The following is a 267,242-nucleotide window of genomic DNA, read 5'->3' as shown; positions in this document are numbered from 1 at the left end:
CCCATTGGCCAGAGGCAAAATCAGACTGCGAGGGGGGCAGTGCTGTTTTACAAATGCAACTCTTCCCCCTAATGGCTAATTTAATTGACCCCTTCGAACAACTGAAAACAAACATTTACTGTGCTTATGTCCTGGATTTGTTTATGCATCTGTGGTGTTATGTATGGTTGACATAATACTGGCACATATGCTGCAGGTGCAGAGCAGGGTGCATTTTGTGATGTGTGTCTCAACATATGGTCAAAAATACACAATTTTTTTTTTGAGCATCAGGCCCATGATAATTAGTATAACAAATAGAAGGAACACTGCCATCCCGGGACAGGTATGTTTAGAGCAGAGAACAGCTGTTGTATAGGAAACTGAGTGATTATTAATATAACGAAATTAATATAACGATTATTAATATAACGAAATGTTTCTCTCTCCCCCCCTTCCCATATATTGGGTCCCCTGAGCGGGAAGCAAACGGACAAAGGGCCTGATTCAGAGCTGAACGCTCTGACCAGAGCGCTTGCTCTGAATCAGGGCCCTCCTACCTTTTTTGGAGCATCCTCATGGATGCTCGCATAGCTGTGGGTTACCACCCACAGCTATAGCGAGCGTCCATGATGATGGTCGCGATGGTCTTGACCATAGCGACCATCGGGCTTGCGACGGAGAACCTGCGGTAGGGTCTCGCTGCCGCAAGCCCTGGAGTGATTTTGGCTATATCAGAGCCAAAATCACTCCCACTGACATCACTAGTGATGTCAGTGGGGCCGGGTTGAGATCCTCCGTCTGGCAGGCACGCCCCCGGCATGCCCACCAAAGGGGGCATGCTGTCAATCAACATCAACAGCATGCCCCCTTTGGTGCGAGACCCGGAGCGATGGTGAGCCCGTCGCTCGCCGGGTCTTACGCATGCACACGACGGAGCTCCCTCCGTCGTGCGCATGCGCAGTGGGGAACATCGACCCACTTCGAGCATCCTGCCACTCGCGAGCGAGTCTGAATGACCCCCAATATCCCGACCGCCGGCTTCCCGACTGCCTAATCCCGGCAAGGTACAAATGACAGGCGTCGAAATCCAGACACCTGTCATAAGACCTACGCCGGGAGCCCGACACCTTGCTTACCGATCGAAGGTAAGCCGGTTGTGGACGGCCGCGGTGGGGTTAGGTTAGGGGTTACCGGGGGGAATTTAGGATTAGGCACCCCCCCCGGGAGGTCAGGGCTAGGCTCGGGGAAGGGGTGGTTAGGATTAGGCACCCCTGGGGGGGGGGGGTTAGGTTTAGGCGCCTGGGGAGGTGGGTTAGGGTTAGGCACCCCTAAGGGAGAGTTAGTGGGTAAAAATAGGTTAGTTAACTTAATACTCACCTTTCAAGCTTCGGGATCTTCACCCATGCCGGGCATCCACTGTTGGGACTAGAAATCATACTGATTCCCCCTGAGCCTCCCTCTGGAAAATCAGGCAAATAATTCAATTAAAAAATAAGGGTTCCAAGTCAAAGGTGAGGTTTGAGGTAATCTGAAATTATGATTTTCTGCAGACAATTCAGTGGACATGTGAATGCTCTGCAATACACTGCTGACTCACAGAGATGGTTTCATTAATACCATATACCTCAGGGGTGTCTATCAAGCAGACCCAACAAATGCCGTTTCCCCGAAGAACTAATATATGTTTCTCTTTTTTTTACTAAAATATCTGGCACAAAGTTTTTTGCATTCAGTAATGAATTTCTTAGGTGTAGTGCAGGAACAGTGGAATAAACTATCAATTCCAACCCGTTCACCACTTGTTGATCATTTGAATTTAGGGCCTGATTCAGACCCGCTCGCAAGCGGGTCGATGGCCGGGCAGTGCGCACGAGCGAGCCCCGTAGCAAGTTAATTTTCACTCGCTGCGGGACTCACTACAAGACGGGGCGGCTGTCTATTGTGACTGACAGCTCGCCCTGTTTTGTAGGCGTGCAGGGGGGGTGGCTGGACAAATGGAGGCGTTCCTGAAGGAACGCCTGCCATTTGTGGGCGGCCCTACTGACATCACCAGTGATGTCAGTAGTGAACTTCCTACTCTATTAGAGTAGGAAGTTCACTAGGGCTTGCGGTGGACGAGACCCTACCACAAGGGTTTCGTGGCAATCGCCAGGCCGCCCGCTAAAGCTGTGGGTGATCACCCACAGCTTAGCGAGCGGCCTGGAGGCCGGTGTAAAAAGAAAAACGGCCCGCCCTGATTTAGACAGATTTCACAAATAGCGAGCGTCTCTGAATGGCCTTAGTCAGCTTATCTAAAACCTTTCCTTAGTTGCAGTCTTGCCTTAAACCACATTTACTGATGGTCTCTGGACCCCAAGTTCTCTTCTCCAAACACGTTTTTTTACTGATATAATAACCTATTGTGGAGCATTTTCTAATTTCAAACCTGAAGCACCATTTAGTTCTGTCAGAGGCCTGGGATTAATTTCCAGTAATCAAGGGAGGCAGCTGTGCTCCCTGCACTGGCTTAATGCATTCATTTACTTCACTTATTTAAATATTTTGCCTTCTATTTCTGTATTTACTAGACTGCTCACTCACGGGACCAGTGCAGACTGTCTACTATCTCCTCCACCTGGCCTATGACTCTTTCCTTGTCTACATCTCTCCTCACCTCAGAGTGATCAGAACAGCAGGATTTCTGCAGACCCCAGCTCCTTTGTCCAAACCAGGGCTTAAAGTGGTCCTGGAGAGGTGGTGGAGCTCATCACTCCTGTCGCCTGCTCCCCCCCCCCCCCCTCGCTAGTCTGACAGGCCAAAATAAGTGTGAAAGCTGTTCTTTACAAAGACTCCTCCCCCCGTAGATGGCGACATTCTGGCTGCCCTTTCCGGGAGGGGGCAGCCGGATTGGCAAAATTGGGGCCGTGGCTGGAGTGGGGGATTTTCATACAACCGCGGGGGAGGGGGGGCAGGAGGTGTCAGCTGCTGGAAGGCTTGCCTGCCTTTCCGAGGGGCCGGGAGCGGTACACTCCAGGCCAAATCGGGAGGGTAGGTAAGTATGAGACATACACACACTCTGTTGTGTATAGGAAACGGGAAATTGAATGGCTGGGGGCCACCTAGGTACCCAGAAGCTTTGGGGGCTATGCCAGTGTGAAATACATTTTAGATGCTTTTTTAGCACTCCTGCCATCAGAGACTACAATGTTATAGAACTTTTCTTTTTAAGTGATCTATCGTCAGTGTTATTTTTCTGCCGTGTCTCTGAGTTTTTTTATGGGGTCCCCACAAACTAGTCTATGTCACTTGGATCCCCAATGTTATTTTGCAACCCCTATATATTGCCTTCGATTCTTTCCTTACCTATATGCTGGTTTCTCTGATGAAATGCAGCCTCCCTAGGCAGAGAGTGAGTGGCTGTCTGTCTGTGGGACTTCTGTGCAAGGACTTGGTGGAGGTGACGGAACTCAATTCCATCCCTTTCCTGCCCACTTAAACCCCTGGTCCAAACACCTGCCTGCTCCACCTTACCGTACTAGTGACTCCAGAGACAAGGTATGGAAATGTGTTTATTGTCCTCTTGTAATATTTTCATCATCTGCTGGACAATCACTTTCGTCAATCCACTTGGGCCCTAGTCACTGGATTCAGTAACTGATACCGGTAAGGCCAATGTCTGCCCTCATTTGTGTCTGGGTCCTTCACTCCTGCCCTGTCCAAAACCCCTGAGCATCGGTGGCCTCTCTATCAAACACTATCAACCAGGAGGGATCAACAGATGACATATATGAAAGTTGGGGTCTGCATGGCCTAATATCTAATTCCCATCTAGTTCTGCAGTCTCTCCAATTTAGGCCTCTGACCTCTCTACCAGTCCAGTGGCAGTTGAACTCGGCAAGATCCACAGCTAAACATTTGCTGACTGATAGGGCCCCTGGTCTATATTAGGCCCTTGCTGCTCCTACTCAATGTTCCAGTACTCCCGTTCAGCTTTCAACATAGGTAGGCTACCTCCATCTTCCCAAAATCTCTAGTTAGAATATTGTGATTAATCTGACCCTTTTTTGTGTTGAACATATAAGTATTAGAAGAGTCCTTCACAATAAAACTGAATCACATGCCCAGGTAATATTGCCATAATATCCTTTGCCTATCAGAAACTTGGACAGAGCTCTCTGCCATTTGTACCATCTGCTGTCCACCCACTTAGAGTATCATCTGACAATACTATAGATCTGCAGTGTGAGACATCTACAAAACAGGGAGGGCATGTTGCTCTCATCTACACACCTGCTATCTCACATTGTTCTGCCAATGCAATCTAATTGCGCAGCAATCCATGCAATTTTACAGCTCCGTGCTAAAAAGCTACACATAGGGCTTTATGTCATGGCCTGCGAGAGATGTAGGCATGGGCGCGATTATGATTAGTTAGCCCATATTTTTAAAGTGGCAATAACGTAAAAAACAAAAAGGCAAAACCAACCTGGCTTTGCATTGTAAATTATCGGCACTTTTAAAATACGGGCTAACGCGTCAGAATCGTGTCCTTTTCTGCATCTTGCCGGCTATCACATGAGGCCCATGACCCATCCCCCTAACCCACGTTTACAAATCACAATGGAACCTAAGTAGAGTTAGCAGTGGCGTCCCTCCCTGCGGTGTCACCCGGTGCGGGGAGGGACGATATGCGACCGCGCCATCCTTGTGACGCCACTGAGCGTTAGACACAGGGCCGGCTCTATGGGTGTTCGACCAGTGCGGTCGAACAGGGGCGCCACCCATAGAGGGCGCACCCCTCCCCAACATCCCGATTTCAGCAGGACAGTACTGTCCCGCTGTTCCTCCCGTGGGCCGAAGTGGCCCTCGGGTGGCGAAATCAGGAGGTTGGGGACCCCCTGAGCGTGAATGGATGGTGCGCATGTGCGCGGCATTCATTCACATACGGGAGAGGGCTGGGCGAAGCCCAGTCAGTGACGGAGTGCTGGGCTTTACCCCCAGCCTGACATTACTTGGAGGTGTGCCATGCGGGCACGCCTCCAAATAACGTCACATAGGGGGCGTGGCCTATGTTAATGAGGCCACGCCCCCAATTTAGGTCGTGCGCGGCTTCACCGCATGCGATAGGGTGCAGCGTACCAGCCCGGCACAGGGTGCTCAGACCCCTGGAACCGGCCCTGGTTAGCCACATTTGCATTGTGATGTAGAGATTAAAATACGCACTTGTAAAATAAGAATTGATAGTACTAAATAAGTAAGATATATTACATGTAATTTTGTACAGAATATACATGTATTAAAGTGTCATATACACAAGAGAGAATAGTGTTATTAATAAATGTGAAAATCACATGTACCATATAAAGCATAATCAAATGCAAACCTATATTGTTTCCCCTTTGAAAATCAAATGGGATCTAATTTCCTGCAGTAGTCCAATGGATATATCAATTGCGTAAACAGATGTCCACAACTTCATATAATTTAGCAACCACATTAGTGATTGAAGTAGGGGTCAAGAAGGAATCAGCCAATCAGAAGAGGTCAGCTAGTGCTGCCAATCTGCATTATTATTGCATCTCATGGCAACAGCCCTACATGTTTTGTGCACATGCAGAGGATAGAGATGTGTATTCTACATCAATAAACCACATGTAATTGTACATGATCCGCAATATCTACAGGCAAGCGATGACACCCCCACATCTGCGTACGCGCAATGCCAGTCTCCACACGCCAGGTCCCTCACCAGAAGGACCGCAAACCTCCACGTCGCAAAACCCTGGTCGTGACACTACTTGGTGATGAAAACATACTGATACTTTTCAGAAAATTCATGTAGCCATAGGGATCATTGTGCCTTATAACATACCTCCCAACTGTCCCGCTTCCAGCGGGACAGTCCCGTTTTTCTGGGACTGTCCCAAGGTCCCGCCCGTGGTGAGGAGGAAGTTGGGTGAGAACAGATGCCGTGCGCATGCACACGGCATCTGTTCTCTTGTGTAGGGACAGCCTGGGGGCTGCCCAGCGTCTCGGAGAGTGCTGGGCACGCCCCCAAAGTGACGTACACGGGGGGAAAGCCGCGAGGCTCCACCCCGTTTTCTGTAAGATCTGCCCTTTTTACTTAAGCCATGCCCCCTTTTCGGACACCTGTCCCTCCTTGCCAACTGTAAATGTTGGGAGGTATGCTTATAACCAATGCAGGGAAATTATACTAATGATCCCATTTGAATGTATATATCTTCTACACAATTACGCAGTATAACTCCCCAGCTGTAGATGTAGGAGAGCACTGGTGAAGCTGCACCTGCAGCAGGATTTGTCCATCAGTACAGCCGCGCACAAGCCTAGAGCGGGCCGTGTAGATCACCGACTGAAGGTATAGAAAGACGCTGCTTGTAGTATATATGCAGCAAATACCAGTGACTGTGAGATCTGTGTATGTACCCTGCGTTGGCGACTAAACTCACCGACACGGGTGTGCTGGTAACACCTCGGTCAAGAATTGGTGGCTGTTTTCAGCACTGCCATCAGAAATTGTGGGGCAGATAGCTCCATGTGTAAGCATACATGCCTACTCTCCCGGAAGTCGCGGGAAGCTCCCGGTTTTTTTGGGTAACCCCCTGCACCCCCTGCAAAGTAGGCATTTCTCCCGCATTCTGCCCACTTCCTAGTGAAGTGGAGAGAATTTCCACGGCGATCGCGGGTCCCCGTGAAGGGGGTGGGGCTTAATGACGCGACGCGATTCTGCAATAATCGCGTCATTTTGCTTCGCCCCCTATTTAAATCTGCGTAAATTCTGGCAATTTACCGCGAGGGGACAGGGCTTAATGACTTCGTCTGGGGGGAGAAAGAAATTGTAGGCAAGTATGTGTGAAAGGTGTCTAACTGCCATGTGAGAGGAGACAGTATGACAATATTTTGAAATGTGTGTATTAAATAAAGGAGGATGTGACTGGAGGTGCTTGGGGAGGCGGCCATATGGAGGGGGAGGCTGCCATATGGAGGGGGAGGTGGCCATATGAAGGGGGAGGTGGCCATATGGAGGGGGAGGTGGCCATATGAAGGGGGAGGTGGCCATATGAAGGGGGAGGCGGCCATATGAAGGGGGACGCGGCTATATGGAGGGGGAGGCGACCAGGGAGGAGATAGGGTTGACCAGGAGATGCTGGGGATAAAGGCAGAGGAATCTACAAGTGAGAATGATTACAAACAGAAAATTGACAAGCCCAAGCAGCGCCCACTGCCCTGCGGTGCCCTGTGCCATGGCACGTGTCGCACCCACTAGTTACGTCCCTGCATGTGATTTCAGTACACCAGACTTTCTACAACGTTAATCTGTATATTTTGTATAGGCAGAAGAGTTGACCAATTGCTTTTATTTTTTTTTGCAATATTTCTTTGGCTTGGGTTTAGTAGGTATAAGTCTCAAGAACAACAATGTGTATTTGGATGGTGTATCGCTCAGTGAAGCAGTGAATATACAACCTTAGCCTAGCTGGTGACGCAGGTACAGCACTGTTTGCACAGGCAGACAGTCTCCAATCGCCGTAACAAATACCCCATGATTTTTACCATGAGCACAATAAGACTATAAGGTGGAGATGTGTCATCGGCGACATCCCTCCCGACTTCGCGTACATACCGCGGTTAATTACCACGGTATGTACCAAGAATATCGCAAAGAACAGCTCTCTCGATGCTGCCGGGCAGAGGGACTTCCGGGTTTAACACCCATGCGCAGAAGGCCGTGGGCCGCGGGGGCTCATGGGAGGGATCATGTGGTGATCATGTGGTGACATGGCGTAGGTTGTTATGAGATGCACGAGGCTGTGGTGAGATGTAGGGGACTGTGGTGACATGGTGTAGGTTGTTATGTGAATCAGGGGGCTGTGGTGAGATGTAGGGGACTGTGGTGACATGGCGTAGGTTGTTATGAGATGCACGAGGCTGTGGTGAGATGGAGGGGACTGTGGTGACATGGTGTAGGTTGTTATGTGATGCAGGTGGCTGTGGTGAGATGCAGGGGACTGTGGTGAGATGTAGGGGACTATGGTGAGATGGTGTAGGTTGTTATGAGATGCAGGGGACTGTGGTGACATGGCGTAGGTTGTTATGAGATGCAGGGGGCTGTGGTGAGATGTAGAGGACTGTGGTGACATGGTGTAGGTTGTTATGAGATGCAGGGGACTGTGGTGACATGGTGTAGGTTGTTATGAGATGCAGGGGGCTGTGGTGAGATGGAGGGGACTGTGGTGACATGGCGTAGGTTGTTATGAGATGCAGGTTGCTGTGGTGAGATGCAGGGGACTGTGGTGACATGGCGTAGGGTGTTATGAGATGCAGGGGGCTGTGGTGAGATGTAGGGGACTGTGGTGACATGGTGTAGGTTGTTATGAGATGCAGGGGACTGTGGTGACATGGTGTAGGTTGTTATGAGATGCAGGGGGCTGTGGTGAGATGGAGGGGACTGTGGTGACATGGCGTAGGTTGTTATGAGATGCAGGTTGCTGTGGTGAGATGCAGGGGACTGTGGTGACATGGCGTAGGTTGTTATGAGATGCAGGGGGCTGTGGTGAGATGGAGGGGACTGTGGTGACATGGTGTAGGTTGTTATGTGATGCAGGTGGCTGTGGTGAGATGCAGGGGACTGTGGTGACATGGTGTAGGTTGTTATGAGATGCAGGGGGCTGTGGTGACATGGTGTAGGGTGTTATGAGATGCATGGGGCTGTGGTGAGATGCAGGGGACTGTGGTGACATGGTGTAGGTTGTTATGAGATGCAGGGGACATGATGTAGGTTGTTATGAGATGCAGGGGACTGTGGTGACATGGTGCAGGTTTTCATGAGATGCAGGGGACTGTGGTGACATGGTGCAGGTTGTTATGAGATGCAGGGGACTGTGGTGACATGGTGTAGGTTGTTATGAGATGCAGGGGACTGTGGTGACATGGTGTAGGTTGTTATGAGATTCAGGGGACTGTGGTGACATGGTGCAGGTTGTTATGAGATGCAGGGGACTGTGGTGACATGGTGCAGGTTGTTATGAGATGCAGGGGACTGTGGTGACATGGTGCAGGTTTTCATGAGATGCAGGGGACTGTGGTGACATGGTGCAGGTTGTTATGAGATGCAGGGGACTGTGGTGACATGGTGTAGGTTGTTATGAGATGCAGGGGACTGTGGTGACATGGTGTAGGTTGTTATGAGATTCAGGGGACTGTGGTGACATGGTGCAGGTTGTTATGAGATGCAGGGGACTGTGGTGACATGGTGTAGGTTGTTATGAGATTCAGGGGACTGTGGTGACATGGTGTAGGTTGTTATGAGTTGCAGGGGCTGTGGTGAGATGAAATTGCTCCTATATGAAGTCACAGTGGGTAGCTAGTGAACTTATAAATTGGTCCATTAAACTAATATTTATCTATTATTTGAAAAAAAAAAACCACTATCATGTTTCTATATAGATTGATGTTGCTATCTACCACCTTCAAACTTCTTCTAATTATATTTTGTAAACTCTTATTCCTAAACTGTATTATTACGTAATAATTGTGATAAATTATTAAACCGTAAAGAATGAAGCAATGCCCTCAGTTTCTACACAGGAAAGCATCTGAGCTTCATCAACAGGGCACCTAACGAATCAGTTTTGAAATACTTGCCAGGGATTTGCATTCATCTCTGCACAGACCGGGACATAACACGCTATCTGTTTAAACAATCCAGCCTGAAGCAAAAAGAAGAGTGAGGTATGTTCTGCATTATCCTTTCACTTTTCACAGTATCCTCTTTTGTGAATTGTATCTTATTGTCATGTGTTACATTTAGTTGTATTGTACTTTGGGGAAGTGTACTGGAAATCATTATGTAGCACCTGTATATTCAGGGCCTATACACCTTTATGCCAAGATCCCCAGCATTGAAAATGAAAGTCTTCGTTCTTAGGGGTATAGTACTCAAGTGCGGGATTTTAGAAGTGGAGTTGCCCATAGCAACCAATCATATTCTAGCTATTATCTTCTAGAAGGTGCTAGATAAATGTTAAGTAGAATCTGATTGGTTGCTATGGGCTTCTAAAAACCTGCACTTTAGTAAATATACCCCTTAGTCTTTGTTTATATAAGACCAACATATTGATTCTACAATATATATAGAATATTCCCTCTGCCCTGAAGGAAGTGGGTCATCTTCTTCACATCCAAAACTCTTCATCTTACCCCCACTTGGTGTCACAACCCCTCATGGAATCTAAGGGTGCGTATCCTACACAAGAGTGGAACGACTGTACGATTACAACATTGTAATCGTTCAATCGTTCACCACCCTGTGCAGTGGATAATGTGCCCACACTGAACGATATGTCGTTCAGTGCAGACACCGTCCCTCATCCCCGAACATGCACAACCTGACGATCTCCTCAGCTTGGCCTGCATGTCCAGGCGATGACAAATGCCGGCAACGACCAGAGGGAATGCGCATCGCTGGTCATTGCCGGCATTTTACTGCACGATTAATGAGTGATTGAATGATGTTGTAATCGTTCAATCGCTAATTTTTTCATCTAGTGATAATTTCACAAACTCCTCTGTTCCACATGCCGTTGCCTTGTTCACCCCACATATCCAGTCATTTGTGCTGTCCTGTCTTGTTCTCCTTGGAAACATTGCCATAATACACCCTTTTCTTAATCAAGACCTCACAAAAAACCTTATCCATTCTCTTATTATCACCTGCCTTGACTATCGCAACCTCCTGCTGGCCTTCTTCCCCTCTACAATCTGTCCTAAATTTCATGGCAAGACTGATTCTTCTCTCAAACAGTGGCTCCCTATTTCCTTCAGAATTCAATTACATTTTCTATATCCTCTAATTCAAAGACCTCACAAATCCCTTTCCTTCACACTCCTCACCTTATCACAAGAAACAATCATTCTCGCCCTCTGTGACCCACCACTGACCTAGGCATCTCCTCCTTTCTGGTGATCACCTCTCTTTCTCCCCAAATTTCAATCTTTCAAGAGCTCTCTGAAAACTTCTTCACTATAGCCCAGTGATTCCCAACCTCAGTTCTCAAGGCACACTAACAGTCCTGGTTTTAGTGATATCCATGGTTTAATTAAGTCACCTATGATCAAGTATGGTTATCCTTAAAACCTGGTGCCTTGAGGACTGTGGGTCTCATTCAGACCCACTCGCGAGCGCAGGACGCTCGCAAGCGGGTCGATGGTACCCAAATGCGCATGGAGCTCCGTCGTGCGCATACGCGAGACCTGAATAACGACGGCCAAGCCGTTGTTATGGGTCTCGCACTAAAGGGGGCATGCTGTCGATGGTGACTGATAGCACGCCCCCTTTAGTGGGCATGCCGGGGGCGTGGTTGCCAGACGGAGGCGTTCCCATGGTTCCTGCCCCACTGACATCACTAGTGATGTCAGTGGGAGTGATTTTGGCTCTGATAGAGCCAAAATCACTCCTGGGCTTGCGGCAGCGAGACCCTACCGCAGGGTCTCGTCGCAAGCCCGATGGTCGCGATGGTCTTGACCATCGCGACCATCATCATGGACGCTCGCATAAGCTGTGGGTGGTCACCCACAGCTATGCGAGCGTCCAAGAGGCCGCTCCATTTTCAGGTAGGAGGGCCCTGATTCAGAGCGAGCGCTCTGGTCAGAGCGTCCGGCTCTGAATCAGGCCCTGTGGTTGGGAACCCCTGCTATAGCGTATCCTGCCTACAAATAATACAACTCCCTCTGTATGGTGTAACAGCTCCAGTCCCATGCCCACTCCTTGTTCCAACAACTTCTATCATCTCAGCATTGCTCATTCCCTCAAGCCTGTGAGCTCTCACAAAAAGTGCCCCATGCGTCACGTCTGCACCTAGTTCGTCGACCTCCCCTGTACTTGTTCTCGTTTATGTTAAGTTATTTAATTCAGTATTTCATTATTTCTCCTATTTTTTCGTCACTTGTCTAATAGGTAGCTATATTCCTGAAATAAACAGACGACAGGATCATGTATTGTCCTGCATATTTAGAGCAACTCATATTTGTAATGTGTCCTAACTAGGGGTGTGCACCGGCCACTTTTCGTGTTTTGTGTTTTGGTTTTGGATCTGGATCTTTCTTCGTGTTTTGGATCAGGATTGGTTTTGCCAAAACCACCCTTCCGTGTTTTGGGTTCTGGGTTTTGTGTTTTGGATCTGTATTTTTTTTTTTTAAAAAGCATAAAAACAGCTAAAATCACAGAATTTGTGGGTTTTTCTGCTCCTATGCTATTATTAACCACAATAACCTTAATTTCCACTGATTTCCAGTCTATTCTGAACACCTCACAATAGTGTTTTTATGTCCACAAGGTTGCACCAAGGTAGCTGGAGGACTATGCTAAGCGATACGAGTGGGCGGCACAAACACGTGGCCCATCTAGGAGTGGCACTGCAGTGGCAGACAGGATGGCAGTTTGAAAAACTAGGCCCCAAACTGTACATAATGCAAATGCAAAGAAAAAAAAGAGGTGCAAGATGGAATAGTTCTTGGGCCCTCCCACCCACCCTTATGTTGTATAAACAGGACATGCACACTTTAACAAACCAATCATTTCAGCTCCAGGGTCTGCCACACGACTGTGGCTGAAATGATTGGTTCGTTTGGGCCCCCACAAAACAAGCTGGCAATTAATCTGTCCCTGCACAAACTGGCTCTACGGAGGCAAGATGTCGTCCTCATCCTCCTCATCCACCGATTCCTCACCCTCTTCAGTGTTGTGTACATCCTCATCCTCACAGAGTATTAACTCGTCCCCGCTGGAATCCACCACCACAGGTCTCTCTGTACGTTCTGGAGGCTGGTCTCCCTGGAAGAGCTGATAATTCATTTTTATGAACCTCATCTCCACATTTTGTGGAAGCAACCTCCTACGCCTTTCGCTGACAAGGTTCCCGGCTGCACTAAACACTCTTTCGGAGTACACACTGGAGGGGGGGCAACTCAGGTAAAATAGAGCCAGTTTGTACAGGGGCCTCCAAATTGCCTCTTTTTCCTGCCAGTACAGGTACGGACTGTCTGACATGCCTACTTGGATGCTGTCACCGATGTAATCCTCCACCATTCTGTCAATGGTGACAGTATCATATGCAGTGACAGTAGACATGTCAAAAATTGTTGCCAGGTCCTTCAGTCCGGACCAGATGTCCAAACTTGGTCCTGCCTGCCCTGCATCACCGCCAGCGGGTTGCTTAGGATACCTAAGTTTTTTCCTGGCAGCCCCAGTTGCGGGAGAAAATGAAGAAGGAGCTGTTGACATGTCACGTTCTGCTTCAGCTGACAGTGTTTTCACCAGCAGGTCTTTGCACCTCTGCAGGCTTGTGTCGGCCGGAAAGAGAGACACCACATAGGCTTTAAACCTAGGATCGAGCACGGTGGCCAAAATGTAGTGGTCTGATTTCAACAGATTGACCACCCAGGAATCCTGGCAAAGCGAATGAAGGGCTTCATCCACAAGTCCCACATGCCAAGCGGAATCGCTCCGTCTTAGCTCCTCCTTCACTTTCTCCAGCTGCTTCTGCAAAAGCCTGATGAGGGGAATGACCTGACTCAAGCTGGCAGTGTCTGAACTGACTTCACGTGTGGCAAGTTCAAAGGGCTGGAGAACCTTGCACAACACGGAAATCATTCTCCACTGCACTTGAGTCAGGTGCATACCCCCTCCTTTGCCTATGTCATAGGTGGATGTATAGGCTTGAATGGCCTTTTGCTGCTCCTCCATCCTCTGAAGCATATAGAGGGTTGAATTCCACCGCGTCACAACCTCTTGCTTCAGGTGATGGCGGGGCAGGTTCAAGAGTGTTTGCTGGTGCTCCAGTCTTCAGCACGCAGTCGCTGAATGGCGAAAGTGGCCAGAAATTTTTCGGGCCACCCAAAGCGTCTCCTGCACGCCCCTGTCGCTTTTCAGAAAATTCTGCACCACCAAGTTTATTGTGTGAGCAAAACATGGGACGTGCTGGAATTTGCCCAGATGTAATGCCCGCACAATATTGGTGGCGTTGTCAGATATCACAAATCCCCAGGAGAGTCTAAGTGGGGTAAGCCACTGGGCGATGATTTCCCTCAGTTTCTCTAAGAGGTTGTCGGCGGTGTGCCTCTTACTGAAACCAATGATACACAGCGTAGCCTGCCTTGGAACGAGCTGGCGTTTCTGAGATGCTGCTACTGGTGACGCTGCTGCTGTTGCTGCGTAAGGTGATACATCTACCCAGTGGGCTGTCACAGTCATATAGTCCTTAGTTTGCCCTGTTCCACTTGTCCACATGTCCGTGGTTAAGTGGACATTGGGTACAACGGCATTTTTCAGGACACTGAGGACACTTTTTCTGACGTTTCTGTACAGTCTCGGTATCGCCTGCCTAGTGAAGTGGAATCTAGACGGGATTTGGAACCGGGGACACACTACCTCCATCAATTGTCTAAATCCCACTGCACTAATGGCGGATACCGGACGCATGTCTAACACCAACATAGCAGTCAAGGCCTCAGTTATACGTTTTGCTTCAGGATGACTGCTGTCGTACTTCATCCTCCTCGCTAAGGACTGTTGGAGGGTCAATTGTTTAGTAAAAGTAGTGGTGTTCCTACTTCCTCTCTGGGATGATGAACGACTCCCAGCAGCAGCGGCAGCAGGAGGCGTAGCAATGCAGGATCCTCCGGAGGAATCCCAGATAGGAGAGTCAGTCATGCCAGTGACATGGCCTGCAGGACTACTTCCGATCCTGACTAAGGAGGAAATTGACGAGGAGGGAGTTGACGGTGTGGTTTGCAGGCGCTTGGATACAACAGGACAACGGGATTTAGGTGTCCCTGGACTGCTTACGGTCTTAGCCAAAGTTTCTGAACTTGACAGTAACTTTTTATGAACGCGCTGTAGGTGCCGTATAAGGGAGGATGTTCATAGGTGGTTAACGTCCCTACCCCTACTTATTTCACCTTTACATATGGTACATATGGCAAGACAGTTGTTGTCCGGATTTGGATACAAATATTGCCAGACCAAAGAGGTGGAATGTTTGGTCTTCTGCCCAGGCATGACCGTGATGGGCTTTTTCATCCCACGGACAACAACTGTCTCCCCCGGAGCCTGATTTAAACAAACCACATCACCATCAGAATCCTCCTCGCCAACTTCCTCCTCAGCACCAGCTACACCAGTATCCTCATCCTGTTGTACTTCAACAGTGACATCTTCAATTTGCATATCAGCAAGTGGACTGTGGGTGCTCCTTTCAGCACTTGCAGGGGGCGTGCAAATGGTGGAAAGAGCCACCTCTTCCCGTCCAGTGCTGGGAAGGTCAGGCATCGCAACCACCACCACACTTGGACTCTCCTTGGGGATTTGTGATATCTTCTTAGAACGCACAGTTCTTCGCTGTGCTTTTGCCAGCTTAACTCGTTTGATTTTTTTAGTGGGAGGAGGGCTTCCATCGTCATGTGAAGCTGAACCACTAGTCATGAACATAGGGAAAGACCTTAGCCATTCCTTGCCACTCCGTGTCGTAAATGGCATATTGGCAAGTTTACGTTTCTCTTCAGCTGATTTAAATGTTTTTTTCAAGGTAATTTTCCTGAACTTTGTCATTTGGGATTGTATGTGCCCTCTACTATGACATTGGGCATCGGCCTTGGCAGACGACGTTGATGGCATGTTATCGTCTATGTCATGACTACTGGCAGCAGCTTCAGCACTAGGAGGAAGTGGTTCTTGATCTTTCCCTATTTTATTTTTATCGGAGAAAGTTTGGTCCTCCATTTATGTTATATTGATATATATACGTGCGGCTAACGCGCACACAAACACAGAAAATAATTTTTTATTTTTGTTGGAGACTAGTGCACTTTGTGGGTTACACCACCCTTTAAGAAATGAGCCAGCCGGCCCTTTACTTATGGGACAGAGGCGCACGCTTGGCGCTGCTCCTTTGTTGATGCACGTGCAGCTACAGCCCACACAATTCACAAACACAGAAAATATTTTTTTATTTTGTTTGGAGTGCCCTTTGGGGGTTACAGCACCCTTTAGCGGTCAATCCAGCCGGTCCTTTATTTATGGGACACAGGCGCACGCTTGGCACTACTTTATTGATGCACGTGCGGCTACTGCGCACACAATTCACAAACACAAAAAAATATATTTTTTTATTTTGTTTGGAGTGCCCTTTGGGGGTTACAGCACCCTTTAACGGACAAGCCAGCCGGCCTTTTACTTATGGGACACAGGCGCACGCTTGGCGCTGCTCCTTTGTTGATGCACGTGCAGCCACAGTGCACACAATTCACAAACACAGAAAAAATATTATTTTTTTTTGCACTTGGGGGGAGCACCCCTGACGGACAGAGCACCCCCTGGACAACACTACAGCACCCCTTTAGGACTGGGACACTGCACAGGCCTTTGGAGTAGTGGAGCCCCTATGGACAACTGACTGCACAACACAGTCCAGCCAGCCCCTATGGACTTTGAAGTAGTGGACACAGCCCCTATGGACAACAGCAGCACAGCGCAACACTACACTGCACTACACTACACAGCCCAGCCAGCCCTAACTCCCACCCTCCCTCTTCACTGTCCACAGCCGAGTGAGAAAATGGCGCCGACGCGGTTACCTTATATAGGATCCAAAACTCGCAAGACCCGGAAGGTGGGATGATGACGTTTTGCCTTGATTTCAGATCCGTGTCAGGCGGGAAAAGTCGAGCCTGACTCGGATCGGCCTCGGATCGGGGGGGTTCGGATTTCAGAAATCCGAACCCGCTCACCCCTAGTCCTAACATAAGTACATTACCTCGACAGAATAAGGAATATGTGGTCTCATTTAGCTTGTGCCAAGGGATAGGAGATTACAGAATCACAATTCTAATTGGCAGATGTGTGAGTTGCTAAACTGAATGCTATCTAGTCGCTTGTGCTAAGGGCAGAAAGGTCATTTTTGCTCCTCTATGTGCAGATGAGCATATACACAGGCTGGTAGAGTTTATCTGTTTAAATGGGGGAGTTGGGGCTAGACTGCACACCCTGAAATGGCATCCTGCAGCCAGAAGCTCTACAGCAGTGGCAACCTGGGTGAACTTAAGACTTTTCAGATGTGTACTGTCCAAGAAAGCCCTTAAGGTCCCATACATCAGCAATTGATTGCAGCAATCGTGCAATTTGCAATCGATTGTGTATAAAAAATGTTCCCTTTTACAATCGATTGTGGCAATTCTGCAATCGATTGAAAAAGGAAAAGATTTTTATACACAATCGATTGCAAATTGCACGATTGCTGCAATCAATTGCTGATGTATGGGGGACTTTACAGCCCCCAGGAGCATCCTGAGCGTGCTCTGGGCATTGCTGCCATTCCCAGTGATAGTAGCTTCACGCCCTGCACACAGGGCATCAGAAAACTACACAGTTACAGCGCTGGCCCAGACTGACAAGTAGCAGCTTGTAAGCAACTGAACTGGCATCAGATAGTATAATATTTGCATTTATGGTCTGCATTAGCAGATAACTGTATAAGTATACTATCCAAAGTCAGTATTAACTACAGACAAACTTTTATTAATATTAGGGATGTGCAGGCTCAGATTAGTTCGGATTTTTTCCCTCCAAAAACGGGACTCAGAAAGAGGCAAAACGTCATCTTTCATGGACAAACATCATCATTCCTGAATTTTTGTCCTCTTTCTGAGTCCCGTTTTTGGAGGGAAAAAATCTGGCGTGCAAAACCGAACTAATCCGAGCCTGCACATCCCTAATTAATATACAATCTGGGGTCAGGGCTGGTCGCAGACAACCTATATTGAGTATACAATTTGGGGTCAGGGTTGGTGGATATCAAAATGTAAACTAAAAAATGTGCCAATGTCAAAGCAGAAGAGTGTAAGAAAATGTGTAAAAAATAAAATTTGTAACAAACTAGCAGCTATTTGAACCCACATGAGCCAATGAGTTGAGGACTAGAGAGGTGGACTTGGGGGAGAAAGGGGCAATAAAATGGCCATGAGAGTGGTGAGAACAGCTTCTAAGACTTCTATACCGTAGAAAGCTGCTGGGTACTTCCTATTGGTCTACAGCATTAAGTGCCTTTTGGCTGCGCAGTAAAATCTTCTGGCATGAAAATATTTTCAGCAGATTTTTTTCTTTGTTAGGCATGGTAAAAGTAAAGCCAACTTTTAGTAAAATTGGAATGAAAATAATCCCGACTAATAATGTTTATATACAGGTCTGCAAGTTATGATTGGAATTACCGACAAACCCTTTGAAAGTGTTTCTAGAAAGCAGGAACTGATTGTAGATAATATTTTTTTGCCAAAGGTTTTACCGCCATGGTTAGATGTCTAAATTATCTTTGATCAATGTTGTTATGAATAAACTTATGCATAAATGTTATCTCCAGATAGAAGATATTTTCCATACACATTATGCAGCAGAAGCATTTTTGGCCCAGGTTATGGAAACAATTAAATGGTCCTTTACCTCCTGTTTTAAGAATTGCCAGTGTTCTGTGAGTGTTGACTGTATTTGCCCCAGGCACAGGACAAATAAGTGACCCCCAACCCAATATTTATTTATTTATTAACAGTTTCTTATATAGCGCAGCATATTCCGTTGCGCTTTACAATTGGAAACATAAATTGAACAAAACTGGGTAATAACAGATATATAGGTAGGAAGGCCCTGCTCGTAAGCTTACAATCTATAGGGAAATAGGCATTTATACACAAGGATAGGTGCTATATGTTGCAATTTGGTCCGGCCAGAATGCAGTTTCTTGGTGGGCTGCATGATCCAGTCACACAGGAATGTCGGCCAAATGTCAGGAGGATGTGAAAGAAAGACAGAGTGTGAGGTTATGTGTGGACTGTGAAAGGGGATGTAATTAGATATGGAAGCTATGAAGGTATATGGAATTTATCAATCTAATCCAGTGGTTATCAACTCCAGTCCTCAAGTAACCCCAACTGGTCATGTTTTTAGAATTTATATCTGTGGAAACAGGCGGGACAATTACTGACCGAGCTAAATAGATTAAGGGGGTCATTCAGACCCACTCGCGAGCGGCAGTACGCTCGCAAGTGGGTCGATGTTCCCCACTGCGCATGCGCACGACGGAGGGAGCTCCGTCGTGCGCATGCGCGAGACCCGGGGAGCGACGGGCTTTCCATCGCTCCGGGTCTCGCACCAAAGGGGGCGTGCTGTCGATGTTGATTGACAGCACGTTCCCTTTGGTGGGCGTGCCGGGGGCGTGGCGGCCCGACGGAGGCGTTCCCATGGGAATGCCTACCGTCTGAAGCCGGCCCCACTGACATCACTAGTGATGTCAGTGGGAGTGATTTTGGATCTGATAGAGCCAAAATCACTCCAGGGCTTGTGGCAGGGAGACCCTACCGCAGGGTCTCCGTCACAAGTCCGATGGTCGCGATGGTCAAGACCATCGCGACCATCTTTTTGGCCGCTCGCATATGCTGTGGGTGGTCACCCACAGCTATGCGAGCGGCCAGGAGGCCGCTCCATTTTCATGGAGGAGGGCCCTGATTCAGAGCGAGCGCTCTGGTCAGAGCGTCTGGCTCTGAATCAGGCCCTAACTCACTTGTGCATGATTAAAGACATCCAGAAAACATGACCTGCTGGAGTACTTGAGAACTGGAGTTGAGTACAGCACGCGCAATGAATCGTTACATCACATCGCACCGTCGGCTGGGTCACACATCGTATAGTGTGTTCCCAGCTTAACAAAGCTAGAAAGCAGAAGATATCAAAGATATGTCATGCTTTGTGAGCAGCAGACCTTCTGTCTTATTCCACTTTTACACCTAAGTCCCAGGTCTAACCCGGGATTGGGAACAGTGGGCCCGATTCAGCAAGGAAGGCAGATGTGAAAGCAATAGCGATTACGCACGCAGTCTCACAGTGAAAGTATACTAAGCCATTGCGATTACAATGCAATCTCGGCACTGCATAAAGACGCCTACTCAGTGGCGTAACTAGGGTATTTGGAGCCCAGGGCAAATTTTAAAATGGAGCCCCCCCCTGTATGCGTGCGCCTAAGGCGTACGCCGCAAAAAATAGGCGTGGTCACTTAAAAATGGGGCGTGTTAACAGGACACATATACCCCTTTCTCGTCACTCTTAACATTCCTTTCCATATGCACCTTAATACCTGTAGTGCTCCTTATACAGTCTGCCCTATGCAGTGCCCCCACTAGTGGTCCCTCTTATGCAGGCCCACAGTAGTGCACCTTGTACAGTACCCCCAGTATCCAATGTCCCCAGTAGTGGCGGCTCTTCTGCAGGCCCCCAGTAGTGCCCCTTGTACAGTACCCCCAGTAGTGGTCCCCCTTATGCAGCTCCCCATTAGTTCCCCTTATACAGTGCCCCAGTAGTGGTCCCTCTTATGCAGGTCCCCAGTTGTGCCCCTTATACAGTGCCCCCAGTAGTAATCCCCTTTATGCAGCCCCCCAGTAGTGGTCCCCACTATCCAGTGCCTTGTAGTGGTCCTCCCTATTTAGTGCCCCCAGTGCAGTGTCCCTTGTGCCTCCAGTAGTAAGCCCCTTATATAGTGCCCCCAGTAGTAGACGCCCCTTATACAGTGCCTCTTATATAGTGCCTCCAGTAGCAGTCCCCCCTCCCCCCTCCCCATGCAGTGCCCTTTATATAGTGCCCCCAGTAGTAGTCCCCCCTATGCAGTGCCCGTCTCTCCCATTACCCACTGCAAGAGGCGGAAGGCGGAAATCATGTGTGAGCTCCAGCCCGGCTTTTGCAGTGGGCGCTGCAGCAGTCAATGAGAGTCTGTCTGACTCTCATTGGCTGCTGTTTAACACACACATCGCCGCCATGCTGGCGGCGATGTGTGTGTTAGAATGCACAGCCTAAGCCCGCTTCCCACCCTCCGCCTGGCGGTATTGGGCAAGCACTTAGGGGGAGATAAGGGGCTCGGCTGTGCAGCACAGGACTGGCGCTGGGAAACCTAGCGCCGGTCCTGTGTAAATGTGTAGCGCTGACCGCACTCAGGACCTCATTCAGAGTCGGTCGTTGCGGCCGCACGGTCGTAAGGTAAAAAGGGCCGGGCAAGTTGCGTCGTTAAGATGGGATCGTTAGCTGGACGAGCGAGGGGAGGATGCGGCCGTAAGACTAAAAATACGCCCCCTTCTCGTTCCCATTACACGTCATCTCCGGGCATATAAGGATTAATCGAGACCATCGGGAACCATCGGAGCTGGTCGTAGACCTTAAGGTTGACCATACCCTCTCTTAAGCACTACGATCAAGTCAGTGTAAAAACCTCCCATGTCACATGTGCCATGACACTACTTAGTTAATTATGCACTCCCATAAAACGCCGTTTGCATAGTCAGGCACGCCTGCGTTCGGATCTCCACTCCCCCGTTCACAAGCACCTTCCCCTGTTACCACCCACAAACGCCTCATCCTGTCACTCAAACTAATGACCTGGCCAAGTTGAAGGAGAGAGCAATTTCTGATCGTAATAGCTAGTTTGCGCACGCGCATTGCGAATTTTACGCATGCGCAGTTTAGCGAACATAGGTGGTGTACGACCGTGCGGCCGCAACGACCGACTCTGAATGAGGTTCTCACTGTGGTCGGCACTACACTGGGTAACTAGGACGGGCCGGCACCGTGGCCGGCGGTGCGCCCCCCCTTCCGCGCTGCCGGTCCCACGGTGCCCCGCTCACCCTGCCCTAGTTACGCCACTGCGCCTACTTTACCTTACACACATCCATAATGTTTAGTAAGACTGTGAAACCATCGGTACAATCGAGTACCATCGCAGCCTCACGCGCACACTTGCACAAGCCCTGCCCTTACTCAGAAATTGCTAACTTCAGCGCACGCTATGAGGCCTCAGGCTATGTACGGCATTGCAGTGGGTAATTTATGTATGCCTATGCAATGGCGTTCAAACGCACTGGCACGCCTGCGTTCGTCCAACCGCCCTCCCCGTTACCACCAACAAACGGCACTTCCTGTCAATCACTCTGCGATGGGTCTGCGTAACCGCTGCGATCACAGTCCCGATCGCAATGGTTAGTTCATCCACGCTGCGATGAATACGCATGCAACATTCGGCCGGTTGCGTGCATCCCAGCAACTGCGTTCCTTGCTGGATGAGGCCCATTGCTCCAAACTGGGTCAGCCCAGGGACACACTGCATCCGTGTGCAGTGGAACTTTTCTGCCGGCGCTTGGAGATGACATCATCTCCTAGCGCCAGGAAATCTGGATCTCCCCATGCTGTAAACGCAGGGCCGGCCCTAACCAATCTGGTGTCCTAGGCAACATTTTGGCTGGTGCCCCCTAGCAGATTATCCCCACCACACTACACTCTACAGACACTCCCCCGTGCCTCTTCAAACATGACACTCAATTTTCACTTACCTCTTCGGTGTTCCTCCCTTTTTTTCTTCCTTCAGGAGTCTGGCAGAGGACACACCCACACTGATCCATTTACTGCCCACCTCACAGCACTTGCTGACCCTATTCACAGCACCACATACTGCCCCCTTCACTGCACGCCGTATGGTGCAGATCATCGATTTCGTTGAAAGATAACGATGAACGATTCAACGATTTCATCAACGATTTGAACGATTTTGTGAACGATGAACGATTTCTGACAGTATTAAAATGGATAAAATCGTCCAAATCTTACTGCAAACACAGTCGATGTCAGATATCGTTATCTGACATGCTGGGGACGCGCATCGTTGGTTGATGCATGCCCAACATGCATGCTTGCCGACTGTCTGGCTGCCCCTTCCGGGAGGGAGCAGCCAGATCGGCTTGACTGGGGGGGCGTGGCCAGCAAACGGGGCGGGGCCGGCCAGACTAGAAGAGTTTGTGGGTGGAGCGGAGCCACGCGATCGCGTCATTTTGGCCCCGCCCCCGCTACATGCTGCCGATATTACAAGCAGCGTGAAGCAGGGGGCGGGCCAAAATGATGCGATTCGACGTGAATCGCGTAACAGGCCCCCCGCTGCCGAGGATTTTCCTGTCATTGCGGTGGGGGGCAGGAGGGGTCGGCAGCTGCCGGGAGACTTGCCTGCCTTCCCGGGAGGTCGGGAGCGGCACCCGATTTTTGGGAGGCTCCCGACCAAATCGGGAGGGTAGGCAAGTATGCCAACATGTCAAATATATGAACGATTTTTACAATCGTTATTGTTCAGATCTTTAACAAAATCTGACCATGTGTATGCAGCATAACAGCACAACACCCCTCCCCCAACACAGCACACCTCTTCCAGTACCCCTCTCCCAGCACAGCAACCCTCATACAGCACAGCATCCCTGGCGTTATTATGCAACCCTTTCCCAGCATAGCACCCATCATCCAGCACAGCACCCCTGGCCTCATTATGGACCCCTTTGCCAGCACAGCACCCATTATCCAGCACAGCACCCCTGGCCTCATTATGGACCCCTTTGCCAGCACAGCACCCCTCATCCAGGACAGCACCCGTGGCCTCATTATGGACCCCTTTGCCAGAATAGCACCCATCATTCAGCACAGCACTCCTAGCCTCATTAATTATGCACCCCTGCCCAGCACAATCAGCATCCCTCATCCAGCACAGCACCTTCTGCATTTGCATTAATATGGACGGAATTGCAAAGCTGCTTGTGTGCGGATCTGCAATTCCGTCCATCTCTGAATCAGTCACTAAGTTAGAGACGGACTCACTCTCGTCGGTTTGTCTCTTCACTTCTTCAGCCAGGCCATTCGCGGGCACAGCCAATTTTCCACTTCTGTCCTGGGAGTGGGGCCGTTCCTGCTGCTGACTAGATGGGTGCTGAGCAGCGATGGCTGATGGGGACGGAGGCGTGAGTTGTGACTCACGACTCAGCTCTGTAGAGGACCATAGGAGGACTGGTCATCTTACTAATAGCCAGAACGTACTTCTGCCCGATTGGGGCTGAGCATTTGCCTAGATTGAATGTCTAAGCCTAGGGCCGGCTCTGGTTACATGGGTTGTTAAATCCTGCAAGCTACCCGGGTTGGATTGCCATGTCACTCGACCTGTGAATCCAACCCTGGCCATTTTTACGCTGAGCAGCAACCCGGGTTTTAGCTGCGGCATAAAACGTGACCCAGTCAACCAGGTACAAAATTATCGGCTCCTGGATATCTTTACTTGATATATGATCACTGTCACCTGTGTTAAAAACGCTCTTCTCACCAATTATTCTGTTCAACACAGGTGACTGCAATCATAAGTTGGGAAGTCCAGGAGCAGAGCATTTTATACCAGGTGGAAAGTGGGGCTGCAACAGCACTTGGCACAGCCGTCCCCATAGTTTCCATTGAAACAGCATTACTGGGGCTTTTTCATTGGTTTAACTTTAACAACATCCCAACTAGTCGCAACATCCAGCGATAAGGAAGGTTCATTTTCCAGGCATTAAGGCAAACAATAAATAGGCCCTTTGGGATCGGTATGGAATACCGCCGGACGCATGTCAGTTCTAATTCTGACGGCGGAAGACCAGCAGTGAAGATCCTGACATGTAAGTATTTTAACTATTTACTAACCTAACCGCCCCCTTAACCCTCCCTTAGGGGTGTTTAACCCTAACCTCCCCCCAAAGTGCCTAGCCCCACTTCCCTGCAGCCTAAACCTACGTCTCCTGAGGGGGGGGGGGGTGCCTAACCCTAACCTCCCCCTGGGGGTGCCTAACCCTAACCCCCCCTTCCCCTAGCCTAACCCTCCCAGGGGGGGTGCCTAACCCTAAGTCCCCCCAGGAGCCCCTAACCCTCCCCCCCACCGCCCAGTTTACCTTTGATCGGTATGCCGGACTCCCGGCGTAGGTAAAATGACAGACGTCGGGATTCCAACGCCTGTCATTAGACCCCTGCCGGAATTAGTCAGTCGGGATGCCGACTGTCGGCATCCCGACTGCCACCCGGCCCTTTAGCCTGCTGTTACTGCAATACTTAAAAACAGACCCCACAGCTCCTAAGCAGGCAATTCAATTCTGCACAATGAGCGTTCCAAAACCCCACACCGCGACCATCACCTCATAGAGGCGTGCAGGAAAATAGATGGGGTCTATTTACTAAGCCTTAGATGGAGATAAAGTGAACGGAGATAATAGGCCTGTTTCAGACCCGCTCGCAAGCGCATTGCGCTCGCAAGTGGGTCGATGGTGGCCCAGTGTGCACGCACGGCGTGCGCAACGCCCGTGTCCCGTAGCAAGACCTTCACTCGCTCTGGAGCTCGCAGCAAAATGGGGCAGCTGTTGATGTTGATTGACAGCTCGTCCTGTTTTGTAGGCAGGTAGCTGAACAAACGGAGGCGTTCCCGAAAGATCGCCTGCCGTTTGTGGGCGGCCCTACTGACATCACTCGTGATGTCAGTAGTGGATTTCCGGCTCTATTAGAGCTGGAAGTCCACTCGGCATTGCGAGTGCTGAGACCCTACCTTAGGGTCTCCTTGCAATGCCGATGGTCGCGATAATCGCGACCATCTCCTGCCAGCTCGCACTAGCTTAGCTAGCGGACAGAAAAAAAAAAAAAATACTCCCCGCCCTGATTCAGAGCGTGTGCTCGCAAATAGCGAGCGGCTCTGAATCAGGCCCAAAGTCCCAACCAATCAGCTCCTATCATTTTTCAAACACACCCTATGAAATCTGACTTAAGATCTATCGTACACCCAGTGCATCGTGTCCCAGATTGGCAGATCTGCCCTACAGCACGGCAGATCTGACGATGCGATGTGCGACTAGCGGGGACGCGCATTGGATGGTAGGGAATAACGCTGGAAACTGGCTGATGACCCTTAGTAATTAGACCCAAATGTAATGGTGCATACACACGGTCAGATTCATATATGAAAGAAAATAGCGATATTTTACACGATCTGGCTGATTCCGACGCATTGGAACGACAGATCGTGTAAAATATGCCGAAATCGTGAGTCCCCACTCACAATGCGCGTCCCCGCAGGTCGCACATCGCATCTTCAGATCTGCCAATCTGGTACCCAATGCACTGGAGAAATGTCTGGCTGCACGATAGATCGTTTGAAGATTGTGCAGAGCTGCCGAGGAGAGTTTTCAAGGGAAATCGTGCACGATGTCGGATCGGCAGCACATCGCCATGTGTGTAGGCACCTTGACATGTGTGCCTACAACGATGAACGATGGGCGTTCCCGTTTGTCAGATAACGATATCTGATGTGTTTGCAGTCAGATTTGGGCCCGTATTAAATTTGAGGCGAAAAGTTCGGATCCGCCGATGACGTCATTTTTGCCTGTTTTGCTTTTACCCCGTATTCAATTTGAAAGACTTTCCGCCTAGGCGGAAAGTCAATGCAATGTAATAGGCGAAAAAGTTTCGCCTATGAATAGCAGGCGGAAAAAAGTGCAGAATTGGGGTTTTGGGGTGCAACATTACGGGAACCCCGCTGCAGCCTTCAAACAGTCCCCCAAAGGTAAACTGTGTCAAAATTTAAAAAAAAAACACTTAAGGACACCCCAAAAAAATTACTTTGAAAAAGGGGGTGAAAAAAAAAAGTTGGGGTACAAAGTAAAAAACTAGCGAACTTGACTCTGGGGGGCTCCCCAAGTATAGCCCAGGTGTTTTTTTGATTGCAGGTGCATGCGGCAGGTGGATTTTTCATGATTTTTTTAAAATTCACTTTAGCAACTTTTAAATATGCAGACCCCCATTTTCAAGTACCCCAAATTTGCTGGGATAAGTTATTTTCTGGAAAAAATACTCCTGAATACTATTGTGCACCACTTATACAAAAACGCTATTTAGCAGCTATTGAGCCCGTTTAAAAACACCAAATACCTTCAGCAAGCCAAATTGGGGGGTACCATAGTAACCCCCATGTCACAGCATCTTTTGGGGGGTGTCAGGCTGATTTCCCGAATTCTGACAGTACTTTCCACCTGTTCAAGTTTCGCTGGGTCCCGTTTTCGCGTACTTTCAAATTGAATACAGGGTAAAGAGGGCGCACGCGTGATACTTTTCCACCTACAAAACAGGCGAAGTAGGCGGAAACTCCGGGAGGCGGAAAAGTATTGCCGCTCGGCTCAAACTGAATACGGGCCTTGGTCGATTCTCATTCATTTTAATACTGTCAAAAATCGTTCGTAGTTCATGAAATCGTTGGTAAAATCGTTCATCTGACAAATCTGACCGTGTGTATGCACCATAGTGCCGCTAAAAATGTCCATGTGTAAAGGCCCCCATACATCAGAGATTGATTGCAGCAATCGTGCAATTTGCAATCGATTGTGTATAAAAATCTTTCCCTTTTTCAATCGATTGTGGCAATTCTGCAATCGATTGAAAAAGGGAAAGATTTTTATACACAATCGATTGCAAATTGCACGATTGCTGCAATCAGTCTCTGATGTATGGGGGCCTTGAGGCTGTCCTCTACTTCAAGTACTAGAATAGGAAGGACGTGAGAAGGGCGCACTAGTCCTCACTTGCTCAATCTGCAGCAGCGCGGGCGCGAGACAGACAGTCCGTGTGTGCACCCGCGCGCGTTACCGGCGCGCACCCCCGGGCCCGGCCGCACACACAACGCTCGCTTCTCGCGGGACTGCCGGCGTCAGGGACCCACAGAGACAGTCGCCGCTTCCTCCTCCCACCTGATGTTGCGGGTAAGGAGGGGGCAGGCGCCGGCCGGGGAGGGTCTGCTGCTGCTTCAGCAATGTGGGCGGAAGAGAGGAAGGGGAGAGACAGGCAGTATATAATAGCAGGTGTCTTCCAGAGAGCAGGTGTAGGCAGCTAGGAGCCCTGTGGTGGAACTACAAGTTGCAGAATGCAATGGTGACCGTGGGCTGGCAGGATAAGCTCAGCTGGGACCCTGTAATAGAGCACCAGCTGCAGTAATAAGTGCCCTCAGTGTAAGGCCTGGGAGTGACCATTGTCTCTCATGTATTATTGTCATGTACATGGAAGTAGTGTGTTATATACTAAAGCAGGGGTCTTCAACCTTTGGCCCTCCAGCTGCTGTGGAACTACACATCCCAGCATGCCCTGCCACCGTTTGGAAATAACAGCATGCTAAAACTGTTGCAGGGCATCCTGGAATCTGTAGTTCCACAACAGCTGGAGGGCCAAAGGTTGAAGACCCATGTACTAAAAGGTCAGTGTGTGCTGCAGCCTGTCTCTCAGTCCATAGTCCTTTTCTGTGCTTTGTTTATTCACATTGAATGTTCTGATTGTAATTCTATGGCATGCTGGACTGGTGGCCACCAGGCACTTCTGGCAAATGCCAGAAGGGCTGATGGGCCGGCCCATACTGAAACCCTGGCCGTGCAACTCTGCCTCCTGGCGCACTACTTGGCTGGGATACTGAGAGATGGGGCGGGGCCACATCCCCATGCATCAAAACCACACCCCCATGTGGCGAGGCCATTACCCTTTTTCGCGAGCGTGCTTGTCAGCTGCTTTATGTCAGGGCTCGTCTGTAGCCCCAGTCCGTCTCTGATGGCATGTGTCATTCTGGGATTTGCTTATTGTGACTGATCTGCAGCTTTATTTATCCCAATTAGATGCAAAAAAAGACATGTTGGGGGGATCTGGAAAGAAACATGGGGGGCTATAAAGCATCTTTGCCCTTGACAGATTTACAATTGCAGTGATTGACTAGTCTACAGCCCTGCATACTGTCATATTGCGGGAGATGTATCAAACCTTTTGAAGATAAGTGGAGGTGTTGCCTATAGCAACGAATCCTAAGGGCTCAATCCGATTAGCCGGGAGTTCACCTCGCGGCGCAAATAAATGCGGCTGTATACCCCACTTACTGTACCTCCCTGATATTGCGGATATTTGTATGGGTGAGATCGGGCCACAAGGGGGGTGAGTTGAGGTATTTTTGCAGGCGTATCTACGCGATTGCAACGACAACTCTCCCCCTTTTATTATTGTATTGCTATTAGTCATCGCATCTCAACCATTCGATGGGTATTACTGTGCGCATTAGTAGAAGCTTTTCAGAGCTTTCAACCGCCAGCCAATCAGCTCACAACTGTCATGTTACAGGCTTTGTTTGAAAAATGACAGTTGGGAGCTGATTGGCTGGTGGTTAATCACTCTCCACTTTATCACTTTTCAGAGCTTAGTACATCTGGCCCCCCAGTGTCCACAACTGCACAAAAGTAGCTAGCCATCGGATTGGCAGCAAAAAGCTGCATCTGATGGTTGGTAACCATTGAATTCCCGCAATTGGATGGAAAAGGTACTCCCATCGAATCATGAACACCGATGGTTGCTAACCATCGTCTTCTGATGTCCATCCCTATTATATGCAAAGCGCAAGCTTTTGCCAGCGGTTTGCAGGTAGAGCTGGCAACTCATGTAAACTGTGTTGTATAAATTTGTCAACCGGTTCTTCCAGAGCACCGCACGCAAACAATAGAGATTCTTACGTAACAGTTTGCCCCATTTGTGAAGTTTGTGTGCGATATTTTCTTTCATGTTGCAGAACTTTATTTTTTATTTCCATTATAGTTCGAGAAAAGACAACTCTTTCAGCATCAAGACGGGAGCCTGTTAAAAAAAAAAAAAAAAAAGAGAAACTCCAGGGTTGGGTTACTTTGAAAAGTCTGGTGACACCCTTCTTAAATATAACTTGCAGGTGTAAACTCTGTTGCCTCATTCTGCCGCATCTTCTGGAGACAAAATAATGTGAACTCGCAACGTTTTGTGGTTTGTCTTTTCCTTCGGGGGTGAGAGAATCATAATCTGGTTGAGCAGCAGCAATCAGTAGGTTGTATATTAAGCACAGGGAATCTCACCCCCCCCCCCCCCCACCGAAGCCTGAAGGAAGGACTGTGAGAGAGAATAAAGTTGAATATCCTATTGTGTGTTACCTGACAAACATTGATGACATCACCAGTGATTCAAAGTCAATTATGAAATTATTAGTCGAGGCCATCTGACTACACCCCATATAGGAGTCTCCTGCACTGAGACACACACACAGCAACTTTACAAAGGTGAGTTGTTTTTTGCACTGGGCATCTGCATGTTGTGAGTGTGCCATTGCTATAAAGTGTAGACAACATTAACATAGGGAAGCATTTATGGAAACTGGTGCACGGACTTCAAGTGTACTTTTTTATATACCGTGTGTTGTTGATTACTGTGCAAACAAGTTTGGCGGCTATTTTTATCTTGGAAAGTAAAGACTGCTTACATTAAATGTAACAGAAATGTGAAACAACGCTCCTTTATCTAAGAACAAGATGGCAGTACATATATTTGTTATGGTTAGGGAAAGGGCGGTGGGTGGGTGAGGGTTGCCATCCAAAACATCAAATCTTGACCTTGCTTTCTATCCATAAATATATAACTATTTTTTTTTCACCCATATTTGGTGTTTGTGTGTTGTTTTTCCTCTAAACTCCTCTATGCAAGGTGTTGCAATGGGTCGATAAAAGCACCCCCAGCTGGTGTATAATGCCCTGTGACTCCTCTTGTCTCTAATTGGTACAGGAGATCAGGTAGTGTTTTATTGGTTTTCTGTAGTGCAGGGTCTTTAAGTTTCTTTGATCCCAGGGATTCAGTGTTATTTAAGTAGGGGTGTGGTATAAGAGATAGACAGTAATTAGTTAGACAATGTCTACATAGACACCAGATGTTGGACAGGGAAAAAAGTCAGACACATTAAAGTTAGACATGTAAAAAATTTGACAGGTACAAAAGGTCGACAGGAAAATGGTCGACACAAAAATGGTCAACAATTATTATTTTTGTTTTTTTAGCCTTAATCTTCACCCTAACCCTCCCCTTGGTGCCTAACCCTCCCTCCTGGCGCCTAACCCTAACTGTCTGGGTAAGTGCCTAACCCTCCAGTAAGTGCCTAACCCTAATCCTAAAAAAAAAAAAAAAAATGTTGACCATTTTTGTGTCGATCTTTTGTACCTGTCGATCTTTTGTACCTGTCGATCTTTTGTACCTGTCGATCTTTTGTACCTGTCGAACTTTAGTGTGTCTGACTTTTGTCTGTGTCGAACTTTTATCCTTGACTAACTATTAACTGTCTGGTGTCTACCTAGACATTGTCAAACTAATTACTGTCTGTCTATAGTCCGGAACCCGAGTTGCATATGGAGGAAACGGCGTCTGGGAGAAAAATGGAGCCTGAAATGTACGTAAAACCCGATGTTTATGCACTTCTCTGCTGTATTTGGATTTGCGCAGAAGCAGTACTGTGCATGTGCCGATCTGGGGCTGCGATGTTGCTTGCAGTGCCCCAAAAGCTTTTGGGGGGCGGCGGCAGCGTTGCAGAAAACGGCAGCGTCGGCCCAGTGGCTGCGTCCTTGGATGCAGCTTCACTGGGAAGGGCGGCGTGATTTCACCAACCTTCCTGAGAAACCTGAGGTTTACACAAACACAAAAGGGAAGGAAGGTTAACTCAGATGTTTGATGTTTACGCAGTTCATCCGATGCTGCGTATTCGGACGCGGCAGTAGATCGCAAAAGACGCCTCCTGCGGCTTTTGCATCTTTTGTCACAGCCGGTGTGTACAAAGACATCCATCTCTGGAATCGGGCCCTGAGTATGACCCCCAAACCGCTCATAAAGCACACACCTGAGGTAAGCTCGATTAAATTGTGAATACGCCTGCAGAGTGGGTGACAGGTCGGCATTTGGGGGAGGTAACGGGGGGGTGGTTAGAAAAAAGCAGAGGTGTCAGACCGCTTGAACACGGTTTTCTGGGTTTCTATAAATTAGCCACCGCGTCCTTGCTTGCAGCAGGTGAGACCTCTCCGTGTCTGGAGACCCGCTGTGACTGCGACAGGTTAGACTCACTCAGAAGTGATGGCCGCCTGATCTGTGTTCCATGTTTCTTGTTTTGTGCGTGAGCTGTGGATGTGAGACGCTTTCAGTGGGCGTCACTAAGCAATGGACGATGAGTGGGTCGTTAGCATATTTTAGCAATCGCGATCCGTGAGAGATCGTAGCTGCAATGGCGTTTGCGTCCATCTCTGAATCAGGCCCCCGAATCCGCCGAATAGTGACAGTATACGCTTCAGTATACTTCTAGAGCCTGTGGCAATAAAGAAGGATAACAAGACATGACAGCATTAAGTCAGTGCAACTTGTGTTGAACCCTTATCTGCTGAATATTTTGTACTAAGTGCAGCTCAGACCAAAGGGAAGAGTCGGCCTCCAGAACAGTGTAAAGAGTTTATATCTGTGATGGTTTTAATCTGGATTATTTTGAGATCTTGCTCAAACATAGAGGTGGATAAGGAGACGGCATCCATAACGGTGTGCAACGCAGTCTTAAGTGTCCTTCAAGTAAATCAACTGGTAAAGTATACTGGTAAAATATGGCCTCTACCGGAGGAAATACCCACCGATAAAGGTATCAATGGTCGCTATTCTCATACAGACAAGAAAAAAGGGCTCTTCTATAGTGTACCGCAATGTATGGCTGAGATTTATTACATGGTTTGAATCAAAAATAGATCCTTCCAAACTAAACATTCGGCAGATCCTTGACTTTCTGAAGGATGGATTATGTAAAGATCTCGCCTTATCCACGCACAAACTAAAAGTATTTAGATGGAGTGCCTTATCGGAGACCAAGCTGTTCTCAGAAAATTTAATTCTTTGAAGGGTGGAAGAGGATTCTCCACTATTTGGGGATTTGTGGCTCCGTGGCACCTGAATCTAGTGCTTAATGCTCTGGTACTGTAGCTGTTCTATTTGAACCTATGCAGGAAGTCTAGCTGAAATGGATGACACACAGGGAAAATGCCACTGAAGGAAGTATTCCTGATGGCAGAAGGGTCTGAGAGTTTGTCTTCCTCTCTTCCGATTATTTCTTTTTTTTTTTTTTTTTCTTTTTTCTTTCTTTCTGTGTTTTTACTGGCTGCAGTGATTGTTTTTGTTGACTTGTTTATTATGTTAGGGGTAAAAAAATATTTTATTACACCTGTGGTTTGTTTATGTAATTATTGTTGTTTTAGCTTTCAGGATGCTAGCTGGGATGGAGGAACTGTTGCTGCTACCAGGAGAGGTGGTTAAAGACATGGGTAGGCTGAATCATTGTATACGCTCTTATTGTGCAAACCTAAATATATGCTATTTAGGGTGTTTTTTATTTTTCGTAGACTACTATTTGCACATAATCCCATATTGGATTTAGGGTGGCATTGTACTCCAAATTTGAAAATGTTCCATGTAAGAGGCTTCCTTTCATACTGAAAGTGATAAATAAGCAATTTTACTGCCTCGGTCCTACAGTGTCCGCTTTTGCTGACTGAGCTGCCCTGACGGTCTCTGAAAGCGGGTGATAATTTGCTGAGATTTAACTATAATTACACGACAATGGGCATTTTATACAGCAGCTCGCATGGAGTAACTTTTCAGAAATGTTTAATTATAATTGTAAACCAATTTGTTCTGATGTTCAAGGAAAGACAATATAGTACAGCTCTTGTACATTAAGATAACGTTTTCTGCTTCATTTCCATGTAAAGTGAGAATGATGAAACAAAAAAAAAATATCTACATCGGGATACTTTAACGCATGTTAAAAGATAATATTAAAAGATAACTATTTGCAGTTTGGGGTAGAGTTCCCTAAATTAAATTCTGTATACTATTTTGAAGGGGTCTAGTGTTCCACCCAATCCAGCGGGCCCCTTATGTTTGCCATCATCCGCCAGGACTTTTTGCTCCAGTTGGCAGTGTGTTGTCGACCGTCAAAACATTGCCTTTATGGAAAATCCTGCTGGAGCAAAAATGGCCTCGCTGGGACCCTGCAGACATCATGGAACCCGCTAGACTGTAAGAATGACAGAATATGTTGCATCAGTGTTTATCATATGGAACAAGCCTTATATATGCGTTAAGCAGTTATTGCAAGTTACAGTAATCTTTTTGTTTTCTGACTTATAGCCAAAGATATTACTTACATCTGTCCTTTCACTGGAGCTATACGAGGAAGCTTCACAGTTACAAACTTCAGACTGTATTTCAAAAGTTTGGAACGAGTAAGTTTTTATTTCCTTTGTTGGGAAGGTATGTTCATGTAACTAGATATATTGTTATTTTGAGGGGGTATGTGTCTTGTAATCGCTTAACCCTGGAGAGGTCCCCAGGAGATGGGATTTATATTCAGTATACACCGCCATGCACAATTACTCTGACCTCAACTTATGGATTCTGTAGATCTGTGCACTGGTCACTGACTGGTGTCATCCTCACTTCCCTTCATCTCTGCTGTCACCCATCATCGTGATACATTTACTCATCATTTATTAGCAATGAGTGCTCCCTAACCCTCCACAAAGCTGGGCTTTCACTACCTGTAGGTTATGGGGTAATTCTGGACTATGCATAACCCGAAAAACTTTCTAGGCCATGATAAAGTTCTAGAAGGCTGTTCATTGGGACTCCGCTAAGTGGTGGAGGAACTGCGAAGGCAAAGCAGGAAGACTCTGCAGACCTGTGTGACCAGCAATTGGGAGGATCTCTGGGCCTGGTTAAGACCCGGTCACAAAGGCTGCGTTCGCACGCAGCCTGTCGATGCGAAAATATGCTAATGACCGCATAAGCAATGTAACCGCAGCACAATAAGTAGACACCCAACACTACATAATGCCGCCTACTTCCCTTCACTTAACGTTCTCGCAAGACAGCGAAACCATCGGACCCACACGCACAAGTTGTGATTGATCTGACCCTACCGCAGACATTGCTAATGTTGGTGCGCAGAATGCAAAACATCGATGGACTGCGTGCGAACGCAGCCTTGCGACCAGGTCTAAATCAGGCCCTCTGTGGACTATATATAACCAAGGGGAGATGTATCAAGCCTTGTAAAGCGTGGAAAAGTGTCACATAGCAACCACTCCGCTTCTACCTATCATTATATAGAATGTTCTTGATAAATGCTAGCCTGCCACTGATTGGTTGCTCTGGGCAACATCTCCACTGTTTAGAAGGCTTGATACAACCCCCCCCCCCCCCTAAACCATAAATAACCAAATAGGATGAGGATTGTGTTGTTGCTAGTCATTGTCTAGCACAGGGCAAATGCTTACAGCTCCTCTTCTTGCTAGGATCGCCACTTAATATTGGACGCCCCTCTTGGAGTAATAAGTCGAATTGAAAAGATTGGAGGAGCTGCCATGCGTGGAGAAAATTCCCATGGTGTGGACATCGTGTGCAAGGTAAAACGTTACACACTTGGGGACGACGACTGTGTTTTACTTTGTTCTTGCAGTCGCATAATATTATTTTATTTTTTTCAGGACATGAGAAACATGAGATTTGCCTACAAGCAAGATGGTCGCACTAGAAAAACAGTGTTTGAAAGCCTCATGGCCTATGCCTTCCCTTTAAATCACAACTTGGTATGACTTATCTGAGTATCCGCATCCCTGTGTATGAATCCTGGGTGTAAACCATTCCAAAATCAATGTGCAGCAAGCCAGCTTTACATCTTCACCAGCAAAAACTACCATTAACAATTGAATATATATTTAAATACATATTTTTATATTTTAAAAACATAGGGCCTGATTCACTACGGATCGCAACTGCGATTACGCGCGAGGTCCTGGCTGCGATGATATGCTAATCCATTGTGATCGCTATGCCGCCGCAGCCCTACATAAGGACGCCCACCTTACCTTACACACACATCTGTAATACTTAGCAGGACTGCAAAACCATTGGTAAACACAAGTACCATCGCAGCCTCACGCACACTTGCACATGGTCTGACCATACTTAGGAATTGCTAACCTCATCGCACACTGCGTGTACTCGAGCTACGTATGGCATCGCAGTGGATAATTTATGCACACCCCTGCAACGGCGTTCGAACGCACTGGCACGTCTGCGTTTCGCCAACCATCCCCCCTCGTAGACACTGCGATCGCAGTCCCAATCCCAGTGGCTGGTTCGAAGTTGCAATCAGTAGTAAATAGATTGTAAGCTTGCGAGCAGGGCCTTCCTACCTGTATATCTGTCTGTTATTACCCAGTTTTGTTCTATTAATGTTTACAATTGTAAAGCGCAATGGAATATGCTGCGCTATATAAGAAACTGTTAATTTATAAAAATAAAATAAATCAGTTGCAATCGGTAGTAAATCAGGCCCATAGCTCTACCTTTCTTGCAAATGTGTGTTTGCACTTTATAAACATGATGGCAGCGTTAAAAAAAAAAAAAAAAAAAAGAAATGTATATGCAACCACTAAATCTAAAATGCATGGAGAGCCTGGAGAAGAGGACACAAAAACAATCTATATACTGTCACATGTAAAGTTAAATGAAGAGATCTAGATATATTGGTGGTTGTTAATGCTCTTTGGTAGGCAAATTCTGTTTTATAATTATTAGTACTTCCAAAGGGGTAGTACCAAGATCCACAGATATGCTTATCTTCATTTAAAAGTTGTAGAAGATTTGGAATGCAGGGAATTTTTACTAGCTTCTCATATAGTTACTAGAGTGGCCTCTAAACCTTTATATGTTTAGGACATATGTTAGTTATGTCTTACATTATTGTAACAGATCTCCTTTTAGTGAAACTCAAAAAAAGTAAAATATGAAACGCCATCTGGAGAACATTGGTAGATGTGAGATATTTTATGCTGGCTTCATTTGTTCTTGCGATCTCGGCACCACCAGACCAGGGGCTGTAGTACTGAGCGCTCTTACTGTATAATAATGGAAATGCCTAGCTGATGCACAATTGCTGTTAGGCAATATACAAACCTTTTGTATACCCTCCTATCCGGGTGTCTTCATGGGGTGAAAAATGTAGTATCATCCGGATGTATGATCTTAGGTATTCGTTGCTGTACACCAGTGGTGTCAAACTTGCGGTCCTCCAGCTGCAGTGGAACTACACATCCCAGAATGCACTGCCACAGTTTTGCATGCTAAACTGTGGCAGGGCATGCTGGGATTCGTAGTCCCACAGCAGCTGTATGGCCACGAGTTTTACACCCTTGCTGTACACTCTCCTAATGAATCATGCTCTCTCCCTTATCATCCTTGTTTGGCCAAGTACCCAACAAGCATTTTAATTTAAAACGAATTGGGAATGCTCGGTCATATTGACCTGAAAAATGGGAATGTATTGTACATTGTATCTATGCTCTTGGACACACTGCATTTTCTATAAAGTTACAATGAGAACTGACATGTTTAAGGCTTTGCTACAGTCCTACAGTATTGTAACGTTGTTCTCTCTTCTGTCCCTATTTGTCAGTGCTGCATATGGATTGTGTAAGTGTCATCGGGGAAGGCAGGACAAACCATTAAGCTCTCCACAGTTTCCATTCTGTTTGTTTGGCTTATGCACCTCAGGACAGGTTATCACATTGTTTTGTGTTTTTCCCCATGCAGCCTCTCTTTGCTTTCGAATACAAAGAAACGTTCGCCAAAGATGGCTGGAAAGTATATGACTCCATCGCAGAATACAGGAGGCTGGTACGGAGTGTGGTCATTATTCCCCTTTATCCATAAGTAGTTTGTTTATCATCAGTATATTAGCATTGTCTGTTCCTGGATATACTTAGCTCTGTTCTGTTTATAATTTAGCAAATTGAATTACCGTTGCAAATTTCATTGGTGTTTTTTTTCTTAATTTAAATGCAGGGAGTGCCTAATGAAAGCTGGAGAATGACCAGGCTAAATGACCGCTATGAGCTATGTGACTCCTATCCGTCAACCCTAGTCGTCCCGGTCAACATGTCTGATGACGAATTAAGGAGGGTGGCTGCGTTCAGAGCAAATGATCGAATCCCTGTATGTACAAGAATCTGACCTAGACCAAGTACAGAATTGCAGCTATATTGGGTTGATATCTGAAATCTTTGTATGTTTTTGTTATGGGCAGATTCAGTTACTCTTCTCCCACCTGAAGTGCTTGAAAATATTAAATTACAGAACCACAGTAAATTTTTCAGTAGCCCGGAGGCAGCAGTCGGTGCTTATTTCAGCTTTTTCCTCCGAAGGGTACGAGCAGAAATAAGTGTTAATTGCGGCTTCGGAGCTGCATGCAGATTTATTGTGGGTTTCTAATTGAATAACTCCAGACATTTTACACATGAGAAGAGACTGAGCGGTACAACCTGTGGGTAATTAAATCTATCCCTTAACTGTATACGTTGTATTTAATATTGCTCCTTTTTGAGTTGTTTTTTACGATCTTAAACAACACGTTTTTGCTCCCTTTCCCTGCTATATATACCATTGGGGTCTAGTGATCATTCTAGATTCTTGATCGGGCAGGGCACATTGTTGCGTACCTGAAAAATGGGACGTGACCCATCTGGTGGTGGCCTTGCAGCATGCCCCCCTCTTCCATCTTTCTAGGGGGCATGCCCAGCACTGACAGAGATGCTGGACAGGGAGAGACTGAGCACCGCGGGCCCGCCGACATTGGGCTCTGATCAGCAGGGCGCATTTTAAGCTTTGACATTTGGCAGTGCGCAACGTCCCGCTGGAATAGGCTAGCCAGAACGATAGGGGACTAACTTAAACTAGCGTTCACATACTATGACCCCCCTCTCCTCTCGCCATTTGGCCTGTTAGAAACAAGCTGTTTGGGTGTGGATTTACCATGCCGTGTGTACTTACGAATCAGGCTTGGGTGGAGTTATGCATTAAGCGGCCTAAATTCCCCAGCAAGGCTTAACTTTATATTGAGATGATAGAAGACTTATCCCGTCACACAGTGTAGGCTGCCATTTTGTCCATGAGCCTCGTTTTGCCCATGCCTCAGTCCTCAAACACTTTTTTATCATTGAATAGATGAGCTAAATATTGTTAAGCCCATAAAATAGCTGCATCTAACTGTAAAACTACACCTAACTAAGCCATCATGTTTATGTCTAGGGGTCTTTTATTGTGTATCGTATCGCCGAGCTGTAGTAATGGAGTTTGTACCTCTGCAGGTATTGTCTTGGATACACCCGGAGAGTCAGGCAACCATTATACGGTGCAGCCAGCCCTTGCTGGGGGTGAATGTGAAGAGGTGTAAAGAGGATGAAAAGTATTTGCAGTCTGTCATGGACGCCAACGCACAGTCCCACAAAATCTTTATTTTTGATGCAAGACCTAGCGTCAATGCCGTGGCAAATAAGGTATTTTCTCAAACCTTTATTTTATTTTTTTATCTGTTTCTGGCATAATAAATCATTTTCTGCTTTATATATATATATATATATATATATATATAATCTATATCTCTCACCTGGTAAAGCAGAGGATGTATTCTACAGTCATCCATGATTATTTCTACTTCAGGGTCCATAGGGGGTCCACAGGGTTGACCTTGGGGTATAGGTTGGGAACCAAATCCGGGCACCACGCAGTTAAAGCTTTTTCAGCGCCCAGGATGCACTGGGTCCACTCTCCCTATAACCTCGCCCCCAAGCCAGAGGCACCTCAGTTTAAGTTGGTGCCCGGCCGGAGTCGGGGCACCGTTAGCGCAGGGGGGGCTTATTAGCAGCCCCTAAGCTACTTTTTATTTTAGGAGTTTTAATTTTATTTTTAACTCTTCAGAGCAGCAGCGGCAGACTGTCCATTGGTCGTCCAAGCTGCCGCTCCTACACCCCTGCCAGTGCCGTGATGCCAGTACAGATCTGGGGATTGCGGCAGGACCACAGAGTCTGTACTAGCTGGGCTCTAGAGGTATCCCAAGGCTGCAGCCGGATCGCTGGGGACAGACCGGAGGCGCTAGCAGCGGTGGCGGGCTTCCCCTCTGCGGAGGTTTTCCCCCGTGTGACCGCTAGTCCACCAGGGAGTTATGCCGGCAGTGGGAACTGGCGTCCCGGGGGTTAATTGCTAGCCAGGGGAGGCAGCCTTCCATGTCTAGCGGCTCCTCCCCTCAGCTCAGCGCGCCTTTCCTGCGTGTGGTCTTGTGTATCTGAGCTGCTTCCTCCGTGGGCCACGCTTCCTCTGAGTCTCCAAGCGGCCATTTCCTCTATGGTGCAGCGCAGATCTCCTAGGATGGCAGTGAGTCCAGTCCCCCTGCGTACCTCACCATTTAAGTCAGTGTGCACAGCGCTATAGCCTTCCCAGACACTGAATCTGGGCAGTTGTATGTAGCAACATTTGCAGTATATTATATGTAATGTTTGTGTGTGATATATATATATATATATATATATATATATATATAAATTTCTGCATTGCTAGTGCTGACTGTGCTTTATTCTCTCACCTGTCAGTGTATATCTCTTTTCTTTACAATCTGCCCTAATACAGGTGTACCTAGTGTTATAACGTAATTAAACCTTGTACAATCCTGCCTATACCTTTCTAAACCTTTACGCTCCTGCCTATACCTTCTAGGTTGACGCTATTTGCGTACGCAGTCATACAGTAAAATAAAAGCCTTCAGACATTGAAATGTGTTTCCAACGCACAAAGTATATTATTACACATAAAAATAGTAGGTTACACGCTGTGATCTAAAGACAATTTAGCGCAAAGAAATTATACGGACCCAAGGTACAGTTCTACATAGGCACGCGCACTGGAACCAGTTTCCGGCATCAACAAGAGACCTCCGTCAACAGCATCAGCAAGAAGACTCCAGATTGGAGTCTGTACGCACATTTATACCCTTAAGGGATTGGGAATGCAATAGATAAGTTTGGCTTGATTACATTGGTTCTTCTTAAAGTTGTCTTGGTTACAGGATCATTTATTGGACAATTTCAAATGGATACAAACGGTCTCCAACCTCCCTTTGTATCCTTTTTCCCACTGCATGCAAATCTAAGCTGCTAACACTACAAAGTACATTTTATGTTTTAACTCTCTACAGTTCATAAGTTGAGAATGCATGTTGCGATCTTCTCACCGATGATACCGGATAGCTGTTGAGACAGAGTAGATCAGTACAACACTAAACACGGTTTACTTATCATGTACTAAACCTTAGATATCAAAAGTCTTTATTTCATAACACTAGTAATAAATGAATAACCCTTGAATATTACACTTTGGAGCTATGGAACCTTTTATGTGAGTGTGCAGTGTGTAAGTATGAGGGGGTTTGGGAAAAGACGCTAGTTAGTTATATGTAACTTAGGGAAGAGGCATACGCATGAAGCTAATAAACAGCGTTCACGTGCAGGATTTTATGCATTCGCTAATGTGCATCATGTTAACAGCGCAACTGTGTGTATTTAATGTGTGTATGGGGTATGGTGAAATATGCGATCGCATGATGCTAATAATAGCATCGCCGTATGTACTTAAGTGTGAGTTTCTCTAAAATGGCGCTGGGCGGCCATTCCAAAATGGCGTCGTGCAGATCTCATTTTCTAAGATGGTGTCTTGTGGCCATTCGCAAGATGGCGTCGTTCCAATCTAATTTTAAACTGATTCTGTCTCGGCCAATTGTCCAGCTTCGACACTAGGGTGGTTCTGAGACCTCACACATATATATATATATATATATATATATATATATATATTTGTCAATATTTGTTAGGTTTGTCACATACTGTTGCGTGCTGCACGTTGCCATATTTTAGATGGAACTGTGTGTTGCATACGCTGATATTGGGTCCCTGCGGCTAATCTTAGCGTCAGTCAGGACCGGTATAGCGCTGCTTGATATTTCCACGATGGTTAGTCAGATATGTCTGACCAGGAAATGGAGCACGATACTGCACCCATTTTTGCCAGCCTGCAAGTCATGTGCTGCAGGTGTGAGTACGGAGGATTTGACTCAGAAAGGGTTATGTATGAGGTGCCAGAACCTTACAGGATCCCCCTTGGGCGATTTGTTTCTCAATACCTGGCCTCCATTGCGGTTCGCCTGGCAGCCCCTGTAGTTGTAACCCACTTGGGGTTGCTCAACATGCTACCCTTCCCTCTCAGGATATCTCGCAGCACTTGCGGTTTACCCCTGTGACACAGTCTATCACTCCTTACCGGGGTTTTTCAAAATCCCTCAGGTACCACATCAGTCTGTCATTTCCCTTGCAGGGATTACCACAACAGCCACCCTGGGTGGATGTCGTTTCTAAGAAACACAAGATGGCGTAATAAATGCCCTGTGGTAACTTCCCAGTCTGCACTGCTGTCTAACACAGATCGTCAGCCAAGGGTGAACTGGATGATGTATCGGACTCCTGTCCATTTCACACGAGGGGGAGCCTAAATCAAGTATTATCCCTGCTTGGGTGCTAGCGGTCAAGTCCATCCTAGTTGTAGAGAATGTTGAACCTGCACCTAAATCAAATCACCCTCAGTTTAAGCATTAAAGTGTCTCCGGCTGTTTTCCCCCTCTCTGACCAGCGGGTGGATCACATAGCTGGGGTCTGACAATCGTCAGATAAGAGGTATCACAAGAGTGTTTGGCCTCATGTTTCCCATTCCCTGAGAGTCATTGCAAATAATAGGAATCACCTTCTGGGGTGGATTCTCATGTTACTCGTCTGATTAAGAGCGCTACTACGCCTCCTATCCCTGCTCTGACTGATTCTACAGGTGGTAGCTTTGCCTGAAATCAACATACTCTCTTTCAGGGACTGTTGCCCGTCCAACCATAGCTATCGCTTGGGTGGCTAATGCTATTGAGTGCTGGGCTGATGCATTTGTAGACCTTTTTCCCTCAAAAACTTCTGGGGATCAGATGCCTTTTGCTGCTCACATTCAAAATGCAGTTTCATATGTTGGAGTAACAACATTGAATGCCAGTCTTCTAACCTTCAGAGTTTCGGCTACGACTGTATCCACCACCATACCCTATGGCTGCGGTCATGGAAGGCAGAGGTGGACTCCAAGTTAGACCTTGGAATGGATTACCCTATATTGGGGAGATCTTGTTTGGTCCTGACCTAGATACGATTGTAGCATCGTGGGCAGTATCGCAAACTGCAAATATCCGCCTTCAGCTACTTCCAATACAAGGCCTCGGACTAAATCTGTTAAGTCTTTTTGTCCTCGGGGAAAGCCTAAAGGGCAGTCCTTTCCTAGGCTGTCGGCCTCCACGAGAGCTGCCATACCCGGAATCAAGCAGACCTGGAACTCCAGACACCCTGCTTCTAAACCTGAGGATAAACCTTCAGCCTGACGGGACAGGCCATCATCTGGGGGATCCCAGAGTGAGATACCGACTTTTTCAGTTCGCCAAGTGCTGGTGTCAAGTTACCACTGATGCTTGGGTAAGAGTTGAAGTCTCTCTCGGGTACGCCCTCTCATTGCTCAGATGGCCTTCCCACATGTTTTGCTACACAGGCCCTTCTTCAGACCCGAACAAGGCCTTACAAATCCAGAAAGCTATACAGTCCTTGCGGTAAGCAGGGGTAATTATACCAGCCCCGCTATCTCAGCGAGGGACTGGTTATTCTACTTTCTTTCTGGTGCAGAGGCCGAATGATTCCTCATTGGCCTATCCTCTATCTGAAACCCCTGAACCAGTTCCTAAAGGTGCCTAGGCTCAGGAGGGAACCCCTACGCTCCGTCATCCGTGCTATGGAACCTGGGGACTTTATGGTATCGCTGAATATTCAGGATGCGTACTTACAGGTACCTCTAGAGCCCTCTCATCAGCGTTAGCTTATGTTTGCTGTGCCACAGCAACACTTCCAACTTTTGGGCTCTGCCCTTTGGACTGTCCACAGCCTCACCGGGGTTTACCAAATTTATGGCTTTTATGACAGCCCACCGGTTCAGGGTATCAGACTTCCCCAGTATCTGGACAACCTGCTTTTAGCAGGATCACCAAGGTACTTTACAGCCATTTCAAGTTGACCATTGCTTTCCTTCACAAGCACAAATGGTTAATCAACTGGGAAAAAAGTCCTCCCTGAATCCCTCACAGGGTATGATTCATCTGGGAGCCCTGCTGGATTCTCAGAATCGGAGAATCCTTCTCACATCAGACAAGATCTCCACTCTTCAACTACGAGTGCGCGGATGTCTCCACAGTCGACAAGTGTCATTACACTCTGTAATGCGGGTTCTGGAATCCAGGGTTTCTACCTTCGGAAGGGTCGAATGTTCTCGGTTCCATTCCAGGCATTTGCAAAAACTGATCATCTCCAGATGGAACGGGTTTCTCGATCGGATCACTGTTCAGACGATGATGCTCTCTCCGGAGGTGCATCTGTCCCTATCTGGGTGGCTATGGCCATCTCATTTAGGGTAATCCTTACATCGGACGCCAGTCTCTGGGGCGCAGTGGCCGATCCGCACTCCTTTCGGGGCAGTTGGACGTCTGTCGATTTCCGTCCTGCCAATCAACTTATTGGAACTTCAAGCTGTCTTGGGCCCTCACTCTGGCCTAACACATACTTCATGGTAAACCTGTAAAGGTTCAGTCTGACAATGTCACAACAGTGGCTTACATCTAGGAGACACTCAAAGTTTGGCAGCAATAACAGGAATGTCACACATTCTAACAGGGGTCTCCTCCCGGCCATCTCTGCAGTGTTCATTCCAGGATTTCTCCATTGGGAAGCGGACTTCCTCAGCCGTCAAGACGTGCATCCCGGGGACTGGTCTCTTCTCCATGAGCAACCTTCAGTGACGGGTTGTCAATGAAGTGGACCGTCCACTTGGTGTACCTGTTTCCTCCGGTCTCCCTTCTTCCTCATGGTCTTCGGAAGTTAAATCGGGACGGAGGTACTGTCCTGCTGGTGGTTCCAGATTCACCCAGACGTCTCTGGTACTTAGATTTTCAGAGTCTCTCCATCAACACTTCGTTCCTGCTGTGTCACTATTCGGACCTGTTGTCTCAGGTTCCTTGCCTTTCCCTGGACCTGGGTCGTTTGTCTTTGACTGCGTCCTTACTGTGGTCCTTAAGGGTGGCATCCACTACATGATTTTAGCAGGCGATTGAACGATAATGACGTCATTATCGGTCAATCATTTATAAATCGTGCAGTGTTCGGTTGTTAACGATCAACGATGCGCGCTCCCGCTGGTCGTTTGATCGTCTCGTCAGTCGACCGAACATGCAGGTCAATTTCACTTGATCTATTAAAGATCGTTTGTAAATCGTTTGCAAATCGTTCAGACTGAAAGATAAAATTTCAAGCAAAAAAATCAAGGGAAAATTGTTTAGAGATTGGACAGGGAGTAGATCGTCTAGTGGATGTGCCCCTCAAGGCTTCTCTGGCTCTGTCATCATTGGGATGTTTAGAGCGCGTAGGCCAGCTTTTGCTGGGATCTACCACAGAATGTGGTATGCATAATTCTTGTGGTATCGTATCTGTAGCTACGATCCTCTGGTGTTTAAGATATCCAGAAGTTCTGGCATTCCTTGCAGCTGGCTTGGGTCTAGTCCTCCGCCTGGCCTTCCTGAAAGTGCGGATATCTGCACTGTCTGTATGGTTTGGATGTGGAATTGCTCCACTCTCTGGTATCCAGACCCTCTTTCAGGGTGTTTTTTGGATTCTACCTCCCTTTATTCCCCTAGGGGCTCCTTGGGATTTGACAGTGGTTCTTCGATCCCCCCTGGGGCCTCCATTTAAACCACTAGTTTTGATAGCCCTTACGTGGTTTATGGCTTAGACTCTCTTATGGCATTTGCATCTGCCAGGAGAGTGTCGGAATTGGGAGCGTTCTCATGTGGCTCCCTCTTCTGGATATTTCACCAAGACAGGATTGTGAGTTGCACTTGCCCTGTGTTTCTTCCTAATGTGCATTTTAAGTTCCATATTATTCAGGAACTTACTGTACCGACGTTTCAGTCTCCAGTCCTTTCGGCTGGGGTGGCCTCATTGACTGTGGTCCGGCCTCTCCGAATTTATGTGGTCCGTTCCAGTTCCTTCAATAAATCAGACTCCTTATTTGTGGTCTATGGATTTCACAGGAAAGGATGGCCGGCCAATAGACCTACAAAGCCATCTAGCTAATGTCTGTTTATCTCAGGGGCCTGCATATAGGAAGACCTTTCTGTTTCTGTTGATGCTTATTCTACTCTGGCTGTGGGCCCCTCGTGGGCGTCTCACTGTGGCTCCTCGGCTGTTCTGCCTTGCAAGGTGGCCACATGGTCTTTCTTTCTAAGGTTCTATTCCTTTTTGCCTCTCAGGACTGCTTTGGGACATCCCCAAAGATAACATTATGGACCCTGAAGAAGAAAATGAGAGATATGGGAAGAATTTACCCTTGTTATCTCTTTCTTCGGAGTCCATATGGTTCACAGGGCACCCACCCTGATGCACTTGGCTTCATATGGGCTGTATTACAGGTCACGGTTTCCCGTCTCCTTCTCTGTGAGTATGGTTCTTGAGTGTTCCAGTCTTCTCTCTTTCCTCCTCCGGCCTTTGGCTACTTACAAACTGAGGTGCCTCTGGCTTGGGGGCAGGGTTATAGGGAGACTGAAATATCCAGAAGAGGGAGCCACATGAGAACACTAACCAAATTGGCTTGTTAGAAGCACTTTCAGTTTTCATGTCGGTAATGGTGGCCAACCTCTGTGTTCGTGGGATCATTCCAGGGTCGATGAATGGAACGGAACTAATCTTTCAATCAACATTCTGGAGCTCCAAGCGATAGCGATTTACTGAGCCTCTGTCAGACTAGGCCACTTCTTCAGGACAAGGAGGTCCAATCCAATCGCACAAGGTGACCGCAGTCAGTTACATCAATCATCAGTGCATCAGTCGAAGCCCAGGGGCCATGAGAGAAGTCAACAAAATTCTCTGTTGGGCCGAACGACTCCTTCCCGCTCGGTCAGCAGTTTGCGTCCCGGGAGAGGCAGACTATCTCAGTCGGCTGGACATTTATGCTTGGGAATTGTCTCTCCACTTCTGTCCAACAGCTGGATCCAGTGGTCTTGCGTTTGTGCAGGGTCTTATCCATTTTGCAATCAAACTTGGTCTCTGTCTGTCTTACCTCACAATTCAAGTCTCAGCCCTGTCTGTTCTTTTCCAGCCCAAAATTACGCTTCTGCTGGCAGTCCAGACTTTTTTCCATGGGGTATTTGATATTCAGCCCTCCTTTCTTCCACCAGGGACCCCACGAGACTTGGTTTTGGCTTTCCAGTCTCATCCCTTTTGAATTCCAAGTGGTTGACCTCCACTGGCTCACCTAGAAGACGGGTGTTCCTTCTTTCAATATCTTCTGCTCGACGGGTCTCTGAGTTTAGTGCCTTGTCTCACAAGTCTCCTTCTCTGTACTAGATTGATATAAAATCTGGCAACTACCTTCAGAAAAAAGAAACAATCAGGCATTTATGGTGCCATCTCTTCTTGAGGAGACTTCTTGGGGGTTGAGCTCATCTCGCATTTCTGGACGTGCTCCATATCTATTTCCAAAGTTTAGGCTCTACGATATTCATATGAGGGGCTGGAGTTCCGGGCTCACTCAACCAGGTCTGTAGGCGCGTCCTGGGCGGCGATCGTCAGGGGCCTCAGCGGAGCAACTTTGCAGAGCGGCTACTTGGTACTCAGATGCTAGCTTTGAGCATAGGGTCCTATGCACAGGAGCATTCTGTCCCTTAGGAGACAGCTTTGGGACGTCCCAGTGCCTCTACGATGTCCTCCATGGATGAAAGGGAAAATGGGATTTTGGTTCTTACCTGGTAAATCCTTTTCTCAAATTCCATGGGGCACAATAGACACCCACCCTTACGCCCCTGGCTTGCTCAGGGTTGTTTTTCCTGATTTGTGGCGATCCAGGCCCACGGATAGTGTGTGTGTGTGTGTGTGGTTTTTTTTGTTTTGTGTCTGGCCTTTTTCCTCTTCTTACTTGGTCCTTGGAATTTGTTAGTATTAACTGGTTTCTGCAGGCAGGCGGTGGGGCTTAAGAGGAGGAGGAGCCTGTGTTGGATTGAAGATTAACCTTTTGGTGCCCAGACTCTTCCAGCTCCACCTATTCCCAGTGTCCCCCATGGAATCAAGTGAAAGGTTTTATCAGGTAAGAACCAAAATCCCGGGGTGTGGCCACGGAAAGCATGGAGTAGCACGCGTTTTGGGGTGCTCTCCGGACCCAGACATCCGCTACAGATATCCTGCCTGCTCCCCCGGTATTATAGTCCGGCAAATTGGTAGAGAACAGTGTGTAGACCGCGGTGGCTTGTTATATCACAGGCGCGGTTGCCGTCTTACCCTGAGGAGAGATCGCGGCAGCGGGGCCTGTTCACGTGAGATGCCGTCGCTATCTTCCTTGTTTGGATGACGTTTCAGCAGTGGATCCTGCAAATTAACTAGCGGCTCATCTCCGGTGATTAAGGGGAGCGCTGCTTTTGACCTTCCACACAGGGCTGTCGGTGAGTCTTTTCTGCTGGCCTTGGCAGCTGTGTGCGGGGCCATTTACGTGTTACATTGCTGCACTTTTCAACTCCCTTACAGACCTGTGCTTACTATTATACCCTGTCTGCAAGCTGCTGTTCTCATCAATTTACACTGAGTCTGAGTCATACACATAGGGGACACTATATTTCCTTTATTATACTACTGTGGTCTGCTGTATACAATATTGGAGCTATCGGCGCGCCTGGGGACATCTCATGCGAAATAATGTGCGGTTCGTTGGGCTCCCAGAGAAGGAAGACGGTACCGATCATGAAAAGTTCCTGGAAAAATGGCTCTTATGGCGGCCATACATGGTGCGATAGGCATCGTGTGACGCGAAGGGGGGTCCCCACACATGGTGCAATCGGGTGGCCGACCGCCCGATATGCAGGCTCCCCCTCCTCTTCCCGCACAGCGCTGCATGGGATCGCACATCGCATCCCTTGATCAACTGAACCTGTAGTAAGATCAGGGGGTGCGATGTACGACCCCATGGGTGCGCGCTCGGTCCGACATCAGGACCATACACGGTACGATATAGCAGCCAAATCGTACCAATCAGTCGGATCGGCTGCTTTATCGCACCGTGTATGGGGGCCTTAAGACACATTTGGTGCTGTTTCTTTTTCAGCATATTTTACAATCGAGAGAGCCCACCGTGTGCCTTCTAGACCTTTGCCGCAAGGGGTGCCACCGCGTACTTTCATAGCGAAATTCCTTAATTTCCGAGACCGTGACTCTGTTCTCAGATTTGCTTGTACTAATGGTCCTTCACAGTGGAACGGGACTGATCTTGGTATTCCCTGAGCTTGCTATAGAGATCCAGAAGGACAGGGCTCAATTTCTTCTGATTAAAAGGCGCCTTCGTGACCTTAATATCTCCTACGCAATGTTATATCCATCTAAGCGTCATGGGGTTGCCGATGGAGAAACCAAATTCTTCACGACTCCGAGGGAGGCGGCATTATGGCTTGACCGCCGCAGACCAGCCAGGGCTGCATTGGCTCATGATTGATACTTTGAGCTTTAATAATCCTACTATTATATCTGGTATTGTCTAATTTTTATTTCTGATATATTTAAAGTGTTATATGTTTTGCTGTTCTCTCTGTCTTTATAGTCTGGTTACATAAAAATGAGGGCCAGCTTTTGATGGTGTGTTACACCTACCATATTCTAATGGCTTACTAAGCGAGTTAAGAATTATTAATAATAATATTGTTGTTATTATTGTTATTATTATTAAATTACTATTTGTTCTCCGATATATACTAAATAACATAACTAATCTGCTACATGGTTGTTGGGCTGTAAAGTGCGTAGATATCATAAAATGTTTGTTATCGGATAATTCTATAAAAAATTACTGTTGTGATTTGTTCCCGGGGGATAACTCCTTGTCCGGAGACCTCCTTGTGTTATGCTCTGTTGTCATATATATTGCTCCACTTATTTTGTTTGAGGTCCGAGAGGTCTGGGGACGATGGGAAGTGGTGTCTCTTGGACAGTTATTTCATGCGGGAATTCTGAAGTCGTTCCATCAATTACAGCTAGATATTCGACATACCCCAAACATTTTTTTATCGATATCTTCAACTCAGACTTTGTATTAGTGTCCAATTTACTGAGGCTCCTTTGTCTATACAAGAATCTCCTTTTAAAGGTCTACTACAGTCTGCTAGTTCTAGTCATTTCATATCTGTGATTTAGTCTACCTTACTAAACAAACATCATCATTCTGATTTTATTATCTATTAAACAACAATGGGAAACTGATATTGGGGTAATTGCGGAAGAAGTTTGGAAAGAAGCCCTTGCTAGCCCTCGTCTAGCCACTATGGCTGTAAGATATCAGCAGATACAATTATTTCTAATTCATAGGGTATACATGACACCCTCCCGTTTACTGAGAATAGGGGGAAGGACGGATTCAAAATGCCCTAAATGCAATTCATCTGAAGGTCACTTTTTGGCATCTTTTATGGTTGTGTCCTGTAGATAACTCCTCCTGGCACGATGTATTACGTGTTATTGTTTCTACGGGTATACCTCAAGACATTCTTGCCTCTGTCATGTACTTTGACTGTAATAGATGGAGATCCAATTGACAAGCACACCAAACGCTACACTACCAATCTCTGCATGCTTGCTAAGGTATGCATAGCAAGAGTATTTGATGGCGACTAGTGGTCCAAACCTGGGGACTTAAGGCACACATCCACTTAAAGATCTGAAAACGACTGCACAGTTACGACATTATAATCGTGCAGTTGTTTGTCAGTCTGTGATGAGCCCGCACTGAACGAGCAGTCTTTCAGTGTAAGTACAGCAATCATCTGCAAACATGCTAAGCCTGACCATAACGTCAGATTGTCCAGCGTGTTTGCACGATGATAGATGTCTAAACGACCAGCGGGCCCGCGCATCGCTGGTCGTTTTAGACATTTTTTTAAAACTATTTATGAACGATTGATAACGATATCGTTCAATCGCTCACATAAATCGTCTAGTGGATGGGCACCTTTAGCTTTCCCTGGTTAATGCGGTTGCCGCAATGTTTATACAGCTAGAAAAACAGTGCAGAAATACTATGATATATGGACTAGATGGCTAGCCTCGCCCTATAACCGTACAGGGGGCAGAACTGTCAAGATTTCATATGCCTAATTCTGGTGTAGTATGATGGATATATGTTTTTCTATGTATGCAGCAAGATCTATCGCTTTCACCTTTGAATCCCTTTTCTTGTCTGGAAACCCATATATTATACTGAGTTTATTAATATCATTACTGTATTATGTGACAACCAAGTCTTCAAATTTCTTTTATAAAATTTCCTATGTGCTGTCTTATTTAGTAAGAATGAGGCCCAGTCTACAAGCTGCATATTCTAACTAGTGCTTTGCAATCACTCAGATCAGCTGTTTGGATTTTAAAAAGTATGTTACCCATTTCCTTCTAGCAAGCAACATATTGTTCTTACATTTCTGCATAATGGAATTTATTTCTGTTAGCAAAGATTTAGATGTAATGACTTGATTGTATTTTGTATTACCTGGGTGGGGGATGTTGTTCAGTGATGCCTAGTTTATGGTAGGATACTGCTTATGTTTACACAAACCCAGTGCCAAATTTCCTCATTGATTTCTGGAACATTTTTCAGCCTGGCTCCCTCACTTCCTATCCTCAGATATCTCCACCATCATTATGGGTGATTTCAATATCCCCATTGACAGTCCACAATCTCCTCATGCCTCCAAACTACTCTCTCTAACCTCCTCTCTTGGCCTCTCCCAATGGACTAACTCCTCTACTCATCAGGAGGGCCACTGCCTTGATCTTGTATTTACCAGACTATGCTCAATTTCTGATTTCACTAATTCTCCTTTCCCTCTCTCAGATCACAATCTTATCACCTGCACACTTTCCTCCATTACATCAACCTCAATGTCAGTGAAATCAACCAAACCTCCTAAAACCCGCAGAAATATTAATGCAATTAACTCTCTACAACAACGACTCTCACCAATTTCTGCACTCACTTCTCCTGAGACTGCTGCATCACACCTAAACCAGATTCTAGTAAAAGCCCTCGATGAAGTAGCTCCAGCTACCCATCACACACCACGTAGACTTAGACGTCAACCGTGGCATTCTAACTTAAGGCATCTACAAAAACTCTCACGTAAAGTTGAACGTCAGTGGCGAAAGTCTCGCACTCCACGCGACTTCCTGACATATAAGTCTATCTACAACTCTTATCGTACTGCTCTGGACACTGCCAAGCAAACATATTTCCAATCAAGCTTCTAACCCCAAGCGACTTTTTAATACATTTAAACTGCTTCTTACCCCTCATTCACCCAAGCCACCTGCTACTATCTGTGCACAAGATCTTGCCTCCTATTTCAAGGACAAGATTGATAATATCCGAAATGAAATGTTATTCTCTTCCTCAGTTAGTGACCTACTCAATTCCCTACCTGAACCCTCTGGCACATTCTCTTCATTGACCCCACAAATGAAGATGAAGTATCTACACTCTTCTCATCCTCCTACTCTATTACGTCTCCTCTAGATCCTATACCCTCACAAATTAGTAAAGCTCTGTCTCCTGTGCTCATCCCAACCCTAACTAAAATCTGTAATCTCTCTCTTTCTACTGGCATCTTTCCATCACTGTTCAAGCATGCAGTGATTACTCCCATTCTGAAAAAACAAAATTCTGACCCTAACACTCTCTCAAATTACCGTCCTATTTCCCAGCTCCCATGCCCCTCCAAGCTACTGGAGAGACTTGTCTACACCCGCCTCACACACTTTCTTAACACCCACAACTTATTGGACCCACTTCAGTCTGGCTTTCGTTCCCAGCACTCCAGAGACAGCACTGACTAAGGTAGTAAATGATTTGGTCACTGCCAAGGCTAAAGGCCATTACTCACTCCTAATTCTTCTAGATCTCTCTGCTGCTTTTGACACTGTTGACCACTCTCTTTTCGTACAAACATTACAATCCCTAGGTCTTAAGGACACAGCTCTTTCTTGGTTTTCTTCCTACCTATCTGATCGCTCTTTTTCTGTTCGTATTTCTGATTCTGCCTCCTCTTCGCTACCTCTATCAGTTGGAGTACATCAAGGCTCTGTCTTAGGTCCTTTGCTATTCTCAATCTATACCACCTCTCTTGGCAAACTAATCCGCTCTTTTGGATTTCAGCACCATCTGTATGCGGATGATACTCAAATCTACCTATCCTCTCCAGATTTATCTCCATCTGTATTGGTCTGTGTCACTGAATGTATTTCTGCCATTTCGTCTTGGATGTCATCTCGCCACCTGAAACTTAATATTTCTAAAACAGAATTAATTATATTTCCACCGGCCAATAACAGTTACCAATCTGATCTCAATAATCTGATAACTCAACAATCCACCTCACCCCACAAGCTCGCTGCCTTGGTGTCATCCTTGATTCTGAACTGTCCTTTGATCCCCACATTCAATCTGTCTCAAAATCATGTTACATACATCTAAAAAACATATATAAAATTCGACCATATCTCACACAAGACACTGCAAAAACTCTAATTCATGCACTCATTATTTCCCACATTGACTATTGCAATAGTCTCCTTACTGGTCTTCCCAAAAACAGGCTATCGCCATTACAATCCATTATGAATGCAGCTGCGAGGCTTATCTTCCTTGCCAAATGTTCGTCGTCTGCTGCCCCGCTCTGTCAGTCCCTCCATTGGTTGCCAGTTTTCTACCGTATTCAATACAAAATACTGTTACTTACACATAAGGCCATTAACCGAATTACACCAACATACATCTCCCAACCCGACCTCTCCACTCAGCACAAGATCTGCGTCTCTCATCCCCGCGCATTACTTGCTCCCATTTACGGTTACAGGGCTTTCTTCGGGCTGCACCCACTCTATGGAATGCCTTACACAATAAGACTTACCTCTAGTCTTCAATCCTTCAAGCATTCCCTGAAAACTCACATCTTCAGACAAGCTTATCAGATTCCAGAACTCACCGCCTAACCCTCATAGCTTCCATGTCTTATTACATCCCCTCTCACAGTCCACACATAACCTCACATATTGGGCATGATTCAATTGAGCACGATGTGAATAGCGCCGGGAGATAGCTCACGGAGCTAATCAATTCATTGCGATGTTAGGTCGGGGAAGGCTCTTTAACGCGTCTTAAACAGGGTGCTTAGGTGCGATAACGGGCATTCCCCGACCTAACTTCCCGGCGCGAGGCTGTTTTCCAGGCGCGAAGGGCAGAAAACAGCCTCGCGCCGGGACTTTTGTCGTATTTCTTCTCTCATCCCCGGAGGGATGAGAGAAGAAATCATTAGTCGGACTTGGCAGCGCGGTGTATTGAATAGCTCCGGGAGCTCACTCCCAGCGCTATTCACATCACGTTGAATAGAATCGTGCCCCTTGTCTTTCCTTCACATACTCCTGACATTTGGCCAACATTCCTGTGTGACTGGATCATGCAGCCCACCAAGAAACTCTGCATTCTGGCCGGACCAAATTGCAATATATATATAGCACCTATCCTTGTGTATCAATGCCTATTTCCCTATAGATTGTAAACTTGAAAGCAGGGCCCTCTTACCTCTATGTCTGTCTGTTATTACCCTGTTTTGTTCTATAAATGTTTCCAATTGTAAAGCGCAACGGAATATGCTGCGCTATATAAGAAACTGTTAATTAATAAATAAATAAATAAATAATAAACATGAGCTTCATTATTTTTGTAGTTTATTTTATACCAATATAAGCAATACAGTATAAGTGTGTTTTTTTTTTTTTTTTTCTAGTAATTTTTTTATATGTTTAACATTTCATTAAAAATGTACTGGATTTAAAAAAAAAAAAAAAAAAGAACCAATAATCCCATTATCTGACAGTTCACTCATGGGTTGAGTTTTCAGATCCTGGCGACACTGCGCTGACCCAATTTTTCTTCCTGCTGGATCAAATCTAAATATTCAAACTTACCTCCGTCCCCATCACTATACATTAACTTATTTGTTTGGGCCCCATCAAAAGAGGGCTGGATTTGCAGTATAGTCCTATGTATTCCCCGCTTTCTGTTCTCGTTATCGCATTTCTATAGGTTTCCAATGCAACAATCTCAGCATTTCCAAGCTTGTGTCTTCAAATTTGGCCATCCTTTTTGGGGATCATTCCTTCAGGGAACTCCTACAGGTTAAAGGTTGGGGATCCTAAAGGAGAGATCCCCATAATTGAGTTAACGCTTTGCTGAATAAAAATAATGAAAATTAACGGATAGTATGGTATAACGGTTACACCATACTATCCGTTGATTCACTTTAAGTTACACTGTAACTGTAGTGTTCCTTTTTAAGTTTTGCTCTACACTGGTTGCAGTGTATTATTGCTGTTACCTGTTTTAAGTAATTTTGGTTGTATTTCCCCACTCAGTTATACCCCTTTTCCACCAAAATTCTGGGTCTGACCCGGAGTTGGAACAGAGTTCTTATCCGGATCAGACCCGGAATTTAGCCACACCGGAGTTGGGTCTGCATAGACCCGGCTTTCCCGGCGTGAAAGTGGTCTCTTGGAGATGACGTCATCTCCAAGCACCACTGAAGCCGGACCAATCGGCCGGCTAGCAGCGCACTCCAGGTCATCGTGACCCGGAGTGTGCTGTTCTCACAGCAGGGTTTCACGGGCTAAGCCCATGTTAAACCCTGCTATTTACCTGGGTTTATATTGCCGAGTCACTAGACTCGGCGATCCAACTCTCTCCCCTTTTACACCAGGGAGCTGCCCGGGTTAAACCTGCAATAACCCGGGTTTTAGCTCCGGTTTAAAAGGGGTATTAGTGGTTGATTGTTAGAGTGAGGAGGGGGATAAACCCTTCCAGGTTCACAGGTGAATATTCACCCATGGAGCAGAGTTTGACGTGGTATTATCTTCTTATTTTGTGCATAGTCATTTTAAATGACCGATACACAGCAATGTCCCTTTGTTTCCTCTACAGGCTAAGGGCGGAGGGTTTGAGAGTGAGGATGCATACCAAAATGCGGAGCTGATCTTCCTGGACATCCACAATATCCACGTTATGAGGGAATCTCTGAGAAAGCTGAAGGAGATCTCGTATCCCATCATCCAGGAATCCCACTGGCTGTCTAACCTGGAGTCCACACACTGGCTAGAACATATTAAGGTCCGCGTTATCAACTAGCGAAGGGAATGCTTAAACCAGTGGTCAGGGAACAGGGGTAAATTACCCCACATGGGGTAAAAATGAAATTCATGGGTGTAATGGACGGACAGCCGGGCATGCATATGAATCATTCTATAATATAGAATGATTCATATGCATGCCCGGTTGTGCCGCAGGGAGGCTCTAAGCCGAACGCCCGCTGCGATGTTATTACCAGCGGGCGCCCGGCTCCTTCCCTGCAGCGCTGCGTTAGCCGGAGGCTGGAATTCTCTTCTGAACTCCAGCTTCCGCCTCTCTCCATGCACACTATGGGAGAGACGTCATGAAATCTAGTTGATGATATCCATCTTTGTGTGATTTGTCTTCCAGTTCATACTTGCTGGTGCTCTGAGAATCGTAGACAAAGTGGAATCGGGGAAGACGTCCGTAGTTGTCCATTGCAGCGATGGCTGGGACCGCACTGCACAGCTCACGTCCCTTGCTATGCTCATGCTTGATGGCTATTATCGAACCATCCAAGGGTTTGAGGTGCTGGTGGAGAAGGAATGGCTGAGCTTCGGCCACAAGTTCTATACTGTGAGTTTAATTCTTTGCTGCAATAAGTAACGCTCAGACATAATAAAGTGCTGAAAAAGTATCGTCCATAATCTGTGTTTGATTCATTTCAAATACAGAATGCCAATTGTCCATCACTGAGTCAATGTAGTATAAGGAGATAGAGATAATGTGGGTAAAATTGTGCTAAGAATCTTGGCCAATAATTAGATACCCTTCCCCCCTACTAGTTATCAGAACCATGGTAGCCCCACACCCATGATTACTGTTATCCAAACCCGCTCTTATCTCTTACTGACTTTCACACATGTCTGTTTTGCTGACGGAAATTGCGCTTTTGACACTGCGCTCAGGGGAGTAGCGAGGGTGGTTCCGGTGGAGCATGAGCTCCGGGAGCCAAAATGGACAGAGGGCGCCATCCAGGTCCCATTGGGGAAAGCATTCTATTCCCCCAATGGGACCTCAATGCCAAGTGTTATACTGCCACTGTTTGCTCTTTTTCTCTCCACTTCAGAATTCCCCACAGGCTGGCCATACCCCACTGGCACAGTTCAGTACAGGGAGGGGGGCGGTATGGCATGCAATTTCTCCGGGCGCCATGGTTCCACGCTACTCCTCTGACTGCGCTTGCATCCAAATCGAACATATAGGCAATTACTGGCTTTTCAGAGTCCTATACATTTCCTGTTGCATCCCTATTGGCAGCTGAGTAGGGTGTAACATGGGCGGCAATGGGGCGTTCACATGTAAGAGAAGTGTTCTGAGAGCGCGTGGGAGGAAGTGCGGGCTATGCAAAGTGGGGCGTACGCATAGGTCCATCTGATTTCTGGCTGTTTGCACAAAGAATAGCGCTGGTGCAGGTGCCCTCTGATGGTAATGGCGGCTACTTCTGCAAGGGGATGGATTTGGGCGGGGCGGCAGCATAGATACGTGCGACTGTGAATACGGGCGAAGATTTGGACAGCCGCACTTGCGACGACTTGTGCGTAGCTCTGAATCAGCTCCTAGGTTTGAAACGTGACCCAAAAACGTTTTTGCGAGGTTTAGGTTTTGCCACCGCCTTCTTTTTGAAGACTGAAATTTTTCTTCAACAGATATCTACAGTAGTGATGGATTTGCTGCAATGTTTATTGTAATGTAAAGTTTTTTTGTATCATTTTTTTATATATGTTTCACTCATAATATTTTATATTAACTTTAGAGCAATTTAGAAATTTGGCATTGGAGTATCCGGACTGTATGTTTCTAAATGTTTAAAGATCCCTGGTTGTTTAGGACGGGGACCAGTCATAATCCCGGCTGTCGGGATGCTGGCGATCAGAATGCTGGTATATGGGAAAGATTCCTGGACTGCACACCCTGAATAAATATATAATTAATATATATATATATATATATATATATAATGTATTTATATAATGTATTTATATATGGGAGGTGCTACCTGATGAGACTAATTGCAGGCACAAAAACAGACAAATCTCAGGTGCATATCTCCAAATTATTGATAATATATAAATGCAATGAAATTTTGCAATCAATAGAGGTTTGTAGCATAATCTGGACAAGGTATCCAGGTAACCTCTTTAGGGTAGGTTGTCTGTTTTTGTGCCTGCTGCAATTAGTCTCATCAGGTAGCACCTCCCAATATATATATATATTACCCCCTAGTCTTTACTTTATTATTATTTTGCTATTACACTATTGATACAGATTACATTATAACAATATAAAACTGTCTTTGTTTCACCCAAGAGGATCGGCCACGGTGACAAGAATCATGCAGACTCTGACCGATCCCCAGTGTTCCTGCAGTTCATTGACTGTGTTTGGCAAATGACGAGACAGGTGTGTAGTAGATCTCCTCCTTTATACAAGGGTTCTCTCTTGTGTTAGACATGTTTTTGCCATCTCAGTGCAGGATGAACTCGCATTATAATTAGGACTTTCTCTTCAAATAAAGTTTCTTCATTTTAGTCTGATCATGTCTTTTGTCATATTCATCATTTTCTCTCCTGTCCACAGTTCCCTCATGCATTTGAGTTTAATGAGCATTTTCTCCTGACTATTCTGGATCACCTGTACAGCTGTCTGTTTGGGACGTTCCTTTGTAACAGCGAGCAGCAGAGAGTACATGAGGTAGGGTCCGGGAGTCTCTTGCCCATTTCTGTGAGTACGTCCTCATTTAAATGCAATTTCTCAGAGTCCTAAAACATGGCATGGTTACAATGTAGTACAGTGCTATTGTTGTGGGGACACAGCATTCTGCTATACCAATTATCTGCTTGAGGTGATGCAGGCATTGTTTGCCTACAAATAAATACATGCACAAGCCCTATTATTTGTCTATTTTAACTATTAAGAGAGAGTATTTAAAAGAAAAAGAAAAGTAACATGACTTTGCAGAAGTGTTAGCACACCTGTAAAGCCTTACTATGCAATGCACTGCCATTGTTTGTGTGTCTGTACAAAAGTGTCCTAGTTCTTATTACAGTTGGATAAACCCCTCACAATTAAAAACGGTGTAAGGCTGTGGCAGGGGTATCCGGACGGTAGACAGTAACTAGATAGTCGGTCAATAGACAGACACCAGAAGGTAGACCGTAAATAGGTTGACAGAGTTAAAAGGTCGACAGTGCATAAGGTTGACATAACTTTGGTAAACACTGTTTATCATGATTTTTAGGGTTAGGCACTTGGCGGAGAGCTAGGGTTAGGCTTCAGAAGGGGAGGGGGGGCGTGGTACAACATAATTTGTGCCATGTTTAGGTGCGTAATGGGACACAAATCTCAGTACACAGGCAAGGGTGAAATACACACCACTTTGTAACCTGTACAGACGTCCATCAGATTTAGCTAAATGTTTTCATCGGTGATGTTGAGGAGCCGGACCGCACTGTGTTTTGGGGCTTTACACTTTTTTTTATTACAAAGCTTACATTTTTAAATGCCTTCCCTTCCTGATACCAGAACTGCAGGAGGGGTCCGACATAGTGACATAGCTCGGTTATAGCACCAGAACCCTGCTACATAGAGCACGTGGTAAGTGTCCCAGGGAATGAAAGTTCACTAATTTACTACTGTTGGGTAGCGAAGGGATTTAAATTAATTTGCCGACCCAATGAATTAAGCAGGAGAAGAGTATGAAATGAAATCATGGACTTTGTCTAAATTCCTCATATTGTTTTCTTCTTTAGTCTCTGCCACAAGAGACGGTCTCTGTGTGGTCCTATATCAACAGCCAGCTTGAAGATTTCAGCAATCCTTTGTTTGTGGACTACTCCGACCATGTCCTGTATCCAGTGACCAGCACGAGACACCTGCAGTTGTGGATAGCGTATTACATAAGGTGGAACCCAAGGACTAAATCACAGGTGCATACAATTACCTACATGCACAGCAATTTCTGACCTGCCCTCTTTCTGTCCACAGGTGTAATAGACCCATAGGGGTCTATTTACTAAAGTGAGTGTTTTCAGAAGTGGAGTTGTTGCTCATAGCAACCAATCAGATTCTACTTAACATTTAACTAGCGAGATACAGTCGGCATCCTGGCGGTTGGGATGCGGACACTTACATTACCGGCACTGGAATCCCGACGCCGGGCAAAATCCTGGTGCTGGCATCCCAACCGCCGGGATACCGAAGGTAAGTAACAGTGTTAGGGGGAGGGTTAGGTTTAGGGTGCGGGGAGGGAGGAGGTTAGGGTTAGGCACCAAAGATGTGTCTGGATTTTAACCCTGTCAGGATCCCGACATCGGGATTCTGACCGCCGGGATCCGAAGTTCCTGCATCCCATACCCAACCTTAAGTAGCACCTTCTAGAAGATAATAGCTAGAATCTGATTGGTTGCTATGGGCAACATCTCCACTTCTAAAAACTTTCACTTTAGTAAATACACTTTGTAGCAGACTAAGTAGTATATCTAACCAACAATGCCAGTTAGGGATTATTATTGCCAAAAAAATAGTAGAAAATAAAACTGTCTATAACAGGGCCAGTATGAAAAATATAATAAGCGACTTGAAAAAGAAGAGTAATAATGGAGAGTATTGGAGTCTCTCTATAATAGGTTTTTTTTAGGCAGTATAATACCACATACAAAGACCAATTGTTATAGTTCGTTATTTGGTAAGTGGGCATTTGATATCTACTTACATTTACGCATACTCACTCAGTTATGGGCATTGAGTGTTAAGGGTACTGCATGGTCCCCTTCACAATTTTATCTGGTCCGAACCGAATGGTTTGGACAAATTTTGCAAGTGATAAGTTATAATGCAGGAAAAAAATTAGTATGGCTGACCTGACCTGGCCAATTACACCACCTGATCCCTGGTGTCTGAAGTGGTAATACTGCTCTGCCAATATGGCTGCCGCAGGGAACACATTAGACAATGGCCCTTTGAGTTTGGGGAATGTTCTGTGAACCACTCTCCTAGCTCAGGAGAACTTTGCTCCAGTCTAGAGTTAAAAAAAAAAAAAAAAAAAAAAAAAAAAAAAAATCTGCATTGCTGAGATTTTGTTTTCCCTCTTTATTCTTTGTGTGTATTTAGAACTTTTTGGAGATACTTATTGCTACATTTCTGACTGTTACTAACTTTCCAGTTTGTTATTTTAATATTCTCCTTTCCCTTTCTGGTGCTTTCACTAACCGTATTTTTCATGTGACTAGAAAGCAAATTCAACGTGATTTTTTTTTTTTCTTGTTTTTTTATAATTTACGTTTTTTGATGCATTTATGCTGCCTGTTCTGATTGGGTGCAGAATAATGCACTCCTATCATACCATTCATATGGTGCGTACACAGGGTACGATAAAAATTCACGATATGAAGGATAACGATATCGTTCATATCGTGATCGTTCATGTTTTGGTGCCTTCCAACCCTCAAACGACCAGCGATGTGCGGGCACATATGGACGATAACTATATCGTCTATCGGCCGTGCATGCAGGCCAACCTGGTCGATATCGACCAGGTTGCATATGGACCCGCGATCGTTGATCGTGGGTCGCTGGCCCGTCGTTGGTGGTGTGCTGGATGATCGATATCGATCATCCAGCACACCGGGAAGGTGCAGGGAGATCAGTCGGCGATATCGTTATCGCTGACTGATCGTACCATGTGTACACACCATTAGATACTGGCCTTCAGGTTCATGTCATATAGTCTCTTAATGCCATGAGCCACACATTACTGCCATGAGCCACACATTTTGGGGCCGGTGCAGAGTTTTACACAAGTAGACAAGAAGATTTTACTCTTTGATTGCCTTTAATTAGGCTAGGTATATTATTCTGACACAATTGTACAACTATTATTTGTGCCCCCCTTCCCCTTTTTTTTCTTATAAGGTGACTGCTACCTATCATTTAGCACCTACAAAGTTCTCTGTTACTATATATCAACTGGGCTTAGAATAATCTTATGTGATCACATACCTATACTAATAAGGGTAGATTTATTTCTATACACTCCTATCTCATCCCACTTACAGCCCAGTCATTTCCCCCTTCTCTTTTGTCCAATGCTATATTAGCAAGACAATAAAGGGGTAGAAACGAATGCCCGTTGAAGGGACTTGATATTGTCTATATTTTCCTGGGGTTACTGTGAAGCACGGGTCTCTCACTTCCCAGCCTCTGCTTATTGCAAGATGGGAAGCAGCAGAACTCGTTGACTGAACGGGTTTCTCACACCCCGTACTTTCATCTTTCTATACTATATGGTATAAATGCCGCCATAACCATCCTATTTTGAGGATTTATAAGGCAAATACTGACCAACGGTATACCTTGACTTTACACTCTTATCACCTCCCGCCTGCAGCCCAGTAATTTCCCCCTTCCTTGTCCAATGCTGTTTTTTAGTATGACAATGAGGGGATTGAAATGAATGCCTGTTACAGGGTCGTGACCTTACTTTAACTTCGAGGGGTAACTGTGACACACACGGGTCTCTCACTTCACATTCTTTGCTTAAGCACAATGGCGAGCAGCAGAACTCTGTGGTAGATCGGGCTTTCTCACACCCCTCATTTTTCATCTTTCTGTACTATATGGTATATCTCTATAGTGATTGGTCCATTTACAGGACTTGATTTTGTTATCATTATATCTAGAGATTTTCTTATCATATGTTTAGCTTGCTAAAGTGATATCATTATATCTCTCCAATTGTATGAACATTTGATTATATACCTTTGAAACTCAACGACCTGGGTGTATCCAATACTGTATAGTATTGTGTATTTTTTGTGAATTTGTGTTGTATTGTCTTTCTTATATTTAGCTGCTTTCACAGGGATATTTTTCTCCCTTACACCCTTTACTATATCATCTTTCTCCCATAATGTTTAGTTTGTGTTTGTAATGCAAGTCCATTTTTTAGTCTGAATTTAAATAAAAGTTATATTTTATTACATGCAGATTAGCTATAAGAGTACTCCATCATAGAGTCTTGGATTCGGTCTTTGGACTTTTCACCCTTCTACTTTTCTGCATTTATTTACTCTGAGTAGCACCACCACAACTCCTACATACATACATATATGTGTCTATAGGAATATCATGGAGATAGCCTTTTTCAACTTCTGATTGATAACAATATATACTTTGCTGCTTACTCTTAATATTATGGTGATATTGTTACCTGTGCGGTGAGTTTCTTCCCTTCCCCTTCCTATTTCCTATATTTGAATATCATCTGGGGAGACAGAAGACTCGGACCTCTCTCACTCTGACTCCGTCTCAGGAGAAGAGGAGCCACCCTCTAAACTAAATATACCTACTCTTGTGAGAGCTGTTAAAACTATTTTTTACAAATAGAAGAGGATGAATCCACTCCTAAGAAAAAATACGCACAATTTAAACGACAAAAGGTAGTTTTACCAGAGTTTCCTCACTCTGACCAGCTATCTGATCACATGAGTGAAGCTTGGAATTTACCCGGTAAAAGGTTTCAAATTCCCAAACTGTTCAGTTCCTTTTACCCTCTTCCAGCTACTGATTGTATTAAATGGGAAGTTCCCCCAGCAGTGGATTCTCATGAAACACATCTGGTTAAAAATGCCACCTTACCCATACATACTGCAACCTCCTTGAAGGAGACTACAGATGGACGTATAGAAGCTTGTCATTAATCCATATACTCTCTTACAGGAGCTATTACTCGTCCTGCTAGGGCTACGGGCTAAGTGGCAAAAGCCATTGAGAGTTGGGAAGAGGCCTGGGAAGAGACATTTCCCCCTGATGCTTCGAGCGAACAGCTGTCCTTCATATCTCACATTAGAGATGCAGCCTCCTACTTAGGTGAAGCAGCTATGAATACAGCTCTCCTGGCCTCCATGATATCTGCCACTCCAGTAGTGGCCTGCCGTATTGTTAGGCTACGTTCCTGGAAAGCAGATTCAGACTCCAAACGGACTCTGGAGTCTCTGCCTTATTCTGGAGACATCCTATTTGGTCCAGAATTAGATAAAATTGTGACTACTTTGGCAGCTTCCAAGACGGCGTTCCTGCCCTCTGCATATAATACAAAGCCTCGGACATCATCCTTTCGGTCCTTTCCCCCTCAAGGAAAAGCCAAGGGTCAGTCCTTTCCACGACAGCAGACATCAACCAAGGCCTCCAAGCCTAGGGCCAAACAGGCCTGGGCTACTAGAATTCCACCTGCCAAGTCTGAGGATAAGCCTACAGGCTGATGGGGCTGGCCTCTCCCTGGGGGCTCCTAGGGTGGGAGGGTGACTTCACCATCAAATCACATCAGATGCCTGGGTAAGGGAACTGGTCTCCTATGGACATGCCCTCTCATTCCTGAGGCGACCCCACCCCCCACCCAGCAGTTCTTTTACACAGGACCTCCATCGGACCCAACCAAGGCCCTGCTGCTCCAAATTGCCATTCAGTCTTTACTGAATTCATTAGTAATAATTTGGGTCCCCTCCTCACAACGGGGCAAGGGCTGCTATTCTACCCTTTTCTTAGTTCAGAAGCCCAATGGGTCTCATCGCCTATCCTCAACTTCACATCTCTGAACAAGTTTATCAGGGTGCCCAGGTTTTGTGTGGAGACCCTCCGTTTCATTATATTAGCTATGGAGCATGGGATTTTATGGTATTTCTAGACATTCAGGATGTCAACCTACATGTACCTATAGCGCCTTCTCATCAACATCTATCTCCGGTTTGCTATACTGCAGCAACATTACCAATTTCAGGCTCTGTCGTTCGGCCTTTCCACGGCGCCCCGAGTCTTTACTAAGATCATGGCAGTTATGGCTGTCTCTCTTCGTCATCAAGGGATCAGACTGCTCCCATACTTGGACGATCTCTTGCTGTTGGCCAGCTCCCCATAGACTATTCACCGTAAATCTACAGGTAACCATTGCCTTTCTTCAAATGCATGGTTGGCTGATCAACTGGGAAAAAAAATCTTCCCTAGCACCCTCTCAAAGGATGGTACATTTGGGAGCCCTCCTGGTCTCTCTAGTTCAGAGAATCTTTCTAACTGCAGACAAGATTTCAGCAGTCCAGCACAGACTATGCAGACTGCTCCACAATCGCGGAGTGTCAATTCACTCTGCAATGCAGACCTTGGGATCAATGGTATCCACCTTCGACATGGTGGAGTACGCCCATCCTGATCCTCTCCAGGTGGAACTGACTACCCCATCTGTTCAAATCCCAGACAATGAGCCTCCCCCCAGAGGTTTGCCTGTCCCTAGCCTGGTGGCTACAGACTTCCCATTTGAACAAGGGTCATCCCTTTTGGATCCCGGACTGGGCTCTCTTTACCACGGATGCAAGTCTCTGAGGGTGGGGCGCAGTAAACGGCCAGCACTCCTTCCAAGGCTGATGGTTACCAGTCGAGGCAGTGTTACCAATCAACATCCTGGAACTTCGAGCCATCTACAGAGCTCTCACTCTGGCTCAGAATATTCTGAAAAACAGGCCAGTACAAGTACAGTCCGACAACACCACGGCTGTGGCCTACCTCAATCTCCAACTGGACACTCAGAATGTCAGCAATGACAGAAGTGTTCCGCATTCTCACATGGGCCGAACACAATCTCCCAGCCATCTCTGCAGTGTTCATCCCGGGGATTTTCAATTGGGAAGCGGATTTCCTCAGCCGTCAATACATGCATGCAGGAGAATGGTCTCTACATCCAGAAGTCTTTCAGTTTCTAGTGAACAAATGGAGTCTTCCGGAAGTGGATCTCATGGCCTCAAGATACAACAACAACTTCTCAATTTATGGAGCCTGATCACAGGACCCTGACGCGGCCTTCATAAACACATTGTCTGTGAAATGGAACTTCCATTTGGCATATCTCTTCCCTCTAATATCCCTACTTCTTTGAGTGCTTCAAAAGTTCAGACAGGAGGGGGCACAGTCCTGTTCATAGCTCCAGCTTGGCCGAGACGTCATTGGTACTCCGATCTTCAAAGGCTCTCCATAGACTTTCCTCTTCAACTTCCTCTACAGGTAGACCTGTTGTCTCAGGGTCCATGTCTACATCCGGATATAGCCCGTCTCTTTAATGGCTTGACTCTTGAGACATCCCTTCTAACGGCTAAGGTTTCTCTAGCTCTGTGGTCCAGACCATGCTCAGAGCACGTAAACTGGCCTCAGCCAGCATTTACCACAGAATATGGCATACATATTTCAAATGGTGTGCTCCAAGAAACTATGACCCGCAAGTCTTTAAGGTTTCTCAAATTCTTGCCTTTCTTCAGGCTGGACTGGGTCTAGGCCTCTGCCTAGCATCTCTGAAAGTACAAGTCTCTGCTTTGTCGATCTGATTTCAGCACAGTATTGCTCCTCTACCGGATGTTCACACCTTCCTGCAAGGTGTTCTACGTATATAAACTATCTTTGTCCCTCCTGTGGCTCCATGGGATTTGGTGGTGCTCCAAGCACTTCAGGAGCCTTCATTCGAACCCCTGGAATCAGTGGATGTCAAGTGGCTCACTGCGAAGACTGTTTCTTTTGGCTATAGAATCTGCCCATAGGGTATCTGATTTAGGTGTGCTTTCCTGTCACTCCCCATCTCTAATTTTTCATACGGACAGGGCTGTTCTTCAAACGCGCCCTGTCTTCCTTTCCAAGGTGATTTCTCGTTTCCACCTTTAATGAGGAAATTGTGGTTCCGGCATTTAATTCACTAGACCTCTCGGCAGGTGAGGCCTCTTTAGATGTGGTCAGTGCTCTGAAGATCTACGTGCACTGCACTACTTCCATCAGGAAATCGGACTCCCTCTTTGTCCTATATGGTTTCCACAAGAAGGGATGGCCACCTAAAGGTGCCCACACACATAACGACATTTTACACGATTTGGCCGATTTCGACGAATCGTGACGACGAATCGGGTAAAAAAAAGTACAAATCGTGTGTTTATACTCACGAGCTCGATGCCGATGCGCGTCCCCGCTCGTCGTACATCGCATCTTCTGATCTGCCGTGCTGTAGGGCAGATTAGCCAATCTGGGATACAATGCATTGGCTGCAAGATAGATCTTTAGTCAGATTGGACATTTTTAACTCCAAATCATGATCACGACGGCAAGGGAGCTCCCGTGAAAGCTCATGAGGAAATTGGCCATAAAATCGTATCGTGAGGACATCGGTATGTGTGTGGGCACCTTAACAAATAGACGCTGGCCAGATGGATTTGCGTGAGTATCTCAGACTTACATGCAGACTGACCTTCCTGTGCCTGCTACAGTATCTGCTCATTCTTCTCGCTCTGTGGGTCCCTCGTGGGCAGCCCGCCAAGGCGAGTCTGCCGAACTACTATGCAAGGCAGCCACCTGGGTCTTCTGTCCACATCTTTGTTAGTTTCTGCACCTTTGATACATTTGCCTCTCAGAATGCTTCCTTTGGACGCCGGGTTCTCCTCTCAGCTCAGGAGCATCCCCGCCCTTGAACAACTGCTTTGGGATATCCCCATTGTCTCCCTGTGGAGCCCTATGGACCCTGAAGAAGAAAAGGAGAGTTATGGTAAAACTTACCCTTGTTCACTTTTTCTTCCACTCTTTCTGACGCACCTGGCTTCTATGGGTTTCTTCTCTTGGTCACTTGTTTCGTTTTCTGTGTGATTCTTTAGTGTACCAGTCTTCCTTCTCTCCTATCCTGCTCCTGCCTTGGGCTTGTTAACAAAACTGAGTTGCCTTCAGGCTGTGGGCGGGGTATAGGGGGAAGGACCGGTGCATCCTGGGATAGAAAAAAGCTTTGCTGTTGGTGTCCAGTCCTCCAAGTACCACCTACACCCCATTGTCTCCCTGTGGACCCTAAGGACTTCGAAGAAAGAGAGTTAACAAGGGTATGTTTTACCATAACTCTCCTTATATGATACATGCATTACTTATGTTACACTCCTAGATCACTCTCTGAACAATGGACAAGTCTTCAACTATGCAGCTTCAGTACAGTTTTTTTTTTTTTTCCTGTTTTTCAACAGACGTCTATTGTTTCCAAATAGAGAACAACCCAGCCTTGCTGAGTCAGGGGTGATACTGACTTTGCGTGCGGCTGCCTACAGACTTAAGATGCGATAATTAAGCCATAATCTGTCCGTCTGTTAGTATTTGTTTGCTTTCATGCATCCCGGTCGCACCCCACCCCCTTTTTTTTTTTTTTTGCGTTTTATGCTTCAGCCACCATCATTAGTATCTAGACCGGCACCAACCCCATGCTGGGTTAAAAGGTTTAATCTGAAACAAGCATCCCATCTACGTATGAACATCTAAATTAAGCACAGAAATCTGGGTACATGCCCAGAACACTCCTATGATACTCCCAACAGACGCAGCCACTCAGTGCATATTGATATTTGCCGCCCAGAAACGCCTACTTTAGGTTAGTCTCTGTTCGCTTGAGAACCGACACAGTCGCAACTAATTACTACTTCGGGTGCATTGGGCAGTGCATGCGCACCCCCATACGTTCAGATTCAGAAACATGCGCAGTCAGCTCAAATTCACTGTTAATTAAGATCCGTCCGACTAGCAATCAGGCCCTAAATGTGCTGCTCTGCCAGTCCTGGCAGCTTTAACTCCTGATGTTTGAAGCTGGAGAGGACTCAGTACATTTCTATCAACTCCACTCAAAATTGTCACCCTGCTCCACAGCCCCGTGTTCACTTCTGCATTGTCCCAATTATGAACCTGTCTCTAACACTGGACTGATTTATACACCTTTTTCTCATAGGACGCTATCAACAGCCGCTGTAAGGATTTACTTGCCAAGCGCTCTGAGCTACAGAAGAAATTGGAGGAACTTCAGCAGGAGCTGAACAATCGTTCCCTATCCTCGGAGAGGGGAGGGTCCGTGCCGTCTGTCACTCAGACGGTTGTTTAACTCCTAATGATAGTCGTATGGTATTTAATTTAATAATGTCTGAAGTCTTGCACAATGTGGTGAATTTAACCGGCTGGTGTTGATAAACAAACCACGGAAGATTAGATTGCAATTGGGGAAAAAAAACAACAAATATAGAGGTCAATCCAATTACCCCAGAAAGCGAGTCAGCGCAGCAACAGCCGCCCTTTTACTGCAGCCTGAATTCGCTCAAAGCTCCTCGCAGCCACATAGAGAATAGAGCGAATTCGGGCTGAGAGCCGAGTGCGAGATGCAGTTAATTAGATTGATCCCTAAAAATGATGCAGTGTAACACAATAATAACACTACTGATTGCAGACGCATACTCACTGGCTGTTCTAGTGCCACCCATATGTTCAGACCTTAGAGTATTGATCTATTGAGGTCTGAGCATATAAATGTACACGGCACTGTCTTTAATTATTATATAGATAATGGTGGATTGATCCATTCATTTTTTTTGTCTTTTCTGAGCGGGAATGCAGACCAGTACCGAATGCCGTCCTCCTCGTGATCAGTATACAGTACCACTGTATCACTATATCCAGGATGGTAATACAGACCAGTACCGAATGCCGTCCTCCTTGTGATCAGTATACTGTATCACTATATCCAGGATGGTAATACAGACCAGTACCGAATGCTGTCCTCCTCGTGATCAGTATACTGTATCACTATATCCAGGATGGTAATACAGACCAGTACCGAATGCTGTCCTCCTCGTGATCAGTATACTGTATCACTATATCCAGGATGGTAATACAGACCAGTACCGAATGCTGTCCTCCTCGTGATCAGTATACTGTATCACTATATCCAGGATGGTAATATAGACCAGTACCGAATGCCGTCCTCCTCGTGATCAGTATACAGTATCACTATATCCAGGATGGTAATATAGACCAGTACCGAATGCCGTCGTCCTTGTGATCAGTATACAGTATCACTATATCCAGGATGGTAATATAGACCAGTACCGAATGCCGTCGTCCTTGTGATCAGTATACAGTATCACTACATCCAGGATGGTGATACAGACCTGTACCGAATGCCGTCGTCCTTGTGATCAGTATACAGTATCACGATATCCAGGATGGTGATACAGACCTGTACCGAATGCCGTCGTCCTTGTGATCAGTATACAGTATCACGATATCCAGGATGGTAATACAGACCAGTACCGAATGCCGTCCTCCTTGTGATCAGTATACTGTATCACGATATCCAGGATGGTAATACAGACCAGTACCGAATGCCGTCCTCCTTGTGATCAGTATACAGTATCACGATATCCAGGATGGTAATACAGATGGCTCCATAACAGCCAGTGAGAACTTCCTATTCACATTGTTGTGTTTTGCTGCTGTTTAAGTGTTAAATGTTCACTTAGACATTAATGGTGTTTAAAAATAATTTTGTTCAAGTAAAGTCGTGAAAATCTAGACCTTAGAACATCTGTCCATCCAATAGGCATCTAGTTCTTACTATGCACAAGCACTACAGGAGTGTTGAGAGTGCGTCATATTTGGAATAAGTATTGGATATGAAATGGTTCTGTGTCACTTTATAAGATGAACCTAATGCCCCCCCTCCCCCCACCCATGGTGTGCCATCTGTAATACGGCAATCAAAATGCAATTTCAAACTGTCAATGCACAATGAGATCTATACCTAAGTGTATTTCTTTAGTTAAAACCGGGCATAATTATATTAATAACTAACGCTTGCACGTCACTGGTGGCACCATGCTGGTTACCTGCATAGCTGGATAGATTTAATAGCGCTGCTGGTGCTGTGGTCAAAAAACCGTGTCTGTGCATTTGTGGGCAATAATTGCCACATAACAGTGCTCGTTATCCCTATAGGGGAGGTGGATTATTCACTTGTTTAGTCACTGTCTGTTTTCGTGACCTGCATCTGCTGGTGTAATAGGGTGCCATTCACTGGGTTTGGTATATTTTGTCGACATGAGAATGTCGACATGGTTGCAATGTAGTCATGCTTGGAATGCTAGTATTCATCGTGTTGATGCCGATGAAATGTCACCTGGAATGGCGACAAAACGTCCCTGTGTTCTAGTAGTGACTTACCTGGTCCAGGAGGTCCGGTGGGGTCTTCAGGATGACTTCCAGCGGCAAGTATGACTAACCCCTAAACCTCCCTTTAGTGCCTGACCACCCCTACTCGACCGTGGCCTAACCCTTACCCTCCCCCTCCACTGCTGGTCTGTGCAGAATGTTGACATTTTGATTACATCTCCCATTCACCCTCCAGCACCGGATCCCATTACCTGGTTATTGCCATATATTTCAGTAGCTCCCATAAAGCACTTTTATTTTCTCAAAGATGGCTTCCATTTTAAAATACAAAAGAAGGATAAGTATGCAGTATTCGTAAAACCAAACCAAAGACCCCTCCACTCATTTTGAGATCTAGGTAACAATGTATAAGAGATGTATCTCCAGGTGCGGTTTAGTCGGCCTATATTTCCGCAGCATTGATTGACTCTCATAGATTTAATTTTACTCCTGACATTGCTGCAACCAATAGAAAGCTTGGGGAGAACACTAGTTGACTAGGATTTAATAATGCCTATAGGGTTATAGGTGAATCCCTGTTTTAATACAGATTTAAAAAAAAATGTAATAGAAAGAAAAAGAAGCTTGCTGAACTATAAGAACAAACAAAATATATCTTCGGTGTCGACGTTGGACCAGTATGGAGTTATAGAACTTTTCTATGGTTTGGGGGAATACATCCCCTGCACAATGTCCTGATGATTAAATCTTCTTACTCAACAAATTATTTATTGATCAAGAAAAAAATACTTAAGAAAGTCTCTAACAGTAGTCTGCATTGTCTGCGCCATTGATATATTTTGTTTGTTAGTAATATATACTGTACATGTGGGCTGATATAACCACACAAATGTGGCACCCCAGACCCAACACTCAAGAATAATCCAGTCATATAACTATGGGGCAGGTAAACGCATTTGGACCATTACTATCGGCCCATTTGTGCACCTCTCCAATGTTTTGGGGTCTCTGCATGCACAGGACCTGTTCTGCGATCTCGCTCGCAGAGCCCCCCCCCAAGCTGCAGTATGATTGACATGCTGCGGCGTTTGAGGGGGTGGAGCTGGCAACTGTGTCCAGAGACTGGTGCGTGTTGCCCCCTTTTCCTGGGAGGGACGAGAACAGGGTCTGCGTCTGTGGATGTTGATTGCCTAGCCTCGCAAGTGACCAGGACGCGGTCAGGCTGTGATAAGCTTCCGCAGCCTGGCCAAAGGAGCAACCATTGTGACTGATGGTTGCGATGGTGATCTCAGGCTGCGACCTTGGTATCGCAGATGCAGCAAGGAGGTGTCGGTTTCCTACAGACGCCACCTGCTGCTTTAGCATTTTTAGATGGACGGTATTGCACAGCCGCTTTTGTGCGAATCTGCAATTCCGTTCATCTCTAAATAAGGCCCAAAGTCCAAAAGTGATCCACAGGCTTGATCTAGGCCTTGGGATCAGCTAGAAGTAAAATGACACCGCCTACTCGGAATGGGAAGCAGAAGTCTCCAGCAATGGGGAGAGCACTGGATGTCGGCCATCTTTTCTGGGCTCAATCAAAGGAAATTCTACAGAAGTCATTTAAGAATTGCACTGATGTCAGCACAATAATTGTACTAGTGTCTTAATAATTGTACTAGTGTCTTAGTCATGTTTTTATGGCGCTTCATCCCTTTTGTGTTACATGAACTGTTGAACGGAGTATAATACTTAACTACATGAACTGTTATTATCGAACCAAATAACGTTAACTTTTTACTGTATGTATTTATTTTTTGGGAATTTAATTACAGACAAGGCTAGCATCTATTTATTTAGTGCTGCTGCAGTATAACTGCAATGTTTACACTACTTAGACTGGAGGTTGTACAGCAACGATGGCCAGTTGGGCTCCCTTGCGCCTTCCTGTTTTATGGTCCGCTTTGTTTGTTACGGCTTGTAACGCTCGTTTAGAATGGCTGCTGTTATGTTGATTACAGATCTGTGCTTTGTTTTTTTTTTTTCTTCTAACTTATTACTGAGATTAAGGATAACGTGTGGCCCCTTTTGCAGTCTATAGGCCCTCTGAAGGGTATCACATTGCCTGTCACTGTTATACAGTAATGGAGTGATGTGCAGGACTTGTGGCTGAACACGAGGTCAGTGCAGCATTACTGTAAAATAAAATGGAGTGTGTCACTGTAAATAATCACATGGGCGAATCGTTTCTCAGAGTATTGAAGACCTCCATGTATATCACTGGATTGAGTCTTCCGTGTGTACGTTTGTAAACTACTTGTCTTCTCATAAAACTATTTAAGTACTATAAAATATCTAATTAAGATTTTCATAGTTTATTGTGTATTGAAGGAGCTGAGTTTCACCTGATGCTAATTACGCAGTGTACAAAATATGTAAATACAAGGACAGACAATGGAATCTTTGTTCCAGAAGCTGTAACGGTCTGTGTGGTTCACACTGCATTACATGTGAGACAGACCAGCACAAGATGCCAGATTTTACTGGTATTAGTGGTACGTCATGGCAATATGGGCAGGGAGCGCTCTCGGGTGCTCAGATGCCGCAACCAAGCAAAGCGATGGAATGACGGACTGTGTCATAACTGCCAAGAGATACTGGTCATTTTGGAACAGGTGGAACGTGTCTCATAGGTTAATTAACAAACATGCAGGCACATTGCTGTGACGTTAGCGTAAACTGGACAAGTCCTAACAAACAGGAAGTCTTCATATTACATTTCTTTACAGCCTGTATCACAGCAAACCTAAAAGAATAGATCCTGAATTACAAAATCAAATATTTATTATGTAGATATTTAATCTGATTTAATAAATAAGTGCCGAGCAATTCCTAGTATATACCAGAGTACAATCTCTGAACAGATCTTGTATGTCTATGACTGTGTTGGAGAATTGAGATTTGTCACAAGTACTAAACATGTGTGATCATCAAATAACACTATGCAGCTTTGTAATGGCAAAACTTGCTAAATGATTACTGAAATACTGTGACTGCTGTAATCTTCCAAGTGCCTACTACTGTGTTGTTCCCTGGACACTTGTACAGCATGTGTACGTTACTTACACCACTGTACGACTCGTGTGGTTCTGAAGAGTCTTAATAAAGTACCTACCACCAATCAGTTGTGCTTCTTTCTTTCCAAAATGGTCCATCCTGGGTGCGTTTGGTCTATTTACTTCCAACAGCAAAATAAAACAAACGATTATTTCTTCTTGTTTTTTTTGTTTTGTTTTTTTAATAGCGAGCACAGAAGCAAAGTATGCTGGGTATATAAAGGCATTACTTCTAGTGATGGATACATGGGAAGAGCTTGTGACCATATAGGAAGTACTATATACAGAATAGATTATTTTTTTCCCTTCCCCTATACACATCAAACTTTTGTTCAGATAACATTTTTGAAGAGCACAATTTTATACCATAAGAAAACAATATAGATGGCCATTAGGTATTTTATGACACCTTGTACATAGTGATATTCAGTTTCTGCTGATGACTGTGTAATACTGCATGTACGCCAGCACTCCGCAGCGATTAACACCAGTTTTCCCTTGCATCCCATAGAGTAACTTGGTTACATTTAAACGTTTTTTTTTTCTTTTTTTTTTTTTTTTAGCCTTAAGGTGGTCTCCAGGTTTCACATCAACCAGTTTCTACACTGTTGCAACTGCAACTCACTCACTTCTGGCTCTTTAAAATCGTCCCCGTTACCGAAAACATGAACATTGTAAATCTTCGCTAAACCTCCCACATTCCATAGAACTATCATATTGCTTAAACAGACACTACAAAGAATGAAGGTCAGTAGTCTAGAGCAGCTGCACCTGAAATTTATTCTCAGCTGGAACACCACCCCCCCACAAATATTAGTGCATCATTATTGATAGATGCAAATTGAGGCAGTGTACAATGTATCACATATTAGATACTGAAAAGTCCCCAAAAATAATGGAAGCCGTACTGGAGATAAACCATAGCTTATGTAACTCTGGTCTAGAGGAGCTACTAGTATGAAAGAATTCTGCGCATTAACCCCCCCCCCCCCCCCAAAAAAAAAAAAAAGGTTGATCAGATGATACAAAGTATACGCATCATACATTTGTCTATATGAGCAGGTTCCCTCTATTAGGAGTGTATAATAAAAAGAGACTTATGTCTTAAGTCCATTTCTTCGAACTCCATAGAGGACACAGGGACTATGCTGGGGTATAGGCTGGCAAGTGGAGCCGGGCACCAAACAGTTAATTTCTTCAGAAATGTGCAGCCCAGATTCCTTATACCCCACCCCCAGGTAGGCCAGTCAAGTTAGCAAGCCTAAGGCAGGAGCGGGAAGAAAGAGAAGGAAGACCGGCACAAACATCCAAAGAGACAGGGAAACAAAAAAACGAGAGCCAGTCAGGTGAGTCAGGGTGGACGCCCTGTGTCCCCTATGGAGTTTGAAGAAAAGGACTAAACAGGTCCTTTTCTTCATCACAGTCCATAGGGGACATGGACTACGCTGGGGATGTCCCAAGGCAAACCCACTAAGGAAGGGGATGCTCCTGAGTTGCACTGAGTACCCGTCGCCCAAAGGCCGCATCCGCGGAGGCATCAAACGCATAAAAGCGGAAGACCACGTGGCCGCCTTGCAAAGCTGCGCCGCAGAGAGACCAACCAATCTTGAGGAATGAGCAGTCACTACGGCTGGGGCCGGAAGGTCGGCCACCACGTAGGTGTGGCGGATGATTAAGCGGAGCCAGCTGACTAAGGTCTCTGCATCGTAGCCGGCCAGCCATGCTTGTAAAAACCAGAGAGAATGAAAATGTAATCCAACTTCCGGATATCCCTGGTACAATCAACATAAATGCGGAGAGCCCTTACAACATCCAAAGATGCCTCGATCCTCTGGAGACTGAAAAGCCGGGACCACAATCTCCTGATTGATGTGGAATCTGGAAACCCCCTTCAGAAGGTAACCTAGTTGAGTCTGATGAATGACACGGTCCGAGTGAAAGACCAGAAAAAGAGCAACACGACAGTGCGCTCAAGTCTGACACTCTCTGAGCCAAAGCAATAGCCAGAAGGAAAATAGTCTTCCACGTGAGCCAATGAAGACCCACCGATTCCAAAGTGTCACAACTCCCGGGTGGATAGTGGATGCAACCCGTATTTGGGGATTGGCGTGACCTATTTCTGAGACACGAGTCTAATGTGCCGGCAGTATTCACCAGGGACCCCCGCAAGAAGGTATGGACTAGGCTGCATCCGACACACAGATCGCGGCCCTCAGGATAGGTTCCCCTATACAGGTACTGGTAAATTCTGGATGGAGTGGAAAGAACCTTCAGCGTAGTCAACATTCTGGGTCAAAACCAAACTGACAAGACCCTGTACCAAGGAGCAGACATATGTGGGTCACAGAGGATAGCCGAGTTCAGAACCAGATATCCACGCGGTTAAAACCTCTGGAAGAATACCAGGAGTAGTAAGCGTCAAATCCGATGATAAACTTTGGCAGAAGGATTCCGCGCATTCAACATGGTGCGAATGACTGACCGCGAAAAACCTTCAGCTCTCAAGATGGATGTCAAGAGCCACTCCGTCAAAGCGAGGCAAGTCAGATCCGGGTGGAAGCACAGGCCCTGAGACAAAAGATCTGGCCATGGAGGAAGACACAGCGGGGCGTCGATGGAGAGGCTTAGAAGATCGGCGTACCAAGCCCTCCGCGGACAATTTGGAGCCACCATAATCACTGTGCCGCCTTCCAACTTAAACTTGCAGAGAATCCTCGACAAGTGAGATCGGAGGGAAGATGTACATGAGATTGAAAGTCCACCAGAAAAGCCCCTGGGTCTCTGGTGCGAGATCCGTACTTTGGTATCTTGTGGTTGAAAAAAGATGCCATCAGATCGACTTCCTGCAGGCCCCAGCGATGACCTAAAAGCTGAAAGACGTCTGGATGAATGGCCCACTCACTGGAGTGAACGTTTTGATGACTTAGAAAGTCTGCTTCCCAATTCTGGACCACTAGAAAGAAAACTGCCGACAGAGCTGGAACATGATGCTCCGCCCAACCGAGTATGCGATTGACCTCTTTCATGGAGCCGTGACTGAGTTCCTCCCTGGTGGTTTATGTAAGCGATGGCTGTCTCGTCTGACTGTACCTGGACTTGGTGATGCTGAAGGAATTGCTGAGTCTGACCGAGGGCTCTGAAGACTGCTCGAAGTTCCAGGACATTGCTCGGGAGTCTGCTCTCTTGAGCCATCCATCGATCCTGGAAGGACTGCTGGCAGGTAACCGCTCCCCACCCGCGAAGACTGGCATCCATGGTGAGAAGGACTCAGTTCAGAATCCAGAAGGGGTGAACCTTGTCCAAGTGGGAGCTCTGGAGCCACAACGCAAGGGAGAGACGAATCTCTCGAGACAGGACACTTGTCTGCAGCTTGATCTGGAGATGGGATCTGCTCCAATGAGCAGAATCTCCACCTGGAGAAGGCCGGGAGTGAAACTGGGTGGACTCCTCCATGTCGAAGGTGGAGACCAGAAATCCCAGGATCGGCATGCAGGTGTGAATTGACACCCGGCGATATAGTAAGAACCCTCAAATTCTGTCCTTCAAATGTGTTTCTCCCAGTGGACTTCTTCCTATTAATGACCCACCTGTGCGACTGTAGAAGATCTACTGTGAGGCAAATGTGCTCCATGAGCATATCTGTAGATCTGGCTAGGATAAGAATATCGTCCAGGTAAGGAAGAATTCTGATACCCTTCTGCCACAAGTGAGCTGCCATGACCTTTGTGAACACACGAGGAGCCGTGGAAAGACCAAAGGGCAAGGCCCAAAACTGGCAATGCTCCTCGACTGCAAACTGGAGGAAATGCTGGTGACCGAGTCGAATAGGCACATGTAAATAAGCAGCCTGGATATCCAAGAAGGCCATGAAATCCCCCGATTCCAAGGTCAAAATGATGGAGCGCAAAGACTCCATATGGAACTTGAGGACCAACAAATACTTGTTGAGGGATTTGGGGTTGAGAATTGGACAGAAGGAGCCGTTTGGCTTCTGAACCAACAAGAGATTGGCGTAGAAGCCAGAGCCCCTTTGATCTGGAGGGACAGGAACTATTACCCTGGAGTCTAGGAGAGAGCGAATTGACTCCCACAGCACTTTTTGTTTTTCCAGGGAGGCCTGTGGTAAAAAAATCATGCTGGTGGACAACTCCTGAAAGTCAGAGTGTAGCCCTACAAGACTACGCCGCAAACCCAGGCGTCCCACGTGGTTGTCATCCAGATGTCGGAGAAAAGCAGAAGCTGGCCTCCCGCCCTGGGGTCCCCTAGGGAGAGGCCTGTCCTGTCAATCGGTATGCTTCTCTGCTGACAGGCCAGGATGCTTGCTTCTGGGCTTGGAGGTCTTAATGGAAGAATTCTGTGACCTTGAAAAGGACTGCCTCTTGGCCTTTCCTTGTAAGCGAAGGAGGATGCTCGAGCTATAGGGGCTGCTACTGAAGGTAGAAACGCTGTCTTGGAAGCCGCCACTATTTTATCCAATTTTGGCCCAAATAGAACATCACTTTCTTAGATTCAGCATGCCAGGAGCGCAGCCAGAGGGCCCTTCTGGCCAACACAGCAGAATATGACACCTTGGAAGTTTAGATGCCAGGGTCAATAGCTGCTTCATCCATATAGGAAGCAGCCTGCTTGATATCCACCAGAGGTAATAGCTCAGGCCTAGCCAAGCTGTGGCTCTCCAGCTGTTGTGTAACTACAAGTCCCAGCATGCCCTGCCACAGTTTTAACATTTCCTTATAGCAAAACTGTGGCAAGGCATGCTGGAACTTGTAGTTTCACAACAGCTGGAGAGCCTCAGGTTGGCCAGGCCTGTAATAGCTAGTTGTCAGATGTAAGGCCCTCTTCCAGGGCATCCGCCCAAGATCCAATCGCCTTGGCCACCCATGCAGATGCCATGGCCAGACGTGCGAAAGCACCTGCATGAGAATAAATTCCTTTAATGAAGTTTTGAAACTTCAGTCCGTCGGATCCTTGACAGAAGCCGTATTGGATATAGGAAGGGTAGAACTATTGATGAGACGGGTAATGTGCGTGTCCACAGGAGGAGGAGGAGACTCTCATTTGCTACGCTCGGCAGGGAGCGGGTAAAAGGATGCAATGTGCTTGGAGACCTGAAAAAGGTCCAAGTCTCTGCTAGTATTTCCTCAAGCTGGTCAGATTTGGGAAACTCCACGGAGACCATTTTCTGATGTTTGAAAACCGGCACCTGGTCTAGGAGCCGGTTCCTGGATAGAAAGGACCGATCTCACTGCCCTAACTAAGGCAACAGTATCTACTTGAGAGAGAGAGAGAGGCTCCTCCTGAAAAGAAGAGGTCTCCTCAGAGGCATCAGAATAATCATCTTCCTGGTCCGAGGGGGGTTCTGAATCAGACATGTCAACTGTCTGGGGGACAGAGCTCTCCCGCCTGGACAGTCTACGTCCAGAACTACGGTTCCTATCCAGCTTTTGCTGAAAGGAGGCAGACACCTGTGTTAAGCCCTGCACTGACTGTGAGCAGGTCATGGGGGTTCGAACGCAGGCAGCTGCAATTGAGGCCGCATAATAGGGGCAGCTTGGACCCCCAAAGAAGAAAGGACAGGTGCAGGAGTTGTAAGGTGATCCACCAACTGCGACAAGTTGGCTGCCAATGTCTGTTACCGGTTGGAAGCAGTAGAAGGGACGTCTCTCTGTGGGTCTGAGTAACACCGGATCCAGAGACGATCCTGGACCGAATCCTGTGGGGAAAGACCAGCAGAACAGTGTCTACTTGTACGCAGCAAAGGAACCTCCTCCTCCTTGGGTGCTTTGTTATTGGAAGACCTGTTACCGTGTTCCAAGAAAAGTCCCACACACCCAGTTATATAACCGGGGTGCACAATATGGAACAGTGCACTGAATATAGGGGCCACACTAATTTAACAATGAGTTGGGCACAGAGGGGAGTTAACCCCTTTCACAGCTATAGCAATGAAAACTTGAGACAATAGTGTGAAAAATAAGAACAAGCACACAGTACATTCAATGCAATATAATAGGCAGATAATGCTCAACAATCCAACCCCAGTCGCCTGGAAGAAGCTAGACTGTAACCTGACCTGAAGGGAGGTATACATGGAGACAGGAGCCAAACCCCTGAGACAAACTAGCCAGCACCTCCTGAAATGGCTGCTCAGCATCTGCCTGATAGAGAGGAGTAAGCCCACGGTGGGAAGCCTCCGTGAGGGAACACACCTAGGGCTGGGGGAGGGGCTAACGGGGAGAGCCTACAACCCCCTGCTGACACATCTCCCCAGGCAATGGTCGCTTACAGATCCCACTGGCGCTCACTATAATGCTGTGATGGTGCCAGCACTGCAGACCCCCTGCTGCCTTCAAGTGCCCTGGTGGTCTAGCGGGGGTGCGGGCGACCCAGTCGCCCCAATTGTCAGGACCGCCGGTGGTCTCCACACCGTTGGTGACAGCCATGCTGATGCAGGGAGCCAATCTCTTACATCATGTTGCATTCGGCTGCGAACCTGTGTGCAGTGAGGACCCGGCCGAGGTCGCTGACCCACTTACAGTGCCTTGCAAAAGTATTCACCCCCCCTTTGCATTTTTCATGTTTTGTTGCCTCACAACCTGGAATTAAAATGGATTGTTTGAAGGTGTGCATCATTTCATTCTCAGAACATGCCTACAACTGTGAAGCTGTGGGTTTTTTTTATATTGTGAATCAAACAACATTTAGGACAACATAACAGAAAACTTCAGTGTGCATAACCATTCACCCCCCTGAAGTCAGTACTTTGTCGAGCCTCCTTTTGTAGCAATTACAGCTGCAAGTTGCTTTGGATAAGTCTATGAGCTTGCCACATCTTGCCCCTGGGATTTTTGCCCATTCCTCAAGGCAAAACTGCTCCAGCTCCTTCATGTTGGATGGTTTCCGCTTGTGAACAGCAATCTTCAAGTCTGACCACAGATTCTCAATTGGATTGAGATTTGGGCTATGACTAGGCCATTCCAACACATTTAAATGTTTCCCCTTAAACCACTCGAGTGTTGCTTTAGCAGTATGCTTCGGGTCATTGTCCTGCTGGAAGGTGAACCTCTGTCCCAGTCTCAAATCACAGGCAGACTGAAACAGGTTTTGCTCAAGAATATCCCTGTATTTAGCACCATCCATCTTTCCCTCGACTCAAATCAGTTTCTCAGTCCCTGCTGCTGAAAAACATCCCCACAGCATGATGCTGCCACCACCATGTTTCACTGTGGGGATGGTGTTCTCGGGGTGATGGGATGTGTTGGGTTTGCGCCAGACAGCGTTTTCCTTGGTGGCTGCAAAGGTCAATTTTAGTCTCATCTGACTAGAGCATCTTCCTCCATACATTTCGGGAGTCGCCCACATGCCTTTTTGGCAAACTCAAATCGTGTCTTCTTATTTTTATCACTAAGTAATGGCTTTTTTCTGGCCACTCTTCCATAAAGCCCAGCTCTGTGGAGTGTACGGCTTATTGTGGTCACATGCACAGATACACCAGTCTCTGCTGTGGAACTTTGCAGCTCCTTCAGGGTTACCTTTGGTCTCTGTGCTGCCTCTCTGATTAATGCCCTCCTTGCCCGGTTTGTGAGTTTTGGTGGGCGGTCCTCTCTTGGCAGGTTTGTTGTGGTACCATGTTCTTTCCATTTGATGATGCTCCAGGGGATCATCATAGATTTGGATATTTTTTTTATAAACCAACCCAGATTTGTACTTCTCAACAACTTTGTCCCTGACTTGTCTGGCGAGCTCCTTGGTCTTCATGGTGTGATGCCTCTTGCTTAGTGGTGTTGCAGCCTCTGGGGCCTTTCAGAAAAGGTGTGTTTATACTGACAGATAATGTGACACTTAGATTTCACACAGGTGTATGCCCAACTGCGCATGCGTACGGATCGTAATACGCATGCGCGAACCACTCAGTGCGGCCGAAAATCGTGTGCTCGCAAAATAGCGAATGCCTGCTATTTTGAGTGACAGAATGAGGCGTATGTGGGAGGTAACAGGGGAAGGTGCTTGAAAACGGGGAGTGGAGATCCGATCGCAGGCGTGCTTAAAGGTCAAAACGGGCGTTTTATGGGTGTGCATAATTAAAACTTCAGCGTCATTGACTACGTCACTGGGTTTTTTTTTGCCAGAACTGCTCGCAAAATTGTGCTAGCAAAAACCAACCACAGGAATAGCGAGCAACTCATACCCTGTTCGATGTACTCGATTAATCTAATAAATAGCGGACATGACGTAGGATGCGAGCGGCCAGGGGGCGTAGTTTCCCAAAAAACGACTGCAAGTTTTGTACGCTCGTTCAGACCTAGAGGCGTGAACAGACCGCAAACAGCGAACGGTTCATTTGAATAGCCACCCCTATTTTCTTGACGAGCGAGCGCAAATAGCGTCCGGCTCTGAATCAGGCTCTTAGACTGGCCTGCCTGAGCTGGGGGTGGGGTATAGGGGGGAGGAGCCTCTGTTGCACATTTCTGAAGAATTCAACTTTTGGTGCCTGGACTCCCACCTGCCAGCCTATACCCCAGCGTAGTCCCTGTGTCCCTTATGGACTGTGATGAAGAAATAGGTGCTGTGCATTCATCACGTTTATGGAGAAAAATTCTGATGCCAACGTATTAGTAACGGAGGGAAAGACCATGGGGTATTTTTACAAAAGCTTCTAAAACCGTCTGGGGCAGCACAGATGGTTTAATGGTTAGCATTACTGCCTCACAGTACTGAGGTCCTGGGATTAATTCCCACTACAGAATGTGTGGAGTTTAAATATTCTCCCTGTGCTGGCATGTGTTTTCTCCAGGTGTTCCGGTGTCCTCCCACACTCCAAAAATATACTAGTAGGTTAATTGGCTCCCACCAAAAATTAATCCTAGTGTGTAAGTATGTGCATGTGGTAGGGAATATAGATTGTAAGCTCCACTGGGGGCAGAAATGGACAATATACTCTAAAGCACTATGGAATGTGTGTGTGCTATATCAATAACTGGTAATAAATAAAACAGACAAGTGGTGATGTTGCCCATAGCAAGCAATCAGATTATGTGTATCATTTTCTAGAATGCAATACAGCCATGACCAAAAGTTTTGAGAATGACACAAGCATTGGTTTTCACAAAGTTTGCTGCTTCAGTGTTTTTAGACCTTTTTGTGAAATGTTACTATGGTATACGGAAATAATATACCAAGCATTTCATAAGTGTCAAAGGCTTTTATTGACAATTATATTAAGTTTATGCAAAGAGTCAATGTTTGCAGTGTTGACCCTTCTATTTCAAGACTTCTGCAATTCGCCCTGGCATGCTGTGAATCAACTTCTGGGCTACATACTGACTGATGGCCTCCCATTCTTGCCTAATCAATGCTTGGAGTTTGTCCGAATTTGTGGGTTTTTGTATGTCCACCCGCCTCTTGAGGATTGACCACAAGTTCTCAATGGAATTAAGGCCTGGGTAGTTTCCTGGCCATGGACCCAAAATTTAGATGTTTTGTTCCCCCGAGCCACTTGGATCACCTTGCCATAAGGCAAAGTGATAACTATCATGCTGGAAAAGGCATAGTTCGTCTCCAAACTGTTCTTGGATGGTTTGGAGATGTTGCTCGTGGAGGATGTTTTGGTACCATTCTCTATTCATGGCTGTGTTCTTAGGCAAAATTGTGAGTGAACCCACTCCCTTGGCGGAAAAGCAACCCCACACATGGAAAAGTAAAGCATCCTGAGACCATTTATCAGCCTTATCCTGATAAAAAAAAAATGGGGAGCGACAAGATAGCATTGCCAAATCAGAGTCACTGTGAGCAGAAGAAATAGCAAGAAGAAAGTGTCTTTGCCCTTAACCACTTCAAGTCCACAGAGTCCAAAGGTTCAAATGGGGAAGCTTGTAATCCCTTAAGAACCAAAGACAAATCCCATGGTCCTACTGGTGGAACAAAAGGAGGCTGAACTCTCAAAACTCCTTGGAAAAAAATTCTATCGTCTGGTAATGAAGCAATGTTCTTCTGGAAAACAATGCAGTAACCTGCACTTTTAAAGTGGCCAGGCAGAGACCTTTGTCTAATCCTGCCTGAAGTAAAGCTAATACCCTGGAAATCCTGAATATCTTAGGATCATACTTCCTATGGGAAAATCATTGACCGAAAGAATACCAAACTCTGTAATAGATGCGGGCAGAGACAGGCTTCTGTGCCCTAATCTTCGTTTGAATTACAGAACTGGAAAAACCCTTCGCTCTTAGGATGGAAGATTTAAGAGCCACACCGTCAAAGCCAGACAGGGTAAGTCCAGATGTCAACAAGGACCCTGCGTTAGCCGATCCTGCCATAGAGGAAGAGAACTCTTGGGAGTAGAGAAATCGGAGGAAAGAGATATGCCAACTTGAAATCCCATCTTACTGCCAGTGCATCCACAAAGGCTGCTGATTGGTCTCTGGACCTGACCTGAGGTCCTTGTGGCATGATGCCATGAAATTATCTCTGGTAGACCCCATTTGTTACCAGAAGCTGAAACACCCCCAGATGGAGAGACCACTCTCCAGTGTGTGTGTGTGTCATGGCAACTTAGGAAGTCTGCTTCCCAATTGAGTACTCCCAGTATGAATATTGCCGAGATGGCTGAAAGATGACATTCTGCCCAAATCAGAACCTTTGTCACTTCCTTCATGGCTGCATAACTTCTTGTGCCTCCCTGATGATTGAGGTAGGCCACTATAGTTGCATTGTCGGACTGGATCTGGACCAGCCTGCCCTGGAGCAAGTCCTGTGCCATGATCAGTGCTCTGTATACTGCTTGCAGTTCCAGAATAACCTGTCACTGCCCCTCATCCACGAAGGCTGGCATCCGTGGTGAGAAGCACCCAATTTGGAATCCAGAACGGGCAGCCTTTGTTTTAGATTATCCTTTCTCAGCCACCACAGGAGGGAGTGAGAAGGATCCTCTGAGACCTTATAAGATGATGCTTTCCGTTCCACCTGGAGAGAATCTATCTTTGTAGAGGCCTGAAATGGAACTGCGCATACCTAACCATGTCGAAGGTGGATACCATTGATCCCAGGACCTGCATTGCTAACAGAATGGATACCCTTCGCTTGCGTATTCGCTGATAGATGCGCAATCTTGTCCTCTTGCAGAAACACCGTTTGTGCCTGAGAATCCAGAAACGCTCCCAGATGTACCATCTGCTGTGCTAGAGAAAGTGATGATTTCTTCCAATTGATTATCCAGCCGTGCCTGTGTAGGCAGGCTATGGTCATCTGAAGATGGTTTTGTAACATAACCGAAGTCTATGCCAATATCAGAAGGTCATCCAGATATGGCAGAATTCTGACTCCCTGACGCCTGAGATAGGCCGTCATGACTGCCATTATTTTGGTAAATATCTGGGGAGCGGTGGATAGGCCAAAAGGTAGAGCCTAAAATTGAAAATGTTGCTGAAGGACAGCACACCGTAAAAATTGCTGGTGGCATGGTATAATGGGAACATGCAGATATGCATCCTGAATGTCCAGAGAAACCATTTAATCCTTCGGCTCCATTGCCAAAATAATTGACCGGAGAGTTTGCATACGAAACTTGGGTACATGGATAAACCTGCTGAGGGTTTTTATATTTAGTATAGGGCAATAAGCCCCATCTGGTTTCTCAAGCAGACACAGATTGGAATAATAACCCCTTCCCTGTTGAGGCACAGGAACCGGGATTATTACGCCTGCAGCAGGCAGGGAATAGCTTCCTAAAGGACCAAGGCCTTAACTGCATCTGATGGAGGATCTGTGCAAAAAAAAAGTCTGTTGTGGATGTCTTCTGAAAGTGAGGGCATACCCGAGAGACCACTTCTCGGACCCAGGCATCAGTAGTTGTCTGATGCCAATAATCCACAACCTGAAGAAGTCGGCCTCCCACCGTGGGATCCCTCAGGAGGCCCGCTTCATCAGGCAGAGGGCTTGTTGTCCGGCTTAGAAGCTGGACGTTTTGCTAGGCCAGAGCTCCTACTGTAGTTTGTCGCTTAGACTTGCAAAAACTAGTTCGCCTGGAGGAAGAGTGTTCCTTTGCTCATCCCTAAGGACTGAAAATAAACCTGCCTAGATCTAGTTTTCCATGTAGATGGCAGACCTGCAGATTTTGAAGCCGTCAGAGTAGTGATTATATTATCCAACTCTGCTCCAAAAAACACCTTACCATAAAATGGTAAGACTTCCAGCGCCCTCTTAGATCCTGTATCAGCTTTCTAAGATCTTAACCAAAGGGCCTTGCGTGCCATTGTTGATGCTGCTTATGCCCTAGAAGCTAAAATTCCAGCATCAACTGCAGCCCCTCCCAGATAGGAAGCCATTTCCCGTATGTAGGAGATATTAATCATCTGTTCTCTGGTAGCATTTGGTAACAAATTTTCCAATGCCCCTATCCATTCTACAACAGCTTTGGCTACCCAGGCTCCAGCCATAGCTGGACGAGTAACCGCTCCAGATGATAAAAATATTTTTATCTGTGGAATCCTTCAGCGATTACGCTGATGGAATAGGCAATGTAGCATTTATGATTAAATGTGTTACATGAGCATCCACGGTAGGAGGTACCTCCCACTTAGTACATACAGAAGGTGGGAATGGGTATGATGATATTCTTTCAGTCACATAAAATAATTTATCAGGGTTACCCCATGCCTCAATAAACTCTGTAAGCTGTTCAGATACAGAGAACCTACTGGTGGTGATCAAACATTGGAGCTTTCTTACTATGAGCTGGTTCATCATTCTGAATAGCTAGGACTAATTTAACCGCCCTCACCAAAGAAGGAACATCCACCATGGATGTACGATCCTCCTCCCCAGAGCTAGATCCTGGAGAGGAACTCTGTGCATCATCTGATTCCCCGGATGTGTCTGAATCCATATGTTGGGTAGACTGATAAAAAGATAACTTGCGCTTAAGTGTGTTGGTTGCTACTTGTCAGTTATCAACATTTGATGGTGCCATACTCTAACTAGAATGGCCATAAACATCCTTCCATGAAGAATGCAAACCTAGTATACTTTGGACACCCCATCCAAGGAGGCATCATAGGAGCAGCCATACGATCCGCAACCTTCATCATAACCTGGGGCAAAGAGGAAACCCAAGATGGCTCCTGGCCAGGGACAGGTAAACTGGATTGGTGAGGAGACTCTTTATAACACACAACACACAAACCATCCTTTACGTCCTGAGAGGACACATAAGCCATACATGACTTACATGGAACCAGCACAGGCTGCTCCCCCTCCTGTTTCCATTTATCTTTTGACATGGTCAATAAAGGCAATAAGTACAATGTTATGTGACAACCTTCACAAAATCTTAATTGAATGTGAAGTACTCAGAAAGAAACCTCTACCCCAAAAGGATGGAGAGAAAACAGTGATAATGAGTGTTATGGTAAGAACTTACCTTTGTTAACTCTTTCTTCGAAGTCCATAGGGTCCACAGGGAGACCTTGGGGTGTAAGTGATAGGAACCAATCCGGGCACCATGCAGTTAAATCTTTAGCTACCAGGATGCACTGGGTCCACTCTCCCTATACCCCGCCCCCGAGCCACCTCAGTTGGTAATAAGCCAAAGGCCGGAGGAGGATAAGAGAGAAGAAAGATTGGTACACTAAAGAAACACTCACAGAGGAGACGGGAAACCAGTGACCAGAAATGTAGTCCATATGAAGCCAGGTGCGTCAGGGTGGGTGCCCTGTGGACCCTTTGGACTTCGAAGAAAGAGTAAACAAAAGGTAAGTTCTTACCACAACTCAAACTTTCTTTTTCAGGCTCCACAGCGAGACCTTGGGGATGTCCCAAAACAGTCCTTTTAAGGGTGGGGACGCTCCTGCCCTGAGAGGAGAATCCGGCGCCCAAAAGAAGCACCCTGAGAGGCGAAGGTATCAAATGCATAGAACCTTAGAAAGGTCTGGACAGAAGATCACGTGGTCGCCTTACACAGCTAAACAGCCGAGGTGCTATGGCGAGCTGCCCAAGAGGGATCCACAGACCGAGTGGAATGAGCCTTAACAGAAGTCGGAACAGCAAGGCCTGCCTGTGTGTAAGCTTCTGAGATAGTCATACGAAGCCATCTAGCCAATGTTTATTGGCTGGCCATCCATTCTTGTGAAATCCGTAGAGCACAAACACTGAGTCTGATTTCCGAAGGGAACTGGTACGGTCCACATAACTCCTAAGGGCACGGACCACGTCCATTGAGGCCACACCTGCCGAGAGGTCTGGCGACATAAAGGCCGGTACAATCAATTCCTGATTTAATGTGGAAACTAGAAACCACCTTAGGAAGGAGCTCAGGGCGAGTATGTAGCACTGCCCTGTCCTGATGAAATATCAGAAAGGGAGGCCGACAGGAGAGTGTTCCCAAATCTGACACCCTCCTGGCAGAAGCAATAGCCAGGAGAAAGTCTTAGCTGTCAACCACTTAAGTTCCACAGAATCTAGTGGTTCAAATGGAGGACCCTGTAGGGACCGAAGTACTGCCAAATCCCAAGGAGCCACTGGTGGGACAAAGGGAGGTTGAATCCGGAGGACACTCTTGAGGAAGGTGCGGATATCTGGAAGCGGAGCAATTCTACGTTGCAACCACACCGACCATGCAGAGACATGCACTTTCAACGAGGCCAGGCATAGGCCAAGGTCCAACCCAGCTTGAAGGAATGCCAGTATTCTGGAAATAGGAAACACCTGAGGGTCGTAAGCTTTTGTACGACGCCACTGGAAATATGTATGCCACACTCTGTGGTAGATCCTGGAGGAGGCAGGTTTACGCGCTCTAAGCATCGTGTTGACGTCCGAGCTAGAGAAACCTTTGGACCTCAGGAGGGATAGTAAAAATATGGAACAACCAGCACTAGATGATGCTTTTTCCTCTGATATAGATATCACTTCTTTTCACATTCCTATAAGTTGGAACCCCACTTACCATTTTATACACACCGATTAGAATATAAATGTATCTTTATACAGGCAACCACAATGTGTGATGAGGAAATCCCCCGTTGTAACAACACTTACATTCTATTTCTATCCAGCTTACCTCAAAAGGTTTCTTTTATATTATCAAAACTGGATACACCTTAGTGTAGAAAATAGATTCTGTACTCTCAGACAGAAACTTACTTTCTAGTTCTGTCTCGAATTCACATCAGGTTTTCTTTACATTCTAAACCTCGGAATGTTGTAGTTATTAGATCCGTCAGAATCCTAGACTTGAATAGTATCCACACCAGGTGTGTAAATCAACACGCTTCTTTATTCCACTAGAAATACATCTATATAACGGATATGGTCTGCAAAAAATTAAAACACAAAAACACAAGAAAAATCTAGGTAACTCTGCTATTAGGCAGAGATGTATACTAAAAGTCAGTGGATATTCACCGCTCCGGTAGAAAAGGTAAAGCCGCACTTATTAACATCCACGCTGCAGACTAGGGATGTGATGGAAAATATGGGGCAGCTTGCTTCCTCCGGATGGTGTTCTCACTTGTCAAAACTGGATTATTGGCTGAGACAAGATCAGTTTAAAATTGAAGCGTGGGCGACGCCATCTTGCAAATGGCAGCTAGACTCCATTTTAGAAACAATCTGCAAGACGCCATTTTGTGACCATCGTCACTTTAAGTTACAACTCAGGAGCTAAGAACAGATGGCAATGTTTTTGTTAATCTACCAAGGGCAACTGGAAGAACAAGCTTCCTGAGTAAAAAATAGAATAGACAAGCGCGGCGTATGTATACTGTACTTGGGGGTCTGTATAATTCCTTTGCGTCTAATTGTGTCTGGATCAATAGCGTGTAACTGACCGTACTTTTTACTTGAATAATACTTTGTGCTTTGGAACCACATGTTCTAAGTCTGGAGTCTCTATTTACTGTATAACTGCGTACGCAAATTAAGCGTCATCCTTAGAGGTTTATAGGTAGGATTTTAGAAGGTACAGGCAGGGGTATATAGAGGTTCAATTTTAATATCAACACACTATCTGCGGTCACACTGTCAACGCGTTTTGGAGCTTGCTTCCTCCTTTTTCAAGACATGCCGCATCTACTGAGAAGCCGGTAGGAGGGATGTCTCACGAGCCATGCCGTCAAAGACCGGTCGTTGAGGTAACTGGAACGGAGTGTTGATGTAGAGACTCCGAAGATCTGAGTACCAATGACGCCTGGGCCATGATGGAGCCACCAGCAGGACAATGCATCCATCTTGCTTGAACTTCCGAAGAACTCAAGGAAGCAGGGAGAGTGGAGGAAATAGGTACGCAAACCCGGAAGGTCCATTTTACTGACAGAGCATCCACCAGGCTTGCTTCGGCATCTCTTGTTCTGGACCCGTACACCAGTAATTTATATTTGTGTCGGGAGGACATGTTGTCCACCTCTGGAAAACCCCATTTGTCCACTACGAGTTGAAACACCTCTTGGTGAAGAGACCATTCCCCTGGATGCATGTGAAGTCCGCTTCCCGATTGAGAATTCCCGGAATGAACACTGCCAAAATGGCCGGGAGATGAGACTCTGCCCATGTCAGAATGCGTGACACTTCTGCCATTGCTGACCGACTTAGAGTGCCTCCTTGATGGTTGATGTAAGCCACTGTGGTGGCGTTGTCGGACTGAACCTGCACGGGCTTTCCATGAAGAATGTGTTTTGCCATCATGAGGGCCCTGTACACAGTCCAAAATGTTGAGGGGCAGGGATCCCTATACCGTTGTCCACCACCCCTAAAAGGAGTGTGGACCGGTCACTGCGCCCCATCCCCGGAGACTGGCTTCAGTTGTTAGGAGTTTCCAGTCCAGGATCCAAAAGGGGCGACCCTTGGTTAGATGAGATGTCTGTAGCCACCAAGATAAGAGACGCACCTGCGGAGAGAGTACCATTGTCTGAGCTCAGATCCAGTGGGGTAATCTGTTCCACCTCGAGAGGATCAGCTCCTGCAGGGGCCTGGAATGGAACTGAGCATTTTCCACCATGTCAAATGTGGATACCATGGATCCCAGATCCTGCATCGCCAAGTGGATTGAAACCCGGCAACAACGAAGGCATCTGCGTACTTGCAGCTGTAGCGTAGATATCTTTTCTGGAGTCAGATTCTCTGCTGGTGAGAGTCCAGAAGATCTCCCAAATGAACCATCCTCTGTGCGGGAGTTAGGGAGGACTTTTTCCAATTGATAAACCACCAGTGTGTTTCTAGACAAGCAACTGCCAAGTTGCAGGTGATGGTGAAGTACGTCTGGAGAACTTGCCAACAAGAGGAGGTCGTCCAGGTATGGAAGGAGTCAGATACCCCAACTCCGTAGGTGGGGTGCCATGACAGCCATCATTTTGGTAAATACCCTTGGAGCCGTGGATAGGCCAAAGGGCAGGGCCTGAAACTGGAAGTGGTGTTGCAGTATAGCAAACCGCAGACAACACTGGTGAGAAGGCGTTATGGGAACATGAAGGTATGCATCCTGAATGTCCAGTGATACCATTTAATGCCCAGGTTCCATAGCCAGTATGATGGATCGTAAGGTTTCCATCCTGAACCTGGTTACCCAGAGGAACTTGTTCAGAGCCTTGAGGTTGAGGATAGGCCGATGAGCCCCATTCGGTTTCTGAACCAGCACGAGAGTAGAATAGTAACCAGTCCCTCGTTGAGCTAGAGCAGGGATGAGGAATCTCAGGCCCGGGGATCGTATAAGGCACGCAGAATCATTTGGTCTGGCCCTCTAAGCTTTTGTCTGCTAGCCTCATCTGGCTAGCAGGGTGTCTAGAGTGGCACCCTACATCTATGCAGATGCTTCAGATGGTCACACCGCTGCCCTTACAGCTCTCTGGAGCATCCTGAGGATGCTCCAGGCATTGCTGTAATCACCGGTGATAGTGGCCCTGCCCCGTCTGATGTCACAAGGAGGGGCGTGGCTTGCACAGGGCCCACAAATAATGTTATATCTAGCAAAATGGCCCTCAGCAGAAAAAAGGTTCCCCACCCCTGAGCTACAGGAACTGGCACAATTACTCCTGCTTGCAGCATGGCCTTGGATTTGTCTGGAGGGTTTGTGCAGAAAAACTGGTGGGTAGGCGGAGGTAGGTAGGAGCAATGAGAAGGCGTAAGCCTGAGAGACCACTTCTCTTACCCAAGCATCCTTGGTGGTTTGACACCAGTACTGGGCAAACTGAAGTCTGTATCCCACTCTGAGTCCCTCAGAGGGAGGCCTGCCCTGTCAGGCTGCGGGTTTATCCTGTTTGGAGTCCTGGCCTCTTGTGCTCCAGGCCTGTTTCTTAGGCTTGATAGTTTTCTTTGCAATGGACTGCCTAGGAAAGGACTGCCCTTTGCCTTTTCCTTGAGGATGAAAGGACCTAATGGAGGAGCAACGATACTTAGCAGGAGTAGATGCTGAGGGCAGAAATGCAGATTTTGATTTGGCTAACGTGTCAACAATCTTGTTCAGGTCTGGACCAAACAAAACTCCCCATTATAGGGTAAGGCCTCCAGGCCTTTCTTAGAATCAGCATCTGCGCTCCAATAGCGTAACCACAGGGAACGGCGAGCCGCCGTGGCCGAGACCGTGGATGTCAGTACACTAGCATCCAGAGTGGCCTCACTGATATATGCAGCCGCATCACTAGTATGACCGATCAGTGACACCCGATCTTCTGGAACTTCAACAGAGTCCTCAAGAGTATCGGCCCAACTCTATAGCCTTAGCTACCCAGGAGATAGCCATAGACGGGCAGGTAACAGCTCCTGAAAGAGAGTAAATAGACTCCAGGCAAGTTTCCACCTTCCTATCCGTAGGATCCTTTAAGGAAGAAATGGAAGGCATAGGTAACGTTGCACTTTTTATCAGCCGTGTAACGTGTGAATCTACCACAGGGGGAGATTCACACTTTTTACAATGAACCTCCGGAAACGGGTAACAGGGGGCTTAGCTGGTCTAACAGGCTTCTCACTCTGTAACATGGGCTGAAGCGTAGTAGAGGTTGCTGCCAGACTCTGTACAGAGTTAGAGAAGACATCCACCCATGGTGGAGGGCCCTGTAGCAATCCCACTGTGGGCATGACCGCCTGCTGAGGTACAGGAGGGGACTGCATATTCAGTGGTAGTCCCTGTGAATGAGGGAGGAACAACAGCCGGTCCACAATGGAGACCAGCATCTGAGAGACCACCCAAGGGGGTTCGAGGAACCCGGCGGGTTATAACACCTCATACATAGCCCATCCTGAACCACATCCTCCTCTCTGAAAACTGCAGTACATAATCTGCAAGATTGCAACAAAAGTACAGGAATGTGTCAGTTACCCTGGTCAGACATGTCTGCAGGATAAAAGACGCACAATAGCGCACAGCGTACAAATTTATGGCATAGTTCAGCACACAACAGTATGTGACAGGCCTCAGAAATATTGAATTATATAATATATATATATATATATATATATATATATATATATTTTCAATATTTCTGAGGTCAGGTATGAGCTACCCTTAACGACACCTGTATTTAGGGCAGAATGAGAGAAAGGGTATAGTCATAAGATGACAGATAGAAAAAAAGACAGAGAGATAGTTCTAGCACGTTATATACAATGCAGGAAAGACGCTGCAAAGCGGCACTATACTCAACTACACAGACCCAGTGTCTGGTAGGAAATAGCGCTACATACGCTGATCCTGTGGAGAGAGATGCAGCAGGACCAGACCACGCAGTTTCCTGGGAGAAATGCGACTGCACACTTAGAAAATGGCCATCGGAGACCTCAGAGGGGGCGTGTCCGGAGGAGAGCAACTCAGGGAAGCCAGACTGCAGTGGAAAGGCGCGCTGAGCTGAGGAGCCGCTTAAACAGGGAAGATGCCTCCCCAGGCTGGTTATTAATGCCTGGGACGGTGGTTTCCCGCCCGCACCAATAAGTCCCTGGTGGTCAAGTTGGAGCCTGCGTCCAGACCCAGCACCTCTGGTCTGTCCCCTGCGACTGGAGGAATAGATTACCCCGCAAACGGCAACTCGCTCTCAACTGTCCCCTGATGTCTGGGTGCAATCTAGGCCCTCTCCGGGGGCCCTGGCTAGTGCTGACCTCTGAAACGCCCACCGAGATCCCCAGATCAGTACTGGCGTCGCGACAGCACAGACATCACACGGACCGTCTGCTGCTGTGCGCTGTAGTCGCTTGCATAAGTAAAATAAAGAAATAAGGTTTAGGGGCTATCAGCCCTCTGCAAAATGGTGACCCGACTCCGGCCAGGCACCAACGAAACTGAGGTGCCTCTGGCTCGAGGTATAGGGAGAGTGGACCCAGTGCTCCCTGGGAGCTAAAGCTTTAACTGCATGGTGCACGGATTGGTTCCCATCACCTACACCCCAAGGTCTCCCTGTGGAGCCTATGGACCCTGAAGAAGAAAGTTATAATTGACAGATTTAGAAATAAAAGACTGTCACTCAGTGGCTAGCAAACCGTCACAAACAATGCATATGTAATATAATTACAATCGCTTCTACACCAACTACAGCATCACAAAGGAATGGTAGGACATAAAGCACCATATACCTTAACCAGGGGAGAGGTATACAGGGGGACTGACCCAGACCCTCCTGAGACCACAGCTACAGGGCGCACTTAGCGTGGACCGTAAGTGTCTCATATACAAGTGGAGGGTAGGCGGAGCAACACAGACCCGCAAAACCCTTTGTAGGGACTGGGTCGGGGGGAGGGGGGGATTGGGGGAGCGTCTACCTCCACTAAGCTGCATTAACCAGCCAGGTATGCTGGCCTAATGGCAGCAGATAGCGTCTGCTGCCGGTCCCCGGTGTCATAAGGCCCCGTCTGGTGACAATCCCAGGCCCTGACACCAGAGGCGAGGAATCACTGTATCCAGTGCAGTTCAGGTCCCTGCTAGCTAAGCTCAGCCACGACCAGCCGAAATCACCAGCACAATTACTGATGTTGCAGCCCGGTGGGAGGTAGATGGAGTCGCCTTATCTGCTTCTTAATACAGACGCTGAGTACTGCTGACTCAAACATAAGAAAAGAAAACATAAAATAAAAGCTTAGTAATGCCAGAGCAGTCCCGATACAAAGGTGTGTCTTGACTCTGTCGCATCAAACAAACTACTGGGGTCCTATGGCTAGGGGCGGTATATATGGGGGAGGACCCGAGGCATTCCGGGAGCAGACGCTTTAACTGTTTGGTGCCTGGTCTTCCAACCATAATATCCCTGTGGATCCCATTGGACCACGTATGAAAAGTCTTATGCACACTCCCTCTCTTTGTTTAAAACCTCTATAACCATGTAATAATACATTTAGCATGGTCTGCAATACACCTACCCTACACCAGTGCTAAATATACAGATTATTTCACAATTAAACACAAAATTATATTAAAAGTAGGGGTAAAATAAATATATTACATTTTAATAAATAACAACTACACTACCTCAAAACTTCAGACACCCTCTGTGTGACAGAATATCATCTTCTGCAACTTAAGTAACCATCTCAGTGCCAAGTGTTGCTTGGCATTGTGTCTAGCTGAGTGACATCTGTCAATCACAGTTTATTAAGGAATCAGAAGCTGCTGTGCCATCCCACCAATCAGCCCTTTCCCTCAGACCCCCGTCTCCACGTATTGGGTGCAGTGCTGGAGTTAGGTTGCTATAGACTTGGAAAAGGAGAGCGAGCTATTTGCAGCAGACTTACTGCATTAAAGGGCACTTTAGATTCTTTTTCACGGTTTCTTGCTATATTCCGTGATTTTTGACGGTCACGACTAGTGTTTTTGTCCAGATAATTTATCCGTTTAATTTTGTTTGTGCTTGTAAAAGTGGCAAGGAGCCACGCTGTGAGGTGCAGCCTGCACAAGAAAGGAGTCCAGGGAGTGTAGGAGGAGGCAGGGCCGCACGCCTCTGACTGTGACCGTCAGTAAGAGCCAGCCCAGCAGCAGCAGGGGGCCGGGTATGTGTGTAAATGGCCGCAGGCTGCTTAGAGAGGCAGCGCACGGCCCGACCAGCTTACTAGCTGAGAGGCGCGGCGCACACTTTGGGAACCGCTGGTCTAAACTATACATGACTTATGCCGACAACAAGGTTGAGTGTAATTTACGCAAAGTAAAATGTATAAGAAGCCACATTCCTTACTATTCCATATAAAATGTCATCAAAGGCATACGCATAAAAAGAAAAGGTATGACAGCTAAAGAGCAAGGCTAATGTTCTGTATACAGGGTTGGTGAAACATCACAAAATAATAAATCCCTGCCCCCAAATAAAGGACATGATCTTGTGACACAGAAGCGTTGTTGTATAAAGACGCAGGTCTGTTACACTCACAAAATGTAACAATATCCCAATGCCTCTAATGAATACAAATGGCAGAACGTACTCAGTGAAGCATCTATTGTATTAAAGGCCATGGCGTGGCATTCTGGGGACTGTACACCACGACACATTGAATTTCCATTTACATCAATTTAAAAAACAAAAAGGATTTATTTCAAGTCTGTGCAAAGCATAGCATGTCTTCCAGCCTGGACTCAGCAGCAAGTGATCATGTCAGTGGTCTGTAGTAACAGTAGGGATCTGCAAAATAAGCATTCCTGCCAGAATAAAAGCATGGAAAACAGCCGGAGTATACTCCTGTATGTTGTCCAGGTTCTAGAAGATTGCACAGATGTAGCCTGGGCCATTTACACCATTTCCCTGAGCAGAACTAAAGTCATAAAAATGTTCTTCACACAATTAACTAAACACATTTCAATATGTTAAATTCAGTTTCATGTATCAAACATTAAATATGCAAATATCAGGTGTGGATCCTATCCTCCAAGGCCAAATAAGAAACACGTAGCAGCTAGTGGGGCGCTTTTAAACCCCTTCTTAGCAGAGAAGAGAAAATGTACATGGTGCATACAGAAGAGCGCTAAGAACCCCACCAGACCGCAAACAATCGGACATCCCATCACAGGATATGGCGCTCCCTGGCGGCGTCTGCTCTCTTCCGTCAAATTGCTCCTCTGTCTTTTCTGGGCCTGGAACAATGGTGCTTCTACTGGCCAGATGACACGTACAGCCATGATCACCCAATGCTCCTGGCGAATGTCCAGTATCCACAGAAGCATCATCCACATTGGATAGTCTAGGCGTTTGGCTCTCTACTTGCTCTGACTTCATGGCTTGCGGTATTTTCCCTGGAAGCTGTTGGAGAAAGTAATGTTGGAAACCCACTAGGGCTGCAGAAAGTCTCAGTAATAAATAGAAATACATTCATAAGTGCCAGCTTTCAGAGCGGGTGCTCACTGGAGACAACTGGAAACCTGGTCATTCCGTTCTGGAATCTTGCTGCCTCCTCTTAACAAGTCCCTATAAACGACACTTTGGTCACAGCACCCAGAGAACCTTATAATTTATATTTACAGCCTAATAGATCGACCAGGGTAAATTTACTAAAGTGAGTTTTTAGAAGTGGAGATGTTGCCCATAGCAACCAGATCCTAGATATTATCTTCTAGAAGGGGCTAGTTAAATGTTAAGTAGAATCTAATTGGTTGCTATGGGCAACATCTCCACTTCTAAAAACTCTCACTTTAAATTTACCCCACCATATTAAATAAAAAATTTGAGCCAAAAAGTGTGCACAGGAGCTAGGTGGAGAATCCAGTTGAGTCCTTGCCTCCTGACGCACATTCCCTGTAAGCAGCGATCATTCCTCCCAGTGTAAGTCGTCCTTCTGGAGGGAGCTCTGCAGAGTCTGCATATCCCGCAGTAACTGGAGGCTCTTCCTACTCCTCTCTCCAGGACTGGCTTTTCCCAGATCTTTCCCTCCCCGTATGTGCTTTGGGTCCTTCGTCAAACATTCGTATGCCACCTTTTTTGGCTTGGATTCCCTCAGTAACTTTCCAATCTGCGTAGGGAAAAATAGTGAAATTATAATAATATATAGAAGAAAAGCTTTAGAACATAAATCAACAGAATCCATTATGGGCAGCGACAGTATATGCTACAGGGAAACTCTTACGCTAAAACAGGGTTTTCATCCCTTTCAATAGACCAGTATCCTGTGGACCAGTCTTGGGTTCTGTGACAATACCATGGATTTTGGAATCTTACATCAAGCGCTCTGGGAATCCTTAGTCTAACATTTAGCATATATCTAGTTAGGAATGTTTCCTCTCTTCCCACATAGCTGCTATACACATTACAAATAGGGAATCCAATTCCGGGATCGGCAGTATCAAGGTACTTTGGCCACATATTGGTGTGATTTGATACCCGGCATTGGAGCTTTCAATCCCGGGATTTCGGGAGTAAAGATCAAATGCGCTGGGTTTTTATTTTTTTTATTTTTAATATGCCCGACAGCGCTGAGCACGCGCAGCAACACTCACACGCTGCCCGGTTCGCTCCTTCAGCCGCGCCCGCCCTCCCCATTGACCAACTCAATCCTTAGCATCCTCGGAATCTCAGAACTAAGCGGTTTTCCAATCCCGAATCCCAGGATCGAAAAAAATAAATAAAAAAAACGCCCCGGGATTGGCTTCCGTATTACAAATAGCTACAGCGCAGGCATCACAACCTTTACAGGACTTACCTTGGCCTGGTGTTTGCGCACTTTGGTTATCTGATCGGCTTTCGCCTCCATTCTCCTCACTAGAATCACCAGTTCTTCCTCCAGATCCGCTTTCAGGCGGTCAGAATGTGCCTCATAGATCTGCTTTACAAGTTCCTTGTGATCACTAATAGCAAACGACAAAACAAGACATTTCCCTGTTCACCATAGTCCCATACAGGATTCACCTGGTACTTAAAGAACTGATAAAGACTTAGGGCCTGAGATGGGAGTAAAGCATATAAAAAGCGAGTAACTTAGTATCTGGAACAAACCATACTGCAATGCAAGGGGTGTAAATACATTTATTATTTTGCATGCAGGGTAAATACCGGCTGCTGTTGCAAGAAGCCCACAAATGCTGGGCAGCTTTATGTTTACACTGTAATTTAGATTTTATTTTGGACACACCCCTCCCAAATCTAAGTCTCTCTGCACCTTTTATATCTGTCCCACCTGCAGTGCAGAATGGTTTCACCAAGATGCCCAGTTACTTGCTCTTTTCTGCTTTACTCCTAACTCAGAATAAGGCCCTTAGATTGTCACCAACACAATAACAGGATTGTGGAGCACAAGTGTGCGGAAACTATAAGCCAACAGAAATCACTTCAGATTATCCTACTTAGAATAAAATGTGAATATTTGTAGCACCTAACGCAGCCACTCATTCAACATATGTGAGAATAACTGAGAATACGCACTAGCAGCTAATGCAGCCCCCTGTGGTGCCCTACGCTGCTCACTGCCATGAGAGCACAATAACAGCATCAGAGGAGTGATCTATCGGTATAATCGCTATGTCACTACGTATGCCGGGCAGATCATGCGCACCACCCGCCAGCATTTATTCTTAGGGTGATGGAATTCTGTATGACCATCTGGCATTGGACTCTCCCGGGAGCAGGACGTAGATATAGCACAGCAGGGAAGTACCTAATATAGATGTTGTAGATGTAAATCGTATCAACCAACATTTTGAACTCACAAACTCATCTGGCCAAATTCATCCTCCAGGGTGCGCAAAATCTCAGAGAGTTCCTGGTAAGAGGTGGGAGAGGACAGGGACTCCTTTGTCCACCTCACTCCGCTCTCTTTCCTTTCTATGGGCTGATCGCTCACAACGCGGTCATTGCAGAAGACCTTATGGTGTTGCTTCATCAGGTGCAGGACGTGCTGGACGTTGGCTCGGACGGAGTGACTGGGAGAAGTGGACTGAAAGACAAAAGCAGGTGACATGTGGGACGCGCGTTTCATAAATATGTGTTGTCGTACACTAACGCAGTCAGGGGGCAGACACTAGTTTTCTACTTTGAAAGGCCTGGGGTGTAGTCTGCGGGACCATCCGAGCACTGCATTTTCAGGTCATTATCCTATAGCGATCAACTCCTTTAAAAAAGGGACAGGTGTAGTTTACCTACACCTCCCCTATACAAGGTGCTCCCATAGGAAAAAGGCATATTGCAAAATTCACAAAAATGCAATACATACAGAATAAAAGTGCATTTACATTGCAATACAACCCAGTTAAAGAGGAAGCGTAACCCAAATAATAAATAAAATTGTCCTGCTTAACAGAACTTGGCAAGGGATTTTCACTAATAGGCCCCCTCATTCAATTATAATCCTGTATGCTTTGTTCTTCTATCTGTAGTGCTTCCAGCATTGGTCCCCCCGAGATCCACATGCTGACATCTATTACCCATATATAGCTCTGTTTATACAATGCAGCCTAACTGATTTTATTGTAATACTGATTGGTCTGTAAATATGAAAATCCCTCATTTTTGTTCTACGTTTAGCCAGTAAGGCTTGTGTGGATAGACAGCCTCCCTCTCTACAGTCTGTGGCCATATTTAAAGATCCAGTGGTAGTATTCCTGCCTCTTCTCTCTCTTTCTGCAGGGACGCCTGAAAGATAAGATTTAATCTGCTGCCATTTGTCAAAGTTGCAAATAAATCGGCAGCATTGACAAACCGAGGCTTAGTAAATCTACCATTATAAGGGAATATATAGCAGTGTTCTCCCCAGAATTTTTTTCCAGCCGGGTGGCATCACGAAGTAGCCGGGTGGGGGCCTTAATAATAGCAATAATAAAATGTTTTAAACACTGACCTTATAATGATTTAAACTTGAAATAACATTTTATATATTAAATTCTCCTCTTCTTATTAGAGGTAGCGTTCCCGCTAGGCTGTTTTAGCGGGACGCGGCGCCCTGCCCTCTTTCTGGAAGGCAAAAAGCGCCCTGCCCTCCAGAAGGAGGGCAAAAAGCGCCCTGCCCTAACAGCCTGCGGGAACGGTCTTCACCCGCGGATCGCAGTGTCCCGCGGGTGAAGAAATGTGCAGTGACCCGGTCACCGCCGGAGAATGCGCCCGGCATCTATTCTCCCTGTCTGCAGGGCTTGGGGGGCTGCCCGGTGTGTCCGTAACTGCCGGGCACGCCCCCAAGAGTGACGAAAAGGGGACGCGTCTTATAGACACGCCCCCTTTGGTGACCACGCCCCCTTCTCGGACGCGAAAGTGCCCTCTCTAGCTCCGGCGCCCTGCCTCGCGCCGGAGCTAGAGTGAACACTATTAGCGGTCCAGTCGTCTGATTATGAAAAAGCTGCAGAGTCTGTAGGATCTGGTTCTCTTTATACAGCTCCCAGATACTGTCCCCACTCACAGGCTCCCAAAGTGCTGGGTGGTGCACCCGCAAAAAACAGCCTGGGGAGAACTCTGTATAGTTGTATAATTTCCAATATCTAATGAGGAGTTCTTCAGGGATGATCAAATTTAAACTATCTCATAGAGGTTTCGTAAATACACTGAGCAATGACAACTATATATTTTATCATACATACTCGCCACTCACTTATTTAGTCAAACTGTAATTCCTTTGAATACAGGGAATGTTAGTTCCAACATTCCCTGTATTCAAAGGAATTACAGTTTGAAAAGTAAGTGAGTGGCGAGTTTGTATGAAATTTCTTATCTAGATGGTGGGGTCACATACCAATGGCAACTCAGATTGTTGACAACTTACAAGAACTAACACCGAGGTATAATGCCAGGCCTGGCCAACCTGTGGCTCTGCGGCTGTCGTGAAACTACAAGTTCCAGCATGCTTTACTAGCTGATCGGTGGGAGAGTATGCTGGGACTTGTAGTCTTACAACAGAAGGATAGACACAGGTTTGCAGGCCTGTACAATGCTTGGACACTTACCACACATCACAGGACATGCATATCCCACTTATGACCACTAGAGGCCAGCAGCGAGATAATGAGCAGAGATGAACTGAATGGAGTTTGTGGTAGAACAGACAATGCCGAGGTGTGATGCTCCGGTCAGGGCCGGTTCTAGACATTGTGGGGCTCAGGGCAAAAGTTCACAGTTGCACGCCCGACCCGACCCGACCCCCCCCCCCCCCCCTCCAAAACCCCCCCCCCCAACAACTTTTTGTAGATGACGCTCCTCTGCTCACGCTGAAAGCACACGCGCTTCCGGAAAGGGGGTGTGTCCTTGCGGAACACCCCCAATTCATCAAACTGTGGGGCGTGCCCAGCACTTATGAAGGTGCTGGGCTTCCCCCAAGCTCTCCCCTCGTGGCGAATAATTGCCATGTGCAGTAATGCGCCTTACACAGTAATGCCCTTTATAAATACATTATGCCACATGCAGTAATGGCCTTTATAACACATTATGCCACACTGAGTAATGCCCTTTATAACACATTATGCCACATGCAGTAATGGCCTGTATAACACATTATGCCACACGCAGTAATTCCCTTTATAATACAGTATCCCCAATTCAAATTATGCCACACATTAGTCCCTTATTCATGTTATGACACACAGTGGTGCCCCTTTTACACAATGCCCAAATTAGTGCCCCTTATACACCAGGCCCACAGTACTGAGTAGTAGTGCCCCTAATACAATGCCCACAGTAGTAGTGCCCCCTATAGTAGTGCCCACATTAGTAGTGCCCCAGTAATAATGCCCCCTATAGTAGTGCCCAAAGTTGGAATGCCCCCTTATAGACATGCTCCCAGTAGTAATGCCCCCCTATAGACATGCTCCCAGTAGTAATGCCCCCCCTATAGACATGCTCCCAGTAGTAATGCCCCCCTATAGACATGCTCCCCGTAGTAATGCTCCCCGTAGTAATACCCCCCGTAGTAATGCCCCCCCGTAGTAATGCCCCCTTATAGACATGCTCCCAGTAGTAATGCCCCCTTATAGACATGCTCCCAGTAGTAATGCCCCCATGCCTCCCTTCTGAAAAATAAATAATACAAACACAATAATTACCTTAGGCCCCGCTCCTGCGTCCGCTGCCGACCACGGGTCCACCACGGATCTATGGGAGAGACGTCATGACATCCCTCCCATAGTGCTCTCTGCTGGAGCCGGAGCTCTGGAGTGAGCTCCGGCTTCACGGATCTATGGGAGAGACGTCATGATTTCATGACGTCCCTCCCATAGTGCTCTATGCGTGAGCCAGAGCTCTGGAGTGAGCTTCGGCCGCCTTCGCAGGGAGGGAGCCGAGTGCCCGGGGAGGACCAGTTTTTGTTTTTTTGTTTTTTTAAATTTACCTTCTGGGGACTCAGTGGCGCCCTCTAGGGGCCGGCGCCCCGGGCGACTGCCCTGTTAGCCCACCCCTAGAACCGCCGCTGGCTCCGGTGATGCAATTTTCAAACTGCACTTTATCATTGCATACTGCATTTATACATTAGCATTTCACAGAATATACAGAGCTAGGAAAATCATCTATTTCTTCTGCTGTGTGCTTAGAGTACAACAGGAAACACTGAAGGCCGTAATCTGGGCGGCAAAAACAACCAACAACATTTGGCATCTAAATGTGTCGAATATTTCAGAGAACAGTTTTGAAAATTTGCGTCATAACTTTTAAACCACTCACTATCCTTCTAGTTAGGAAACCGGTCACTTACCTTTCCAGCAACAAAGGGCACATCTCCGAGACTTAACCTATAGTGGGTCTGTGCAGGGCTACTGCTCAGCTGCTCGGGCTTCTAAAACAGAAAAATAATAAAATCACTGAGCAATCAAACAATTTGAAGCAAATTTGCGGCAGAAAATTCTGGGAGCTACAGATATGTCCTTACAGTCGCGCTAAAAACCCCTCTCTCGGCACGCCAGGTCCCGCGAGACTCTGCTAGCGCCGGGCTTCTTTTTATTGCCGAAAATGCATCTTGAGCTGCACATACACTATACAATTATCTGTCAGATATCTGTCCAATCTGGCTGGTTGGAATGAAAACCTGGTAATGTATGGGAACAAATGACAGTCGTTCATAAGGTTTTAAATACTGAAAAAAAATGACAAAAAACAAAAAAATTGTTCGAATGTTACATTTGTGCGTTTTAACCAATTTGTCTGAACGACCATTTTTGGCTATTTTCCAGTGTTTGTGAGCAAATGGATGACTGTCATTTGCTCCCATACATAACCAGGTTATCATTCCAACCAGCCAGATTGGACAGATAATTGTATAGTGGATGCCCAGCTTTAGTGTAATGTGATGCGACTAGGACGCACCGGCAGACTGTGCTGATTAATTTCATATGCAACACTAGTATATCTGTTGCACCGAAGCATCGGATTCTGTATACGACGTGCCACAATGTATCAGCTTTTTGCATTCCAAGTTCTGTTAGACACACACACATATATACAAGGGTCGCATATTACATTAAACAGCAGTGTCTGCCAGTGCGCATCCTAGTCTCATCGCATTGCAACTTAGGACGTATTTTCAGCAAAAAAAAAATAAAAAATGACGTCCAACGCTAGAAGAGTAGCACAGGATCTGGCGGCTCACGCATACCAGGCAAGTCTCGCTGTGTGGTGTATTGAGGCTAGATGTACGAGGACACATCTGTACTTAGGAGCTCATTCAGACCTGCTCGCTAGTTACGGCCGCTCGCTCCCAGCGTATTTAAATTTTGCAAAGTGACGGCAAGGCAGCCGCTCGCTCGGCAAGTAATAAGCAAGCCCACTGTGTCTTTGCGAGCGTTCACTTTGTATTTATAGACGCCCACCAGTCTGTCTTTAGCCGCCCACTAGTGAATGTCATCTCCAGGAAGTATATACAACCATCGGTACCTCGGGTTCTATCGGATCTGACTGCAGCACTTGCGGTTGACTGTACCCTACCGCAAGCACTGCGAGCACTTCAGTGTATAATTCAACCTGGTGACATGTACTAAGATGCTGCCTGTTAATTACGCACACCCCAGAAACGGCGTGAAAACATTCTGGCACGCCTGCGTCCGCAAATTCACTCCCCCGTTACTACTGCCCTGCCCCCGTTACCTCCCACAAACGGCCTCTCCTGTCACTCATTCCACTGGGCTGTTTTTGCAGAGCGAGCGAGATAAATCCAATCGCTCGTACTAGTTTGCGCATGAGCACTGCGAACTACATGCATGCGCACATTAGTGAACATAGTCTGCAACGAGCGGCCGCTTGCTAGCGAGTGGGTCCGAATGAGCTCCTTAGACTGCGGTGTATATATTACGTGACCACATCATTGTACCAGCTCATTCATTTGTACAATAAGAGGGTAAGGAACTCTGTATACCTTCACAGGCTGTTTACTCTAACACTACAGCACTGATATTTGCAAGTGTTATTATTGAATTTCCTTCTTTTTTCCTACGTAAATATTGTTTTGCACAAGGAAACTTTCTTTTGTGCTTATTTTCTGCCCCCATATGATAAAACCTATATAAATATGGCTGTAGTAATTTGGGTATAGCATTTGTTCCACTCACACATTGCCGCCCATTATTGGTTTACTTTTTCAACTTTATTTAACCCACTAGTAAAAGAACCTGGCATATACCGGGTCACCTGTCTGTCCCCGCTCGCTGCCTGCTGTCCACCCCAGTCCCCAGATGTGACTGCTGCTGATCCTATCTCACTGACAAGAGTCAGCCTCCATGGTCTCCCCAAACAAAGACCTATTTGAATACAGTGGTGAGACCAGTTGGAGCCCATTACTACCTTCTCGGTGTCCAATGTATGCCTCTTGCTCTTCACTTGTTTTGTAGGAGGAGTTAAAGACTTCAGCAGAATCCGGTTTGTTTCTAAACCTGTCTGCAGCTGTAAGACACAAGACAAATTCCAGGTTACATACTAATGTGCCAGTATATTAATAAGGACTAACTGTGCGTATGCTCTGGGGCTCCCCTGTGGCATACGTGGGTGTTGGGTGGGTGTTTGGAATTGTATTAGAGTTACAGCACCTATGTTCCACCCTAATGCCAGAAAATGTGCCTGTATGGATTTTTATTTGAACACACACTTGATGCTGTTATTTAATAGATGTACTTTGTCTGTCCATGCTGGCAAAGGTCATCACCGCAAGAGCTTGGCTCGAGGCATAGGGCCACTCTATGGAAGAATGGCAAGCTTTGGTTAATGACATGGCTGAGTAAGAGAGAGATATATACCAATAGGAAAGCTATATATAAATATTATAAAAATATGTATTGGTAGAGCCAGTCCCATTTGGTCTTTCTAGAGATGATGTTAACCCCTGACTAACATTATTGACTCAGCAGGAAGCCTTACCCCACACGTTTTAGGTCTATGGCCTTTGGCCATTTTGTTTTGGTTATTTGGGGAGACTTTATATTCACTTCCTTTATGTTGTTTTGTTTACACCTGTTTTTTGTTTGACAAGGTTTTTTTTTGTAGGTGATTAATATTGCATTGCAGGGACTTCCATAATATAATATAATATAATATAATGGTCACTAGTATCGCAGTATCAGGACCGATTTCTCCTAAAAATCCCCCTAGTTTCTCAGCTTGTTTGCAAACTATATGCAATTATCTGCCCAATTTACTAAAAAAAAAAAAAAAACAGCAGTTAAGAGCTGGGGTACAATACACCTACCATGAAGCACGGTTGCCAAAACGCAAGTTAGTGTAGGCTTCAAAGCTCCTATACAAAACCCCACAGACACATCACCGGACCATTCAGAATAACGGAACATGTGGGTAGAGTGATGGGCTTTGAGCTTGTGGTATACACACCTGGGCTGCTTTCTCTTGTACAAGTTTCCGTTGGTGCTCCTCCTCTTTAAGCTTCTGTTCTATATCACGGATTTTTTTCTGAAAATAATGGGTGTTGCATAATGATTATATGGTGACCATAAGGGACTGTTACAGACCAGTGAGCGCATTAGTCATCTGGTTAATTTCATCACTGGAGTCATACTGTCGAAGACCTCAAACGCGAGACAGAGAAGCTTTACAATCTTAGTAGCTAATATTCCTAGAATACCACATGCAAGGTATTACATCTATTATTTAAAATGTAAAACTTACGGGATAAGGGGGTTTTAAATCCCAGTTCACTGCCTTTGCGCCACACTGCCCTTATCAGTGCCTTCCTTGCTAAATTGTTCACTGAAATGCAGCCATGCATAATTCCCCATCGCGACCAATTCGGTTCTAGCTTGCACTTAAAGTGCATTCAATAAAATGATAGGTACAAGCCGACTGGTTGCTATGAGCAACTTCTCCACAATTTAGAAGCTTGATACATCTCCCCTGTACCTTAGTGAACACCACATCATATTTAGAGAAAGATAGGCTACGTGTAGACAGAGTAAATTAGTGAAGACTTTTTATTCAATGTAATAAAGTTTCAACCATTTTTGGTCATCGCTAATCATGTAGGTAATGTACTGCTTTTAGCAGCCTCTTCTAGCGAGCAGATTCCATCATCTTACAGGCACCTTAGAACAATGAGCCATTGCCTTCTCCACAATGAACATACACTGCACACAGACTGTGTTGTTACAGACCTCTGCCAGGGCTTGCATTGTGGTTAGCTTCAGGTATTCCTGTTCCAACATATCCAGCTTTTCCAGTCGCGACTGTAAGTTAGATTTTTCCACTGTTCTATCCCCTTCCAGAGATACCTTAAAAATAGAAGACTTGGTAAACACAACTTTCATTTCTAAGCAACTCTTCAAATGTCAGATTTTCAGGACGGTCTCCTTACAATTTGCCGAGTGTCACAACTTACAGGCATTATTGTCAGTCAGCGTATCAGCCTGGTCGGTTACACGAAAGATGAAGAACACAAGAATGCAGACAGGACTATGGGGGAAATGTATCAACTTTTCTAAAGAGTGGAGAGGTGGACGTGTGGAGTAGTTGCCCATAGCAACCAATCAAGTACATGCTATAAAATGATAGGTAGGAGCCGACTGGTTCCGATTGTCAACTTATCCACTCTTCAGAACAGGAGTAAATCAACATGCGGCCCTTCAGCTGCTGTGGAACTACACATCCCATCATGCTCCAATAGCAAAACTGTGGCAAGGCATGCTGTAAATGTGTAGTTCCACAGCAGCTGAAGGGCCGCATGTTAAATATCCCTTCTTTAGATTTGATGCATCGACCCCCAATAAGAGAACAGATCTGACATAAAATACTGCTCAGTGTAAATCCCTTTAACAACATAAGTCTACTGTAATAGCGCTAATAATATTAATCTCAAGAGTTTTCGTTTTTTTCATATAACTTGATGACGCCAGCCTGCACTTCTATTACTATTACCTGCTTCTCTAGTACAGAATTCCTCTCGGTCTCCGCTTTCTGGACCATCCTCTTCATGTATTCCAGATGAGTTTCCAAGAGACGGCATCGAGATTCTGCTGCCGACAATTGTCTGGTCAGATCTGATAATGGGCAAACACACATACGTCACAATAGGAGACTAGGGCCCTCATTCAGAGCCGTACGCTCTGAGCAGAGCGCACGCTCTGAATGAGGGCCGGGCTCCATTTTCATGGAGCGTCCTCCTGGACGCTCGTATAGCTGTGGGTCACCACCCACAGGCTATACGAGCGTGCACTGTGATGGTCGCGATGGTCGAGACCATCGCGACCATCGAATTTGCGAGCCGGAGCCTGCGGTTGAGGTTTTCAACCGCAAGCTTCGGAGTGATTTTGGCTCTATCAGAGCCAAAATCACTCCCACTGACATCACTAGTGATGTCAGTGGGCCGGCTTCTGACGGGAGGCGTTCCCGTGGGAACGCCCCCGTCAGGGAGGCACGCCCATCAAAGGGGGCGTGCTGTCAATCAACATTGACAGCACGCCCCCTTTGATCGGACACAACGAGCGAAGGACTTTCCTTCGCTCGTCGCGTCTGGCGCATGCGCACGACGGAGCTCCCTCCGTCGTGCGCATGCTCAGTCCATAGCATCGACCCACTTGCGAGCGGACAGCCACTCGCGAGTGGGTCTGAATCAGGCCCTAGGACAGGATTTTATAATGAGAGAATACAAGCGATCCAGTAATGATAGAGATTTTATTTGTTTAATTCAAAGTCTAGAGACCACACACACACACAGGTAAAAAATTAAATTAAAGCCATGCATTTCCATCTTAATTAAAAGACTGCTACTCAGCAGGGCCTGGCAATCCCTGTTATGCTAATATCTATTTGGTAATTGAAGATTTTTTTTTTTTCCCTGCTTCTGTTCCGATTGTTGTATTATAAAAAGGTACATGGTCCCTAATTTGACAGCACAAACCAGCAAAATAAATAAAACTGTGGCATTAGAGTACTGATTTTAATAGGAATAATTTTTTTTTTAAGATTATAACCCAGGTATTACACACGAGGACAAGTGCCGCACCTATGTTTTGTCTTGAAACATCAACCTTGGAACGGTCTGTGGAGTGCGCTTGTTTCTCTAGCCGTTGCTTATAGTCCAGGGTTTCCTTTGATAGATGTCGGATGTTATTCTCCGCGCCCAGGCGCTCTAATTCAAGCTGACGGATCTTTTCTTGGAGGTTTTTTAAAGCGGAGAATATAGCTGTATTTAAACAAATAAAAAATGGTGAGAAAATAAATGGCCAAAATAAAAAACAAAAAACTCTTATACGCATGTGCTGTAAACACAATATTATCATTGCAATTTCAGAACCAGTGTTGACAAGAAAAGGACGTATTACAGAATTTCATATCTCAATTTAAACAGGAGCCTCACACTGTTCTGTTGGGGGACCCGGCTCCTTGGACTGGCTAACGCTCAGTCTGTGTAGTTTATTTAGCTCCAGCCCCCTTTACACCAATGTCTGTTACATGCAGTCTTGCCCTTATTAAATAAATATCACAGAGATCACTGTGCTCGATTCAAACCCGCTCGCAAGATGGGTTCGCACGCACCCAGCGTATGCAAATCTGGCAAAGGCAGGCGATCGCACAGCAAGGCAGTAGCATGCCCACTATGTCTTAGCGTGCGATCGCTCGGCGTATGCAGATGCCCACCAGCCTGTCTTAAGACACCCACTTGCGCACGTCATCTCCAGGAAACAGTATGCAACAATTCGGTAACATCAAGTACCATCGGGAGCGATCGCAGCGCTTGTGGCTGACCATACCCTACTGCAAGTACTGCGAGTGATTCAGCTTGATTTTCAACCACGCTCAGACACGCCTGCGTTCGCACCTCCCCTCCCCCGTTTCCAGTGGCCTGCCCCTGTCACCACCCACAAATGGGTTCTCCTGCCACTCAATCAGCCGGGCTGTCTATGCGCAGCGAGCGCTTCCCAATTGCTCGCGCACTGCGATGCGTACGCATGTGCAGATTGCTAAACATCGACTGGCTGCGTGCGAACACAGCCTAGCGAGCGGGTCTGAATCGGGCCCATTGACTCCATCATCTGAAATCATCTGTGCTGCTGTGAACATTATGATGACGTGAAACCCAAATAGAAGTGGGAAAGGCAGGTAATTTCCTGTGCAGCGCATGGGCCTGATTCAAAGACTGACGCAATGGCGATATTTACGCAGAGCGATTGTTTGCCGGTGCGCATGCGTACAAGTCACAATGCGCCGCAGTTGTTTTGTGATAGAGTTCGCACAGTGGATCCATTTGCTAAGAGAGTGACAGGTATTCAGCATTTGGGGGGGGGGGGGGGTTTGTCAGAGAAACGCAGGCTTGTCTGACCGCCGTTTCATGAGAGTGCATGAATTAGCCATCGCATTCGCAGCATGGGTGCTCTCAGTGTGCCAGGAGAGCTGCAGTGTTTGCGGCTGGTCATACCAAGATGGCTGCTTGATGTGACCGATATTTACGCAGCTAAGCAGCGTCGTGCGCAGATAAGGCGGCAGTAGCGGGCATCTCCTATGCCCGGGTGATCTTTATAACATTAGCATATTTTTTTGCAGCTGCTTTGTGTACAAAATCGCATCTGCGATCGCATTGGCGTCCATCTCTGAATCAGGCCCTATGACCGTATACATTCATATCAGTGTTCTCCCCAGAAATTTTTTCTAGCCGGGTGGCATCCAAAAGTAGCCGGGTGAAGTCCTTCGCAATTATGCGCGCACCGGGAAAAGGTGTATCTCCCTTACCAATCCAGCCAGACATGTCTCAGGCTGCTCCCCCACTGGCTCTCAGTCAAAAGTGTCCATTATGCAGTGCCCCCTGTATTTGTGCCCTTTATACAGTGCCCCTGTAGTTTTCCCCTTTATGCATTGCCCCCTGTAGTTTAGCTTTGCCCTTATGCAGTACCCCCAGGCTGGCCCCCCTTATGCAGTGCACCCAGGCAGGCCCCCCTTATGCAGTGCCCAGTGCACCCAGGCTGGCCCCCCTTATGCAGTGCCCCCAGACTTAAATAGTGCCCCCGGACTGGTCCTGGTCCCGGCCCCAGCACTTACCTTTACTTGCTGGCCGCTCTCCCGCTGCCGCCGCGCACTGACTAGATCTAACTAGATCCAAAAGGCGCGCGGGGCAGGCTCCTCACGTCATGACGTCACCCACGCAGTGCATCACTGGGAACGCTGGCCTCTGAAGTGATCGGAGGCTTCTTTAGCCTCCGGTCACTTCAGAGGCCAGCGTTCTTCAGCGGGGGTCGGCGGGGAAAAGTGCAGACGGCAGGCTGTTTCTGCCGGGCGATGCGCCCGTAGAAAACAGCCTGGGGAGAACACTGTTAATATCATACCTGTATAACTTATCAGATCAGTTCATAATTCACTATTTGGTAACAAATATATTTATAACAGCAGTGACAAAAATAAAATAAAAAACAAAAGGATAGCATTAAAGTAGGGAAAAAAAAAAAAAAGATTAAAAAACTTTTTCTAGTTACCAGCACAACAGTTTTCATAAAACGTTCCCTAACACATGGTTTATATACTCCCAAAATTGTGCGTGTGAAAAGCATTTCTCACACATTAAGACAGGTTCCTGAGGAGTTTAAACTCGAGATGCAGTGTTCCCTAACACTGTTACTACAGCAGCCAGGGTCAAGCTTCAACATAGAAATCTTGCTTATAAGGCCACCAGGGGATACAGGTGAATGTAGACTTGGGGCTCAGGGGACTGTACCAGCACAGTGTTATGAAGCCTGGGACATTTACATGCCGGAAACCAGTGTTAATGGCTCCCAGCTAATGCATTGCATGGATAGACCTCTCAAGGCACCAGCATGCATGGAAGAGGACTCAGCACACAGAGGGATCTTTTCAATAAACTCATCCCCCTGAGTCTGTGCGGCTATATGCCACAGTTGCGATAGCTCCAAACTCGCTGATTGGGGCTGTGCACAAAAATCAGCAGTTCCAGATCAAGGGACGGCCGCGAGTTTGGCTACTGTTGCCGGCATTGCTCCCCTCGCATGCGCCTTAGAGGGACACGCTCAAGTCGCCAAGCTACATCCCGTACTTGGGAATCAGTACGTAAAACCGCCGGCCGCATGGTTCAAATCCCGACAGCGGAAGCCCGGCAGGGGTGACGATCCCGACAGCTAAAAAAGTAAAGGCAAGTATAATTAACCCTATGCTCCCCCCTATCCCTCCTTTAGGGGTGCCTAACCCTAATCTTCCCCACCCCCCCTAGTGCCTAACCCCCTCTAAGTGCCTATACCTAAACCCCCGCCCTTCCCCGCTGCCTAACCCTAAGTCTCCCGGGGGGGGGGGGGGTGGGGGGGGGGGAAATCGCCTAACCCCAAGTCCCTCCGGGATTACTAAAACATAACCCTTCTCCCCCCGCAGCTGTCCGCGCCCAGCTTAACTTCGTTCGGTACGCCGGGCTCCCGGCGTAGGTCTAATGACAGGCACCGGGATTTTGATGCCTGTCAGTCCTAGTTGGGATTTGACTGTCGGCATTGTGACCGTTGGCTTCCCGACTGTATCCCCTTACTTGCCATGGTAACACAATTGCTTGTAGAATGCTGAGCAAATATCACCCCCAGGGGTGTACTAAATGATTACCCCAAAACAACGGTTACTTGGCTCAGCTATGGCCTAACAGTCACAATTTATAAGACATGACAATGCAAGACACCAGTCAGGCTGGTCATATCAGTTTCACTAAAGGTGGGATGTTCATTTACACAGGGCAGATATACCAAGAACAAAGCCTATTAATAATTAAAATCAGTACTATCAGTATCCAACCTCTGAAATTATTTATACCGCTAAAGACAATGCATCAAATGGCAACGCCCGTGAAATTTAAATTCTATATATTTTATTTTTATTTTTTTAAATGGGGTCACTTAACATCTCAAAACAAGAAAATTAAATTAGAATGGATTAATCAACAATTTGCTTTAAATCTAAATCAGATTGTAAATAGAGCAGCTAATAGTAGTGATGTGAATGATGTATACAATGACAATTTACTGAATATAGAGAGGGAGGAAAGAAGTATATTAAATTTACCTCTGCTGTTACTCTCCGGATATGCGAGAACTGGTCTGCCTGGGGAACACTGCAGGTCTGAGTTAAGGAATGTGCTGCCACTGGGGTACGGGTGGAAAGACGTAGATAGGGAGTCTTTAGTAGTCAGTCCTTTAGATATCCCAGACAACGTACTGTGTGGCTGAAAGGACAGACAGTAAATACTAAAAATGTTACGGAGAGTGCATTTATGTAGAAATAATAATAATAATTAGAATAAGCTCAGTTTTGTTGGTCATGGCTTCATCAGGAGCCCGACCAACATGCCTTTGGTGCATTAGGGTGATGTGAAAGAAGACAGATATTAACTCAGATCTGTGCCAAGGAGCAACACGGGTGTATAAATGCACATCCTCTTTCACACCACCCAAAGGCACATTGGTCGGGCTCGCTGATGTAGTCATTGGTTGTGCTCGCTGATGTAGTCATTGGTTGTGCTGTAATAAATTACACCATGTGGTGCTTACTGGGTAGTAATGGGGCTACTATAACAACCAACATTGTCCCGTCAACTCCTAAGGTACTGTGCAGAGCTCCGTAATAGGCGTTATATCACTGTTATTATCCTTTACATACAAAGCACCAACATAACTGGGGACAAGCATTGTAATCATCGCCAACATTGTTTATTCTTGTGGCACCACAAGTGACAACTGTGCCAGACTGTCAGCATAAATATTCCTGAGCACAAGTTATGCATAACCGGGTTGTTTATTGGAGGAAGGGTCCCGTGTGCAAGCTCTGTGCACACCGCTATCCTTGCGCCAGAGACCCTGGCACTGTGCTAGAATCTATTGCCCATGAGCCATTTTCCTGTTGATTTCAATACTGAGCTTATCTCCAGAAAAATGACTTTTCAGCGGCAGCAGCACAGTCAGTATATTCAATGGCTGCAGGGTGGGTGTTGTGGGCTCCCCTAATTCAGTGAGCCCGTGCAGAGCCTCCAACACGTCTCCTTCCACCAGGTACAAAATGCTCTGCTCCTGGACTAAAAGCCCCCATACATCAGAGATTGATTGCAGCAATCGTGCAATTTGCAATCGATTGTGTATAAAAATCTTTCCCTTTTTCAATCGATTGCAAATTGCTGATGTATGGGGGCCTTTACCTTTTATGTTATGATTTCTGTCACCAGTGTTTGAACTAGTTAACTGATGAGAACGGTGTTTCAACAAAGGTGACTGCAATCATAAATCAGGTGGTAAGTCCAGGAGCAGAGCATTGTGTACCTGGTGGAAGGGGTCATATTGGAGGATCTGCCCGTGTGCACTGCACGCCCACAATAGATACACTAGTGATGCATAACAACATATACAAGTATGAGTTGCCCAGGTCCCTGTGGACCCTGAAGTAGAAATACAAGTATGAGTTGCCCAGGTACAATGGTAAGTAGCACAAAACAAGAGTGATCATCACCATACAGCAAAACCTTTACTCTCCAGCTGTGGTGGGAATGTATGCCCTAGCAGGTTAAAGCATGCTCAGACTTGTAGCCATCCTACAGCTGGTAGTCATAAGGAGTCTCACCGTCCTGGATTGGAAGGTACCGGTCGCCATCTTTCTTACGGGAAGTAGCAGCTGCAGGTACTGGCTGTGTTAATCCGGTGCACCCATCATACACATCTATCCCGCCCTCTCTGCTCAGGTGCCCACAGAAGAGAGAGGGCGGGCTCTGCCAACGTCACGCAGTGAGTAACACCTCCGCCGCCCAATCACAGTGCCGGAAGGCGGGAGGAGGCGTTGTCAAGGGGAGAGTCACTCAAAGCACAATAACAAGATGCGCCGTCTAACGCGACCGCTCACCAGGGCGCGTTCGCAGTGTCGCAGCCGTGTCCCAGGGTTATTAGGGAGACGTTACGTCAGAGCCCGTCACATGGTCCCCATCCTTTTGATTGGCCCCGCCGGTAATACAGTGTTTCAGGAAGACTCGTCTATGTCTGTCGGGTCTGACCAATGAGAAAAGCGAATGGACGAGACCTTCTGGCCACGCCCCTCACTGTTCTTACTGGTCAGCCCAGCCGGCCTATGATAGTCCAAGGTGCGCCTTCCTTGAGATCGCTGATTGGCCAGAAGGATTCGTCCTCCTTCACCATTGGCCAGGTGAATTTAAACGGGTGTTCCCGCTCCTGGTCGGCAAACGCTGATTGGCCGGCTCGGCCCGTCCTTTGTCATGACGCAGATTCGGCAGGATCCGGTTACAGCAGTTGTGTCGGGTTTTTTTTTCTTCCTCTCTTTTCTAATATTTGTTTTCTGTAGTGAAGCTGGGCGGGCGGGCAGCAGTGTGACGCCGCGGGATCCCGAGCCAGCAACGGGGGACAGGACTGCACTGAGGAGGAAAGCCACGGACAGGCCGGTGCCCCAAGCTCCAGTCTCCCCCTCTACCCGTGCTCCAGGGCACTTGCGGGGTCGTCTGTGTAACGTGCGGGAGATAATAAGGCTGCGGCCGGGCGCCGGACACTTGAGAGAGATCTGAGGCAGCGAGAAGCCCGCAGCGCGCCCTCGGTGACTGTGTGACCCGGATTCCCTGTCACCATCCCCGGCTCACTGACTGACTGACCGTCGGAGGAGGATGGCCTCGGCTCTGTACGCCTGCACCAAGTGTCACCAGCGGTACCCGTTCGAGGAGCTCTCCCAGGGCCAGCAGTTGTGCAAGGTCCGTGTGCCCGTGAGGCCTAGTGTCCCCGGCGGCCTAACCCCGTCCTTCTCCGCCTCGGGCCTCCCACCCCCCTGGAGGTCACAGGCGGCCCTGCATCCAAGGCTCCTACCTACAGCGCCGCAGGGACCGGGTGCTGGGGACCGTAGCTGGTGGTCATGGGCAGAATGTGACCCCGTTATATCCCCTGTGCCCCGTGCCCTAGTCACTATCACTGCAGTACAGCATATTATCCTGTATATTGTGCCCTGAGCCCCCATTATAGCCCCTGTGCCCAGTGTAGTCACTATCACTGCAGTACAGCATATTATCCTGTATATTGTGCCCTGAGCCCCCATTATATCCCCTGTGCTTAGTGCAGTAGTCACTAACACCATATAACCCTATATTACCTGGTATAATGTTCCCGGTGTAGTAGTCGCTATCATTGCAATACCATATATTACTAGGTATAAATGGCTCTGAGCCCCTATTGTATCCCCCTTTGTCTTTTGTAGTAGTCGTTATCACTGCAGTACATTATATTACCTAGTGCAGTGGCCCCTGAGCCCGATGCATTTGTCACTATTACAGCAGTACACCATGTAAAGCTGGCACTACCATCCAGATAACTGTATTTCCTAGTGCACTCATGTCTTCTATAAGTTACATGGAGTGAGGATGTTTAAGCAGTGGAACCAGTACCCCTACCCGCCCCCATATCTTCCACTGACCTTTGGCTGGGGCTGTAAGAACAGAGTAGCCTCCTGCTAAGGGAACGGGTGCACCTTGGTAACTTATTTTAAGGCCTCTTTAAGCTCCTAACCCCACAACAAGGGTCTTCCTTACCTATGATTGCATCTACACATCGGTTATAATCGTATATGCTCGCTGCACTGCTAGCTAGACCAAAATATAGTGCAAATAGTTTTTTTTATTTGCCGGTGGGGGTTCAATAAAAGCACACCCACATTTCCATTTATAGTCTGGCTAGACATCTTATTAAATAAAAGAAGTCAACACTCGTTTTCCCTTGTATATTTTTTGTTCGGGTACCAACTACGCTGTGCAGGTTAAGGATAAATCCAGAATTGAAATTGTCAGCGCGCAACAGTCACCCGTGTGGGTACACACTGACACGATATATTGGCCGATCAATTGATCGGCCAATATATCTGCTGTCCATTGGCCAGTGTGTACCCCCGATATGTCTGTGAACGTCGTTGTTCAGACACATCGCATAGGCTGTGCTGCCCAGCTGATGGACAGATATGTCTACAGATATCTGTCCATCGGCAAGTGTGTATGGGCAGTCTGCAGACCGCCCGTTCACACACAGGGGCAGCTGCAGAGAGGGGGGCGGGACACTCCACCGGAAACCACTGCCAGGCACAGATGATGGCCATTCAGTGTGCATGAACGACCATCATCTGCAGATATCTGTCCATCGGCAAGTGTGTATGGGCAGTCTGCAGACCGCCCGTTCACACACAGGGGCAGCCGCAGAGAGGGGGGCGGGACGCCACCGGAAACCGCGGCAAGGCACAGATGATGGCCATTCAGTGTGCATGAATGACCATCATCTGCAGATCACTCGATCTGCAGATATATTTGTATAGTGTGTACCCATCAATTAGCCGAGTGTTGGGTTTTCACAGTGATCGTTGCTCAGGTTTCTGTATTATAAATGACTAGTTTTGGCACAGAAACTTAGCGCATGAGCCTTTTAGCTAATTGAATTATTCCTTGTATTGCATTTATATAGCAGAACAGCTGGTACCTAGAAAAACACCAGTATACTATACACTTTAAAGACTTCACTATTTTGCTATTACATTTGTGCTGCCCAGCAATATTCTACATATTTCTTTCTAAGGCTGATCTGTGTTATGCCAATGACTAAAGATGAAAGGTCCTTAGGTTATAAATGTAATAGTGATGTAAAGAAGAAAAGTTTGGTGTGATGATGACCCCTTTTTTTTTTTTTTTCTTTTAAAGGAATGTCGAATTGCTCATCCTATTGTAAAGTGTACATATTGCAGATCAGAGTTTCAGCAAGAGAGGTAAGGCATTAAGGTGACATGCGTCAAGGTACCTTGATTATACACTCAGGTTTTAAAAGTAACTTTTGTGAATTTTTTTAAGGTAATTTCTACTTCAGGGTCCATAGGGGGTCCACAGGGTTGACCTTGGGGTATAGGTTGGGAACCAAATCCGGGCACCACGCAGTTAAAGCTTTTAGCTCCCAGGATGCACTTGGGTCCACTCTCCCTATAACCCCGCCCCCCAGCCAGAGGCACCTCAGTTTAAGTTGGTGCCCGGCCGGAGTCGGGTCACCGTTACTGCAGGGGGGCTGCTTAGCAGCCCCTAAGCTTAAAAGAGTTTTATTTTATTATTTTTTTACTACTCTTCAGAGCGGCAGCATCAGACTGTCCAATGGACGTCTGAGCTGCCGCTCCTACACCCCGCCGGCGCTGCGACGCCAGTACAGATCTGGGGATCGCAGCGGGACCCCAGAGTCTGTACTAGCCGGGCTCTGGAGGAATCCCTGGGCTGCTGCCGGATCGACGGGGACAGGTAAGTCGCGTGGTCACCGCTTGCGGTGACCCGCGTGTACATGCAGCCTTATGCCTCCGGTCTCTGGGGACAGACCGGAGGCGCTAGCGGTGGCGGCGGGCTCCCCCTCCATGGAGGCATACCCCGCGTGTCCACAGCCCACCAGGGATTATAGCGGCAGCGGGAGCTGGCATCCCGGGGGGTTAATTGCTAGCCAGGGGAGGAAGCCTTCCCTGTCTAGCGGCTCCTCCCCTCAGCTCAGCGCGCCTTTCAATAATACAGTCTGGCGTCGCTGAGCTGCTTCCTCCGCGGGCCACGCTTCTTCTGAGGTCTCCAGTGGCCATTTTCTCTCTGTGGTGCTGCAGAACTCTTAGGATGTCAGTGAGCCCAGTCCCCCTGCGTACCTGGCCATTTTGGGTGAGTGTACACAGCGCTATAGCCTTCCCAGACACTGAATCTGGGCAGTTGAATGTAGCGACATTGTGCAGTATATTATATGTCATGCTTATGTATGTATATATATTTTTCTGCATTGTATGTGACTTATGCTAGTGCTGACTGTCTGCTTTTTCTCTCACCTGTCAGTGTATATCTATCCCTTTTCTTTATCTGCCCTAATACAGGTGTACCTGGGGTGGTTCTGAGACCTCACATATATATATTTGTTAATATCTGTGAGGTTTGTCACATACTGTTGCGTGCTGCACGTTGCCATATTTTAGATGGAACTGTGAGTTGCGTACGCTGATAATGGGTTCCTGCAGCTAATCTTAGCGTCAGTCAGGACCGGTATGGCGCTGCTTAATATTTCCGTCAAGATAGTCAGATATATCTGACCAGGAGATTGCACACGATACTGCACCCATTATTGCTATCCTGCAAGTCATAGCCTGCAGGAATTAGTGCGGAGGATTTTAACTCAGAAAGGTTTACGTATGCGGCACCATCTGGTGCCGGGCCCCTTGCACGACCCCCTTAAAGGGCGTTGTTTCTCAGGATCCTCTCCTTTGAGGATCGCCGGGCGGGCCCCATTGTCGTCACTCGCTGGGAGTTACTTCACCATACTGCCCTTTTGAACTCGGGGTATCTCGCAATTTCTTGCAATTTACCCCTGTGTCACAGACTATCGCTCCCTGCCGGGGTTTTTCACAGTACATGAATTACCTCCGATACCACATCGGTCTGTCATTCCCCTTGCAGGGATTACCACAACGGCCACCCTGGTGGATGTCGTTTTATACGAAATACTAATTGGCGTGATATACGCCCTGTGGTTACTGACCAGTGGCTCTGCCGTGAACTGGATGGTATATTCGGCTCTTTCCCTCTCACATGGGGGGGAGCCGATCTCAAGTATTATTATCCCTGCTTTGGGGCTGGTAGCCAGGCTCATTCTGGATATAGAGAATGTCGATCCTGCACCAGTATCATACATCTCCCGTTTTCTGCCCAGCGGGTGGATCTCATAGCGGGAGTCTGGCTGTCCCCAGATACGAGGAGTCACAAAGGCCTCCTGTTTCCCATTCCCTGAGGGTCCTCACAAGTAATGGAAATCCCCTTCTGGGATGGATTTGTATGTTAATCATCGGGTTACAGGCATTAATACGCCTCCCATCCCGACCTGGACGAATTTTACGGATCCGTAGGTGGTAACTTTGCCTGAAATCAATGTACTCAAGTTTTCAGGGCCTGTTGCCCGTCCTACCATGGCCATCGCATGGTGATGCTTTTGTGACGTTTTTCCCCTCCAACACGTCTGAGGTTCAAATATCTTTTTGCCGCTCACAAAATATGCAGTGGTCATATGTGGGATTACCTCATGGGATGCCGGTCTTCTAACTTTCAGGGTTTCGGCGGCGTCTGTATCCGCCGCAGTACCCTATGGCTGCGTTATGGGAAAGCAGAGGTGCACACTCCTTCCAGGGGGAAGTTCTTGTTTGGTCCTGACCTTGACAAGATCGTTGCATCATTGGCAGTATCACTAATGGGGAGATACCGTCTTTAGCTACTCCCACTACATTCGGACTAACTCTGTTAAGTCTTTTTGTCCTCAGGGTCAGCCTAAAGGCCTGTTTTTTCCTAGGCTGTCGGCCTCCACGGGGGCCACCGTATCCAGTACCGAGCAGTCCTGGACTTCCGGACGACCCTGTTTCTACACCTGAGGATATACCCTCAGCCTGACGGGACAGGTCTACATCTGGGGAATTTCCAGAGTGAGGTACTGATTCTCAACGGCCTCTCATTGCTCATGCAGCCTCCTCACAGGCATTGTTACACGGGCCCTTCTTCAGAACTGATCAGGGCCTTACAATCCCAGAAAGCTATACAGTCTTTGTGGTAAGCAGAGCTATTTCGGCCAACCTCACTATCTCAGTGAGGGACTGGTTGTTCTACTTTCTTTTTGGGGCGGTGACCGACTGGTCCTCCTTTGCCTATACTCTGTCTCAAATCCCTGAATCAGATTCCAACGGTGCCTTGACTCAGGTGGAATCGTCCATGCTCCATCATCCGATGTTTGGAACCTGGGGATTTTATGGTATATCCGAGTATTCAGGATACGTACCTACGGGTACATACAGAGCCCTCTCATCAGCATGGGTTCAGGTTTGCTGTGCCACAGCAACACTTGTTAGTTTCGGGCTCTGCCTTTTGGGGCTGTCCTCAACTCCACCGGGGTTTACCAGCTTTATGGATTTTCTGACAGTTCACCTGTTCAGTGTATCCGAATGCTCCTTTCTCTGGACGGTCTCCTACTTTTAGCAGGATCACCAAGGTACTTTACCGCCAGGTCAGGATAACCGGGGCTTCTTCTCGTCACAGAAAAGTCCTCCCTGCATCCCTCACAGGGTTTTCTTCATCTGGGAGCACTGCTGGATTCTCAGAATCTGAGAATTTTTCTGGCGTAAGACAAGATCTCCACTCTTCAACTTCGAGTGTGCGGATATCTACGCAGTCGACATATGTCATTACTCTTTGTGATGCGCGGTCTACCAGAGTGTCTACCTTTTGGTAGGGTGGAATGTGCTCAGTTCCATTCCAGGCCTTGCCATAATTGACTCCCCTCCAGATGGATCGAGTTTTTTCCATCGGATCGCTGTTCGAACCATGATACTTCCTACGGAGGCGAGTTGGTCTCTGTCCGGGTGGCTATGGCCATCTCGTCCAGGGTGTTCTTTGCTAAAGACAGTGTCTGGTCCGCATTCATTTCGGGGCAGTTGGACGTCTGTCGCTTCTGCCCTGCCACTTAACTTGTTGATACTTTAAGCTGTCTTGGACTTTCACTCTGGCCTAACCCATTTGTCACGGTTAACCTGAATAGGTTCAGTCCGACAGTGTCACAACAGTGGCTTCCATCTAGGCAACACTGGTAGTTGGGTGGCAATGTTAGGAATGTCACCCATTCTGACATAGTCCAAGGGTCTTCTCCTGGCCAACTCTGCGGTGTTTATTCCCGGAGCTCTCCATTGGGAAGCGGGCTTCCTCAGCCGTCACGGCGTGCATCCCGGGGACTAGTCTCTTCTCCAAGAGAGGTTTCAACTCCTGGTGAGCAGAGGGGGCCTCCCTGAGGGGATTGATGGCCTTCTGACTCGATCACACATTACCGGTGTTACAGTCCAGCTCTAGGAGTACTGAAGCTACCTTCAGTGACTCTTTGTCAGTGAAGTGGTCCTTCCACTTTGTGTACCTGTGTCCTCCGGTCTCCCTTCTTCCTCGAGGTCTTCGGAAGTTTAATTCGAGACGGAGGGGCTTTCCTTCTGGGGGCTCCAGGTCGTCCCAGACATCACTGGTACTAAGATTTTCGGAGTCTCCTCCTCGATGCTCCGTTCCTACTGCTTCACTATCTGGACCTGTTGTCTCAGGGTCCTTGTTTTTCCCTGGATCTGGATCGCTTGTCTTTAACTGCGCCCCTACTGTGGTCCTCGGGCTTCCCTGGCTCTGTCTTCATTGAGATGTTTAGAGCAGATAGGCCAGACTTTGCTGGGATCTGCCACGGACTGTGGCATACATAATTCTTATGGTATCGTACCTGTCGATACGATCCTCCGGTGTCCAGGATTTCCAGATATTCTGGCATTCCTTCCAGCTGGCTTGGGTTTCACCCTTGGCCTGGCCTTCCTGACAGTGCGGATTTCTACACTGTCGGTATGGTTAAGATATGGAATTGCTCCGCTCTGATATCCAGTTCATCCTTTGGAGTGTTTTCTGGATTATGTCTCCACTTGTCCTCCCTAGGGACTCCTGGGGAGTTAGTAGTGGTTCTTTGTTCCCTCCGGGGACAGTCAATGGAACCGCTGGTTGTGATAGCCATTACATGGTCTATTGTTTAAGCTCTCTCTCTCTCTCTCTCTCAGGGTGTTTAAATCAACCAGGAGAGTGTCTGAATGGGGAGCGTTCTCATGTGGCTCCCTCTTCTGGAGGGCATCATGTCAGGGTGTGAGTTGCTCTCGCCCTGTGTTTCTTCTTAAAGTGGTTTTTAGGTTCCATATTATTCTGGAACTTATGGTATGGCCATTCAGTTCCCAGTCCTCTCGGCTGTTGTGGCCTCATGGACTGTGGTCCGGCCTCTTTGGCTTTATGTGATCCGTTCAAGTTCCTTATGGTAAGCGGACTCCTTATTGGTGGTCTGCGGTTTCTGGTTTTAACAGGAAACGATGGCCGGCCTATAATGAAATGTTGACTGGATGGCCTCGTATGTCTTCCTCAGGGGCCTACCCATGGGTGGGCATTTCTGTCGTTGAGGCTTGTTTTTTTCTCGGGCCGTGTAACCCTCGTGGGCGGCTCGTCGTGGCGCCTCGGCTGTTTTGCCTTACTAGGTGTCCACGTGGTCTTCTGTCCATACCTTTTTAAGGTTCTAGGCATTGGTTTCCTTTGCCTCTCAGGATGCTTCCTTTTTGGCGACGGATTCTCCTCTCAGCACAGGAGCGTCCCCACCCTTGGTTGAACTGCTTTGGGACATCCCCAAGGTCAACCCTGTGGACCCCCTATGGACCCTGAAGTAGAAAACAAGAGATATGGTAAGAACTTACCTTTGTTATCTCTGTTTCTACGAAGTCCATAGGGTCCACAGGGCGCCCGCCCTGACGCACCTGGCTTCATATGGGCTGTGTTACTGGTCACCGGCTTCCCGTCTCCTTTTCTGTGAGTATGGTTCTAGAGTGTTCCAGTTTTCTCTCTTTTTTTCTCTCCTCCTCCGGCCTTTGGCTACTTACAATCTGAGGTGCCTCTGGCTGGGGGCCGGGGTTATAGGGAGAGTGGACCCAAGTGCATCCTGGGAGCTAAAAGCTTTAACTGCGTGGTGCCCGGATTTGGTTCCCAACCTATACCCCAAGGTCAACCCTGTGGACCCTATGGACTTCGTAGAAACAGAGATAACAAAGGTAAGTTCTTACCATATCTCTTGTTTTTTGTGCAAACTAAGTTTTTAAAATCAATTTGTTACCAACACAATATCTATGTGTTGTCCAACATCACATATACAAAGTTTGGAGCTACTCTGTAAATACTATAAACATATGATATCCAACTACATGTATGAACTACAGAATTTCTCTAAACCTTTTGCATTGTCCACCACTTTCATAGTTCATTTATTCACATTTTATTAGAAGCCGGCCACACATGGAGTAGCCTTGCCACTTGTCCTTAGTAATGAGATCAGGATGATTGTTTTCGAGCCTTTCATTGACAGCATTCTGTTCTGTTTGATTAGCAAACCTAGCCACCTACCAAAGTTTAAGCACATTTTACAGCATATACGATATCTGCGTGCAGGAAAATCATTCGGCTACCGCAATGTGTTCATCTGCACATCACAACATAACATTGCTCAGAATTAGATCACCCCCTAAATTCTACCATGGCTTCAATGTACAGACCACAAGAAGTAGTTTATTCATCTTATACATGCTTACATTGATTTGTTCTTCATTTTTATTTTCTCTAGTAAAACGAACACAATATGCAAGAAATGTGCCCAAAATGTTAAGCAGTTTGGAACAGTAAGTAAACCTATCCTTTGTTACATGTAACCGTGGGCATGTGTAGCCTGCTTTGTCCAGAAGATTGTGTTCCCCATTTGAATGCTCGCTGTACTCAACATTGAATTATACAGCTTCATTAAATGAGCCACATCTTCTTCTACTATTAGTTTGCACCGTGATTACTGGCGTATAAACTGTTCATAACCCAGAACCCTGATTAATGCCAGTATGTAATGTTCATTCTAGGTCTGGCGTAGGGCAGGGCCCCGGACCATAGAAAGGATACTCGCACAAGGGGTGTGACCACAAGACAAGAGGGCGTCTTTAAGGCACTCCCCCTTTTCATCACTCTTGGGGGCGTGTCCAGCACTTACGGACAAGCTCTTACCTCACTCACGCTTGTTAACTTGTAGATTCCAGGATTCGTACCAGGAACTATGGGTTAATGCATTCGCAGTGGCTGCGATAAGGGCAGAAAGCCCAGTTAATGCAGATTTTTGTTCACCACCTCCTGAGGCATGAATCGCGTTAAGTACAGGCTGCCATTAAATAGCCCAGGGCACTGCTTGTGGCCTAATTCGTCCCTTAGGGGGTAGATTAATTAGTTTATCTAAAATGTATGTTCTACCAAGAGAGTTGTAAATATACTGATGGTCTTTATTGTTTAACTTATTATTTATACTTGCCAATAATCGGCATGTATAAAGCTATAACACCTGCCCAATTAAATGGTGGAAGTAGCATTACACCTGTGTCCTGGTCCTGGCACCAACATTGTCATGTCAGCATACTCGCTGTGGACATAGTGAGTGATGACCTCTTGACGGCATTCCTTTCCAGCCATTTCAAAGTATTGAAGCTTAGATAGTAGTGCAGCTATAATCTCAGATACAAGAGAGACCTGCAATCACTCCTCAAACTTTCCACCCACTTCCCTCTGATAGCACGCCCTAATTACCATGCCTAAACATTCCACACCTTGCTCTAATAAAGTAAGCAGGACTCATTCAGCTCTTTTCGATGGAGGGAGAGCATGTGATGCTGCCTGCACGTCCCTCCTACTCCGATGTTGGATTTGCTCCTGACGCTGCATTAGCTCCCTGTGTTTGGAGCACAGGTGGTGTGTGCAAGTCACCTACTCTAAACACCGAATTAGATCAAGTTAGGTCTTGCTGTCTGTTTCATAACCCACCAAGCTTCACCCGTGCTCCCACTTAAATAAGAGCTGTGAATGTGGGTGAAGTTGTGTGGGTCGTCAAGAAGAGAATAAGAGCTGGGACAACAAGGGCATACTGAAGGAAGCACTATAAGACACCCATTTCCCAATACTATAATATACTCTGCAGTCTGCCTGGGTTAGGGTTTTATTTCATCTACATTTATGATTAAATGTAGTTCTAACTCTAACTGTATTTTATTTCTTTACTGTTTCTTTACAGCCCAAGCCCTGTCAGTACTGTAACATCATAGCCGCGTTCATTGGCACAAAGTGCCAGCGTTGTACAAACTCGGAGAAAAAATATGGCCCTCCCCAAACCTGTGAGCAGTGCAAGCAGCAATGTGCTTTTGATCGGAAAGAGGAAGGAAGGCGAAAGGTATGATGATTGGCGAACCCACGTATTGTTATCTGCATATGGGCAACTCATATGTTTTCTGTATTTCATGCACTGATTGTTTTACTTTTTTTGTTTGTTTTTTCTAAATTGAGTTTATATATGAAAAAAAATAATTCCATAACAAAAAACCAATACAAGAAACAAAATCCCCCACCCCAATACACCTAAAAAAAAAAATAATAAAAAAATTGTAGTATACAGCCATTATCATATATACCCATAAAAATAGAATCATTTTAAAATATCTGCGCAATAATTCTCAACCATCAAATACAGCAGAAATATTACAAGTAAAGATTTAGAATACCAAAACATTATTGTGCCAACCCATCAACGTCTGAAATCCCACTCCCTCCAGCAACATAATGGGAAGAAGCAATCCATGGGCCCTAAATACGATCATATTTGCAAATACAATTTCGCTTAGTATATAAAAATCGTTCATACCCCACAACTTCATTCATCAGCCCACACCACTCAGCAAAGGTATGACCCCCCTAGATGCCAACCAAGTGACGCACTAATGATTTTACCTAAATTGTCACAAACTATTGGTGGTATATTTGCTAAAGTGCGTGTTTTCAGAAATGGAGATGTTACCCATAGCATCCAATCAGATTCTACTTAACATTTAACTAGCACCTTCTCGAATATAATAGCTAGAATCTGATTGGTTGCTATGGGCAACATCACTTTAAAAACTCACTTCTAAAAACTCTCACTTAAGTAAATTTACCCCCTAGAGTCTGGTTGCTATGGGCAACATCTCTACTTCTAAAGTCCTCACTTCAGTAAAACTACGCCTTGGTGTTTCCAGAACTTCTTTATACTTCAAGCTACAGATCTGATCTGATGCTTTGAAGGTCCCAATGAGCACAGTGGCCTCCATCATCTGTAAATGGAAGAAGTTCGGAACCACTAGGGCTCTTCCTAGATTGGCAGGTCGTCTAAACTGAGCGATTGGGGAAGAAGGGCCCTAGTCAGGGAGGTGACCAAGAACATGATGGTCACTCTGTCAGAGCTACAACATTTCTCTGTGGAGAGAGGAGAACCTTCCAGAAGGACAACCATCTCTGCAGCAATCCACCAATCAGGCCTGTATGGTAGAGTTGCCAGACGGAAGCCACTCCTTAGTAAAAAGCACATGGCAGCCCGCCTGGAGTTTGCCAAAATGCACCTGAAGGACTTTCAGACCATGAGAGACAAAGATTGTACACTCTGGTGTGAATGCCAGGTGTTATGTTTGGAGGAAACCAGGCACCTCTCATCACCAGGCCAATACCATCCCTACAGTGAAGCATGGTGGTGGCAGCATCATGCTGTAGGAATGTTTTTCAGCGGCAGGAACTGGGAGACTAGTCAGGCTAGAGGGAAAGATGAATGCAGCAATGTACAGAGAGACATCCTGGGTGAAAACCTGCTCCAGAGCGCTATTGACCTCAGACTGGGGTGACTGTTCATCTTTCTGCAGGACAACTACTTTAAACACACAGCCAAGATATCAAAGGAGTGGCTTCAGGACAACTCTGTGAATGTCCTTGAGTGGCCCAGCCAGAGCCCAGACTTGAATCCGATTGAACATCTCTGGGGAGATCTGAAAATTGCTGTGCACCGACGCTTCACCTCCAACATGATGGAGCTTGAGAGGTGCTGCAAAGAGGAATGGGCGAAACTGCCCAAAGATAGGTGTGCCAAGCTTGTGGCATCATATTCAAAAAGACTGGAGGCTATAATTGCTTCCAAAGGTGCATCAACAAAGTATTGAGCAAAGGTTGTGAATACTTGTGTACATGTGATTTTCTTATTTTTTTTTTTTAATTAAATTTGCAAAAATCGTAAAACTTTACACGTTGTCATTATGGGGTATTGTGTGTAGAATTTTGATGACAAAAATGAATTTATTCCGTTTTGGAACAAAGCTGTAACATAACAATGTGGAAAAAGTGAAGCGTTGTGAATACTTTCCGGGTGCACTGTATGTGACTTATGCTAGCGCTGCCTGTCTGTTTATTTCTCTATCACAGATATCTCCTGCTTGCCTTCCTCTTTCGGAATGACCCGCTGTCCCGATACACTAGTATGGGGACAGAATTCATCAAGCTCCGAAAATACAATATTTTCAGACCTTGAGTGCGGGAGCATTCGCCATCAGGGTCCGATAATTAACATCTAAATAAACCCCATAGTCTTGTTCAAATGATCAGATATGTTTTAATATGTCTGATCTTAACATTTTTAAAAGCAATCTCTTATACAGCAAACTAGTAGTGATGTTTATCTCTGCAATGTTAATTTTTTAATTTTTATTTTTTACTTCCATAATATGTGAGAGTATTGTAATGTGTCACTTTTTGCTTTTAAAACCCAGTAATTAGAAGAAGAAAAAAAACCTTACCTCCGCTCCAATCTTCTTTTTTTTTTTTTTTTTCCCTTCTAATTGCACCCATTAATATTACTGAATTCACACCAGGGCTAGATTAACAATGGGGCGGTCAGGACTACCGCTCCAGGCCTTCACCTAAAAATAGGCCCATCATTAAGCATGATCGCCTAGCTGGTGCACAGTCTGCATAAATTATAGCGTTCCCGCTAGGCTGTTTTAGCGGGGCGCGGCGCCCTGCCCTCCTTCTGGAGGGCAAAAAGCACCCTGCCCTCCAGGAGGAGGGCAAAAAGCGCCCTGCCCTCACAGCCTGCGGGAGTCGTTCTCACCCGCGAGACGCAGTGTCCCGCGGGTGGAGAAACATGCGGTGACCCGGTCACCGCCGGAGAATAGACGCCGTGCGCATGCGCCCGGCATCTATTCTCCCTGTCTGCAGGGCTTGGGGGCTGCCCGGCGTGTCCGTAAGTGCCGGGCACGCCCCCAAGAGTGACGAAAAGGGGACGCGTCTTATAAACACGCGCCCTTTTCCGATGACCACGCCCCCTTCTCGGACTTCTCGCGCGCGGGCATGCCCTCTCTAGCTCCGGCGCCCTGCCTCCCGCCGGAGCTAGAAGGAACACTAAATCATAAGTATTAAAATAGCATTTTTGTATTATTTGTTCTATTTTTATGTTATTATGGAGATAATGGGGCTGATAGTGTAGGGGTTGTACATGCCAGCTTCTGTCTTTCATCTAGCACAGTCTATTAAATGAGAGAAGTTGAGTGCTACTTTTCCACTTGATCTCTCTTTAAGGTTTGATTCACCTCTCCCTATGTCTTGTGGTATAAACAGAACTACAGTATATAGAATGCAGCACTGTCTTGAGCTGATGGAGATTGTATCAGGCAACTTGTGAACTACATGAGCCACTGAACTAAAAAGGCTCAGCTACTGAATTTATATGCCAGGAAAATGGCTCACTCATTATGACAAGCTAGTTAATTCAGCTCCACAGTTATCACAATGTCTGAGCACAGCAGTGCCACCTGTGGTAGTTTAGCAGTACTGACTCATGCCTATAGGAGCTGCTGTGCACTGTTACTGTGTCTACCTCCTCCCACTTGCTTTAGGTCCTGATGAACCAATCTTTGCCAGAGCTGTGAACTAGCTTACTTTGAAGATTAGTTCATTTTGAACTGATCATTCATGAACTACCCATCACTAAAGCCTGCTGTAACTTCTACAGGGTGAGTCGAGTGAATGTGTGACAGTGTTACCCAGCTTGGTTTTGCTTTCAAAGGAAAGCCTGCATATTAAACTGCTTCACAGGGGAAATCTGTTATGTCTGAAGGTCCAGGAGATACAGAAGTGACATCCTCTTGAAATCTATGTGAGACCTTATTAGTAGATGCGGTATCTTGTCTGTTGACGATAATAAGAGTAGTATGTTATAGAAGTACCGAAATACTTTTCCTTGGGATGGAGCAAGGTTCTACATCTGGTAAGTCATTCCCATCGATGTGCCTCGAGTCTGTTGAAGTGGTACTGGAAAAGGGACAAACATCCTGCTTCTGATTAGCTAGTCGTCCAAATAGGGGCACCACTGTTAGTCTCCTGGCTCTCTGCATGGTGACAGACACAACTATAATCTATATAAGTACTCTTGGCTGAAATGAGGAGCACAAACTTGCTAGTGGAGATTCTTGATTGGGATTCTTGACTGACATTGATGTTCTTCCCAGATTGGAACATGAAGCTATGTCTTTGAGTTAAGCCAGAAACTTATCTTGCTTCATGCCAGTTATTACTGATTTTAAAGTCTCCCATCTTGATCAAATATAGATTTTGGATTAAAATCTCAACCCCCTCTGTTCTTCTGGATCTAAGAGCTCCACTCAAAGGAGATTATGAAGAGTGGTTCCCTTAAGTGCCATTATATTTGACCTGCCCCTCTGAAGACCAGTGGTTCAAATATATCTTGGAAGGAATTGTAGGTAGTCTGATGTAGACCCTTTCCTGTTATTCCTCTCACCCAGATGCCCAAAGTAGAGCTGGACTACTGGTCCCAGAAGAGAAGACTGGTCTCCAATTACAGGAACTCCTGTGTGGGCCAAGAGCTCGTGTTGCCAATTGTTATAGGGTTTGGTTGCTGATTTCATGACTGAGTAAGCTTGTACATTGTGCTCTATTGAGAAGCATTGTCATTTGTATTTGAGCCTTTGGTGTTTGACAGCTTTACTTGGTGTAAACCCTCAGAAATTTGTTCAGATTACTTTTCTACAACTTTATTTAGTCAGGCTGAAGTCTATATAGTTATTTCAAAATAACCTAGCCCTCCTTATTCATGCTGACCTCAGAGATGCAGCATTTGGAATAGGAATCATAATAAAATAGGTGCATTCACCTTTGCGTCAGGGTGGATCCCTCTTTTTGTCATATACTTCCTAAATAAAGGATAAAGAACCTGTAGCCTGCAGAGAATTTAAAATGTCTGGTCTGTCCTGATGCTGCATTAGCCCTCCTTGATGTGAGGAGAAAAAGGAAATTGTCTCTCCACCTAAATAAAGAAACATTCAGAAGCTTCATCCTTTGTCTAAATCATCAATACTCTTCCTCGATGGATCATCATAAAAATATAGAAAACCTTGAAGGTCAAAGTCCCCCAGCAATTTGTCTACCTCCATAGAGGAATACCTGGACACAGAATCCTCATAGGGTGTAATCTAGGTGGTTGCTAAGCAGAAGCGGGCTCTAAAGTCCTTTCTAATGAAGAAGACTATGCACCAAAGCTGTCTTGACCTGCAGCCCTAGTCTGGACTCTGAAATTCCCTGAGGGTAAGATTTATTCCCTAGGGCAACATTGGAGGAGTGGAGGGCTTTGATGACTAGGGCCAGGAATTTACTCTGGCTGGCTCTTCAACTTCAACTGCAGCCCCTTCCGGGCATACGTGGTCTATGGACCCCAGCTTCATGAACTGCACACCAGACATCCGGCTCAGGTCATAAATGACAGAACCTCCCCCAACAAATTTGCCACTGCTCTCCTTTTCTGAGAGAAGAGTGCAATGACCTCTCTAAAGTCAGTGGAATGCACAGTATAACAGTGAACTTGTAAGGGTGGGTACACACCTGAACAACCAGCAATCGTGCCGATTTTCAGGGCAATTTGCCTTCACCCTAGACAACGCATAATTGCTGGTGCGCGCTTAAAAGATTTAATGAACGATCACTGTTCCTTCCTTCATTAATATGTACAGCCTTACATGCGATGTTGTTGTGATTGGCCGTGCAGCACGGGTAATCACACAATATAGCTTGGGAGAGCTTAAATCGGGCATACGCACTACATGATATGCCCGATTTTGACGTTCCGATTTGGCCAAATCGGGCCGATATCGTGCAAGTGTATTCGATAGCATCAGATACAGAAGGGGAGAGCTGGCACAGCAGCAGTGCAGTGTCTGACCGCTTTAGCAGTGTCATATTTTTTTTTTTTCTGAGGTAGCGCAGCTCTGTCTTATTACCTGTCGGCATTAGCCTTCCCAGACTCCGTTGGTTGCTACCCTTATCTAGTGACCGGACTACACCACAAACTTCACAATCCGATCAGGAAAAAGGCAATATGTGGGGCGATGGTCTTCATCGCAGTTTTCTTTCCCCCGGTTATTGTAGCAGCCGTAAATAAAAAACCCAATAAGATTGAAAATGACAGGAAACTGACAGACAAATTGTGCAACACCAGGGCTATGGTGGCACCTGGTTAGTTTCACTGAAGGTAGGATAGGATGGGAGGAGCTTTCCGAATTTGTGCAGATATAATTTTAAGTGCCTAACTCCTGCACAGCCCTCCAGACCTCTTGCAGTGTCCCCCAAAAAGATGATGGAGAAAAAGCTCATTGCTAGTTACCAGATCATGTCACCATATGTTATCTCCTACAGTCACTGTGAGGAGCACAGCTTACAATTTTAGAAGGTGGTATATTGCAGTGGCATTTTGGAGAAAGACGGGTAATATTTACATGTCATTTAGGAGATTTTAGTCATGGCGCTCCTTATCTGGAAAGAAAATGACTAATTGCCCAACTTCTCTTGTTTATTTAAAGGTTGATGGGAAGCTGCTATGTTGGCTATGCACGTTGTCTTACAAGAGGGTTTTACAGAAGACAAAGGAGCAGCGGAAAACTTTGGGCTCCGCCCATTCCAACTCCTCTTCTTCATCTCTTACCGAGAAAGACCAACATCATTCCAAACACCACCATCACCACCACCACCACCGGCACAGCAGCAGTCATCACAAGTAAGCCACACTCTTAACTATGTTCAGACTCTTTTATTTTTGCACTTGGAATTGAAACCATTTTATAAGATTTCAACAATCTACTTTTAGGAACTGCCCAATTTTTGCAGGTTTCCATGCACTAACTCTGAGGCAGATTCTGCTCGTAGACTATGGCGTAGCGAGCAGAATCTGCCTACCGTAACAGGCTTTAAAACGCACAATGTGAGGTGTGGCTTCTTGAATCTTCTCCATAGCAATGTAATATTTCTCGCTCACTATGGTCGTGAGCATTCGGTATTGTTAACTGCGTAGTGAACACAGCAGTTTTAACGTATTTCTCATATGCATAGGGAGCTGTATGAAACTTTAATGTAGAGCAGACAGATTAATGGAACACTTAGGAAGAGGGTGTCTGGAAACAACCATCAATTTCCTGCAATGCTTGGATATATTGATTAGTTTAGCATAGGGATCGGTAATCCCCCATGATGTGGTCAGCCAAATTTAGTCCTTACTGAAGGCTCCATAACTAGACCCTGATTCTTGCATGCTGTCCGCTTAAGGAGATTTTTACGTGCAAGGTGTGATATGATTCAGGGTACTAACTGGTGCATATTATATATATATTTTTTTTAAATAGAAGTTTATAATACTTCTGTAATATTGATGGTTAATATATTTTTATATATGACAAGGTCTCTGGTTAAGTGTCGTTCTTATTTATATTCATATTGCAAAATAGTTCATCTATTTTGCGTACAAATTTGCATAGCATCATATCCACTACTTTTAATCACTTCAGTGCTGAGGACGAGTAGGGCTCATCCTCGCATGTACTTCAAAAATGCTGAGCACTAGTCTCACTATTTTCCCCATTCTGGCAACTGCAGATTTTAGCGACCCCTTCATTTGAAAGCGGGGAGGCCCTTTAATAGTAATTGTATGGAAATGTTATGTTATTGCCGGACACTTCCACCCTACACTACAGAAAATGTGCCGATTTTATTGTTGGAATCCTGTTTTTTGTTGTTTTGGAAAAGTTAATGGTGAAGCAAGGACCAAAGTATATTTGATAGTTTCGGGGAAAGAAACATACAGGTTTTGCTTTTCTTCATTTCAGACTTTATCATTGAGCAAAACAATAGCTGGGAGAGCACCAGGTTGGCCAGGCCTGGTGTAGTATGTGTGGGTTATATATATTACAGGAGAAGGAAAGAATTAATTTTTCTGGGGACACTTTTTACACTGTGTGTGTACTGTATAAACAAATGCCCAGTCTGAAAGTGCCAAAATAGGCTCATTGCGGGTGTGTGGTCTGTTTATTATATGTATATATTTTTTTATTGTAAGGACGACTCCATATATTTAGGTTGAGTTTATTGGCAATCTTCTCCCCTGTATCCAATTTTTAAGTTCTGTTTTAGAAAATCATATTTCGAATTCATGTTGTATTTTCATCTGATTGTCTAAAGCCGGGTACACACTGGGCAACATCGTCTAATCTATTGGACCAACATATCGTCCATATCTGCCAGGGTGTACCCACTATGTCGCTGACTATGCGCGCTTCACTTGTTGTCAGTGACAGCCTGCAGGTCCGAAGGGGGCAACATTGTTAGCCATGCTGCCGACTGCACCATGGTCCCGCCCCGTCACTGCCAGCATCGGCAAGTGTGTATGCACTTGCCGATGTCTAGCTTTTATGACAGTCTAGTGTGTACACGGCATAAGTCTTTGTTTATCCAGCATTTACATACTGACATTGTCATGCTTTTATTTGTTCTTGCAGAATTAGCAGTCTAAGCCCAGAAGCAGAGCAGGGAATTTGGAAGCAAAGGTATGTATTATTATATAACACTTTCATGCTGTCCATTTTACTTCTACTTTTACCATGCGTCAGTCATAAAAGGAAACGGATGTCACAAGTACTGTAATGGGCTGTAACATGCTGCATGTGATATAGTCGGGCATATATCTGGGCCTGATTTTGAGGCATCTGCAGACGCTTTTCTGTGCGGCCGTTGGTAGCCTGCTTACTCGTTTATGCTGTATACTAAAAATCCATATGGATGCCTATCCCGCCCACTGTTCTTACACCAGCCCATGCTGGGTGCAAAAGGTCCGGCTGAAACAGGGGTCCCATCTCTGTCCTAGCAAAGAAGTTTGCTTACATGCCCATGACACTCACACAATATAGAAGCCTTCTTTGCTAGTGCATGGTCGCTGCCCAGAAACGCCCATTTCAAGGAAAGTGTGGCCTGTTAAATGATGGTGAATCCGTACGCACTAGCGATCTCTGTCCATGTGCGGATACTTGATCCAGCACAAAAGCGGATTTCTTTGAAGCGTGCGCAGTGTGCCAAAATCAGCGACTTGCACGCAATTAAAAATGTTCCATAATCATGTATTGGTGGTTTGTTTTAACAAATGTCATCCCATCGTTCTCATTTGTAACCAAAGGTTAGCCTTTGCAAATGTCTAGTGCAGCGGTTCCCAACGCGGTCCTCAAGGCACACTAACAGCCCAGATTTTAAGGATAGTCGTATTTGAGTACAGGTGTCTTATTTAGTACCGCAGTTATTTGGATTTATCCATCTGTGCTCAAATAGGGGTATCACTAAAACCTGGACTGTTAGAGTGTTTTGGGGACTGAGGTTGGGAAGCACCATATAGATCGGTCCTCAGGACCCCACACAGGTCACGTTTTCCAGGTCACCCAGCTGGTGCACAGGTGCAGTCATTACTGATTGACACATTTTAAAAGATCCACAAGTGGAGCTAATTTCACTTGTGATTCTGTGAGGAGGCTGGAAAACCTGCACTGTTTGGGGTCCTAAGGACAGTGTTTGAGAACCTGTGATATAGATCTTGTGAATTAATTTGATGCATTAATTACTAACCCTTTGTTTTACAGTCATAAATCTACTTCTGCAATTCAGAATGAAACTCCAAAGAAAAAGCCCAAATTGGAATCCAAGCCATCCAACGGAGACAGGTATGTCTCACATTTTCCGGAGACTTGCTTATCCTACTCTCCCCAGTACCATGATTTCTTAATGAAATAAGAGCTCAACACAGGGGAGGGTAGCACTGTTGGCATAGTGGTTAGCATTACTGCCTCGCATGAGGTCATGAGTTAAATTCCTCACCATGGCACTATGTGCACAGTTTGTTCTCTCCAGGTTTGAATGGTTTCCCAGACTTAAAAAAAAAAAAAAAAAAAAAAAAATGCTTGTGGGGTTAATTGGCCAAAAGAATAACTCTAGTGCAGGGGTTCCCAACCACGGTCGCCAAGGCACACTAACAGTCCAGGTTTTAAGGCTAGCCATAGCTGGGCACAAGTGACTTAATTAGTACCTCAGTTATTTTGATTTAACCATCTGTGCTTAAGCATGGATATCACTAAAACTAGGACTGATAATGTGCCTTGAGGACCGTGGTTGGGAATCACCGCTCTAGTGTGTAAGTGTGTCCTTGTGTTAGGGAATATAGACTGTAAGCTCCACTGTGACAGAGACTGGGGTGGATAACTGATCTATACACAGTGAAGTACTGAATAACTGATAATAAAGAAACCACAAATGATGGCTGATTACACAAGATCTGTTTGAGGTGTAAGAGCTCATCCCCCCTCTACTGGCAGAACTACAGTGTTCTCATTTTTGGGATCCGTATATATTTCCCCAAAAAAACTGAACCCTTTCCCTTCAGGTAACCAGGTGTTAATATAACTTTGACTCCTCATCAAATGTATCATTAAAGCTGTGTGCGCAGCAGGAGTCAGTGACAGACATACAGCTTTCTTTCCAGCTGGAGGGGGACAGGGTTTATTTTGTTTTTCTTTTTTTAAGTGTGGATTTCAGGGTTATTTGTAAATGTAACCACCGTAAAGTTACAGATAACGTGACATCTGCATTATATTTGGCATTCGTTTATACGAGGAAGTATAACTCCTTAAGTATTAGTAATATTAGAAGTTGGTAAGGATGTTTCTTCGGCTATAGGGTGAACACTGTATGTGGTCTCTGTGGATCAGGGTGGGTGGGCAATATATGTGGCCTGCATTGGAAGTGGACACCGGCCTTCCCGTCTTCGCTTTTATATCTTCTTTGTATGCCCCTTCCATCTGCCCTCTCATGTCACAAGAGTCTGTCAGCCAGTCAGTTTCAGCTTGTACAACAACAGGCTTGTGACTACTCATTGGTCCAGCCACTTTAGCAGACACAGTGGTGACTTTCTTTTCCCAGATTTAACCTCTCGCCTAGCTCCTCCCTTGCCCCTGTAGTGGGCAGCAGGGTAGTAGAGATTTGCATGTTTTTCCGATTCTTGTAAAAAATGGTACAGATAATGGGGCACCATGGTTGACCTTTATGTTAAATGCTAGACTAAATGACACATGGGGTAATATGGGCCCTCTCTCCGCAGTGCACTGGTTTCCCAGGCTACACCCACAGGGGAAGAGACCCTCCTAGTAAAGCATGTCCACTCTGTTAAGCAGTCTGTGGACTGCCTACATATGCTGTCTCCTGACATGAGCTTCTGTTCTGCAGCCAGCCTATGTGCAATGTCCCTCATTTAGTCAGTCAGAGACCGTTACATAAAGAGTGAAGACCTGCAAATCTAAAGCAATGACAGGCAGCCCTGTGCCTACCTCCTACACAGGGCCCTGGGGCAGAAAAAACTTATTTAATGATGATTTCCAATGTAATGCTCATTGCCGTTTTAAACATAGGTTGATTTTAAAGCAGAATTGCTCCTATACAGTGGGGGATAGTATGCTACATTTTTTTTTCGTTTTGTTTTTACCAGATATGTATAATTTGTTGGTATTACAAGATGTGTATAATTTGTAGGTATTACAATAAATATTCAAATTCCAGCATTTATTATTTTAGTAGTTCAATCAATCAGTCGACAGACAGTGGTGGTACAGACAACTTTGTCCTAATCAGTCAATTGAAGGAGGAAGTAATGTCGCTGAAACGTCTCTTGCAACAGAGAGATCAAACGATTTTGGAGAAGGATAAGAAGGTAGGTCACTGCCGCAGCTCAGTTGTCTTGTCATATAGGACTTAAGACTGACTGGGAACATTAGTTTTGAATGTGTGCATGTATGTATGTCACACACAGTATTTGGCCACACCTGTTAATTATTGAATTGAGGTGTTTCAATCAGACCCATTGCCACAGGTGTATAAAATCAAGCACCCACCTAGCCATGCAGTCTCCATTTGCAAACATTTGTTATACAAAATGGGTCGTTCTGAAGAGCTCAGTGACTTCAAGCGCGGTGCTGTGATGAGGAGCGCGGTGCTGTGATGGGGAGCCAACTTTGCAATAAGACTGTTTGTGAAATTTCATCCCTGCTTGGATATTCCACGGTTAACTGTAAGTGATATTTATTCTCAAGTGTAAGCATTTCGGAACAACAGCAACTCAACCTCGAAGCAGAAGACCACGTAAACTCACAGAGCCGGGTCAACGACTGCTAAGGCGCATGGTTCGTAAATGTCGCCAACGCTCTGCTGATTCCATAGCTGAAGAGTTCCAAACGTCCACTGTCATTAATGTAAGCACAAAAACTGTGCGGCGGGAGCTCAATGGAATGGGTTTCCATGGCCGAGCAGCTACATGCAAGCCTCACATCACCAAGTCCAGTGCCAAGCGTTGGATGGAGTGGTGTAAAGCACACTGACACTGGACTGTGGAGCAGTGGAGACGTGTTCTCTGGAGTGATGAATCACGCTTCTCTGTTTGGCTGACAGATGGGCGAGTCTTGGTTTGGCGGATGCCAGGAGAACGTTACCTGCCTGACTGCCTTGTGACAACTGTGAAGTTTTGTGGAGGAGGGATAATAGTATGGTGCTGTTTGTGAGGGTTTGGGCTAGGCTCCGTATCTCCAGTGAAGGGCAATCTTAATGCTTCAGCATACAAAGACATTTTGGACAATGCTATGCTTCCAACTTTGTGGCAACAGTTTGGGGGGAAGGCCCTTTTCTATTCCAACATGACTGTACCCAAGTGCACAAAGCAAGAACTATTAAGACATGGTTTGAGGAGTTCGGTGTGGAAGAACTTGAATGGCCCTCAGAGTCCTGACCTCAACCCCATTCAGCACATTTGGGATGAACTGGAATGGAGATTGTGAGCCTGGACTTCTCGTCCAACATCAGTGCCTCACCTCATAAAGGCTCTACTGAAAGAATGGGCACAAATTCCCACAGAAACCCCCCAAAATCTTGTGGAAATCCTTCCAAGAAGAGTGGAAGCTGTTATAGCTGCAAAAGGGGGACCAACTCCATAGTAAAGTATATAGCTGCATACACACACAACGATTTTTTTAATGATTATCGTTAAACGATATCATTTAACGATAATTGATGGCAAAAATCGTTCACTTTCTGAGTCAAACGATGAACAATTATCGTTCATGTGCGTTCACGTTTGTAGTTTGTCGTTCAGTCAGACTTGTCAACTCAACGATTTTCATTAAGGGAATATGCAAAAATCGTTTGTAGTTCATAAAAATCGTTCATGACATTTAGTAAATGAACAACTTTAGTAAACGATTTTAGTAAATTTTTTCAAGGGAAAAAATAGTTTACTCAAATCGTTCATTAAAAAAATCGTTTGTGTATGCAGCTTCAATATTTGAATACAATGTCATTACAGTCCCTGTTGGTGTAATGGTCAGGCGTCTGGATACTTTTGTCCATATAGTGTGTGTGTGTGTGTGTATAGATATAATTAAAGGAAAAATAATATATTTCAATATATATTAATGAACAAAATAGAGTGTGCGTACATACATACTCAGCACTTGCTAAATCATAGCCCTAAGAAACTTGTGCAACTTTCTTTAGCTGACAGAACTGAAAGCAGACTTCCAATACCAAGAGAATAATCTGAGGACAAAGATGAATGGCATGGAAAAGGCTCACAAAGAGTCCGTTGAGCAATTGCAGGTAAGAATCGTGCATAAAGCCCATATCTGCTTTACCAGTTACATGAGGTTAGCTCCACATATTAGGAGAGCCTAAAGCTGTCCCCGCACAGTAATGCTGTGGGTGATGTGTTCATTGATGGACTATTATCCTGACTGCGCTACAAAATATTTTGTGTACCCCCTTCATGTGACTTATTTTATTGTCTTATTCTGCTGTAAATCATTGCCTATCTTTCTGGCTTCTGTATGCGTTTTTGCAGGTATAATTTCATGCAGAGTTGCTTTATATCTCTTAGCTACACTCAATATATACTGTGCCCAAAGGCAGAGAGCACAGCCCGACTGTGCCATGTCTTAGATCAATGATCATAAACAACTTCCTGTTGAAAGAGACCTGGCTGAAAAGCCTGGAAGGAAGTCCATAGATAAATATATTAAACAAAGTTGCACATGGGGTGCATATACGTTTTTAAGGTGTGCATCCGTGGCTGGATAAGTCAGGTCATAGACCATTGTGTTGAATGATCACCCTATGATTCAGCCTGGAAGAACAGGTGCCCTCAGAACTGGCCATTTGGCTGTTGTCTACTGATTTCAGCGATCGTTCACAGTCAACAATTCTGACCAAAAGGCAGTGAGCCAGGTTAGTCCATTTTTATGTGTACAGATAAGGTTGTCAGACTTACCCTAGGGTTCTTGTAACAGGATCACTTCTTATTCACTAACGTTTTGTTTTGTGTTTTTGTTCCATTTTAGGGCAAAAACAGAGAATTACTGAAACAGGTTGCGGCTTTATCAAAGGGTAAAAAATTTGATAAAAGTGGCAGCATACTGACCTCTCCTTGAGGAACTGTTTAATGGAAGGACACAGTGTTGGTCTGTGAAGCCCTTAAAAATATATAGTAACAAGGGAAACCCATCTTTTAGTACATGTTTTATAGTTCGTACTGGACTTTTTAATTTTTACACTTTTCAGACAAAGCAACTTCAACTGGCTTGAAGACCCCCCCCCCCCCCCCTCTGTTCCGTTCCTGCAAAGGAGGAAATGCATCACTACAATAGCAAGCTTTTCAAGAGAGCATAAGGCAATAAAACATAAGAAAAATCTGAATCAGATCAGCAGTTGACCCTTGTTTTATTATTAAAATGCTCACAAATATATATATACTAGTGGTTTTTTAGTGTTTAGATATTTGAACTGTTTTGGTTTAATATGGCAGAGTTAATGCTGGTGCTTAACCCCTCTTCTGCTGTTGAGACAATATTTGGTGCGCTGCTGGCCCCCTTCCTCATGGAAGGGGTTAAAATAAAATAAAAAATAACTACTGTGTAAATGACTGAAGAGATTTATGGTATCAATTAAGTAGTTTGTAATTTCTTACACACTTGTGCTGTGCCTGCAGGAAACAAAAGGTGTGCTTTTTGTAGAGTGTTGTGGATTTTTACTTGCAAGTGCCTTTGGTGTACCTTTTTATTTTTTAATTTATAGGAGTGTCGAGGGAGTTCTGTACATATGTATCTATGAAAACCATGTTTTAATTGATTTTTGTACAGAAAACGTATATTTAGAAATGGGTGGATCAGACACTTATTTAATCGTTTTTTTTTTTTTTTTATTTGTGCCAAAGGGCCGGTTAAGGCTTCAGCAGCATGGGCTCTTTCATTGTCGGGCCTAGCCAATGGGCATGATGGCCTCAGTGTTGCCTGTGCTGGGTGCCCTATAGTTTGGTTTTCTTTCTCTACCTTTCACTCTGGTAAAGTTGTTTTTTCTTTTTCCTTTTTTTTTTTTTTTTTTTTTTTTTAAACTAATAAGATTTTTAGGATGAGTGAATTTTTATTTTTTAATTGTATGGTTACATGTAATCCTTTTTTGTACATCCATGCTGGTTTTAGGACAAGGCAAAAAAAAAAAAAAAATTATGTAAAAATAAATAAAATAATTGCAGCATGAAGAGTTTGTGGTGTGTTAATGAGCTGTTCTGGTAACTAGGTGTAACCATTTCTATCATCCATGTGGTGCATGAAAGTGTCTTATTGCTGGTTTCATCACTCTCTCTCTCCACTTACTGGTGTGTTATATGAAAGCCGATATAGCCTCATAAAGACGATGCGATAGTGGGAAAACTAACTTTGGTCACCAAAGATTGGGGAGATGTACTGAGCTCTGGGAAGTGATAAAGTACCAGCCACTCAGCTCCTAACTGTCATGTTAGTTACAGACTGTTTGCAAAAATGACCAGAGCTGATTGGTTTGTAGTTTCACACTCCAATTTATCACTTTCCAGAGCTTAGTACATCTGCCCCTATAAGTGTTAACTGTATCTATAGTGGTCATTGTGCAGGTTTAGTGTCCCTCCTGGCTCCCATATTTTGGGTGTCCATCCTCTCAGGCCTTCACTTCCAGAAGAAATTGGTCATCCACAAGGGACTCAATATAAGGGGCCTATTCAATTTAGCGTGAGTTGAATACCGCTGGGAAGTTGGTACCAGAGCTATTCAATTCAGCGTGCTCTTTGGTCTGACTATTACAAGTTAATAAGTCGGAGAATGCCGGCTGCGAGCCCAGCACTTTAGTCGGATTTCTCCTCGGATTTAACCTCAGGATGGTGCGAAAATAAATCATTTAGTTGACCTAACAGCGCTCTGAATTAAATGGCTCCGGGGCCAACTTCCTGGTGCTATTCAACTCCCGCTGAATTGAATCATCCAACCCGGGAGCTGGCAGGTGCCCCTATGGCATCTGTTTAATCGCAAAAATTAGATTTTAAAGTCAAGGTACAATATGCATTGGAGCTGAGGATTACATTTCTGGTTATGTTGGTGAAACGATGAGGTGGGTTTCTGAGAGTATGCACCAATAAGGCCAGCTCTTCCCCTGTCCATATGGAGGCCAAATAACCACTTTCTTAATGGGTACCTAAAGAGGAGACCCTATTATAAAGCTATAATAGGAGGGGGTGGGACACTATATTTTAAAAGGGAAATTTATGAGACTACATGTCAAAAGCAACCGGTTTTAAAAAGACGAAGTAAAACGTGGTGTTATGGCAAGCATGTGTGCTATTCCAAGTGTAGAAGCATTCGCCTCCCTATTCACCTGCTATATTCTATGATCTTCAAATTCACCTGCTATATACTATGATCCTCTTCTCCCCATTCACCTGCTATATACTATGATCCTCTTCTCCCCTTTCACCTGCTACATTCTTTGAGCCTCTCCCCATTCAGCTGCTACATTTTATTTGCTTAAATAGTTTATCAAATCTACCTATGTTGTATTGGCTGTTGCGCCCAGCACTGTTAGCATTTTATGTCCTCCTACATTTGTTGTCAGTTCCTCAAATACCAAAGGCATTTTGCAAACCAAGAAAATATAAGTTGACTGCTACTAATGTAGCTTATGATGTACCTCTTCTGCTGCAGCTTATGGGGGATGAATGTTCCTTTTTTTTTTTTTTTTTTAAATCTTACACTTCCAAAACAAATATATTTAAGGACATCACTGTGGGTTCATAAATGGATGACAAGCCCCATTTGAGATGGGCATTATTTTAAATGTATTCCATATTAACAAGGGCATTTATGGAAGCTATCCAGGATTGTGTTATCCATAGCAAGCATGTACAAAATGTTTAAATGTCAACCGTACTATAAAAAAGTAATCTAGGCTTGTGCTCCCATTTCACGCCTTTCCCCTGTTACTACTATAGACTATGCTACAGAGAGGAACAGTGTTTATAAGTCGTCCTATTGAGGTCTTTCAGTTAAAAGGAAAATTTGACTGGATATCTGTTTAAACAAACGAAAGACACTGCTCTTCGTATTACACCTCTTACAAGTGTTCTACAGTTACACATGATGAATGATTAGGAATTGTTTTTGTGTGGCGCACTCCAATTATCTTTTTTTTTTTTTTTTAACCAAACTGGTATACAAGGTGGAACAAAAATAGCTTCCTAATGCAACACATCTATCCAAAATATCACATACATACAGATCTCCCTACCTTGGGTCTCATTTAGAGGTAGGAGTAAATCCAGGTAAAAGGACAGTTAGCACCTCGACACTACCATGATGCGCTACAGAGTAAAATTTTAAATGTGTGGCCAATTTAAATTTGGAGTTGTGCACTTCTACTCCCTTTTGTGTATATATCAATTGCCTCCACATCCAAATATATATATACACACATACAGTATGTGTGTGTTCAGGGTGTGCAGTCTGAGGTCCAATTTCTATATAAATTCTCCCCCCCTCCCTGCTGTGCAACTTAGTCCCAGGTGCACGTTTGTACCTTTTTTACCTGGAGTTGCTCCTAAACCTAGCTGAGGCTCATTCTGTGCAAGTCTGCCTTCCTTTTTTTGTTTATATTAATCGTAATGATAAACTGGATATGTCTGAATTATGTTGAGCATATTTAAAAGTCAAAAGTGCAGTACTATATATGTGTATTTTATATATATATATATATATATATATATATATATATATATATAAATGTTTTTTTTTTTGTTTTGTTTATCGTGCTTGGATTACTCGTATAGGAGAATAAAAACAAACAAATCCATTCTGGGAAAAAAAAAAAATTATTTAAATTTTTTTTTTTTTCCTGAAATTTAAACCTTCACTATAGGGATGATTGAAGTGGCAGATTCAAGTTTCGGTGCTTGGAGAAAGCAGTTTCGCAGAGGTGCAAAGTTCCAGTGGTAGTTTTTAAGTTCCGTTCTTGCTGTGCTGCACCGCATCCATTTTCTGAAATGTACAGTCTATGATGTGACAATTACTGTCCCAGGTCTCTTCATTCTGCTGTGTGGTGCAGTCGGGGTAGGGATAGGAAAACTGAAGGTCAAACTATACCGGACAAATGTGCAAAATGCAAAACGATGAGAATACTTCATGGAACAGTCTTTCCCTCATCTCTCCTAGTGAAAGTATTTCATTCTTTTTGTGTTTTTTTTAGGGGCTTCACAGTATTAACTCCACATTAAGTGACTATAACCTCATTATTTAAACTTTAAAACCGTGTATAAAAATGCTGAAAAATATATTTTAATTATTTCTAGGGTCTGTAGTGAAATGAAATGAGCAGGATTTCTTTTCATGTGGATTGGATGATGTACTGTATTGTGCTTATTCAGGATTATTTCTTTTCTCTTCAAATGTTTAGCGGTATTACCCCAGTGAGAGTTGTTCTGGTCATATAAAACTTGTACATATGCATTGTCCTAACAACATCATGTATATCTGTCCAAATCTGAAGTCTGCTTTTTCACCTGTATAGATTTGGATTCTGTACTTGCCCATCTTACTGTTGGCATTTTTGTATTTTATTTTTTTTTTCCCCCCTAAATCCAATATTTCACAATAAAAAAAGAAAAAACTTGGCAAGTTGTGTTTCTTTTTGTTTATGTTCAAAATGTTAGTCCTTTATAACCAGCATCCAGAACTGCCACTGGGTTTGAGTGGTTGAAAGAAACCTTGAAATTACTATTCACTCTGCGATGGTTACAACATCCCAATGGTATTTATCCAACCACCAATACAGCATATATATCTCCTCACACACCTCTCCCTGTTGCCCCATATTGCACAAGACAATTGGCACAATTCCCATGCTGCATACTTTCCTCAATGTTGCTTCTTAGTTTGCATATAGGGTACTCTAGGCATTTTATGATTATATTATTTATTTATTTTTTATATCAATGGAATATTTGTATAAAGTCACAGATAAAGCTTAATTATGCATGGTGTGGGTCACTCATATCAGACTTGTCTTTTTTGCCTGTTTACCCTATATTGTGTGTTTGTTTGTTTTTTTTTTCCGCAGTTTTACCTCAAAATCAACATTTTTGTTTGGTTAACCACAGTATTTTTTTATTTGAAAATTATTTTTTTTTTTATTTAGTGCCCTCAAATTAGCCCAAAATCATTTTTTTTTTTTTTTTAAATTTGAGATTAAACGAAAAGTTTGTGTTCTATCATGTGCATTTAAGAAAAAAACACAAATCAACCATTTTACACCATTTAAAAAACCTTCAGTACTTTCCTTATGCCCACAAACCAGTCTTCTATACTGTCCTGCTAACGAAGTAAGCAATTTTGGGAGGTCCAGTATGGTCGCCACACTTTCTACTTCAGGGTCCATAGGGGGTCCACAGGGTTTACCTTGGGGTATAGCTGGATCTGTATCCACGGGCACCACGCAGTTGAAGCTTTGCTGCTCCCAGGACGCACTTGGGTCCGTCCTCCTCTATACCCCGCCCCCCAGCCACAGCACCGCAGTTTTAGTTGGTGCCCGGCCGGAGTCGGGTCACCCTGGCGCAGTGGGGCTGCTTAAGCAGCCCCATAGCTTTATTTTTTTTTTTTTTCAAAAAAGATTTTATTTTTTGCTATCTTCAGAGTGGCAGCATCAGACTGTCCAGCTGGACGTCCACGCTGCCGCTCCAACAGCCCCGCTGGCGCTGCAACGCCTGTACTGATCTGGGGATCGCAGCGGGACCCCGGAGTCAGTATTAGCTTGGCTCCGGGACCTCCCACAGACTGCTGCCGGACACATGGGGCCAGGTAAGCCGCGTGCAGCGCGGGGAAGCAGAATGCAGTCTTCAGCCGCCGGTCTCTGGGGACAGAACGGCGGCGCTAGTAGCGGCAGCGGGCTCCCCCCACTGTGGCATACCCCGCGTGACTGCTGGACCACCGGCAGGGAACCGGCTTCCCTGGGGGTTTCATTACTAGCAGGGGTGTGGCAGCCTTCCCTGCTTGAGCGGCTCCTCTCATGCGTTCTGGCGTCGCTGGGCTGTTCTCACTCGGCCACTCCTCAGAGCTCTCCGGCGGCCATCTTCCCAGGCAGCAACGCAGAGCTCCCAGGCGGCATCCAGTGGACTGGTCCCCCTGCGTACCCCTCCCCTGTTCAGGACAGTGGGGGTCATTCAGACCCGCTCGCCAGCGGGTCGATGTTGCCCCACTGCGCATGCGCACGACGGAGGGAGCCCCGTCGTGCGCATGCGCGAGACCCGGCTAGCGACGGGCTCTCCGTTGCGCTGGGTCTCGCACCAAAGGGGCGTGCTGTCGATGTTGATTGACAGTATGCCCCCTTTGGTGGGCGTGCTGGGGGCGTGGCTGCCAGATGGAGGCGTTCCCATGGGAACGCCTACCGTCTGAAGCCGGCCCCACTGACATCACTAGTGATGTCAGCGGGAGTGATTTTGGCTCTGATAGAGCCAAAATCACACCATGGCTTGCGGCAGCGAGACCCTACCGCAGGGTCTCCGTCGCAAGCCCGATGGTCTTGACCATCGCGACCATCATCATGGACGCTCGCTATAGCTGTGGGTGGTAAACCACAGCTTTGCGAGCATCCACAAGGCCGCTCCATTTTCATGTAGGAGGGCCATGATTCAGCGTCCGGCTCTGAATCAGGCCCAGTGTTCGCAGCGCTTTAGCCCTCCGACACTGCATCTGGGAAGTTGATTGTAGCTGAAATGTGCAGTGAGTATAACTTCCTGCATGGTATGTGACTACTGCTAGTGCTGCTGTCAGTGCTTATTTCTACTTACTGTCAGTTTTTACCTATCCCTTTCCTTCTACGGCCCGCAGGTGCGTGGGGGAGGGGTGTTCTTTCTGTGTACCTCACTTATATAAATCTAGGTATTTGTGAGGTCAGTCACATACGAGTGGTGTGCTACTCAGTACCATTTTGTGGGCTGTTTGTGGTGCATACTTGGGAGTGCGCAGGTGTTGTACGCCTTACCTCGTTTCGGTGATACTGTCATGTCTGATGAGGAGAATGAGCGCTCCGTGGCTCTTGTGTTTTCCTGCCGGCGCTGTTCGGCAGGGGTTGATGGGGTGGATTTGTCTCAGGACCGTCTGTGCGGGCAGTGCCAGCTGGTACCTTGTCCCTCAACACCCGGTGGCGCAGGATCCTCCTCGGGCGATGTTTACACAAGTGCTGGCGTTGATCGCGGACCGGCTTGCGGTCCCGACTGCGGTCCCTTCTAGGGCGTTGCCCCAGCCTACCATCCCCCGTTCCCCGGGGGTTACGCATCTGGTGCAGTCTCCCCCCGGGTCTCAGACTGTGGGTTCTTATGCGGGATTGCCTGTATACGTGCAATCTCCCACAGTGACGCAGCAGTCAATGGTGCCCTTTCAGGGGTATCCTCAGGCGGTACCCGCTCCCTGGGTGGATGTCCTTTCCAGCTCTGTTCAGAGCCTAGCGGCCTCGTCCTCAGCTTTTCAGTCACTGTTGCACAGTACAGAGCGGTGCTCCACACTCGTCCTGAGTTTTTGCCCAAAGTGGTCTCAAAGTTCCACATTAATCAGGAACTTGTTGTCCCAGCTTTTCAGTCACCTGATCTTTCAGCTGGTGAGGCTTCCTTGGATGTAGGCCGGGCGCTTAGAATCTATGTAGACCGGACTGCTTCGGTTAGGAAGTCTGATTCATTGTTTGTCCTCTTCGGTTTTCACAAGAGGGGTTGGCCTGCCAACAAACAGACATGAGCCTGTTGGCTTTGTTCCGTTATTTGTGAGGCTTATGCACAGGAGGGTTTACCTGTGCCAGCCTCTGTTAAGGCTCATTCCACTCGTTCTGTGGGCTCCCTCTTGGGCTGCTAGGCGTGGCCCCTCTGCTGTTCAGCTGCGTAAGGCGGCCACTTGGTCTTCAATTCAGACGTTTTTGAGGTTCTATGCGTTTGACACCTTCTCTCAGGATGCATCCTTCGGGCGCCGGTTACTCCTTCCAGCACAGGAGCATCCCCGTCCTTAGTTGAACTGCTTTGGGACATCCCCAAGGTCAACCCTGTGGACCCCCTATGGACCCTGAAGTAGAAAACAAGAGATATGGTAAGAACTTACCTTTATCTCTGTTTCTACGAAGTCCATAGGGTCCACAGGACGCCAGCCCTGATGCACCTGGCTTCATATGGGCTGTGTGACTGGTCACCGGTTTTCCGTCTCCCATTTCTGTGAGTATGGTTTCTTGTGTGTTCCAGTCTTCCTTCTCTCTGTTTAGTCTCCTCCTCCGGCCTTAGCTGTTTACCAACTTAGGTGCTGTGGCTCGGGGGCGGGGTATAGAGGAGGACGGACCCAAGTGCATCCTGGGAGCAGCAAAGCTTTAACTGCGTGTTGCCCGTGGATCCAGATCCAGCTATACCCCAAGGTGAACCCTGTGGACCCTATGGACTTCGTAGAAACAGAGATAACAAAGGTAAGTTCTTACCATATCTCTTGTTTTTTTTAACATGCACTTCTCTCATCACATTTGGCAGTCAATTTGCAAACTCCCAAATAGGCATTTTTAATTGGATTGGAGAATTCTTGGGTACACGCATTTTGTGTGAAGTCTGAGTTTCATAAAACAAACTCTCTACTTGCAATTTGTCCCTCGTTGGATTGACCCCTTAGTTCATTTATAATGTACTAGGTACTTGGCATTAGTGTTTTGGCGCAGCTAGGTAGCAAAGTCTGCGGTGCCCTGAATGGGGCTATTTGGCATCTGTATTGTATAGTAATGGGATCTTTATATTTAACATTTTTATTTAAAGCTTGTTCTCTGAATCCATTGAGGGATGTGGACCATGGTGGAAACATGCTTTGTTAGGACTACTTGTGCTTTAAAGTATTCAGTATGTCTTTGCGCCTCTCTCCCCTCCATATTCTCATCCTGCAGGATCCTCTGTTATGTTTCTAAACAAGCTCCACATAACAGAACCATAAGGAAACCTCTCTACCCAAACTAAAGCATAGGAAGGAGGGAGTTGGTGTCCCACAGTGAGCCCAGAGAAAACAGGATTTTTATACTTAAATCCCTTTATCATTTTGGGTTACAATGGACACTTTCATAGAATTGCAATGCACATTACCAGCCACAAAAACATTAAACCTCAAATAGCTTTTACTAAGGACCATGTGGCTGTCCGACACAGGTGTGGTGTATGTCAACATTTAATATGAAGACACTGATGAAATGTGGACATGTTCTGTTGATATTCTATCATCCCTGGTGGCATAGAAGTGACTTACCTGCTAATGACGGCTGCAGCAGCATCATGCAAGTGTCACTTCCAGCTGAGTCATCTGACAGATCGGCACTCTGGTAAGTACAGTCTCCCTAAACAGAAACTCCCATGTAGCTTAATCTCTCCCAAGTGCCTAACCCTCCCGTCCAGCAGCCTAACACTGGTAACTTTCCACATGCCAATATTGTTATTGTTGACCTAATGACTATATATTTTTACACAGCTGCTCAGCTGAAGGCTAAGTATGGCCATCCGTGGTTAACCTTGACTTGCACCCATCGATGGCCTTCCTTGCTGTCGGGAAAGACCAATCACGGAAGGGTGCAGGGCTAAGCACCGACCACTGTGTGTGTGATTTTTTAACCATTCTGTAGGTGATTTTAAACCTGGTCCTGGAATTCCAATCTTAGTTTGAGTGGAACTTAGAAACAACCTTAGGTAGAAAAGAAGGTTTCGTGTAGAACACGGATTCTCAAACTCTGTCCTCAGGACCCCAAACAGCGCATGTTTTCCAGGTCTCCTCACAGAATCACAAGTTAAATAATTAGTGCCACCTGTGTTTTTTTATTTAAATGTCAGTGAGTAATGAATATCCCTGTGCACTGCTGAGTGACCTGGAAAACATGACCTGTGTGGGGTCCTGAGGACCACTGATGTAGAGAACAACCCTCAAAAATATCAGACCATGAAGATTTGTTAGACATTGTGTCACCCTCCAGAATATGTAAATAGCCATAAGAAATTCTCGATTTCCATGAAAGAAATTTCACATCTGTGTTGAATGGTTCAACAGGGAGGTTGATGTAAAGTCGTCACACTAGAATTAAGTACCAAGGGACTATAAGACTGTAAAATAGTTACAAATGCTTCACACTCTGCAGAAAAGTTTGCACCTCAGGTAAGTACACCACCCTCTTCTGGAAGAAAACCGCACAGAAACCTAAACCTTTTAAAGAACCCTGGTTTAAGCCATTAATCAAATTATCCAGTAGAAATAGGAGCAAGTAGGTTTATTAAAGTAGTAGGAAGCTCCCTGGGTTTTTTGTTTTGTACATCACACAAGGAAACACAAGTTATCCAAACCTTATGTTCATTCTCTACCTAGAAACTGCTTGTAGCTCTGAGCTTGGTTTCTATAAACCATTTTTTCCCATTAAGGATTAGCATCGTTGACTTTGCGGTAACATGTCTGTGTTTAGGGCTGATGCCACAATGGACTTGTTAATATCCTGAAAATATTTGTATATTGTCACCGTGAGAAATAGCCATCATAGGGAACACATAAATTGGGTGCAAATTCCATAGGGCTGTCATAGGGTCTATAAGGAATGCCTTTAGGTCCCGTGTCAAGAAGCAGAATTGCTTCACATTATGATTGCACCAGGTTGCCATTTAGCATACACCATCTCTCCTTGTGCATTTACCATGGGTCTAGTTTTGAGCTTGGAATGTGCGTGCCACAAAAAAAAAAAAAAAATCTCACATACATCTGGGAAGGTAAAGGTGCATACACACGGGACAATCTGTACCACCAACAACTTGAAAGATATCTTTCATAGATATTGTTCATAGATCTTTCAAAGAGTCATCCTGCCACATCTCTGAACCGGCAAAGTTGACAATATCGTCCAGATTGGCTTGTGTGTTACGTGGCTGTGCGTATCCAGTACGTATGTACATGCACAAGCTGGTTTTTATACTAGGCATTCCTGCTTCACATTGTGTGAAAATGAATCTAGTGTAGATCGCCTCTCAGTCTTTTTGCCTAAGAGGTGTAGTATCTGTTCTCATCAGTTTCATATCTGAACACTTCCCCTTTCAGGAGACTATTTATGTTATTTATATATACACACAGTATATCTATCTATATACAGTATCTATCATTAAATGGATTTGATATGGAGCGCCTGAATGTGTCGAGTGCCTTGTGCAAATAATAAATTAAATAAGTAATTGAGGGTATATTTCAACCACTCTCACAATGCAAGCTGCAGTGTATAGGTGCAATAATCAGTGCAAGTTTCATAAAACACATATATTAAAAATAAGAATTAATACTAATAGCAATATAAAGTGTCATTGGTGCATACATGCATATATAAAAATCACAATGATGTGCTGATATTACTAAAAAAAGGGGTATACAATTTATTTGAAGAATACAACAGTAATACCCCTTGTACACCGGAGCTAAAACCCGGGCAGCTCCCTGGTGTAAAAGGGGAGAGGGTTGGATCGCCGGGTCACTCCGTGACCCGGAGTGCGCTGTTCTCACAGCCGGGTTTCACGGGCTACGCCCGTGTTAAACCCTACTATTTACCTGGGTTGGATTGCCGGGTCACTTGACCCGGCGATCCAACCCTCTCCCCTTTTACACCAGGGAGCTGCCCGGGTTTTAGCTCCGGTGTACAAGGGGTATTACTGTTGTAATCTTGAAATAAATTGTATAACCCTTTTTTAGTAATATCAGCACATCATTGTGATTTTTATATATACACGTATGCACCAATGACACTTTAAATGCACTAGAACACTTTATATTGCTATTAGTATTCATTCTTAATATATGTGTTTTATGAAACTTGCACTGATTATTGCACATATACACTGCAGCTTGCATTGTGAGAGTGGTTGAAATATACCCTCAATTACTTAATTAATTATTTGCACAAGGCACTTGCAGGCGCTCCATATCAAATCCATTTAATGATATAGTTTCTAGGTGTCCGAATCACGGCCATCTCTTCCATTGGGCTTGTTGGGCAGTTGCCCAAGGGCCCGAAGCTTGTAGGGGCCCACCAACCCGCCCCCCTGCAGCCCGGCCAGTTGGTAAATTTGTGATGTTTTTATAAGCCAGCTGCCGGTGCACTGTATTCCGATCTAAGCTCCCCCATCCCATCCCCCCCTTCCCCCCTTTGATGAGTACTCACCTCAGTCCTAGTTTCACTTCATCCTCCGGCTTCAGACAGAGTCTCTCTGCATGTGTGGGAGGTCTGATGGGCATGCAGGAGGGTTTAATTTTATTGACCATTTACATTCTTTTCCCGTGAATGAATGGTTAGGGGCCCCAGTGCATTGCTTTGCCCAGGGCCCACGCTGCTGTTATCACAACCCTGGTCAGAATCCAACTGACACCCTTTTGAAAGAAAGGGAGTGCATCAAGGTTATTATTGATTAATCTCTGTTAAAAAGTGCCTTTTTTACCTATCTCCTATATATCCTGTTGTGATTTTTAATTGGCGCCGAATTTTCATCTATTTATATATATATATATATATATATATATATATATATATAATAAAAAAAAAATGTATACAACTTGCTCTGACCTCTCCATGCATTGACCTGGAAAGTACTTACAGAATCGGTGACGCTTCAGAGGCACATACACAAAATTTGGAGGTTGGGTTTATATACCCCAGGGAGCAATACATAAGGTGGCTTTATGTGCTAAGGCTCAGGCTCTACAACTTTACATTGTGATAGTAACAAGTTAGACTCCTACGAGATCATCAGTGTGGTTGATCCTTACCTGTTCCTCTTATGGAAAAACAGACAATACTGGGCTGGATTTGCTCAGTAGATTAAACCTCTCTATCACAGTATCTAGGGGGGAGACCCGGGTTCTTATCCACACTTGGCCATCTATAAATTCAACGTTGATATATTGTTTATGATGAATGGACCGCTGCTGTAGGCGATACAGGACGGTAAATATATCTTTGTGTAGGTGTCCTGTGGATACCTTGTATACAAAGGATATGTGATTTCCAATAGCGTCCCTGGGGCACTGACTGTCCAGGTACAGCTATAGCAGGCTGTTATAAGGTTAAAGAGAGGAGCCAGAATAGCTCAGTGAGATAAGTCTAATAGGATGGCCTTGGACTAAAATCTACGGCATTCTTTGGTGAGAAGATCACCAAAGAATATAATTGCAACTGGTTGCAATTATATTGCTTGTTTCAATATCCCTCTCGTGGGTAACCACTGTTTTATCATCAGAGGTCACTGTTTTGGGATCCATGATTCTGCCTCTTTAGTTAATAGCACTTCACCATCCTAAGGGTTATGGTAACGATATTTACATACTGTACGGATGAGCCTCTCTATCCTCATAAGCACAACAGAGTGTTCAGACAGACCGTTTTTTTTTTTGGATCATAAGTATTTTCTTTATATGTATATACATACTTAATGTAGCACCTTCAGGTAGGGTCATAGAATGCGGTCCCGTTGTATGTCTGCGCTAATGCTTCTGCTAGTTTTCTACAGCTCTTCCTAAGACAACATCTCCAGGCTGAAGTCTGAGCTCTAGATCACTGGGTCTTAGACACCGACAGAACTTATTGCTACTCTTCATACCTGACGAGGTGGGTTGCTGCGAGATGGGACAGGTCAGGGAAATTCTACAAAGCGTCCAAGGGGCTTCTGGTCACTCACAGGTAAGCGGGATTAAACCACTATTGCCTCGGAAGAAGCCCCTGATATGCATACACAGCCATTATTACTCCCTCCTGCACTATAGCTGCTGTCCTAGCAGTCACCCGCCCATGTATGGTACCTGTTCACGTCAGTTGGACATCCACCTTTGAGTTTTCCTAGTGTGTGGGTCAATAGTGCCAACACAGCTCTATCCTCCTTCACGTTGTCTGTCTCTATGGGTGTCGTTCGTATCTCCCTTCCATCCTACCAGAGATGATGTCGCTGATAGGTGTGATCTTTGTTGGATGAGGCTTCGACACACATTGGAGTCGATGGTTCCAGTCTTCTGAAGAGGCATATGCCTCTTTTGTCACGCTTCTTCTAGGAGCGTTAATCCTCAATTTGAGGGAACCATCATTCTCTGCCAGGAATTATGTAATTCAACTTCTACCGGGTGGTAGAACGGTAGTTCTCTCTTCAGAGTACGAGGTTAGCTTGCAGTGCTGGTTCACAAGGGCTGTCGCTTTTGGAGGCATCTCCTGATTCATCTCTTAGACTGGACTAGAAATTAGTGTCGCTATTATACAAGAATCTGTTGGGGTTATGCTACATTTTGGACTGAGGTGCCTTCTGGGCTAATGCACGTGTTCTACACTCACTTTCTTATAGTCAGGGACTCAAACAGGTGCATTACAGTTCATCTATGGCTTGTAGAGTGATGTAGTTAATAGACCGGTGGACGCGATGCCGCTGGTCTAATTCCCAACTATACACGCCCGACACGGGGCTTAAGATAGGCGTCGAAATACAGACGCTTATCTTAATCCCGACGCCGGAAGCCCAACCCCCGCCATCCTGATCATCATAAAACGGGTAAGTATACTACTTAGCCCGGGGATGGGGGGGTTAGGTTTAGGGACGCACGGGGGTATGTTGGGTTAGGCACCACTGGGGAAGGTTAGGGTTAGGCTAGTGGAAGGGGGGGTTAGGGTAGTTTTAGGGTTAGGCACCACTAAGGGAGGGTTAGGGTACTTACGTCGGGATGTCCTCCTGTCGGGCTGCCGTAGTCGGGATTTGAACCGGCAGCTAAACAGCTATCGGTATATCAGTCCCATTAACTTGTAGACTTCGGACTCTCCATCTTATCTAAGGTACCTACATTAGTGTCATTGCATTACAGGGACAGTCAGCTCTGCTATCTTTTCCTCCTAGGGTTCTAGCCTCACTGAGGTTCCTCTGAACATTTATAGAGGAGTACCATGATATCCATTGATCAGTTAAGTAGTCATTGGATACGTATATAAATATTTTACAATATTGGTAAATACAGAACCAAACTCCCTTGTATGAAGTATAGCAAATAGGTGTGGCCATAGAACAGTGTTGAACGCCCTCATTGTGTCCAGACTTAATAAAATATCTGGGTATTAGCCACACCCGAGGAGGCCGCCACCGCCGCTATAGCCGTCCTTATCCCCCTCACAGAATGACAAATCCCAATTGATGCGAGGTAAGCAACTCCGGCAGCATCACCTGCAAGCGATCCTCCATGATTTTAGCAAGTAGTTTGGCATCAGTATTTAGCAGACTTATGGGCCTATATGAGTCTAAGAGAGCAGGGTCCCTCTGGGGTTCAGGAAGCAAAATAGTGTTTGAATGTGTAAAATGTGGGAAAGGTCATTAAATAAACCGACTAGAGCTAGTTCCATTTGATGCTGCAGGAGTTTATAATATTCATTAGATAGGCCATCGGGGCCAGGAGACTTACCCAGATGTAACTTGGAAATAGCCGACAACACCTCGTCCTATAGTTACGTCTCCACTAAGCAGCTCCCTCCGACTAGGGGTTAGTACAGGTAATGAGGCCTCAGAAATCATGCGCGCATGGGTATTATAATCAAAAGGTAAATCCTTATATAGAGCTGAATAATAAATCTCAAATTGTTTCACTATTTCCTGTGTAGAGGTCACAGTCATATTAGTGGAAGGGTCCCTGAGTGCTGTTATATACGTCCATTTGTGCCAAGGTCTTGACATCTTGGCTAGTAAACGGCCAGCTTTGTTTCCCCATCTAAAGAATTTATGTTTAGTAAATAGGATATCCTTCTTCGCCTTGGCTAATAAATGGTTATTAAGTGGTTGTTTCACCTGAACATATGCCTCCTGTGAGGCGGTAGTAGGATACGCAATATATATCTGTAGGGCAGAGGATAACGTCTTAAAAAGAGAATCATAAATAGCCCTAATTTCCTTTCGTTGCATAGAAACATATTCTATTATATGCCCCCTTAAGACCGCCTTTGACGCTCCCCAAAACACAGTAGGATTATCCCAGGCGTCCGACTTGTCATCTTGATAATTCATCCACTGAGTAACCAAAAAGGTTTTAAAATTATCAGATAGCTACAAATATGCTGTGAAGCGCCAAAAACTTTTGGCCCCTAGATGCATGTCCCAAAGTAAAGGTTATGGACACTGGGGCGTGGTCTGACACTAGGATCGCATGAATCCCAGTATCCTGAACAGTAGAAACTAAAGTGTCAGAAACAAAAATGTTATCTATTTGGGACCACGAATTATGTACCGCTGAGTGAAATGTGAACATTTTACCAGTGGGATTCAAAAGTCTCCATACATCAGTGAGCTGGAGGGTTGTTGTAAGATTTTGAAGTTGTTGCCATGCTGATTGTGCCCTAGATTGCGGGACTGGTTGTCTATCAAAAGAGAAGTTCTCCACCCAGTTAAAATCTCCTGCCAATATCATCGGAAAAGTAAGGCGTTGGGCCAGAATTTGTGTTATTTGCCCGATGAAGTCATGAGGAGTAACATTGGGAGCATACGTCCAGAATGAGGTACCTATCATCTGGATCAGCTACAGTGTTTAAAATGGAATAATGCAGATTTTTGTGGAAAAGGATGGCTACTCCCCTGACTTATCTGCAATAGCTTGCTGACACACATTCTCCTATCCATGGAGCCCTAAATGCAGTACCATCACCATCTAACCAGTGTGTTTCTTGAAGGAAGATAATGTCTGAACAAAACTTTTTGAAATTATTGACTACCCTTTTCCTTTTAATTGGCGAATTTAAACCTCCCATATTCCAAGAAATTAGTTCAAGCTTAGCATTTGGTACAGTCTCAGTGGCATATCTATAATGGGTGCAGTGTGTGCGGGATACACGGGCCCCCGGGTCCAGGGTGGCTCCGCACAGCAAACCCTGCACCCATATTATTTTAAACTTACCTGTCCGTGCTCCCGCGTTCGGCGTCAGCGCTGCTCAGAACACCGGAATATGGCCGTCAAGGCCATTTTTCTGGTGTTTTGCACATGCGCAGTAGACTCCGGGCACACCCTAGTGCCCAGAGTTTACTGCGCATGCGCAGAACGCCAGAAAATGGCCACTGCGGCCATTTTCCCTGCGTTCCGCGCATGCACAGTAGACTCCGGGCACACTCTAGTGCCCGGAGTCTACTAATGCTCTGGTGGCTGGCCAGCCGCTTCAGTCGGCTGCCGGCCACCAGGGAGAGAGGAGTGGGCCCCGCACGGGGAGTGGGCCTCCTCCTCTCTTAAGACGCCCCTGTACGGTCTGCACAGGTGAACTCACCCCATCAGCCATGTCTAACCAATTCCTAGTTTAGGGAAATTGAAAGTAGAAACTGGTACCAGATGTTCTAGCCGTTCTCCATCCCAGCCTGCGGAGACAGCTTCAACCCTTCCACCCATCACCATGGGTGCAAGATCCCCCCCCCCCCTCCCGCCCGGACAGCAGGGAGAGGAGAGAGAGAAAATAGAAAACAAACAAACACATACAATGCTTCAAACTCCAATTTTAACATTTTCCAAAACTTAAGCTGGATACACACTTCAAAGATTTTCTGTCCAACCATCCAACTAGTTGATGGTTGGAATGAAAATCTGGTAACGTATGGAAGTAACTGATGATCAGCAATTTGCTCCTAAATGCCAGAAAACAGATGAAGATGGTGTCAGACAAGTTTGTTAAATGTTTCATCTAAACAATTTGTTCAAACAACAGTTTTTGTCCATTTTCCGCCGTTTGGGAGCAAAAGCCTAATTTTTCGTAAATGATGTACATAGAGGGTATATAAAAAATATTAATAGGTTTGTCATTTATCATTTTATTTTTTTGTTTTAGAAGTGTATTAAGTACACAGTTAATGGAACCATATACTATAGAATGTCAAAAGTAAACACATTTTTCAATTATACCATGTGGCGGGAATAGTACAAAGCATATTAAGAAACAACATAGCTCCCATTGCCTTACAATTACAAATCAATCTCGTGGAGGAGACCTTGAGGGTGAGCGATTCAGCATGAGTTTCTGCTTAGCTGTTACTGGATCATCATATACAAATGATTGTCCATTGTCAAATGCCCTTAGTTTGGCCGGGTAAAGGAGGGCAAAACAATGGTTGTTGACGTGCAAATAACGGCATATTTCATATTGCATACATCTGTGTACTAAGCGTTTTGTAAATGAGTATTAATGTATACTGTAAGTTGAACTATTAGTTTCAACCACTAGATGCTGCTAACATAACATAAACGTAAAGTATTTACTAGGAGGACTGTATAGCATTCTATTACTCTGCTATTTACTGAGTTCTAGACTATCAAAATGTGTATACATAAAGAGGTTGCTATTTCTTAATTACATAAAGAACGTATACCATTCACATCGTTTTAATGACTGTATATCCGGGCCCAGATTATTTATTTCTTTATTTTTAGAAAATAATTTTTCTTGTTAACAAAAGAACGTCGGACTAATAAATAAAGTAGATGTATTGGGTATGCTTCACAAATTGCATAATTCCAACCACCATCCCTGCCCCGTACACCGCACGTGCCACATTGCTAGTGTCAGCGTCCTCTATAAATGACTGTATAAAGACCACACCTTGGCCATGTTAGTGGCTAGTGTGAAAAGATGGCCCTAGGCCGGGTGGCTAGTGTAAGCAACAGACCCAATTCGGGCCACATCATTTAATAACTGTTCTGTCTCCGTGTGCCACCTCATTCACCTTCATAACCTGTTCCCACCCACTGCCAAGTGACGATGTCAGTGTTGCTCCCTCTGAGGTCACTCTAGTAGGATAAACCATAAGAGACAAGAGCAGAGTGAACAGGGCCAATAATACCCCTTTTCCACCTAAATTCCGGATCTGACCTGGGGTTGGAACAAAGTTCCTATCCGGATCAGACCCGGAATTTAGCCGGCGCCGACTCGGGATATTCCAGAGTCGGAGCCGCTCACACCGCAGTCGGGTCTGCATAGACCCCGCTTTCCCGGCGTGAAAGTGGTCGCTTGGAGATGACGTCATTTCCAAGCGCCACTAAATCAGCCGGCTAGCAGCGCACTCCAGGTCATCGTGACCCGGAGTGCGCTGTTCTCACAGCAGGGTTTCACGGGCTGCGCCAGTGTTAATCCCTGCTAGTTATCTGGGTTGGATTGCCGGGTCACTCGACCCGGCGATCCAACCCTCCCCCCTTTTACACCAGGGAGCTGCCCGGGTTAACCCTTCAAAAACTCGGGTTTTAGCTTCGGTGTAAAAGGGGTATATGTGATTCCTAATTCACTAATCTTAGCCGCATATGATCTGCGATCCTGAGCTGATCAGTAGTTCTCTACTGCAGTCATCAGATACCCCAACAGGTCCCGTTTCTAGATGCCTTTAATAATGCACATGTGATTTAATCTATTTTGGTGGATCAGTAATTAATCCCACTTTTTCCACAGATAGATATCCTTAAAATATGACCTGCTACTTGAGGACTGGAGTCGAGCACCACTGACTTATGAGAGTAGTAGTTGCTCTCTCGTTATTCTGTCACTCATGACCTGTCCCCAAAACTGGGACTGCAGTTAACAATCATCAAAGCTAATTTGGTCCATATTGGAGCCATCAATTGCCAAACATTCCAAATATGTCCCATTCCCACTATGGAGTAAGGTTTATGTAGATCAGTGGTTCTCAAACTCAGTCCTCAGGACCCCACATAGGTCACATTTTCAAGGTAACCTAGCAGGTACACAGGTGTATTCATGACACATTTTAAAAGATCCACAGGTGGAGCTAATTAATATCACTTGTGATTTTGCGAGGAGACCTGGAAAACATGCACTGTTTGGGGTCCTGAGGACTTAATTTGAGAACCTATGATGTATATAAACAATTCCCAACATCAGGGACCCCTAACAGTGCATGTTTTAAAGATCTCCTCAGTAGCATAAGTGAAATAATTATCACCACCTGTGGATCTTTTAAAATGTGTCAGCCAGTAGTGACTACACCTGTGTACCAACTAGGATATCTGTAAAACATGCACTGTTAGGGTTCCCTGAGGACTGGATTTGGGAAACACTGATGTACACACTGATACCTCTTTTCCACCAAAAACCCAGGTCCGACCTGCCACTGCCGGGATCTGTTCATCTGCTGGCTGCCGCTGCCGGGAATCGGCCGGCGGTATTTCATACCGATTCCCTCCTCACAGAATCACAAGTGAAATAATTAGCTCCACCTTTTAAAACATGTCAGTGAGTAATGATTACTCCTGTGCACCTGCTGGGTGACCTGCAAAACGTGAACTGCGTGGCGTCCTGAGGACCGAGTTTGAGAACCACTGGTGTAGTGTAGTATAGTGTACAGGCAGACACACCAATTACACTGAGTGACAGGCTCGGCCGGCCGGGCCAGGCCGGGCGTGCCCACAGCTCTTCTACTAGCCAGCCTTCTTCTTCCCCGGCAGCTCTTCTCCGCCCATCTTCTTGCTCCAGAATCCCCACAGTCAGGGGCAGGCTGGGCCAGGGAGCAGGGTCTCCCTCCTGAGTTCCAAAAGCCCGTCCGCGTCTTTTCCCCCCCGCGTCCCGCTGCCAACCTGCGCTGCGCCTTCTCCCTCCCAGTCTCTGTAGCCCTTCACCCTCCCGAGTCCCTACAGCCCTCCACTGGGAGGGGACAAAAAATTCTCGCACAGGGCGCTAATCCACCTGGAGCCGAACCTGTGTATGGGCAATAAGCAGGTCGCCTGTACAGCAGATGCACTGATATATCTGCTGATACATCGGCCATGTGCTGTGCTGCTCAGCCGATGCGATATGTCTGTGAACGACATTACAGGTTAGTGTTTAAAAATGTTAGAATGGAGATTGTTATTTTGCTCCTGCTGAAATACCCAATTCTAGACCACCACTTTAATGAGTGCTGCCAGGTCTGGCGAGGGGGACTATCCCTCTCTGGGAGTAGATTTAGGATACACTTCTAAAAAAAAAATAGTATTATTAAATGGCAATTTAAGATTTCCAAAGCAGAACACAAATAAATTAGATGATTGTGTAATTACTTCACAGTGCTCCACCCAAATTATGGAAAATATAACAGAATAACATGCATATTAGTCATTGCCTAAGACAACTGGACATATAATGCAACAATAACATTATTTCTAAAAATAGATTTCAAAAAATACCACCTGTCACTTACACTCCATGAAGGCGGCCATTTCATGGACTGTACCAGTGTTCATGGGTATAGAGCCTATCACCCAGTTACACAAAATGGCTTCCTCAACTGTGTGTAGGTGAGAGGTGCATTTTAAACATTCCATCACACCTCCCAATTGCCCAGATTTGCAGGACAGTCACCATCCATTATGATGCAGGACAATTGACTTAATTCCAGGACAGTTGGGAGATGTGTGTTCAGTATACCGATTTCAAGTACATGCAGTGGTGCTGAGAGGGGGGCGGGGTACTACTTACCTTGGCCCGGGCCTGTTGGAGGGGCCCTCTGGTTGCCCATTCCAGCTGCTGAGCAGGCCCCCGAAATATGCCCCCTCAGTATTGCCCATCAGATGTCTCAATGACCCTGGGCACATGCAGTATTAGAGGGCTGTAATAAGAGGAGAGGTTGGGCATGGACCAGCGCTTCAGAAGTGGGGATGACCATCGATAGTTAACTATCATCGATGTTTAAACACTGATGGTCAATGTTTTTTTCAACGTCTGCATTTTTTTTCTCATGTGCCAGGACACAGAGGGTCTGAATCAGAGCCGGACGCTATTTGCGCTCGCTCGTTCAGAAAAAGGGGCTGGCTATTTAAATTGAGCGCTCGCTCTTTGCGGTCTGGTGACACCTCTATGTCTGAGCGAGCGAACGAAATATGCGCTCGCTATTTTGTAAAGACGCCCCCTGGCCGCTCGCATCATACGTCATCTCCGCTATTTATTTGATTAATCGAGTACATCGAAAGACATCTGAACTGCTCGCAGTGCTTGTGGTTGGATTTTCCTACCGCAATCATGCGAACAGTTCAGGCTAAGAAACAACCAAGTGACATGGTCGATGATGCTGCTTTGTTAATTATGCACACCCTTAAAACGCCCATTTTGACCTTTTGGCACGCCTGCGTTCGGATCTCCACTCCCCGTTTTCAAGCACCTTCCCCTGTTACCATCCACAAACGCCTCCTCCTGTCACTCAAATTAGCAGGCACTCGCTATTTTGCGAGCACACAATTTCCGACCGCAATGAATGGTTCGCGTATGCTTATTACAACCCATACGCATGTGCAGTTGTGCGAACATCACTCGGAGGAAACGAGCGGCCGCTTACGAGCGGCTCTGAATCGGGCCCTGAGTATGGCTCCGTTCCCTAACATGACTCGCAGAGCCCCACCTCCACTCCCTGATTGGCAAGTATTAAAGCATAGAGATGACCATCAATTGATGAAACCATTGATGTTTGCCAACCGATGACTTCATACCATCAATGTCACTCACAGATGGTACTTTCAATTGTACCATCGATGGTGAACCCACCGATGGCCATCCCTATTCAGAAGGGATGTTCAAACTTGATAACATAACCATGCTCCTTTCTCTGCGTTAAAAATAAATTACTTTTGGGAGGAATGTTCCATTTGGAATCATATTTGCAAAATGACAAAAAGTTGAGGAGTATTTATTGCATATATTACAGTATAATGGTGTACAAACTTTGGCCCTGATTCAGAGCCGTTCGTTAACAGCAGTACGCTCATTGCGTTCCGATGTTGTGACACAGCGCATGCGTCGGTGTTACACTGCGCATGTGCGTACGGCAGATTGCGAAAGCAGTTTTTTTGGATAGCACAAAACCGAACGCAGGTGGAAATCATACCTGCTAATGTCTGGATTACACAATCAATTAGCGTACATTTGTGGGGGATTATTTTGGCCTCAATTTGTGGTTTTTGGACTATTGTAACAATAATGTCATCATGTTTAGGTTTTTGGGCTCATTTTGTTTTTGCAAGGTGAATTTGCATCCTTAGGTAATGTTTTAAACGTTCCTTAAAGAGCCATTTTTTTCAAATGTAAAATGTTTTTTTTGAACGTTGTTGCCTTGTGGGCCCGGATTAAATGTAACCCATTTTGACAATAATGTCAGAATACAAAGTCGTACATTTTATGTAAATTTATTGCTATCCACAAAAAAAAACATGCACATATTTTACACAAACATTTTTGGCAGTGTTCATTCCACAATATTTACTAATTGTGCAAACAATACATTTTTGGTAAACGTAAATCAAAAAATTAAAAACAATTCACAAGAAAGGAGAGGGGAGTTTTGGCCAGAAAGGAATATGGGGCAAGCACAGAAGGAGTGTGGGAAAAGTAGCCAGTGCTGTCAACGTTTTTTCGCCCGTTTGGCTGGGGGAGGGAGGGCGCCAGACCGGGTCCGGGATGTCATCGGGCTGGCCTGTCCAGAGGCAGATGTTGTGGCCTCTGGACTAGGCACAGGGCTAGGCACATTTGGAGGATTGGCTGATGTTGTGCCAGAGGTGGAGGATCCTGATGTTCCGGCAGGAAGGGAGGTCGGCTCCACCATGTGCTGGCGAAAGAGCTGCTCCAGGGCATTGGCGATGCTGATGTTGGCCCTGGTATTTTCCGCCAGGGCCTGACCAATGGTCATGTTGGCTGCAGCATTTTGCTCCAGGGCCTCAGCCACCCGTACCAGACTGGCGTCCATCCTCTGCAGAATCTCCATATGGAAATCCGATTTAAAATTGAGTTCTGTGAGGAGGGACACTGCCTGCGAGGGGGATTGCCCGGGACTGGCTTCTGCAGGGTCCTCAGCCGGGTGTACTGGTTCCTCCCCTGCAGAGCCAGCAGAAATTCTGCGGCCAAGGCTCCCCTCTGGAGCAGACTCATCCACCTGTGTCTCTGTTTAAAAAATGAGAAAAGAGTCACATTAGAATCTACATATTGGCACAATAACATTTCAGAGTTGGTGACATCACAATATTTACCTGGGACAACATGAGGAGCCGCAAAGTCTGGCATGTCCGTATCCATGTTGGACACGCCAAACACCTCCACAGGCTGCACACACCCCTGTGCCAGCTCTTCTAAATCATTCAACTCCAATGACACAGGGGTGGGACCCCCACCTGTCCCCCTTGCATGCCTAGCCCTGTCCGCCATTTTTTGCTTCAGGCGATATCTGAAGTCGGCCCATCTGTGGGTGAAATTTGAGCCATTATCCTTTTGTTTAAAATGGGTTTTGGTTTTAGGGGGGGGGCAAGTGTTTACTTACCGCCGTTTGACATCCCGGGCTAGACGGACATAATCACCCACCCTATTGACAGCAACGGCTACCTCTTCCCACATTCTCCACTTCTGGCTTGCACTCATATTCCTGTCTGCCTGTGGCAGGATGTCCACACACTTCTGAATCAAAACCTCCATCTCCTTTCTTGTGAATTGTGGCTGCCTTTTCTTTTTGGCAGCTTTGCCCGGAATACTGGGCCCGGCAGCCTCTTCCATGTCATCCTCCTCACCTATTTGTGTAAATTTGGAGAATTGTCAACTTCACAACTTGCACAATAGTATGTTTCTAATTAATCATTGTGTCAAAATGCCTGAAATACTTACCGCCAGACTGTTGTCCATTGTTTCCCTGGTCTGTAGCCATGTCTGAGCTCCAAACAAGAAATACACCAGAATGTTTGGTTTGGCTCGTGACGTATTTATACATGCGTCCTTATTTTTCGGCCGCATCATTGATTGTGCGTTCCTATGATCCCTCCTTAATTTGTGCGGGAAACTAAACACTATTTATGGCTTGGGGCGTCTCGAGTCGAGGTGGCGTTTTTTGATTGTTGGAGGTTACGTTGGTTGGAGTTGATTGTTGGCGGGTTTTGGAGTTTGCGTTGGTGGAAGTAGTTTATTTTTGATATATTTGCTTTTTTTTTTTCCGTTCGCATTTTTCTGTTGGATTTCTTTTTGGCGTTTCTTGTTTTGGTAAGTTTTTGGAAGTCTAACTTTGGTTCAATTTGTGTCTCCTTCTGTTTCTGAATTTTCTAACGTTTTTTTCTCGTCATTTCATCTCTCTTAGGTTTTTTTTTGGCTCTGCCCCAAAGACCTTTTGATCCGGAATCTTATATATTATCTCTTGGTAAGTTCATTTGTTTAATTGTTTTGTAAATGTTCATGTTTGTCTTTACGCAACTTTGGGTGGCCTTACACTTGTTACCTTTGTTTTTCTAACTCCGAAATGTTTTAAAATTGTTTTTTTTTTGTAGCTGCGTATTTTGCAACTTGTATTTGCAAACTAATTAGCGAATTTTTATTAGTTTCTATTGTGACTTGTATTTGCAAAGTAATTAGCGCATTTTTATTAGTTTCTATTGTGACTTGTATTTGCGAACTAATTAGCGCATTTTTATTAGTTTCTATTGTGACTTGTATTTGCAAACTAATTAGCGCATTTTTATTAGTTTCTATTGTGACTTGTATTTGCGAACTAATTAGCGCATTTTTATTAGTTTCTATTGTGACTTGTATTTGCGAACTAATTAGCGCATTTTGAAATACTTATTCATCCCGTTAAATTGTTTGAGTTTTCCCTTTAGCATTTGTTGCTTACATTTGGCCCCAATTTGACGTAGTGTGCACAATGTCGTTTTGCTCTTTGGCCAAATGTGTGTTTCTCCCCTTTTATGTTTTGTCTTGGCCAAAATTTGGAAACAGAAATGCCCAGCATAACATGATGTATTTTTATGTTGTGATTATTTCCAGTTTGCACGTATCATGACAATACCCCGGCATGTAAGCATCAATGGATGGTATCATCAAGCTAGGTTTTTTTTTATTTTGGGGGGGGGTTAAAAAGCCTTATAGTCCAATCTTGCAATTTCAGGTTGATCTGGGTCGGATTGTTCTGGCCATGCTCCCGGAAGCCGACCAACCTCAATCTCGTCCCAGGCGTAGGCATCGTAGGCGTGCAAGGCCCCAGATATTTCGAACACGTGTAACCCTTTTTGGAATGCCCGATGATGAGGTTTTAAGACGCTACCGTCTTCCTCCCAAAATCATCATAGACACTCTCTCATTAATAGAGAGTGATCTTGAGCGGCAAATTGACAGTCCTACAGCAATACCACCACTTACGCAATTTATGGCGGTGTTACATTTCTGTGCCCCAGGATCGTTTCAAACAACAGTGGGAATAGTGGCGGGCATCTCACAATCCTCCTTTTCCCGGATCCTGAGGGCAGTGATGGAGGCACTTTTCAAGCACCTCCATCATTTTATTCAAATGCCTTTGGATATGGGTGCCCTTAGTGTGGCCCAGGCCAATTTTTACCAAATAGCTGGCTTCCCACACATCATAGGGGTTGTGGATGGTACTCACATACCACTTCAGCCTCCAGCATGGCTGGAGGCCATATTTAGAAACCGGAAACACTATCACTCCCTGAATGTAATGGTGGTATGTGATGCCTCCCTCCAGATCCTGTCCCTGAATGCAAAATTACCAGGAAGTGCACATGACTCCTTCGTCATCCGGCAATCAGGGATATGGCACAAATTAACCAACCTACAAGCTGGTATGCGTGGCTTCTGGGTAAGTGGAGACCTTTAGTACATAACAATGTTAAGCTTCATACAGAGTGATCTTGATGTTGTCTATTCTTTTTCACAGGAGACAGTGGCTACCCTTGCACGCCCTGGCTGCTCACTCCTTATTTGGCTCCCACACCAGGGCCACAAAGTGTTTAATGCCGCACTTACAGCCACCAGGCAAGTGGTGGAGCGCTGTATCGGCCTTTTAAAAGGCCGATTCAGATGCCTCCACCGCTCTGGTGGCGAGCTCATGTATTTGCCGGATATGGTTTCGAAAATTGTGGTCCTGTGTGGGATATTTCACAACATCGCCATAAGGAGTGGTGTCCCAATGCAGCCAGAGGATGCCTTACCTGAGGATGGCCCCCCCGAGGTTGGTCGGAGGTCAGTTTGGGGAGGGGCCATACGCGATGATGTGGTGGCCAGATTTTTTAGGTAATTATTGTCAAAACAACAGTGTTTATACCCAATGTGGTAATGTTTGTTTGAGAACATCTAATTATTTTTTTTGTTTTTCTCCATCTTCTGTTTTTTCCCATAATCTTTGGCACTCCAACGATGACTATTTCCTGCCACCCTTAAAAAACCTGTATGTGGAAATTTTGGGGATATATTATGGAACCCATATTGCAACGCCATATTTGTGGAATCATGTTGGCATGGTCCTTCGTCAACCAGTTCTTGATTTGTTGTGTTTTTTATTTGTTTTGTTGGTATGTGTTGTATTTATGATTATCACTGTGTGTTTTGTTTGTGAGTGACCACTTTGATTTTGGAGTTATGTTGTGAATAAATGTCTTGAGAGTGTAATGTTGTACCTTTTTTTGAACGTTACAAGCAAGTGTAACCAGGTTCACACACGTTACATTTGCCTAAGGGGTAATCCAGTAATGACGCAAGTTGAGCAAAAATTTAATAAGTTTTCCGGGTCCAAACCAACACCCAAAGGAATCCTGTACAATCAGTTGGCTTCGTAATATCGGCCTAAGCAGCTTGCACCCCAAATAGGAACCTGTAAAATGTAGTAATATCTAATTGTGACTACACCAAAAAAGGGAAATGAGATTGTTACTGTAAGGTGTTTCTTGTGCCTGTTTTCCAAAAAAATACAACACACAATCTTAGTGACAAAAATTGCAAATCCTTGCAGGAAGAGTCTACTTATGTCAGTGTAAACAAGCTCTGATTTTGCAACAACGAATGAGAAAGAACGTTAATTTGAAAATATTAATTTATTTAAATTTAGCAAAAAAAACAAAAAAAAATAGTCCCTAAGGAGGACCGACATATGGTCAAGGACCACCAGCAGACCAATTATATTTTCCCGCATACGGGCCACACAGGCGGATAATTCAGCCCTACGCCTCTGTTCCTCTGTGGGTTAGAAAAGGGTGGGGATTAATACAACAATAATGAAACCACATTAAAAAACAAGCCAAAACAAACAAACCAACAATCAATATATTTGGCAACAAAGCATAATTACACCATTAAAACCCATCCTCCCAAAATAGTGTAGCCCAAAAATACAAGGCCAATAAACAAATTCCGACAGGTGTGATATGTGTATGGTGAAATCAGCAGTAACAGGTAAAGGCAACCCGAAAAATCAGCAAAAGTCTACCCAAAAACTCAAAAAAAGGGAACGACACATGATTACATACAAACAGTTTGTGGCGAAAAAGAAACAAAAACACAAACATACCGTTAGAAAAAACGGCAGCTCCAGAAGGCCCTCCCTCGTCCTCCTCGGAGGTGCCTCCATTCCCCAACGATCTGGGCGGGGTAATTTCAGAATCCGGGGATGGGGTAATTCGAAGAGGGGTGGTTGGAGGAGAGGGGGAATTGGGACGGAGGGGAAGGAGCCCAGAAATATCCGCCTGAGGGTCTTGGCAGGCTGGGGAGGAGTGGGAAATAGGGGAATTTGGGGTTGTGGAGGGTTGGCTGGGGGTTGGGGAGAGTGGGCGTGAGCGCCGTCTGGGATGACGATGACGCCGTAGTCTTCGCTGTGCCCCTAAAAGATGTGAAACAAATTGTGGTTAGTTTCAAAACAAATCCTAGAAAAACACTATTTTATGACACAAAAAAAACAAAACATGGCCATGCAGATATGAGTACAATGAATAAATATGACATACATGAAAAACATGGCCATGCAGATATGAGTACAATGCATAAATAGGACATACATGAAAACATGGCCATACAGATATGAGTACAATGAATAAATATGACATACATGAAAACATGCACACGCAGTTAGGGCCACAAAGACAAACATGAAAACCACAGTCCCTAAAACTTACTTTCTGCGATCTGCATGCGAAAGCAAGCCAGCAAGCGGGGCGTCCGCCGTTGCAGGTCCGACCACCTGCGCTCCAGCTGGCCGATCTGGCGGCGTGAGCCGAAGGAGCGCAGGCGGCCCCGTACCTCCGCATATGCGGAACGCTTTTCGCGGTTGGTGATGGGTGGAGGCTGGCTGGTGATCCGCCTATCCATCACCTCCGTTAGCACCAGCAGCTCGCGCCTGGTGAATGCGGAGGCTCTCATGATGGCAATGGTGTATTTGTTAAAAAACATTTTTAATAAAGTGCCAAAAAAAAATATGATTGGCTAATGTATTTGGGTAATTAACAGGACCAATTCTATTGGTTAGTGTATGAGTCATGTGTTCGACAGGGCCAGAAATCTCATGAGAGTTATGATAGGCTTGATGCAGTGACATGCGTAAGCAAATTTAAATAAAGAAATGAACCCCGGGAAATATGCGGGTAGAAAAACAAATAGAACAATTGTTTAATTGGGGCTAACATGTATTTTGACAAATAAAAGCGAATGTTTAAGCCGTACGTATTCTGCGGGTAAACACAAACACGGACAAGATTAAAGTTTATTGCATTGTGTTAAAAAAAACAAAAAAAACAATTAAGCTAATTGATATATTGATTGGCATGATACGATTGAGGGAGGTAGGCAGAATAAACGAGCAGTTAATCGAAATCTGACAGTCCCACTTCCGGGTTGTACTTGTGCGTGCGTTCCCTTCAAGCCATTTCGGGGATGTACGCTCGCTATTTAGCACGCTCGTTAGTTAGAGGAGGGGTCGCTTGAGTTTGGGGAGGATGTTTGGCTGCGTTCGAAAATACGAGCGAGTGCTTGAATTTACATTTTTTTTTACGTACGCCGAACGTACGAACGGCCATTTGCGTCCGGGTCTGAATGAGGGCCTTTGTGTGGTCTTCACAAATTTTGACATCCCAATGAAGTCTATTGAGTTGTTTATTTGTTGATGAATTTTTACATATAATATATATATATATACAGTATATATTGTTTGGTTTATAATTTTCAGGGAATGCTTGAGGGCAAGTCTCTATTGCTGAATTTCAAATCAGTGGTTTTCGTTATCCATTAGCAAATAAACTCTCGGACTGCAAATTATCTTGAAGCAGCACAAAGTAGGACCTCAGGTCGTCCAGTTTTCCCCTCCACCAATTTTACTTTTTCGTCATATTTTGTCTACTCAGCATCATAAATGTGAGTTTAATCCAAGTCCCCTCGTGATATTTAAGCTCCTGTCCATGGGAATATTTTAATCTGTTTTCTGTAACTGATCTAATCCCGCTTCTCTCTGCAGAGTACGACATCCATGCTAAGGGTTCCACTGCGAGACTAATGTATGTGATTACGGTTCTCAGTTTTAGGCTATTTAATATTTCTGTAATACATAAGTTACCAGAAGAGTACTTTATCAAGTCCATATCTGTTATCTCTACTCCTTTCCGAGTATAAAGGTGGGTACACAACTGAAAGATATATCTGCAGATCGAGTGATCTGCAGATATCTTTAGGTGATGGTCGTTCATACACACTGAATGGCCATCATCTATCCGGAGCCGCGGATCCTGCTGGCAGGGGGGTGGGCCCGCCCCGCCCCCTGGGCCCGCCCCCCTCCCTGCAGCTGCCGCTGTATGTGTGTACAAGAGGTCTGCAGACATATCTGTCCATTGGCTGTGCAGCACAGACAATGCAATGTGTCTGTGAACGACATTTCGCCTGTACACACTGGCCGACGGCCAGCAGATATTTTGGCTGATCAATTGGTCGGCCAATATATCAGCCGGTGTGTACCCGGTGTGTGTCTCTGTAAAAACACCTTTGTGCTATGGCCTTGCTTTTAAAGCTTTCAAACCAATTTCTCCATGCCTCCCTGCAGCCTACAGTATTAAGTTCCGAGCTTTAACGCTTGTGCACATTGCAGGTAATGCTGAAATGAACGCAAAGCCAAAGGTTATTTTTGGCAGCATTAATGGGACTTTAGCTGGATTTAAAACACATATTGTATGCCTGATTTCATGGCTTGAGAGTACCGCCTCACAATAATAACTAATAATCTTGTCCACACTGCATAAGAAGCAGAATAGATTAAAGTCTAATGGTGCGTACACACAGGGCGATCTGTTCAGCGATCGATATCGCTGAATGATCTCCCTTGAATTTCCTGGTGTGTTGGATGAACGATATAGTTCATCAACACACAAAAGATCACCAACGATGAATGACCAACGATCGCAAACCCCTATGGAGAATGTACAATATCGTCCAGGTTGGCCTGCATGCATGGCAGACCAACGATATCGTTATCGTCCATGCGGGAGCGCGCATCGTTGGTCGTTCATTGGTCGTCGGCTGTATAAAAATGAACGATATGAATAATTTAACGATGAACGATATCGTTATCGTTCATATCGTTCATTGAAATCGTACCGCGTGTACGCAGCTTCAGGGGAGAATTAATCAAATCTTCTAAAGACTGGACAGGTGGAGTAGTTGCCCATAGCAACCACAATCAGCTCCTATTATTTTATAGAATGCACTTGATAAATGCTAGCTAGAAAATTATACAATTTCTCCTAATTATTTAGATGTTTAAAACTTTAAATCTAACCTAAATTTGTAACTGCCCGACTAAATAAATACCCCAAATAAAAATTAAAAAGTCTCTTCCTTGAAAAAGTTGAAGTCAGTACAGTTTATATCCTGGAGACTCACTGGAAGACAGATGATGATTCCACCTTACGTGACGGTTGGATTGGCGAATGCCTTTCCGCCTCTTACCATTCCAAATCTCATGGTGTTGTAATTATTACTTGCCATATACTATTTTAAATACTGTACTGAATATGGAGAGACAATATATCCTGTTAGATATTTCCTGTTAGATGTTCAGATTCATGATGTGAAGTGCATCCAACAATATCTATGCGCCCTATAGTGGTTTAGACTCCTTCTTCCAAAGTATCTCTCAATTACTATTGGGCAGGGAGAATTATCGTCTTGTCCTTGGAGGTGACTTTAATACTATGGCTGATCCCTCTATTGACAAATTTCAGGTCCTGTCTAATCTGTCATCACCTCTTTGGAGTCACATTTCCCAATTGAGCTCCACCTATTCTCTGGTGGACCCCTGGAGGCTGTCCAATTTCACTGATAAGTCCTACAAGTTTAATTTGGGGGCTCAAGGGTCCCTTTCTCGTATGACTATATTCTAATTTCTGACACTTTTCTTATGGACACAGCCACTGCAGATCTCGGTGATATCTTTGTATCTGATCATGCCCCAGTGTCATTGGCCATAGTTCTCAGTGAATGCCCGTAATACTTTTTGGTGCATCTCGTCCCATCTTTTTCATTTTGATCAATTCCAAAAATGTCTTAAGTTAAAATGGGCCGAGTTCTCAGATGATGACAGGGACAACACTGTCTTGTTTGGGGAGTCTTCCAAAGCCATTTTGAGGGGCCATATTTTATCTTATGTGACTACACGGAATAAAGAGATTAGGACCAAACATGATGAGTTACAGAGATCCTTACGTACTGCACTACAAAATTATATCTCTAATCCTACTGATACCACCCATTTAACTTATACCCACTCTCGAAATTTGTTGGACAGCTCTCTTCTAGCTCAAGCTCAATTAAAGTTGGATTAAACTAAACAAAAATATTTCCTGTGGGGGAATAAAACTGGTACTCTTCTGGCTAATATGACCAAGTCTTCATCATGGTACGGCCCTCCGTGATCTCCATTCCAAGACCCAATTTACTAAGACCTCTGACATTGCCAAGGTGTTTCAGAATTACTATAAAATCCTTTATCAAGCCTCTCCTAATGACCCTGTCCTAATGGCCAAATTGCTTGATGAAGCAGACCTCCCTTGTCTTACTTTTGCCAGAAGGGACGTTTTAGAGGTCGAAATTACAGAAGATAACATAGCTCTTGCTATTACGGCCCTTCACACTAACAAATCCCCAGGACCCGATGGCTACTCCGCTGAATATTATAAATTGCTAAAACATGACATAATCCCTGCTCTTTGAAAGCTTTTTTACTTCATACAGGTGGAAACTCCACTCTTTTTGAAATTTGCCACCCTCACACCTAAGCCGCACAAAGATTTGACACTTCCCTCATCTTATCATCCTATTACTTTGCTTAATGTAGATTTAAAATTGATGGAAAAGATATTGGTGGACTGCCTGCAATCATTCCTTACCTCCGTACTTATGGATCACCAACTGGGCTTTGTAAGGGGTAGACATTCTGTCAAAGGGACTCGTACTGCGGTCACGGCAATTATGACTACTGCCCGGATTTCCCTAGTCTTCTTTTAAGTCTTGACACTACCAAAGTATTTGATATGGACTCCTGGTCATATATTTATGGCATATTAGCTAGAAAAGGGTTATAAACATGATTACATTTTTTATACTGAGCCCACCACCTTCTAATAAATGGGTCTCTTGGTGATGATCTCACTATGTCCAGGGGCACAAGACAGGGTTGTGCCCTATCACCCATACTTCTTAATTTGGCCTTAGATCCCATGCTTTGAGTGTTGCAGAATTGGTAATTATTTCAAGGGATTAACAATGGTTTTACTTTTTCATTAAATTACGTCAATTACTTTAAAAGTTATAAGAAAAACTTTGGGTTCCAATAGCGAGTGAAACACCCTGTAGACTCAATGAAGCATGTCACTTTATCAAAGCAGACCTAACAGGTCTTTGATTTCAGTGAACATCACGATGAACCATGACCAAATTATCTGGTGTCCATCACTATATCACAGTGGTTCTCAAACTCGACCATCAGGACCACAAACCGTTCATGTTTTCCAGGTCACCCAGCAGGTGCAGTCATTACTTACTGACATATTTTAAAAGATCCACAGGTGGAGCTAATTATTTCGCTTGTGATTCTGTGAGCAGACCTGGAAAACATGCACGGTTTGGGGTACTGAGGGCCGAGTTTGAGAACCTGTGGTATATCATATTCACTGACAGTCTTGCATTGCCTGGTTTAGCATTTTGGAGGTGCAGGCATACGGATTTTGGGGGCCAGGCTGGCAGGGCCATCACCTGGGGCGCTGTGGCCTAAAGGCCCAGCCGCAGTCTCCCCGCCAGTGCTGTGACCATTCTCTAGCTTGGTGGCCACCCAGTATAAGGGGTCAACCTCTCTCCTTTGACCACCATATGATATGGTGGGACAGAGAGTTTCCCTCAAACCTGGGCAACGCAGTAGAGCCAGTGGTGCACTGCAGCACTAGTGTAACAGGAAATAGAACTGGTAGCAGCTTATCAGAAACTTCAGCAGTGATGTAGAGGGAGCCGTAGAACACCCCATGCGCTATGGCCATCCACAGAGATCCCTAGCATGCGGCCCCGACATATTTGCATCCTAACACGGCACTGCACCCAGGCAGCTGGGGGGGAATCCTATCCCCTCCAGGCAGCCCTGTAGGGGATAGGGACTGTTTGAAAATTTTAAGCGTCCCAGGGATACTCAGCAGCAGCGGCCATGGCATGCCTGATGTGCCCTGCACTGACGCTTCATGCCATCTGACTGCCTGGGCAACACTGCACCAGGCCACCCACTCTCTTCCAGAAGCTTTTCAACAAAAAGAATGGGCAGCTCCCCCTTAGCAGAGACCCCAGAGAGAACTATGGCTCCAGGTACAGATAGGTACTGCTGTATTATTATTATCAATAATCATATTATGTTTTATGTATAATGTTCTTAGCTAAATGTGCAAAATATAGCATGTGGAACTACAGGTCCCATCATTCTCTGCCAGCCAAGTGCTTTTTGGGCGCTCAAGGACTTGTAGCTCTACAGCTGCTAGGGAGCCAATCTTTTCATATCTCTATTAGGGGCATAATTATTAATCTATGTGGCCAGTCCCCAATAATACTGTAAGTAATTCTTATTCACCCAAATGTATTATTACTCGGTACAAGTAAAGCGATCGCTTTAGCGATCACTTTCCTTTCTGTTTCGGCCAGTTGCCTATGGTCCTGCGAATATAGGAGCTCATTCAGACCCGCTTGCTAGATGCGTTCGCTCGCTCCCTGCATATACAAATCCAGCGCACGCCCAGCAAGGCAGGCGATCACATGGCAAGGCATTAGCACGCCCACTATGTCTTGGCGTGCGATCACTTAGTGTATGCAGATGCCCACCAGCCATTGTTAAGACACCCACTTGCTTACGTCATCTCCTGGAAGTGCTTGAAAACATTGGTACATTGAGCACCATCGGATGCGATCGCAGCGCTTGAGGTTGACTATACCCTGCCGCAAGCACTGTGATCACTTCAGAGTGAAATCCCACCAAGTGATGTGTACTATGACGCTGCCTTTTAATTATGCATGCCTCTGAAACGGCGTTAAGACACTCAGGCACGCCTGCGTTCGCACCTCCACTCCCCCGTTTCCAGTGGTCAGCCCCTGTCACCACCCACAAATGGCTTCTCCTGTCACTCTCTCTGTCACTCTCTCTGCTGGGCATCCTGATCTCTCGCAGTGGTTCGCACATGCACATTGCATTGCGTACGCATGCGCAGAAAGTGACTGTCGGCCAGCTACGAGCATTCGCATCATAGTGAGCGGGTCTGAATCGGCTCCATAGCCCATAGGCTACAAGGGGCTAACGCCATCTAAAGATGGCGTTAGCTGCCAGGGCCAAGCTCCAAAATACTTTGCATTCCAAAGCTCTGCAAATCCAACAGAGGCAGCATCCCTCATAGAAAGCTATAGGGGCCACTTCTTCTGTCGGAAATGAACGGACAGCAGCAGATATCAATGGGGGGGGGGTTCCGTGTAATGGGCGTGTTATAAGAGTCGCTGGAGGAATTTCAATGCACAGTTGCAGGCATAGGAGACCATGTTTAGACGGAGAAACTGGACCGGCCATAGTGCTGGTGCAAGCTTCAATGGAGCGACCGATGGTGGCGTATAAGCCACACCATTCACTATTTCATCGCCTACGGGTGCTAAAAGTGGAAATCTCAGTCCTTGCATATCGGCCGTACGGATGTAAACAAGGGAAGTTTGTGTCTGTATCTGCATTGGCCTCATTAGGGGTGATTCAATTCAGCACGATGTTGAATAGCCCCGGGAAGGAGTCCCCGGAGCTATACAATTGTCCGCGCTGATTCGTCCGACTACAGGATTTCTGCCTGCACCCTCCTGAGGTGGAAGCTGAAATCTGACTTACGTGCCGGCCGAGATGCTGTTTTCTGGCCTACCGAAGCACTAACAGCCTCGCGGATGGTGCATTAGTCGGAGAGTGCCGGTTACCGTGACCAAATACCCAGCTTAAGGCGCAATAACCCAGTCGGACTTAGCGCCGTCAATTGAACAGCTCCGGGAGCTCCTTGACGGGGCTGTTCAGCATCACACTGGATTGAATCGCACACTTTAGGTCTAATATGAAAGTAGGTAGGATGCTGCTAAGATAAAACAACATTAAATAAAAATGTGTGTATATATATATATATATATATATATATATATATATATATATATGGGATGTGCAGGCTCGGATAGGTTCGAGTTTGCACGCCGAGTTCGTATTTTTCCCTCAGAAAGAGGCAAAACGTCATCTTGCATGGACAAACATCATCATTCCTGAACAAAGAAGTCCAGGAATGATGATGTTTGTCCATGCAAGATGACGTTTTGCCTCTTTCTGAGTTCCGTTTTTTTGGAGGGAAAAATCCGAACTCGGCGTGCAAACTTGAACCTCTCCGAGCCTCCACATCCCATATATATATATATATATATATATATATATATATATATATATAAATTTTTTTTTATATACAAAGTCTCACAGTGCCTGCAAATAACTGTCACAGAACGGAAGAGACTGAGGTGGCAATGTGTGTTTTTGGTTATGATAATGCTAGAATTTTTTTAGACTGATTTTGTAGCAGATTTGTTTTAATCTGCTTAATTGGTCTTAAAACAAATCCTTGGATTCGTGGAACATGACGTGTTAATTGTACGATTAAAATCCACAAAGTAATCTGACAGTATGTCTACAGCCAATTTCTGCTCATGTTAGCATAGTAACAAATAACGTATGAAGCAGTCTGGCATTTCTTGCTCGCATTATGGTGTGGTATGCAATAAATAAAATGCTTTATAATACATGCAAAGTGGGGCGTAGATTGGCTGCTATAGCTCTACATAAGATGGTGGGGTCCATGGATTGAGTGGATGCAGTATTAAAGTTAGTGTAATATGTTAGACAGGGGTTGGGTATTGGTTTCCGGTGGTCGGGATGCCACCGGTCAGAACACTGACAGCGACATCCCGACAGTCAGCATCCCGACACCCATAGGTAAGTATAGTACCACTAACCCTAACCCTCCCTCCCCGGTGCCTAAACCTAACCTCCCCCTCCCCTCACTCTAACCCTCCATTCCCGGTGCCTAAACCTAACCTCCCCCTCCCCTCACTCTAACCCTCCATTCCAGGTGCCTAACCCTCCATTCCCGGTGCCTAAACCAAACCTCCCCCTCCCCTCACTCTAACCCTCCATTCCCGGTGCCTAAACCTAATTTCGACCCCTCCGCTCACACTAACCCTCCATTCCCCGTGCCTAAACCTAACCTCTCCATCCCCTCACTCTAACCCTTCATTCCCGGTGCCTAAACCTAACCTCCCCCTCCCCTCACTCTAACCCTCCATTCCCAGTGCATAAATCTAACCTCCCCCTTCCCTCACTCTAACCCTCCATTCCCGGTGCCTTAACCTTCCCCCACTCTAACCCTCTATTCCGGGTGCCTAAGCCTAACCTCCCCCTCCCCTCACTCTAACCCTCCATTCCTGGTGCCTAAACCTAACCTCCCCCTCCCATCACTCTAACCCTCCATTCCCGGTGCCTAAACCTAACCTCCCCCTCCCCTTGCTCTAACCCTCCATTCCCGGTGCTTAAACCTAACCTCCCCCTCCCCTCACGCTAACCCTCCCTCTCCGGTGCCTAACCCTAACCTCCCCCTCCCCTCACTCTAACCCTCCATTCCCGGTGCCTTAACCTTCCCCCACTCTAATCCTCCATTCCCGGTGCCTAAACCTAACCTCCCCCTCCCCTCACTCTAACCCTCCATTCCTGGTGCCTAAACCTAACCTCCCCCTCCCCTCACTCTAACCCTCCATTCCCAGTGCCTAAACCTAATTTCCCCCTCCCCTCACACTAACCCTCCATTCCCTGTGCCTAAACCTAACCTCCCCATCCCCTCACTCTAACCCTTCATTCCCGGTGCCTAAACCTAACCTCCCCCTCCCCTCACTCTAACCCTCCATTCCCGGTGCCTAAACCTAACCTCCCCCTCCCCTCACTCTAACCCTCCATTCCCGGTGCCTTAAACTTCCCCCACTCTAACCCTCCATTCCCGGTGCCTAAACCTAACCTCCCCCTCCCCTCACTCTAACCCTCCATTCCTGGTGCCTAAACCTAACCTCCCCCTCCCCTCACTCTAACCATCCATTCCCGGTGCCTAAACCTAACCTCCCCCTCCCCTCACTCTAACCCTCCATTCCTGGTGCCTAAACCTAACCTCCCCCTCCCCTCACTCTAACCCTCCATTCCCAGTGCCTAAACCTAACCTCCCCCTCCCCTCACTCTAACCCTCCATTCCCAGTGCCTTAACCTTCCCCCACTCTAACCCTCCATTCCTGGTGCCTAAACCTAACCTCCCCCTCCCCTTGCTCTAACCCTCCATTCCCGGTGCTTAAACCTAACCTCCCCCTCCCCTCACGCTAACCCTCCCTCTCCGGTGCCTAACCCTAACCTCCCCCTCCCCTCACTCTAACCCTCCATTCCCGGTGCCTTAACCTTCCCCCACTCTAATCCTCCATTCCCGGTGCCTAAACCTAACCTCCCCCTCCCCTCACTCTAACCCTCCATTCCTGGTGCCTAAACCTAACCTCCCCCTCCCCTCACTCTAACCCTCCATTCCCAGTGCCTAAACCTAATTTCCCCCTCCCCTCACACTAACCCTCCATTCCCTGTGCCTAAACCTAATCTCCCCATCCCCTCACTCTAACCCTTCATTCCCGGTGCCTAAACCTAACCTCCCCCTCCCCTCACTCTAACCCTCCATTCCCGGTGCCTAAACCTAACCTCCCCCTCCCCTCACTCTAACCCTCCATTCCCGGTGCCTTAAACTTCCCCCACTCTAACCCTCCATTCCCGGTGCCTAAACCTAACCTCCCCCTCCCCTCACTCTAACCCTCCATTCCTGGTGCCTAAACCTAACCTCCCCCTCCCCTCACTCTAACCATCCATTCCCGGTGCCTAAACCTAACCTCCCCCTCCCCTCACTCTAACCCTCCATTCCTGGTGCCTAAACCTAACCTCCCCCTCCCCTCACTCTAACCCTCCATTCCCAGTGCTTAAACCTAACCTCCCCCTCCCCTCACTCTAACCCTCCATTCCCAGTGCCTTAACCTTCCCCCACTCTAACCCTCCATTCCCGGTGCCTAAACCTAACCTCCCCCTCCCCTCACTCTAACCCTCCATTCCTGGTGCCTAAACCTAACCTCCCCCTCCCCTCACTCTAACCCTCCATTCCCAGTGCTTAAACCTAATTTCCCCCTACCCTCACACTAACCCTCCATTCCCCGTGCCTAAACCTAACCTCCCCATCACCTCACTCTAACCCTTCATTCCCGGTGCCTAAACCTAACCTCCCCCTCCCCTCACTCTAACCCTCCATTCCCGGTGCCTAAACCTAACCCCCCCCTCCCCTCACTCTAACCCTCCATTCCCGGTGCCTTAACCTTCCCCCACTCTAACCCTCCATTCCTGGTGCCTAAACCTAACCTCCCCTCCCCTCACTCTAACCCTCCATTCCTGGTGCCTAAACCTAACCTCCCCCTCCCCTCACTCTAACCCTCCATTCCCGGTGCCTAAACCTAACCTCCCCCTCCCCTCACGCTAACCCTCCCTCTCCGGTGCCTAAACCTAACCTCCCCCTCCCCTCACTCTAACCCTCCATTCCCGGTGCCTAAACCTAACCTCCCCCTCACCTCACACTAACCCTCCATTCCCAGTGCCTTAACCTTCCCCCACTCTAACCCTCCATTCCCGGTGCCTAAACCTAACCTCCCCCTCCCCTCACTCTAACCCTCCATTCCTGGTGCCTAAACCTAACCTCCCCCTCCCCTTGCTCTAACCCTCCATTCCCAGTGCTTAAACCTAACCTCCCCCTCCCCTCACGCTAACCCTCCCTCTCCGGTGCCTAAACCTAACCTCCCCATCCCCTCACTCTAACCCTTCATTCCCAGTGCCTAAACCTAACCTCCCCCTCCCCTCACTCTAACCCTCCATTCCCGGTGCCTAAACCTAACCTCCCCCTCCCCTCACTCTAACCCTCCATTCCCGGTGCCTAAACCTAACCTCCCCCTCCCCTTGCTCTAACCCTCCATTCCCGGTGCCTAAACCTAACCTCCCCCTCCCCTCACTCTAACCCTCCATTCCCGGTGCCTAAACCTAACCTCCCCCTCCCCTTGCTCTAACCCTCCATTCCCGGTGCCTAAACCTAACCTTCCCCTTCTTCCCCTTCCCTTGCTCTAACCCTCCATTCCCAGTGCTTAAACCTAACCTCTCCCTCCCCTCACGCTAACCCTCCCTCTCCGGTGCCTAAACCTAACCTCCCCCTCCCCTCACTCTAACCCTCCATTCCTGGTGCCTAAACCTAACCTCCCCCTCCCCTCACTCTAACCCTCCATTCCCGGTGCCTAAACCTAACCTCCCCCTCCCCTCACTCTAACCCTCCATTCCCAGTGCCTTAACCTTCCCCCACTCTAACCCTCCATTCCTGGTGCCTAAACCTAACCTCCCCCTCCCCTTGCTCTAACCCCCTATTCCCAGTGCTTAAACCTAACCTCCCCCTCCCCTCACTCTAACCCTCCATTCCCAGTGCCTTAACCTTCCCCCACTCTAACCCTCCATTCCCGGTGCCTAAACCTAACCTCCCCCTCCCCTCACTCTAACCCTCCATTCCTGGTGCCTAAACCTAACCTCCCCCTCCCCTCACTCTAACCCTCCATTCCCAGTGCCTAAACCTAATTTCCCCCTCCCCTCACACTAACCCTCCATTCCCCGTGCCTAAACCTAACCTCCCCATCCCCTCACTCTAACCCTTCATTCCCGGTGCCTAAACCTAACCTCCCCCTCCCCTCACTCTAACCCTCCATTCCCGGTGCCTTAACCTTCCCCCACTCTAACCCTCCATTCCTGGTGCCTAAACCTAACCTCCCCCTCCCCTCACTCTAACCTTCCATTCCTGGTGCCTAAACCTAACCTACCCCCCCCTCACTCTAACCCTCCATTCCCGGTGCCTAAACCTAACCTCCCCCTCCCCTCACGCTAACCCTCCCTCTCCGGTGCCTAAACCTAACCTCCCCCTCCCCTCACTCTAACCCTCCATTCCCGGTGCCTAAACCTAACCTCCCCCTCCCCTCACTCTAACCCTCCATTCCCTCACTCTAACCCTCCATTCCCGGTGCCTAAACCTAACCTCCCTCTCCCCTCACGCTAACCCTCCCTCTCCGGTGCCTAAACCTAACCTCCCCCTCCCCTCACTCTAACCCTAACCCTCCATTCCCGGTGCCTAAACCTAACCTCCCCCCTAGTGCCTAAGCCTAACCTCCTCACACCCTAACCCTATCCCTCCCCCTTAGTACCTAACCCTAACCCTCTCCTTAGTGCCTAACCCTAAAGCTAACCCCCGATACCTACCTTAGGGATGCCGGCCATGCCGTTAGACAGAACATAATAAAAATTATATGCTATTGTGTATATCAGGCAATGGTGATATCAGTAAATGCCAGGTGATAGCAGTGTCCTTTGGGAGCAGGTGATGTTAGTGTAGTGTGAGAAGTGAGGTTAGTGTTGCTGGATGTGGTCATACAAAGGTCTCTTCCCTTTGTAGACGATAACAGGTTGTGATCCAAGTAGTAAGAATACTTACCTCAGCAATCTGTGGGCATTGTGATCTTTGGCAACCTGACTGTCAGGGAAATACATGATGTAGTTACTTTACCGACGATCGGGATGCCGGCGGGTTAAATCCCAGCGCCGGAATCCTGACATCTGGTGAGATGCTGACTCCGGAATCCCGACAGCCGGCATCCCGACCGTAAGTATAGCGCCTCAGGTTAGCTGTTAGCTGTGGGGGTGGGGTTTAGGTACCACGGGGGGGGGGGTGTTAGGGATAGGCTGTGGGGTTCGGGAGGTTAGGGTTAGGCACCCCTGCGGGTGGGTTAGGCACCACAAGGGGGGGTTAGGCACTAACCGGGAGCGTTAGGGTGCAGGGGGGGGAGGGTTAGGAAGCAGGAAGGGAGGGTTAGGGGGTGAAGGGGGGAGGGTTTGGTACACTTAACTACATCCTGTTGGGCTTCTGAGCATCAGTCTTTTGACAGCCGGCATCCCGACTGTCCCATACCCAACCCGAAAATACTACAAAAATAAACAATGTTGCAGTCTCTATATGTTTTCTTTTTTCATTAAATTTAGACTTTACTGCACGTTTGTGTGTTTATAAAAGTGTTTTTTTTTTACAAATATAAATTTTGATCATCTAGATTCCATCTCTCATTTCTGTGACCTAGAAAGTGTTTCCAGGGAAGACTCTCTTTGTGGCCGGGATGTACTAACCTTGCAGTGTGCATCCCGCCAGTCATCGCACCGATACTAGTCGCATATGTACTAATATAAATGCGATTAGTATCACAAAGTACAGCTCTTCCTCCTCCCTGCACCCGGAGGAAGAATAGGAGGAGAAGGAGGCGGGGGACCCAGTAGGAGCACTGGCTGGCACGCAGGACGTTGAGGTGAGGGGGCCGGTGCTGTGCGACTGCGGGGCGGCGAAGCATCGGGAGCAGGATGTGGTAAGACGCCCATAGGCTTCTATAGGGTAACGCCAGAAAAAACTGGCGTTACCTTCCACATTGAAAATCATGCTAAAGGGGTATGGTACATATGAAAATGCGGTAAAAACACGGAAAACAGGGTTTCTACTTCATTTTTCCTTACATCCCGGCCTGTATGTGATCACTGTATTGAACTGTAGTACAGTGCTCCTGAGTTGTGTGTAAACGTTACTCTGTTATCTATAGATTGGCGGAGCCTCCTCGGCCTCGCTGCTTTCCCGGCTGCTGAGGCAGGTTATAAAAACAACAACTTGTAATGTGTTTTCTATTTGCGTATTGATGAGGCTGAGCTAGTAAACAGCAATATGTAACATAATCTATACACCGATGTCACAGCAGTTACAGGGAACAATAGCAGGGAATCACATAAGACTTTAATCTGGAGGCTGAACATTGTATTCTGATCTCTGTTAAGCAAACACTTTTAATTAAGTTCTCCGAGTTGCATTGTGCTTGTTCTGCAGTCCAAATACAAAATGTGTTGGTCAAGTAATTGAAGGATTGCTTCATCTTTGGCTCTTAGCCTCGTTTTATCCTGCTGAGCCAGGATCTGGCAGCGTCTTGCTGTCCTTGTCCTGCACCGGGCAGCAGTGAGCGATGCGTTTGTCTAAGGTGAGAGCACGTTTTCTATTATTACTCTTCATCTCCACATTTTCTGTGTGCGCTCAGTTCTGAAGTGGCCAATCAGATCACGGGAGAGGTCATAGCAGCATTAGATATGGGAGCTGATCTTGCGGTTGGCAGTGACCTGTCAACTCCAGGATCCAGACATTAGGTCGACAATAGTGTCAACACGTGAAATGCCAACATTGGCCCTCATTCAGAGCCGTACGCTCTGAGCAGAGCGCACGCTCTGAATGAGGGCCGCCCTCCATAATTATGGAGCGTCCTCCTGGACGCTCGTATAGCTGTGGGTCACCACCCACAGCCTATACGAGCGTGCAGTTTGATGGTCGTGACCATCGCGTCCATCGCCACTGCGAGCCGGAGCCTGCGGTTGAGGTTTTCAACCGCAAGGCCCGGAGTGATTTTGGCTCTATCAGAGCCAAAATCACTCCCACTGACATCACTAGTGATGTCAGTGGGCCGGCTTCTGACGGTAGGCGTTCTCTTGGGAACGCCCCCGTCAGGGAGGCACGCCCCCGGCACGCCCACCAAAGGGGGCGTGCTGTCAATCAACATCGACAGCACGCCCCCTTTGATCAGACACAACGAGCGAAAGTAAGTCCTTCGCTCGTCGCGTCTGGCACATGCGCACGACAGAGCTCCCGCCGTCGTGCGCATGCGCAGTGCACAACATCGACCCACTTGCGAGCGGACAGCCGCTTGCGAGTGGGTCTGAATCAGGGCCATTGTCAGAATCTAGACATATGGGTTAGGCTGGGGATGGGAGGGTTAGGGTTATGGTGCGTACACACGGTACGATCAGTCAGTGATAAATATAACGCTGACTGATCGTCCTACACCTTCCCGGAGTGCTGGATGATCGATATCGATCATCCAGCACACCACCAACCCACCAACGACCCGCGACCAACGATCGTGGATCCCTATAGTAACCTGGTCTATATCGACCAGGTTGGCCTGCATGCACAGGCGATGGACGATATCATTATCATCCATGCATGTCAGCACATCGTAGGTCGTTGGTGGGTTGGAAGGGACCAAAAAATGCACAATATTAATGATATGATCGATATAGTTCATATCGAGCATTTTAATCGTCCCGTGTGTACACACCATTAGGCACTATGGGGAGGTTATGGGGGGAGGTTATGGTTATGTACTAGTGGGAGATTAGACTCTGGCTACTTGAGGGGTAGGGTTAAGCACTAGGGGGAGGGTTAGGGTTAGGCTATTGAAGGGGGAGGGTTAGGGTTAGGCTACTGAAGGGGGAGGGTTAGGCTACTGGAGGGTTATGATTAAGCACTATTGGGAGATTAGGGTTAGGCTACTGGAGGGGGAGGTTACAGGTAGGTACTAGGGGGAGGGTTAGGCTATGGGGGGTTAGCATTAGGTACTAGAAGGAGGGTTAAGGATAGGGCCAGTGTATTTACCAGAATGCTGGTCTTTCAGATGACTCCACCGGAACTGACAGTCACATGAGCGCCAGGGCCCGGAAGATGCAGATGTGGCACTGGCCTGCTGGATATGCATCTTTTACCTCCTACATTGAATATGAATGTGATATGCCCCGTTCCAACTCCGATATTTCACGTTGCCTTGCCATGAGCAGCATAGACTGACTCGCGAGATGTCAGATTACAACTGATGCAGATCTGATCAATTCCAAGATGACACAGTACGGTTACGCCGCATACCATTACCTTTACATACTGCTATCCCATGACTTTTGGCACTTCAGTGGTATTAATGCATTACCACAGATAGGTCCTGATTCAGAGATGAACGCAATGGTGATTATGTACACAGATCGAGCGATTGTTTGCCATTGCGCGTGCGTATAAGCCGCACTGCGCATGCACAGCAATGGCACTGCGATTACGGATGCACAGAGGAATCCATTGCAATGTGAGTGACAGGCTGTCAGTGTTTGGGAGTGGTAACGGGGAATGGTCGGAGAAATGTAGGCGTGTATGACGGTCTGAATGACGTTACATGGACGCGCATAAATTAGTTCATGCAATCTCTTACGCAGCTCTGCATGTCAGGGGAGCTGCCAAATCTGCAGCAGGTCAGACCAGCCTCAAAGAAAAGATGGACGCTCGATGTGTGTCAACAATGTTACCGATGTTTATGCAGGTAAGTGATGTTGTACGCATGTGAGAAGGCAGCAATGGGCGTCTGTATGCCGACAGTGCTTTGCATGCATTAGCATATTTTCGCAGCTGCGTTCCGTGCAAAATCGCAGCTGAGATCGCATTAGCGTCCATCTCTGAATCAGGCACATTCCCAAACGGCCGCAGTATGCGCAGTCTAGCCACCATTGTAGCTGAATGTAAACCATCGGGTTTCCGTACATCTCTGAATCGAGCCCAATGTTCTATCAGCACTGCTATCTGAGGAGCGATGTTTTACTACCTCCCACATTATTTCTGAGTCTCCGGTCTTCAGTCACCGGAAGACCTAGGGGTCTATTTACTAAGCAGTATTAGGAGACAGAGTGAAAAGTGATAAGGTGCCAGCCAGTCAGCTCCCAACTGTCATCTCACAGGCTGTGTTTGAAAAATGACAGTTGGGAGCTGATTGACTGGCACCTTATCACTTTTCACTCTGTCTCCTAACACTGCTTAGTAAATAGACCTCCTAGTCAACTATATATTGAAGACAATACATACAGGGCCTGATTATAAGTCGCAATGATAAGCGCACGCAACTGCGTCTGTTGGCGGTTGCCCGACTGCAAATTTATGCAAATGCCACTTTACACTCCTTAACTTGTGTTCATCCGTGTGGCTGAAACGTCCACATTTAGCGTCCGTACACGCTGCAATACCGAACCGATATGTCCTTATATGCCACCACGGGTAGCACCGTCGACACCTGCACCATCCCTATGGCAGCTGCAGTTTCTTTGTCTGACCATAGCGTCCTGAGACCGTGGCTGTGCGTCTGGGAAAGCAGCCACTTGCAGTGACACGCCCACTTTTGAGAGCATTTCTAGCCACCTGCCAGCCACCACCCATCACTTTTTCACTACATATCTGATACCGTCTGTCCCGATCATGACAGCACCCTTGTGCGCAGACTCTGTGGAACATGCGCCGTAGGAGTTTTCAGAAATTTTCATGTGGCGATATTACTATTAGCATCATGCGATTGCATCTGTGACCATCGCCATAAGTTACGGCGATTAACCAAAAGCCCATTTCATGACTTTACGTAGTTTGGGTGCTCTGGATAAAGTGTATATTATTATAATTCCCCTACAGGATATATTTTCAAAATTGGATTGCATTAGCTAAACAGAGCAAATGGCCACATGACAACTAGCCTGTGTAGATAAGCTTCCTGGACATAACGTCTGCTCTCACTCCAGGTGGCCCTGCTCGAATACGGAAAGAGGGTCGTGTGTAGCACCTTCCATTAGCAGGCTTCCTGCAATAAAATACCTTCAAAGCCAAGAGTGTTATTTGAGGTTTGGGTCTTGTAGCTGTGCTAATTTGCATTTACACAAGAACCTGGGAGAACAAAGGACTGTGCTTATGAGCCTGGGAAGGGTGGGGTCTGCTGAGAGGGGGGGGGGAGCGTGTGGAACTATAATGCTCAGCATTCCACACTGCTAGGTGTTCACTTAGTTTAAGTGAGATTTAAGTGCACCATTTCTCATACACACATTAATACGCACAATTGCATATTAGCGAATGCATAAGATCCTGTATGAAAACGCTGTTTATTAGCTTCATGCGCACGCATCTGCCCCAAGTTTACTAGCGTCTTTACATCACACCCCGCATACTTGCACATTACATATTCACATAAAAGGTTTAATAAGCTTTAAAGTATAAGATTTAAGTTTGTTCATTTAGCATAAATGCTGTGAAATAAAGATTATTTGGTAACTAAGGTTTTATACATGATAAGTAAGCCGTGATTGGTATTGTACTGATGCGTACTCTTACAAAAGTATTCCGGTACCATAGGTGTGGAGATCGCATCATGCATTCTCAACTTATGGACCGCAGAGACTTCAAGCAACAAAATGTACATTATATGAACAACTGTCAGGATGTTGCATGAGGCAGGAAACCAGAGACCCCCAGTTGTTAGAAGCTGGGTTGTGTCTATTTGAATCAATCTGTAAAATGCCTTGTAACATATGCCCTCTCCTTTAGGTTGTTTATTTCTGGGGGGTATAAATATGTGTGCTGACCCTGGGTTCCTAGTCTTTGTGCTGAATGCTGATTGACGAGGGTTTTCTTGCTGATGCCTAACATCTGGACCAGAGATCGCTGCATATGTATAATTGTACTTGGGTCTGTATAATCTCTTTGCGCTAAGATTATATGAGGATCATAGCGTGTAACTGCTGTACTTTACTTGAATAATACTTTGTGCTTTGGAACTACATGTTCTAAGTCTGGAGTCTTTATTTACTGGATGACTGCGTATGCAAATTAGCGTCATCCTTAGAGGTTTATAGGAAGGATATTAGAAGGTATAGGCAGGGGTATATAGAGGTTCAAAGGCAGTATCCTTATAACGCTTACCCTAACAGTAACCCTAGTGCTAACCCTAACAGTAACACTAATGCTAATCCTAACAGTAACCCCAGTGCTAATCCTATCAGTAACCCTAGTGCTAATCCTAACAGTAACCCTAGTGCTAACGCTAACAGTAACCCTAGTGCTAACAGTAACCGTAGTGCTAACCCTAACAGTAACCCTAGTGCTAACCCTAACAGCAACCCTAATGCTAACCTTAACAGTAACCCTAGTGCTAACCCTAACAGTAAGACTAATGCTAATCCTAACAGTAACCCTAGTGCTAACCCTAACAGTAACCCTAGAGCTAACAGTAGCCCTGATACTAATGCTTACCCTAACTGTAACCCTAGTGCTAACCCTAACAGTAACCCTAATGCTAACCCTAACAGTAACCCTAGTGCTAACAGTAACCCTAGTGCTAACCCTAACATTAACCCTAGTGCTAATGCTAACCCTAACAGTAACCCTAGTGCTAACAGTAACCGTAGTGCTAACCTTAACAGTTACCCTAGTGCTAACCCTAACAGTAACCCTAGTGCTAACCCTAACAGTAACCCTAATGCTAATCCTAACTGTAACCCTAGTGCTAACCCTAACAGTAACCCTAGTGCTAACCCTAACAGGAACCCTATTGCTAACCCTAACAGTAACACTAATGCTAATCCTAACAGTAACCCTAGTGCTAACCCTAACAGTAACACTAATGCTAACCCTAACAGTAACCCTAGTGCTAACCCTAACAGTAACCCTAGAGCTAACAGTAGCCCTGATACTAATGCTTACCCTAACAGTAACCCTAGTGCTAATCCTTACAGTAACCCTAGTGCTAACCCTACCAGTAACCCTAATGCTAATCCTAACAGTAACCCTAGAGCTAGCAGTAACCCTGATACTAAAGGTTACCCTAACAGTAACCCTAGTGCTAACCTTAACAGTAACCCTAGTGCTAACCCTAACAGTAACCCTAGAGCTAACAGTAGCCCTGATACTAATGTTTACCCTAACTGTAACCCTAGTGCTAATCCTTACAGTAACCCTAGTGCTAACCCTAACAGTAACCCTAGAGCTAACAGTAGCCTTGATACTAATGCTTACCCTAACTGTAACCCTAGTGCTAACCCTAACAGTAACCCTAATGCTAACCCTAACAGTAACCCTAGTGCTAACAGTAACCGTAGTGCTAACTCTAACAGTAACCCTAGTGCTAACCCTAACATTAACCCTAGTGCTAATGCTAACCCTAACAGTAACCCTAGTGCTAACAGTAACCGTAGTGCTAACCTTAACAGTAACCCTAGTGCTAACCCTAACAGTAACCCTAGTGCTAACCCTAACAGTAACCCTAGAGCTAACAGTAGCCCTGATACTAATGCTTACCCTAACTGTAACCCTAGTGCTAATCCTTACAGTAACCCTAGTGCTAACCCTAACAGTAACCCTAGTGCTATCAGTAACCATAGTGCTAACCCTAACAGTAACCCTAGGGCTAACCCTAACAGTAACCCTAGAGCTAACAGTAGCCCTTATACTAATGCTTACCCTAACTGTAACCCTAGTGCTAATCCTAACAGTAACCCTAGTGCTAACCCTAACAGTAACCCTAGTGCTAACAGTAACCGTAGTGCTAACCCTAACAGTAACCCTAGTGCTAACCCTAACATTAACCCTAGTGCTAACGCTAACCCTAACAGTAACCCTAGTGCTAACAGTAACCGTAGTGCTAGACCTAACAGTAATCCTAGTGCTAACCCTAACAGTAACCCTAGTGCTAACCCTAACAGTAACCCTAGTGCTAACCCTGACAGTAACCCTAGAGCTAACAGTAACCCTGATACTAATGCTTACCCTAACACTAACCCTAGTGCTAATCCTAACAGTAACCCTAGTGCTAATCCTAATAGTAACCCTAGTGCTAATCCTAACAGTAACCCTGATACTAACGCTTACCCTAACAGTAACCTTAGTGCTAATCCTAATAGTAACCCTAGTGCTAATCCTAACAGTAACCCTGATACTAACGCTTACCCTAACAGTAACCCTTGTGCTAACAGTAACCCTGATACTAATGCTTACCCTAACAGTAACCCTAGCGCTAACAGTAACCATAATGCTAACCTTAACACTAACCCTAGTGCTAATGCTAACAGTAACCCTAGTGCTAATCCTAACTGTAACCCTAATGCTAACCCTAACTGTAACCCTAGTGCTAATCCTAACTGTAACCCTAGTGCTAATCCTAACAGTAACCCTAGTTTTAATCCTAACAGTAACCCTAATGCTAACAGCAACCCTAATGCTAACCTTACCAGTAACCCTAGTGCTAACCCTACCAGTAACCCTAATGCTAATCCTAACAGTAACCCTAGAGCTAGCAGTAACCCTGATACTAACGCTTACCCTAACAGTAACCCTAGTGCTAACCTTAACAGTAACCCTAGTGCTGACCCTAACAGTAACCCTAGATCTAACAGTAGCCCTGATATTAATGCTTACCCTAACTGTAACCCTAGTGCTAATCCTTACAGTAACCCTAGTGCTAACCCTAACAGTAACCCTAGTGCTAACCCTAACAGTAACCCTAGTGCTAACAGTAACCGTAGTGCTAACCCTAACAGTAACCCTAGTGCTAACCCTAACAGTAACCCTAGTGCTAACCCTAACAGTAACCCTAGAGCTAACAGTAGCCCTGATACTAATGCTTACCCTAACTGTAACCCTAGTGCTAATCCTAACAGTAACCCTAGTGCTAACCCTAACAGAAACCCTAGTGCTAACCCTAACAGTAACCCTAGTGCTAACAGTAACCGTAGTGCTAACCCTAACAGTAACCCTAGTGCTAACCCTAACATTAACCCTAGTGCTAACGCTAACCCTAACAGTAACCCTAGTGCTAACAGTAACCGTAGTGCTAGACCTAACAGTAATCCTAGTGCTAACCCTAACAGTAACCCTAGTGCTAACCCTAACAGTAACACTAATGCTAACCCTAACAGTAACCCTAGTGCTAACCCTAACAGTAACCCTAGAGCTAACAGTAGCCCTGATACTAATGCTTACCCTAACAGTAACCCTAGTGCTAATCCTTACAGTAACCCTAGTGCTAACCCTACCAGTAACCCTAATGCTAATCCTAACAGTAACCCTAGAGCTAGCAGTAACCCTGATACTAAAGGTTACCCTAACAGTAACCCTAGTGCTAACCTTAACAGTAACCCTAGTGCTAACCCTAACAGTAACCCTAGAGCTAACAGTAGCCCTGATACTAATGCTTACCCTAACTGTAACCCTAGTGCTAACCCTAACAGTAACCCTAATGCTAACCCTAACAGTAACCCTAGTGCTAACAGTAACCGTAGTGCTAACTCTAACAGTAACCCTAGTGCTAACCCTAACATTAACCCTAGTGCTAATGCTAACCCTAACAGTAACCCTAGTGCTAACAGTAACCGTAGTGCTAACCTTAACAGTAACCCTAGTGCTAACCCTAACAGTAACCCTAGTGCTAACCCTAACAGTAACCCTAGAGCTAACAGTAGCCCTGATACTAATGCTTACCCTAACTGTAACCCTAGTGCTAATCCTTACAGTAACCCTAGTGCTAACCCTAACAGTAACCCTAGTGCTATCAGTAACCGTAGTGCTAACCCTAACAGTAACCCTAGGGCTAACCCTAACAGTAACCCTAGAGCTAACAGTAGCCCTTATACTAATGCTTACCCTAACAGTAACCCTAGTGCTATCAGTAACCCTAGTGCTAATCCTAACAGTAACCCTAGTGCTAACCCTAACAGTAACCCTAGTGCTAACAGTAACCGTAGTGCTAACCCTAACAGTAACCCTAGTGCTAACCCTAACATTAACCCTAGTGCTAACGCTAACCCTAACAGTAACCCTAGTGCTAACAGTAACCGTAGTGCTAGACCTAACAGTAATCCTAGTGCTAACCCTAACAGTAACCCTAGTGCTAACCCTAACAGTAACCCTAGTGCTAACCCTGACAGTAACCCTAGAGCTAACAGTAACCCTGATACTAATGCTTACCCTAACACTAACCCTAGTGCTAATCCTAACAGTAACCCTAGTGCTAATCCTAATAGTAACCCTAGTGCTAATCCAAACAGTAACCCTGATACTAACGCTTACCCTAACAGTAACCTTAGTGCTAATCCTAATAGTAACCCTAGTGCTAATCCTAACAGTAACCCTGATACTAACGCTTACCCTAACAGTAACCCTTGTGCTAACAGTAACCCTGATACTAATGCTTACCCTAACAGTAACCCTAGCGCTAACAGTAACCATAATGCTAACCTTAACACTAACCCTAGTGCTAATGCTAACAGTAACCCTAGTGCTAATCCTAACTGTAACCCTAATGCTAACCCTAACTGTAACCCTAGTGCTAATCCTAACTGTAACCCTAGTGCTAATCCTAACAGTAACCCTAGTTTTAATCCTAACAGTAACCCTAGTGCTAACAGCAACCCTAATGCTAACCTTACCAGTAACCCTAGTGCTAACCCTACCAGTAACCCTAATGCTAATCCTAACAGTAACCCTAGAGCTAGCAGTAACCCTGATACTAACGCTTACCCTAACAGTAACCCTAGTGCTAACCTTAACAGTAACCCTAGTGCTAACCCTAACAGTAACCCTAGTGCTAACAGTAACCGTAGTGCTAACCCTAACAGTAACCCTAGTGCTAACCCTAACAGTAACCCTAGTGCTAACCCTAACAGTAACCCTAGAGCTAACAGTAGCCCTGATACTAATGCTTACCCTAACTGTAACCCTAGTGCTAATCCTAACAGTAACCCTAGTGCTAACCCTAACAGAAACCCTAGTGCTAACCCTAACAGTAACCCTAGTGCTAACAGTAACCGTAGTGCTAACCCTAACAGTAACCCTAGTGCTAACCCTAACATTAACCCTAGTGCTAACGCTAACCCTAACAGTAACCCTAGTGCTAACAGTAACCGTAGTGCTAGACCTAACAGTAATCCTAGTGCTAACCCTAACAGTAACCCTAGTGCTAACCCTAACAGTAACCCTAGTGCTAACCCTAACAGTAACCCTAATGCTAATCCTAACTGTAACCATAGTGCTAACCCTAACAGTAACCCTAGAGCTAACAGTAACCCTGATACTAACGCTTACCCTAACAGTAACCCTAGTGCTAATCCTAACAGTAACCCTGATACTAACGCTTACCCTAACAGTAACCCTTGTGCTAACAGTAACCCTGATACTAATGCTTACCCTAACAGTAACCCTAGCGTTAACAGTAACCCTAATGCTAACCTTAACAGCAACCATAATGCTACCCTTAACAGTAACCCTAGTGCTAACCCTAACAGTAACCCTAATGCTAATCCTAACTGTAATCCTAGTGCTAACCCTAACAGTAACCCTAGAGCTAACAGTAACCCTCATACTAACGGTTACCCTAACAGTAACCCTAGTGCTAACCCTAACAGCAACCATAATGCTACCCCTAACAGTAACCCTAATGCTAATTCTAACTGTAACCCTAGTGCTAACCCTAACAGTAACCCTAGAGCTAACAGTAACCCTGATACTAACACTTATCCTAACAGTAACCCTAGTGCTAACCCTAACAGTAACCCTAATGCTAATCCTAACAGTAACCCTAGTGCTAATCCTAACAGTAACCCTAGTCCTAATCCTAACAGTAACCCCGATACTAACGCTTACCCTAACAGTAACCCTAGCGCTAACAGTAACCCTAATGCTAACCTTAACAGTAACCCTAGTGCTAATCCTAACAGTAACCCTAGTGCTAATCTTAACAGTAACCCTAGTGCTAACGCTAACCCTAACAGTAACCCTAATGCTAACCTTAACAGTAACCCTAGTGCTAAACCTACCAGTAACCCTAATGCTAATCCTAACAGTAACCCTAGTGCTAACCCTAACAGTAACCCTAGAGCTAACAGTAACCCTGATACTAACGCTTACCCTAACAGTAACCCTAGTGCTAATCCTAACAGTAACCCTAGTGCTAATCCTAACAGTAACCCTAGTGCTAACCCTAACAATAACCCTAATGCTAATCCTAACAGTAACCCTAGTGCTAACCCTAACAGTAACCCTAATGCTAATCCTAACAGAAACCCTAGAGCTAACAGTAACCCTGATACTAAGGCTTACCCTAACAGTAACCCTAGTGCTAACCTTATCAGCAACCCTAGTGCTAATCCTAACAGTAACCCTAATGCTAATCCTAATAGTAACCCTAGAGCTAACAGTAACCCTGATACTAACGCTTACCCTAACACTAACCCTAGTGCTAATCCTAACAGTAACCCTAGTGCTAATCCTTATAGTAACCCTAGTGCTAATCCTAACAGTAACCCTGATACTAACGCTTACCCTAACACTAACCCTAGTGCTAATCCTAACAGTAACCCTAGTGCTAATCCTAATAGTAGCCTTAGTGCTGATCCTAACAGTAACCCTAGTGCTAACCCTAACAATAACCCTAATGCTAATCCTAACAGTAACCCTAGTGCTAACCCTAACAGTAACCCTAATGCTAATCCTAACAGTAACCCTAGAGCTAACAGTAACCCTGATACTAACGCTTACCCTAACAGTAACCCTAGTGCTAACCTTAACAGTAACCCTAATGCTAACCCTAACAGTAACCCTAGATCTAACAGTAGCCCTGATACTAATGCTTACCCTAACTGTAACCCTAGTGCTAATCCTTACAGTAACCCTAGTGCTAACCCTAACAGTAACCCTAGTGCTAACCCTAACAGTAACCCTAGTGCTAACAGTAACCGTAGTGCTAACCCTAACAGTAACCCTAGTGCTAACCCTAACAGTAACCCTAGTGCTAACCCTAACAGTAACCCTAGAGCTAACAGTAGCTCTGATACTAATGCTTACCCTAACTGTAACCCTAGTGCTAATCCTAACAGTAACCCTAGTGCTAACCCTAACAGAAACCCTAGTGCTAACCCTAACAGTAACCCTAGTGCTAACAGTAACCGTAGTGCTAACCCTAACAGTAACCCTAGTGCTAACCCTAACATTAACCCTAGTGCTAACGCTAACCCTAACAGTAACCCTAGTGCTAACAGTAACCGTAGTGCTAGACCTAACAGTAATCCTAGTGCTAACCCTAACAGTAACCCTAGTGCTAACCCTAACAGTAACCCTAGTGCTAACCCTAACAGTAACCCTAATGCTAATCCTAACTGTAACCATAGTGCTAACCCTAACAGTAACCCTAGAGCTAACAGTAACCCTGATACTAACGCTTACCCTAACAGTAACCCTAGTGCTAATCCTAACAGTAACCCCGATACTAACGCTTACCCTAACAGTAACCCTTGTGCTAACAGTAACCCTGATACTAATGCTTACCCTAACAGTAACCCTAGCGTTAACAGTAACCCTAATGCTAACCTTAACAGCAACCATAATGCTACCCTTAACAGTAACCCTAGTGCTAACCCTAACAGTAACCCTAATGCTAATCCTAACTGTAATCCTAGTGCTAACCCTAACAGTAACCCTAGAGCTAACAGTAACCCTCATACTAACGGTTACCCTAACAGTAACCCTAGTGCTAACCCTAACAGCAACCATAATGCTACCCCTAACAGTAACCCTAATGCTAATTCTAACTGTAACCCTAGTGCTAACCCTAACAGTAACCCTAGAGCTAACAGTAACCCTGATACTAACACTTACCCTAACAGTAACCCTAGTGCTAACCCTAACAGTAACCCTAATGCTAATCCTAACAGTAACCCTAGTGCTAATCCTAACAGTAACCCTAGTCCTAATCCTAACAGTAACCCCGATACTAACGCTTACCCTAACAGTAACCCTTGTGCTAACAGTAACCCTGATACTAATGCTTACCCTAACAGTAACCCTAGTGCTAACAGTAACCCTAATGCTAACCTTAACAGTAACCCTAGTGCTAATCCTAACAGTAACCCTAGTGCTAATCTTAACAGTAACCCTAGTGCTAACGCTAACCCTAACAGTAACCCTAATGCTAACCTTAACAGTAACCCTAGTGCTAAACCTACCAGTAACCCTAATGCTAATCCTAACAGTAACCCTAGTGCTAACCCTAACAGTAACCCTAGAGCTAACAGTAACCCTGATACTAACGCTTACCCTAACAGTAACCCTAGTGCTAATCCTAACAGTAACCCTAGTGTTAATCCTAACAGTAACCCTAGTGCTAACCCTAACAATAACCCTAATGCTAATCCTAACAGTAACCCTAGTGCTAACCCTAACAGTAACCCTAATGCTAATCCTAACAGAAACCCTAGAGCTAACAGTAACCCTGATACTAAGGCTTACCCTAACAGTAACCCTAGTGCTAACCTTATCAGCAACCCTACTGCTAATCCTAACAGTAACCCTAATGCTAATCCTAATAGTAACCCTAGAGCTAACAGTAACCCTGATACTAACGCTTACCCTAACACTAACCCTAGTGCTAATCCTAACAGTAACCCTAGTGCTAATCCTTATAGTAACCCTAGTGCTAATCCTAACAGTAACCCTGATACTAACGCTTACCCTAACACTAACCCTAGTGCTAATCCTAACAGTAACCCTAGTGCTAATCCTAATAGTAGCCTTAGTGCTAATCCTAACAGTAACCCTAGTGCTAACCCTAACAATAACCCTAATGCTAATCCTAACAGTAACCCTAGTGCTAACCCTAACAATAACCCTAATGCTAATCCTAACAGTAACCCTAGAGCTAACAGTAACCCTGATACTAAGGCTTACCCTAACAGTAAACCTAGTGCTAACCTTAACAGTAACCCTAGTGCTAATCCTAACAGTAACCCTAATGCTAATCCTAACAGTAACCCTAGAGCTAACAGTAACCCGGATACTAACTCTTACCCTAACACTAACCCTAGTGCTAATCCTAACAGTAACCCTAGTGCTAATCCTAATAGTAACCCTAGTGCTAATCCTAACAGTAACCCTGATACTAATGCTTACCCTAACACTAACCCTAGTGCTAATCCTAACAGTAACCCTAATGCTAATCCTAACAGTAACCCTAGTGCTAACAGTAACCCTAATACTAACGCTTACCCTAACACTAACCCTAGTGCTAATCCTAATAGTAACCCTAGTGCTAATCCTAACAGTAACCCTGATACTAACGCTTACCCTAACAGTAACCCTAGTGCTAATCCTAATAGTAACCCTAGTGCTAACCCTTACAGTAACCCTGATACTAACGCTTACCCTAACAGTAACCTTAGTGCTAATCCTAATAGTAACCCTAGTGCTAATCCTAACAGTAACCCTGATACTAACGCTTACCCTAACAGTAACCCTTGTGCTATCAGTAACCCTGATACTAATGCTTACCCTAACAGTAACCCTAGCGCTAACAGTAACCCTAATGCTAACCTTAACACTAACCCTAGTGCTAATCCTAACAGTAACCCTAGTGCTAATCCTAACTGTAACCCTAATGCTATCCCTAACTGTAACCCTAGTGCTAATCCTAACTGTAACCCTAGTGCTAATCCTAACAGTAACCCTAGTTTTAATCCTAACAGTAACCCTAGTTTTAATCCTAACAGTAACCCTAATGCTAACAGCAACCCTAATGCTAACCTTACCAGTAACCCTAGTGCTAACCCTACCAGTAACCCTAATGCTAATCCTAACAGTAACCCTAGAGCTAGCAGTAACCCTGATACTAACGCTTACCCTAACAGTAACCCTAGTGCTAACCTTAACAGTAACCCTAGTGCTAACCCTAACAGTAACCCTAATGCTAATCCTAACAGTAACCCTAGTGCTAACCCTAACAGTAACCCTAATGCTAATCCTAACAGTAACCCTAGTGCTAACAGTAACCCTGATACTAACGCTTACCCTAACACTAACGCTAGTGCTAATCCTAACAGTAACCCTAGTGCTAATCCTAATAGTAACCCTAGTGCTAACAGTAACCCTAACATTAACCCTAGTGCTAACAGTAACCCTAACATTAACCCTAGTGCTAATCCTAATAGTAACCCTAATGCTAATCCTAACAGTAACCCTAGTGCTAACAGTAACCCTGATACTAACGCTTACCCTAACACTAACGCTAGTGCTAATCCTAACAGTAACCCTAGTGCTAATCCTAATAGTAACCCTAGTGCTAACAGTAACCCTAACATTAACCCTAGTGCTAACAGTAACCCAGCAGTAACCCTAGTGCTAATCCTAACAGTAACCCTAGTGCTAATCCTAACAGTAACCCTGATGCTAATCCTAATGCTAATCCTAACAGTAACTATAGTGCTAACGCTAATCCTAACAGTAACCCTAATGCTAATCCCAACAGTAACCCTGATGCTAATCCTAACAGTAACCCTGATGCTAATCCTAACAGTAACCCTGATGCTAATCCTAATGCTAATCCTAACAGTAACTATAGTGCTAACGCTAATCCTAACAGTAACCCTAATGCTAATCCCAACAGTAACCCTTGTGCTAACCCTAAACTCTAACCCTGAAGAAAATATATTGACATTATGTGATTAGGACAATTCTGTCAATGTAGACATTTTGCAGATGTTGACCTTCTGCTGTGGACATTGTGATTGCGTACCACTGTAACAGTCCCTATAACATAACAGTTCTGGCATCCAAGTAAGAGATATATTACATTACTCCACTTTAAAGGACTCTACAGTATTAACTCTAAAACCTGAGCTTCTCTGTAACATTGTAACCAGTAGGTCTGCATCAACCTCTCCGCTGCCCTGACCGTCCCAGTGGAAAATAGTACAGGCGTCTAGTATCCAATAATATGTTTCATTTGTACAATAAAAGCCATTCGTCAGGGTCTGTTACAGCAAGTGTTTCCGGATGGGTTTTTGACACCAATTAGTCCTCCAGGATAAAGATGATAAAGACTCATCTACAGTAAGCATGGTCGCCAAGTGACGCTGGTCTGCTGCCGCTTTCCAGCCCTGTATTAAGGCAGGATTTTTTGTTCGGCAGCGAGGTTTGAACATGACTTTAAACATAATATTATTAATAGTGACTCATCCTGTTTTGCCGCTGCCCTGGAAAGTCAGGGGTTGCTCTCCAACGTCCGCCGTGAACTTCTACTGACCCTTTCATCTGGACTTGATCCATAAACCACTTGAGCAGCAATCTCTGAAGCACTGCTTATAAGCAGCAGAAAATGTTAAGCCATCCCTTTAATCTTCAGTTGGACTTTCTATTGCAGTAATGTTTTCAGAGCAGCAGAATGAACAAGGACTTTTTTCACTTTCCAATAAAAAATAAAATGAAAAAAAACGTTCATTTTTCGGTGAAACGTTGATTCTCAGAATTCCATGTTGATGGAAAATGTAAATAAACAGGAGGACTTTAAAGACAAGTGAAATGCCAAAATGATCTACGTTGTGGTCACATGTGTTTTCGTGGAATCAATGGATTACTGTGCAATGAGCGTTCTAGGATCAGTGCAATAACAAATTATAATATTGAATTGAGGCACAGCAACCACGTGACCCTGAGTAGGAACGCTGGGCTATTTGGGAGAGCAGGTCAAGGCAAGTTAGATAGTAATGGGTGACTCTGGTCAAAGCTAAATATTTTAGTTATGAGTGGAATTATGTGAGATAAGAAAGAACTAAAAAAAAATCTTGATTACATACATTCCCAATATTGTGGTCCTGCAGGGCCCATAATGTCTTTAGAGGGCCTAGGATGATCTCCTTTCAACTCAAAGCGTGCTTTAAAAGAAAAAAAAATGTATAAAATGTTGGCAAGGTTCTCCCCATTCTATGAAAAGGAGCATTAATGTTACCATAAATAATACAGCTGAAATAAATTATATTTCCAGCATTCTATCTGCTTTATCCTTTAGCAGAGACTGTTTAGGAAGGTGGTGCTTCTTTGTCCAACAGCAGAGATTGCTTAGGAAGGTGGTGCTTCTTTGTCCATCAGCAGAGATTGCTTAGGAAGGTGGTGCTTCTTTATCCATCAGCAGAGATTGCTTAGGAAGGTGGTGCTTCTTTGTCCATCAGCAGAGATTGCTTAGGAAGGTGGGGCTTCTTTGTCCATCAGCAGAGATTGCTTAGGAAGGTGGTGCTTCTTTGTCCATCGGCAGAGATTGCTTAGGAAGGTGGTGCTTCTTTGTCCATCGGCAGAGATTGCTTAGGAAGGTGGTGCTTCTTTATCCATCAGCAGAGATTGCTTAGGAAGGTGGTGCTTCTTTATCCATCAGCAGAGATTGCTTAGGAAGATGGTGCTTCTTTATCCATCAGCAGAGATTGCTTAGAAAGGTGAGGCTTCTTTATCCATCAGCAGAGATTGCTTAGGAAGGTGGGGCTTATTTATCTTTCAGCAGAGATTGCTTAGAGAGGTGAGGCTTCTTTATCCATCAGCAGAGATTACTTAGGAAGGTGGGGCTTCTTTATCCATCAACAGAGATTGCTTAGGAAGGTGGGGCTTCTTTTTCCATCAGCAGAGATTGCTTAGGAAGGTGGGGCTTCTTTATCCATCAGCAGAGATTCCTTAGGAAGGTGGAGCTTCTTTATCCATTAGCAGAGATTCCTTAGGAAGGTGGTGCTTCTTTTTCCATCAGCAGAGATTGCTTAGGAAGGTGGGGCTTCTTTATCCATCAGCAGAGATTCCTTAGGAAGGTGGAGCTTCTTTATCCATTAGCAGAGATTCCTTAGGAAGGTGGTGCTTCTTTATCCTTCAGCAGAGATTCCTTAGGAAGGTAGTGCTTCTTTATCAGAATTCTAGGACTAGTAAAAACTAGAATAAGCCCTTCCCTGGTGTACATCCATGCATCTGAATGTGCAAGGACTGAGATTGGTGTATCCTTAGGCACAACCATTGGGCGCACCATGGAAACTTGCACCTGCCTCATGCACAATCTCACTGTATGATCTACAATGTGAGCGATTAAGCATCTGAGTTCACAACCAGTTATGCGACACGCTTGCAACACTCCCATAACACGCCCATAAAACGGACCTTCTGCATGTGTCTGTATACCCTCCTACCTGTCAACGCCCAGGAGCACCCAATACATCTCCAATACATTTCTGACACTGTGCATCTCAATCGGTCCTGTAACTCTGTATGCTCAAACCATTGAACCCATCCTCTGTGCAAAAACATCGACCATTTGGCATTGTGTCCAACTCGCTAGAATCAGCCCCTTAGTCTGTTTAGTTTCCAATGCACCCCGAAAAGCTCTGTACAGCCTGTTGCCCATTAACGGCTTTGCAATTTCTCTATTTGTCCTTTTTCAAATCCATCTACAGGTGTCCTAAAGGTGTTGTCGTGTAAATGGTTTCAGATGTCTGTGAAGAAGGTAGGAGTAATTTATGAAGCTCAAGGTAAGATGTGGAAAACATTTTACCTTAATGCTGCATATACTGTAGGAAACTTTTATGGTCTAGAACGCCCCACTCTTGCCTAGTCCCCTTCTCTCCTGGTGGACACTGCACTGAATTACACCAGCAGGCATAGGGAGCATTACTGTAGAAGGGACATAGGGTAAATTAAGTACTGTTTTCCCCTTTTTCTAGCTGAGCTTTTGTTGCTTGCCCACTAACACATCTGGGGATAGTGCTATGTGTTACTTACCAGTCCCGCTGCCGCACATGCACCATCGGCCCTGAATGAGACTTTGCAGGTTTGCCAGATCTCTAACATGCAACCTTACAGAGATTACGGGGCCTTTTTATCAAATGTTTTTTTTTCTTCATAAAATTATATAGAAACTGCAGTTTCTGCATAAATGTATGAATTGTTGCTATGTACTAATAGCCTAATGCAGGATATTTCACAGAACTCCCGCAGAAGTTCTAATTAGTGCTGCCCATCGACATCCCCATTATTATCAAAGCTTTTTGGAGTTTGGCCCCGTTAGTCTACACCATCTTCAGATGTTGTGAACCACTTTAAGCCTATGGAGGCTTACTAGCAGGAGAGAAATCTTCCAGACCCTCTCCCGCAGCCTCCGGCAGGTTCCGTAAACTGACACCATGCCCATGGTCATTGTCAGTTTCCCCCAGATGCACTGGCGTCGCTATGGGGGTGTGGGCCTCACCGGGTGTCACCCTCAGAGGGGGTGAGACCAAAATGCCGGTTCCTCAATGACAGGAGCCGGTTGCTGCAGTGTGACATTCTCCTGCAGCCTCCGGGGGTAGCCCAGCATCACCGGGGATGCTGGCCACGCTCCTGAAGGGATTTCCCGTGAGGCCCCGTACCCTTTATGGCATGGCGTGTCCCCTTTTCCAAGGGCACGTGCAAGAGGGATATGGAGTGTGCACCGGGTGTCACTAGATTCGGTGATGCCTCTGCCCGGAGGAGTCTTTCACAAATATGAAAGACTCCTCCAAAATGCCAGGGAGGTAACTTGCTGAAACAGCGGCTATCACTACTACTGTCCCTGTGGGTTGAAAATATCCGCTGCAATACAGATTGTTAATAAATAGACTCCTAAGATTCACTTTCTATCTCTGGTAGACGATAGACAAATGACAAAAATAACTATCCAGATTCACCTTATCCTTCAAGGTCTCAGGGCCTGATTCAGAGCAGCTCGTAAGCGGCCGCTCGTTCACTCCGAGCGATGCTCGCACATCTGCGCATGCGTATGGGTCGTAATGCGCATGCGCCATCCAGTCAATGCAGTCGGAAATCGAGTGCTCGCAAAATAGCGAGTGCCTGCTAATTTGAGTGACAGGATGGGGCGTTTGTGGGTGGTAACAGGGGAAGGTGCTTGAAAACGGGGAGTGGAGATCCGAACGCAGGCGTGCCAAACGGTCAAAACGGGCGTTTTAAGGGTGTGCATAATTAACAAAGCAGCGTCATCGGCCACGTCACTTGGTTGTCTCTTAGCCTGAACTGTTCGCATGATTGCGGTAGGAAAATCCAACCACAAGCACTGCGAGCAGTTCAGACACCTTTCGATGTACTCGATTAATCTAATAAATAGCGGAGATGACGTAGGATGCGAGCAGCCAGGGGGCGTCTTTACAAAATAGCGAGCGCATGTTTCGTTCGCTCGCTCACACATAGAGGCGTCAACAGACCGCAAAGAGCGAGCGCTCAATTTAAATAGCAAGGCCACTTTTTCTGAACGAGCGAGCACAAATAGCGTCCGGCTCTGAATCAGGCCCTCAGTTCCAAATTTAGAACCCATGGTCATATGCTCATATATGCTGGATATATTGTCATTATATATTGTCATATGTAGTTCATTATTTATTGCAAAATTTGTATTTTGCTGTATAAACTTTTTATGAAATTGTCCTATATAATTTTATTTTGGTTATTACTCATTAGTTGCAGTTAAAAAACAAACAGAATACCCAGAGTCCACATCTCTGATTAGGTTGCTGCTACTGAGTATACTGTTTCATGTAATATAATACATATTTAATATAAAACATTATCTACATACTTACCTAATAACATTACAAGATATAGGGGGCCTGTTCATCATAACTAAAAAAAATCGATGGAGGTAATTAGGTAGAACTCACATGGAGTTCTACCTAATTACCAGAGGAATTCATCATTCCTCCTCCCTATAACTATCTATTCCGAAAAAGCTGTCATTTTTGTGATGACAGCTTTTCAGGAAATAGATAGTTATCCCTCTCTACACTAATTTACCGTAGCTGTAATCAGTGCTGCGCATGCGCCGTTACGTTCACGAAATCGGGCGCATGTGCAGGACTGTCTACAGCTGCTGTAATTCTGGGCCTGATTCAGAGCAGCTCGTAAGCGGCCGCTCGTCCGCTCTGAGCGATGTTCGCACAACTGCGCATGCGTATGGGTTGTAATGCGCATGCGCAAACCAGTCATTGCGGTCGGAAATCGTGCGCTCGCAAAACAGCGAGGGGCTGCTAATTTGATTGACAGAATGTACCGTTTGTGGGTGGTAACAGGGGAAGGTGCTTGAAAACGGGGGAGTGGAGATCCGAACGCAGGCGTGCCTAACGGTCAAAAGGGCGTTTAAAGGGAGTGCATAATTAGTAAAGGAGCGTTATCGACCACGTCACTTGGTTGTCTTTTAGCCTGAACTGCTCGCAGTGATTGCGGTAGGAAAATCATACCACAACCACTGCGAGCAGTTCTGATGCTTAAAGAAAAACGCAAAAAATGGAAGCGCTGTCCCTGAAGACCTCAATAATGAGTGTAATAATTTCTACTATCGATGTTTAAGATAACACAATAAATAACGAATGAGCTGGTAATAGATGGACAATACCATGGGCAAATTATAAAAAAACTTTTATGAAGAGAAATATTAAAAACCACAGATAATTAAATAAACATACAGAAATAAAAATAAAAACCAAATAAAATTAAATACACATCGATTGCAGTAATATAATATAGTAATGAACATCTAATGGCTTGAAACCATCAAATTGATAATACAATAAAATCGTATAGTAGCTTGCTGAAATTGACTTATAAAATCAACCTGTAACCCAAATATGAAAAAATGCCTTGGTTGGCAACTGGATTGTCACACACTTTCAGTAAGCTGCAACAAAGTTATCAGTTGATGTCAATAGACGCTGCAAGTTGTAATTATAACCACCATTAATGAACGGGTTAGTAAAAAACAGGTGTACACCTCATGCACATGAATTGGCTCCGGGATTATATCCCTGTAACACTGCTAGCATAGTCCCGATTCAGCCTGTAAGGGAGTCCCGATTCTGATGCCTTTCGATGTTCCCGATTAATATAATGATTACCGGAGATGACGTGTGTTGCGAACGGCAAAAGGGGCGTCTTTACAAAATAGCGAGCGCATTTTTCATTCGCTCGCTCAGACATAGAGGCGTCAACAAACCGCAAAGACCGAGCGCTCAATTTAAATAGCCGGCCCCTTTTTTGGAATGACCGTCCGCAAATAGCGTCCGGGTCTGAATCAGGCCCTCTGTGTGTCCCCTTAACCCCCCCCACCTCTCCCCTCCGCTCACCTCCCTGTCCCCCACCTACCGAGCAGCTGCAGCTGTGGACCCCGACCTCCCGTCTGAAGAGGAAAAAACAGTAAAGTTAAAAAAATATATATATATTTATTTTTTTTAAACTTTACTGTGTTCTGCCGGGAGAACACAGTCGGAGAAGCAGCCGGAGCCGGAGGAGGGACGAGGGAGCGACGGAGGACCTGCCCAGCTGAAGGCAGGTAAGTGTAACCCACTATACGCCACCTGAGAGTGGCGTATAGTAACACCATCAAATTCCGAAAATACATAAATGGGAAAATGCTTGTTTGGCTGGCAAGGAAGGAAAGCCCTTGTAAGGATTTGTCATGGGGGAAGGTTACAGCTTAGACTACAACGGACCAAGGAATTTTATTTTTGTATATAATAACATGGTGAATCAGTGTTTGGGGGGAGTTCCTTAGTTTGTATATGTGTTTTTTTTTTTTTTATTCCAGGTTTGTTTTGATCCTCTTTTGGGCCTACATGTTTTTCAGCTGCAAGGGTCACAAATCATGGCAAAAACCCCAACCCCAACTCCCCAAGGAAGTGGAAAAAAGCCCTAGTGTTGGGCTGGTAAATCTTCAAAGGATGGCATAGGCAAACGCACACACCATGACCACTATAGAAACAGTAATTTTACTAGTGCTGAATGTTCTTCTCAGTATCACAAATGACATAATTAGCACCACCTATGGATCTTTTAAAATGTCAGCCAGTAATAAATACACCTGTGCACCAACTAGGAGATCTAGAAAACATGCACTGTTAGGGATGCACTGCTATAGGCCATCAATAGGGTTAATTATTAATACTGTATACAATTACACTATCCAGTACATATATGTATGTACACATATGTCCAGGGCAGTGCTAGGTTATTCTACTGCTCCCCCAGACTCCTGGACTTGCTCCCATGCTCTGGAATTGTGCCCACATGTAATAAAAACATTCAGCTCAGGCAAGATGGCCCTACTGCCGCATTTAATGGCTTACTGTGATCGCTGGTCCTGTATATGCTGGAATTATGATACACAATACACTTTGTATGATGCATTTTAAAGCTGGATAATTGCTAATTATGGCCCTGATTCAGAGCCGGACGCTCTGAAAAAGCGTGCGCTCTGAATCAGGGCATTTTTTTTATTTTTGGAGCGGCCTCCAGGCCACTCGCATAGCTGTGGGTGACCACCCACAGCTATAGCAAGCGGCCATGATGATGGTTGCGATGGTCAAGACCATCGGGCTTGCAATGAGACCCTTGTGGTAGGGTCTCGTGGCCGCAAGCCCCAGAGAGATTTCGTCTCTAACAGATCAGGAATCTCTCCACTGACATCACTCGTGATGTCAGTGGGGCCGCTCCCAAATGGCAAGCGTTCACATGGGAACGCCTCAGTTTGGCCGGCCACGCCCCCCGCCCGCCCACCAAAGGGGGCGAGCTGTCACTCAACATTGACAGCTCGCCCCCTTTGGTGCGAGACCCGGAGAGACGGATTGCCCGTCGCTAGCCGGGTATCGCGCATGCGCACAACAGAGCCAGCTCCGTCGTGCGCATGCGCTGTGGGCCACCATCGACACGGTTTGCGAGCGCTCAGCGCTTGTGACCGGGTCTGAATCAGGCCCTATGTCCTCTTCATGGACTGGTCACTCTCTAAAATCAAACATTTGGAAACCCCCCTCTAGAAATCCTGCGTTTGCCACTGGAGGGCAGGCTGTTTTCTGCACCCAGTTCCATAGAGGTACCAGACCAGCACTGATTAGCCTGGGGCTGGTTTTCACTACAACACACATTCAGTTACTGGAGGCTGCTCTCGTGCCTGGAAAGGCGTTTACTTTGTGTGCATTGGCTGGGCCATTCTCCCTGAGAAGTGTAGTATGTGGGGATTACTGAACCAAGTCATACTCTGAAAAAAACAATAGGGGTGCTTCATGAAACCTGAGTTTACTTAGGCCCTTTAATACATGACCATTTAGATTATTCAAGGGAATACTGTTCCTGCCAAAAATTTCTAACGGGCGCTCTGTTTTTGTCCATATTTCATGAGATGGAGATTTGAATCAGCTTTCATAATACGCCACAGGCTGACTCTCTAGAAAGGGCTGTAAGGAGCCATGAGCCAGCAGCTGTGAGGTTCACAGAGTCAGGGCAAACCTCAGCCTCAGCTCGGCTGCCTGTGACCTCCAGCTACTCCTCTTTCTCACCGCATTCAGATGTGTAACTAAAACCTAAGCCCCTCTCTCTCTTTGAAGCTCGAGATCAATTACAGCAGATTTTCAGGCTCAATACTGAAAATCACTTTGTGTGGGCACAGTCCACACATTCTGTGGTGCCTGACTAAGAAAATAAAACCCAGGAACAAAATCTGTCCTAAGAAACGATGAAAACGTGGAAATAAAAAAACTGGAAATACTGTAACAGTCAGAATGAGGACAATAAATAGAAATATATCACATACCTTCCAATAGTCCTAACAGTGACCTATCAGAAAGTGGGTGGTGTTTTGCCATTTTGGATACAGGGTATATTTTGTCCCAGTATTGCAAGTATCACAATAAAGAGATCAGGGGTGTTTGGTGCAATATAGCGGGACTCGAGCCTGCCAAGGAGGTGATACCCACAGCCACAGGCCTACCACTCTGACTCACGATCAGTCAGTCCATCAGATATGGCACCATCAGGGCCGTTGAGAGCCTGGCCGGCCCCGGATAATGGAGGGGTGTGGCCTAATCTCTGGAGGTGTGGCCATGCCCCCTTGAACCCCCCCCAAAAATAAAATTATCACTTTTGCAGCGACGCGGCGGGTGGCACTGTTAGACCCCTAGCCCGGCGCTTAGCAGGGGGGGCACGATCAGTGTGATCACTCCCCCTCACAGCCATAGGAGACTGCTCCTGCTGCTACAGCAGCCGCGAGCAGTCTCACACAGCAGCCCAGCACAAGCTGTGTGCTGTGCTGCTGTGAGGGAGCGGGGGGCGACACCGGACCCGGGCCCCGATGGGCCCCTCTAGCAAGCCCGGGCCCGGGTAAACTGTACCTGCTCCCCCCCTCTCGGCGCCCATGGGCACCATATTGTTTCACACTCTCAGGTACTACAGCTTCCCCATATATTAGCACACAATTCCGATGGGCATCATCACTAAAGGGCATTGCCCAAATGATGTGGCCGCTCCCCTTCAGTGATGATGAATTGCAAGATCTACAGATGGTGCCGAAAAGTTGACACACCCTATACCTATGGTCCCGCAACCTTGTAACAGACCACAGAAAGGGGATATAGTTAAAATTCGTCAATGACAGTTGTAAATTTCACATTGTTAACGTGTCCTGGAAGACACAGTGACATGACCGCCAGCACCCAGAAGGTGCTGCTAGAGCCTTCGCAGCCGTCGACAGCAGGTAAGTCACCCCATGTCGACATTTCATAACTGTCTACATGATCATTTTATACCCAACCCATTGAAAGAGATTAATAACTATTGAATATATAATTAATTGTACAGTCCAATTTGTATAGGTTTATTTAATATTAGTGGATGGTAAAGCCAAGCAAATATTTTTGTGGTATTTAGGCATCTATGGGGCAGGGTTACATGGGGTAGACAGATGATATTATTTCCCTTCCCATGGAAAGGACAGTTGTACATTATCAACTAGCATTTAGATGAATATACTACATTTGCAGAGGAATAATATCTAATAATATCATTCATTAATGATTTATTTAACATACTAATTTATTGTGTTTCAAAAATATTAATAAAAACTTTCTAGTTAAAAAAAAAGAAAAGAAAAAGAAATGATCACTGTAAATATGGGCCCTGATTCAGAGCCGGACGCTCTGACCAGAGCGCTCGCTCTGAATCAGGGCCAACCTCCATAAATATGGAGCGTCCTCCTGGACGCTCGTATAGCTGTGGGTCACCACCCACAGCATATACGAGCGTGCAGGATGATGGTCGCGATGGACTTGACCATCGCCAGTGCGAGCAGAAGCCTGCGGTTGAGTTTCTCAACCGCAAGGCCAGGAGTGATTTTGGCTCTATCAGAGCCAAAATCACTCCCACTGACATCACTAGTGATGTTAGTGGGGCCGGCTTCTGACGGTAGGTGTTCCCTTGGGAACGTCTCCGTCTGGCAGGCACGCCCCCGGCATGCCCACCAAAGGGGGCGTGCTGTCAATCAACATCGACAGCACGCCCCCTTTGATCAGACACAACGAGCAAAGGAAATTCCTTCGCTCGTCGCGTCTTGCGCATGCGCACGACGGAGCTCCCTCCGTGGTGCGCATGCGCAGTGCACACCATCGACCCACTTGCGAGCGGACAGCCACTCGCGAGTGAGTCTGAATCAGGCCCATGTGGGACTTTATGTAGTCATACATTTACAGTATATTAAAGAATTTACAAACCTTCCCTTTTATAGCAGACCAAACACCAAAGTTTGTTTATTTTTGCTTGATTGTAATATATAAAATGTATAATTAACTATCATTCATACTGGACAAGGAACATAGGGCCCAATTCATTACGGATCACAAATGCGATTGCAATAGCGATTACGCACACGCTGTCTCACTGCGATAGTATGCTAATCCATTGCGATCGCTATCCCGTTGCAGCACAACATAAGGACGCCCACTTTACCTTACACACATCCGTAATCCTTAGCAAGACTGCGAAACCATCGGTAACATCGAGTACCATCGCAGCCTTGCGCACACTTGCACAAGCTCTGACTCAGGAATTGCTAACCTCATCGCACGCTGTGAGTACTCCCGCTGTGAAAGGCATTGCAGTGGATAATTTATGCACGCCTCTGCAACAGCGTTCAAGCGCCCTGGCACGCCTGCGTTTCGCATTTGCAGGTAGAGATACGCCCTGAAAACGTTCACGACATGCCTGCATTCCAGTCGCCACCCCCCCTTTGCAGCCAACAAACGGTCTCTGCCTGTCAATCACTTTGCGAATAAATCTTCACTGCATTCAAAGATGGAGGTAATGGAACGTGACTCATGCGTAGATTACAGATAATCTCGTAACTGTGTAAATATCGCCATTACATCCATCTCTGAATCAGGCCCTTATTCCATCATTCCACATAGCAACCAATCAGATTCTACTTAACATTTATCTAGCACCTTCTAGAAGTTAATAGCTAGAATCTGATTGGTTGCTATGGGCAATATCTCCACTTCTAAAAACTCTCACTTTAGTAAATTTACCCCTTGGAGTCTATGAGAGTACATTACCAGGGACAGACTGGGGGGGGGGCTATACTTCTGCCCTGGTATTCCTGTTGCGGTGCACGTATGCACAGGAAATTGGGCATGGCCACGTCTCATGGGTGTGTGCCATGGGTCACAGGGGCATGACCTCGTGGCAAGCCCCGTCTAAGCATGGCGACAGAGCACAGTGCCCAGGAGGTGGAGCTACTCGGCCAGGCATTCACACAGCCGATCTGGCCATTAGGCCGTCTGGCATTTGCCAGATGGCCAATCCAGCCATTGTACATTGCTGAAAGCATTGATCTTACACTGTTCTGTTATTATAGAATATATACTATATCATTAAAAATAAAAAATGTAAATCACTTTTGGGGTTTAGTGACCATACTCTGCATAAGATATCTACACTGGTCACATTGTGTACAGTCTCATTATCTGAGTGCATGGTGATGACACCGTTGGCTCTTGGCACTGTCATATAGTAGACTTGCAGAATGGAAGCCTGATCAGGAAATAAATGTGGTTCCCACAAGCTCTGCATTATCTCAAACTAGGGGTGAGCGGGTTCGGATTTCTGAAATCCGAACCCCCCCGAGCCCCCCCGATCCGAGGCCGATCCGAGTCAGGCTCGACTTTTCCTGCCTGACTCGGATCTGAAATCGAGGCAAAACGTCATCATCCCGCCTTCCGGGTCTCGCGGGTTTTGGATCCTATATAAGGTACCCGCGTCGGCGCCATTTTCTCACTCGGCTGTGGACAGTGAAGAGGGAGGGTGGGAGTTAGGGCTGGCTGGGCTGTGTAGTGTAGTGTAGTGTAGTGCAGAGTAGTGTTGTGCTGTGCTGTGATGGGCTGTGCTGCTGTTGTCCATAGGGGCTGTGTCCACTACTTCAAAGTCCATAGGGGCTGGCTGTGTTGTGCTGTGCTGCTGTTGTCCATAGGGGCTGTGTCCACTCCAAAGTCCTGTGCAGTGTCCCAGTCCTAAAGGGGTGCTGTAGTGTTGTTCAGGGGGTGCTCTGTTCATCAGGGGTGCTCCCCCCAAGTGCTAAAAAAAAAAATATTGTTTCTGTGTTTGTGAATTGTGTGCGCAGTAGCCGCACGTGCATCAACAAAGTAGTGCCAAGCGTGCGCCTGTGTCATAAGTAAAGGGCCGGCTGGCTTGACCGTTAAAGGGTGCTGTAACCCCCAAAGTACACTCCAGTCCAAACCAAATAAAAAAATATTTTCTGTGTTTGTGAATTGTGTGCGCAGTAGCCGCACGTGCATCAACAAAGTAGTACCAAGCGTGCGCCTGTGTCATAAGTAAAGGGCCGGCTGGCTTGACCGTTAAAGGGTGCTGTAACCCCCAAAGTACACTCCAAACCAAATAAAAAAATATTTTCTGTGTTTGTGAATTGTGTGCGCAGTAGCCGCACGTGCATCAACAAAGTAGTGCCAAGCGTGCGCCTGTGTCATAAGTAAAGGGCCGGCTGGCTTGACCGTTAAAGGGTGCTGTAACCCCCAAAGTACACTCCAAACCAAATAAAAAAATATTTTCTGTGTTTGTGAATTGTGTGCGCAGTAGCCGCACGTGCATCAACAAAGTAGTGCCAAGCGTGCGCCTGTGTCATAAGTAAAGGGCCGGCTGGCTTGACCGTTAAAGGGTGCTGTAACCCCCAAAGTACACTCCAAACCAAATAAAAAAATATTTTCTGTGTTTGTGAATTGTGTGCGCAGTAGCCGCACGTGCATCAACAAAGTAGTGCCAAGCGTGCGCCTGTGTCATAAGTAAAGGGCCGGCTGGCTTGACCGTTAAAGGGTGCTGTAACCCCCAAAGTACACTCCAGTCCAAACCAAATAAAAAAATATTTTCTGTGTTTGTGAATTGTGTGCGCAGTAGCCGCACGTGCATCAACAAAGTAGTGCCAAGCGTGCGCCTGTGTTCATAACTAAAGGGCCGGCTGTCTTGACCGTTAAAGGCTGCTGTAACCCCCAAAGTACACTCCAAACCAAATAAAAAAATATTTTCTGTGTTTGTGAATTGTGTGCACTGTGGCTGCACGTGCATCAACAAAGGAGCAGCGCCAAGCGTGCGCCTGTGTCCCATAAGTAAAGAGCCGGCTGGCTCATTTGTTAAAGGGTGGTGTAACCCACAAAGTGCACTACTCTCCAGCAAAAATAAAAAAATATTTTCTGTGTTTGTGTGCGCTTTAGCCGCACGTATATATCAATATAACATAAATGGAGGAGAAAACTTTCTCTGATAAAAATAAAATAGGGAAAGATCAAGAACCACTTCCTCCTAGTGCTGTTGCTGCTGCTGGGAGTTGTTCATCATCCCAGAGAGGAAGTAGGAACACCACTACTTTTACTAAACAATTGACCCTCCAACAGTCCCTAGCGATGAGGATGAAGTACGACAGCAGTCATCCTGAAGCAAAACGTATAACTGAGGCCTTGACTGCTATGTTGGTGTTAGACGTGGGTCCGGTATCCGCCATTAGTGCAGTGGGATTTAGACAATTGGTGGAGGTAGTGTGTCCCCGGTTCCAAATCCCGTCTAGATTCCACCTGCATCCTCAAAGCAGCAGCGACAAGCGTGCGTCTGTCTGTTAAAGGGTGGTGTAACCCTCAAAGTGCGCTCCACAAACAATAAAAAAGTTCTTATTTTTTTTTCTGTCTTTGTGAAATGTGTGGGCTGTAGCCGCACCTGCATCCTTAAAGCAGCAGCGACAAGCGTGCGTCTGTCTGTTAAAGGATTACATCGGTGACAACATCCAAGTAGGCATGTCAGACAGTCCGTACCTGTACTGGCAGGAAAAAGAAGCAATTTGGAGGTCCCTGTACAAACTGGCTCTATTTTACCTGAGTTGCCCCCCCTCCAGTGTGTACTCCGAAAGAGTGTTTAGTGCAGCCGGGAACCTTGTCAGAGAAAGGCATAGGAGGTTGCTTCCACAAAATGTGGAGAAGATGATGTTCATAAAATGAATTATCAACTCTTCCAGGGAGACCAGCCTCCTGAACGTACAGAGGGACCTGTGGTTGTGGATTCCAGCGGGGACGAATTAATACTCTGTGAGGATGAGGATGTACACAACACTGAAGATGGTGAGGAATCGGTGGATGAGGAGGATGAGGACGACATCTTGTCTCCGTAGAGCCAGTTTGTGCAGGGACAGATTAATTGCCAGCTTGTTTTGTGGGGGCCCAAACGAACCCATCATTTCAGCCACAGTCATGTGGCAGACCCTGGCGCTGAAATGATTGGTTTGTTAAAGTGTGCATGTCCTATTTATACAACATAAGGGTGGGTGGGAGGGCCCAAGGACAATTCCATCTTGCACCTCTTTTTTTTCTTTGCATTATGTATAGTTTGGGGCCTAGTTTTTCAAACTGCCATCCTGTCTGCCACTGCAGTGTCACTCCTAGATGGGCCACATGTTTGTGCCGCCCACTCGTATCGCTTAGCATAGTCATCCAGCTACCTCGGTGCAACCTTTTGGACATAAAAACACTATTGTGAGGTGTGAGGTGTTCAGAATAGACTGGAAATGAGTGGAAATTAAGGTTATTGAGGTTAATAATAGCATAGGAGCAGAAAAACCCACACATTCTGTGATTTTAGCTGTTTTTATGCTTTTTAAAAAAAAAAACAGATCCAAAACACAAAACCCAGAACCCAAAACGCGGAAGGGTGGTTTTGGCAAAAACAATCCAGATCCAAAACACGAAGAAAGATCCAGATCCAAAACCAAAACACGAAAATTGGCCGGTGCACACCCCTATCTCAAACATACTTAAAGTTCCTAGAAAGTTTTTGTTTACTGTGAATGTTTGTAGCAGCACATTCGTACAGGATGTTTTTGTTTTTAATACTATAGGAAAAAAAGCGACACATGTTAAAATAAATGAGCTTACACAGGGGTGCGGGTTTTCATAAGTATGACTGATAGTGTAGAACATGCGCACAGCATCTACTCACCCGCTGTACTGAGAAAATGATCCCCCCAACACAGTTGCCAATTACGCTTATAACAAGCAGAATTGGGCTTTTTTTTTTTTTTTCAAGTTGCTTGTTTGTTTGTTTGTTATGGTTGCTTGTTTTTGTGCTTGGTTTTTTTTTTTGTGTGCATTGCCGAGGCACTCCCCAGGTAAGGAGGTAAGTGAATGTGTGTGTGTGTGTGTTTTACACTGGACGTGACTGAGGGAGGGGGTAAAGGTTATGTCTAGGGTATAAAGGGCAGTAGCTAGAGGACAGGATGAAGTTGGAGGGGGCAGGTAAGAGGGAGAGGCATACTTGCCGACAATCAGCTCCAGCCTTCCGGGAGGGAGCTGATTGTCGGCTAATAGCAGGGGGCAGGGCCGGCCATTGGGGGCGGAGCCGGGGGCAGGCGGCCATTTGGTGGCACACTGGGGACGGGGGCGGGGACGCACGATCGCATCATCGTGACTCCGCCCCCTCTTCACAATGCTGTTATTTTCAGCATTGTGAAGCAGGGGGCGGGGCCACCATGACACGATTCTGCGCGAATCGCGTCACCGGGCCCCCCGCTGCGGGGGGTTTCCGTTTTTGTCAGGGGGGAGGTCGGGAGGGTCGCAAGCTTCTGGGAGGGTAGGCAAGCCTGGGGAGAGGATAATAGATGACGGAAATAAGGCAGGAACATGTGCGGGAGTTATAAATACTGGTAAAGAGAAGGGATAATGGAATTAGACAGGTGAAAGGAATGAAGGAGGTAAAGAAGGGGTGAGAGGAATGGAGGGGAGAAGTAGTCAGGTAAAGGAAAGGTGGGAACGTGGGATGTAGTTATTGAGACCGGCAGCCGCGATGCCGACAATCTAAATCCCAATGGGGGAAGCCCGACAAGGGTCTTAAGATAGGCGTCCAAATACTGAGCGAGTTAAGGCCCTGATTCAGACCCACTCGCAAGCGGCTGTCCGCTCGCAAGTGGGTCGATGGTCTGCACTGAGCATGCGAACGATGGAGGGAGCTCCGTTGTGCGCATGCACCAGACGCGACGAGCGAAGGAAAGTCCTTCGCTCGTTGTGTCTGATCAAAGGGGGCGTGCTGTCGATGTTGATTGACAGCACGCCCCCTTTGGTGGGCGTGCCGGGGGTGTGCCTCCCTGACGGGGGCGTTCCCAAGGGAACGCCTACCGTCAGAAGCCGGCCCACTGACATCACTAGTGATGTCAGTGGGAGTGATTTTGGCTCCGGCTCGCAGTTTCGATGGTCGCGATGGTCACGACCATCGCGGCCATCAAACTGCACGCTCGTATAGGCTGTGGGTGGTGACCCACAGCTATATGAGCGTCCAGGAGGACGCTCCAGAATTATGGAGGGCGGCCCTCATTCAGAGCGTGCGCTCTGCTCAGAGCGTATGGCTCTGAATGAGGGCCTAAGTCCGAATGAGGTAAGTCCGGGGTGCCCTTAGCTGTTAGCCACAGGGAGGGAGGGTTAGGTTTAGGTAGCATAGCGGGTTTAGCATTAGGTTTTTTTGGGGGGAGGAGTTAGGGTTAGGCACTTCTGGAGGGGAGGGTTAGGGACCACTGGGGGGCGTTAGGGTTACACACTGAGGGGGGAGGGTTAGGTTTGGGCACGAATGGGGGAGACTTAGGTTTAGCCACTAACGGGGAGGGTGCAGGGTGGGAGGGTTAGCGTTAGGCTACAAGAAGGGAGGGTTTGGGGGAGAAGGGGATAGGGTAAGTATACTTACCCAACCGCTGTCAGGCTACCAATCATCGGAATGCCGCTGTCGATATTTTGACAGTGGGCATTCTGACAGCTGGCATTACATACCGATTCCGGGTACGCACTAGACCATATGACGCCCGATCCTATCATCCACATCGGCTAGTGTGTACCCACTATGCGCAGGTTGTCTATCAGGGTCGTTCCGTCAGCTTGCATGTAGGGCCAATGGAACCACCCAGATGCCAATGGCGGCATAGTGGATGGAGCCAGTGCCCGACATATCGGGCTGTCGGTCACCACATTGTGCAATGTGTACCGACCGCCCAATATAACGCATGGTCGGGCATCGCATCACTGGGTACACACACAAGTGTGTTCTCAGCTGAAGACTGGCAAGAGAATGAGGTATGAAAAGAGGGAAGAGATAAAAATATGAAGGCCGGCGTAGAGGGAGGAGAAAAGCAATATTGGCAGATAATAAGGCCATGTAGACATTAGGACGACGGGCAATCAGCATGATGGTCGGGACGAATTCCCTTCAACCCGGACCAAGCGAGATTGCCCGTACACACTGTGCAATCCTATGAATGGTGGAATGATATCTCGTTCCGTCCTTCATTGGCCTGCCCCACATTGTTCAGGTTATCTTCTGATTGGCCACGCAGCACGGCTATCCATAAGATATCGTATATGACCCGCAGGAGCGTGCAATCGAGCGTACACACTATACGATCCGTGCAATATGCCATTCCAATTTGCCTGGAAATTACATATAGTGCAGATCGTCCTAGTGTGTACCCAACCTAAGTGTGGTGAGGAAAATGAGGTGGGAATAAAATGGTTAACAAGGATGGGGAGTTAAAATATTTAGGTTAGTGAAGAGGGGGGAGTAAAATAAGTTAGGTAGGTAGAGAGCAAGGACAAATAGACACCCCCATAAATTGGGCTTTTTATGATTGGTTTGGGCTTCTTTTTTTCACTTATTGGTTGCTTGTTTTTCATTTCAGATGTGGCAACCCTGTCCCCCTACCTTCCCACTCCGCAGAAGGGAAAACGGGACAGTGCCTGACAAGTGGGACTGTCCCAACAAAAGCTGGCCGGTTGGGGAGTATGCACTTAGATCCAGTGGCATGATGGAACAACATCATTCCTCAGTGATATCACTGTAACCTAGCCTAGTATTCACCCAGCAAACACAATGCCTGCCTCCAATGTGTGTAGGTGACAGAAAGACTTTAAATAAATAAAAGATCATCTTTATTTTTTGTTACGGGAGGTTGCAATCTAAAAGCAGTAAGAACCAAGTAGAACGTAAGGTTCACCCATAAAGGCATTTCATGGCAAGACCTGCACACCTTGAATTCAGGCTGAAGAAATCCATCAGCTGCAGACTTAATGAGCATATGGAATTTTCCTGGCAGTGTGATGCTCGTCTTGTGATATCCTGCTACACTCGGCATAGTGTGAAATCCGTGCTGCAAAAGCGCACGGCCACCCGGCTGTATCACATACCTCTAAGTAAATTTATCCTGCCGTTTATCTAGCTGTGATTAAGAGGGTGAAGAAATGATGCTAAATATAGCGCATGGGAGGAAATCATATACTGTCAGGCAGACATGTCATATTTATAATAATGCATAAAAGGGCAAAAAGCAGCAGCTTGTCAAAATGAATTCATACCAAGAAAAGGTGGCGTAAGATTCCCAGAGATGGGCACAAAAAGGAGAAACAAAAATCTACTTACTGTACATTGAATCTGTAACTGGTAGTGTTGTGTTCAGTTTCCTTCAGTTGTCTGTGTGATGAACCTGAAGATAGCAGAACTTAAAGTGTGCCTGCCGACTACACCATTGCTATGTTTTCTTTTCTCTCTTTATTAAAAGTGGGGACTAATAACATAATGTGTGGTTATTGAGACTACTAATATATTGTAGGACCTGTTTGTGCAATATAGAATCTATAAGGAATGTGGGGCTGTTACTCTAATGTGTGGTTAGTGGGACTACTAATATCCTGTATTGTAGCACGGTGCACCTGTTTATGCAATATAGAATCTATAATAAATGTGTGGCTATTACTGTAATGTGTGATGAGAGGAGCTATTCGTATATTGTAGGTGTCACGTTCAGGCTATTGTCGAAACTGGATTATTGGCTGAGACAAGATCAGTTTCAAATTGAATCGCAGCGACGCAATTTTGCGAAATGGCCGCCTAAGCGCCATTTTAGATAAACTCACACTTTAGTACATGTGGCGATAATACTATTAGCATCATGCGAATGCATGCGAATGCATCTGTGACCATCGCCATAAGTTACGGCGATTCACCAAAAGCCTATTTCATGACTTTACGTATTATAAAGGATATATTTCAGAAATGGCTTTACAGTATGTCAAAAATTGGATTGCATTAGATGAATAGAGCAAATGGCTACGTGACAACTAGCTTGTGTAGATAAGCTTCCTGGACAGTGTCTGCTCACTACAGGTGCCTGCCTTGAATACACACCTTATATTAGCAAGCTTCCTGCAATGACATGACTTCAAAGACTAGAGTGTTATCTTAGGTTTGTGTCATGTAGTTGGGCTATTTGCATTTACACAAGAGACTGGGAGAATAAAGGGTTTTTCTTTTTAGCTTGGGAAAGGGGGGGGGGACTGCTGACAGAGTGGGCATGTGGAACTATCAGGCTCAGCATGTCACACTGCTAGATGTTCACTTAGTAAGTGTTAAGTGCACCATTTCTCATACACACATTAATACGTCTGTATATCAAACCCCGCATACTCACACATTACATATTCACACATAAGGTTTAATAAGCTTTAAAGTATAAGATTTAAGTTGGTTCAGTTAGTATAAATGCTGTGAAATAAAGACATTTGATAACTAAGGTTTTATACATGCTAAGAAAACCGTGTTTGGTTTCGAACTGATGAGTACTCTTTCAACAGAATTCCGGTACTATCGGTGTGGAGATCGCATCATGCATTCCCAACTTATGGACCGCAGAGACTACAAGCAACAAAATGTATATTTTATGAACAACTGTTGCATGGATGTAGCATGGGGGCGGGAGGGAAAATAACCCCAGTTGTTAGAGGCTGGGCGAGTCTATTTGAACCAGCCTGTTAAATGCACTGTAACAGATGCTTCTCCCCTGGGAACCAATGATATCAGCAACAAACTTCTCTATTGTTCTGTCTATTCTGGGGGGGGTATAAACATGTGTGCTCAAACACTGGGTCTTGGTCTTCTTGCTGAACGCTGAGGGACGAGGGGTTTCTTGCTGATACCTAACATCTGGACCAGAATGCGCTGCGTATGTATACTGTACTTGGGGTCTGTATAATTCCTTTGCGTCTAATTGTGTATGGATCAATAGCGTGTAACTGACTGTACTTTTTACTTGAATAATACTTTGTGCTTTGGAACCACACGTTCCAAGTCTGGAGTCTTTTATTTACTGTATGACTGCGTACGCAAATTGGCGTCATCCTTAGAGGTTTATAGGTAGGATTTTAGAAGGTACAGGCAGGGGTATATAGAGGTTCTAATCTAGTATCATCACTATGGTGGTCCCCTGTAGAGGAATTAGAAGACGTGGACCCAGGTTGAGAAAGGAATCTGAGGCGAGGGGCCTGGACGTATGCCTTCCTCATCCACAAGTACCAGATGTTGGCGAGACCTGACCAAAGGTGCGGAGTCTAACTTACTGGGAGGTGTTCACCAGTGACCCCTCCAAGTGGGATTTGGGTTTAAGCTGCACCCAGCAAGCAGGTTGCGGGCCTTTGGTCAGGTATCCAGCACAAGTGGGAAATGGATAAATCCAAATACTCAATGCATGCATAACACTGCATATTACATTAAATGGCCATATACTGTAGCGCAGGTACCCCAGGCTTGCCTCCCCTCCTGATTTGGTCGGGAGCCTCCCGAATATCGGGTGCCGCTCCCGACCCCCCGGAAAGGCAGGCAAGCCTCCCGGCTGTCGCCTGCCCCCCAGACTGCCTAGTAGAAACCCCCATAACGGGTGGCCCGATGACGCGATTCGCTCTCCCCCCCCTGCCTTTATTTTCGGCATTGTGAGGAGGGGGTGGGACCACGATGACGCAATTGTGCAGCCCCGCCCCCAACATGGACCCATAGCCCGGCCACGCCCCCCACTATTTGCAGGCATAAAGCTCCCTCCCGGAAGGAGTGAGCTGAATGTCGGCAAGTATCAGGTACCCATGTGCCTTGGAGCATATGAAATGCAAAGCGAACTGGCATCTTTTCAACAACCAATTTGGCCCCAATTGTCATCAACATGCTCACACCACACCCTTACTGTACTCTGCCCATGTCTACACACCCTCTTGCTGTGTCTCTATATGCTCACTCCAACCCCTGTCCTAGATGAACAGAACCGGAAATCCAAGCTGTGAATGTGAAAAGTCCAAGTCAATGTGAAAATGAGCTTGTGCATTAAAAACAAAGTGCAAGTTGTGGCCAAACAAAAGCCACAACTTGAAATTATGTCCAACTCTGAAAAGAGCCTTTAATGTTTATTCATGGGGAAAAGGGTTCATGGAAGCAGATAATATTTGGGGTGAGTGGGACTTCAAACTGCAAATATGTGTACAATAGTTCTACTGCACCTCTGGTCTAAACGGATGAAGCTTTGGGCACATCCACCAGATATGCAGGAGATAAATGGGGGCTGCATGGACCTTCCAACATCTAGAAGACTTTGCAGTTAGGTGATCTCTAAGTGGGAAGTTAAAAGTTTGTTGGGACATTAAGGGGCCTATTCATCAACACTAAAATAACGCTTTTAAGGACATTTTCCTTAATTAACGTTATTTTAGTATTCATAAAGAGACTTAACATGGGAGATATCACTGATATCTCCTGGCTAAGTCCGCTTGCGATAATCCCCATAAATTATTTATTTATTAACAGTTTCTTATATAGCGCAGCATATTCCGTTGCGCTTTACAATTGTAGTACATTAGTATGGGGATATGGAAATTATGGTATTCATCTAATTCCAAAAATTATGTATTTTCGGAATTTGATGGAGTTACTATCCGCCACTGTGAGGTGGCGAATAGCAGGTAAAACTTAACTGTGTCAGTGTGGGCAGGTCCCCCGGCGTCTCCCTCCGAAGCTCTGGTCTGTCCTCTGGCTCCGGTGGCTGTTCTGACACGTGTTCCCCCAGCAGAACCCAATAAAGTTTAGAGAAAAAAAAGTTTTTTTTTTTTTTCTAAACTGTACTGTGTGCTGCTGGGAGAACACGTGTCAGAACAGCCGCCGGAGGCGCTGTAGCAGGCAGATAAGTCAGGGATGCGGGGGAGGTATGCAAAGGGGGTAGGGGGAGGAGGGGGTGCTGGGGGGGACACACAAAATTACTGCAGCTGTAGGCAGTGCTGCGCATGCGCTGGTTTTACAGATGTAACAGCACATGCGCAGCACGGATTCCAGCTGCGGTAAGTTAGTGTAGAGAGGGGAAACTATCTATTTCACGAAAACCTGTCATTGCGAAATTTACAGCTTTTCGAAATAGATAATTATGGAGAGGAGGAATGATGAATTCCTCCGGTAATAAGGTAGAACCTCCATCGAATTTTTAGGTATGATGAATAAGCCCCTAAAAGAGAGATTCTGAGGATTGTGGAAAAGTGTCTAAGGGGCCTTTTCATCAACACTAATATAACTTTTTTAAGGACATTTTCCTTAATTACCGTTATTTTAGTATTCATGAAGACACTTAACACAGGGGATATCACTGATATCTCCTGGTTAAGTCTGTCTGCGTTAATTTCCACACTCCCCATACATTAGTACATTAGTATGGGGATATGGAAATTAGGCTATTCATCAAATTCTGAAAATTCTGTATTTTTGGAATTTGATGGAGTTACTACCCGCCACTCTGAGGTGGCGTATAGCGGGTTACACTTCCCTGCTGTCAGCTGGGCAGGTCCTCCGCTGGGTCCCTCCGTCACTCTGCTCACTTTTTTAAGCAGGGCTATAAAGTGTGGGGCTGGGATGAGTACTGAAAGGGGGATGGCCTCATTGTGGAATCATGACCTCAACCTTACAAAAACTTTTGGGAACAATATTATCATTGGTGCCCCGGGGGAGAGAGGCTGCAAGATATTATGGGGGACTGGAACGGTGGAGCTGGGCCCCTCCAACAAGCCTGGACCCAGGTAATTAGTACCCACCCCCCAGGCATCCCTGCATTTAAGAATTAGGAGCCACCTACAAGCAATGAATCCAAAGACAAGGAGGTAAGATCTGGTTTGAAATCTGTTATCAGATATAAGGACTAGTGTGGAAGGAGATGGAGCAAAGGGAATAAAGATTGCTCGCTCCCATAATGTCAGTGATGACATTACCGTCCCATGAAAATGGTCTATTTCTCTTTCACTTGAATTATGGCTGCATTCAAGGTCACAATAAAGGTGGAAATGGGTCTGACATGATGATTTATTTCATGGCTCGCATCACAAAAACCTGCCATATCATTAAGGGTACTTAGACTTTTAATATCCACTGTAGCTTCATAATAAATGCATTGATAATTTAGATCCTCGATGTGTCCCAGGGATGAAGGTAGTAAGGGGCATAATTATAGAAAAAAAATATTTGCAGCATTTTGGGGTTTTGCCTTCAAATATTAAGCAAAATGTCACCAATTTACTAAGCTCCAGAATGTTTTGGTCCCACGATAGCCAATGTGTACTACATTCCATACAATTTACTGGGAGCAGGATCCAAAGGATCCCTCCCTAAACTCCCCTCCAACATTGGGCATGCACACATGCATGGTCTGATGATCACAGATGCGCAATAGCGTGAGTGGGTCCCAAACCCGGAATTAAAGTGATTGCATTATCACATATCGCCGGGCGGCCTCTAATCTGTCCCTACATGAGTTTTTTAATAAATACCGGCGACGGTCCTTAATTTCTTATTGGCGCAACAAGCAATTATAATAACTATCGGGTCTAAAACCTGATCATTTATAAATATGCCCCCAAATCTCTCAATTATTTATTTATCATTATCTGTACAGGTATTTTTTATTTTTTTTTCAAAACTCAAAAATATCAAAAATTTGTTAGATTAGCCCCAATGACAAGCATATCTAGTGTAGAAGTCATTCCAAGAAGGAAACACCAATGATATAAGCAACATTATTGCATGATTCCAGTGGATTCTCACTTTAAGCTATCATATACATTAAGATACTGAAACAATATTCGATTTGACCGCTGCCTTTTGCTACATGTATCCTGATGTACAGTGTTAAATTAACTCTGGATGACAAAGCAATATTTGCAGTTCGTGATCTTCCATTGTGTAGAGTGCAGCAGATATTTACATTCTAGAAACTGGAATGTATTGTAGATAGGATAGCCAGCTGGGTTTTATTGCCCTTGAATGTGTTACTAAGGGGCCTATTCATCATACCTAAAAATTCTCTGGAGGTAATTAGATTTAGAACTCGCATGGACTTCTACCTACGTACCAGAGGAATTCATTATTCCTCCTCTCTATAAGTATATATTCTGAAAAGCAGTCACTTTTGTCATGACAGCTTTTCAGGAAATAGTTACTTTTCCCTCTCTACTCTAACTTACCGCAGCTGGAATATGTGCTGCGCATGCGCTGTTACATCCGTAAAACCAGCGCATGCGCAGCACTGCCTACAGCTGCGGTAATTCTGTGTGCATACACAAAATTTATGGAATTTGATGAATAGCATAATTTCCATATCCCCATACTAATGTATAGGTGGGGGGGAAATTAACGCAGGCATAATGGTAATTATGGAAAAAGTCCTTAAAAACGTTATTTTAGTGTTGATGAATAGGCCATATATCTCTTCTTTTCCTAGCAATGACCCAATTGTTTTATCCAGAGACAGATTCCTTCCACAAGCTGTCAAATATATTAAGTACAGTTTAGAATGACTTTTAAGTGGGGAATAACTTTGTCTTGTGCTTCTCCCTACTGTAATTTAAGTTATCTCTTACTCCCCACTAGGGCAACTAACACTTGGCTGCTTATGCGGGCGTAAAGGTCGCTAATATAGCAATGTTTATCCATGTCCTGTATTGTATTGTAAGTCAATGGTTACTTTTTTGTCTATGTACTATGTAAGGTGCTGCGGAACACTTGTGGCGCCATATAAATAAATGATAATAATAATAATATTGCTTAGTGTGACTAAGCAGTACATTTTATACCATTTTCTCATGATAGGTCGGAATCTTTTTTGGTATAAACAACTATTACTTTTATTTGATCTATTATTCTGGTATGGAATAAGAAACATCTTACATCCATATGCGAGTTTAAATTCCATCCTTTTCATTTTGTTAAGCAATGTTATATTATGGCTAGTATGTGAATACATTCTGTTTTAAGGAGACTTGGAGGGAAATCTACTAATGGGCACATTATTGTGCGGTTTGTCAACTTCCAACACATATCATATGTGGTTTTAAGATGCAAAGCACAGGATTTATCATCAAGGTTCTTACATTCGCCTACAAAGCCCTCACCAAATCCTCTCCCACATACATTTCTGACCTTCTCTCCCTTCACACTCCCACCCGTCCACTTCCCTCAACTAATACATGCCGCCTCTCTTGCCAACTGATTACTTCCTCCCACTCCCGCATCTGAGATTTTGCCCGTGCTGCTCCCACTACTTCATCAAGGCCTCTTAGCTCTCATCCTAACCCACCTCATGCTCTTTCCTCCCCATCTTCCCCTTCTGTGTCACGCCTGTCTGTCTGCCCCTCCCCTTAGAATGTGAGCTCTCATGAGCAGGGACCTCTTCCCTCATGTGCTTCTCTTTACATTTTCTTCTACTCTCTACTCCCCATTAGGGCACCTAACACGGGACTGCCAACTCCCGGCTGCTTATTGTGAGTGCTTTAATCACTATTTCAGCAATGTATATAAGTCGTGTCCTTGTCCTGCACTGTAATGTACTGTAAGTTACTTGTTTCTTGTTAACCTATTAGTTCTATGTACTATGTTAGGCGCGGCAGAACACTTGTGGCGCCATATAAATAAAGTATAATAATAATAATCCTGCAGAGTGGAGGGTGAAAACTCAACCCGCATGCAGCTTAAATCAGGATATGGGCCTGATCCAGCAACGGACGCAATGCAAATATATTCGCAGATCGAGTGATTATTTGCCATTGCGCACGTGTGTAATTCGAACTGCACACACGTCGCGATTGTTTTGCGATTACGTACGCACAGAGGATCCATTCGCAAAGTGAGTGCCATGTGATCAGTATTTGGTAAAGGTAACGGGGGGGAGGGTGGTTAGGTAAACGCAGGCATGTCTGACCGTTTGAACCCCGTTCCATAGGCGTGCATAAATTAGCCATAGTGATTGCATTCACAGCATGGGAGCTCTCTGCATGGGAGGGGAGCTGCAGTGCTTGCGACTGGTCAGACCTGCCGTACATGCTGCGTGACTGCTTGATGTGCATCGATGGTACCGATTTTTATGAGTGCGACATGGACGCATATGAGGAAGCAGCAGTGGGCACCTTTATGCCGGCTATGCTTTGGGAGGCATTAGCAGATTTTTGCAGCTGCGTTCCCTGCAAAATGGTGGCTGGGATCGCATTAGCATCCACTGCTGAATCAGGCCCTGTGTGCGGTTTACGCCAAGCCACGTGAAGCCTCCAGTTTTGCTTTGCCTGTGTGGAGTGCCTATTGAGGTGTACTGTGCCCAGCTTTAAATGCCTGGCTTACGCTACCTGTAATTGTGCGCATGCACAGGATTGCGATCCCATGCACGCGCACAAATTAAAAAGCTGGGCGGCTTTTTGAGTCAGCAGTAGCTGCAGCCCCTAGAGGGTGGTAAGGGCTGCAGTTATAGGACGGGAGTGGTTTCCTAAGGGAAGCGCTCTCTGCTAATGCAGTCCCAGGGGGAGAAAACACCTTCCCGTGGGACTGCCTGTCTATCTATAAATATCAGGGAGCGCTTCCAATGGGCAGTCCCTGCAGGTGTCTGATTTTATTAAGTTAGAGGGGGGGCAGTTGCAGCCCCTTGGTAAAATTCTTCACTAACTTTTACTGTGTAGCACTTTTGTGCATTTCAATATTTTATCAATATTTTTATTACAGATTAAATGCACCTAGAGTACAGACTGAAGGTAAGCAATGTCGCTGCTATCATGACAAAGCTATTAGGGCATGCATGACATGTGGATGTGAAGGGTTAAACCAAATAAAACCATCAAGTTTGTCTAAAGATTATAAAAATCCTTCACAATTATATCTCACGCTATTAGACCTAACTTTCTGACACTGCTACAAATTTGCTTAAGAGCTATTCAAGAGGTGATACTTCTAGTTCTAGTCAGTTATTACCTGACTCAAAATTTGATCATGACCTAAGTTAATCAGAGAAAGTGTAAGCCAAATATTTCCATCCATAAATGTAGCATTGTTAATACCAAGCCTATCTGAGTCAATAATGATTTAACAACACAACGACAGAACAATATTAAATGGAGTTTAAATGGATAAAAATGCTTACTAAATAAAAATGGAGATAACATATATGGGGGTCTATGTACTAAGCCATGGAAAGAGATAAAGTGGATGGAGATAGAATACCAACTAATTAGCTTCTAACTCACATTACAGGCTGTGTTTGAAAGATTACAGTTAGGAGCTTATTGGTTGGTCCTTTATCTCTGTTCATTTTATCTCTTTCCAAGGATTAGTATATAGACCCCAGAATTTTTAACAAATTGTTTTCATTTTTTGTTTAAGTAAAACATAACTAAACACAGAAACTGTCATAGCACACTCACGTACAGTTTTGTGTAATCTGTCTGTGAAAGGCTATAAGGTATGGACGATTGATCACTGGAAGACTGATCCCCAATAATTGGAAACTCCTAAAACAATTGTCAGCACTTTTTAAACCTTGGTTTTATTTTCTCCAAATCCCCTTTCTCCAGTGACATCATGGCAGAAGATGATCTGAAATGCTAAACTGGTTTACAAATATATTATTGCCCTTCCTACAAAATTAAAAAATATCAGGTCTAGTAATGGGTTATATAAATATAATAACTTTCTTCTAGAACATAACAAAAATATGGCATTTAGTCCTCTACAGAGTGTATTATTTTTACACACATATGCATAGGAAACATGACATTGTGTTATATGTATTTCTTAGAAAGATACATTACCTATATTTAGATATCTTATAGGACTACGTTAAGTGGCTTCAAGGTATTCCATTTGGACAGTTTTTACGTATAAAAAGAAATTGTACTTACAAACATATCTTTATGGAACAAACTAAGGAACTGAACAAGAGATTTTTAGAAAAAGGCTATAGTATTAATAATATTGTCTTATATGCTGCATGAGGGACTTTATCTATCATTACACACTTCAGAATGGCATTGACATCTCGGAGGTGTCATTCAAGAGTACTGATGATTTTTTCTTCAGGGTCCATAGGGATCAACAGGGATGCCATGGGGTAATATGGTTCGAGACATCCAGGCACCAAAGAGATAAAGCTTTCAGCTCCTAGGAAGCCTCGGGTCCTCCTCCATATATACCCCACCCCCAGGCCTTCAGTTGTTTGTTTGGTGCGGCAGGATTCAGACGCACCTTTGTAACAGGGGACTGCTCAGGTAGTCCTAAGCTTTTATTTTATTTTTATTTTATTTTCTATGTTATTGAGTTGGCAGTACTGAGCGTCTAAATTAAGATGCATATACTGCGACCGTCTACCTCCGCTGGGCCGCAACACCAGTAATCGAGCTGGTGATTCCGGCTGATAGCAGCAATGCTGGGACCCGGACTGCAACTGGACGCACGGAGATGTCAGGTAAGGCGATTCTTCACTTATGGGAAATTGCGCGTGGCAGTCCTTGCTTCCGGCATAGGAGACGCACCAGAAGCCGCTGCAGTCAGGACCCGGAGCGTCCGCATCCTCATTAGACCACCAGGGCCTTATCATCTGATGCCGGGGATCAGCAGCAGACCCTTCTGCTGCCACGAGGCCAGTGTACCCGGTTGGTTGACACAGCTAAGGGGAGATAGGCGCTCCCCTGGCTGCTCCTCCAGACACATTCCCATCAAAGACACAGTCCCATCAAAGGTTTTTGCGCATTTGGGTCGCTCCTCCTACCCGTCTCGTGTATATGAGATGCTCACAGTCCACTATTGGTGCGCTGCTGTAGGTGTTGGTCTCAGAAGTTTTTGGGTCTGTCTCCCTGTATACCTCTCCCATGGGTCAGGTATATAGTACTCTCTATTCTACCAAGCATTGTGTTTTGAGTAGTTGATTCAGAGACCATTGAAACCAAATTGCATATGCATTGTTTGTGACTGTTTGCTAGCTGCTGTGTTTATACTGCCTTTTATTTATGACTGTCAGTTATAGCTATCACTGTTTGTCTCCTCATCCCTCTGTTGCAGGTGTGTGGATTTTTTTCTTATACTTCACATTTAAATATTTGTAAATGTTGTCACATTACATTGCATTGTTACCTTTAAAATGTATATGTCAAAAAGTAAAGGCACTCAGGGTGAGGGGACCCCTGTGCTGATTTCATGTAAAGCCTATTTAGCGGACTTGACCTCTCAGGACTTGATTAAGGATGGTTTGTGTGCTGTCTGCTATAAAGAGCCACATAACCAGTTCAGTATACCAGTCCCTGTACAGGAGCCATTGTGGGTGTCTTCCTTGTCTCAGGTTATGAAGCAGTTTGTGGATCATATGGCTACTCCCATACTGCCTCCTTGTATGGGGTACCCACAGCATGCTATGTTTACACCTCCTATACATCCTTCCTGGATGGATACTTATGAACACTCAAGTCAGAGTATGGCTCAGTCAGCGTTTGCAAGCACACTGGTAGTTAGTAAAGTGCCTAAACGCAACTTATCTTTTTATCAGTTTGCTCAGCATATGGATTCAGACACATCATCAGAAGAATCAGTTGATGTGCAGGGTTCTTCTCCAGGGGCTAGCTTAGGAGAGGAGGACCATCCGTCCTCAGTGGATGTTCCTTCTTTGGTGAGGGCGTTTAAATCAATCCTAGATATTCAGGATGATGAACCAGCTCCTAGTAAGAAGGCTCTAGTGTTTAAACACCAGAAGGTGGTCAAAACGGAGTTTCCTAAATCTGAGCAGCTCACTGAGCTTATGGAAGAGGCACGGGGTAACCAGGACAAACAGTTTTATGTGCATAAAAGATTAACATCGTTGTATCCTTACCCAGGGGCGTAGAGAGCCATGCGGGGCCCCGGTAAAGAGGGGGCATGGCCTAATTGCAGCAGGCGTGGCCACGCCCCCTTAAAAAAATCTTCGCGGCGCTGCGCACCGGGGAGGGGGCGCTGTGAGCCCCTCAGCCCATCGCAAAGCCAGTGGGAGGCGCGATCAGTGTGATCGCTCCACCCATCAGGCATAGGAGATTGCTGTGGCTGCTGCTTAGCAGCTGCAAGCAATCTCCCACTGCAGCCCAGCACACGCTGTGTGCTGGGCTGCTGCAGAGGGAGGGAGGGAGGAAGTGGGGGGGGGCGGCTCCAGACCCGGGTCCCCGCCGGGCCCCTCTGGAAGCCCGGGCCCGGGTAAACTGTACCCGATCCCCCCCCTCTCGGCGCCCCTGTCCTTACCCAGCTTCTGAATGTACTAAGTGGGAGATACCTCCTACTGTGAATGCTCACGTGACGCACTTAGTCAGAAATGCTACATTAGTCAGATGCTACATACGTCAGCATCTTCTCTTAAGGATTCTACAGATAGGAGAATTTAAACATGTCTTAAGGCAATATTTTCATCATCAGGGGCTGCTACTCATCCAGCTATGGTTGGAGCCTGGGGAGCCAAAGCTGTTGAAGAATGGACGGCGGCATTGGAAGATTCTCGACCAGATGCTACCATAGAACAGATGTAGGAAGCAGCCTCCTATTTGGGAGGAGGTGCAGTAGATGCTGGAATTTAGTTTCTAAGGCATCAGCAGCATCAGTATTGGCGTGCAGGGTTCTTTGGTTAAGATCCTGGAAAGCTGATACAGGATCAAAGAAGGCTCTGGAACCCTTACCTTTTTATGGAAATTTTTTGGAGCACAGTTAGATAAGATAATAGCTACTCTTGCAGCTTCAAAATCTGCAGATCTGCCATCTATGGCTACATTGAAGTATAGGCAGTTTTCTTTTTGGTCTTTTCCTCCTCAGGGAAGAGCAAAGGAACAGTCTTCCTGCAGGCCGTCTAGTTTTTGCAGGATAACCAGGCGACAAACTAAGAGGTCTGGGCCAGCCAGACGTCCAGCTTCTAAGCCGGACGACAAACCCTTGCCCTTATGGGGCGAGCCTCCTCCTGGGGGATCCCATGGTGGGGGGGCTGATTTCTTCAGTTTGCGGATTGCTGGCATCAAACAACAACAGATGCCCGTGTCCTACAAGTGGTCTCTCAGGGCTATGCTCTCACTTTCCGGACGCATCCTCCCCAGAAGTTTTGCATAATTCCTCCATCATGTGCTGTAAAATTGGTCCTTCTTGAGGCCATTCATCCCCTGCTGCAGGTAGGGGTAATAATACTGGTCCCTGTGTTACAACAAGGAAGGGGTTATCATTCCAATCTATTTTTGGTTCAGAAACCCGAATGGGTCTCATCGCCCAACTTTGCATATCTCAAAGAAACGTTTATCAAGAAGCTGAATGTTCCCATAAATTGAGTCCAATAATAATAAAATGTCTCTTGAATCTTCACTGATCATACAAAAACAAAGGAAGTTGAGGATCCATTAATAAGCGTTTATAATGAAAGTGAATTGCACTTTCCAGAACACTATGGATTCCAATATATATATATATATATATTGATTATTTTTGTATTTGGTCAGTCACTACTGTAGTATTACAAAAAGAACTAGATACCTTGCTGTAATATTTAATCAGTCACTACTGCAGTAATGGAATATTAGCCTTTAATCCTGTGTAAGGTTGCTTGGTAATTATCAGACTGTAATGTAAGGTCACTGCTGCTTCTCCCAGCCCAGTGTTTTACAACTATGGGGGAATGTCCCTTGGCAACAGGGGTGATCACAAGCAGAGGGGTTATTGTCTTACCCGAGTCCACAGACGGTCGCTGTATGGCTCCTGTTTGCAGCTTCACGGGACGGGCGGATGCCAGTCTTCCCAGCAGTTGCCTGGACCACCACTACCCAGCGGGTCTCAGGGCTGCTTTGGCCACTTCCGCAGGTCTCCCGCCGCAGGGATAGTGCTGCTGTGCTATTGTTCTGGGTGCAAGCGGCTGACGCTCTGTCTCCCGAGTCCTTGGTTCAGATACGTACACGTCACTCACTGCTGATGCGGAAAGTACAGGCTTCACGCTGAGCTGCTGCCTTGGCTGCACACACCAGCCAATGCTTCACACAAACTCTCCTTCCCAGCACTCCTTGCTGATACACTCCATGCTGGATCTGCTCACCTCCCAGCCTATGCAGCAGCTATATATATCCCTTCTGCAGATCTAGGGTAACATTCTAAATCTGGGCTATCCGCCCTTAGGGCACCCAATCAGCTGCAGGCAACATGCAAGTCAACTGGCAACATTGTATTGACTGGAAGCCACATTAACCCTTGGTAATCCTGAGAGAGTAAAAAAGGCTGTGTTATTCCCTTTTCAGTTTTGGGATTATTCCTGGGGGGGGTTACAAGTACTTCTGTACTCTCAGGCCCAAAGGGTCTTTCTACCAGAGGACAATATTGCGGCCTTATCATTGAGAGTATGCAAGCTGCTACACAAGTGAAGGGTATCTGTTCTATCAGCAATGCAGGTCCTGCGATCAATGGTATTCACCTTCTGCATTGTGGGGTATGCTCAGTTACATTCCAGGTCTCTGCAAAAATTGATTCTCTTCAGGTGGAACGGACAGTATCATCTAATAAGGTCCCAGAGGATCCTTCTCACCCAAGAGGTTCATCACTCCCTCCTTTGGTGGCTGAAAAAGGACCATCTGAACAAAAGGCGCCCATTCTGGATTCCAAATTGGGTGCTTCTCACCACGGATGCCAGTCTTTGTGGATGGGGGGCTGTGACAGGCCATCACACCTTTCAGGGAAGATGGACAAATCAGGAAAGTCATCTCCCAATAAACCTTCTGGAACTGCGAGCAGTATACAAAGCACTTATTATGGCACAGGATCTGCTCCAGGGCAGGCCGGTCCAGATCCAGTCCGACAACGCAACTACAGTGGTCTATCTCAACCATTAGGGAGTAAAAAGAAGATATGCAGCCATGAAAGAAGTGACAAAGGTTCTGATTTGGGCAGAACATCATCTTCCGGTCATCTCTTATTAAGTCACCAGGACATACATGCCGTAAAGTGTTTCAACTCCTGGTAATCAAATGGGGTATACCAGACATAGATCTCATGGCATCATGTCACAACCCCAAGGTCCCCAGATACGGGTCCAGGTCCAGAGACCCATCAGCAGCCTATGTGGATGCACTAGCAGTAAAATGGGACTTCAAGCTGGCGTATCTCTTTCCTCCGATCTCCCTCCTCCCAAGAGTGCTCAGGAAATTCAAGCAGGAAGGTGGAACAGTAATACTGGTGGCTCTGGCTTGGCCCAGACATCTCTGGTTCACCGACATACAGAACCTATCCATAGACAGTCCGTATCCTCTTCCTCTATGGCAGGATCTGCTATTGCAGGGTCCCTGTCGGTATTTGGACTTACCTCATCTGGCTTTGACAGCGTGGCTCTTGAAACTTCTATCTTAAGAGCTAAAGGTTGTGTAATTCAAACGATGCTTAGGGCACGAAAGCCTGCCTCTGCCCCGATCTATTACAGGGTTTGGCATTCTTTTGGTCAATGGTGTTTCCACAAAAAGTATGCTCCTAAGGTGTTTAGGATTTCCAGGGTACTGGCTTTTCTCCAGGCAGGTTTAGACCGGGGTCTCCGCCTGGCCACTTTGAAAGTGCACTGCACTGTCAGTCTGGTTCCAGACGAAGATTGCCTCATTACCAGATATTAGAATTTTTTTTCAGGGAGTTCTGCGAGTTCAGCCTCCTTTTGTTCCACCAGTAGCACCTTGGGATTTGTCGTTGGTTCTTAAGAGGCTACAAGTTCATCCATTTGAACCCTTGGACTTTGTAGATTTGAAATGGTTGACAGCTAAGACACCTTTTCTCCTCGCTATCTCTTCTGCACGAAGAGTCTCTGATTTGGCAGCGCTTTCCTGTCGCTCCCCATTTTTGATTTTTCACCAGGATAGAGCTGTTCTTCGTACAAGGAAGGGTTACCTTCCTAAGGTAGTATTCCGTTTTCATGTGAATGAAGAAATTGTAGTTTCAGCTTTTCATGCTGCAGTTCTTTTTGTAGGTGAAGCCTCCCTGGATATACAGTAGTTCGTGCTCTCTGTATCTATGTGGAGTGTACAAACTCTGATAGAAAATCAGATACTCTTTTTGTATTATATGGCTTTCACAAACAAAAATGGCCAGCTAACAAGCAGACTCTGGCGAGATGGCTACTGTTCCAAGTATGGTGACAGCACATTCTTTTCGGTCTGTAGGGCCATCGTGGGCTTATAGTCATGGTGCCTCTACTGAACAATTGTGCAAGGCAGCCACATGGTCTTCTGTCCACATTTTTCTTAGGTTCTACGCCTTTGATACTTTCGCCTCTCAGGATGTCAGCATCCCCCACCCTGAACTGCTTTAGGACATCCCCATGGTATCCCTGTGGATCCCTATGGACCCTGAAGAAGAAAATTAGAGTTATGGTAGACTTAGCTTGATAACTCCTTTTCTTCAAGGTCTATAGGGTCCCCAGGGCACCCACAATGACGCACCTGGCTGTATTGGGTACATTTTCTTTTCTTTCTGTCACGGATTCTCTCATCTTGTGTGCAAGTGGTTCTGGTGTATGATTGTTCTTCCTTCTCCTGCCTTGAGGCTTGTTTACAAAACTGAAGGCTTGTGGCTGGGGGTGGGGTATATATGGAGGAGGACCCGAGGAATCCTGGGAGCTGAAAGCTTTAACTGTTTGATGTCCAGATCTCTCCAACCACATTACCCCATGGAATCCCTGTGGACCCTATGGACCTCGAGGAAAAGGAGTTATCAATGTAAGTCTACCATAACTCTAATTATTATGCTCTGAGATTTGTCTTCCCCTTTTTTTTTACGGTCCCATGGGAGATTTATAAAGGAAGAGAAGTACTCCATTTGACCCTACAGTGAAGGACAGTATTGTGTTTGTTGTGTTAAACCAGGGATGGGGAACCTCCTGCCCGGGGGCCTTATAAGGGCCTCGGTATCATTTGGTCTGGCCCTCAGAGCTTTTTTCTGCTAGCCTCATTTGGCTGGCAGGGTGCCTAGAATGGCACCCTGCAGCCAGAATCTATGCAGCAGTGCCGCTTGGGGCATTCTTAGGATGCTTCAGACGGTCACGCCGCTGCCCTTACAGCTCTCCGAAGCATCTTCAGGATGCTCCAGGCATTGCTGTAATCGGCAGACAAAAGGTTCCCCACCCCTGTGTTAAACAGTGGTGTGTACTATGTATTGATATTTGATCCAACCTTTCTTATGTAATAAACCATAGTGATTGGACATATGTTATAACAGGCATCTTGGGAAAGCCAGGTGACATAAAGCAGGCCTCTGAAACATAAATCAATAGCTATTAACCATTTGTTTGCTTATGCTGGGTACATGTCTGGCCCGACCAATCTAATGATTGGTAAGTGCATACACACTTACCAATTGTCTGCCCAATATGTCTGCCAGCAGGGCCATCTGAATATACCTGCCCACTTGTGACGTCATATTTAATGGATTCGGCGGTTCGGCCATACAGACAGCCAGATGAAACTATATCACCATCAGCTGTGCTGCAGGGCCGATCATATATGTCTGTCAACAATGTCATTCAGACATATCGGGTGTACACAACCGCCGATGCACCATCGATATAACGTTCGTCGTTCAATATATCGTTCAGGTGTGTACCCAGCATTACATGCAGCGGGATGCTGGAAGCCATGTGATCGATCACATGTACTGTATATATTATTTTTTTAATCATCCTATAAGGCCATTGCTAAAATGTTTGCAGGTTTATTATTTAATTATTGACTAATTAGTTAGGTTACTAGATTAGCTCTGGGTGGTCTCTGCTGTTCAGAGGAAACCCCCCCCCCCCCAAACATTTAAGGATTTTCCATGTAGTGCTAACACCGTGTGTTTCTTACTTCTCTGCCAAATTAGATTTCTGAACTCTTTAAGTTTTGTTTCCAAGGACACCTGTGTTCTCCTAGCAATATAACTTGTTTTGCTTTTTTGTTAATATTGTAAAAAGCAGAGATGCATTTATCACATTGGCAGCAAAGGGCAGATAACAGGATTACCAGTCGTAGTATCAGATCTATTGGCTGCTTTATAATAAGAACTCAGGGGATCCAGGGAGGCTTTTGACAATCATTTTGCCAACAAAATAAAGAGCAATGAAGTAAAGGACTAACTGGCCGGTCGACAGTGGAAAAGAACATAACAGTCCTAATAAAATGATTAATATAGGGATTTTGCATCTGCAGAAAGGACTTATTTTGTATTTCCTCCTTCTACTATATCTGCCTAATGCAGGGCTATAAACAAGATGGCGGCACCTGTGCCCATCTTCATGGGTGCCACTGCCTTGAGAGGTGCCCAGCTACCAGGATTGGTGTGCTTAATAAAGTCCCAGTACCTATCTTCCTACTCCCAGCTTCCTCATTCCAGCAGATCTGATGTCATGACTTCACATGCGCTGGAGGCGGGGCCAGCTGGGATTTGTCCAGGACGATGGCGAGCCCTGGGACAGCAACAGTCTAATGTAAACATTAGGGAGTGAATTTATAAAAAAAATAATAATTATCTTGTTTCTATGGTGTTGCAGTTTAGACAGGATGTGGTCATAATCCTGACACGGGGATTCCGGCATTCGGAATACCAACGCTGGAATCCCAACACTTGTCAGAATAACGGTGCCGGCATCTCGACCACCGGGATCCAGAAGGTATGTACTGGGGTTAGGGGGAGGGTTAGGTTTAGGAACTAGGGGAGCGTTGGTTTTAGGCACTAAGAGGGGAGAGTTAGATTCATTTAGGGTGCGGGGAGGTGGAGGTTAGTTTTAGGGGAGGGAGGCTTAGGGGTAGGGAGAGGAGTAGGGTTAAGATACCGACTGACTGGTGTCAGTAGTATGAATACCCATTAATCGCTGTTCGCTTTTAGCGCTGCAAGTCGCATAAGAAATAATTGCTTTCCAGCCCAACTGTGTTTCCAAAGCACAAAAAGTGGTTATTGCAAAATAAGTTACATGCTTTGATCTATCACAATTAGTGCAAAGACAATTAAATACAAAAAGTACAGCTTGATACATACGCATGCGCACTGGTCCCAGTAAACAGTCGTCACTCCAGAAGCCTGTGGTCATACAAGAAGAATGGCTACTGACTGGGACTGGTGAGCAGGTTATATATCCTACAGATCAAACATAGGACCTCATTCAGAGCCGGACGCTATCAGCCGTTCGCTCATACGCATTCGATTGTTCTAAACCACGCATGCGTCCGGTTCTCATTGCACATGTGCGGCCGGATCATTGCGGTCATTTTTCGTTCGCTCGTATACACAGCGAACAGGAAGTGACCTATGTCATTTGATTGACAGAATGTTCTGTTTATGGGTGGTAACGGGGGTGGAGATGAGAAAACGCAGGCGTGGCAAGGCGTTTTTTGGGCGTACATGTATTATCTTGTGCGAACGTCCAATGTGGACGCTATTTTGTACACGTCACTGTGTGATCCAATTTCCATTAAGACTGCTCGCTCAGCTTGTGGTCTGGTATAGTCTACCGCAATGACGATGTTCTCCTCGTACTTCCCTGGACTCATCGATGGTGTTGCGATTAATCAAGTGAGGCAACAAAAACAAGTAACTATTAATTGCTAAACAGCTTCTAAGGTGTTTAGCAAATAGACCTTTTTTAGTAGCTAAAAACCGAACGCAGGTGAACTACTCAGCTGCTAATTTCTGGGGCATACAATCAATTAGCTAACAAATGTTTGTGTTTTTTGAGTGCTTTTTACATATTTGTAAGTGTTTATTTTGTAGGCAAACAATATTGTACGCATGTTTGGTTTTTTCCTATTTTATTTTTTGACCAAGAAACCAATCGTCCTTTTGTTTATTGATAATTGTTAATTAAAACTCATAAATTGATTTTAACCCTTTTTTTTATGCAAAACATGAAATGTTTATATTTCCGTTGTACTGCTTGTAAGTTTGTTAGAGGGATTACCTTTTAACCAGTTTGTGAATAAATCAACAATAGAATTTTGCAATTTTGTTTCCAAAGTTTAATAATATTTTTGTTATTTTTGTTTCAAGTTTTTTTTAAAGTAAACATATTTTTTTTCATGGGACAAAATCGAGAAATCATTTTGTCCACACACCAACAGAATAAGTGGCATTTGAACACAAATAAAACAAATAAAAACAATTCACAAGAAAGGAGAGGGAGGTTTTTGCCATGCAGGAATATGGGGCAAACACAGAGATGGATTGTGGGGAAATTAGCCAGTGCTGTCATCGCCTTTTAGGCCGTTTGGCCGGGGGTTGGAGGGAGCCTGAACGGGTCCGGGAAGTCCTTTGGCTGGCCTGGCCAGAGGCAGATGTTGTGGCCTCTGGACTAGGCATAGGGCTAGGCACATTTGGAGGGATGGCTGTTGTTGTGCCAGAGGTGGAGGGTCCTGATGTTCCGGCAGGAAGGGAGGCCGGCTCCAACATGTGCTGGCGAACGAGCTGCTCCAGGGCATTTGCTATTCGCACGTTGGCCCCAGTATTTTATGCAAGGGCCTTAGCAATGGTCACGTTGGCAGCAGCACTTTGCTCCAGGGCGTTCGCCACCCGTAGCAGTTTGGCATCCATCCTCAGCAGAATCTCGGTCTGCTGATCTGTTTTACCATTGAGATCAGTGAGGAGGGCCACTGCCTGCGAGGGGGAATGCCCTGGACTGTCTGCCACAGGGTCCCCAGCCGGATCTACTGCTTCCTCCCCTGCAGAGCCAGAAGAAATTCTGCAGCCAAAGCTCACCTCTGGAGCAGACTCATCCGCCTGTGTCTCTGTGAGAAAAAAGAGAAAAGAGTTAAATTATAATCTAGATATTGTCAAAAACACATTTCTGAGTTGTTAACATTACAACATTTACCTGGGGCAACATGAGGAGCCGCAAAGTCTGGCATGTCGGTATCCATGTTCGACACGCCAAACACCTCCTCATCCTGCACACACCCCTGGGCCAGCTCCTCCAAATCTGTGAGCTCAAGTGACACAGGGGTGGGACCCCCACCTCTCCCCCCTGCATGCCTAGCCCTATCATCCAGTTTTTGTTTAAGCCGATATTTGAAGTCGCTCCATCTGTTGGTTTAAAATTTGGCATTATTCCTGCAGTATTTTGACTTGTAATCACTTTTTACTAAAATGTAGTTTTTACGTACCGGCGTTTGACCTCCCGGGTTGAACGTTCAAACTCACCCACACCATTGACCCCACTGGCTATGTCGTCCCACAGTTTCCATCTCTGGGTTGCACCCATATTCCTTGGTGCCTGTGCCAGGTTGTCATTGCACATTTGCACCAAAACCTCCATCTCCTTCCTTGTGAATTGTGGCTGCCTTTTTCTTTTGGCCCTAGTTTGCCTACTAGGGCCAGCAGCCTCTTCCATGGCATCCTCCACACCTTTTTTTTTAAATGTTAAAAAAAATTTTTAGTAAAATGTTTTAAAATGTAAGGTTAAACATACGCATTTTCCCATCAAAAATAAAAACACTTACATGGTGCCTGTTGGCTAGTACTTTGCTGCTCTGTACTCATTGTTTTTTCTCAATGTAGCAGACCGATTTTGGCCTTCAGTGGCGTTTTTAGACATGCGTCAGCAGTATTCGGCCGCATCATTCCTTGTGTGCTCCTATTGTCCGTCCTTAATTTGAGCAGGAAAATAAAGCCTATTTATGGCTTGGTGTGACTCGAGTCGAGGTGGCATGTTATGATTGTTGGAGGTTTTGCGTTGGAGTGGATTGTTGGTGATTGTTGTGTAGAAGGAGTACTTGTTTTTATTAATCTTTGGCTTTTTTTTTACTTGTTTTTTTTCCGTTAGCATTTTTGTTTATTTTTTGGCTTTTTTTATTTGAATTTTTGAGTAAGTATTTCAAAAAACCACCTTAAAAAATAATAGTAAATAGTTTAAATTTTTTTTAAATAATTTTTTTTTTTTACAGTTATTTTGCCAGTGACCCAGTGACGTTTTATAACTTTGGGATATTTGTCTGTTTTTGGTAAGTGTTTTTGGTTTCATGATTTTACAAATTCGATGTGTTGGTCCTAGCATATGTTTTGCTAAGTAATGTTTTTTTTTTCTGTGAACAATCATGTCTTACCACTAAATGTAGTGTACTATTTAGCGAACTAATGTGTCCTTATTTAACTGTAAAAGTAGCGAACTATTTAGCGAACTGTGTCCTTATTTAACTGTAAAAGTAGCAAACTTTTTAGCAAACTAATGTGTCCTTATTTAACTGTAAAAGAAGCGAACTATTTAGTGAACTAATGTGTCCTTATTTAACTGTAAAAGTAGCGTACTCTTTAGCGAACTAATGTTTTAGTGGTTTTAACTGTAAAAGTAGTGAACTATTTAGCGAACTAATGTGTCCTTATTTAACTGTAAAAGTAGCGTACTATTTAGCAAACTAATGTTTTAGTGGTTTTAACTGTAAAAGTAGCGAACTATTTAGCGAACTAGTGTGTCCTTATTTAACTGTAAAAGTAGCGTACTATTTAGCGAACTAATGTTTTTTGAATTTTTCTGTGTAAAATCATGTCTTACCACTAAATGTAGCGTACTATTTTGAGAACTAATGTGTGCTCCCTTCTCTATTTTTTCGAAAACGAAATTTGTTTACAATCATAGTTTATTAAATTAATCTAAAAAATATTTTCTACTTTTGAAATGTAGGTTGTTTTGCACATGACATGTCCCAGGCCTGTAAGCATCTTTGGTTTGCTTGGAAAAGGTAAGTATATTTTTCTTAACACATTTGTCTAAAACAATAACTACCTGGCTTAACATTTCAGGTTGATGTTGGTCGTATTATATTGGCCATGGTTCCAGAACCCGACCAACCTCAACTTCGTCCCAGGCATAGGCCTCGTAGGCGTGCAAGGCCCCAGATATATAGAACACGTGTCACCCTTTTTGGAATGCCAGATGATGAGGTGTTAAGGCGCTACCGTCTTCCGCCACAAATCATCATAGACACTCTCTCATTAATAGAGAGTGATCTTGAACGGCAAATTGACAGTCCTACAGCAATACCACCACTTACGCAATTAATGTCGGTGTTAAATTTTTGTGCCTCAGGATCCTTTCAAACCACTGTGGGAATAGTCGCTGGAATATCCCAATCCTCCTTTTCAAGGATCCTGAGGGCAGTGATGGAGGCACTTTTTAAACACCTCCATCATTTTATTAAAATACCATTGGATATGGGTTCCCTTAATGTGGCGAAGGCTAATTTTTACCAAATAGCTGGCTTCCCACACATCATAGGGGTTGTGGATGGCACTCACATACCACTTCAGCCTCCAGCAAGGCTGGAGGCTATATTTAGGAACCGAAAGCACTTTCACTCGATGAATGTAATGGTGGTATGTGATGCCTCCCTCCAGATCCTGTCCCTGAATGCCAAATTCCCCGGCAGTGCACATGATTCCTTCGTCGTCCGGCAATCAGGGATTTGGCACAAATTAAAACAACCTACAATCTGGTGATGCGTGGCTTCTGGGTAAGTTGAAACCTTCTGTTGAAACCAATGCAAAGCTTGTTACACAATGGTCCTGATGGTTTTTTTTATATTTTCACAGGAGACAGTAGTTACCCTTGCACGCCCTGGCTGCTCACTCCTTATTTGGTTCCCACACCAGGGCCACAAAGTCAGTATAATTCCACACTTACAGCCACCAGGCAGGTGGTGGAGCACTGTATCGGCCTTTTAAAAGGCCGATTCAGATGCCTCCACCGCTCTGGTGGCGACCTCATGTATTTGCCGGCTATGGTTTCGAAAATTGTGGTCCTGTGTGGGATATTTCACAACATCGCCATAAGGAGTGGTGTCCCAATGCAGCCAGAGGATGCCTTGCCTGAGGACGACCCCCCCGAGGTTGGTCGGAGGTCAGTATGTGGGGCGGCCATACGCGATGATGTTGTGGCCAGATTTTTTAGGTAATTATTTCCTCATAATTTTTAAAATTGCCACAATGTAGACATGTAATATTTTAAAGCACACTTTTAACTGATTTTTTTTTGTTTGTTTTTAAATGACCCTAAAAATCCATGCCTATTACCTGATCAACACAAATGACTTTATGTGGACACATTGGATATAACTTCGGGAACAATGATTTCTTCTCCTCATTTGTGGATTCATGTTGGCATGCTACTTCAAACAGTTCCTGATTGTGTTTTTTTGGGGGTTTGGGTGTGGTTTTGACTTGTGTGTGTGTTTTGAATTTTTGAATTTATTGTATCTATTCACTTGGTGTTTATTATTTGTGTGCATTAAAATTTTATTTTACGTTAACCAACCATTTCCATCGTAAATTACAACCAAGTGTAACCTGTTTCTAAAAATGCAAAGTTGCTTATTGCCTAATACTGTAATTTCTTATTTGGAAAAGTTTAGTACCCTGCTTTGTTGCTAAAAACAAACACCAAAGGTATTATGGTGAATCAATATGTTTGCAATTGTAGGCCTAAGCAGGTAGCTTTAATTTTAACATTACCCACACCAAAAAATAATCACATTTTGAGGTTACTTCTCAAAACCTATTGGTATTGTTATGTGTTTAATGTGCAAGCTTACATACTTACTTGAGCTTTCGACAAACAAATCTACATTACTTTAAAAATCATGGAGAAATAGTAGACTTATGTAAGGTTCAACAATCTAAGATTTACACACAAGGACTGAGACTTAAATAAATCAAAATAAACTTTATTTTTAATAAAACTGTTTTTGGCAAAAAAAAAACATTAGTGGCGCAGGCTCGCCAAAATATGGTCCAAGGAGACCAGCATTGCTACGACATGGCCCCGTAGCTCCATTAAGCCCGCAGACAATGCCTCGTTCCGCCTCTGCTCCTCTGTGGGTAAAAAAAATGTGTGGATTAGTAAAATGACACCTTCATTTATATTTTTATTAAAATCTAACAATTCAGACTATCATTACAAATTAAAAAAAAAGCCAAAACAGGCCCAAAACAAAAGGAATGCAAAACAAACAGATTCAAAACAAATAAGGGCCCCCAAAAAAACAAAAAAATACAAAACTAAAAAAAACTACAAAGGGGAAAAAATACAACATTTGTGGGTAGCATTAACAAGAAAGACACAAGTGTGAGTGTTTGGACATGCATCATATGTGTAAGAGGAAAACATCCTTGACATTGTTTCACAAAGATATATATCAAAAACATTGGAACTACTTTACTATTTTGAACTGCACAGGCAAAAGGACAACATCAACCCAAATGACAAAAACCATAAAAAAACCATAGTTTAAAATGTAAACATACCGGTCAAAATGGTGCCTGGGCCTGGGGCACCGAAATCCTCCTCTTCAGATGTTGGCCAGTGGCTCTGGGAAGGAGGAGGTGTAATTTGGGAGGAAGTGGAGGGTGAGGAAAAGAGAGGGGGGGTTTGAGGGGAGGGGGAAGTTGGAGGGATGGTAAGGTGAGGAGAGGGAGGGGACTGACGTGCGGCAAGGTCTGGGGTGGAGGGGGAATTTGGGGAAGAGTGGGCAGAGGATGTTTGGGTGGGAGTGGGGGATAGGGGTCGAGACACCCGTCTGCGCCGTCTCATTATCCGCTCGGCCCCTAAATGATGGAGACCAACATATTTAATTACAATGCTTTTTTGTTTATATTTTTTTTACAAAAAAAAACAGGAAAAAAAAAAACACGCCTATACTGTAACCATGCACACGCAGGTAGGGTCAAAATTCACAAACAGAGCTATACTGTAACCATGCACACGCAGGTAGGGCCAAAATTCACAAACAGGGCTATACTGTGAACATGCACACGCAGGTAGGGCCAAAATTCACAAACAGGGCTATACTGTAAACATGCACACGCAGGTAGGGCCAAAAAACACAAACAGGGCTATATTGGAAACATGCACAAAAATATATACAAACACAAACACTTACTTTCCAGAATCTGGAGACGCAAACTTGCAAGCAGGCGTGGGGTTCAGCAGCGCAAATCCAACCACCTGCGCTCCAGTTGGCCGATATTTCGGCGATAGCCAATGGAGCGCAGGCAGCGGCGCACCTCCGCGTACACCATCCGCTTGCGGAGGTTTGTGATGGGGGGAGGATGATGGGTGATTCTCTGGTCCATCACCTCTGTGAGGACCAGGAGCTCACGCCTACAAAACGCGGAGGCTCTTATGATGGCAATGATTTTTTTAACACAAAACAGTTTTAATAAAGGCCCTAGAAAAAATTTGATTGGCTAATGTACTTTGTAAATTAACAGGAACCATTCTATTGGTTATTGTATGAGTCATGTGACCTACAGCCTCACAAATATAATGTGAGTTATGATAGGCTTGATGCAGTGACATGCGTAAGCTAATTTAAATAAAACAAATAAAGTACTAAAATATGCCTATAAAAAACAACGGAAAACAATAGTATCATTCCAAAAAACCTTTAATTTCGAAAAACAATCCCATTGGTGAAACCGTACGTATTCTGCGGTACAAATGACACACACTGACAAGAATAAAGTTTATTGACAATGAAAAAAAAACAGGATTGAAAACATGTGAATAGCAATTAAGGTAATTAATATAGTGATTGCCATGAAACGATTAAAGTATGTTTGAAGAATGAAATAGCAGGCAATCGAAAACTGACAGGGCCACTTCCGGAATTGACTTGTGTGAGCGTTCCCTGCAACCAAAGAGGAGACGGACGGTCGCTATTTTGAACGTTCGCTAGCTAGAGGAGGGGTTGGGAGACTATGGGGCAGAAAATTAGCTACGAGCGAACTTACGAACGAGCGCTTGAATTTAAATATTTCCGCTCGTACGGCGGACGAGCGAACGGCCACTTGCGTCCGGCTCTGAATCAGGCCCATAATTCCATTGGTTCTTGATCTTGGTCTTTGTAGTATGCTGTAGTTCATAGGACAGTTCATATGTTGTCACAAGGGGTATGTCCCAATTCTCCACAGTCTCTTAAGATTACATTGTCTTTCTTTTACTGGTTTAAGACACTACATACAGAGTATACATTCTCACCAATAATTCCTATAATCCATAACCATCGAACGCAAGATGCGACTCCCTCGCAGATAGATTCGAATATCTGAAAATAAACAGGGTGTCAGTATAGTACCAAACATGCCAAGTCTACCATGTTGTATACCTTAAATATCATATAAGCACACTTTATACCATAATGATTGTCTAACAAAACCTTTTCTTAATGCTAGGGAACCTTTTCTATATGTGCTTGCATAAGTAATAGTGAGATATTTACAGGAATTCATCAGTGTGTGTTGTGCGTCTGAACGCAGCGCAAACCCTGCGCTGCGTGCATGTGTCGTGTATCATGCAAACATGTGCTGTATGTATTTTATTCGTTAATGTGTGTCTGAATATGTGTCATGTATTAATATATATATATATATATATATATATATATCCAGTAACTGGTATTTTTGTTATATTATAGCCGTCTGAATCTAATTACAAAAGGTCATATAAACTGAAGTTTGCCCTGCTCACAGGTGGAGCAAGCCTTGGCAAGAAGTCTGATCATTTTAACATAGGCTTTCCTATGCTTATTTAGAATACAATTGTTAGTTCTTCTTAACCACATCAGCATTGGACACAAGGCATACAATTGCTAATGATATTCAAACTTCTGACAATTGTTTCTAACTCTGCATTCAGAACACTTCAATTGTGCATACCAGTGTCTGGGTTACATTTCAATTGCCACAGACATACTGTATCTGTATGCAGAGCTTCTCAATTTATATGCAAACACTCACAGTATCTTTGTGTATTTTTAATTACTTTTCACAGACATACTCCTGCTTCTCACACACTTGGCTAAACCTTGAATGATATATATATATATATATATATATATATACATTTGTGTGCATCGGCTTGCTTCCAACGCAGAGTAGCGTCCAATTTTATTCTTTATCAGCCCATAAACGACTAGATCGTCAGATAATAATTACAAACGATCATAACCAATTATTTGACTTCAACAGTAGGCTGTCGGGATGATGGCTTCGGGATTGTGACCGCTGGGATCCCAAGCGCTGGCATCCCGTACCTAACCCATTTAGACTGCTTGCAGAGATCACCATTCAGTAAAGGTGCCATTAATGACTTCTCTTCCCCATAATCCCTATCTTCCCCAAACTCTTTTTTCAATATTACTGAGATATTTCCCACAGACAATAATGATAATATCCCATTGAACACATTATCTTAAGAGTGTGTGCCAATTACAAGGGATATTTATGGTGAAGGTGGTGTATTGCATTTTCGAGACATAACCAAGTTTGAAAAAGATAAAAAAAATGATCACAGGGAGAAGGCAAAGAAGTGGCACTGTCTTCTATTTCCCTTCCTGTCATTTTATGTTTTAAAATACATTGGTTATTATTCAACCACATCTTTATATTATCAGGCAGAGTTGTTTATTTTCGTTGCCCTGGGTTACAAAACAAAACCACTCAGAACACGCTTTTACATAACATAAAGGTCACCAAAGAGATGTGTAATTTCCCACGGTAATAAAAAATAAACAACTTTGCTTTATAAGCATATACAAGTCAATAAATCTGAAGGTGGGAATTCCCGTTAACGATTTCCCTTTTGTAGCTGCGACTGATTTCAAACTCTCTTCTGTTTTCATAAAAATGTGCCTATCTTCCCCAGATAATAAAATAAGTCACCTGCAGACTTGTGAAAACATACTTTTAAAATCCCTAGGCGTTGGTTTTCTCAAAATGGTGGCCATGTAAGGTGATTTGGTGACCTCATCAACTGAGTCAACCAATAGGAATGCTTTTCCCTATATGCTGGTTGTCTGTTAAGACTGCTAGAAGTTTTTTCATCACTCCAGGGAACACATTTCCACTGATCCAGGTTCCAGTGGTCGGCGAGCTTTACACCACTCCAGCCAATGTTTAACAATGCGCATGGTAATCGGAGTCTTGCGGGTAGCTGCTCAGCTATGGAAACCCAACCAATGAAACTCCTGATGAATGGTTCTTATGTTGATGGTGCTTCCATCTTCAGGGCCACGTAAGTGCTCTGTTGAAGGCTGATTCCCGATGGCTGCGAATCTGCGTAGGCGATGGTCCTGTACTGCGTATGTGCATTACGGGTCCTGGCTGATCGCACGAAGAGCGGCAGCAGACTGTCAGTGATTGACAGTCTGCTGTCATTTGTGGCTGGGGAGGGGACGGCGGTGACCTCTGTTTCCCAAAACGGAGGCGCGTCACCACAGTCGGGGGGGGTGGGAAGAGGCGAAGATCTCCGACGGCTGATGGAGATTTCCTGACCCTTTGTTGTATCTGTGGTGGCCAGCTTGCAAGACTACATGGGATCGCAGCTCGAATAAGTAATGCATGCAGGAGACAGGACACCTCTTGCTGCGTTACCATATTACAGCTGTCGCAGCAATAGCTACTTTGTTCTTTGTTGAATTACCCCCTTTTTTTGGAACTTGGTAGTGCATGATGCAAAGGACCGATGGTTTATATGTGCTACCTGCTTAGGCTCAGGGGAATACAAGGGCGACACTTGTACTGGGTCCAAAGATTCTGAGGGGCCCTGACAACTCAGGGGACCCCTTATACAGCCTGGGAGCAGGGGTCGACTTGGATCGCTGCCTGTGCCACTGCACTATACAGTAATTTTAACAAGGCACCCAGCTGCTGGCTCTCTGGTTCTTTTTTTTGGCGCAGCATGCAAAACGTTATGTCATACCACTGCTGACGGCCCGAGCAGAGGAGCAGCCACCAACCAGAATTCAGAGAAGGTAAGAGTGAGCCGGAGCAACCTAGGGGAAATGGGGCCAGAGCAAACCGAGGAGATGAGGATGGAGAGACACAGGGGACCTGGGGCATGAGGCCGGATAGACACAGGGGGCACAAGGCTGGAGAGACACAGGGGATATGAGCTAGATAGACACAGGGGACATGTGCAGTCTCTGCTCAGGCCCCCTCCTCTCTAGTAGACTATGGCTTCATGCCGGAATCTACTGCGCATTTTCAGGTCTCCGGGAACATGGTGCCTATGCCACATTGCTGATGACTCCTCTATTGCTCATGCGCAAAACCCTGGGAAAACAGCCACCGCACCATTTTCCCACTCATTTCTGCTGTTCTGCAGCATCAGCCAATGTGTGAGGTAAGTATAATTATGGAGGAAGAGTGTGCGGTGTGGGCCCCCCTGGACCCAGAGGCCTGTGTGCAACGCACACCTTGCACCCAATTTAGATATGCCAATGACACAGCGGGTATGAGGCTGAAGCAGGGATGGACTGGCGCTGTAGAACAGCCCCGGAACCCCTCTGTGCACATGCGCACTGGAAAAGGGGCATGACCATGAGTCATGAAGCATAGTTTTGCCAGAAGTGCCAGGTGGCCATCGTCATCGGTGAGACACAAAGGACATAAAGCTGGAGAGGCACAGGGTATATGACGCTTGAGAGACACAGACTCTGCTTATTTAAACTCCGGGCCTGAATTATCATGTATTGCAATTGCAACAGCGTACGCTGATCGGCCACTGGTGCGTACTGTGCATGCGTATGCACCGCAGTGCGCAGGTCAGCATTCCGATCGCACTGCGATGAAATATGCAGATACAAACATCGCAGAGTGAGAGACGGAATGTCAGCGTTCACAGGGGAGTGGTTGGAGAAACGCAGGCGTGCCTGTCCGTTTCAACGCTGTTTCCTGGGCACGCATAAATTATTCACTGCGACGGCATACGCAGCATGAGTACTCACTGCCTGCAACGAGGTTAGCAATTTCTGGGTGTGGTCAGACCTGCTGTAATTCTTTGTGAGGGCCCGATGTTACTCGATGTTACCGATCTACAAGCAGGACTGCGAGGTATTAGGGATGTGAGAAAGTGGTAGTGGGCACAGGGGCGTTTCTAGTGAGGAGGGGGCCTGTGTGCAGTCTCCGTCACGGGGCCCCTCCTTTCAGTTCAGCAGCCGGCAGCGCTCTGTGCTGTGCGCGGCCAGTGCCGGAGTTAAAGACTTAAAGAGTGTATAGCGTATGCGCAGGTCACTGAGAAAATGAGCGTGGTGGCCATTTTCCCTGTACTGCGCATGCGCAAACGACGTGGAAATGGCTGCTGCAGCCATTTTTCCAGACGTTTTTACAGCGCCGGACCCCCGTGCCGATGTGGGACTCCGGAGAGGTAAGTATATTATGGGTGCAGGGTGTGCAGTACGGCGCCCCCCTGGACCCAGGCGCCTGTGTGCCCCGCACACCCTGCACCCATTATAGATATGCCCCTGAGTGGGCGTCTCTAAGCTTCATGCTCAGGATCCGGGCGGTCAGAATACAGACGTCGGCATCCCGACAGGGTTAGGATATTGACATTGACACCTGTCGGTTGGTATCCTAACCCTCCCCTTCTCCCTACCCTAACCGTCCCCGATGCCTGAACCTAACCTCCCCCTAGTGCCTAAACCTAACCCCCCCCCCCCCCTTAGGGCCTAACCCTAACCCTCCCCCTAGTGCCTAACGCTAACTATGCTGGCTGAGATGTGGCAGGTATTAGCGTATTTTCCCAGCACAACTGCATGCGATTACGCAGCTGCGATTGCAATAACGATCCGTGATGAATCAGGCCCTCTGTACCTATCGTGTAGTAATGAGGGTCCCAATAACGTAAGTGTACCTGGCCCCAAGATTTCTGTCAGCACTCCCGTTCCCGTGAGCTTGTGGCCGTCCCGTGCTGTTGTTGTCGCTAGACTTTTACACCTGACACTCACAGCACTTACAGTTCACCGAAGCAGCTGTAGCAGGAAGGAAAGGTGGTGACCTATGAGAGTGCCAGGTTTAAAATCACTGAATTCTTCTAATATGTGACTATGGAGATTGAATGGCTGTATGTTTGATGTTATGTACCTGATAACAACGGGTGTGGCTGAGATGGCTCTGATTGGCCCGAGCACTGGGAGTGCAGCCAAGCCCTGCATTACCATAGCCCCTCCCACAAAAAATGTAAGAAACCGTAGTGCCATTCGCTCAGCATAGGGGGACGGCTCCAGGGGGGGAGGGGCATAATTGCAGCATAGTCACTCTCTGCTCTCTCACTGCTCGATGTGCCGCTGCAGCTGCACTGCTATACAGGAATGGCCAGTGGTAGTGGGCAGAGAAGTAGGGCCAGTTGCTGACCCGGGTCTCCCAGCGGGCCCCTCCAAGTGGCCCAGGTAAGTAATACCCGCTCCCCCCCCTTCTCTCAGCACCCCCGAAGGAGTCCACAACTACTTTTGGCCATGCATTACAGGTTCCTGTGCACTCACTGTATAAGTGATGACGATAGTAACAATTTAGCGCCTGATGCTGAGTCACATGGATCTCTACAAGTGCACCACCCCCACTTTGTCAGTCCGCTAGTGTAGCCATCATCACTGGTATCGACACTTACACCTGCCCCATACTGTGTGCAAGGGATCTGTCTGAAAGGGGATGCGGTCAATATCTCGACTGCGGGGATTCCGGCGGTCAGAATGCTGGTGCCGGGAATCCTGACACCTGTCAGAATCCCGGCGTCGGCATTACGAAGGTAAGTATCGGGGTTAGGGGGAGGGTAAGGGTTCGACACTAGGGGGAGGGTTAGGTTTGGGGTGCGGGGAGGGGGAGTTTAGGTCCCGGCATCGGGGAGGAAGAGTTAGAATTACCGTAGGGAGAAGGGGAGGGTTAGAATACCGACTGAAAGGTGTCGGGATGTTGACGTCGGGATCCTGACCGCTTGGATCACGAGCGCCGGTATCCCGTACCCATCCTGCCTGAAAGAGCCGTCCCCTGAAATCTGAATCTGGTGTAACTTTGAGAATACGACCACAACACTCTCATGAGACGCCCAGTTGACACCCAGGACCACCAATGTTCAACTCATCTCCCAGAATTAGGCAAAGATGCATTTGATCGTCCGAGATGTGGCCGCATTCAGACTTGTGTGCGAGCAACTGCTACTTATTATCTCATAAAAAATCTTACATTATGAATTCAATTATTGGCAGAATACAATTTTTAAGTTATCTTTTAAACTAAATGTGTATATAACAAATACGCTAAAAAAAAAAAAAAAACAGCCCAGAACTGTGGACCTCATTCAGAGTCGGTCGTTGCGGCCGCACGGTCGTACGCCACCGATGTTCGCTAAACTGCGCATGCGTAAAATTCGCAATGCGCGTGCGCAAACTAGCTGTTACGATCGGAAATATCTCTCTCCTTCAACTTGGCCAGGTCGTTAGTTTGAGTGACAGGATGAGGCGTTTGTGGGTGGTAACAGGGGAAGGTGCTTGTGAACGGGGGAGTGGAGATCCGAACGCAGGCGTGCCTGACTATGCAAATGGCATTTTATGGGAGTGCATAATTAACAAAGTAGTGTCATGGCACACGTGACATGGGAGGTTTTTACAATGACCTGATCGTAGAGCTTAAGAGAGGGTATGGTCAACCTTAAGCTCTACGACCAGTTCCGATGGTTCCCGATGGTCTCGATTAATCCTTATATGCCCGAAGATGACGTGTAATGCGTACGAGAAGGGGGCGTATTTTTTGTCTTACGGCCGCATCCTCCCCTTGGTCGGCCATCTAACGATCTGATCTTAAGGACGCAACTTGCGAGTGCATCATTTGCATATCCGGCCCCTTTTCCCTTACGACCGTGCGGCCGCGACCAACTCTGAATGAGGTCCTGTGTCCTATCACATCTCTCCCTGATTTCGAGTCACATAAGGTGACATTAACCTGCCGTAGCAAATAGCAATCTAATGCATACATTCTGCTGACGTGCCATCTGTCTGACATTAGAAAGCTGGGGCAATGTTAGCCTGGTCCGTGCAGCCTGCGGGCACTCCACATCTCATTACAGAGCTCAGTGCAACTAGAATCAGTTTAACAAAAATATATGCAAACTTATTTGCAAAGCATATGCAAAGCACAGCATTTTAAAAAGTAATGTATATACTGCCACATGCTAGGGAGTTTCTGCTAGGTTAGTCAAGCACAAAGCAGGAGCTGCAGGTAGAGCCATACATGCCTACCCTCCCGGTTTTCGCGGGAGGCTCCCGATTTTTCGGGTAACCCCCCGCACCCCCGGAAGGGTAGGCATTTCTCCCGCATTCTGCCCACTTCCTAGTGAAGTGGGCAGAATGAGGAGAATACCCGCGGCGATCGCGGGTCTCCGTGAAGGGGCGGGCTTAAGATGTGATTCTGCATGAATCACAGCATTTGGCCCCGCCCCCTATGTAAATTTGACCCAATCGCGGCAGTTTTGCCGCGAGGGGCGGGGCTTAATGACGCGGATTGTTAGGCCCCGCCCCCAACGCCCCCCTGCTGCTTCTCTTACCCGGGCTTCTCCCGGGAAGAGATTTATAAAGGTAGGTAAGTATGGGTAGAGCCCCTGTTTTTTTCCAATTACAGATAGCTGCAATATAGCTTACAGAAATCTGACAGCTAAGAATGTTAACAGAACTGGTTTAACAATTTCAAGGATGCTGTAATTGAAGCGCAAGCTAGGGACCTGGCTGAGCATAATTAAGGGGTCTATTTACTAAGCAGTGTTAGGAGACAGAGTGAAGTGATAAGGTGCCAGCCAATCAGCTCCTAACTGTCATCTCACAGGCTGTGTTTGAAAAATGACAGTTGGGAGCGGATTGGCTGGCACCTTATCACTTCACTCTGTCTCCTAACACTGCTTAGTAAATAGACCCCCAAATCCCTAAGTGCTCTTCAAGCAAGGGCCCCTTTTAGATTGATTATGTTGCTTCTTTAAGAACTTTTTCAGTAAATGATTGAGTGTGTTTTTAACCAGTTAGGTGAAGGGGTGTTTCTGAGGTGACTTATAAGCTGTTGTCAGCTAGGGGTTTCTCCCCTTTTTTCTTCTGGAAATTTCCTGGACAGAGAAGTGTGCCCAGTACAGTTACTTTCACTGTGTAGCACTACAGAAGGGTGTAGTAGGTATTACCGCCGGACGCATGGCCGGTGGTTCAAATCCCGACAGCAGTAGCCCGGCAAGGGTGAAAATCCTGATCATCCCTAAGGTAAGTATCGCTTACCTAATTCTACCCCCTAACCCTCACCCTCCCTTAGGGGTGCCTAACCCTAACCTCCCCCCAAGTGCCTAACCCTAATCCCCCCTTCCCCGCCGCCTAAACCTAAGTCCCCCGGGGGGTGCCTAACCCTGACCTTCCCCAGGGGGTTCCTAACAGTAACCCCCCTTCCCCTAGCCTAAACCTAAACTTCCCAGGGGGGTGCCTAACCCTAAGTCCCCCCAGGAGCTCTAAACCTAACCCTCCACCCCTCGCGGTTGCCCGCACCCGGCGCCCGGCTTACCTTCGTTCGGTATGCTGGGCGTCGGTCTTCCGGCGTCTGGTTAATGACAGGCGTCGAGTTTTCGACGCCTGTCATTAGTGCCACGCCGGGATTAGAAAGTCTGGAAGCCGGCGGTCGGCATTTAGACCATCGGCTTCCAAACTACATCCCCTATAGAATATTTTCTTCTGTTTTTCTTGTTATTCTCTCATTTCTTGTTTTCACACCTTTTTAGCCTTTGGGCTCCCACCAGCGCAGTTCCCAGTGCTCGGGCGAGGAGGTGGAGCACCCCGACCTGTAGCTGATTTTGGCCGTCATCTCCTGCAGCAGTGCTCACAGCCCAGGACCCGTATGTGCAGGGTGTCCACTCAGCCACCTCGCTGCACTATTCACTTGTCGTGGCGGAACGCTACTCCCTTCAATGGAATGTGATGCTTTTGGCGCGGCTCCCCTTGCTTTCTTCAAGATGAAGGCAGCGGAGTCGAGGGTCTTCTGAACCAAGTTCCAACATTTTTACCTCAAAATAGGGATTTTACCTAATTTTTCACTTTCTCAGGGGCTGCGAAGAATTAACTGCCCTAGATCCTGGGGAGAATTGATGTATTTAGCCACTTTAATTTGAATCCCTCCCCCATTAGGAGGGAAGAGGACACAATCTCAAATCACATTTCTGATTAACAATCCGTGAGTCCATTGTATAGTCACGTGGTGGCTGGAGCACATCCCCATCGCCACCCAACGTTCACGGCACTTTGCTGAAATTGTGACGCCATCTCCGCAGGCAGTTGGTGAAGACTCGTAACCTGCTAGCGGTGGCAAATGCTTTAGTCACCTTGGTCCTTGGTGGGCATTCTGGCACCCTTATTGTCATCACAGACAGCTGGCTTTAACTGGCCCAGTTCTACATATGTTGCCGGCTCATGGTGTGGAAAACCCTCCCTCTTCCTCTTTGTTGCTTGTTTTAAATGTTCTTGCATTCTGGTGTTTGCTCTGCGCTCATGCGAGTGGCGGAGGCGGTAGTCCCCTGTTTCTCATTCTCTGCAGATCCAACGGGAGTGACCCCATGTGTTGTAGATCCATCTGTGGCTGAGGGTCATTCTGAATATGATGCCCTTCCTGGTCCCTTCAGTGTGTTGGAGGACAGTGATGACTTAATCACCGGTTCTTCTGTTTTCCTGTTAGGTACTGTCTTGGCTAAGGCGTAGAGGGTGGAAAAAAGTACTGCAAGCACAATGACCGAAAACACAGACGTAAGTGACGTGGATCATGGTGTTCTGTTCAGAGCAGTTCGGAGTCTGATCTTACGCCAAGAAGTGATGTCATCCATTGTGAAGACACCACTACCTTGCAGGGTCTACGCCGATCAATATGTGGGATTGCATATGGAAGAAAACAGAAAAAAAACTGACTGTGCTCGGAGTTATCCATTTGATAAATACCTGTTGCGTGGCAGTATTAATGCCATATATGTGTACAGGGCAGGGGGACTATTGCTATTGGCCCTGACAATAATTGACTGCAAATTTTGGTGTATTTAGCAAATGTTGTTGGCGCCAATGGCCTTTCTGTTTTCACATAAAGAAGGGCAAATACATTGATGTACCTCGTTGTCTGCAATCCACACGAAAATTCTCCTTGCTGCATTAATCTGCTTCATAGGCAAACGCAGGGGGGGTTTCCGTCTGCCTGGAAACCCCCCACCCCAGCCCACACCATTACCACAATAGAAATAGTAATATAATAGATTGTTACTAGCTCTGCATGTTCTTCTCAGTGTCACAAATGAAATAATTAGCACCACCTGTGGATCTTTTAACATGTATCAGTTAGTAATAAATAACCTGTGCACCAACTGTTAAGGATGTGCTGTTATAGAGCCCAATATGTACATATATGTCCAGGGCAGTGCTAGGTTCTTCTGCTGCTCCAGCAGACTCCCGGACTTGCTCTAATACTCTGGAATGGGGCCCACATCTAAAATAAAACCATTCAGCTCAGGCAGGATGGCCCTACTGCCGCATTTAATGGGTTACAGTGATTGCTGGTCCTCTCTATGCTGGAATTATGACACACAATATACTTTGTATGACGCATATTAAAACTGGTTAAGTGCTAATTCTACCTTCTTCATGGACTGCCACACTCACTCTAATATCAGGCATTTGGTAACCCTCCTCTAGAAATCCTGTGTTTGCCACTGTGCTTTGCCTTGGCTGGAGGTATGGGTTATGGTGCATACACACGGTCAGATTTTTCTTCAGATCTGAACAATAACGATTTAAAAAAATCATTCAATCGTTCATATCTGAAGGAAAATCTGACATATCTGACATATCTGTCAGATCTGTCAGATGACCGATTTGAACGATGCGCGTTCCCGATGGTCAGATAAGGATATCTGACATCTGATGTGTTTGCAGTCAGACTTGGACGATTCCATTCATTTCAATGCAGTCAAAAATCGTTCAAATCTTTGGTAAAATCTTTCAAATCGTTCATCTGACAGATCTGACAAATCTGACCGTGTGTATACTCCATTAGTAAGATTTTAACCGGGAATCTTCTCATGCCTGAACTTTTTCCAATTATCATGACATTTGAGCATTAAGGAGAGCGTTACGTGATTATGACATAGTCATCTGGTGCGATAACCTTGGTGTGGTCCAGGTTATTAATCGAGTGCTCCATCAATGTTGGCAGTTTGTTTTATTGCTAGGCTAGTTTTGTGTTAATTGGTCTGGAATATAAATGTCCAAGCCAGGCATATTCCCGGGGTGAACAGTTCAATTGCTAATGCTCTTCCTGGGTTAAATCTAGAAAGCTTGCCACTGGGGTAATTGTCATAGGTGCAGGGGGTGTGGCTATGGGGCCCGGGCTGCCTCGGGGACCCGGCCTTCCCCTTGCATCTACGCTGTCAGGCCAGCCCACGTCCTCCTTCAGCAGTGTGCAGCACAGTGCAGGCACATCTTCGCTCCCGGTCACCTCCGTCTCTCCTCTCTGACTGATACTGGGAGGAGGTGGGGCTGTGATCTGGGGATGTCCTAGCAGGGAAACAAAGGAGGGAAGGGGAACTGGGAAAGATTCTGCACCAGAGAATAATATTTATATAGATATGGATGATATTACAACCATAAATATAAACACAAAGAATAACCAACTGTAGGAAATAGAAATAAGGAGAAACCTCCCATTTGATTAGGATTGTTGGTGGTGCTCCCAATAGTCAAATATTTCAAACGAGAAAAAGGTTCCCTGCACAGGCAGGCCAAGTAGACTATTTTTTGGGGCACTCTTAACTAATAACAAGTGAATTAGATTATGATATGATGAATTGATAATAAAAACATCAAATTTTTTACTATGTTCATTACAACACATATGACAAACAACACTGAACATACAATAATTATAAATCCTGACTGATGAAACACAATCTTATAGCAGGAAAGAAGTATGGGCGAAATTATTAATAGGAAAAAATCATCTCATGTGTATGAAGATAAGAAAATGCTGGCAAGCACAGAGATCGAATCATTAATCAAAGTAATAAAAATAACAACAAATATTCTGACTCACACTGGCAGTGAAAAAAATGCCAATAGCTGGATCCCAATTCGCCAGCCCGCATGTAAATACTGACACATGAAGCTAGCTGTTCACTGGGCATTCCTTTGTGTGAACAAGCCTGCAGGCGAAACGCGCGTCATCAAGGGTCCGATCAGCTGACTGTCTTCACGTGACCGCTGTCGGGCGGCACTTCACAGACACCGCACACTCCACATGCTAAGTGTGGATACACAGTCTGTCTACAGCTGACCGGACGGCTGAATGCAGCACAGCACAGGCAATCTCCCACTGGCAGACAGTACATGCCTGTACAGGTATCTTTCTATCCCCTCCGGTGGTGGTCTGACTGATCTGGGCTGCAATTGGGTTCTGCAATGCTTTTGTAACAGAGCTCACCTAAGACCCTCAGACCGTTAACAGACACCACCTTACTGTTGTTTCTACAGACACTGTGTCACGCTGGGAGGCGGTTTTCTGGAAGCTGAGGCCTGAGACTGCGGGAGGAAATGGAGGCAAGGGGCCTGAATGTACGACCTCCGCATCCACGGGTCTTGGTCGTTGGTGAGACCTAGTCAAAGGTGTGGAATCTAACCCACGAGATGGTGTTCGCCAGTGACCCCACCAATCGGGATATGGGCTTGAGCTGCACCTCGTAAGCAGGTCGTGGTCCTTTGACTAGGTGACCAAATCCTGCGGGAAAAAGGAGAGACGAACACTAGTGGCCCAAAGGGTCTGTGCCAGTAAGGGGCACGTAGGGACACTGTACTTGAGGTACAAGGAAGTGTGCACTGCGGACACACTCTACCGGGTTGCCGGTTAGAAAGAGTGCACCACGATGCAATACTGTAACACGTCGGTAGGGACCACAGAGTCCAGTAATGAGGTGGGTAGTGGTACTGGAGCCAGCCAGAGATTATGATGCTGGAGAGGTGGGTACGTATAACTACACTCAGGCTGTGATGGTAAAGCACTGGTGAAATGGATAGTATACTGCAGTGCACACGGGTGGCGGTGGTAACGCACTGGTGGAATGGAGGTATACTGCACACAGGCGAGGTGGTAATGCACTGATGAGATGAATGGTATAGCTGCTCACAGGCTGAGATGGTAAAGCACTGGTGAGATGAATGATATAGCTGCACACAGGCTGAGATGGTAAAGCACTGATGAGATGAATGGTATAGCTGCACACAGGCTGAGATGGTAAAGCACTGATGAGATGAATGGTATAGCTGCTCACAGGCTGAGGTGGTAAAGCACTGGTGAGATGGATGATATAGCTGCACACAGGCTGAGGTGGTAAAGCACTGATGAGATGAATGATATAGCTGCACACAGGCTGAGGTGGTAAAGCACTGGTGAGATGAATGGTATAGCTGCACACAGGCTGAGATGGTAAAGCACTGATGAGATGGATGATATAGCTGCACACAGGCTGAGATGGTAAAGCACTGATGAGATGTATGATATAGCTGCTCACAGGAATAGATCACTGGAAGCAAGGGAACCTGGAACGAGAGACCACTAGTAACACTAGCAGCGACAATGGTTGTTCAGGCAACTACCTGATACACAGGAGCCGGATATATACCCCTGGAAGCCCACTGATTGGTCCACAGCGTCAGCTGACCGGCCAGACTGTCAGGGAAGGAAGGATAGTCAGAGAAGGAAGTGTCATGGCGGCGCCCATGACAGGAACTCCGATCCCCGCGCACCAGGCCGCCCGAGACACCAGCATCAGGGAGAATGCTCAGCACCTCCCACGTCGCAGCACTAGCCGCCCAACTGCCCGGGAAGTCAGAGGAAGCCGGCGGGACGGTAAGGGACGGCCGGTCCCCGGCTGAACTCTGACACACTGGTCTCCCCACTCTCTCATCACTCGGCTTGCACTACTCTGAGTGAAAGCAGAAGTGGAGAGGCATTCTATGTATCTTACTGTTTCTTCTTTCAACCTGGTATGGTATATTCCACATTATTATATATGACAGAAAGTCTCTAAATATAGGGTTGTTTGAGGCTTTTCACACTATAATTATTCTATGGATATTTGATGACCTGTGATGTTATGTGTTCTGCACATCAGCAAAAGTTGCAAAGGCTCACTACTTTACCATAGTGGTGTGCTTCATTATATATTTCCCATTTCTGCTGACTGCATATCATTTGCTTGATTATCTTGTATACACTGATTGTGATTCATTAATGACCACTGATGCATTGATATTAGGCACTAGCACGCTTTATTAGAGCTATATCTTCATAGTATGCATTGAACTACTGAACTACCTATGGGCCTGATTCAGACCCACTCGCGAGCGGCTGTCTGCTCGCAAGTGGGTCGATGTTCTGGACTGAGCATGCGCACGACGGAGGGAGCTCCGTCGTGCGCATGCGCCAGACGCGACGAGCGAAGGAAAGTCCTTTGCTCGTTGTGTCTGATCAAAGGGGGCATGCTGTCAATGTTGATTGACAGCACGCCCCCTTTGGTAGGCGTGCCTCCCTGACGGGGGCGTTCCCACGGGAACGCCTCCCGTCAGAAGCCGGCCCACTGACATCACTAGTGATGTCAGTGGGAGTGATTTTGGCTCTGATAGAGCCAAAATCACTCCGGAGCTTGCGGTTCAAAACCTCAACCGCAGGCTCCGGCTCGCAGTTTCGATGGTCGCGATGGTCACGACCATCGCGGCCATCAAAATGCACGCTCATATAGCCTGTGGGTGGTGACCCACAGCTATACAAGCGTCCAGGAGGACGCTCCATTTTCATGGAGGCCGGTCCTCATTCAGAGCGTGCGCTCTGCACAGAGCGTACGGCTCTGAATGAGGGCCTATGTTTTCCTGTGCTAACGTTATATATGTGAACATAATATGTTCTGTTATTTTTTTCACTGACAGTGTTAAGCGGGCCACACTCTAGACCAACTTACATCCAACCAGCCAACTATTTGATTGGTTGTAATGAAAATCTGGTAAGGTTTGAAAGCAAATGACAATCAGCAATTTGCTCCCAAACACCGGAAAATTGACAAAAACTGTTGTTTGAACAAATTGTTTAGATCAAACATTTAACAAACTTGTCTGACGTCCATTTTCATCTGTTTTCTGGAATTTAGGAGCAAATTGCTGATCATCAGTTACTCCCATACGTTACCAGATTTTCATTCCAACCAATCAACTAGTTGGCTGGTTGGATGTAAGTTGGTCTAGTGTGTGGCCAGCTTGAGTCAGAATATTTGTTGTTATTTTTATAACTTTGATTAATGATTCGATCTCTGTGCTTGCCAGCATTTTCTTATCTTCATACATATGAGATGATTTTTTCCTATTAATAATTTCACCCATACTTCTTTCCTGATATAAGAATCTATTTGTGTTTCATCAGTCAGGATTTATAATTATTGTATGTTCAGTGTTGTTTGTCATATGTGTTGTTTCGTCGTACAGTGCTATATGGCACTAATATTTTAATGAGCATAGTAATAAATTTGATGTTTTTATTATCAATTCATCATATCATAATCTAATTCACTTGTTATTAGTTAAGAGTGCCCCAAAAAGCCCGCCCTGTGCAGTATATACTGATGGAAGATGACCATGGAGGAGAGGTGACGGGCGGTGGGGTTTGGGGAACAGGGGACCTAGGGGGGCCCATGAAACTTTTGGTATGGGGCCCCCCTAGGTCTAGTTAGTTACACCCCTGAAGCTTGCATCTATGCTGCGATTGTAGGTGATGGCTGTCCTTCTTATAGGTAATCTGGCTGGATTGGAGGAATTAGTGAGGCTTTCAGAAGATCCTGGGACTCAGCTCCTATGAAACTGCATGGATGGGGTTCGAGCAGTATTGTGCCTCTTCTGTGTATAGAGATTAAAGTAAGCATCGGCTGATGGTTTTTTTTAGCTCTCTGTTCGCTCCCTGTTAGGAGAAATGTTGTTACATATGCCATGAAAGTTAAGAGACGGCCTATTGATGTTCATTTACATCTTTGAATGCCATTTGAAGTTGTGTGTTTTTCTGTTTATGGGAGTTTGCTTTTCAAGATCGCTTTTGTTATAGCTTTGAGTTTTTTCGTGTAAGTGAATTAATGGCGTCTGCAAATTCCAAATAATTGGCTTCACGGTTCCTGGATGTTTTGGTTCAATGCGGATGTTCTATTATGCATGCTTAATAAATCATAGACTGACCTAGCTGGGCCTGGCCATTGGATTTCCCTGACAAGTTTACAGGATGTTTGGTTTTGCCCAGTATCCTTAGCGCATGATTATGTATCAGCACGTTCTGCTATTTAAATTACTTCCTTTAGGAATTTTTGATGTTAGGCCCATATTGTTTATTGGACATTTTGTTTGTGTTCTGGACTTTAGGATCAGAGGCGGCTTATGATGTAGTTAGCTTTCCTTAAGCCACAGACATGCGTTGGTTCGGTCATCAAGGTTTGTTGAGGGAATAGTTGACGTTCTGATGTTGGAGGCAGCATAAGCCTGCGGTCTGCCCAGAAAAGAAATTATAATTCTTAGTGGTACTGATTTGAGTCAACGCACGTATTTGGATCTTTGCTGGACCATCGTGCATGATTTGGACCTGCAACAGTGGTCTTGGCCATTTTATTTTTCACCTGGTCTCCTATTATACCATGTCGCCAGTAGTGAACATTGAAGCCGGGTGCAGTCATGGATGAGGCCAGCGAAGGTGTGCTCCGCTGTTTATCGTTTTGGGTTTACACGAGGGTGTTGTGATTGAGCACCCTTTGATTAGATTCAGATATGCCTTATTGTTAAAACATGATGGTGTACATCTGACGGCCGAAGGTTTATTTTTATTTGTTTAGGATTTTTTTCAAGGTATTATGTGTTTGACTTAGTATAGTTTAAGATAGACGTATGGTGGCGGTGCTGCGGCTAGTTAAGTTGCCTTGCTGTGGAGGTAGAATGGCCACATCATCAGCATGCGTTTATGTTTTAGTGTTTTATGTTGTTTCTTTTCTACAGCCCTACCAATTGGCCAGCTATATTTTATTTATCAGGAAGAGGGTGCATTTTGGCGGGAAAACAGACACAATTTTTGGCAGAAAAAAGGTTCTGTAGGGACACATCCCTACAGAACATTCAGGCATCCCCGGCTGGGGAGCCCGACACATTAAGACCACCCTTTGCCAATTCAAACAGCAATGGAAAATGACATGAACATCTCCAGAGCAGCAACGCAGTGAGGCACAACAACAGGACACCTGCAGATAACAAAATCATCTTACCAGTAAGATCGTGGATCTTTATTGCTTGGGTGTTAGGAGACTGCACCCCTACAATATGGTACACGGCTAATTTTTACCCTATCCTGTGGATGTTGTTTTTTTAATATGTTTGTGTTGGAATAAAGCTTTTTTGAAAGTACTTCACTATACAGAGCTTTATCTTCTTCTCTTTTACATGATCTTTGGAAATATTCGTAAAAGTGTTATCTTTGGTTATAAGAGGATCTGAGGTAGGAGAATTGTACAAGAAATTTGGTGACTGGTATCATCGGACCTATTTCCTATGTTTTACAGAGGAACACTTGGGGACTCAATCTAGTGGCGCAAGAACTATATTTATGTTTATTTGTGTGATTGGATATACTGGTTGTAAGGGATTGAACAATCAACCAGCAATTGGCTGGCAGAATGGAATTTGCTTTTTGAGACTTTGTAGTGAGGAAGTGCTTACTCATACAGTATCCGAAGAGCCTATGTATCATAGCACATCCACACACAGACAGGATATTAGAGAGCCTTGCCAAGCCCTGGTAATTTGGGGGCGTGGTCTAATGTGAGTAGATGTGGCCACGCCTCCTTAAAAAAAAGTTAGTATTGCGCTCAACAGGGGGATGCCGTGTACCCCTCAGCCAGGGAAAAATCCAGGGGGGTGGAGCACTTTCTCCCCTTTCCTCCCCCCTGCACAGCTAGAGGAGACTGCTGGCAGCCTCCCTGGCACCACTGGACTGGGGAGAGAGGCTGCTGACAGTTATGAGGGAGGGAGGGTGAGCCCCTCCATCAAGCCCAGGCCTGGGTAATTAGTATCCGCCCCCCACTCTTGGAACCCCTGTACACATAGGGGGAGTGGAATAAAGGATGCAATAAAGTTGGTATGTATAAATCAGCAAATGTCTGGTGCCCAATCCTTAAGTATAGGTGTGGCGTTTATCTCAAGAATAATCGCCAGGAATGATGTCATGTAAATGTGTATATATATATGAATGTGTGTATCAACATGGTTTCTAGGCAGTGTCCTGTATTTGACCTGTAGGAATACAAAGCTTGGAGGAGATTTGTCTTCCTGGAACCAGGCATCTAGATAACCATCTCTTCTCTCTACAGGCCATAAAGTTTGGAGAGAGATACATCCTTAATGCAGATGGTCAGACCTGGTCAAGCCAGGTCATGGGATATAAAATCCTTTAGGAGGGAGATGACAGGAATGTAGGGTATGTTACCTGCTTATTGGTTTCTAAAGACCCCTTCACACTGTTTCAAGACCCCCTACTTCCTATAGATAATATGGAAAGGTGTGGCCGATTTCTTAATGCCCAGTGTACAGCAATGAAAGAGTGAAAAACCCAAAGGTGGGGGCTAGTGCAGCTGTGAGGGTATAACTATGCATCTCCCTCAGTGATAAGTGTTCTTGTGCCCAAGGAGAGTCCTGACGACTGGCCAGAATCCAATGCTCCTGTGTCTCCTTCACCACTGAGTTTAGATGTAAAGACTCTGGGTTCTTTTTCATTTTTAATTCCTTTTACTTTCTGAAACCTATTTGTGATATATTTGTATTGTCCATATTTGTACTACCTTTTTCTGTAATCAATAACCTTGGAAATATTTTTCGGATTCAACATTCTTAATCCAGTGTATTCTCCGTGTTCTTGTCGAATTCACGAGCCTGTGAGGTCAAAGCTACGTACCTATATGTAAGTGAGTGTGCAAATTGAGATTTGAGCGGAGAACCTAACGACTCCCGTTAACTTCGTTGGTGGTGGCAGAACCGTGTTAGAGTAACCGCACGTGCTGAGGTAACCATAAGTCACTGGTGGCGATTCTCAGATTGAGGTATTTGGAGAATCGGCCGGCTGGTCATGACAAATTGGTGGCAAGCGGTGGGATGATGATAATTTTTGTTTATCACAAGAACTTAAGTGAATTAATGGTGTGTAATTCTTGAGAGAAACTACATCATAAATTCACCGGAGAATTACGCTCAAGGTAGATTTTAAACGGACATACATAGCAAATAGTTTCTGTCCCCCCCCCCTCTCTTGTTTTTCTTTTCTATTTTATTTGGCAATTAGTTTGAGGTCCAGAATGACCACAGAGTACCTGCAACAGAAAAGGGATGACCTTGTGGTCATGTGTATGGAGAGAAACATTGCCTGGAAGGGCCAGAACAAGGATCAACTGGCCCAATTACTCCAAGTGGCGGATCGGAATCTTGCTGCTGAAGGTGGCCAGACAATGGACAACCCTGCTGCAGAGGTGCAGTCTGTACTGGACCTTACAGCAGATGCCCAGCGGGGGTCGGACACGTCTGCTGGGTCAAGTGAGTCTGCACTAGAGAGTTTCCTTCAAACTGCTGCCAGGCATATGAAGGACGGGGACTCTGCCACAACTCTGCAGCTGATGGAGCAGTTCCAAACGTCTGTGGACAGGGAAGCTGCTGCACGCCGAGCTGACCAGGAAGCGGAAGCTGCCGAGCGGAAGGCAGTCCGAGAGGCTGAGGCTGCGGAGCGCCAGGCTGAGCGCGTGTTCCAGCTGGAGATGGCCAGACTCCGTGGACAGAATGCCACCTGTGAACCGGGTAGGAAAAAGCCCCGGCACGATCTATTTCCTGTATTGGAGAAGGATGGCGACCTCGATACATTCCTGAGGGGGTTTGAAAAGACTTGCCGACAGTTTGCACTGGACTCCAGTGAATGGGCGAGTTATTTAACCCCTGGGCTAAGAGGAAAAGCTTTGGAAGCGTTTGCAGATCTTCCCCAGGAACTGGATGGTGATTATGCTGCAATTAAAAAAGCCTTGTTACAGCGTTTCAACATCACCCCTGAGGCTTATCGACAAAAGTTCAGAGACTCAAAGCGCAGTCCCTCGGATAACTATGCGGGACTGTTAGCGCAATTGTCAACCCTGTTGCATCAGTGGGTTGATGGATTGCAGGTGACGGACTTCGACAAACTAAAGGACCTTATTCTCCAGGAACAGTTCCTCGCACTGTGTCCAGAGGAGGTCAAAGAGTGGGTCCTGGATCGGGAACCCAAAACGTCTCAGGAGGCTGCCACCCTGGCAGACAGGTACACCAGCACTCGGGCTTCTGTGGTGAAGAAGAGCTGGGGGATGCCAGGACAAGCGGCATGGGGAGAGAGACGACCTGGAAGATCACCCCCGCGGTACCCTGCAAAACCAGCTGTTGCTGCACCTTTTGGGGGGGCGGGGGGAAAACCTGTTTTGGCAACTGGCCGCAGGTGTTTTACATGCAATGAGCTGGGGCACATCAGTGTCGGTTGCCCCAAGAAGAAAAGATCAACACCCGCTCCTGTGAGTGGCCCGGCAGGGAAACCTGTGCCAGCCATCCTGTGTGTGAAAGGGCCCCAAGGACACCCCCGGGGCAATCTACAAGCAGTCCAGGTAGGACACCAAGTTGCACTTGGGCTATTAGACTCTGGCTCAGACCTGACTCTCATCCACCCAGCCTTAGTGGGTCCCGAGGATATTATTCCAGGGAAGACTATTACAGTGCGGGGAGTGGGTGGGGTTCACCCAGAGGTGCCTATGGCTCGTGTGTATCTTGACTGGGGAGTTGGGAGAGGTATCCGGGATGTTGGGGAGCTGGACAATTTACCTGCTACAGTACTGTTGGGGTGTGATTTAATGAAAATGCAAACGAAATATGTAACTGAGAATTATGTTGTAAATGATGCAAAGGTACAATGTAACCCAGTTTTTCCCCAGGTGACCCCTGCTGACCGACCCAGCACGAGTACAAATGAATGTGATTGTATCAGTGATGTACAAAGTTCTGTTCTAGCAAATAACCCTTTGCAGTTCCACAGGCCGGAGTCCGGTCAGTCAGAACTGGGTCTGATGGTGTACCCTAATGAAAAACTGTGTAATGTACTGTTAACAGATGATATTGCAAATGTACCATCATCAGGGGTTGGAGTGAATACGGTATGCAACAATGAGTCCAATGTAACCCCTTCATTTACAGTAATGACCCGGCCCACAGCAGCGCAGAGGGGCTGTGAGTTAACCCTTGCAGGTGTGGAAACCAGCTCAATAGAGGTTAATCCCCCTCATCCCCCCTCCCTCCCTCCCTGTACACAGGTCAGTCTCAGACACTGAATTGGGAAAGGGCGGGGCAGCTGCTGCCATAGCCACTTACAATGACCAGGTAGTCCATAGGGATGCTATCAAAGCAGCACAGGACACTGACCCTAGCCTGGAATCTGTAAGAGCACGAGTTAGCCGAGCAGGTCAGGAAGGGAAACATGTTAGAATCAGCCAGGAATACCAGGAAGGGAAACCAGATATAATTTTTGTGGAAAATTAAATATCCTGGGAGAGAAATGTCCGGGTTGTACAACAAGGTGCAGTTACTGGCATAGCCGAGTGTCCCACTGTATATGGTACTGGTGAAATTACTCCAGTCCCTGGTGCAAATGATCTGGAAAAATTACAAGTACCAGGGATTGATGGTAACGAAATGTGTAAAGGTGTGTCTGATGTGACTCCTGCCATAATTGTAAGTATCAGGGAGGAAGCAGCACAGAGGAGCTGTGCAGTAATCCCTGAAGGAATGAGCAGTGGTCTGCTAGCAGTCACAGAGGACAGTAATATTGTGTGTCCAAAGTCTCCCCACCCTCACACACAGACCCTCATTCCAGCAGATCTAGGAAGACAGGAAGTTTTCAAGATGGAATCTGGTAGGGTCAGTAATGTGTTAGAGTCCACCCATGTTTGTATGGCAACTGATGGTCCAGGTATCAGGGCCAAAGTATATAGTTCCCAGTATGTGATGTATCTCTGTGCTAAGATGGGTCATGAGGGGGAGGAAAGGATTCTAGCCCCAACTAACTATGACAGAGAGACCCTTAGCCTCAAACTTCCTGCTGCTGAGCTTGTGATCCTGTCACACACCACTGACCCAGTCATAAGCCATACACCCCCCACTGGGCTGTTGGATAAGGACCTGACTGTAATGCTGGATAGCAATGTATTAGAATTAGATGGTCCTGTGAGGGAGGAGGGTGTGTCAGAGCCACAGCTGACACAGTTAAGCATCCTACCCCTTGAATTAGAAATGCAGGCTGGTGATCAACTTTTTAAAAATGTGGTGTCTGATTGTACTTTGTCTCCAATGACTGACATTGAGGTTGCAAAAGTTCCCTTTCCTGTTGTAGGTCTCAGGGAGCTAGAAATTGACAATGATCACTCCCAGATACTGTGTAAGGAGATGGAGCCAGGGCAGAGTGATAAAG

At 45.8% G+C, this 267,242-nt stretch overlaps 4 protein-coding genes and 1 pseudogene across 8 annotated transcripts in view; 4 read left to right on the top strand and 1 right to left on the bottom strand.

Annotated features, from left to right (window-relative positions):
• The first annotated feature begins 27,431 nt into the window (after nucleotides 1–27,431).
• On the top strand, nucleotides 27,432–74,083 carry MTMR2 (myotubularin related protein 2). Of its 2 annotated transcripts, none has more exons than XM_088456735.1 (15): nucleotides 27,432–27,633; nucleotides 29,492–29,979; nucleotides 32,965–33,030; nucleotides 33,899–33,993; nucleotides 35,065–35,175; nucleotides 35,257–35,358; nucleotides 37,367–37,450; nucleotides 37,619–37,768; nucleotides 38,920–39,108; nucleotides 55,769–55,954; nucleotides 56,324–56,530; nucleotides 58,265–58,357; nucleotides 58,535–58,648; nucleotides 59,707–59,883; nucleotides 68,727–74,083. In XM_088456735.1, the coding sequence occupies exons 3-15, from the start codon at nucleotides 32,973–32,975 to the stop codon at nucleotides 68,874–68,876; spliced, it is 1,716 nt and encodes a 571-aa protein (XP_088312861.1). In that variant the 5' UTR covers nucleotides 27,432–27,633; nucleotides 29,492–29,979; nucleotides 32,965–32,972; the 3' UTR covers nucleotides 68,877–74,083. The 2 variants fall into 2 exon arrangements, with proteins under 2 accessions (XP_088312861.1, XP_088312862.1); XM_088456736.1 differs by lacking the exon at nucleotides 27,432–27,633 and adding an exon at nucleotides 27,770–27,879.
• Nucleotides 74,084–96,405: 22,322 nt separating this feature from the next.
• CEP57 (centrosomal protein 57) lies at nucleotides 96,406–115,257 on the bottom strand. Of its 3 annotated transcripts, XM_088456679.1 has the most exons (12): nucleotides 114,891–115,254; nucleotides 113,346–113,505; nucleotides 109,309–109,488; nucleotides 108,222–108,343; nucleotides 107,462–107,578; nucleotides 106,686–106,763; nucleotides 105,648–105,746; nucleotides 103,570–103,650; nucleotides 99,614–99,840; nucleotides 98,611–98,755; nucleotides 97,693–97,923; nucleotides 96,406–97,217 (listed from the first exon to the last, which is right to left on the bottom strand). In XM_088456679.1, exons 1-11 carry the CDS (start codon nucleotides 114,918–114,920, stop codon nucleotides 97,723–97,725), a joined length of 1,440 nt encoding a protein of 479 aa, XP_088312805.1. In that variant the 5' UTR covers nucleotides 114,921–115,254; the 3' UTR covers nucleotides 96,406–97,217; nucleotides 97,693–97,722. The 3 variants fall into 3 exon arrangements, with proteins under 3 accessions (XP_088312805.1, XP_088312806.1, XP_088312807.1); XM_088456680.1 differs by having other exon boundaries at nucleotides 96,406–97,923; nucleotides 103,570–103,647; nucleotides 114,891–115,257; XM_088456681.1 differs by lacking the exon at nucleotides 114,891–115,254 and adding an exon at nucleotides 114,780–114,879 and having other exon boundaries at nucleotides 96,406–97,923.
• A 281-nt stretch (nucleotides 115,258–115,538) lies between these two features.
• Nucleotides 115,539–145,124, top strand: FAM76B (family with sequence similarity 76 member B). 2 transcript variants are annotated; one of them, XM_088456751.1, is made up of 10 exons: nucleotides 115,539–116,016; nucleotides 117,994–118,058; nucleotides 124,496–124,550; nucleotides 125,972–126,127; nucleotides 132,615–132,808; nucleotides 134,580–134,627; nucleotides 135,705–135,785; nucleotides 137,671–137,821; nucleotides 139,654–139,755; nucleotides 140,493–145,124. In XM_088456751.1, exons 1-10 carry the CDS (start codon nucleotides 115,933–115,935, stop codon nucleotides 140,580–140,582), a joined length of 1,026 nt encoding a protein of 341 aa, XP_088312877.1. In that variant the 5' UTR covers nucleotides 115,539–115,932; the 3' UTR covers nucleotides 140,583–145,124. The 2 variants fall into 2 exon arrangements, with proteins under 2 accessions (XP_088312877.1, XP_088312878.1); XM_088456752.1 differs by having other exon boundaries at nucleotides 115,540–116,016; nucleotides 137,686–137,821.
• Nucleotides 145,125–151,493: 6,369 nt separating this feature from the next.
• On the top strand, nucleotides 151,494–151,658 carry LOC148477436 (U2 spliceosomal RNA; annotated as a pseudogene).
• A 112,405-nt stretch (nucleotides 151,659–264,063) lies between these two features.
• LOC148477435 (uncharacterized) overlaps nucleotides 264,064–267,242 on the top strand; it is a 4,021-nt gene continuing 842 nt past the window's right edge. Inside the window, exon 1 of the mRNA XM_088456710.1 lies at nucleotides 264,064–265,825. Within this exon, the coding sequence (XP_088312836.1) occupies nucleotides 264,073–265,825 (1,753 nt within the window). The 5' untranslated portion in view covers nucleotides 264,064–264,072. The remainder of the gene's footprint in view (nucleotides 265,826–267,242) is intronic.

This window comes from Taudactylus pleione, unplaced genomic scaffold (assembly GCF_031769625.1).
Source record: "Taudactylus pleione unplaced genomic scaffold, aTauple2 ptg000711l, whole genome shotgun sequence".
Lineage (NCBI taxonomy): Eukaryota > Metazoa > Chordata > Amphibia > Anura > Myobatrachidae > Taudactylus > Taudactylus pleione.
This window is presented reverse-complemented; position numbering and strand designations above follow the sequence as displayed.

What these genes read in the sequence shown, in the direction of transcription:
- MTMR2 (XM_088456735.1), top strand. Translation starts at nt 32,973, where the DNA reads ATGCTAGCTGGGATGGAGGAACTGTTGCTGCTACCAGGAGAGGTGGTT. An exon ending in GAGCAAATGATCGAATCCCT is followed by an intron (nt 37,769 to 38,919) that starts GTATGTACAAGA and finishes GTACCTCTGCAG; the next exon opens with GTATTGTCTTGGATACACCC. An exon ending in ACCCAAGGACTAAATCACAG is followed by an intron (nt 59,884 to 68,726) that starts GTGCATACAATT and finishes TTTTTCTCATAG; the next exon opens with GACGCTATCAACAGCCGCTG.
- CEP57 (XM_088456679.1), bottom strand. Translation starts at nt 114,920, where the DNA reads ATGGCGACCGGTACCTTCCAATCCAGGACG. An exon ending in GTACCTTCCAATCCAGGACG is followed by an intron (nt 113,506 to 114,890) that starts GTGAGACTCCTT and finishes CTGTCCTTTCAG; the next exon opens with CCACACAGTACGTTGTCTGG. An exon ending in GAATTTGGCCAGATGAGTTT is followed by an intron (nt 98,756 to 99,613) that starts GTGAGTTCAAAA and finishes GTTTGCTATTAG; the next exon opens with TGATCACAAGGAACTTGTAA.
- FAM76B (XM_088456751.1), top strand. Translation starts at nt 115,933, where the DNA reads ATGGCCTCGGCTCTGTACGCCTGCACCAAGTGTCACCAGCGGTACCCG. An exon ending in AGGGCCAGCAGTTGTGCAAG is followed by an intron (nt 116,017 to 117,993) that starts GTCCGTGTGCCC and finishes TTTCTTTTAAAG; the next exon opens with GAATGTCGAATTGCTCATCC. An exon ending in AAGCCATCCAACGGAGACAG is followed by an intron (nt 135,786 to 137,670) that starts GTATGTCTCACA and finishes TTCAAATTCCAG; the next exon opens with CATTTATTATTTTAGTAGTT.